Source organism: Myotis daubentonii, chromosome 2 (genome assembly GCF_963259705.1).
Source record: "Myotis daubentonii chromosome 2, mMyoDau2.1, whole genome shotgun sequence".
NCBI lineage: Eukaryota > Metazoa > Chordata > Mammalia > Chiroptera > Vespertilionidae > Myotis > Myotis daubentonii.
The window spans coordinates 195,565,611-195,853,968 of record NC_081841.1 but is presented as its reverse complement, the minus strand read 5'-3'; the positions used below and the strand labels follow the sequence as shown (position 1 = coordinate 195,853,968).

At 42.0% G+C, this 288,358-nt stretch overlaps 8 protein-coding genes, 1 long non-coding RNA gene and 1 pseudogene across 25 annotated transcripts in view; 6 read left to right on the top strand and 4 right to left on the bottom strand.

Annotated features, from left to right (window-relative positions):
• IKBKB (inhibitor of nuclear factor kappa B kinase subunit beta) overlaps positions 1-41,125 on the top strand; it is a 54,744-nt gene extending 13,619 nt beyond the window's left edge. The window contains exons 4-22 of one of the 5 annotated variants that reach the window (XM_059685322.1): positions 391-508; positions 3,556-3,625; positions 12,969-13,057; positions 14,119-14,208; positions 16,394-16,518; positions 20,573-20,680; positions 21,902-22,031; positions 22,378-22,572; positions 23,290-23,404; positions 25,659-25,782; positions 26,346-26,473; positions 26,660-26,721; positions 27,783-27,892; positions 29,056-29,105; positions 29,214-29,313; positions 29,521-29,668; positions 32,534-32,661; positions 38,716-38,806; positions 40,235-41,125. In XM_059685322.1, coding sequence (XP_059541305.1) covers positions 391-508; positions 3,556-3,625; positions 12,969-13,057; positions 14,119-14,208; positions 16,394-16,518; positions 20,573-20,680; positions 21,902-22,031; positions 22,378-22,572; positions 23,290-23,404; positions 25,659-25,782; positions 26,346-26,473; positions 26,660-26,721; positions 27,783-27,892; positions 29,056-29,105; positions 29,214-29,313; positions 29,521-29,668; positions 32,534-32,661; positions 38,716-38,806; positions 40,235-40,300 — 2,047 coding nt within the window. In that variant the 3' untranslated portion in view covers positions 40,301-41,125. Of the gene's footprint in view, positions 1-390; positions 509-3,555; positions 3,626-12,968; positions 13,058-14,118; positions 14,209-16,393; positions 16,519-20,572; positions 20,681-21,901; positions 22,032-22,377; positions 22,573-23,289; positions 23,405-25,658; positions 25,783-26,345; positions 26,498-26,659; positions 26,722-27,770; positions 27,893-28,624; positions 29,030-29,055; positions 29,106-29,213; positions 29,314-29,520; positions 29,669-32,533; positions 32,662-38,715; positions 38,807-40,234 lie in introns of those variants that run through there. The other 4 variants (XM_059685321.1, XM_059685320.1, XM_059685318.1 and 1 more) reach the window with 4 other exon arrangements.
• A 1,916-nt stretch (positions 41,126-43,041) lies between these two features.
• LOC132228605 (STING ER exit protein-like) lies at positions 43,042-46,431 on the bottom strand. The gene has a single exon (XM_059685296.1). The coding sequence runs from the start codon at positions 45,613-45,615 to the stop codon at positions 44,947-44,949; it is 669 nt and encodes a 222-aa protein (XP_059541279.1). The 5' UTR covers positions 45,616-46,431; the 3' UTR covers positions 43,042-44,946.
• Positions 46,432-48,912: 2,481 nt separating this feature from the next.
• POLB (DNA polymerase beta) lies at positions 48,913-73,453 on the top strand. 3 transcript variants are annotated; one of them, XM_059685294.1, is made up of 14 exons: positions 48,913-49,138; positions 49,475-49,532; positions 51,721-51,787; positions 56,611-56,685; positions 57,584-57,642; positions 59,475-59,524; positions 61,532-61,583; positions 63,619-63,673; positions 63,769-63,841; positions 65,172-65,242; positions 66,093-66,179; positions 71,531-71,595; positions 72,088-72,275; positions 73,213-73,453. In XM_059685294.1, exons 1-13 carry the CDS (start codon positions 49,078-49,080, stop codon positions 72,254-72,256), a joined length of 942 nt encoding a protein of 313 aa, XP_059541277.1. In that variant the 5' UTR covers positions 48,913-49,077; the 3' UTR covers positions 72,257-72,275; positions 73,213-73,453. The 3 variants fall into 3 exon arrangements, with proteins under 3 accessions (XP_059541277.1, XP_059541278.1, XP_059541276.1); XM_059685293.1 differs by having other exon boundaries at positions 48,915-49,138; positions 72,088-72,227; XM_059685295.1 differs by lacking the exons at positions 59,475-59,524; positions 61,532-61,583 and having other exon boundaries at positions 48,914-49,138; positions 72,088-72,227.
• On the top strand, positions 66,186-71,524 carry LOC132228604 (uncharacterized). The gene is made up of 3 exons (XR_009451387.1): positions 66,186-68,092; positions 68,793-70,194; positions 70,921-71,524. It is a non-coding gene; the product is annotated as an uncharacterized LOC132228604 (long non-coding RNA).
• A 2,831-nt stretch (positions 73,454-76,284) lies between the features above and the next one.
• LOC132226432 (protein-lysine methyltransferase METTL21C-like) lies at positions 76,285-84,735 on the bottom strand. Its single transcript, XM_059681093.1, has 4 exons — positions 84,489-84,735; positions 81,181-81,332; positions 78,119-78,236; positions 76,285-76,993 (listed from the first exon to the last, which is right to left on the bottom strand). The coding sequence occupies exons 1-4, from the start codon at positions 84,613-84,615 to the stop codon at positions 76,599-76,601; spliced, it is 792 nt and encodes a 263-aa protein (XP_059537076.1). The 5' UTR covers positions 84,616-84,735; the 3' UTR covers positions 76,285-76,598.
• Positions 84,736-99,951: 15,216 nt separating this feature from the next.
• LOC132226785 (leucine-rich repeat transmembrane protein CCDC168-like) lies at positions 99,952-111,496 on the bottom strand. Its single transcript, XM_059681219.1, has one exon. The coding sequence runs from the start codon at positions 111,494-111,496 to the stop codon at positions 100,331-100,333; it is 11,166 nt and encodes a 3,721-aa protein (XP_059537202.1). The 3' UTR covers positions 99,952-100,330.
• A 15,389-nt stretch (positions 111,497-126,885) lies between these two features.
• Positions 126,886-145,885, top strand: VDAC3 (voltage dependent anion channel 3). The gene is made up of 9 exons (XM_059685292.1): positions 126,886-127,122; positions 130,132-130,200; positions 131,211-131,260; positions 135,804-135,956; positions 139,421-139,473; positions 140,895-141,122; positions 142,571-142,721; positions 143,538-143,595; positions 145,360-145,885. Exons 2-9 carry the CDS (start codon positions 130,134-130,136, stop codon positions 145,449-145,451), a joined length of 852 nt encoding a protein of 283 aa, XP_059541275.1. The 5' UTR covers positions 126,886-127,122; positions 130,132-130,133; the 3' UTR covers positions 145,452-145,885.
• Positions 145,886-159,799: 13,914 nt separating this feature from the next.
• On the bottom strand, positions 159,800-255,935 carry SLC20A2 (solute carrier family 20 member 2). 9 transcript variants are annotated; one of them, XM_059685284.1, is made up of 14 exons: positions 255,467-255,606; positions 250,907-251,324; positions 249,708-249,809; positions 201,802-202,353; positions 196,691-196,831; positions 195,322-195,407; positions 192,032-192,128; positions 181,186-181,302; positions 179,119-179,214; positions 178,821-179,024; positions 177,203-177,794; positions 169,998-170,183; positions 168,863-168,947; positions 159,800-161,286 (listed from the first exon to the last, which is right to left on the bottom strand). In XM_059685284.1, exons 4-14 carry the CDS (start codon positions 202,088-202,090, stop codon positions 161,122-161,124), a joined length of 2,058 nt encoding a protein of 685 aa, XP_059541267.1. In that variant the 5' UTR covers positions 202,091-202,353; positions 249,708-249,809; positions 250,907-251,324; positions 255,467-255,606; the 3' UTR covers positions 159,800-161,121. The 9 variants fall into 9 exon arrangements, with proteins under 9 accessions (XP_059541267.1, XP_059541268.1, XP_059541269.1 ...); XM_059685285.1 differs by having other exon boundaries at positions 179,119-179,145; XM_059685286.1 differs by lacking the exon at positions 179,119-179,214.
• Positions 255,485-267,816, top strand: SMIM19 (small integral membrane protein 19). 3 transcript variants are annotated; one of them, XM_059685288.1, is made up of 4 exons: positions 255,485-255,631; positions 259,989-260,126; positions 262,999-263,123; positions 266,680-267,816. In XM_059685288.1, the coding sequence occupies exons 2-4, from the start codon at positions 259,993-259,995 to the stop codon at positions 266,742-266,744; spliced, it is 324 nt and encodes a 107-aa protein (XP_059541271.1). In that variant the 5' UTR covers positions 255,485-255,631; positions 259,989-259,992; the 3' UTR covers positions 266,745-267,816. The 3 variants fall into 3 exon arrangements, with proteins under 3 accessions (XP_059541271.1, XP_059541273.1, XP_059541272.1); XM_059685290.1 differs by lacking the exon at positions 255,485-255,631 and adding an exon at positions 255,931-256,072; XM_059685289.1 differs by lacking the exon at positions 255,485-255,631 and adding an exon at positions 255,983-256,112.
• A 5,808-nt stretch (positions 267,817-273,624) lies between these two features.
• Positions 273,625-277,184, top strand: LOC132228600 (large ribosomal subunit protein uL22-like; annotated as a pseudogene).
• Positions 277,185-288,358: the final 11,174 nt, after the last annotated feature.

The following is a 288,358-nucleotide window of genomic DNA, read 5'->3' as shown; positions in this document are numbered from 1 at the left end:
GGCACACACACGCACCCGGGCACACACACACCGTCGCCACTCGCGTGGCATGAGATTGGAAATCCCCTCTACTTTCTCTGCTTTTAGAAGCAGTTTCGAAGTACAATGAGGACTTGATATGGGGCACTCAAAAGAAAGTTAAGGTATACTGATTCAGTTGCAGAGCTCTTGAGTTCATGGTGCTGAAAGTAGATCTGGGTGGATGCTAACTGACCGGGCACTGGGGTGAGTCGCCGGTTCCTGACCTCTGTCTTCCTACTTACTCCCGAGGGCACTTGGCTATTCTAGGCCTTTGTTAGAAGGCGAGCTTCGATGAGACATGGGCAGAGTGGGGAATGGGTTTGAGCCAACATTTGGGTTCCTCCCTCACTGGTTTCTCCTCCTTCTTAGGCTCAACCACCCCAATGTGGTGGCTGCCCGGGATGTCCCCGAGGGGATGCAGAATTTGGCTCCCAATGACTTGCCCCTGCTGGCCATGGAGTACTGCCAAGGAGGGGATCTCCGAAAGGTGAGGCTTTCCGGGTGGCGGGCACAGCCTGTCAGGGCGGGAGCAGTGGGGAGACCTTTCACCTCTTTCATCATCAGGAAGCTCAGGGAGCCCCGGTGACTTCAGCAGGATTGCTTTTCCTTCTCAAATCCCCCGTCCATGCCCCGTGCGGGGTGTGAATCAGAGGCTCTTACGAGAAAGTCAGGGAAGGGCTCACTGTACGTTCTGCACAGCGATTACTAAAATGACAAGGAAGCAATCACCAGGTCTTCAGGACGGGGAAAGACTGGACACCTTCCAAAGCAAACTTTCCCTCCCTCGGCACGTCAGGGCCACTTCAGCCTCGCATGTCAGCATCACCGCTGTCCTTATTAGGAGGGATTGCTCCCACAGACGTGGCAGCAGTGCCCTCAGGGTCCCAGAGCGGAGCAGGAAGGGGGCTGGCTCAGTAGTCAGGAAACCCAGCTGGGGTTCCAGAGCCACCACTGACTCACCTTCTGGGCTCTGCTTTCTTCCTTCTCACATTAGCTTCTCTTTACTAGAACATGCGCTTCAGGGTGGGTGATGGCAGCTCTCCCTCCTCTCGGGGACAGTGGTGTGTGTCCACCTCCCCCATGTTCTCTAAAACAGCATCACACAACTTGCTTTTACACATTGCCTTGCTTCTTAATTAACAACCCTGTGACATTGGTTAAACCGTTACGATTCCCGTGGAAAGGGTGGCTATCACAGCCCAGAGAGGTTAGGTGGTTATAACCTTCCAGCTGCAGTGGCAGAGCTTGGCCACAGCCTGCTGGAACCCACATGCAGGCCACCTCTCCACCCGTGAAGCTGAATTTTGCCATATAGCAAGAGGAGAACTGGAAGCTCTGAACAAAACACTTGCTTTGTATTGAGACGTCCCTGTTAGTGCGCGTCTCCCTCAGCTCCTCACTCAGGGCAGGGGTGGAGAACGTCCGGCCCGCGGGCCGGAGAAGGCCCATGGAATCATGTGGTCTGGCCCTGCCGAGGCACTAAGAGTGAGTTAATTAAATGTTTGACCAAATAGAGCAGGCTCATTAAAACAAAAACATCTTTGTTAATCCTCACCTGAGGATATTTCTCCATTGATATTTTTTAGAGAGAGTGGAAGTGGGGGGGGAAGACAGAGAGAGAGAAATGTCAGTGTGAGAGAGACACATCGATTGGTTGCTTCCCGCACGCAGGGATTGAGCCGGCAATCAAGGTACATGCCACCCTTTCGGTCGCAGGCCGATGCTGTAGCCACTGACCCAACGTGCCATCCTTCAGTCCACTGGCCGAAGCTCTATCCACTGAGCCAAACTGGCTAGGGCTAGCAGGCTAATTTTTAAGGTGATCATTTTGTATGGCCCTCAAATGATGTTATAAATATCCAGATGGCGCTTGGCAGAAAAAAGGTTCCGCGCCCCTGCTCTGGAAGGAGGCCCCCGAGGGGGACGCCCGGGCAGTTCTGTCTTCACATGGCAGTTTCCTGGACCCAGCATCATGTGCTGTTCTCATTACTCTTTGGGCCCCTTCCGCCTCCTTTTTTACAAGGAAACTTTCCGTGAAGGTTGATCCGCCCCAGTAGCTTTCTCCACCCCGGGAGGTGGGCGCATCCTGGGAGTGTCACAGCAGGATGTGAGCACAGTCGCTGGCAAGACCGCAGGCAGGGCACTGATAACGGATGAGAAATGGGGAACGTGACAAAGCTTTCATTTTTCCTCTTTATTTTCCTAACCTTTGACAATCATCTGATTACTAACGGCAGTTATTTGAGGAGATACAGCTATGTTGTAGTTGAGCAGATTGTTCTTTGAGGGCAATGTAGGAGGTAGGTGGGATGTGACCAGATTGTGGAGGGCTGGGCACAGGACTTCAGACTTGCTCTTGTAGGCGGCAAAGAGCCGGTCAGCCAGGGGAGAAGGCACACACGTCCACGTGATTGGCCTGGCGTGGGCGCAGGGTGCTCTGGGCAAGCAGGAAGTGATTGCAGCCAAAGGGGCCTCTGTCCATGTTGTTACCCACAGGGTGGGGGTGGGAGAACTTGGAGGACGGTGCTGCTGCCCAGAGTGATGGGGTTCTCTGTGTTCTCCAGATGAGGTGGCCTGTCTTTCCCTCCTCTAAAAAGTTCAAAATCTACACCCTGGTCATAGCGAGACAAGCGCGGCCAGCGCACAAGCAAGTGTAAAAGCCAGAACAGATTGAAAGAGTGAAGTCCGTATGTCCTGCCCAGGAAACAGGCTCTTGAACGTTCATGGTTATAAGTGTTAGTCAGTGACTGTAAACATCCATTGGGAAGTTTTGTCTCCATTGCCTTCATTTGAGGCCAATTTCCAGTAGTATATTGGACCCCTCAACAAGCTGAGAGGGCCAGGAGGGCAAAGGGGTTAAGTGTTTGGGCTCGAGACTCAGATACACATGGCTTCCTATTCCAGCTCTGCCCTGGAATGGCTGTGTGAGCAGACAGATCGCTGACCCCCTCCAGTCTCAGGTTCCTCACCTACGAAATGGAAATTCCACCAGTACTCACCTCAGTGGCAGTGGGGAGGATGCAGTGAGGCATGGCAGGTAAAGCTTTACCTGGCTTATCTGTGCAGAGGTTAGCCCAGTGCCAGGCACGTAGTAAGTGCTCATTAAATCTTCCCTCCTGTCATCATCACCCCACTGGCAAGGCAATGTTGGGAAGTGACCAGAGGGTGGTTTTTAGCGAGAGCCTTCCACCCTGCCTTTTGTGGGACGGTCAGGCGCAGTGGACCAATTGTGGTTGAGCTTAGACTCTGGCCTGTCTCCCTCAAAACTGCAGTGCAGGTGAGACTGAAAATCCCTCATCTTAGAATGACTCAGAGGCGCCTCAGCTACGCGTAAGTGAGCGCTTCTGGGCGTTCTCAGACTTCCTCCTCCGCCTCGGGCCAGTTCCTGCCAGTCCTGCTGCCCCGGCTGCCATCAGCCCAGGTTCCCAAAGCCCCGGGCCAGGGTCGCACTCACATGACTGGTAAAAGCCCCTCGGGGACTTATTGGTGGTTGGTGACCAGTCAGCCTGACACTGCTTTTCATCTTCTTGACAGTACCTGAACCAGTTTGAGAACTGCTGTGGCCTACGGGAAGGAGCCATCCTCACCTTGCTGAGTGACATTGGTAAATCCCAGACCTGGAAAGCAGGTCAAGCCCTCCAGGGAGAGTGTGTGGTGCCCCTGTGAGTCCTTGTGGAGCACAGCGGAGATATTTTGATCTTTACAGAGGGATGAGGTATGACAGACAGACAGCGTGGACAGGTCAACAAGGGGCTAGTCAGGCAGGCGCTGAACTCAAATAGATTTCCCTTCCTTCCGGACTAAGTCATTATGTGAATTATGATGTATATAGAGTAACAGATTTCCTTTCCCATTACAAATCTCCCCTCCCTACTTTCCTGGAATGGCCAGCGATGGAGCAGGTTGTCACTTGAATGAATCTCATCCCTTCACAATGACTTTTTCCACTTCTACATTGGCAGCTCTTTTGCCAACCCCAGGCATAGGAAAAACCGCCCTTGTTTAATCCTTTGGTACGGGTGGTGTCCTCAGATGAGGGTATCGGTGGCACTCTCTGAGAAGACAAGGCTGGCTTCAGGGAGAAGAGTGACCACAGACTGCAGAGGTCAGAAGCAATGCCAAGTTGACTGAGATCTAGAGTCATCCAGAGTTTATCACTGAGTGTTGCCCTGAGATTTGGGGAATGATACACCATTTTCATCCCCTTCTCACTGAAACATTTTTAAAGCTGTATTTTGTTTGCTCACACTTTATTTTATAGAAAAATGCCAAACATACAGAAAAGTTGAAAGAGCAATCCAGTGAAACCCACATACCTGTCACCAGATTCACCAGTTGTTACCATTTTGCCACAAGCTGTGTTCTTCTAAGTCTTGGCCTGGAAGGCTAAGTGACTTCCAGTCTCTAAGACACTTTGCCTTGCTGCTGTGGGTCTGCCTCTTAATTACTCAATGCCACTTTATACAAATATAAATATATATATATATATATATATATAAAATGTAATATGCTAATTAGACCGGACAGCTGAACGACCTTCCAGATGTCATTCCGGACTTCTTTTCAGATGAAGCCATGGTGGCAGGGGCCAAGGCAGACACAGTTAAGGGCGATCAGGCAGGCAGGCAGAGTGGTTAGGGGCGATCGGGCAGGCAGATGAGTGGTTAGGGGCCATCAGGCAGGCAGTGAGTGGTTAGGGGCCATCAGGCAGGCAAGCAGGCGAGCGGTTAGGAGCCAGCGGTCCCGAATTGCGAGAGGGATGTCCAACTGCCAGGTTAGGCCTGATCCCTGAATAGCAAATCTGTTCATCCTATAAACTTCTGCTTGATGTCACTGCGTTTAGGAAATCTGACTCCAAGAAGTGAGTCAAGTGCTGTTCCTATGTTTTGCTATGGCATTTTCTGCTCAGCCACATTCTAGGTCCTATCCCCACTGAAATCTGATTCACCTGTCTCCCCCACTGGACTGTAAACTCCTCAAGGGATCAGGCCTAAACTGGCAGTCGGACATCCTCCGAGGGGTCCCGGATTGTGAGAGGGTGCAGGCTGGGCTGAGGGACCACCCCCTCATGCACGAATTTTGTGCACCGGGCCTCTCACCGGGCCTCTTAAGATTGATTTTAAGATTGATTTTAGAGAAAGAGGAAGGGGGAGAGAGAGAAACATATGAGAGTGAAACATTGATTGGCCGCCTGCTGCATGCCCCTACCAGGGATCTAGTCCACAACCTGGGCATGTGCCCTGACTGGGAATCTAACAGGCAACCTTTTGGTGCATAGGATGATGCCCAATTGACTGAGCCACACTGGTTGGGCACTCTATGCCACTTTTGATGGAAGGTGGGAAAGAAGGAAATGAAATGGGGCCAAGTTAAACAATGACATATTTAAGGTTAAGATCCAAACAATCTGACAGAAAATTCCACCTCCTTCTCTACCCTGTGCCTTTATCTTTTGAACAGAGTTCACAGTAAGGCCAATTTGACATTGCACCAATTTGATCTGACTGGGGTGGGCATCCACCACTGGCCAAACTGATTCCTTCATGCATTGCCCCTGTGGGTCTCCTGGGAGGGTCCTGTCTGTCTACCTAGAGAGTCTAGTCCGTAGGTCGAGAATCTCACCTGTTTCTTTGACACCTGGCTACATGGCTCACCCATCTACATTCTGCTCAGACATTTACTTGATTGTATCTTCCCCAGTGGCCAGATCATTAATTTATTCTCTGTTGAGTTGGGTTGAAAGCAGGTTAATAGGTTGGGGAATATTTTGCTCTTTATGGGCAACTTTTATTTGGTTTCTCCCTGGTTAGGGCTTCAAGTCATTTACTAAAATGTTATCCTTGCCAGTATTTTTCTTTCACTCATTGTGCATTCACCGAATAGCTATTAAGAAAGTCTTAAATTATTGGCTTAGGCACACATAACTGTTTACTTCCTCATATAACATTTTATTTCCTCAAGCGATTCTCTAGTGATATTAATAGAAATTCTTTTGGTTGTATACCCATTTACCACTGACTTGTGGAGTAGCTTTCACATTATTTATTACCTGTTCAAGTTGTACGTGTGTGTTTAAGTTACATGTAAATCAGAATAACCAAGCGGTAAACTCCAAAGGACTTATGTTCAGTTCACTTGTAGGTGAATGAATATTAAAATTCTTTAGGTCTCTGATTCCCTATCTTTCCTCTCCATGACCCCAAGTTGGAGTTAATGAGGTGTTGAAGTAGTAGTACACTGGAATTAAATTCTCAAAGGTGAAGACTGTAGTCATATTGCTATGACTTATCTAGCAGCCTCTCTATAAATGTCAAATGAGTGAAATAAATCCCAAGAGAAATTAAAATAAGTAAGGACCCATTAAAAAGAAAGCTACCCACATATATGTAACACTCCCAGGTCAAATACCAGCTCTTCCACTTATTGGCAGTGTGACCTTAGGCATGCTACTTAATTTTTTAAGAACATCAGTTTTATTAGCTGTGAAATGGGATCATTACTTCCCTTATTAGAATTGTTATGAGGATAAAATAAGATGATGTACATAAAGCTTCTAGCAGAATTGCAGTCACCAAGTGTTAGTTTCTTTCTCATTTCCTTCCCCCTCTGGATTTGGGTTTAGAGCATTTCTTTTGAAAATCTTTCTTCACCCACTAATATGGATGTTGACCTGGGATTGGGATCCAGTGAGCCTGGTAGGAGGTTGTCTTTGAAACTTCTCTTCCTCAGACCCATTCCTATCTCGGCCAGTTTTTGTAAGCAATTACCTCCCCTGTCTTTGTTGTGGTGATGGAGGTGGCTGATAACATTGTATTTTACTTTTATTCCCATTCCTGATTTGTGTATTCATCAAATTTATTTCTTTTGCAAGGGTTTTGTCACTGAGCCAGAGGTCAAAAGTTTTTCTTGGAGCTCATCTCACGTAACTGTTCTGTATTCTGAAACATTTCCTGAGCATATTTTGTTCTAGTTTGTTTCAAGCGCTGGCGCCATGTTCCCTTTGTTGGAGTTGCCACCTCTGCTCTCTGCCAGGTTGACTTCCGATAACCGGCAGAGCCACACCCTTGACTGCTGGGTTGAGATTAATTGCCTTCTCTTCTGGGTTACACCTGTGTGGCCCCCCCCCCCATATCTTCTGTGCCACTCACCTCCCAGAGATGCCCACTCAGAGCAGCACCAAGATAACAGACACAGGTAGGATTTTCCCAGCGAATTTTCAGTTGCCCCAGAAGATACTGCAGAGTACATGTGAGAAAAGGAGCAGGTGCCTGGCGAGCACATGGTGAGCCCTGTTTCCTCTGCCAGGGCAGGCCAGTTAGACCATTGTTCTCTGCTGGTAAGAGATCCAGAGACAGGTGCAGAGGAAGCTAGGAATTATTTATCTTCCCACGAATATGATCCTAAAATAGCTTAAGAAGGTTGTATCTAAGTGGACTCTATTGAAGCAATCTTGCTCATTATTCTTTGGAAAACATTGGCGTGTATTTCCTCCTGTCAGTAGAGGAGCAGACTCCTGGGCACTCAGGATTGAGACACAGATTGGAGTCCCATGTCTCCGCTCTCTGAGGGGTGGGGACCTGCCACGCCGGCCAGCTGGGTGGGCCAGTTGTGCATTCGCCAGGGTCCCACCCTGTTTCAGATCTGACGCGGTCTTCCTCAGTTCTCCAGGTGGCTGGTTTATGGTGGTGACTGACCATTCTGTCCTCTGAGCCTTCAGGAACTTCACTCCCTGTTTTTGTGCTTCTTTCTTTGAGTCGCCATCTCTGTCCTTATTGGAACTGCTCTTAGCAGGCACCTAGTACTTCAACACTGAAGAGCAGAGAGGGTTTCAAAGAGGACACAGGGCTTTAGGGAACAGAGCTGTCATTATGGAAATCAGAAAATTGGGCTCTTCATTTAGTGTTTCTCTAATTGTGGAATCATAACAAAAGAGGATCACCTGATCTCAGAAATGCAGATCATTTGTATATAAAGTATGTTGGAAAGCACAAATAACCAAGTTAATGAGTATCTATATATATATATATAAAAGCTCAGCAACTGAACGGCGGAGGCAGAACGACCAGAACGACTGGTCGACCAGTCACTATGATGCAAGTATTCCCATCTTTTCAACAGCTCAATGCAGGAGCTGCTCCCTGGTGGTCAGTACGTTCCCACAGTGGGAACGCCACTCGGCTGACCTGGATGAACAGCTGCTCCTGCAGCGGGAGCAGCCGCTAGCAGGCCCAGGGTGAGGCCAAGTCTCAGCACCTATCAAATACCTGAGACAGTCCAGACTCTGGCCTGACCAGCTGATGCAGGCTCTCTAAGGTGTGTTCTAGAAAGAGTGCAGGGAGCTGGCATAGATGGATGGCAAGAGGGGACGTGACTATCTATACTAATAAAAGGGCAATATGCTAATTAGACCGGGTCGACCGGACATCTTTTGGTTGTCCTGCCTTCCTTCCGGACAAAGCCACAGTGGCGGGGGCCGAGGCAGAGGCAGTTAGGGGCGATCAGGCCGGCAGGCGGGAGCAGTTAGGAGCCATCAGGTCGGCAGGGGGGAGCAGTTAGGAGCCATCAGGTCGGCAGGGGGGAGCAGTTAGGGGCGATCAGGCTGGAAGTGGAGGGCAATTAGGGGCGATCAGGCCGGCAGGTAGGTGAGCAGTTAGGAGCCAGTGGTCCTGGATTGTGAGAGGGATGTCCCAGATTGGAGAGGGTGTAGGCCGGGCTGAGGGACCCTGCCCCACTCCCAGGCACAAATTTCGTGCACCGGGCCTCTAGTAATAATAATAAATGAGAAGACAATTATCTGTCAGTTCTGGCTTCTCCTCTTTCCCAGCTCTATCTCCTTGTGTGAGTACCTTTTTTAGTTTACTTATATTACTATTTCCACTTTATGGAAAACTATGGTAACTTTCTGGGCCTACAAAAAAAAAATTTAAAAAATATCAGAGGGACTTGAGCTAGGTGACCTTAGAGAAGGTCCCTTCTAACTTTAAATATTCCATTTTCATTACTCAGGTAGCTGATTTTCAGAATGGTTGCCCCAGAATGTCTTTATTTTAAATGTTTTTATTGATTTTAGAGAAAGAGGAAGGGGGAGGGAGAGAGAAGCATCAATCGGCTGCCTCCTGTATGCGCCCTACTGGGAATTGAGCCTTCAACCCAGGCATATGCTCTGACCAGAATTGAACCAGAGACCTTTCCAGGCATTGGATGGCTCTCAACCAACTGAACCACACTGGCCCGGGCACCCTAGAAAGTCTTGATGTTCACTCCATTGTTCCATCCTGCTTCCTACAGTTTCTCTCCCCTCTCCCTTACTGCATCATCTTTTGCCCAGAGCTTTGCTTGATGCATTATTTTATTTCTGCTCCATCCTATTTGTCCCTGGACTGACCACCCACTACTTCCCAATATTCTGTCTGCTAGGTCATTCTCATGACATCTGTAGCAATTACATCTCCAAAATCTGCATGTTCAACTCCGACCTCTTTCTTGCGTCACTTGTCCCACCTTCCTGCCCATTTTGAATCTCCTATTGAAAAAGTGTCCAAATCCTTTCAGCCTTCCTTTGTGTTGTATATCCCACTTTCCCTTTTTGTTCCTATTGCCTCCACTAATTGTGTCATAGGAAATTACTATAATGACCTCCTACCTCACCTCCTTATCCCCATTTTATTAATCTGTCTTTCATTTGAAAGGACACTTTCTTTTTTTTAAATTTTATTTTATTGTTGAAAGTATTACAAATAGTAGTACATATGTCTCCTTTTTTTCCCCAGTGACTGTCCCTCGGCCTCCCCTACCCTCACGCCCCCCTCCTCCCCCCCCCCCCCCCCCCCGCACATGCCCTCACCACTCCCTTTACCCCCTGTGTCTTGTGTCCATTGGTTATGCTTGTATGCATGCATACAAGGGAAAGGACACTTTCTTTATAATCCATCATTAGATCAAGGCCAAACCTCTTAACCTTGCATTTCTCCCAATCCACTGTAGCCAGCTTCACATGTACATGATTCTGAAATCCACTTTTCAATCCTGCTAGCCTTTGCACATGCTCCTCCTTTGAGAATGCTGCTCCTGCACCTCCCCAACAGCCCTGTGCCTTTTATCTTTTGCCCCTTCCAGGGGAACTGCCCTGATCCGTCACTCACCATGGTTCTCCCTCTCATGGCTTTCCTTTCCCTCTTTTGCCTACCCCACTCACTTGGTACTTGGCATCTCTGCTGCTGTTACATGATCTCTGCCTGTGCTTGACAATCAGGACTGGCTTCTGGGTTTGGGGCCTGTTGAACAGACTTCGTGCTGTAAGTGAAGAGAGCGCTTTCATTCACTGGCACATTTTCCACAATACCTAGCAAACAGAAGACACTTTCTCAGTTACTAGTTGAATGGATGAGAGAATTATTTTTCACTTTTCTCTTAGCACTTGGCATGACTGCCTCGCCACCTTGCTGATTAGTCATAGGGACTATTTTAGCTGAGAAACCTTTAGCTGGGCTAAGTCTTTCTCCACACGTCCGCACTTGGCCTTTTAATGTGTTTTATTTGGAAAGACCAAGTGACACCAAAATGACTGGCACATAGTAGGGACATGGTCAGTTTTTATTGAGTGAACGAACATCCTGTCGCCCTTCTTACTCATTGCTAACTTAAATCACCCATGGCTGGCTGCCTTTTTCAGTCTCTTCTAATCTCTGTGTTAGCTTTTTGGTCCATTTATCTTTCCATTTCTTCTCTATGGAATGTACCCCAAACAAAAATGTTCTTAAGGGAGTTTAGTGATCCCTTTGAATTTGGAGGGTGTTAAGTAGGGACTCATGGACACAACCTTTATAAACCTGTTTTTTCTACAAGGAAGTCTAGCTGGTCCTATCTGTCCCCTAACTTGTGGTTTGTAAATCTGAAAAAAATATACAGGATCTGTGCTTTGGGATTCTAGGTCATCAATAAGAACTCCAGGTGTGACACACTCTTCAGTTATGTATTTGTCTACCTCATGAGCTAAGGGAAGGCTGGGGTAATACCTGGATGCCGATCCTAACAAGGATAATAGAAGGAGGCCATCGTTTTTCTGTGGCCAGTCCTTAACTTAGACTCTCTGTATGCAGTATCTGTCCTAGGAATTCTTTTCTATAATTGAAACATGAGAAATGAACTTTTAGGCTTTGATGCCTGTGCTGTGGTTTTCAATTTTTATACATGTGTATTATCACTATCGCTACATGTTTAGATTTTTAAATAAACTTTCAAATGCAAAAATATTTTTCTTAACCTCAAATTCTTGTTTTCCACCTGATTTAAATCAAATGAGGTTCTCTTGGCGTCAGACAATTTTGATTCGTTCTATCATGCTCCTCAAGTACTGTTTGTAAAATGTAGCACAGTCAGGCTGAACTAAGCCTTTTAAGGACTGATTCTACCTACCAAAGTTTTGACTCTTTCACTCAGACCAAGAAGCTATATATAACAATACCTTAAATTTCTTTAATTTCCAGCTTTTAGTTGACAAAAATACCTGAGAATAAATGACTGCCCTAAAATGAGGGTTAACGTTTATTATGTACAGTTGCTTAAGCATAAAAGTAGACAGCTATTAATAGTAATCAGTAGAGTGAGCGACCAGCCTGCCCTCTGCCCTCGCTGAGGACCTGGTGACAGTTCTCAGTCAGCAGGGCGTAGGGAATGTGGCGTTCGGTCTGATCCGAGCTCTCCTCCTCACGAGGAGCTGCTTGGGGCATCTCACCTGCCCATGCCCTGCTATTTGCACTGAGTTCACATCTAGCCTCAGAGGCCTTGTCTTAGTCTGAGCATGTGTGCTTGTTCTAAAAAGAGTGAGTCTCAAGTTTTATACCTTCTGCTTTTAAACACATCAACCCACACTTTTTTATATTACTAGAGGCCTGGTGCATGGATTCATGCACTGGTGGGGTCCCTCAGCCTGGCCTGTGCCCTCTCGCAATCCAGGACCCCTCGGGATGTTGGACTGCCCATTTCAGTTCGATCCCCACAGGCCAGGCTGCCTGCAGGGATCGGGCCGAAACCGGCAGTCCGACATCCCCTGAGGGATGTAGTAGTGCACGAAGTGGCATGAGGCCAGGGAGGAGCCCAAGCTCGGTAGCACTGCGGTGGAGGTGAGAGAGGCTCCCGCTGCAGCAGCTGTGCTCGTCAGCCGGGAGCCCTGTGGTGCTTATTGGTCAGCTGAGCGGTGCTCCCGCTGTGGGTGCACACTGACCACCAGGGGGCAGCCCCTTTGTTGAGCATCTGCCCCTTGGTGGTCAGTGCGTGTCATAGCGACAGGTTGACCAGTCGTTTGGTCACATAGGCATATATATATATATACCCTGACACTCCTGTCAAATACCCAAACAGGCCTTTTGTGAACCCATCAATAAACATTTTGAATTATTGCACATCAGCACTCCCTGCCAGCCACTAGTTCATTTTCAACAGTAGCACCATCCCTGTGTGCAAGGTTGTGTTTGTGCATATGACAGGGTGTTATTGTACTTTGCTTTGATTCTTTAATAAAACTTAGTAAAACAAAAATGCAAGTGTGATAAGCATAAGTCTTTAAACGTTAACACAATAGAGAACAAGATGGAATAGAATTTTTTTAGGCATTGAAAGTAGCAAGTCTTTCATTTCATTTGGACAATCAGTGGATCTAAGCCAATTTAGAGTGTAGTTGGTGACCTCAAGGATTCGAAGCTATGAGTTCTTTGCGTGAAAAAGCCAGATTCTTGTGGTGGTCCCAGTTCTGCTCACATAGCCAGGTCCCCTTCCCTTTGACCTGAGGGGCATCTGCCTAGGCCCCATCCCTCCACCGTTTCTGTGCATTGGGAGTCAGACTGGGGTCAGGCGCACACAATATTCATTTCTCACAGCACAGGCCATTTTGAAATGTAAAGCGTTTTTGTAGGCTTAATGAAAACTCCCTCCCCTTTCCACCCTCTCAGCCTCTGCGCTTAGATACCTTCATGAAAACAGAATCATCCATCGGGACCTAAAGCCAGAAAACATCGTCCTGCAGCAAGGAGAGCAAAGAGTGAGTGACCCTCCTGGGGTTCGGAAAGTCCCAGGGAAGCGGCTCTGGGGGATGAGGAACGAGCTCTGTGTGTTGGTTTACATTTGCGTTTCCTGCAGTTTACATTTGCTTTGATTCTCTGGGACTGCGTTGTGATTGTAAACAAAATTCAGCAAAGAGTTCTGGCTTGCAGGTTGAGTCAGGTTTGAATGGAGCACATTGTTAATGGCCCAACTGGCAGGAATCTGATAAGGAAAATAATGTTTTTCTTCCCACCTCCAGCCCCCACCTTTGGGACTAGCACTTCTTGGAAATAGACTTTTTGTTTCCATTTGTCTGAGAGTGTCCACTTTTGATGCTCATGCGGGAACCGGCTCTAAGTTGACTCTGGGTGGGGTTAAGAAGAGGCATTTGGAGCTGGCACCTGCCCAGGGAGCCTGGTCCAGCCTGCAGTTTCCCCAGAACTCTTGGTGGCCTCACCAGTGGCGCTCCCGCGTGTGTGGTGGTGACCTCCCCACGGGCTCGGGGCTCTGCTTTTTCATGGCCCTGTTTGTTTAGCTGGGGCTGAGGAGCAGGGGCTCAGCCGAGAGGAATGTAGTAACTCAATTGTGGGCCACTTAACGTCTCTGATACAGCTTCCGCCGGCATTCTAGGCTGACCCGTGATGTCACAGCGCTTACCTTTGTTTCAGGTCATACTCATACTTGTCATTGGTTCTAAGAATTGAGAATTAAAGGTATTTACTTCTGAGAAGAGACCGGCCTCATCTTTCACATCATAAAGTCCAGGTTTAGCAATGTTGAGGTCAAGCAATGTGCATGGTCTTTTAATGTTGACTTTCCTCTGGTGATTGGTCACAGACCCAGGGAGAAAGTATGCCTTTTTCCAGCATTTTTATAGCATAAGTTTGTTTCCTTTTGCCCTAAATCTACCTTGATGAAGGCATTCTCCTTTGTATTTGGTGGTTCATAGGAGCTTAAGCTCTAATACCACCTGGAAATTCAGATATATCCCCTGTTCTGCCAGCAAATAATCAGATTCTCATAATCCTCAGATTTCTCCTCTTCCCTTTTTTTTTTCAGTTAATACACAAAATTATTGACCTAGGATATGCCAAGGAACTGGACCAGGGCAGTCTCTGTACTTCCTTTGTGGGGACCTTGCAGTACCTGGTAAGAAATGGAGTTGTATGTTTGCTGATCAGTTTCTCTCCGACACTTGTGGGGCTCCTCGCTATCCTCGCCTCCTAGCATCTCAGTCTTGCCAGCTCCTTGGATGTCTCCTAGGTGCATAGGGATTGTTGTATGAGGTCAGAGCCATCATCTATCTGGTCAAGTTAGCACTTCTGCCAGCAGAGGCCCTGTGGAAGGATGTGGCCATCTTCTCTGATGTCAGAAGGGCTGCTGATGCGTCCTCACACAGATCCAATAACCCCTGTCCTTCGGTATTTTGTCTGCAAATAAGAATTTAAATTAGATTCATACTGGTCTATAGACACTACAGTTTCCATGAGGTGTCTCAGGGGTCACTGAGGAAGATCTGAGCTCTGAGTTCCTACCCTTTCTTATTTGGTCTGAATATTGTGGTTTTATTTGAGTCATTCATTCATTCATTCAAGAAATAGTGATCAAGTGTAGGCTCTGTGCCAGGCACTGTACTAGGAGCCAGCAATGCAATAGGAAAGAAGACAAGAACTTCTCTGGCCTTTAGTAGCTTAGAGTTTAGCAAGAAAGTAGGCATTACCCTGAGACACCAATAACTAAGAAATTGCAGTTGTGGTAAGTGCTGCAAAGGAAAAGTGATAAGAATATATATTAGGGGGACCTAACTTAGTCTGGGCCCTGAAGGATGAATTGGTGAAAAGGGAAGGAGAGGAAATCCCTCCAGGGATAGTACATTGGCAGACCAGAGAGTGTGACAGGGATCTAGAGAAGAAGGGAGAGAGTACCTTGAGTTGAAGTTGGAGAGAGAGGTAGAGGACAGACGATTCAGGGACTTGTTAGCTGGTTTAAGATTTTAGACTTTCTCCTAAAACATTTGGAGAGACATCAAAGGATTTTAAGTTGGAGAGAGAGAGAGATCAGGTTTACCTTTTGAAAAGATCGCTCTTGATAGGGTGGGAAGAATGAATTTCACTGAACAAGAGTAAAATCTTGAGCAAGTAGTAAGGAGGACATTGTGATAGGCAGTTCAGAGCTGATGGCAGCGGTGAGGATGTAGGAAATGATGTAAGCAGTGCTTAGCAAGAGACTTGGCAAGACTTGGTGATCGATTGCTTGTGGAGGCTAACAACTGGCAAAATGTTGATTGGATAAAGGAGCCTGCAGTTTAAAAAACAAAAACAATAAAAGATTGAACGCCACTGGATTGGATGAGCTTAAATATTCTATATAGTTCTTAAATTAAAAAAAGAAAAGAAATTCTAAGTCTTTCTGAGTGCATTTATACTCTCTACTTATCCCACTGACTAGGGTGTAGGTTCCATCAGCTTATCCCCTGCTGTGGAAGAGAGGTTTCAGAGTGGGGGGCTAGGGTTAAGGCACCTGTGTTCATATAATGAAATTATGTAGGTCCTGCAAAGTGTCCTCGGAATCCTAATTGACTTAGCAGCATTCTGGGGGAAGGGGAGGACCCCCACGCTCTGACCAGGATGCTCAGTGAAATCGTTCACTTGCAGGAGCCAAAACTGTCCATACGAGACACAGAGATTGACCTGCCCATCCCCCAATTTCCCCCTGTGGGTTGGACTCCTTGGTCCGTCCGTAAGTGTCACACATTCAGCCAGACCACACACAGTCCTGCCTCCATGCCTGTGCTTGTGATGGTCCTTTTTGGAATGTCTCCTCTCAGACACTCATGTATGGGCCTTCTTCCAGGCCTGGGCCTGGGCCTGGGCCCACTTGTGCTTCCAAGCTTTCCTTGGTCACCCCAGCTCTCGCCACGTGGGCAGCAGTCATGTATCTGGCTTTTTTCTTGCCTGATTGTAAACATTCCATTTTCATTGTACACACGTCATAAAACACATCAGTGTAGGAGACGTGGCCAGCATTTAATGTGTGTGCTATGCATTTGGTATATACAGCTCAGTATCACTTTCCTTCCTTGTGTGTACTCTTTTCCCATTTGCCCAAGAGAAAGATATATGAGGTACTCTGATCTACCTGAAAATACCCTTTTTTAGTCAGTGAGGTACAAAAACATCCTAGACACCACCACCTAAACACGGTCACCTCCTCACCCGGGAGTGGGCATGCCAGGACCTCCTGGATGGAGCCAGGAAAGTGGGGGGCGTGACCGGAAGGGCTGGTTGCCCCTCCTGCAGGGGCTCAGGTGCGCTTCCGCCACGCGCTGTTGCAGGCCCCGGAACTGCTGGAGCAGCAGAAGTACACGGTGACTGTCGACTACTGGAGCTTTGGAACCTTGGCTTTCGAGTGCATCACGGGCTTCCGGCCTTTTCTCCCCAACTGGCAGCCTGTGCAGTGGTGAGTGAGAGACCACGGCCCTGGGGGTGGGGGTGGGGGGGGGGGACTGGGAGAGCCTCCTGAAGGAAGGAGTATGTCCCTTTGTCTTTGTCGTGTCGCTTCACCTGTTCCCATCTCACTGGGTGCTCCCAGGCTAGGCCTGAGCCGTCTGTGATCTGTCTTCCAGAGAGCAAGTCCTGTTGGGACCCCGCATATAGGCAGTACGAGCTCCAAAGACCTAGGAAAGTAGAGCAGTTGTCAAGTGTGAGCATCATTAAATATAATACTGTACAAATTGCCTTTGTCCCGTGTTCAGTAGCAACAAGTCAGTACATTCACAGGCTGTTGGGTAAATGTGTATACTTACCCTGGCGACAAAGCAAGGATATGTGTGCAAGACAAATGAGAAGTATTTACATGAAAATTTATTGTTGACAATTTTTACTAAACCTGAATTAACATTTTTGTTTTAAAAGTATAAGAAAGTAGCTTAAAATATGAACCAAATAAGTTACAAAGAAAGATTTTCTAGTAAGAAAACCAAAGGGTTCAATTAAGTTTTTAAATGTCCTTTAACTTTTTTTTTATTATAAAAATGTGTTATCATTATATATGTTAATCATTACTGAAATGCCTAATTTAAAAACTAACATTCCTTCCCTAGATGGTTTAGCTCAGTGGATAGAGCATCTGCCTGGGGAAGAGTCCTGGGTTCGATTCCAGTCAAGGGCATATGCCCAGGTTGCAGGCTCGATCCCCAGTAAGGGGCGTGCAGGAGGCAGCTGATCAATGATTCTTTCTATATCTCTCCCTCTCCCTTCTTCTCTGAAATTAATAACAATATATTTAAAAAAATAAATAAAAATTAACATTCCCTAAATTAGTTAGGTTTCTTTCAGAATTGTTCCTTGAGAGCTACACACTAATTTAAACTACTGTGGCTCAAATTTTTTGTTTGTTTTCAGTTTTTAGTTTTTTGGAGTAGTAATGTTTCATGGTTCAAACTTCAGACTTCAAACTTCAAAAAAGTGTAAAGGAGTATACAGTGCAAGTCACGTCAGACTGGTCTCCCAGCCTGATTTCCTTCCCCACAGGCACCCGATAGCATTGGTTTTTGGTTGTTTCCACGGATGTTTCATACACATACAAGCAAATTTGGCTTGTATTTGTTTGTTTGTTTATTAATGTGTTTCTCCCTCTTTTTCACCTCAGTGGTAGCATAATATGAACTCTGTCTTATATGTGCTCCTAAAGCAGTTTCACAGGGTGAGATTTCCTTCACACACCTCGAAAACAAACACGATGAACATTTTTGTGTCTCTCCAGGCTCTTCAGTGTGTGTGTTATACTTAAAAAAACCCACACCACACAAATAAATTACATGGTCCCATAGAACCTTAAACTTAGTATTGAAAATTCTGTATGTTTTTCCATGTTACTTGTAATGTCTGTTTGGTGTGCTACCGCGTGGCCGTTCTACAGCTTATTTAGCTTATCCCCCATTGCTGGAAGCATGGGTGCTTTATAATTTTTACTTCTGAAAATAACACCAAGATAACATCCTTGTAGGGAAATTCTTGTGTATTCACAATTAGTTTTCCTCAGGACAAATTTCTAGAAATGGAAGCAACAGATCAAAGATTATACATGTTTTAAAAGTCTTTGATGTGTAGCAACAAAATACTCAATAGAAAAGTTATATAAATATTGTCTCCACCAGGAGCATACAAAGCTATCCCGTTCACCACACCCTTGCCAACACTGGCTGTTGTCATTTTTCTACCTTTCTGGAAGTAGTAAAAACAATGAGCTTTTTCAAAAACAGGTATTTTTTATCATGAGAACACTTACTTATAAGAATAAGATGTAGCCTTTGAAATCTGTTTCAGAGCCTGTGTGTGTGATGGCAGTCCAGTCAGGCCTTATACACCAGATGCTGGAAATGCAAACATGCATGAGGGGAAGGCCCTGCTCTTGAGGAGTCCTGTGAAATGACAAAATATGCCCTCCTGTGGTGGCTTATTTCAAAACAAGTAATGCTTGTTGGTTTGCACAGGTTCTGAATATTGAGGAAATATCTATTAATTAGTTTATAGTTACAACTTATTCTGTAACCATTATGAAAAAAATTTTAAGTATCTGTACAGCTGTAGTGTCCCTAACTAACCAAAGAATTACTGCATTTCTTCAGTTCAAATGTTGACCTTTTCTAGTATTTATAACAAAATCAGTTAAAATCCATTAGGAATGGAAGAACAAGTGCTCTTTGAAAATATATTCCTAATGGCTCATCATCTTCCTAGTAAGTCTGTTGTCTGCAGAATCAGATTCCTAGAACTCCCCTCATTGGTGCTGGAAGGCCAGGTGACCACTTTCTAATGGATTTCTCAGCCCAATAAGAAGCTGTGCAGTGGACTAGTGTGTGAGAAGCGCCTGACTCATCTGCTTTGTAAAGCCACAAACAAATCTTAAAATTTCACTCTCTCATTTCAGATGGCAGGTAGATGGTAATTTCAGGACAAATGTAATTTCAGCTTTATAATTTGATTATAAAGCTATTTTGCAATACATTTAGGACCTAAGCAATAAGCATTTTATTTACTATGTCCTTCTATTTTTATAATTTCCCATTGACAGACTAGTATTCTATTAGAGAGTGGTTCTCAACCTTCCTAATGCTGCAACCCTTTAATACAGTTCCTCATGTTGTGGTGATCCCCAATTTCATTGTTACATAATTAAAGCATAGTGATTAATCACAAAAACAATATGTAATTATATATGTGTTTTCCAGTGGTCTTAGGTGACCCCTGTGAAAGGGTCGTTCAACCCCCAAAGGGGTCGCGACCCACAGGTTGAGAACCACTGTATTAGAGGGTCATCCCACTTGAATGTAATGAAGAGTCTTGGTGCACCTGACTTACAACATTCAGTTTCAGCCAGAGCTGTAAGCCACCAGCCTCGGCCATCTGCCAGCTCTTCGAGGTTTCCCATGAGCCAGTTCACCCTTTACTAATGAGAAGTGTTCACGGAAATACTTTGTATTTAAATTTCCTAGGTGTTTTTGGAAAGGAAAGATTCAGACATTCAGAAGAACACCAGACTTTGGATTTGAGTTCCCAGTTCTGCCATTCTGTAGTTGTATGACCTTGGGCAAATCACCTGATCTTTATTTCCTTACCACTGAATGGGAGTCTAAAAACAGGGTTTGCCACATGCGGTTATCATGGCAAAGGAAGTGCGTGTTCAGTGTCAAAGTACTTGCTTAGCTATGAAGCATTATTCAAATGATTACTTTGTCACCAAGAAGATTTGAAACTGGTTGGACTTTACTTTTTTTTCTTTTATTTTTTAAATACATTTTTATTGATTTTAGAGAGGAAGGGAGAGGGAGAGAGAGATAGAAACATCAGTGATGAGAGAGAATCATTGATCGGCTGCCTCCTGCACGCCCCCAACTGGGGATTGAGCCCACAACCCTGGCATGTCCCCTTGATCAAAATTGAACCCGGGACCCTTCAGTCCACAGGCCAACGCTCTACCACTGAGCCAAACCAGCTAGGGCTAATTTCTTTTCCTTTAAATACTATTTCAGGTGCATCGATAAGTTCTCTAAATTGGGAAATGTAAAAGTTCATTTACCCTTAGAAATAATTTTTAGCCATATACATTTAGAAGGAATTGCATGTGTTGTGCATATTTCCTGTAAATGAGATATGTGCATACTCATGGTTTGGAAGTCCCAGTTTTATCCTCCATCAAAACATGGGAGTTTTGAATTAGAGCAAATGCTGAGGACGGGCCAAGGATGAAATGAGTCAGCAGCTCCATCTGCAGACCTCTGGGCACAGGAGGGTTAATGACTCTACTCATTCAGGCAGTACCATCATTCTTACTAGTGAATGCTCACAGGAGCCTTCCTACCAGGATACACATGCACTGACCATTACCTGAAGAGATTAGATAGTGACCTGGGGGCATCCTGCACAGTGTAAAGTGACATGTTACAGGTGTCCGGCGGCTCTTGACCAGCAGTGAGTTAAGGGCTGTAAGTAACAAGCATGCGCGCCTGCAGGCATTCCAAAGTCCGGCAGAAGGGCGAGATGGACATCGTCGTTTCGGAAGACTTGAACGGAGCAGTGACATTTTCGAGCTCTTTACCCCACCCCAATAATCTTAACAGGTGAGGCACAGTGGCATTTTTCTTCAACACATTTCTTCCCCTCTTTTTGAAATAGATGCCTGAGGTGACAGCTGATAGCTTTTAAATGGGTTATCAGGATATCGACCTATGATAAAGACTGGACATAATCCGTCTGTCTTAAACTTAGGTGGATTCCCAGCCCAAGCCCCATCTAGAAATCTTCTTTTCTAAATTCACATAGCAATTTCTATGTACCTTTGATTACGATTAGTAGCTTCAACCTTGTGTTACATTTGGTTTTGCATTGAGTTGATCTCCTACTCACCTGTAAGCCTTTTAAGGGTTGGGAATATTTCTCCTTGCATTGCTTATGTAACCTAGTACTGTGTAATAGCCAACAGATAAACATTTATAGTTTGGACAGCATTGCAATCTGGTCTTAGAGTCAGAATATGAACAGTTAAACAATAATATCAGAGTGGGGGAATGGTACGAAAGAAAGCCAGAAGGCAGTCACATTATCCATGAATAGCATGGATAACAATTACCGTGAGTATATAGAGGATGGGGAGATGTATTGTGTGCAGGAGAGCTTATGTGGAATGACTTTGGCTGAGCTAGAACTTGGTGGAAGGATCTGGAAAGATGTGCAGGACATGGATGGATAAAGAGGAAGGAAGTTCAAAGGGGAAAAATTGGGGGGAGCAAAGGCACGTTTAGGAAATCAGTCAGTAGCAGTACTGGCTTCATGAAGGGCTTTCGTGGGGGTGGCGAGAGGTCAGGGAAGACCTTACAGGAGGCAGGTTGGGAGGGCCTGCAGTGCCAAGGGGAGAAGTGACCTTTGTCATGTGGACCTTTGATGAGGTGATTAACCACATAACTCCAGCAGCAGGGGTTCCAGGTTGAGTGTGGGGATCACCCGGAGGTCAGGCATGCCTATAAGTGCATTTACAAAGCTTAGATCATTCTCACAGAGCCAGTTGGACATCAGCCTATTGACCCATCTGCTGAGAAATCCCTAATTTTGAGGGTTTTTTTTTTTTAACAGACCAGGAGAGGGGATAAGCACCTGAATAATTAAGTTGGTTGGAAATGTTTACTTTTTCTCTCAGATTAATTCATTTTAAGTGATTATTTTATTGGCTGCCATCCGTGTGTGTAACGGTGAAATGGATGTGTGTGCTTTTTAATCCCACGTGAAGGCCCCCTGAAATTTGCATTAGAGGCGTCCCTCCTACATTGTGCTCCTCTTCTTCTCAGCATCCTGTTGCAGCGACTGGAGAAGTGGCTGCAGCTGATGCTGATGTGGCACCCCCGGCAAAGGGGCACTGACCCCGCGTACGGGCCCAACGGCTGCTTCAAGGCCCTGGATGACATCTTAAACTTAAAGGTGAGCGTGGAGGCAACAGGTCAGATCCCCATGGGACACAGCAGTTGTTATGAGAAAGAGATACTCATTAAAAACCAGGTCATGGGCCGCCTGACCATTGGGGAAATTTAGGCTGCTGTGAGAATATCTCTCTACATAAATAAGAGGATAGAACCCATGCTGACGTAGGTCATAAAGTTGTAGCTATGGACAAACACGAATATTACAGACTAGAGTATATGTACCAGGGCCCTCAAGCTAGGCCCTTGCTTTGTGTGGCTGGGAAGTGTTGGGACTAGCAAAGGATCCAGAGATGGGCATTTCTGTAAAGTTGGGATTTTTCAATAACATCTGGGTTGTATTGCAGCTGGTTCATATCTTGAACATGGTCACAGGCACCATTCACACCTATCCAGTGTCAGAAGACGAGAGTCTGCAGAGCTTAAAGGCCAGAATTCGGCAGGACACAGGAATCCCTGAGGAGGACCAGGAGCTGCTGCAAGAAGCAGGCCTGGCGTTGATCACCGACAAGCCTGCTACTCAGTGTATTTCAGACGGGAAGGTGAGCCCTGGGCTTCTTGCAGCATGCCCTGTTTTACCCTGACATTGCCTGCAAGGAAAATAATCATGCATTCAGATTTCAGCTCTACTTAGTCAGTTCTGCTCATCACTCAGATACCTGCCTGTTTTTTAAAAGTTGGAATGAGAGATCCCCTGTGTGTCCTAAGAGGAGACACCAGTCACTCCACACCTGTCTTGTTACTTCCAGGCCACTTAAGAGTGCCTCTATTTTGCCTTTGTTGTCAACGCGATGCTTCATTTTTCCAAGTCAACCAAAACTATTGGTGATGCGCCTCTTGTGTACAGAACTGTGCTGACAACCACGGCAATGCAAGACATGGTCCCTACCCCCACAAAACTGGTGAAGTTAAATGTCAGAAACAATCATTGGAGAGAAAAGGAGATAGCAGATGTCTAAATTGCACTTAAAAGACAATCACGGAATAAAAGGGAATGTAATAAGTTGCAAATGAGGTGTACGTTGGGACAAATAAGTATAAAAGGAACAGGAAAAGTTGCAAATGAGGTGTGCGTTGGGATAAATAAGTGTGAAAGGAAGAGGAAAAGGAAGTAGAGGCCAGTTGGGTGCTTAGTACTTACTGGCTGAAGACAATGCTATTGGTGAACAGTGGGAAACACTCTGAAATATCTTCATTATTACTTGGACAAAGGAGGGGTTGGATTCAGGAGATCTCATTTTGTTCTTGTCCCTTCGCAGCTCAACGAGGGCCACACATTGGACATGGATCTCGTTTTTCTCTTTGACAACAGTAAAGTCACCTATGAGACTCAGATCTCCCCACGGCCCCAACCTGAAAGTGTCAGCTGTATCCGTAAGAACGTCATTGTGGTTATTTGTTGTTGTTTTCAATAATCACTTATAACACTTGGGACAAGGCAGGAGGGAGAGACATGGGCCAGCAGAGGGGTCCACACCGAGATCAGCTTCCTCTGTCCTCGGGGCAGCCTTCTGTACTAGGGACACGTGAGGAGTAGCCCAGCCAAAAAAGAGTGAAGGAAGTCTTCAGTTAATTTCAGCCTCTAGGTAGCATTTGAAACGGACAGAGAACACTGCCTGCAAGCCACTGACCTTGAATCAGGTGGCCATTTTATTTATTTTTGAGTTTATTTATATTTTAATAATGAATACATCCACATATGCCAAAAAAATCAAAAGGTGCAAGAACATAGAGAGTGGAAAATAAGCCATCCTCTCTCCCCAGTAGCCCAGCCTCTTCCAGAGAAACTAGTATCAAATTCTTGAGTATACCTTCCAGGGGTATTCTGCCTATGCATTTATATATATATATGATTATATATGACTATATACTAGTATTTCTTCATTTCCCCCTGAAACAAATGGTAGCATACAATATGTACTGTTCCTGTATCTGCCTTTTTCACTTAACAATACATTTTGGAAAATACTTTTCCTCTTTTGCTGCCTATTTTTTAAATGCCTGTGTAGTAGTATTCCCTTGTACAAATGTTAGATAGACATTTTAAAAATGTTTTTTAATCCTCAACTGAGGATGGTTTTTTTTTTTTTTTTAAAAAGTATGTTTTTATCGATTGTAGAGAGAGGAAGGGAGAGAGAAAAAGAGATAGAAACATCAATGATGAGAGAGAATCATTGACCGGTTGTCTCTTGCATGTCCCCTACTGGGGATCAAGCCCACAACCCAGGTATATTGTCCTGACTGGGAATCGAACCGTGACCTCCTGGTTCATGGGTCGATGCTTAACAATGGAGCCACACCAGTGAGGCCAAGGATGTTTGTTTATTTTTTTATTTTTTAAAAAAAATATATTTTATTGATTTTTTACAGAGAGGAAGGGAGAGGATAGAGAGTTAGAAACATCGATGAGAGAGAAACATCGATCAGCTGCCTCCTGCACACGCCCCACTGGGGATGTGCCCGCAACCAAGGTACATGACCTTGACTGGAATCGAACCTGGGACCCTTGCATCCTCAGGCTGACGCTCTATCCACTGAGCCAAACCGGTTAGGGCTGTTTATTTTCATTTATTTATTTATTTTTTAAATATATTTTATTGATTTTTTACAGAGAGGAAGGGAGAGAGACAGAGAGCCAGAAACATTGATGAGCGAGAAACATCGACCAGCTGCCTCCTGCACATCTCCCACTGGGAGATGTGCCCGCAACCCAGGTACATGCCCTTGACCGGAATCGAACCTGGGACCCTTCAGTCTGCAGGCCGACGCTCTATCCACTGAGCCAAACCAATTTCGGCGGCTGTTTATTTTTTAATTGATTTTATTTTTTATTGTTGTTGTTTCGGAGTAATTTTAAAAAAATTTATCTTTATTGTTGAAAGTATTACAAATGTCCCCCATTTTTCCCCATTGACCCCCCTCTACCCTGCCCCTGCACTGCCTGCCCTCCCTACCCCAGCCTTCACCACACTATTGTCTATGTCCATGGTTTTTTATTGATTTGAGAGAGAGGGAGGGAGAGAGGAAGAGAGAAACATTGATGTGAGAGAGAAATATTGATGAGTTGCCTCCTGTATGCACCCTGATGGGGAATCAAACCTGCAACCTTTTGGTGTATGGGATGACGCTTCAATACACTGAGCCACCCAGCCAGGGCGAAGGACATTTCAATGTACCTCCCAGTCCTGTTTACAAACACACACACACACACAGAATAAGCAGATCAAGTGTTCAAAGGCTTAGAGATCTCTAGGCTTATTGCTTAGTCATCTTCCAGGACTGACTGCTGGTTGAAGCTGCATTTTTAGAAAGCTTCATATGACCTTAAATATCGTGAGCATGGAAGTTTCTATTGAAATTATATGAGCCTGTGTACATATGACTATCTCCACATGATTCACAAAGTCTTTCTTCAAATCCAATCTAAAGCTGTTCATTGACTAGTGCATGCTGCTTGTTCTGTAATGGGGTACAAGAATGTATGAGAGAGTAACCAGGCATAGCACCCCAAAAAGTCCTGTAGTTATGTAACTTTTTAAAATGTAAAAGTGCCAGTGATGTTGCAAGGCAGGATGTGGTTAATTGTAGGGGAGTAATTCTCTGACAATTGCATATGACTCTGTTCCAGTTCAAGAGCCCAAGAGGAACCTGCCTTTCTTCCAGCTGCGGAAAGTGTGGGGCCAGGTCTGGCACAGCATCCAAACCCTGAAGGAGGACTGTAACCGGCTGCAGCAGGGACAGCGAGCTGCCATGTACTGTGCCAGGCGGTTTTGGATTTGACGGACTTAAAATTGCTTGGTGGCTTTTGCCACAGGGAGGTGGCGGAGGCAGGGGCCCAGAAGCAGCTGTTAGGGAGACACTGGTTTGGGTGGGCAGGACGCGGTCAGCTGGAGTGGATGGAGGAAGATGCTTTTAGACATGATAGGGTGAGGTCGGCACATGGAACAGGAGCATAAATGGAGGGTTGTGCTGGCTGAACTGGGGGCAGAATTTGGAACATGGAGGAGCTCATTGCAATTTGGGTTAGCAACACTCCCCTGATAGTCATACGAGGGACTGCCTGACTTTCCCCCCAGGTTATGACTAGTTTGGATTATTGGTCCTTTGTGTAGTACTCTGTCCAAGTCCAATTTTGGTGCAGGACCTCATGCATTGCTGAGGACGAGGAAATTGTCATGATGGTTGTGAGTGGCTGCTCTTATAATAATTATAGCAGGGATCTGCCTTGGCATTCGAGGCAGTTTTGTTATTGCACAGGAAATGGTATTTGGATCCCAAAGATGCCTGAAGGCTCTGTTTCTTGTGGTCCCTACAGGATGAATCTCCTCCGGAATAACAGCTGCCTGTCCAAGATGAAGAATTCCATGGCCTCCATGTCTCAGCAGCTCAAGGCCAAGTTGGATTTCTTTAAGACCAGCATCCAGATTGACCTGGAGAAGTATAGTGAGCAAACTGAGTTTGGGATCAGTGAGTGTACTCTTTGCAATGAGTTTGGAGAGACCATTTCATTCTTGTTTTCTCTTCCTGAGGTTTCTTTTATCCTTTTATAATCGAGTTGCTTGTTTCTGTTTTGGTTTTGTGGTGTCTTCATTTTGTTTTTCATTTTTTCCCCTACATTTTTTTTTCCAGCATCAGATAAACTGCTGCTGGCCTGGAGGGAAATGGAACAGGCTGTGGAGCTGTGTGGGCGGGTAGGAGACTCATTTTAGGTTTATATCCTTACTGAGGCTTTTCTCTACCATTTTCCACTTTCTCGTCAAACACTAGGCCGATCTTGTACGTGAGAACTCAAGTTTTCCTCGCCATGCTCTTTGACTGTAACTAGAACTTGCTGGAAAGAAGCTGGGAGAGTAGCCACTAAAGGGGGCCCCACTGAGGCAGATCCAGGAGCTGCACAGATGGACAGAGCTGGTCCAAATTTGAATAAGGAGCAAAGTGTGATATGTCCTTGGGGGGAAGCCTAGACATCTTCCTATTAGAAAGGGCCTTCGATGAATGAATAATCAACACTCCGTCTAGTCAAAGGTTTTTGCCTCGTTTTATTGGGTCATTAAATCCATAGGAAAGAAAAGATCTAGACAGAGGGTCTTAGGACAGTGTAGATCAAATGCCACTGAAGATGTTAATTGGGAAGGCGGGGGAAGTATTACTTAGTGACCCTCACACAAATTGAAGACCTTGGGCTCTGAGCCTTTTTCTTGGACTTTTCCAACATTTTCCCCTGTGACTTTGGGCAAGGACCTTCACCTCTGTGTTCTTTAATGTTTGTGTCTGTAAATCAATATTGAATGAATGCTTAAAGGTGAATATATACAGATAACACATTATTTAACCATAGAGATGGGCACTCATATACATAATCTGTGAAATAAAGGAACCCAGGACCCCCACATGGGATGGCATTGGATGGACAAATTAAGAGAAGAGAAAGCAGGGGGACGCTGTGCATTGGGCATCTTCTATATGCCAGGCACCATGCCAGATACTTATCTGACCCCTAAAACTGCCCTATTAGAAGCTTATTTTATGGTGGAGGAAACTACAGATCAAGGGTTAAGTAACTTGCCCAAAGGTCACACAGAAAGTGGTAGACCAGAGATCCAAAGCCAGCTCATTCTGACCCCAAAGTCCATATTCCTTCTAGCGAGTCAATTGAGAGTCTACAATCAGTTTGAAGGGTTTCCCCCCAAAAATCTTGCATCTCAGAATACGCGTATTATGTCAGTTGACATTAGCACAGCTTTTTCATCAGGAGAATGAAGTGAAACATCTGGTGGAACGGATGATGGCACTTCAGACGGACATCGTGGACTTGCAGAGGAGCCCAATGGGTCGGAAGCAGGGGGGGACGCTGGACGACCTGTGAGTACCAACTGGGCGGGGATCACACAATGTCCCTAACACATGCATGTGCCCTGACTGGAGTTTCTGTATGTGTGTTGGGAACACGTGTGGTTATTATGGAGGCTCGTGAGACTGTTCTCCCGTAGAGCACGCACCCCCGGCTCCCAGTGAATCCTCTCGGCAAGCTCCAGAGAGGAGCAAGGACAGATCACCATCCTTCTGAGCCTTAGTTTCCAAATCTGTTTAGTGGCCAGAAAAGTTGTCTCACCTCCCAAAGTTGTGAGGATCAATTCAGCTTATGCCTAGAGCAGTAGTTTGTAAACTATAAAGGCTATACTGCAAGGAGCCTTTGTCATAGTATCAGGTGTCACTGTTCGTCAAGCTCACCCTGTCCCAGGTGTAGCTTGAAAAGCAGAAACTGGCGCAGAGACGGAGAAGCCTGGGAACTCTTAGAAGTTCAGACCTGGAAACCGCTCATTTGAGTCTATCAGGACTTTGGCCTTGGCTCCGAGAGAGGACGAGGCACCAGGTAGAGCAGTCCTGCCTGCAGGAAGCTCACACAGCCCCCAGGATGCAAATGGGTGGGAGGCAGGCAGGCACATGAGCCTCTCACAAGCTATCGCATTCGGGCTCAGCGGTGTCCTCTGATGCTTTTACTAGGATTCCCAGGACCAGGAGCCAGAACATCAGAAATCTGATTATTTGTACCCTATATTTTCTTGAATCATTTAAACTTTCATTCTCCTCTAGTTTTCAAATGAAAATTACCTCTGAAAATATCAGCCTGTCTCACTGGGTTAAGGGGAAAGGGGACAGGAGTTCGTGTCCCCCCTGGTCTTGCGTTTTCAAAAGGAAGCCATGCTCTCCAGGCTTGGATCCAGGGATGGCACCTGGAACCACTATTGCGGAAGCCAGAAATTCCAAGGGACAAAGTGGAGACTCCTTTCCTTAGGATCCTCTCTAATTAAACCTTGGAGATATTTGATAGTGAGGATGATCATGCCCTTATTATAGACATCACCTATCATATCACCAGGAATAATTATTTTCTCCAGTCAAGACATATTGCCAGCCTTACTTCTAGAAATCAGTAATTCTACTGGCAGGAATCGGCTTATCAGTGCTTAAGATGTTCTAATGTGGCCTCAATCTAGACAGAGCTTCTTATTTGTATATTTCAGAGAAGAGGAGGCGAGGGAGCTTTACAGGAGGCTCAGGGAAAAGCCTAGAGGTAGGTGGGGTTTTATGCCTGCCTCGGGTTCCTTGGCATCTCCGATGTGAGACATTGGTCCTCTGCCAGCCACCTGTAGGAACTGTGCAATTCCTCTCCTCTTTCCAGACCAGCGAACTGAGGGTGACAGCCAGGAAATGGTGCGACTGCTACTTCAGGCAATCCAAGCCTTTGAGAAGAAAGTGCGTGTGATTTATACACAGCTCAGGTATAAGCCCCGGCTTTCCTACTCGAGGTGGCATGTGAAGAAGCAGCAAGGCTGTGTGAGGCCACTTCTTCACTCCCTTCTGATGCACTTGTCCACGTGAAGAAAATATCTGCAGCTGCTGACTGGATTCGTAATCGCCTGGGATTATGTTCTCCCACTTCCTCCAACCCAAATGCCACTGGACTTTCTCTTGTTTATTCTTTACAGTAAAACTGTGGTTTGCAAGCAGAAGGCTCTGGAATTGTTGCCCAAGGTGGAAGAAGTGGTGAGTTTAATGAATGAGGACGAGAAGACTGTTGTTCGGCTTCAGGAAAAGCGACAGAAGGAGCTCTGGAACCTCCTGAAGATCGCTTGTGTGAGTGAGCCCCTGTAGCCTGGTCCGCAGCCCTCAGTCTGCCATCTCTCTGGGCCTTTAATGAACTAGAGGCCCGGTGCATGAAACTTCATGCACTGGAGAGGGCGGCCCTCAGCCCGGCCTGCCCCCTCTCACAGTCTGGGAGCCCTCGGGAGTGGGAGGCGAACTGGCGATCAGGGGAAGGCGATGCCCCCATCACACCTCTGCTGCTGCCACTGGTGGCAGCGCAAGCCTCAGCTGGCCCCGGTTACCTGCGCCTTGGCCAGCCCTGGACGGCTGGGTGGCTGAGGGCAGATCCGGCTGCACCATGCGCCTGCTGGCTTCCGGCTAGACTGAAAGGACTGTGGGACTCTGGCGGGGCTGAGGGGACTGGGCGCCACCATCTTGGGGCTATGAGCACCGCCATCTTTGTGACAGTGTGATGGTCAATTTGCATATTCCCTCTTTGTTAGATAGGATTACCACAAAACATTCTGTCAGAAGTCTGAAATCAAGGTGTTGGCAGGGCTAGGCTCCCTCTAGGCTCTAGGGGAGGACCCTTCCTGCCTCTTCCAGCTTCTGGTGGCTCCAGGTGTTCCTTGGCTTGTGGCCACATCACTCCAATCTCTGCCTCTGTCTTCTGGATGTCTCTTATAAGAACACTTGTCATTGAATTCCAGTCCCACGTGAATAGTCCAGGATGATCTATTTCAGGATCCTTAACTACACCTGCAAAGACCCTCTTTCCAAATAAGGGCACATCCCTAGGTTCCTGGAGTTAGTAATGGACAGATCTTTCGGGGGCCCTCCATTTAGTCCTCTGCAGTGCATGGCAGCATGATGTGGTGGATCCTCACCTATGGCTGCTGCTTCTATTGTAACTCATACTTTCTGTGACCACCACCTGTCATATTGTAGCTGTGACTCCATTTAATGCTGCTCAGAGAGAAAACAACACGAAAAAGAGAGCTCAGGACAAAGAAGTGAAAAGAGACAGGTAAAAGCCATGAAGCCACAGCTGGTGGGAAGGCTGCACAAAGGCGGAAGAGGCTGAAAAGAGAGCCATGTAGTCATTGATAGCCTTTAAGAGCAAAGAGGAGAATGGGAATTCTTAAGGTGGAAAGTGGGATACAAGGATGGTGTTTTTTAAGATCATGGCAACTGGAGCATATTGTAGGCCAAGTAGAAGTAGACAGTGTTCCGGGGATTCACAGTATCAAAGTAATAGACAATTTAGTCTCCAGTCTTGAGAACAACAGAGAGGTCAGAATCATGAGCGTGGCCTTGGGAAGTGAGGAGGAAAAGAAAAGGGGAGAGATGACGAGGCAGACAAGATTTAAGGGGGAGAGGGAAGTTGAGGTATTCACAGGAAATGGCCTGATCTGCCATCTGCATCCATTCAACATCGAGTGCTGACTATATGCCCAGCAGGGTGCTTAATACTAGAGCTATGGGAGGAAAAACAAGCATGGCCCTTGGCCCGAGCTCATAATCTGGTGAGGGGCACAGACAGGGAAATGAATGAGAACAATTTAGGTGAGGAAGTGACGTACAGCAGCTATAGTAGGCACCAGCTACAGCATAAATGCAGAGGAGGAATGCCAGCTTCAGTCTTAGAGGTGAGGGATCCACAGAATTTCACCTGAAGAATGAGTAGGAGGTAGGTAGGTGTCTAGGTGGAGAAGAGGACACTCCAGGACAAAGACGATGCTCTGTCAAAGGCCTGGAGCAAGGAGGAATAGCAGGTTGGTGTGGGGTGGGGGAAGGGTATTGCTGGGGATGGCATTGGACAGCTAGGCAAGGGCTAGCTCAGACAGGCCACACCTTATTTTGAAGAAATAAAGGAAACATTGCAGTATTTGTTTTTTCCTTTCATACTGAAGAACGTTAAGTATGGAAATGGGATTAGGATTTTAGAAACTCACTCTGATGGCAGCTGGAGAACAGATTTGAGACTTTCACAGACCTCACCATTGAGCGCGAGTGGCCACTCCATGGGGGCAGAATTGAGCACTTGCTGTGGTTCACAGGACAGGATGGTAGAAAAGTCAGGAGCCCAAAAGCACAATAGTGATCTCCTTCCTTACTTGCGGACCCAGGCAGAAGAAAAGGAGGTAGATGGGTCTCTCCAAGGGTGATAGTCGCCAGGGAAGGCACAGCCGAAGGACGAAGAGCAGGGCAAACTAGGGTTCTTGAATGGTTGGGTGAGGCTGGACCTTGATGTTCAGCTGGAAGGGAGAATGAGGAGCCAGTCTGTGCAGCTGAAAGGGATGAAAACAATGCAGGCTGCCGTGAGGGCGAGGAGCGGGGTGAATGAGCAGTAGGTGAAGCCAGCAGATGAGAGTGTGGTGGGGATTTGGGGAGGAAGAGGTGGCTTGGGGTGCTGAGAAGGTGGACCGTAGGTCATGTCTGTGGGCTGCAGGTTTGAGGAGGTGCAGGTAGCTGGAGCAGGAGCCATTGACGGAGCATCTTGGCTTTGAAGGGGAGTGGCTGCCACAGCCTTGGAGTCAGCCTGTCCCGGTTTTCTTCTCAGCTGTCCCACAGCTGGTGGGATTCACAGAAAGTCCCTGAAAACTTTAACACCTCACTTTTAATCTCATATGAGTTCATTAAGCAATCAAACTTAATGAAATAAAGCTTACAAACATAGGCACTCAAGTCTCTGTATTTAGAATCTTTTATCAAAATACAGAAACATTTTCTAAATTCAAATGCAAACTACCAGCTGTTGTCACGGATACAGGGGTTGACCGATACGCTCTAGGAATAGCATGTGTCTTGTGTGGCCAATTGTTTCATGAGAAGACACCATGGTGTGAATGCAAAAGGTGAACTATCCCTTTGCTCCAAAATTTTGTTGACTTTCTCTTTGGTTTTGTCCTTTAGAGCAAGGTCCGTGGTCCTGTTAGTGGAAGCCCAGATAGCATGAATGCTTCTCGCCTTAGTCACTCTGGTCAGCTGATGTCTCAGCCTCTCACTGCCCCCGACAGCTTACCTGAGTTAGTCAACAAAAGGTACGTCATAGTTAACAGTGCCAAGTGTAATATTCAAGGGCACGTCAGGAGGTCATGGGGTGGAAATGGATGTTGACCACTGATAGGCCATTTTATCTTTCTAATGCTTTTGTGCGTGTTTTTCTTTGTGTTTGCTATATATGGTAGGCACTGCAGGAACAAATGCCTCATAGTCCCTTGGGAGTCTGAATATGGTGGTCACTAAAATTTCCTTGTCTGAGGGTTGAATTACTAATTGCTCAATGAGAATATTGAAAGTGCTGGTCAGTCACATGCTGTTATGTAGTCCATCAGTCATTGTCTGGTCTTCAAAACCAGATTCCCTAGAGGGAGGGCCCAATTCAATCCACCTGAGTCATCTTGCCTCCTCCCTCTCACCCCACCACCAATTTGAGTTACCAAGTTACCAAGTTACCGGTTTCCTCCCATCACCTCTCATCACCTCCCATTCATCCCTTCCTCTCCCCTCCTGTCACCTGGACCCCTGCCACAGAGGGGTGAACTGAGCACTTCAGCCCTTTCTGGCAGGGCTTTCCGCCTCCCTAGAGCAGGGGTGGGGAATGTCCGGCCCATGGGCCATCCGAAATCATTGGCCCTGGCAAGGCATTAGGGGAGAGTTAATTAAATGTTTGACCAAATATCGCAGGCTCACTTTTAAGTTGATAATTTTGTATGGCCCATGAATGATGTTATAAATATCCAAATGGCCCTTGCCAGAAAAAGGTTCCCCACCCTTGCCCTAGAGCAGCCGTGGGCAAACTACTGCCCGCGGGCCGGTTCCAGCCTGTTTGAAATGAATAAAACTGAAAAAAAAAAAAAAAAAAAAAGACCGTACCCTTTTATGTAATGATGTTTACTTTGAATTTATATTAGTTCACACAAACACTCCGTCCATGCTTTTGTTCCGGCCCTCCGGTCCAGTTTAAGAACCCATTGTGGCCCTCGAGTCAGAAAGTTTGCCCACCCCTGTCCTAGAGGCTCCATTCTGGGACTTTTCAGGCATTTGCGGCCACCTCAGAGCAGCTTTCTAGGCAGACCCACTGCTCCTGCACAGACTCCTTGTGCTAGCTCAGGGGTCCTTAAAGTCTGGTCCAAACTAGCAGCATCAGCAGCATCTTGTTGGAAATGCAGATTCTGAATCAGAAACTCAGGGGGGGAGCTTGTTAACGTAAAAAAACCATTGAAACCTGTAAAGAATTTTTGTGAGTTTATTTGAGCCAAACTGTCGACATATGCCGGGAAGCAGAACCTCAGTGAATTGAGATGGTGCTCCGGAGAATGGAGGGGTTACATTTGTATGTATACATTTGCAATCAAAGGAGGAATGTAGGTGGGTTACATGAAATTCATTGGTGATAGATTCAGGAGGTGGGATTAAGCAAAGCGGGGGGGGGGGGGGGGGGAGGACCCCTGGGATTGGATAAAAAGTAAAATGATGGACACATACTTAGGTGGGTGCAGGATCAGTTAACATGATAATGAAGGAATTTGTAGTATCTGTCCTGGCGCCCAGAACATTTGGTAGTGCCCCAGGGGCTCCAGTAAAAGGGAAGTTACAAGTTACCCAGACATTTCAAAGGGTATGTTATCTTAGAGGCAAAAAGGCAAATGGGCTCAGTAAGGATCAAAGTTGGTCTTGTCAGTGAAGATACTGGCCTAGGACGTAACTGCCCACCATAACTGCTTTTAGTCAAAGTTTAATTTCAGACCATCCTTTGTGGTTATTTTAGGTCTCTGAGTCTGCTAGGCTGCCTCGCAGGCCTTCCCTGAGCTTGTCAGGTCAGCATGTGGCCCCTTTCGTCCACAAGCTCATGCACACTCAAGTTTGAGAGCTTCTCTGGAATGGTCCTCCATTCTGGAGGGCACATCTGCTTCCCACCGCCTCCAAAGCCCTGGGGATTGCACAATTCTTTAGAGTGTTTTTGTGTATGATTCAGTCCCACCCCTGTTAACTCAGCATGTCCTATGTGCCAGGCCCTAGGCAAAGAGGCATGTTTTATTTAGAAAATAGATTAATGATTGCCTAGGGCAGGGGGGAGGGGGAATGGGAAGTGGTTGATAATGGGTACAAGATTGCTTTTTGGGTGATGAAAATGTCCCAAGATGAGATTATTGTGATGGTTGTACAATTCTGTAAATGTACTGAAACTATCAAGTTGTAGACTTTAACTGGGTGAACATTATGGTATGCCAATTTATCTTAATAAAGCTGTTTTTAAAAGTCCTGTTCTAGTACTTGGGGGAGTTCATAGCCTATACTGTTTTGGTACTTAATCCTGTGTGGCCTTGGGTTCTTTTTTTTTTTTTTTTTTTTTTTTAAATTAAATCTTTATTGTTCAGATTATTACATTTGTTCCCTTTTTTTCCCCCCCCATAACTCCTCTCCTCCCAGTTCCCGCCCCACCCTCCGCCCTCACTCCCCACCCACTGTCCTCATCCATAGGTGCACGATTTTTGTCCAGTCTCTTCCCACATCTCCCACACCCCTTCCCCCCCCAAGAATAGTCAGTCCATTCCCTTTCTATGTCCCTGATTCTATTATAATCACCAGTTCATTCTTTTCATCAGATGATTTATTCACTTGATTCTTAGATTCACTTGTTGATAGATGCATATTTGTTGTTCATAATTTGTATCTTTACCTTTTTCTTCCTCTTCCTCTTCTTAAAGGATACCTTTCAGCATTTCATATAATCCTGGTTTGGTGGTGATGAACTCCTTTAGCTTTTCCTTATCTGTGAAGCTCTTTATCTGACCTTCAGTTCTGAATGATAGCTTTGCTGGATAAAGTAATCTTGGTTGTAGGTGCTTGGTATTCATCACTTTGAATATTTCTTGCCACTCCCTTCTGGCCTGCAAAGTTTCTGTTGAGAAATCAGCTGACAGTCGTATGGGTATTCCCTTGTAGGTAACTGAGTTTCTTTCTCTTGCTGTTTTTAAGATTCTCTCTTTATCTTTTGCTCTTGGCATTTTAATGATGATGTGTCTTGGTGTGGTCCTCTTTGGATTCCTTTTGTTTGGGGTTCTCCGCGCTTCTTGGACCTGTAAGTCCATTTCTTTCACCAGGTGGGGGAAGTTTTCTGTCATTATTTCTTCAAATAGGTTTTCAATATCTTGCTCTCTCTCATCTTCTGGCACCCCTATAATTCGGATGTTGGTACGCTTGAAGCTGTCCCAGAGGCTCCTTACACTATCCTCGCATTTTTGGATTCTTTTTTCATTTTGCTTTTCCGGTTGGATGTTTTTTGCTTCCTCGCATTTCAAATCATTGACTTGATTCTTGCGCTCCTCTGGTCTGCTGTCGGGCGTCTGTATAATATTCGTTATTTCAGTCCGTGTGCGCTTAATTTCTAGTTGGTTCCCCAATATAAGATCGAGGGTCTTATTAGTTTTGGTGTAGATCTCATTAAGTTTATCGGCAGCTTCTAAACAGTTCTTGAGAGACCTTAAAAGTGTGGTTCTGAACTCTATTTCTTCCATTGACAATTTTGTCCTGTTTCTTTGTCTCCGCATTTTGTTATGCTTCCTTGGTGCACCTCCTAGTGGTCTTTGTTCGCAGTCTTATAGATAAATCTTGATTGTTGTAGCTAATTCCAGGGAGGGTTTGACCTCCAGGCCAAGTGGCTATGAGAATCAGCTGTGTCAGCAGTGAGAGAACTTCTGTCCTCTAGGGAGGTGCTAATCTAGCCTTTGCCTGAGGCTATCCGGCAAATGCCTTTGCCTGAGGCTATCCGGCAAGTGCCTCTGTGCAGGGCTTGGGCAGGGCGGGTCGCACAGGATCAACAGGGTGGGCCGGAGAGAGCAGTTATGGCGGCTCTCAGTCCTGTCCCCAGGGGCTCTGCCTCTCTGAGTCCCAGCACCCGCTGCAAAGCTCGGAGAGAGAGCTGCACTCGCTCTGACCGAAGCCAGACAGTCCTGCTTCTCCCGTTTGAGTCTGGGTCCCTAAAGACTCGCCTGTATCTGGAGCTCAGAGTCTGTGACTCCCTCCCGATTGAAAACGCCAACCACGCCCTCCGCCGCCAGCCCGCTCCACGCACTCCGCACCTCAGAATTAGACTTCAGCACTGCGCCTCCTCTGAGTGTCCGTATGCGTTTCTCTTTCCTCCTAGTTGTAGGACTTCTACTCAGCCAGCGTTCCTGTGGTTCTGCGTGATGTCCGTTCCGTCTTTTAGTTTCACTTTTGAAGTAGTTGTTCAAAGCAGCAAACTCCGGCGTTAACCTATGCCGCCATCTTGGTTCTCCGGAAACGCCTTGGGTTCTTAATTCTCTTCCCAACCTACTGTGAGTCCCTTGAGGATAGTAAAACTGGGTCTTGTGCCTCCTACATTGTCCACTAGAGCTGGCCCCAAGCCTTTCACCTAGTTGGTAGCCTTGTAGATGCAGCTAAGCAAAAAAGGTGCCCTGTGTTCCTTTCATCAGTCATACTTTGCAAGGTGTGAGGACACTGCCTTCTTGGATTTGTCATATTCCTTCCAGTGAAATGCTCAGAGACCTGGAAGAGTCATCCTGGGCACACAGGTTGCCGATTGTTTCTCCACATCATAGAGCTGAGGTTAGAAACGGGCAGATGGGTTCCCCCTATGTTGCCATGGCCTGATATTGATAGGACATGTGCATGGTTATAGAAAAGAGAGAGCACAGATTAAATGAAATCACTTCCCAGACCTGCTTTTTCTCGGAGCTCAAGGAGCTGTGGAAACCTGGTGAAATTGCTTGGTTCATATATATTTTTTCCATTTCAAAAATTGGAAAACAGGTGATGTGGGAATTATCTTTAGATTTTGGCAATTTGGAAAGAATCTATCTATCCTATATAATAAAAGCCTAATATGCTAAGTGTCCGACCGTTCATTTGACCGTTCGACCATTTACTATGACACACACTATCACCAGGAGGCAGACACTCCCACCAGTAGGTTAGCTTGCTGCTGGGGTCTGGCCGATGGGGACTGGGAGAGACGGGCCGGATATGCCCTGGACCCCTCCCCTGGTCCCTCCCTGGCCCCAATCGTGCACCAGTGGGGTCCCGCGGCCTGGCCTATGCCCTCTTGCAATCTGAGACCCCTCGGGGGATGTTGGAGAGCCGGTTTCGGCCCAGTCCCCACAGGCCAGGTCAAGGGACCCCACCAGTACACGAATCCGTGCACTGGGCCTTTAGTATATATAAAAGCCTAAGCGACCGTTCAACCATTTGACCGGTAGCTATGATGCTCACTGACCACCAGGGGGTAGATGCTTAATGCAGGAGCTGCCCCCTGGTGGTCAGTGCACTCCCACAGCGGGAGCATCGCTCAACTTACCAACGGGCGCCAGACGCTGGGCTCATGGCTTGTGAGCGCAGCTGCAGCAGTGCAAGCCTCTCCTGCGGACACTCGCCCTGTGTGCCCCTCCCCCATCCAGACCAGGACTGGGATCAGGACCAGCATCAGGACTGACTGGGCGTGAGCCTGCGGCCGCTTCTTGGTCATGGGTGTGCTGGTATCGCCCTAGGACGGGGTGCGCAGAGACCACAGTGGAGGGGGGCGGCGAGCCTACCGAGCGGTGGCAGCGGTAGGTGCAGCGGGCCGAGATGAGCGGGAGTGGTGCGGCACCTGGCCCGGGCTCAGGCTCCTCCCGGGCCGCCTGCTGCTTCTCGCACTACTACATCCCTTGGGGAATGTAGGTCTGCCAGTTTCTGCCGATCCGATCCCCGTAGGCCAGGCCAAGGGACCCCACCAATACACAAATCCATGTACCGGGCCTCTCGTTTTATATATTTAGCTATCTAGTGAAGTCTGAGAGAGTTCTTTTTTTACTTTTAACTTCTTTATTAAGCCGAGATCTGTTTCCTTCACAGTGGCAGGTGCTTATGGCTAGATTTGGGCTTCCAAAAGTGATTAGATGAATGTGATCACTAATCAATGACATGGTGTTTTAAATAACTCAGAACCAAAATAATTCTATTAAATTTTAAAAACCTTGTCAAAAGCTCTTTAGCATATTTTTACATAATAATAGTATGACCTCTGAAAAAATATTACTGACACTTTCTAATAACTCAATCCTTTTCTCTAGTGAAGAACTGATGGCCGAAGCACACAATCTCTGCACCCAGCTAGAAAGTGCAATGCAAGACACCATGAAAGAACAGGACCAGAGTTTACGGGTAATGGCCTATCCCATGTCCTTGCTACAGCAGACGAGAAAAAGAAAACAGAAAGGCAATCCAGTGGTTCCTCAATCGCAGTATACACTTGTGATTTTCTAGTACATTGACCATTAAACAACACAGGGATTAGGGGTGCCAACTTCCTGCACAGTTGAAAATCTACATAAAACTTTTGACTCCCCCAAAACTTAACTACGAATAGCCTACTGTTGACCTGAAGCCGTACTGATAACATAAACAGTTGATTAACACGTATTTTGTATATGTATTACATACTATATTTTTACAATAAAGTAAGCTAGAGAAAAGAAAATATTACTAAGAAAATCATAAAGATACATTTACTGTATTTATTGGGAAAAATCTGTGTATAAGTGGACCTGCATAGTTTAATCCATGTTCAAGGATCAACTGTACATATTTATTGTTATTCATCATTATAATAATGCTAACAATTATTGAATGGGAACAGTACTTTATGTGCATTGTCTCATTTAATCCTTTTAATACTTGATCTTTATGAAGAAGGTAACATTATTTTGAGAAGCCCCCCCCCCCCCCCCCCCACACACACACACCTCCGTCAACTTTTGTCCCATTGTTGAACATTTGTGTGTTATGGGTGTTGTGCTGAACTTCAGGGATAATGCAAGAACCTGTCATGGCCCCACTTCTCAGGGACTCAGAGCCTAGCAGTAGGTAGCACTAGTTATAGGGCAGGTAACCTAAAGAAAAACTAGTCAAGATATAGGTACATTAAGACAAAACTAACATTGCTTCAAGGATCCTAAATCATTCCCTCAGATTGTTAAATGCCCTTTTCCTGCCAGTACAATCACCTACTAGCCTCCCTCTAATGTCTTAGTTTTCAGAATGATCAGAGGGGACACCATTAATTGTAATGATGTGGTATTTATTTAAGTGTTCTCTGGTTTAGGGGCTTTCTCTATCTGTTGTTGCTACTGTTCCTCCTTCTGAGACTGTATATTTAATCCTTGCACTGCTAATTTGCATTTCTGCCAGAGGAAAAGGAAGTCTTATTAGAGCATTTCATTTGGTGAGGTTGGAAATCAATAGCTGAGATTTGCCCTGCTCCTAGATCACTTATACTCAGCCGGTGTACTCCTCTGCTCCTCTGCTCCACTCCTAGGGCCTTTGCATGTGCTTTTGCTGCACCTCCCCACAGTGGGCATAAATAAGCACTGTGAGTACAAGTAATTCTAACATTGCTTTTCTCCTGTCCATAGTCAGGAATCTCAGGGACTCCTAGCCAGTCCAAAGAAAAGATTCTGTATGGTTTTGAATATGTTTCTTTAGCTCATGGGTACCCTGCAGTAACTATTATTAAATTTCCTTCTAAACTGTGCTGGTTGCCTCCTGGAAAAACAACTGAGGTGTATTTTTAACCTGCCTGTTGACTTTCAGTCTCTAGACTGGAGCTGGTTACAGACGGAGGAAGAAGAGCAGAATAGCTTGGAGCAGGCCTCCTGACTCTGTGGGTGGCCTTGACCACCCGATGGGCTGCCAGGCCTGAGGCTCTCCCACAGGTGTGTGCCCTGCTATCCTGATGTCTTCGGCACCCAGGTGGAGATCTTACTTCCCCAGCCGGTGTGGCACTGACCGTGGACCAAGGGTGTGGCACTGCCAGCAGCTCGTCAGGACACTGGAAGTCCTCCATCACAGAGGCCCAGCAAGCATGGATGCCAGGCAGAGCATTAGGGAGACTAAACCACAGAGGCTCCTTCCTCTGCTCCGAAAACAGTGCTCAAGCACTGTGGCACCACAGACCACTGGACAAACGTCTAACACGAGTATTTCAGGGCAAAGTATGAACAGCCCTTGATGCCAGCCTATCCTCTCCCGACCCCTCCTGATCTTCAGAGGCCCTGACCCACATGTCCTCACAGTCAGTGTTTCATTGGATTTGGTTTCTCTTGAACAGACTCTTAAGTCATGGACTTGGCCTGGTCCCATCCTCTCTCTTCCTCTTTTCATTTCACTGCTGCTAAAATGGTCTTTTTACCTACACTGTGGTGGTTATCCTCCCTTCGGCTCCCACGTCTGTAGTCCTTTAAGCCACTAGAGCCAGGACGGAAGAAAAACTCCCTTCCTTTGGGTCCCAAAGATTACTTGGGAGTGAGTTGTCATGGAGGAGGAGGAGAGAAGAAAAGGTTACTTGTTAACCATTGGCCTGCTGAACACGATGCTCACACCTCTGTCCTTGCTCGGACACATCTGTGTGTGGTGGAGGTGGGACAGGGAGTTCCTGCCTCCTATCATCTAGCAGTATTATTAAATTGATTTATTTAAAAAATCGTTTCTAGATCTTGTGAAATGACTCAACACCTGTACTGGGTTCCACAATCCTCTGGTTAGAACTTATGAATTCGAAATCAACTCAGTGGAATAGTACCTGGAATAGTAGCACTGCCTCTTTGACATTTCATAAAATTTCACCTTTATATAAAAGCAGGAAAGAAAATGAGTTCAGATGATCACAAAAATGAGTTTGGTTGGAGAAGAAAGTTAGAATAAAAGAGTTTCACTAAGTGGCTTTCATGGGAATAGTGCAGAAGGGTTTCATGGTCAAGTTTAGTTTTGGAAGTGCTTCATGCTTTGCCTCTGGGATCCACATTGTATACTGGTATATTAAAGTAAGCAGGTCTTTGAATAACGTTTTATCCAATGTCATTTCACTATAATGTTGATGAGATACTATAGGAACTTAACTCTTGATTATATCAATTAGCCTATGGTAAAATTGGCTTGGTTATACATTATTTTGCTTTAAGTTGCAGAACCCATTGATGATATTTTGTTAGTATGATGATTTGTTGAAATATTGACATATCTTAGGGTGACCAACTTATCTTGGTTTGCTGAGAACTTTCCTGGTTTTAGCCCAGAAAGTTCTGAATCCCAGTAAACTTCTCAGTCCCTGTCAACCCAGGATGATTAACCATCCTACATCATGATGTGTCCATATCCTGTGTAATTCAAAGTATTTGACACTTTACTTCAGCAAAATTGCAATTAGGACATTCAACAAGTACCTATTGAGCACCTCTATGTAGCAAACAAGAATTAACTACTTACTTTCATGGAGGTTACATTGGTGGGAAAAGGGAGTAAGGAGTCGATAATAGGCAAGTTAACACATGTAAGTTTCAAATAGTTTCAGTGCTATTAAGAAAATAAAGCAGTAGTGGATAGAGTGCATAGTGTTATTCAGGAATGTGACAAGGAGGTGACTACTGGTCTGAGATTTGAATGATGAGAAGAAGGCAGCCAGGCAAAGGCCTGAAGAATGAGAGAAGAGCCTTGAAGCAGGTACATCTGTGTAGTAAACAAAGGGAAATGTGGGAAGTAGGAGAGATGGTAGAAGCTAGATCACATTAGGCCATGGGAAGGAGTGTGGGGTTTTTAAAAAATTGATTGTAGAGAAAGGGAGGTTGATGGAGAGAAACTGATGTGAGAGAAACATCAATCAGTTATTTCCTGCACATGCCCCAACTGGGGATAAACCTGTAACCTGAGTATGTGCTCTGACTGCCACCTTTTGGTATACAGGATGACGCTCCAACCAACTGAGCTACACTGGCCGGGGAAGGAGTGTGGATTTTATTCTAAGTGCAATGAGAAGGTATTTAAGAAAATGAATGATAGAGTCTGATACACATTTTTTAAAAGAATCACTCTTGTCCTATTTGGAGGGAACAAGAACAAAAGCAAGAAGCCCATTGAGGAGGCTACAGCAGTAACTGGGGATCGAGATCATAGTAGAGTGCACTAGGGTAGTAGCAGTAGAGGTGGTGAGAGGTAATCCAGTTGAGAATATATATTCTAGAGACAGATCAGACAAAACTTGCTGACAGATTGGATGTGGGGTGGGAAAAGCACAATTAAGAATGACTCCTAGGGTTTTTGCCTGATGGCAGGGTAGATTAAAGTGTCATTAACTAGCCGAAACCGGTTTGGCTCAGTGGATAGAGCATCAGCCTGCGGACTGGGGGGTCCCGGGTTCGGTTCCGGTCGGGGGCATGTACCTGGGTTGCGGGCACATCCCTGGTGGGGGGTGTGCAGGAGGCAGCTGATCGATGATTCTCTCTCATCGATGTTTCTAACTCTCTATCTCTCTCCCTTCTCTGTAAAAAGTCAATAAAATATATTTTTAAAAAAAGTGTCATTAACTAAAAAGGCAACCAACTGAATGGGAGGTAATATTTGCAAACAATAGCTCTGACAAGGGGTTAATATTGAAAATATATAAAGAACTCAAATAACTCAACACCAAACAAGTAATCCAATTAAAAAATGGGCAGAGGACCTCAACACTTCTCCCAAAAAGACATACAAATGCCCAAAAGATATATGAAGAGATGTTTAACTTCACTAGCTCTTAGGAAAATGCAAATCAAAACTACAATGAGGTAACTGCCACCCACCACCTGTTAGAATGGCCATTCTCATCAAGACAAGTAGTAAGTGTTGGAGAGGTTGTGAAGAAAAAGGAGCCCTCAGTCACTGCTGGTGGGAATGTAAATCGATACAGCCACGATGGAAAACAGTATGATGGTTCCTTTAAAAATTAAAAATAGAGTTACCATATGATCCAGCAATACCTTTTCTGGATTTATACCCGAAAAACTCGAAAACATTTATTCGCAAAGATATATGCACCCCTATGTTCATTGTAGCACTATTCACAGTGGTCAAGTACAGAAACAATCAGTGTCCTTCAATAGATGATAAAGAAGATGTGGTACATATATACTATGGAATACTGCTCAGCCATAAGATGAAACACTATCATTTGTGACAATATGGACTTTTGAGGATATTATGCTAAGCAAAATAAGTCAGAAAAAGCCAAGAGCCATATGATTTCACTTATATGTGGGATATAAAACTGAAACTCATAGACAATGGTATGATGGTTGCCAGAGGGAAGGGGGTAGGCAAATATTGTAGAGCAAAGGGGCCAGGTATATAGTGTTGGATTATGATTTGACTTGGGGTGGTGGACACACAATGCAATATACAGATCATGTATCATAGAACTTTACACTTAAAATCGATATCATCCCAATAAATTTTTTAAAAAGTGTCATTAACTTGAGAAGGGGAAAAGTTAAGGAGAAGCTAGTGGGGCAAGAATCAAGAATTCTATAGGACATTTTATCTTTGAGATGCCTATGATGGACAACTAGAGATAACCGGTAGGCAGTCTGATACATGGGATTAGAGTTCAAGAGAGATGGCTAGAAATACAAATTTAGGAATCTTCAAGCTAGACATGGTATTTTAAAAGGTGAAACTGGACAAGGTGGGGAATCTGGCTAGAAGATCGAGGCCTGAGGTACTTTTCCATTTAGGCTGGAGAGTGGAGGAGGAGCTGGGAACCAACACACAAAAACCAACAAACTTGAGGAGTGGCTACTACAGAAGAAGAAGGAAGAAGGAAAACGCAGAGCATGTGCTATTTTAGAAGCCAACTGAAAACTATTTCAAGAAGCAAGTGGTTAAGTGGGTCAAATTTAATGGTTGGTCCAAGAGGGTGAGGACAGAAAATTGATCATTTCCCCTGATATTCTGGCACTGATTTTCTTGTAAGTTGGCATAATACTCATATTAAAAAAATGGTCCCACAATTCCCTAAAATTTTAATGTTCATTATTCAGAGGTGAATAAAAACTTTATTTAAAGAAGGATGATCATTCTTCAGAAAAAAAAAAATATGAATATAGCCTGGAATAGAGATGGATAGGGAAAATGAACAGAAAAAAAACTAATATGACTCATCCCCGCCTCCAAAAAAATCTTTAAATATTTTATTAAAGAACAGCTACTTTAGAAACTAAAGACACTCAAGCACTAGTCTACTCACGGAGTTTCTATACAACTAAAGAAGTTGACATCAAATGGACAAAAAATAGTACAGAAGATCCATGTATTTTTAAAAATTCATTTCTAGAAAGTAGGTCAGATGGACTCAAAGACCTCCCTGAATGTAGGGAGCAACATACGCTTTTTGCTGGGGCATAAAGGTAGGAACCAGTCCATGCAGTCAAGAAAAAGTTCTTTCGCCTCCTGGTCTAAATGCTTGCCTTTAGTCTGGGTTCAGAAAAAAGTCCTAATCATTTGAACTGGTTGTCAATCAAAGTCCCCTTCATTTTGGCTTTGTTGGCTTCTAGTTCCGCCAGCTCTTGCAGCCGCCTTTTGCTCATGCCTCTGCGCTCCAGCTGTTTTTCAATCACTTTGGCATTCTGTGCATACGAGTCAGCAATCTCCCTGGCCTCAATCTCCTCTTCCTCTTCATCAATAGTAGACACAGTGACAGAGCTGAACTTGCCCATGTCTTTAGTCCGTTTGGTCATCATCACCTTCTTAGGAGGCTCTCGCTTCTGAGTATATATATTCATTTTCCCAAAACCCTGGCCAAACTTGACTACTGCTCCATCCACAATAAAGGTCACAGGAGCATTCTTTGGCTGGGACTGGTAGAAGAGTGGCAGCCCGCACTTTGCACACTTCTTTCTGTACTGTCGTTCAATGCCTTCAGGCCTGCGAAGATACATAGTCTCCTGGTCTTCTGTGTTACAAAACTTGTGGGCGTGTTTGGCAGCATCAATCACCCGGGACTGATCCCGGGGCCTCATGGGCAATTTCTCCAACTGACAGTCCAGCACCAGAACCATCTGGCCACACAAACAGTAGTAGATGTGGAGGGGCTTCTCGCCATCCTCATATTCCTCCCGGTCTCGGGTGTAGGAGCAGACAACTGACCGGGACACAACTTTAGGCATAGTTCACAGGAGATGCCCACAAACACAATGCCAAAAATAAGGGTTATGCAGAAAACAAGGCGACTCACTTCTAATTGAAGGTGGGAATCAACGTAGTAAGAAGCTTCAGAATAAAGTGAAAAGGCAAGGGATTAATGGCAAATACAAATATTTACAAAAACCATATAAAACTGTGCAAAAGGGTTAATAGTAATATATTAAAAATCTAGCACATTAACAATAGACATCTACCTTATTAGAAAAATGAACAAAGGATATAAATAGGAAATTCACAAAAGAAGAAATACAAATGTCCAATAAGTATAACTTAAGATGTACACTGATATTGTAAAAAACAACAACACCTACACAACCTAATCAAGGAAATATATCTAAAGCATTCCATTATTAAAAAATGGGAATTTTTAAAGAACTAGGTTAGAAGATTTGAAAATATATGTCAGTAAAGATAAATGGTGAGATGTTCACTGATTTTTTCTTTTCTCCTTTTTTCTACAGCCATGTATCATTTTGTAATAAGCTTTCAATTTTATTTACAAAGCAATTGCCTGGAATTTGGCAGTATGAACCCCAGGAGTTAACACTTGTAAAATATTGCTGATGTCACATTTTCATTTCTCAAGCAGAACTATCAATTTCTCAGATGCAGGTCATTATGTTGTAATGGCAGTTTCATTGCTCATTAGGTTGAGCACTTCTCCCATTCTAGTGTTTTGTGTGTGTGTGTTTTTTCCCCACCTTAGCCCCTACCGCGAAAGGCAGGAGAATAAAAAATAAAACGTCTTTTGACATTGGTTGGCGTATCTGTTAAGAAGTCTCATAGGAGAAACCAAGATGGCGGCATAGGTTAACACTGGAGATTGCTGCCTCGAACAACCACTTCAAAAAACAACTAAAAGAGGGAACAGACATCATCCAGAACCACAGGAAGGCGGGCTGAGTGGAAATTCTACAACTAGGAGGAAAGAGAATATCATACCCAGACTCAGAGGAGGCGCAGTGCTGAAGTGAAATACTAAGGTGCGGAGTGCACGAGGAGCGGGCTGGAGGCAGAGGGCGTGGTTGTTGTTTTCAATCGGGAGGGAGTTTCAGACTCTGAGCTCCAGATCTGGGCGAGTCTCTAGGGACCCAGACTCAAACGGGAGAAGCGGGACTGTCTGGCTTCGGTCGGAACTCGAAGGCAGCTTTCTCTCCGAGGTCTGCAGCAGTTGCTGGGACTCTGTGAGGCAGAGCCCTAGGGACGGAACTGAGAGCAGCCATAACTACTCGCTCAGCCCACCCTGTTTGATCCCGTGCGACCCGCCCCGCCCAAGCCCTGCACAGAGCCATTTGCCAGATAGCCTCAGGCAAAGGCTAGATTAGCACCTCCCCAGAGGACAGAAGTTTTCCCACTGCAGACACAGCTGACTCTCACAGCCAGTTGGCCTGGAGGTCAAATCCCCCCAGTATTAACTACAACAATCAAGGCTTAACTACAACAAGACTGCGCACAAAGACCACTAGGGGGTGCACCAAGAAAGCATAAAAAAAAATGCGGAGACAAAAAAACAGGACAAAATTGTCAATGGAAGATATAGAGTTCAGAACCACACTTTTAAGGTCTCTCAAGAACTGTCTAGAAGCTGCCACTAAACTTAATGAGATCTACAAGAAATCTAATGAGACCCTCGATGTTATGATAAAGAACCACCTAGAAATTAAGCATACACTGACTGAAATAACGAATACTATACAGACTCCAAACAGCAGACCAGAGGAGCGCAAGAATCAAGTCAAAGGTTTGAAATGCGAAGAAGCAAAAAACACCCAACCAGAAAAGCAAAATGAAAAAAGAATCTGAAAATACGAAGATAGGGTAAGGAGCCTCTGGGACAGCTTCAAGCGTACCAACATCAGAATTATAGGGGTGCCAGAAGATGAGAGAGAGCAAGATATTGAAAACCTATTTGAAGAAATAATGACAGAAAACTTCCCCCACCTGGTGAAAGAAATAGACTTACAGGTCCAGGAAGCGCAGAGAACCCCAAACAAAAGGAATTCAAAGAGGACCACACCAAGACACCTCATAATTAAAATGCCAAGAGCAAAAGACAAAGAGAAAATCCTAAAAGCAGCAAGAGAAAGAAACTCAGTTACCTACAAGGGAATACCCACACGACTGTCAGCTGTTTTCTCAACAGAAACTTTGCAGGCCAGAAGGGAATGGCAAGAAATATTCAAAGTGATGAATACCAAGAACCTACAACCAAGATTACTTTATCCAGCAAAGCTATCATTCAGAACTGAAGGTCAGATAAAGAGCTTCACAGATAAGGAAAAGCTAAAGGAGTTCATCACCACCAAACCAGTATTATATGAAATGCTGAAAGGTATCCTTTAAGAAGAGGAAGAAGAAGAAAAAAGTAAAGATACAAATTATGAACAACAAACATGCATCTATCAACAAGTGAATCTAAGAATCAAGTGAATAAATCATCTGATGAACAGAATGAACTGTTGATTATAATAGAATCAGGGACATAGAAAGGGAATGGACTGACTATTCTTGGGGGGGAAAGGGGTGTGGGAGATTCGGGAAGAGACTGGACAAAAATCGTGCACCTATGGATGAGGACAGTGGGTGGGGAGTGAGGGCGGAGGGTGGGGCGGGAACTGGGAGGAGGGGAGTTATGGGGGGAAAAAAGAGGAACAAATGTAATAATCTGAACAATAAAGATTTAATTTAAAAAATAAAAATAAAAAAAGAAGTCTCATAAAGGAGGCTTTGCTGTTATCGGCATGTTTCATTCGGGCTCCTGCGTCACCCAGCACAGGAGAACCCATTGCAGTGTGGGCGGTACTGTATTCTATCTCACAGAAAGTTTTGACAGTATTACCCTGGTGTTGCCTCATCGCATATAAAGTGCGTCGTGAATTCAATAGCTATTATTGTGCACACATAAAATGTGCACAGAGAACTCAGCATTCTACCTCCCATCCAACCACCTTATACTGTGTACCCCACCATCTTAAGTTTTGACTTCAGAGTGGAAAATGGGGCGCCTATATTTCCCCTTTGAGGGAGAGAGTTTCAGAGATACGTACTGAGAAAACAGATACGTCTCAGGTTAGGAATCCAGGTCTTCCCGCAGGAACCCCATTGGGCTGTAATTCCGGGGTGTCCTGCCCTCCTGCCAAGTCCAGGTTTCAGGTCCCAGCCTCCCTCACCGGCTCTCAGTCTCGCGCGCAGAGGTAGCGCCGTCCTAGCCCCGCCCCGGCCCGCCCCTCACATGACGTCAGCACGCGCGCCGCGCGCCGAGCGCCGCGCCTCCTGTCAGTGGCAGCCATTGTTCCGCCGGTCGCGCTGGCTGCACGGGGGCTGGGCCGGTCCTACCCACCTCTCCGCGTCCCTGTCCCCCTTCCAGCTGGGCGAGGGGGCCGGTCCCTGGCTCGGCGCACTCCGGCTCTCAGGTGCAGGCCGCCATGAGCAAACGGAAAGCGCCGCAGGAGACTCTCAACGGGGGGATCACCGACATGCTCACAGGTCAGCCCGGCGCCGGGGCCGCCGGCGTTCTTCGTCCCCCCACCCCCTTGCCGTCCCTGCTCCCTTTTCCGTCCCGACAGCCCGGGGGATGGGGTCGGCCCCTCGCAGCGGGTGATGTTCCGTGCGGACCTTCCTTCCGCGCCGGTGGCCGGTGGCTGAGGGTCGGCTCCGCTGGGGCCCCGGTCGCCGCTCGGGCTGCTGTTGGCGTGGCCCGCGGAGCCGTGGAGGGTCCCCGCCCTTGAAGTTTAAAGGCGGCGACTTCCCCTCGTGGGAAACTCAGTTCTTGTCTGTGGACTCGTGACTCGTGTTCACCCGAGCCTCTTGTTGCCTTTTCAGAGCTCGCAAACTTCGAGAAGAACGTCAACCAGGCGATCCACAAGTACAACGCTTACAGGTGGGCCGGCTTGCCTTCCGGGGTGCGGGGCCGGCGGAGGGCGGGGACCCGCGTGCGGGTGGGCCATCTGCGGGAGCAGGAAAGCAGCAGGGCTGCAGGCGCGACTGCTGGGGCCCGACTGCCGTATTCTGGGGGAACCTGGGCAGAGCTCTGCGAGGTCCATGCAGTCCAGTTCGGACGGAACACGGGCTGATTTCCTGTCGTTAGACACGAGTTACTGAAGATGCAGTCTGCTTTCCACCTACGTGAGGACTGTGCTGTGAAATAGATGTGGTTCGAGGGGACACGTGTTCCCTCCGGTTGGTCTGTGTCTTGTCCTGTCCCCTCTTTGGACCCCATCCTTGTTCATCGCACCGGGGGCCTGAGCCTAGACGTTATGCCACTTGCTTCTGACCCTTCGCCTGTAAACACGCCCTAGTCCCTCCGCTCTTAAAAGCGAAAGCAAAGCGATCGTCTTCACTTCCCTCTAACTCGGACCTCATCTCTCTCTTCCACTTGACAATTACCCTTCTTTTTTTAAAAAAAAAAAATATATTTTATTGATTTTTTACAGAGAGGAAGGGAGAGGGACAGAGAGCTAGAAACATCGATGAGAGAGAAACACCGATCAGCTGCCTCCTGCACACTCCCTACTGGGGATGTGCCTGCAACCAAGGTACATGCCCTTGACCGGAATCGAACCCGGGACCTTTCAGTCCGCAGGCCGATGCTGTATCCACGGAGCCAAATCGGTCAGGGCTGACCATTACCCTTCCTGAGTGATCTGTGTCCCTGGCCTGGCCTTCCTGCTCCCTAGCCTTTTCTTATCTCATGGCGGGATGATTTCCATTCTGCCGACCCGCTGAAAATGCCCTCACCTACATCTCATCTACGGAATTCTCAGGGACATTCACTACTAGCTCCTTCTACTCATGTCTTACCCCTGACTTCCGTGGCGGCACAGCCTTCCGTCCTTGCACCTCTTCTGCCTTCCCTGTTCATGTTGGCAGTGTGTAGCGATCTGCCCTTGGAGACTGTCCTCTCACTCTCTCGCCAGTTCTTACCATTCTTGGTGGCTTCCTATACTGGTTATGTAAGGGACCCCAAATATGGATCGCACTGGGCTTTTCTTCAGATTTTTACGTCTGTAGCCCCTTAATCTTTACCTTTCCAAAGCCGAACTCAACTTCCTCCTTCCCTTCCCAGCCAGCATAAGTTAGAAAGGATTATACTCTCCCCTTTACCTCCTATGGCTTCCCATATAAAGTAATGGTCCTGTCATCCACACATTTGATGACATAGCAGTCAGGAGATATTTTCAACCCTATCATTTGAGTCCAGCAGGCTTCAGAGAGGAACTGTTTAGTCTTGCCCTTCGATTCTAATTGATAGCTTTGCTGGGTCCTTGCCTTTCATCACTTTGAATATTTCTTGCCACTCCCTTCTGGCCTGCCAAGTCTCTGTTGAGAAATTAGCTGACCGTCTTACAGGAGCTCCCTTGTTGGCAACTAACTGCTTTTCTCTTGCTGCTCTTATGATTCTCTCTTTAACGTTAACTTTTGGCATCTTAATTGTGATGTGTCTGGGTGTGTGCATCTTTGGGTTTATCTTATTTGGGACTCTCTGTGCTTCCTGGACGTCCATGTCTATTTTCTTCACCGGGTCAGGGAAGTTTTCTGTCATTTTTTCAAATAGGTTTTCAACTTCTTGCTCTCTCTCTCTTCTGCTGGCACCCCCTGACATGAATGTTGATGTGCGTGAAGCTGCCCCAGAGGTTGCTTACACTGTCCTCGCGTTTTGGATTCTTTCTTCATTTTGCTGTTCTGATTGGGTATTTTTTGCTTCTTTATATTCCAAATTGCTGTTTCGATTTTTGGCTCCATCTACTATACTATTGATTCCCTGTAAATTATTCTTCATTTCAGTTAGTGTATCCTTCATTTCTGACTGGTTATTTTTTATGGTTGTTCTGTAATTTAGTTGTAATTTTGAGGCCGCAATTGTGAGGATTTTTAAGATATATCTCTAATAGAGAGGTATGTGGTTTCAGCTCATCTGTGTGGTTTTTTTTTTTATAAGTTTTACAGATGTGGAAAATGAATGATCTTGGTGAAAGTTTAAGCTGCATATTTTCTTGTATGTGTATTCCAGTTTAAGAAAAATTAAGACCTTACTGGATTTCTATTTTTTTTTTTTTTTTTTTTTATAGAAAAGCAGCATCTGTGATAGCAAAGTACCCACACAAAATAAAGAGTGGAGCAGAAGCTAAGAAACTGGTAAGTTTAGTAAGCAAGTTGATTGAAGAATTTACACATATACGAATTTGGTGGGCTTCCATAAACTAAATTTGGCCCACATAGGCAAATTTCACTGTACTGACTTATTGGAATAATATTTATTTTGCTTCAAGCATACTTCAAGCTCAAAGTGTTTTGATTGGGAGAGGGATGAGTTTAAAAACTTTTAAACATGTGTAATTAAATTTTTTTTCTCTACTCTCTCCATTTATGCATGTTCTCACTCATTTTCAGTTTGAGCATGGTCCTGAAGAAGAGTATGGAGACTGAGTGGTACCAGCATATCTGGTCCCCAGCTACCTTTTTCTGATCCCCACGTATAGGAACTTACATGAGCTAGTGTTGCCAAAGAGATCTTACCTGTTAATATGCACACGATTAAACCCCTTTGTATATTATGGCATTTAGCCCTGTCCTCTGTAATTTCCATAAAGCCCTGTATGCTAGCAGTGTCATAATTTCTAGAAGGTCGCATCCTTGGTAATTTGTAATAGTAATGTTAATAGTATCCTGGGAAAGTTTACCTAATGATAATCAGATTATTCTCTCATATAAATCTCACTAAAAGATTCTAAGTTCTTAAAAATTAAGGACCATACTTTATTCATTTTTTATTTTATTATTTTTTTAAACCCTCACTCGAGGATATGGTTATTGATCTTAGAGGGTGGAGAAGGGGAGGAGAGAGAGAAAGAGAACATTGATGTGAGAGAGGAACATTGTTGGTGGCCTCCTGTACCTGCTCCAAGTGGGGATGGAACCTTCAACCTGGGTATGTGTCCTGATCAAGAATGGAATCTGCAACCTTTCGATATATGGGATGATGCTCCAACCAACTGAGCCACGCTGGCCATGGCTTATTCATTTTTTCTTAAAGATGTCAAACTGACATGGCTTTTGATTAGTCTAGATCAGTGATGGCGAACCTTTTGAGCTCCATGTGTCAGCATTTATAACTAACTCTGGTGCCATGTCACATATAGAAATTTTTTGATATTTGCAACCATAGTAAAACAAAGACTTATATTTTTGATATTTATTTTATATATTTAAATGCCATTTAACAAAGAAAAATCAACCAAAAAAATGAGTTCGCCTGTCACCTCTGACACGTGTGTCATAGGTTCGCCATCACTGGTCTAGATCCTGATAGTTATCACCTTCTTCTGTTGTTCTTTATCTGTGTGTTTTCAAAGTCCTGTAGAATTTAGGTATTAATATTTTATTGTCCTTAACTTTCTCATGAGAGCCTTTAGAATGTAAACTATAACTGTTCTTATATTTTCATCTTTCAGAGGTTTTTTTTTTTAATATATTTTTATTGATTTTTTACAGAGAGGAAGGGAGAGAGATAGTCAGAAACATCGACCAGCTGCCTCCTGCACACCTCCCACTGGGGATGTGCCCGCAACCCAGGTACATGCCCTTGACCAGAATCGAACCTGGGACCTTTCAGTCCGCAGGCCGACGCTCTATCCACTGAGCCAAACCGGTCTTGGCCAGAGTTTTCTTTAAATATATTTTTTATTGATTTTTTACAGAGAGGAGGGGAGAGGGATAGAGAGTTAGAAACATCGATGAGAGAGAAACATCGACCAGCTGCCTCTTGTACGCCCCCTATTGGGGATGTGCCCGCAACCCAGGTACATGCCCTTGACCGGAATCAAACCTGGGACCCGTGAGTCCGCAGGCCGACGCTCTATCCGCTGAGCCAAACTGGTTAGGGCCAGAGTCTTAACATTACCATAAATCTTGTACTTTTTGACTAAGTGACAGATTATCCACTTTAGTCATGTACCACATCTTCAACTTGAATTTATTACTCAACACAAATCATGCTCTGGTGTCTAGGTTTTAAATCCTTTGTGTTCATAATAGTTCTCAACTTCAATACATCCTCCCCAAATAGACTAGCCACGCAAGTTATAAATACATTAGACTTTAATTCTAAGTTTCTATCTTGTCGAACTGACCCAGTGTTAAACCTCAGAAGCCACTTCTGCTCCCATTCTGTTCCCCTTTAATCACCATTGAATTTCCCTTTTTATGTTAAGCGCAAATAGCCCGATCATTTATTAAAGGCAAACATCTGTCAAACTTTGATGCACTTCATTCCAAATCTCAGTTATGGTATATCCCTAAAAAGAACACAGAAGTACCCAAAATTCCTTTTGCATAAGATTGGACTTAATATGAAAATCTCATTTTTATTCCATTTCACTATTATTATTTTTTCACTGTTATTTTGAACAGACCTACTTTCTGATACATATGAGTGCTTCTCCATAATTCTAGAAAGCTGAGATTTTCAGAATAAGTATTTTGCCTTATACTCCTTAATATTAGTTATAAAAAATAGCCCGGCTCTAAATTGCTTTGGGTCAGTATCTTCTGACATAGAAAATGAGAAACCTGAGCAGCTTCCCCCCTTTTTAAAAAAATACATTTTTATTGATTTTAGAGAAGAGGGGAGAGGGATAGGGAGATAGAAACATCCATGAGAGAGAGAGACATTGATCGGCTGCCTCCTGCACTCCCCCGACTGGGGATCAAGTCCACAACCCGGGTTGTGCCCTGACCAGGAATTGAACCGTCTTTTCCTGGTTCATAGGTCAATGCTCAACCACCGAGCCACACCAGCCAGGCACAGATGTTAATTTTTAAAAAGTCATTTAGAATTGTTTTGCTAGGGTTTCTCTTTTGTCAAATCATTTAAGTATTTTATATTTTTTACTGAGGCTCAATTTCTTTGTTTCAAAACTGGTCATATGATGATCATTTTTTTTTTTAATTTTTTTTAATTAAATCTTTATTGTTCAGATTATTACATTTGTTCCTTTTTTTTCCCCCCCATAACTCCCCTCCTCCCAGTTCCCGCCCCACCCTCCGCCCTCACTCCCCACCCACTGTCCTCATCCATAGGTGCACGATTTTTGTCCAGTCTCTTCCCACATCTCCCACACCCCTTTCCCCCCCAAGAATAGTCAGTCCATTCCCTTTCTATGTCCCTGATTCTATTATAATCACCAGTTCATTCTGTTCATCAGATTATTTATTCACTTGATTCTTAGATTCACTTGTTGATAGATGCATATTTGTTGTTCATAATTTGTATCTTTACCTTTTTCTTCCTCTTCCTCTTCTTAAAGGATACCTTTCAGCATTTCATATAATCCTGGTTTGGTGGTGATGAACTCCTTTAGCTTTTCCTTATCTGTGAAGCTCTTTATCTGACCTTCAATTCTGAATGATAGCTTTGCTGGATAAAGTAATCTTGGTTGTAGGTTCTTGGTATTCATCACTTTGAATATTTCTTGCCACTCCCTTCTGGCCTGCAAAGTTTCTGTTGAGAAATCAGCTGACAGTCGTATGGGTATTCCCTTGTAGGTAACTGAGTTTCTTTCTCTTGCTGTTTTTAAGATTCTCTCTTTATCTTTTGCTCTTGGCATTTTAATTATGAGGTGTCTTGGTGTGGTCCTCTTTGGATTCCTTTTGTTTGGGGTTCTCCGCGCTTCTTGGACCTGTAAGTCCATTTCTTTCACCAGGTGGGGGAAGTTTTCTGTCATTATTTCTTCAAATAGGTTTTCAATATCTTGCTCTCTCTCATCTTCTGGCACCCCTATAATTCTGATGTTGGTACGCTTGAAGCTGTCCCAGAGGCTCCTTACACTATCCTCGCATTTTTGGATTCTTTTTTCAATTTGCTTTTCCGGTTGGGTGTTTTTTGCTTCCTCGCATTTCAAATCATTGACTTGATTCTTGCACTCCTCTGGTCTGCTGTCGGGCGTCTGTATAATATTCGTTATTTCAGTCTGTGTGTGCTTAATTTCTAGTTGGTTCCCCAATATAAGATCGAGGGTCTTATTAGTTTTCTTGTAGATCTCATTAAGTTTATCGGCAGCTTCTAAACAGTTCTTGAGAGACCTTAAAAGTGTGGTTCTGAACTCTATTTCTTCCATTGACAATTTTGTCCTGTTTCTTTGTCTCCGCATTTTGTTATGCTTCCTTGGTGCACCCCCTAGTGGTCTTTGTTCGCAGTCTTATAGTTAAATCTTGATTGTTGTAGCTAATTCCAGGGAGGGTTTGACCTCCAGGCCAAGTGGCTATGAGAATCAGCTGTGTCAGCAGTGAGAGAACTTCTGTCCTCTAGGGAGGTGCTAATCTAGCCTTTGCCTGAGGCTATCCGGCAAATGCCTCTGTGCAGGGCTTGGGCGGGGCGGGTCGCACAGGATCAACAGGGTGGGCCGGAGAGAGCAGTTATGGCGGCTCTCAGTCCTGTCCCAAGGGGCTCTGCCTCTCTGAGTCCCAGCACCCGCTGCAAAGCTCGGAGAGAAAGCTGCACTCGCTCTGACCGAAGCCAGACAGTCCCGCTTCTCCCGTTTGAGTCTGGGTCCCTAAAGACTCGCCCGGATCTGGTGCTCAGAGTCTGCGACTCCCTCCCGATTGAAAACAACAACCGCGCCCTCCGCCGCCAGCCCGCTCCGCGCACTCCGCACCTCAGAATTTGACTTCAGCACTGCGCCTCCTCTGAGTGTCCGTTTGCGTTTCTCTTTCCTCCTAGTTGTAGGACTTCCACTCAGCCAGCGTTCCTGTGGTTCTGGGTGATGTCCCTTCCGTTTTTTGGTTTCACTTTTGAAGTAGTTGTTCAAAGCAGCAAACTCCGGCGTTAACCTATGCCACCATCTTGGTTCTCCTCTCTGATCATTTTTTTTTTTTTAGTTTCTAATTTTATACTTTATTTTTTAGAGATTTGGAAAACATTACATTTATATGACTTCTGTGTTTTTAATTTTTTTATGTAGCCCGGAGTAGGAACAAAAATTGCTGAAAAGATTGATGAGTTTTTAGCAACTGGAAAATTGCGTAAACTGGAAAAGGTAAAATTTAACTTATTTATTTGCTTATTTGCTTATTGTATCTATCTTTATGGCAGCTATCATGGAGCACCATTGCAGGTGATTGAGACTCAGAAGGAAAAGAGAAGAGAGGAGTTTATGGCTTTGAGTGTCTATTTTTAAAAATTTTGAATATTCTATAAAATGTTCACTTATTTTATGTGGCAATTAAGAGACTATTAACATATGTAATAGAATTATCTTCATATTTTCAGAGCCATTCAGGAGGGCGATTATAAACTTTGACTAAAAGGTGTTATCTTTTAGAACTTCAATGCTTAAACTCTCCCAAGCATTGTTATGGTTTTATTTCATCCTGGTGAGAGTAATTATATCACTTCTGGTTTTTTCTGAATGTCTTTTAAGAGTATTGGATAAGTTAGAGATGAGACATCTTTAGCTGCTCTGTTATCACTTACTAGAGGCCTGGTGCATAACATTTGTGCACTGGGGGCGGGGGGAGGATCCCTCAGTCTGGCCTGTGCCCTCTTGCAGTCTGGACCCCTTGCTCTTTACTGCCCCCCTGCAGCGGAGGTGGTGGGAGAGGTTCCCGCCATTGCCACAAGCCTGCCAGCCGCAAGCCCGGCTTCTGGTTGAGCGATGCTGCCCCTGTGGGAGCATACTGACCACCAGGAAGCAGCTCCTGTGTTGAGTATATGCCCCTTGGTGGTCAGTGTGCATCATAGTGACCAGTTATTCCTCCGTTCAGTTGATTTGCATATTAGGGTTTTATTATATAGGATAACCACCTAGGTTATATATGAATACTTCTTTAAGGGTTATCCAGACATACGTAAGTATTGGTATGTTTCCAATAAGATCATTTGAGCCCTTGAAGCATTCTTAAATCATTGTCATGCTTTTTTTTCCCCCCTTAAAGATTCGGCAGGATGATACAAGTTCATCCATCAATTTCCTGACTCGAGTTACTGGCATTGGGTAAGAACTATCTTCTTCTTTTTTTTTTTTAATCCTCACCCAAGGATATGTTTTTATTGATTTTAGAGAGAGAGGAAGGATTTCAAACCAGCACCCATTTGGTCTACGAGATAACACCCCAACCAGCTGAGCCAGGACAAGAACTATTTTTTAAGCAGACACAATATAGGGTTGGTTTAATCTTTATGTCAGCCAAACCAAAGTGCATGCTGTTTCTCTTCAAAACTTGCATCCTTCCACGTCTGTGCCTTTGCCCATACAGTTTGCTCTTCCATATGTTACATGTCTGAGGCTGGTTCTTGCCTTACTGTGAAAGCCTCATCCAAGGCTGCTGTTACCGCCTTTGTGAAACCAGTTTGATTCCCCAGCCGGACATGATTCCTTCTTCCTCTAAACTCCACTAACACTTGCTCTTTGTACATCTTATTGTGTTCTCCAGATTAAACCTCATTTGCCTCTCTGAGCATGATATCTTAAACATTTAAGCTTTTTTCCCATAGCACCTAGCATAGTACCTTATGAATTTGAAACAAGCTCTCAGGCATTTCTTAATGAAGGAATCTTTATCGTAAAATTTGAACTAGCATGAAAGGATGCTTCTTTGACAGTAGACAAAGTAAAGATGAACATTGAAATACTAAAGCTGTAATGCTTAACTCTCATCTTCATGAAATGAGAATATTTTTAGATATAATGATGATTTTTTTATATGGCAACATTTTTAGGAAAGTTACTCTAAAATAGATTAAATTCTTAAACTTAGTCTACTGGAAATGAGCTTGACTCCTTGGGGACCCAAGGCCATTATACAGTGGTAGTTAAATGTTGTTTTACAGGGCATCTATTATATCGTTCTCTTTTTTCAGACAAGAAAACTGAATACAGAGAGTGAGATAAGTGTGGCAGAATCAGAATTAGAACCTCTGTTTCCTGACTCCCTTTTCAGTTCTGTTTTTCTATGCCACATTGCCTTCCTGCCATGAATATCAGTTTCTGTGACAAGCGGTTTCTGTGAATAGGCTCTTTGTCATTCCAGTCTGAGTTTCAATATCTCAGAGGCCTTCCCTCACCACCCAATCTAAAGTAGTACCTAACCACTCTGCTATGTTACTCTATTTTAATTCATCTGCCAGATATTTTCTTTTTTTTTTTTTAAATATATTTTATTGATTTTTTACAGAGAGGAAGGGAGAGAGATAGAGAGAGTTAGAAACATCGATGAGAGAGAAACATCGATCAGCTGCCTCCTGCACATCTCCCACTGGGGATGTGCCCGCAACCCAGGTACATGCCCTTGACCGGAATCGAACCTGGGACCTTTCAGTCCGCTCCGATGCTCTATCCACTGAGCCAAACCGGTTTCGGCTGGATATTTTCTTATTTGTTTATTATGTATTTATTCACTCTCTTACCCACTGGAATATAAGTAGGTAAGACCAGCACCCTTATTTGTGTTATTCCTGTTGTATTTTTAGCACCTAGCAGTGTTATCTGGTACATATTAGGCCCTCAGTAAATCTCCTGAATGAATGAATGAATGAATGAATGAACAGTTTTCAAGTACCTGTATGTCTTTTATGGGTAAAAGACATGGGCACAATTGTTGAGACATCTTTTTCATGTCTAAGTTTATGGTTGTATTCCTAGATTGAGGCTTCAAGAATTCCTCTCTTTGGATGAAATTGAACATTACCCAAATTACCATGCACCATTTTAACAAGTCTTGTTCACTTCAATAGTAACTCTTTCATGTTTGAAAGAGAAGACATAATTATTTGTTTCAAGAATCCTGAGTTTCGTTTGATATGAAATAATGTGTTTCTTTCTTGTAGTCCATCTGCTGCAAGGAAGTTTGTAGATGAAGGAATTAAAACATTAGAAGGTGAGTATGTAATTCCAGATTAAATGTTGTCCTGACTGACTGTTAATGTTCTAACAGACTACAACTTGAAAAATTCCTTCTCGCCCTAGCTGGTTTGACTCATTGGATAGAGCGTTGGCCTGTGGACTCAGGGGTCCTGGGTTTGAATCCCGTCAAGGGCATATGCCTGGGTTGTGGGCTTGATCCCTAATGGAGGTTGTGCAAGAGGCAGCCGATCAATGATTCTCTCTCATCATTGATGTTTCTATCTCTCTCTTCCTTTCCCTTCCTCTTTGAAATCAATAAAAACATCAAAAAACAAAACAAAAAACCTCTTCTCAATTAGATACAAATGATGTGATTTTTTTAAAACTCTACATTAGAGAATAAATATAAAGAGTAGTTTATATTCCCATCTTAACTCAGAAGAAAATCAAGAAGAGCAAGAAGTGGCTTTTGGTTTTAAGGCAATGATTTCATTTGCAGATTTTAGTTGATGTAAATAAACTTTGTTCGTTAATAAAATTTAAACTGTTAACAAAGTCCTACACATTCAGCTTAAAAGCCAAGTATATTGAGAAAGATTCTGTAAGAGACTTATATCGCTTATTGAATTTTTGCTTTCAAAGAAGTGATAAAAATAGTAATTCTGAAACACTTTTCTTAAATCTAATATAGTAATCCTTTAAATATAATTTATTCATAATTTTCAAGGCCATATTTATGTATAGATTCATTACAGTATATCTGTAATTTAGGGTTTAATATTTGTGGGTTCAACTACTTGTAAGCAATGAATTCTTTAGAATGGTGCTTCAGTTTCTCAGCTACAAAATGGTACAATTTCTGTCTCATATGATTTAATGAAATACTGTATGTAAAGCACTTAGCAGAATGCTTGGTACCTACTAAAGTAATTAAAAATAGTAACCGACTCTTAAGAAGTATGGTTAATTAGTAATATTACTAAAAATTTGTGTGAGTCACGTGGCTAGTTAATGACCTCTGTTACATCTGCATCTCGGAGGGTTGTGCTTTTCTGCTTGTGGTGTATATGGTTTATCTGAGTGAAATACTGAAAATGGGGTCAAGAATTTGTTTTTCAAAGGTATTCAGTTGCATCCCTTGGGAGTGTGAAGGATCTACTCTAATTCCCCTCGTTCTTTTAACTTGTGTAGGGTTTTTACATTACTTCTCAATTCACAGACCTGTAATATAATAACTGTTGATATATCATATACATAAAACAGACTCAATATTTCTGTTTCATATACTTCAGTGTTTTCTGTGTAAATACAGCTCTGAGAAATATTAAGTGCTCCATATATTATAAAGATACTTATTTTTCTCCATTTTATATTGCCAGAGAGAATTTATGTGAATATGAGGGTGATTATAGGAATTGCTTGTGAAGCATACTTATCTTTAAAAGCTTACTCTTGTATTCATGCCCAATAAAGGAACATCTAAGTGGAACTAAGTCACTTTTAGATTTAAGATATGTTATGTTATGACAGTTTTTTAAATTAAAAAATAAAGATAACACATCTCTTTTTCACAAGATTTTTAGCACAGTTCCTACACAAACTGGTATTCAATAAATATTAACTAAATGAAGGAGTGAATAAACAAATGAGCAACACAAATTAACTTAGTTACTCTTAATACATTCAGAAATTGTGGTTACTACTGCTGCTGCTGTTAACCATAAGTTAAGCAATATAGTTCTTATAAGGATGCTTTTTGCTATAGTGAGTGAAATTTGGTATGTTTAATCTACTGTTCCATGGAACTAATTGAACTTTTGATTCAGTAAATAAAAATGATCATGAAATAACTGTTAGCTTTTACTAGGTTAATTTGAAGAGTCACTTTTATCTAATTCTTTTCAGGTAAATTTTTTTACTGTCTTTTTCAAAGTGATTTTAATGTATTTTCCATGTAGTTTTTTTGTAAATAGTATCGCTGAATTTACCATTTTCCCCCCAAAATGTTTGAATTAGCACCTCAACTTTATCTTTTATACAGATCTCAGAAAAAATGAAGATAAATTGAACCATCATCAGCGAATTGGGCTGAAGTAAGGTGGCAAATTTTCTTTGACACTGGAGACGTAAAAGTAAAATTTTTTATAGCCATTCTTTCATACATCATAATTCTTCAAACTTAACTAAACAACCATTTCTCTGTTCAGAAATGCTAAGATTTGTTGCAGACAGCTGTAGAGTTTGCCTCTTTTGAGTTTTCCCCTCATTCTCTTAACTTTTGTAGGGAATTTCCTCTGAAAATGCATAGAACTGAGTGCATCAGTGGGTGTTTATTTCATGCTTACATTATACAAAGCACTGCACTGGATCTGGGGTAAGGATATAAACAGGCTCAGTGTAGCTCTTACGAAGTTTAGAGTCTACCTCAGAAGATAGGACATGAACTTGAAACACTAAATTTTAAAAAAAGAAGTTAAAAAAAAGCAGAAAAATACCAAGCACTTAAATAACAGTTAAGGAATAACTAATAGGCATGTTGTATGACAGCATTAGCTGTTATTTATTTTGTGTACCAGATATAATCAGGAACAACCCCCTTTCTAATTATTTAAAATACATAGTGCATAAGCTATGTACATGCATAAGCATGTTTCTTTCCTCTAGTCCTATAGTCTTGTTGGCGATTCAGTCCTAATAACCTGCACTTTTCTATTGATGCCTTACCATACTATTACACTGCCCTTCCAAAAATTTGAGCAAGTTAAGAGACCAGGGTGGTATAGTTCTCATTTTCCTTGCATTTACATAGTAAATAGAGATCTTCTGAAGAACTTAGTTGTTGTGAGAATTGGTTTTGAGCCAGTGCTTTATTCTTAGATGTTATTTCATACTTAGATAATATTTTTATAACAATCTTGTAGAAGTATAATTCATATGCCATACAGTTCAACCATTTATTTATTTATTTTTTTATTGATTTTTTACAGAGAGGAAGGGAGAGAGATAGAGAGTTAGAAACATCGATGAGAGAGAAACATCGATCAGCTGCCACCTGCACATCTCCTACTGGGGATGTGCCCGCAACCCAGGTACATGCCCTTGACCGGAATCGAACCTGGGACCCTTCAGTCCACAGGCCGACGCTCTATCCACTGAGCCAAACCAGTTTCGGCCAATTCAACCATTAAAGTACAAATTCATTGGTTTTATTTTTAAATTTTTAAATTTATCTTTATTGTTGAAAGTATTACAGATGTCCCCTTTCCCCCCATTGACCCCCTACTCCCCTTCTCCCCACTCCTGCTCCCTCTACTGGCCTTCACCAAGTTATTGTCCATGGATTATACATATATGTATCTAAGTTCTTTGTTTAATCCCTTCCTACCCCTCTCCCCCTCCACTTCCTTTGAGATTTGCCAGTCTGTTGCATGCTTCCATGTCTCGGGATCTATTTTGTTCAACAGTTTACTTTTTCAGGGGCTTTAGTATATTCACAGAGTTATATAACCATCACAAACCGAATTTTAGAACATTTTTGTTGCTTGTACCCATTAACAGTCACTCCTATTTCTCTCCAATCCTCCACCTCTACCCCCGCAGCTCCTGGCAACCACTAATCTACTTATTGTCTCTATAGATTTGCCTATTCTGGGCATTTTATATAAATGAAATAATACAATATGTGGTCTTTTGTGACTGGCTTCTTTCAATTAGAATAATGTCTGGGTTTGTTTATGTTGCAAGATCCTACTAAGATATTTTAAAATACAATAATTTTGCATGATTTAAGGACAATAAATTATAACCCCTTGTCAATAGGGATCAGTCTAATTTGGAAGTGTACTAACTTAAATATATTTATTTACTCTTGGTATGTGAATGTGAAGTTTATTTATAAATAAGTTTAGATGGAATATCTGGAATAGCGGAGAGGATGGCTTGTAAGGATTTTGATCAAGTTTGAGGAATAAACCTTCTCCACCCTCAATTTTACTGTTGTCTTAATGAATTTTAATCTTGATTTTTGAATGATCTAATGGTATAAGGACACTTGATATAGTAGGAAATTTATTTTTTAAGAAGATTTAAATGTCACAAAAGTCTTATCTATTTATTCTGTCTTTATAGATATTTTGAGGACTTTGAGAAAAGAATTCCTCGTGAAGAGATGTTACAAATGCAAGTAAGAGTGTACTGAGTTGTATTCTTTGATTAGAATTGACAGTGTCACTCTAAAAAGCCATTTTTAGAATACTGACTTAATTTTTCTCCTATTAGGATATTGTACTAAACGAAGTTACAAAAGTGGATTCTGAATACATAGCTACAGTCTGTGGCAGTTTCAGAAGAGGTAATACACTTCTTAATCTCAGATTATTCATGCCTTGATGTTAAAATTGCTTAGTGTATATAAAAAGGATGAATTAAAAAGATGTAATTTGTGCCCTAGCTAGTTTTGCTCAGTGGATAGAGCATTAGCCCACAGACTGAAGCTTCTCAGGTTCGATTCTGGTCAAGGGCGTGTGCAGGCTGATTCCTGGCCCCAGTCCGGGTGCATGTGGGAGGCAATCAGTAGATATCTCTCTCACATCGATGTTTGTGTCTGTCTCTGCCCCTTCCTTTCCACTCTCTAAAAATCAATGGAAAAATATCCTCGGGTAAGGATTAACAACAGCAACAAAAAAGATGTAATTTGTGTTACTTAACGGATTTACTAAGATCCAGTAGTATTAGTTAAGTTTATTTATTTATAGATGGAAATATATTAGAGAAATCCATACTGAATTTATTATAGGATGATATTTTAGTGACTAATTTTAATAAAAATTTATAATAATTTTATGTGTGTTAAAATCCTAATAGTGGTTGTCTGGCTAGATGCAAGTGAATCTGGGTAGTTTTTGTTTGTTTGTTTTTCTTATTGTAGTTTCTAAATTTTCTGTAATCGATCTAAGAATAATGTCTCAGAAGCACCAGTTCAAAACCAGTTCTCACAACAACCAAGTTCTGCTGATGTCCATTTACTATGTGAATACAAGCAAAACTAGAACTATACAATTGTGGTCTCAAAAATTTAGAAGGGTAATACAAGTTTAAAAATATAAAGTTTAATAATTAGAATAAAAAAACTTTATTTAAAACTTTTAGAAAGATATCTGACTGAATCTCGGGGCACTCTGGAGTTTTGCTTGGAAGTAGGTGATAGGCTATAAGCAATTCTCTGGGTAGCTGCTGTAAGAATCTAGAGGTGGGGATAGAAAAGGACTAAATCCATAATTACTGAAAAGTAGAAAGAACATTGGATTGGGGCCAAAATACCTGGGTTCTCAGGCCAAATCTGTCACTACACGATTTTAAGTAAGTTTGTCACTCCACGTCCTGTTTTCCATATTTGCAGAATGAGAAGATTAGAGTTAACAAGTTATTCAAGTCTGTGCATCCAAAACACCTAGGAAGTTTTTAAAAATACACACATTGCTGTACCCTGCTACAAAGCTACTAAATAAGAATATCCTTGGGTAGGGCCTTGGAATCAATATTTTCAAAACATAGGCTTTGATACACAGCAAGCCGCGTGCTATGAGAAGTAAGACCCTTCTATGTGTGTCATCCCCTTGGTTCTCTTTGTCTCATAGGTAAATTTACGTGAAGAATTCCATATGTTTTCTCTGTTATCATAGGTGCAGAGTCCAGTGGTGATATGGACGTTCTTCTGACCCATCCAAGTTTTACCTCTGAGTCAAACAAACAGGTACTTCAATTTATAATCAATGTGATCAATCTTACATAGCAATGAGCATAATTTTCTAAATGATAATTGTCTATTTTCAGAATAAGTTTTTGTTTTATTTTTTTAAATATATATTTTATTGATTTCAGAGAGAGGGGGTGAGAGAGAGAAACATCAGTGATGAGAGAGAATCATTGATTGGCTGCCTCCTGCATGCCCCCTACTGGGGATTGAGCCCGCAAGCCAGGCATGTGCCCTGACTAGGAATGGAACCATGACCTCTTGGTCAACACTCAACCAATGAGCCATGCTGGTCAGGCCTAAGTTTTTGTTTTAATCTTTCTGAAAAGTCAAACTGGTACTGATTGAATTATGTGAAAGGCAAAAAGTAAGTTGTTGAAAGGGATACATACTTTTCTACAAGGAATTGGATGGACAATCTAACATTTGAAAGAGATGAAATTTAGTAAAATATTTCCTGAATTATCTATTGTCTATCATAGATATTTTAGAAATATCCATAATATTGTATTTAGAAACTTTACCTCTATTAGAAATCCCAAGAAGGCAAAACGTTTTTTATTTTGAATAGATGCCTTTTAAAGATGAAGCAGCTAACTTTTTTGTTTTAATGAAACAAATAAACACACAGATGATGTTTGTTGGGGAGCATCATGATATTGGTGAAAGATGATGGTATCTAAAAATAATTTAATAAGATGAATTTCCTGTTAGAAGAAAAAAGTACTTACTCAGAACATAGGAAAATAGGCATTTCTCCACAGATAATCAGAAAACTTGTGTTAAAAATGTTTTCTTGCCATAACAGAGTAATTGCTCTTTTTCTTATTCCCTAATTATGATTCTACAGCCAAAACTGTTACATCGTGTTGTGGAGCAGTTACAAAAGGTCTGTTTTATTACAGATACTCTGTCAAAAGGTGAAACAAAATTCATGGTAAGTACTCGTTTGAGTTAACACATCGGGAAAAAACTTTAAAGACTGTTTAGTAATGGTTGTGAGTGTGTGACCTCACTGTAGCTTAATGTTACAATCAATAAATATCCATGAGGCCTTAAAGAAGAAGAATTAGCAGAATGCTAATCTCAGACTATTTTAGTAAAGAATTTTGTTTTAAATTCCCCACTTGTAAATACCTGTGCTATTGGAATAGATTATTAGAAATACTCTGCTATTTTCAAAATATCCATAATGACCTTGACATATAAGTTTTTTCCTAAAATAACAAATGTTTTTATATTCTCTAACTCAGAATTCTTTAAAATAAGTGAGATTAAAATTGCCTAAAGAGTGTTAATTTATTATAATACCAAAGAAAGAAAAGGAATCAAGGTATGTGCTAGGACGTAGGGGAAGAAACACGTGTGGAATGTGTTCATAGTAGGGGAGTTCATAGAGTAGGACACTGCAGAGATTTTCAGAGTGAAACCCATCATGATGAACTATCAAAATCCTGTAGTCCTTCTAGGGAATTAAAATTTAAAGATTCAACAAAAATGGCAAATGGATTAAAAACAGATTAATAAATGGCCCAGTGTAAAAATAGACAGGAAGGCAAATAGAAATCTAGGATTAAGGTATTAAAAGCTTACCTTTATTCTACTGGTCACTTATATATACATCATTTGGATTCCCTTTTCTCGGTGCCCCCCTTTTTCCAAGTTCCATAACTGAAAGGAAAAAGACTGCTTTTGGAGAATAGACATGATAGAATTAGCAAGTCTCATGCATAAATTTGACAATGGTTTTAACCAATAGTAGAAGAAGATGGTTGAGATGGATAATTGAAATATCATGTCATTCAGAAAGTAGAATGGTAGTTGCCAGGGTCTGCATGGAGAGGGGCATGGGGAATTATTGTTTAAATGGGACCATAATTTCATTTGGGGCAGATGGAAATGGTGAAAATGGTACTTTTATCGTATGTATATTTAACGTGTAAAAACATTGTTATTAAATTCAGCCTGGTGATTTTTATGGGCTATGAAAGTATATTGCTTATGTTAATCACACTTTATCAGTGTTTTTAAAAGAACTTTGGGAAAGGTAAGAATAAAAATTCTAGTCAGTCTTTGAGAATTAAATATGTTTTCCTGAATCTGTCAGATTTTGAGCACTTACTCTGTTTCTAAAAGTATATACACATATGAAATCTTATTTAAAATAGGGTTTATATATGCTCCATGGACATCTTTTTAAAATTTAGATTGATTTTAATTTACTCAAAATAAATATGCATAATTCTTACAATTAAAGTACATTCAGTCAGATGAAATCCTAAAAACAATATGAGCTAGACAGGTGGGATTTTTTTTTTTTTTCATAGTAGGAGTGTCCTTGTATGCCTGGGCGTGTTCTGGGTTCCCCTTCTGGCCTCACTCTCCTGCAGTAGTCATCTCTGTGAGAGTGGGGAGTGCACCACCTGCTTTCAGATTTAGCAACGTGAAGGTGTTTATACAATGCAATAGCAGAAGCATTTTTTTTTTAATTTTTTTTTTACAATCTGAACATATTCTGCTGGTGCTCAGAGAGAGATCCAGAGGAAAAACCAACAAAGACTGTAGTAATCCAGCTAGCAAGAATACAAGGAAAAATTATAAGCTGGTGAGCTGGGTGTAATCTGGAAAGGAAAGGTGGGTAGCCAAGTATATGTGAGCATAAAGATTTACTGACGGTGGTGGAAATGGGTTTCCTAGTAGCTGCTCAATCCAAAAAAGACAAGACCTTTGCCTAGAAAGTGCATGGGCAGCCAAATTCCAGGGACTGCTACAGAGTAGGCTGGGTCAGACCTTATTGTTCATGATATGAAAGAACAAAATGGGGAGAATGAGTGTTAATAGGGGGAGAAGGTGCCGGGAGCCGGTCCATCCTTGCTGTTTCAAGGGACCTGGCATATATGGCATACGGTTCTTAATATGTTTGCTCACCTTCTTGGCACTATGTGTTTTAACCAAGGTCACCTCTCCGAGAAAGGTTGAATCCCCAGGTAGGGATTTTCCCCTGAAGTTAGGGAGGGAATAAAACCCCTCAACTAAGTGCCAGGCGGGTAATTAATCCCTTTAACTACGAACAATCATGCTTAAACTACATAATCTTTTCTCCCTGGAATGGAGATAAGAAACGCCCTAACCTTTGTAATAGAGATTGATAGGATTGAATCAACTGGTATAAATACAGTTGTAACAAGACAGAAACACTCAGAACTTAGAACACAGAACTCATGAGACAGAATTCAGAAGAAAGAACCTACACGGAGCCTGGAGACAGAAGAACTTCGCTGGAGAGAACATGGCAATAGACCCTGGACTGAACCTGACTATAGAACATGGCAAGAGAACCTGACTAGAACCTGGTGACTGACCCTGGCTGGAGATCTGAAGCAGAACCTCTCTGGAGATCCAGACCAGAACTTGGCTGGAGATCCTGGCTGGAGATCCTGGCTAGGCTGCTGATCAACTGAACGCTGTCTCCGTGTCCTTCCTTCTTCGCCGAATCCGTCCACACCTTTGGGGACCCCTGGTCCCGCTGGGGCTGGACCCCAGCAAGAAGGTATATTCAGTCAGTTCAGCAAATATGTATTAAGCATCTACTAAATTCCAGATTCTAGGAGCTTGGGATATATCAGTGAATTTAAGTAGAACTTATATTTGGGGAGTGTGGAAAGAAACTTAATAATGGTGAACTTAATAAATAAGCAAATTGTATAGTGTGTTAAGGTAATAATTACTATTTTTTAAAAAGAAAGGGGAGAGCAGGACATGGGGAGGTGGGCGTGCAGGAGACAGTATTATACAGGGTAGTCAGAGGCAGAGAAGATGAGACTTGGAGAAAGACTTGGTAAGGGATTTAGCCAAGCAGGTACCTGGGGGGAAGAGAGAGCAGTGACCCTAAGTGCATGAACATTGGCAGAGATAATCCAAAGAAGTTACGATCTCTAGGTTTCTGAAAGGATGTTGGCTGCAAAATGAATTCAATTTATAAAGTGAAAAAAATGCTTCTCATTCCATAACCACTTGATCTTAACACCTCTTGTTCCTATAACTATTGATTAAACAGTTTTAAAGATATGACCATTTATGTGTTTTTCAAGTTATCTTCAAAGCATTAATTCCTTTAATAGCAATCAAACCTTAGGAAAGCCAGGTTATTCCAAATCTTCTTGTAAAATCATGGTCTTTAGATAAGTGAGCTATTCTTCCTGTGAATATACTATTTGAAAGAAAAACAAAACAAAACAATTTCCTCTGCATTTCGATGCCTGTTTGATTTATATATGAGGAGTACCATTCAAACTTTAACATTTTGTGCAAGTTTGCCCTTGGATGATTTTCTGTGAAATATCTACAGTAAGGATTCAAGAGATAATAGAAGGTACCTTGAGGTCTACCCTAAAGTAGTGAGAGGGGCTTTATTTCAGATACTTGCATGAAGCTACCTAATTGAAATGTCAAACAAAACTCATCCACTCTATCTAATAAATAATGTACAATAATACAAATTCTTTAACATAAGTACTTCAGAAAAAGTGCAGGAAATAAAATTAGCCTTGAAGAAAGGAACAAAGCCATTAGATGAAGTCCCAGTTCTAATGTGACAAACAGTAAGATCATTGCCTGTGGCATCGAAACATCCATATCTGAAAGGTAATACTCATGGTAATTCCAGATAGAAGTAGTTTCTGATCCATTTGAAGGTTGAGCTGGGACTTATTAATGCCAAAGAAGGTAGTTTCATATTTTGAAGATAAATAGGTTTCATTAATCTTTCAGCCATAGCAACCCATTTTGGATTTTAGATTTTAACTTTTTTATGTTGCTGAGTGAAAAAGTATGGCTTTTAGTGATATGTGTACCAATTCAACTGCTTTTTAGAATCAGAAGCCTGGCAGTTGTATATTTTTCTTAGAATGTGACATTTGAAAGTTTTATTTTGAAATTTATTTATGTCTGTAGTTCTTTTTATGCCGGGAGCCGGTCAATCCTTGCTGTTTCAAAGGACCTAGCATATATGGCATACTGTTCTTAAAATGTTTGCTCACCTTCTTGGCACTATGTGTTTTAACCAAGGTCTCCTCTCTGAGAAAGGTTGTTCCCCAGGTAGGGATTTTCTCCTGAAGTTAGGGAGGGAATAAAACCCCTCAACTAAGTGCCAGGCGGGTAATTAATCACTTTAACTACGAACAATCATGCTTAAGCTACATAATCTTTACTCCCTGGAGTGGAGATAAGAAACGCCCTAACCTTTGTAATAGAGATTGATAGGATTGCATCAACTGGTATAAATACAGATGTAACAAGACAGAACTTAGAAGACAGAACCTACACAGAACCTAGAGACAGAAGAACTTCGCTGGAGAGAACATGGCAGAAGATCCTGGACAGAAACTGGCAACAGAACCTAGAGACAGAACTTAGCGAGAGAACATGGCAAAAGATCCTGGACTGAATCTGGCTATAGAACATGGCAAGAGAACCTGACTAGAACCTGGTGACTGAACCTGGCTAGAGAACCTGGACAGAACCTGGCTGGAGATCCTAACCAGAACTTCGCTGGAGATCCTGGCTAGAGATCCTGGCTAGGCTGCTGATCAACTGAACGCTGTCTCCCTGTCATTCCTTCTTCACCGACTCCGTCCACACCTTTGGGGACCCCTGGACCAGCTGGGGCTGGACCCCAGCATTTTTACATATTTATGGGTTACTGACTAGTCCAGAATTTTTGCCTATTTTTCTGAAAAAGGAAAAGATAACAAAACAGACCTTGAAAATACCTGTTTGAAAACTAGAAATATAATGAAAACTCACTTGTAAAGAAGGAAGAAAATAATCCCCTGGTTTTCTTACCTTAGATTTTTTCTTCTCTTGGTTTTCTCGTTTCTGAGAGGTTTCCACAATTTCAAACTCTCCTACTGTTTCTATCATAGCTTTTTTATTTGTTTTCTTTTTCCCGAATAATCATTCTTCCAAGTTGCTTTTTTTCTGTTTGTTTTGGTCTGTCTTTCATGTTTGATGCTTTCCTCAATTAGCTTGTTGTTTAGAATTCACAAAGGCCAAATCCTCATCACTCTCATCCTTGCCTGCTGTTTCATGTAGTTCTTTAATTATCAGGAAGTGTAATAAGAAGGTAGTGGTAATGTACAGTGCATAGAGAAACTAAATTAAAAGTGCTCCAAATTAGAAAACTGCCTCCATTTAAAACAAACTAACCTCACATTTAACAACATTTAATTAAAATTAAGCTTTCGGTTTAAAAATATCTTTAAACATTCTTTTAAATATCCATTTTAGGGTGTTTGCCAGCTTCCCAGTAAAAATGATGGAAAGGAATATCCACACAGGAGAATTGACATCAGGTATTTGTTGCTGACCTATTAACTTTCCCTTCTTTTTTCCGTTCCCCCCTCCCTCTATTTATCTTGGAATTCACATAAATATCCAGAATCCCTTTTCATTCTGAAGTGCCTTATGTTTCTGCTATAGAAAATGTTTAGCCTGAAAATATATAAATAATAACTGTCTATAGAATCTAATTTATTTTCTCTAGCTATCCATGTCATCAGTATGCCTTCCACAGCTCAAAAGTCATTTTCTGCCTGGGGAAAGTTATTGTAATAAGTGACACTGCTTTTCATTTCTCCACACCTTGCAGAGCATAGTTTACTAAAACCTAAACTTCAGGGTGGGGTAGTTTGAATGGTTTACCTAATGATAGTCTCCTTTGCAGGTTATTTGGCCACATACACTAATATTTTAGGTGCTTTGTATCTTACTAATTTTAAAAGTCTTAATTTTGCTAAATTTGAAATGTGTAGTAGAAGATTTCTCTATTGCTTTTTTTTTTTAAGGTTGATACCCAAGGATCAATATTACTGTGGTGTTCTCTATTTCACGGGGAGTGATATTTTCAATAAGAATATGCGAACTCATGCTTTAGAAAAGGGTTTCACAATCAATGAATACACGATCCGTCCCCTAGGAGTCACTGGTGAGTATTTGTGTGCCTTAGTCATCTGAAAAGAAAGTTATTTTCAAGGTATTTTGGTTTAGCAACTTTGATTTCTCTAAAAAGCCTTTAAATAACTATGCCAGTTAATTAGTTTCTTTGTATTGTTAGTTCATCAGGCAACAAATGGGCTTTAATCCACACATGTCCCAGGCTCTCCCTTGAAGGCCCGTGATGACAGGAATTAATTCTAGCTCTATCACAGTGGATTAAATTCTTTCCACCTGTGATGGTCAGTAAAAATAAACTTTATTGGTCCAAGTGTTTTGTTTTTTAAAATGCATCTCCAAGACTTCTGAAGAATCCAGGTATCGTTGCTTTTGGTGCCAAGCCAAATTTGGTAGCTTCATGCTTTAAAGTTAAAGAGTAAGAATAGCTTAATCCCTGCTTTATTGATCTTATTAACATTTCATAATATACTATGTAGTTTACTGCTCTGTACTAGGAAAATGAAGATTTTGTTATTTTGTCCTAAAAATTATAAAATCGGGCTTTCTTCCTTGGTTAACTAGGGCAGTACTTCTCACATGGCAGTGTGATACAAACCACGTGAAGACCCCATTGAATGCAGAGTCTAATTCAGTGGGCTTTGGAGTGGGGCCCAAGTGTCTGCTTTACTAGTAAGCTTCCAGGTGATGCCAGTTGCCAGTCTAGGAACCCCATTTTGAGTTGCAAAGGAACTAACTAGAGTATTTTATATAACCCATGAGGCTCTCATGGAGATTCAGCAGAGAGGAAAATCATGAATTGGATAACTTCAAAGGCCGTGGTTGGCACACTCAGGTTCCTTTTGTAGCACCGGTGTATATGTGACAAACCTCAACCCCGCACTCATGTGGCAGGATGGGGGCGGACAAGATCTTTTTTTAGTGACTTGGTTGCCATTTTCTTTGTTTTCTACAAGTATGTCCTATACAAATGTCAGTCCTGCACCCTCTAAAACTTTTGATTCTTTTGTCTCTTGTAGGAGTTGCTGGAGAACCCCTGCCAGTAGATAGTGAGAAAGACATCTTTGACTACATCCAGTGGAAATACCGAGAGCCCAAGGATCGAAGTGAATGAGGCCTATCCTTCCCCAGCACAGCCCAACAGGAGTCTTAATTTATTTCTTAACCTTTGCTATGTAAGGGTCTTCGGTGTTTTTAAATGATTGTTTCTTCTTCATGTTTTAGCTTGTACCGTAGTCAATAAAACCTAATGCACTATTATCAGATGATTTTGTTCTGATTTTATTAGAAAATATATTTAAATTTTTTAATCACACTTCACTAAGGGTTTACTAGAGAGAATTAAGAGATGAGATGATAGCAAGTCTTCAAAGCAAATTTTTATTTTCTCATTTTCTGCCCTTACGCTATAAACCAACATTACTCCCACTTCCTTTCCTCCTTATTACCAATTACAAATAAGTAATTAAGATACACCAAAGGTTATCCTCTTGAGGATGGTTCAGTAGTTTTCCAAAAATAGTGCCTTCATAAATTTAATTTTTTTCTTTGGCCCATATTCAATTTTGTAATATATACTTAAAACTTATATAGAAGAACAGGTGTGTGGTTTACCTCTTATATAAAATCTGTAGCAACTGGCTGTAATCCATCAGAAAGAGCTTCCCTAAGCAAAACGACTTCTAATTGTACCCGTATGTACAAAATATGGCCTCTCAAACTTCAAACAAAAATTTCACTTTTTGCCCTAGTTTTCTAGAAATGCTTTGTAACTTGCAAAGGACTATACAAACAAGATGATACTACCTTTTGAATCTTATTTCTTCATCAACTACAAATTATTTTGTAGTGAAATGGTATTTCCCTTCCAAGAAATCAAAGAAAATAAACAATAGGGTTTTTAATGAAAAATAATAGTTGCTGTAGTAATTTTCACTGGTAAGATATAAAAAAAGTTCATTGAATCACAGATACCACCATTTCTCCCCTCCCAAGTTACTGTCAGTTACCAGAACTTCACCAAAAATCATTTAAGATTTATTTCAACTATGGTGGGGCCTTGACTTACGAGTGTCCTGACTAATGAGTTTTTCGAGATACGAGCCATCTCTCGGCCGATTTTTTGCTTTGAGTTGCGAGCTAAAATTCGGGTTACGAGCCAGCTTCAGATACCCCACCGCTAGTTGGCGCAGCGAACGTCACAGTGAATGCCACAACATCAGCCCAGCATCACGTGTCTCGTTCACTTTTTGATTTGACATACGAGTAATTTGAGTTATGAGCTCCGTCACGGAACAAATTAAACTCGTAAGTCAAGGCCCCACTGTAATTGTTTTTCTCCCACAAAGGGGACCAGTACATTTTTCTTGTTTGTTATCAAGCTCTAACCAGATTTCTTATATTTTAAATCTTACTCTTAAGTTCTCCCTGGAGCCTTATTTCCCCTTCCCCTTTGTCACTAATCACAAATATATATAGGAATCTCCTGAGGAGTCGTTTCTGAATGCATTATTTCAAGTGGAGGATGGGAGTGAAACCAGCTATTGCCCTGCTACCCAATACTATGAATCATTCAGTACTTGCCTTCAGTCCTATTGTAGTTTTCCCCACATATGTTCAATTTTGTATCTAGCATTTCCCCACATTTAACCTGGCCTCATGACTGCTTCCCAACACCAAAACCCAACTCGGCTGTACCACCTGGAATGGCTGTATCATGTTCCACCAATGGTGGGTGGTGCCAAAAGTTACTTAACCACGCAATTGAACAATATTTTGCTATTATAAATACTTTGGGAATAGAGCTAAGCTTTTATTGTTTGAGAATGTCCCCTGAGTCATTCTAATGCAGGCTTATTTATAGCCACAGTTTTCTGTGTTTTTTTTTTTATATAAACCATATTTTGCAAATATTTTCACACAATAATAATATAGTTCTTAAAAAGTGGGACAGTATTTTATGTTCAAGGGAATTCTCTCTTTCAGGAGAATTCCCTCTTTCAAGTGAAGCCATTAATGACGCAGTGTGGAAGCATAATATAACTTATGTTTCAAGTGTTGGAAACAATGGCCCATGCCTTTCTACAGTTGGTCGTCCCAGTGGCACTACATCAAGCATAGTAGGTTAGTTTCCTGTTTTAGCAATAGACTTGATTATGCCCAGCCGACATAGCTCAGTGGTTGAGCATTGACCTATGAACCAGGAGATCACAGTTCGATTCCTGGTCAGGGCACATGCTGGGGTTGTGGGCTCGATCCCCAATATGGGGCCTGCAGAAGGCAGCCAATCAATTATTCTCTCTCATCATTGATGTTTCTATCTCTCTCTCTCTCTCTCTCAATAAAAATACTTTAAAAAATGGACACAGAAATCAGCAAACAGAAACCTCTCAGTTAATCCAATGTTAATTGGAACTCTACTGTATGCAGGACACCATAAACCCTAAATACACTCTCAGGAAACTGATACCTAGTCGGGGCCTGCGGATCTGGACTTGTCTCTGAAGTAGACTGGAGTAAGTAGAACGGAAGTACAGATACAGTGCTGTGAGATACACAGTGCAGCCACCTTTGATTTGAGAATTTAGGTCAGGCTTTCTTAAGACTGTGGGGATGAGGATTAAGTCGATAGACGTGACCAAAAAGGGCTGTCCAGACGAAGTGAGCAACATACATAAAGACACTTGCTTTACTTCTTATTTGTGGTGTACAACTGCTTACTCATAGTATAGTGTCTTCCCTTCATTTCTCTTGGGACCTGCAGAGAGAACCAGATGTAGAGGAAGGGAGCTCCATAATGAGAAACGCAGTTGAAACACATTTGTTCCATGAATGTGCCTTCTCCCACTCCTTGTTCTTTAGATGTGCTGCAGTGCTGTTTCGCTGTAACCCAAAGGAAAAAATGTCCATCAACAAGAATTACAGGAAATCAAAATTAGTTGTAGTCATAGTAGGAGAATAATCAAGTTAGCTTACATTATAGTACAGTGGCTGCCAACTTCTGTAGAAAAAGCCAGAAAATATAAAACCCATTGCGTTCTTTTTAAATATGCAGCATGAATGAGGAGAATGAATTGAGAGAAACAAGTAAGTTTGTAGTAAATTATACTAAAACTTGTTTATTAATTTATTCATGTAAAATTTACTGAACATTTAGTTGAAACTTCTGGGAGCCAGCAAAGCTATTTTTATATTTTCACATTATTCTTTACAGATGTTTAGATTAACTAGATAACCTTAAATAGGTGATTTTCGATAGCTGCTGTAGTATTAAGTTCTGCTTGTTTTGCGTGTACAAGATCTTTTTATGCACCACCTTCTCAATCTTATAAGTGTTTTCTTGACAATACCATTTCTAACACTGCTCAAAACACACACTAAGTTTTCTAATGGCAATTTGTTTCATTTAGTCCCATTTTAGTGTTCCTTTAAAAATTTTAACTGACGACTCTGGAAATTCAGCCAAGAACGTTGTATCAAAAACTTGCTTGAATCTGTCTAGAAATTCATAGTCAGTGCTGAACCTGAACTTGTTTGCCCAAAGCAACACAGTCCCTGGCTGGCAGAGGTGCGCCATGGTGGAGAGCAGCTTGTCCAGGCAGTAGTGGTGGTAGACCACATCGGAGGCCAGAACGTAGTCATAATAGAAAGTCGACTTGGGGAAGTTCTGTTCCAGGCCTTCTCCCCACACCAGCTCTTTCACTTCAGGCAGGTGTGCTGTGTGTGCTAGTGTATTCTTTAAAAGGTTGTGTTGAAGGTTTCCTAGGACATCAGGCAAATCTGTGGCGGTGACTTGAGCTCCTAAGAGAGAAAGAGGAAAAATGTAATAATTACTTGGAATCTTTTGGGCATTCAGAGTGGACATATACTTTCAGGGAGAAAGAAGAGAACTAGGACTGGGCTTCTCAACCTTGGCCCTATTGACATATGGGCCGGACACATTTGACATAATTCCACTGGATAATTCTTTTAGGGGCGGGGCTGGGAGGGGCTGCCCTGTACTTTGTAAGATGTTTGGAAGTGTCTCTGTTACCGATCCAACAGATGACAGTAGCACCTCCCCACCCATCCCCAAGTTGTGACAATCAAAAATGTCTTCCGACATTGCCAAATGTCCCTCGTGGGACAGAAATCACCTTTGGTTGAGAACCATCTTTTAAGAAACTTTTAAGTTAAGCAATGGTGCAATGTTAAGAGATTTCAGGATAATTCACTAAACATATTACTGTTTTCAGCAGCTGCTTAATATAGTAATTCATAATTTTCCCTCTAAAAATACATTTATCTGATGATTTTCTTTTTCTCTTACATGAAGTATTCAGCATCCAGTTTTCTTTCCACAAAGGATAGTCTATTTTGTCTGATTCTCACCCTTATCTAAATTAATTAAATTAATTCTTAGGCATTTTAAAGCTAGTGACGATGGCTCACAAAATAGATCACCGTATTCCCAGATTAGTTTTAAAGAAAGAACTATGATAATATAGGCAGAAGTAGCCAGATTAGTACCACCTCTTGCCCAGTGCCCAGGAACTCACAACCTACATTTTGGGTATAAATCTGTCTTCACCTTGGATTAACTCACTTTTTATTTCCTTCACAATGTTAGTGACAATATTTGCAACAAAGAGCAGGAGACAACATAACCTAGTTGTTTACAACAGAGGATTTGAGAGTCAGACCTCCAAATTTTCAACTTCATCACATGGTAATCGGTGGACTGGGGAAATTACTGAACCTCTTATCTCTAACACACAATGATCTTATCTCTGGGGATAACAGTAGTAATTCTAGCTTGTGACACTGGGGGAGATTCAGTGAGTGGAATCATGGCTGAGCACCTAAGCCTGTGATACTCCTTATCACTGTTGTCACAATAAAGGTCTTTTGAAACAAGGTCAGGAATAAGTAAACAAACAAACAAACCTAAAATACTGGCCACAATGGAAACAAGGCCTGGTCCAGCACCAATTTCAAGTATTTTAGCATCTTGAAAATTCAATTCCTCTGTATGTTCCTCCAAATATTGACACAAGGCCATAGCCTAAAAAAGATTTATAGTTGTCACTTGGGCATTGCAACATTGGAAACCAGTAGCCATCTCAATCTCCACCCCAAATTAAATACTATAAGACTTATCATTAATAGTTTATGGAAAGGTTCACCAGAATCAAAATATACATTTACTGATGTATTTAGACCTCTGGAATATGAAAATTATAACCTACATCAAAGGAACTAGAGAAACAGGTTTGTGAATCGCCTGTATCAGAAGACTCTTGCTCGACCGCCAGGAATTGGAAGATCAGCTCATCTCTTGCAAACCTGGGCAGTGAGGGCTACAGAACAGCAACTCCCTCCTCTGGTTTAGTCATGTCAGGCCTCCACCTGCTTTAAGAATGTTGGGTAAACTTCTTCAAGACCTCTCTCCTAGCCTCTGTCAACATTCAGGTGGGCCAGGGCTTTGTCTTCTATGCTGGACAACTGGGCAGTTTTGTTTTGTTGTAAGTGGTTTCTCTAAGAAACAGACTATCAGAACAATACTTCCCACACTTTAGTGTGCACGCAGATCACCTAGGCCTGGTTCAGATGCACGTCTGTGTGCAGTGTGCTCTGCTTGGGGTGCTCAGGACTACGTTTCCCACAAGCTACCAGGTGTTGCCAGGGTTTCTGGTCCATGGACCGCACTATGATTTGCTAAAACACATATGCAAATAAATTAAGATAGCTTTTTATACAGAAAATCAAACATGCCTTGAGAGGATAATTATTTGTGATGTAGGGGTTTCAATATTAGGAAGACAGTGTCACCTAGAGCTATGGAGAGGACACATGCTTTGAGGTGTTTTCTGAAGAGATAGCCCTGCCCTGTGTGAGGCTGGCCCCTCTGGGGTGCTATCTGGGAATAAAGCTTTTTTCTCAGGAACAGCTACATTTTTGGACATTGCAAACACTCTCCCACCCTTCTTAGCTTGTTAGTGAAATCTGGAAAATGATCTCTTTCACGGAGAGCTGCACTGGACTACACATAAGAGAAGCGTGTTACGTGAATCCTTCTGTTGCAGTTTTCAAGAGTTTGAGGTCCCAAGAGAGGCCAGGGTTTGTGCATGAAAGGCTGAGGCCTTGATGAGCATAAAACTGCCCAGTGGACAAATCTAATCTCGGATAACCCTGCTACTGTTGTCTGTTTGCCACATATCTATATATATGAAAGCCTAAGCGACTGGTTGACCGGACGACCAGACAACCAGCCAGTAGCTATGACGCTCAGCTGACCAAGAGGTGCCAGACATCTGCTGGCAAGCGCTCCTCCGCGGCGGCACTACTGAGCTGCAGCGGCAGCAGGTGCAGCAGGGCTGGGATGAGGGGGAGCGGTGCCCCCCATCACCTGCTACTTCATGCACTACACATCTCTTGCCTGTGGGGATCAGGCTGAAACCAGCAGTCCAACATCCTCCAAGGGGTCCCGGATTGTGAGAGGGCCAGGCTGAGAGGGGCCTCTAGTGAAAATATATTTAAAAAAAAAAAAGCAAAGCAAAAAAAACCCACAAAAAAAAACCCCTCACAGACAGAGACAACAGTATGGTGATAACTAGAGGGAAAGGAGGGGGGAGGGGGTGGATGCAAGAGGGGATATAGGGGGATAAATGGTGGTGGAAGGAGACTTGACTTGGGGTGGTGAACATGCAATACAATATACAGATGATATATTATAGAATTGTACACCTGAAACCTATATCATTTTATTAATCATTGTCACCCCAATAAATTCAATTAAAAAAAGAGAAGAAAAGCCTTTGTTTGAAGGAAATCATACTCATATGCATAAGAAATAAAAATGGACTGTCCTTGGGTGGGGGGAGGAGGAGCTCTAGGAGCGAGGGGACCCCTGGCTGTCCATTCCTCCTCCTGCTCCCTTCTCACTTGCCACCAGTGCCCCAGATCGCCCCGAGGGCTCTCCATGGAAGCTCTAATCATGACTACTCATTGCATGTGCAGTGCCTGGACCGGCAGGTCTGTATCACCTGGGAGCCTGGGAGAAATGCAGAGCACAGCATCGCCCATCCCGGAATTAGAATCTGCATTTTAAGGAGACCCCAGCATGATTCAGCTCCAAGCTAGCGGCTGAGCTGTTGATCTGGAGCCTCTCTAAGCCCAGGCTGAAAACCCCTGCGGTGGAAAGAACAGCAGTGCTGCATCCGAGGCCGCTGTCCCAGCCTGGTTGTGCACGGCGCCCCCAGTGCAATAGCTTTACAAGGTCATGAGCTTTTCCTCATTAATTTAGTGATTCATTAATAGTAATCATACTGCATGAACAATGACCATCTAACATGAGCGTAGGGGTAGCACTTCACTGAACCCTCACAACCATCTCGGCACTGGCCATGAACACTGCCCCATGCTTTAAATATGGAAATGAAGGCAAACAGAGGCGCAGTGACCATCCATGACCACACAGCCAGGAAACAGCAGGTTTGCTGGCTCTCAATTCAGTGTCTCCCCCATTTCGGCGCCATCCTCCGGGGGCTGCTGCAGGGAGAACATGAGATGCAGCCGTGGTTCTTGAACATTCCTGCTGGAATATCCACAATGTGAACAGAAAACGTAAACCTGAGAGTCTGTGGGAGTGGCCTGAAGGTACATGCTGCAAAGCCAAAACTCTGAGGATGTGACTTTGTCCTTAAGAATTCATATGAATTTTTCATCCTACTTCCTGATATATTCAAGCTTATATTAATGTAAACAATAATGCTTCAGGAACATAGCACAGAGGAAAATCAAAGCTTATGGGAGAGATGTGATGCATTCGTGGAGCCCAAGCACACCACCCGCACCCCTGGTGGGGGGGCGGGGGGCAACAATTGACCCTCAGTTGGAGAAACCCAAAATGTTAAAGTACTTGGCAAATTGTCCAAGGCCACGCAAATGTACAAAAGTGTTATATCGTCCCCAGAAGCCCTGCCATCCCAGTGTAACAGCTGTCTCACCCCTGGCCACACCACTGCTCCGTAACTCTCTATTGATTCTTGAACGACAATCTTCTTGCCTGCAAACAGATAGTTCTCCTGAGTGTAGCTGGCATAATTTGTAGGAACAAATTTCTGGAGGCTATGAAGAGATGGTTCTATGCTGTTAAAATCTGTGGGGCAGAAAATGAAATAAGTTTCATGATTTGTTGATTCAGTGCACATATACACTTAGTACAATTGGTAGGATGGGAACCGAGGGGTGACGCTATCAATGACAAAGGCTGCAAACTAGCACAAAGCAGTGCTATGGAGTGGCAGGGACATAGCATTCAGATGTGACATCTTTATCATGTGACGAAATGCCAAAGGATATTGCCTCTAGTTAGAAGAGGACGGAAGAAGTGTGTCCCCATTCCCACACTCCTGACGACAGGAGAAAGCTAAATGGCACCAGGAAAGTGGCACAAATGGGCTGTCTGTGCAAGGAGGACCCGGGCAAACATGGACCTGACTATTTTTAGGTCTTGAAGTAGCATTCCCAATGTTGGCTGGAGCGTGTTCCTTAAATCCTTCTTACATCAGCTCCTCAAAAGGTTCAGGTCACCCAAAGATGAGCCAGCCCCACAGGAGGCTGTCAGATGAGCTCTGACTATCGAGTTACTGCTGTGTTAAATGCTTCCTTGCTCTCATGACCACTCCAGCAGCTCTCAAATATCATATAAAACGGGAGGAAAAGAGCACATGCGCAGAGGAGGAGGTGAAGGGTGGCGGGTCTTTGAAGAAACCTACTCAGGAGTCCACCCCTAGGAGGCAGGTAGGACAGGCTATGTCAGGTACCACTGCTTTCCAGGGGCACTACACCAGCTCCGTGCCACTGGTCTGCAACCCGTCTTAACAGGTTTCCAGAAAGAGCAGCACCGAAACTTGGAGGAGGCCTTTTGAATGTCCGCCATGGGGTCATGGCTGTTGAAGCTAATTACATGCTTATATTTTGCATGTCTGTGTGTATGTATTTCCATTTTGTCTTCCTAGCAATTCGTTTTTGTTGTGTTTTACCAAAAAAGTGTCAGTATGCAGCAGATGGGGAAATGGCCTTTGACCACGGTGTGACCACGATGTCCGTAGCTCTTCGGCCGTAGGTTCTGGTTTAGTGTGTTCCACCCCTGGAAGGAGAATTCTCCGCCCTGAACAAAAAGGCGAGCTTCCAGAGACCAGGGGCTGCACTGAACTTGCCAGAACCTGCTAGTAAAGAGTGGCTGAGTCAGTCCTGAGGGGTCCTTTCCTGTCATGTGCCCTGGTTAGGGCTGTGGGGAGACCATAAGGGAGGGAAGGAGACCTCCGGTCCTCACCTACCTCTTATGGGAAGCCACTGACATACAACGCCAACCCAATTATGTATAAATGACCAAGGAGGCCCATCACTGATTTGTAGGGTTTGACGGTGACCATGATGTAAACAGCCCTGGTGATAAAATGTCCCTGGGGAAAGATGTGCGGCCTACACCATAATGGAGTACTCCCACCATCCAGATACAACGGACATCAGTAGCCTCAAGCACATAGCTAATCATCAAATGCACTAAAATAATCCAGGTCTGGTCCAGAGTATTAATTATCTAGGTTTTTTCCCATATAGCTTTGCCTTTTATAGAATCGATTTCTTTGTAATTTATGTAACTTAAATTTCAATAATGGCCATGTTTAATAACCAGCTCACCAAATTCCTGAAATTCAGGAGCTGGTACAGGCCAGCTGGTACAAGGAGTCGGTACAGGGCTGTGCTCTTTTCCTCAAAGGCTTTCATCAGTGGAGTGTCTACCAGGAGCAGCCTGACCATCAGGTACTCACTCATGCCAGCTCCTGCTGGCTTCCTTCCCCCAGCAACCCCCGCGATGCCCCCAGTGGTTCTCAACCTTCCTAATACCATGACCCTTTAATACAGTTCCTTATGTTGTGGTGACCCTCAACCATAAAATTATTTTCGTTGCTACTTCATCACTGTCATTTTGCTACTGTTATGAATCATAATGTAAATATCTGATATGCAGGATGTATTTTCATTGTTCGCGACCCACAGGTTGAGAACCGCTGCCCTAGACCATTCATTCTTCCCTTCCTCCCACAAATCGCCAACCAGGGACTCTCAAGACTGGAGGAAAAGTCAATGGGCTGATTTTGAATGGTTCAGTATTTTACAGGTTAAGAAGCTAATGTTTATGCTTTCCCAATCAACAGGGTAAAGAAACGTGGGCATATAAATATACTCCCATTAGAACCTTTTATGGTCTACAGAAATATAGAAATTTATGTTTATTGCACATTAAGTATTTTCATTTATTGTACCCATGCAAGACTGGTAGTTTTAGAGGGACCAGATTTGAGAGACAGGTAGAGTTGCATTTTTATGTAAACAGTTTAGTAAGAATAAATAATATCCTGGTTTAGTAGAGTTGGAACATAATTGTATCACATTAAATGATTGTAAATGTTATAAATTCTGTATCTTGGCTCTCATGACATTATTTGGTATGTCCATCATTTATTAACTACTAAGTCCCTGTCCAGAAATGCAACCCTAATGGTTGCACTGTCCTGATGGGAAAATGCACTTTGCTCTACACCAGCGATTCTCAACCTGTGGGTCACAACCACTTTAGGGGTTGAACGACCCTTTCACAGGAGTCACCTAAGACCATCAGAAAACACATATATAATTACATATTGTTTTTGTGATTAATCACTATGCTTTAATTATGTTCAATTTGTAACAATGAAATTGGGGGTCACCACAACATGAGGAACTGTATTAAAGGGTGGTGGCATTAGGAAGGTTGAGAACCACTGCTCTACACAGATCCGTGTATGACAGAGCTGCCAGGAATACGTTTTGATGAAAAGCAGAAACCAATCTAGATTGAATTTCATTTTAAATGTTCTTGTTACAAAAATATACAGTCTTAGATTTATATACAAGATAATATAAATTTGTGGATTTTGATAAGTAAATAATGAAAAATAGGGATTACTTGTAATGCTATGCTTATACTTGCATAAAGGCATTTTTCTACTTAGCTGCGTTATACAAACAATCTTGAAGGATGTTAACTAGACTTATTGTAGTGATCATTTTGCAATATATCCAAATATCAAATCGTTTGTCATACACCTGAAACTAATATAATATTACATGTCAATTATATTTCAATAAAAATCATTTCAAGATCTAGAGTTAAAAGTAAATGGAAATTCTTGTCACAGAAGTTAACTGGAAAATGCCATCACCAGGAAAACAACTGAGAAGGTGTTGAGGACAGGAAGGGGGTTACCTCCTTTGGGTCCACTGGTGCCATCTTTCTGGACAGTCTCTTCCTCTGCCTCTAGCCAGCCATCTGGGGAGCTTGGTCCTTCCCCCAGGCGCCCAGGCTGCTGCTCGGAACTCAGACACACATCCATAGCCGGAGCTGGAGCCCGAGCCGGCTGGAGAGGAGGAAATTGGACAAGATCCAAGTTGCTCAGCCCAGGGTGTCTGAGTCTCTCAGGAGGCTCTAAAAAGTGCAGCTTATCGCCTTTGCATCTGCTGAGTGGAAAAGAACACCTGCTTTTCAGCTTAGTTCCCCGGGTGAGCAAGGCAGCCACTCAAGGAGTTGCCAAAGTGGAGGAAGACCGTTAAATGAGACCGAAACTACTTGTGCATGAAGAAAGGCAATGGGAGGCGGGCCACAGGCTGATGGTGCCAGGGTCCAAAATGCATTTCTGATAACTTTGGGAACTGAATCTTAAAGAAAATCTGGTCTAGCAATCTGGCCAGTGGGAGTACCTTGTAGATGGATATGATATCATGCATGAGAAGCCAGGATTTGGAGCAAACACAGGGCTGCTCCCTTCTCATCTGAGGCTTTCTTGCAAGATAGTAGAAAGTGCTGGGGGCTGAGAGCCAGGAGCTTGCTTTGGCTCCCCACTCTAACACTTTGCCACTCATCTCCTCACTGTTTTCTCATCAGCAAGAAGGGGATAATAATATCTGCCTGCCTGCGAGGGCTGTGACGAGAAAGAGAGAGCACAAATGATTAGTACAGCACAGGTAAGCAAAGGAGAATTATTTTCAAATGCCAGGTGGTGCTTTTCCTTGTGAAATGAAATGACTCCCTCCCCCATCGTTATAGTTGACTTGAGAAATAAATTCTTTCCCAAAGACAGCTGTGCATTGAAAAATAATCTCAAACGTAACTACAGGGACCTGTCTAGTGTTCATTATTAGTTTGGCATATCCCATGATATACATCATATATTAGTATTTCATAAAGAATTGGGAAATTTTTTAATGACCCCTTGTTAGTACCCTCAAAAGAATTTTGAACTGTTAGTTGAAATATATCTTTACCTTATGTAGCAGAAGAGGTTTGAGATTTCTGTATGCTCTTTAATCCCCAATGTTTTATATAGATCTGCACCTAAAAGGATTAGCATTTTATGAACAAAAGCCAGCCAGTGAAAGTCCAAGTTATTTAGGGTAGCATTACCCACCAGTACGCACACACATTTCTTTGCTAGAATTTCCTCTCTCTTTCTCAACCTCTCTTTCTTGCTCTCATTCTCACTCTGTCTCTCTTGCTCTCTCTCTTTCAATATATATCCTTCTCTCTTGAATTTTCTCTCGTACACACACACACACACACACACACACACACACTCCTCACCACATGAAATATAATCATTCTTGAAAGATCCAGAGGCTGCCCTCCATGGTATTTCGTTGCTGTGATGGAGTTTGAATGCGGACTTATATTTCACTTTAAAAAAAAGTGGGGGTTGGGTTGTTGGGGGTTTTATGGGCATGTCAACTTTGTGTGCATCAGCAAACTCCTGTGGCTGAAGAAAGGGGCCTGCCTGCTGTGGACTCAGTCCTGGACCCTGATTCCTGCTCCCAGAAATAACACAAGACTTTACCAAGAGGAAGGGGAAATGTTTGTGAGGAAGACATGAGAACGGTCTTTACATAAGAAGGGACACGGGTCAAAGGCTTAAAGTCACATGAGGGGTATTTAGTTGGGGCAGCAGTGAGTAGGAAATCAGAAAACTCCTTCAAAATAAAAAACAATCTGTTCTAATTTATTTAATAGAAATAGGGGCAGTTAAAATGGAAAGAGGAGGAGCGTTTGCCCATTTTAGAAGCCTGGAAACCCTTAAAATAGAATATAGGATATGGCCCTGACTGGTTTGGCTCAGTGGCTAGAGCGTTGGCCTGTGGACTCAAGGGTCCCAGGTTCGATTCTGGTCAAGGGCATGTACCTTGGTTGCGGGCACATCCCCAGTGGCGGGTGTGCAGGAGGCAGCTGATCGATATTTCTCTTATCGATGTCTCTAGCTCTCTATCCCTTTCCCTTCCTCTCTGTAAAAAAAATCAATAAAATATATATATTTTTAAAAAGAATATAGGATATGTAATTTAAAGCCTAGGGTGAATAGGAATTGAATAATCATTTACTTTTATGAGGGACTATATTTATCCATTGAGCCAAATGAATGGTGATTTAGCTTGAGTAGATATAAGAGCCTATTTTTATTTTTACCCAACATTGCAACTTCTCTGCTATCACTTTTTTAAAAATATATTTTATTGATTTTTAGAGAGGAAGGGAGAGGGAGAGAGATAGAAACATCAATGATGAGAGAGAATCACTGATTGGCTGCCTCCTGCACACCCCCTACTGGGGATCGAGCCCACAACCCAGGCATGTGCCCTTGGCCGGAATCGAACCCGGGACCCTTCAGTCCGCAGGCTGATGCTCTATCCATTGAGCCAAACCAGCCAGGGCTCACTTTTTTTTTTTTTTTCAGTGTCCGTTTCTTTTAACTCTGGATCTTTGTGTGGATATACTGTGGTCCTATGACTGTTAGGTCTTCTTTCTCACTGCCTGTGATGGCAGGTGAGCTGGAGTCTTTTTCAAATCCATCATTGCAATGCTTTTATTATTCCCCAAATTGTTCAGGTCTATGATTGTAACTTATTTCCAGCGATGTCATCATCCCTACATGAAATAGCAGAAGATGGTCATCATTACAACTTTTTAAATAACTTTTAAAAACAGATTGCAATGCGTAAGGATGTGTGTACGTACCTTTACACACACATACATCCTCCGAGCTTTGAAAATGAAGAGAAGGACAAAGAAGAAATGTTTAAATATTTCCTGGGAGCCCACTCTCTGGAGAAGTAAGCCTGACTAACATTTTCTGGTGTCAACTTTTAGGACCGTTTTTTGGTATAAACTTTACATAAAGTTATTTTACTCAAAATGAAACTAGACAGAAACATACCTCTTTGACCTAATATGAACTATCCTATTATTTTAAGAGTTTCTTTGGAATGCATCTTCAAATACCATCTTTTAGGTATCTGCTTTAAGGAACAAATCAGAGCTCTGTTGCCTGGGCTGGAATACAGTAGGTCTGAGGTTCCTAAATATTGGACTGTGATGGGCCACATTAGAATTACCTGGAAGCTTTAAAATGCATAGACTCCAGCCCCTGGAAATTCCTGTTCAAAGGTCTGAAAAGAACTTAGAAGTTTGAACTTGCAGTCCGACAGCTGTTCCCTGTGTGTCTGCAGCGCTTGGCATGTAGTCCATGTCCATCTATAGGGCAGAGACACGGGAGTTGTGTTCAAATAGTTGAAGCGCCACGCATGAACAGGGATTAGGCCTCTGCATGGCCCTGGAGGGCACACTGATGAAGTAAGTGCCCAGGAAGCAGAATTGGAAAGAACTTTCCTCAATAGGAAAGAACTTTATCACAAGCAGAGCGACGGAACAGTTGATCTCAGGGAGCCTAGCCTAATGGAAAGTGGGCCAGATTTGCAGTCAGAAGGTAAAAGATTGGATGAAAGCTTTATACAAGGTCAATAAATAAGCTACGTGTGCGTCTCCTTCTCTGCCTTTCTCCATTGGTGTGGACCTCTGACCTACCCCTGGGCCTGGCTCTCTTGGCCAATGATCCTCAACACAGAGGAATTGTCCCCTCCTCCCAGAGCCGTTTGGCAATTTGGAGACATTTTTGCTGGTCACAACTGGGGTGGTGTGCTACTGGCATCTAATACAAAGAGCCCAGGGATGCTGCTAAACATTATACAAAGAACTGTCTGACCCAAAGTGTCAATAGTACTGACGTTGAGGAAAAAATAGTCTGAGCAGTAAATCCAAGTTGTCATGCAGAGTAAATTCTACTTGCCATGCGGCATATTCCATCTACTAGCCAGGCGGTCCTTGCCTCCTCTGTCTCAGTGTCTTCATCTATAACATGGGGTGAGTGAGTAGTTCCAGAGTGTATAATGCAGGCCAGATTCTGAGCCACATCTTTCCACAGACCCAGCATGGCGACTGGCTTCATCTGCTTTCTCCCAGGAGAAGACCCAAAGACAAGGATTTGAGAGAAATGGTTTATGTGGGGAGTGAGAAAGGGAAAATAACCAAGGGTAAGTGTGGAAGTCAGCAAAGAGTGTCCTCTGAGGCCAGGGGGAGATAAAAACTTAAAACTATGGGGAAAGGCTGGAAAACGAGGCAAAACACACACACCTCAGGATGACTACACCCCAGAGGGTTTCTGGGCCATTTCTATACCACCATCTCAGCACAGGTGCTGAGACTAGAGAGATGTGAGTGACAGCATCTGCTATGCCCCATAAAATGTTGCTACTCCTTACACAACTGTAGGAAGTAAATGAAATGTTATTTATCAGAAAGAATTAGTCTGGTGCCTAGAAGGTCATCGTCCTTGGTAAATAAGTGTCTTGTATTAAATTGCATGTCATTCAAGTAGAAGGCTGAATAAGCAGTGTTATTTGAAAAGATTCTGGGTCACTCACTGAATCCAATGGAAACACTGAGTATTGGGGCTTGGTAAATAAAGGACCCAGGGCTGTGCTGGTCCCAGAGACCTCAGCCGCAGGAGTTCATGGGCTTTCTCGTTACAGTGCTGTTAGAAGCCTCAATTGCAGTCACCTTCCAGCCCCGTGTAACTGAGGTCAGGATTTAAAATGTGGGGGGAAGCCCTGACTGGTTTGGCTCAGTGGATAGAGCGTCAGCCTACAGACTGAAGGGTCCCGGGTTCGATTCCAGTCAAGGGCATGTACCTTGGTTGCGGGCACATCCCCAGTAGGGGGCGTGCCAGAGGCAACTGATCGATGTTTCTAACTCTTTATCCCTCTCCCTTCCTCTCTGTAAAAAAATCAATAAAATATATTTAAAATGTGGGGGGAAATATTCTGATTGGTCTAACTTGGTCATAAGCTCAGCCTGATAGTCAGGGTTGGGTGGTGTGAAAAGCATCCTGCCCAATCATGAGGAGTAGGGGTAGTAGGGCTGGCAACTTAAAGGAGGGATGTTGTGCCCATGAAAAGTGAGAGTTAGGTATGGCCCTCCTTCTCTTCCTGGCCACCCTGTGCACACGCATTTTCTTATTTCCATCAAAACAGTTCCAAAACAGAGAACCAGCATCTCTACAATGGATGGTAACCTAAAATCTCATTGGCTGATGCACCTAGAAAGAATGGAGTTGTTCTTCTCCAATTCCAAACCTGTATGGTGCCCTTTCTTCACTAGTTCCATCGCTTCTCCCTCCATAGGCATGTGATCCAGGTCACCACGGACAACAGCTTGATTAGCTGTTCCATCGCCGCACACCATGGACTCCTATTCCCATCCCAGAACATGAGTGAGAGGCTCGTTGCTTTTCACATGATCTTCGCCACAAGTTCCACAAGGAAGAGTTGCTGATCAGATAAATACTATAAGAAATGTCCACCATTCTTATTTACAGGGGAGACTGTGGTGGGAGTGGAATTCACTTCCAGAGAGGTGGGGCTTCATTGAACTGAATGCTCTTAGTAACCCCAGGAATCACTAACATTCAAAAATGTGAGATTTTCAATATGTTATACAGAAACTATTTGGTAGTGAAATGCAATTCCGTAATTTCTGGTCCCTTTATTATCTGGTAATACAGTGGCTCGGAGTCCATAATCCTCTCTGTGCAATGATGTAGGGCTGCTATAATACCCCTCACTAACCAAACGTTGGGGAAGCCCCTGAGAGTGCCAGAGGAAAGGGGCTGCTAAAGGGAGGGGGGTGTAAAGATTTAGACCACTTAGCATTGAAGAAGCATTAGACACAGAAAGCCTGTGCAGCAGAATCATAGAATGGGACTCTTCTCATCTTGGCTTGGGCTGGCGCATGAAGACAATGGATTCCTTTTTATGCTAATGAGAGTCCATCTTCAGAAATTTTGAAGTAGGTGTTCAGGAAAACCACTCAAGCAACACATAAACTTTGTCAGACTTGTGGTCATAGAAGAATTTACTTCTGTTTCATTTTAAGCATCTTTTATACAATGACATATGGTACCAGTGAAGAAGGAAGGAAGAATATGAGTGAAATAATCCAATATCTTTGGGAAGAAAAAGTGAAGTTATAGCCATTTCATTTTTAAAATAGTGAAGTTATAGTCATTTCATTTTAAAAATACCTGTTTCTAAGCATCTGAGTGTGCCCTTAACCACATGGAAAGGCATGGTTTGCTATAGTTATCTATCTTATAAAGAGGCTCCGTCAAGAAACCAATGAGTAGCCCCTATGGACTGTATGCGTTTGGGCGAAGAGGTGTACTTAGTTGTTTGTTTCTACTTTTATCCCCCCCCCCATCTAGTTCTTAAAATAAATTACCACTCAAAGAAATTTTATCGTTATTTTAGAAAAATATTCAACTGCAGTTATTGAAGATTCGTAATTGTCAGGGTTCATGTCATCAAAATAGCCAAGAATGATTTGGAGCTGAGCTATAAGCCTGCGTTATTAACTACATGAAACAAAGTCATGCTTGGGAAACAGGTTTAGGTAAAAAACAAAACAAAAACACAAAAAACCTTCTGATAAAATTCTGATCAGAAGAGTTAGTTTGCTAATAACCTTCTTCCCGTTAAAATTTAATAAATGATAGCTTTCAGAAATTCACCTTAATCTTAAAATAGATGGAACCAAATGAGTCTCTAAGAATGGAAAAAAAAAATCCCTTCCCAGTAATTCAACATTGCAGAATGATCCCTGAGTTCCACTTCTATGGTCAGACCTGAAGCAGAAATAACTATGACAACCCTTACAATCCTCGGCCAGAAACAGATTCTTGCAGTGTCATCTGTTCTTTCCATATTGTCATCAGCTGCCTGGAAATGGCACTTTTTAGAGGGGCTTAGTGGTAACTAGTCATGCTCCGGTTTTAGCAACAGCAGTTGACCTGTTTTCAGAAAGATAATTTTCCCCCCACAGATTTCTATTAGGAAAGAAAGTTTATCTAATGGGGTTATTCTGGGTTGTACCACAAGGGAGAATTCCTTTCATTATTTCTCCTCATTCTAGGGCAGACTCAACTTGAAAAACACATGTTCTTACCTGAGGCTCTCCTGTCATGGATTTGGAGAAATATACTGTGTTATTTCAGTTTAAATCCAGCTGGAAAGGAGTGAGAGAGGTCCTAGCCAGTGTTCTAAGTGGTTAGAGCATCTGCCCATGCACCAAAGGGTTGAGGGTTTGAGTCCCGATCAAGGGCATATATCTAGATTGCAGGTTTGATCTCTGCCCCTGGTGGGGGTGTGTGCAGGAGGCAACCAATCTATGTGTCTCTCTCACATCAATGTCTGTCTCTCTCTCTCTTCTCCCCCCTCTCTCTCCCTTCCTCCTACTATCTCTAAAAAGTCAAGGGAAAAAAATATCCTCAGGTGAGGATTTAAATAAAGAGGGGGGAGCGTGCAGAAGGCAGCTGATCAATGTTTCTATCTCTCTCTCCCTCTACCTTTCTCTCTCTGATACACACACACACACACACACACACACACACACACATATGCACTAGTATATATGCCATTTTCAATATAACAAAAATTGTAAGGTTCCAAGGAATAAATCTACTGAAAGGTAATATGAGAAATCGTCTTTTTCAAGATTTTTTTCTCTCTAGTTGGTGAAGAGGCAGCTCCAAATAATTACTCCAATTACAGGGGACAGAGGTAACATGAGCTATCATAAGCCACCTCATTATGACATTTGCCAATAATGACACCTTCCTTTCTATAGTTGGTGACTAGATCTTAGGCAAGAAAACTCAGAAACTTTTGGAGCTTCATGTATTACCTTTTCCCTATTCCTCCTCCTCCCCCTACCCCTGCTTCACCACTTCCTCATCCATCTCCTCCTCCTCCTCTTCCTCCTTCTCCTCCTTCTTCTTCTCTGTTTCCTTTTTGTAGTCTTCAATTATTGAGTTAAAATTCACTATAGTTTTATTTAGTTATATCAAAACTAGAAGCCTGGTGCACGAATTCATGCACTGGTGGGGGGTCCAGCTGGCCTGCCCTGATGCGAGGGGGGGTGCTGCCTGGGGCAAGGGGCCACAGGTGTTCCAGTCATTCTGCTGTTTGGCCAATTTGCATATTACCCTTTTATTATATAGGATAAATGGAAAGAAAAATAAAGCAAGATATAAATGTAAACTGGGGAAATCTTGAAAATCACAATAATTCTTGGTGCTTCCAGAGATAGAAAGCATGGAATTGGACACACACTCTCCCTAAAATAGTGGAAGTGACAATCTCTGGAATTAAAGTTGACATTTGCCACTTCTTATCTCTTAGATTCCAAATGCTACTGTCAGCTATAATGAGAAATTGGTCTCTTTTTAATTGTGTAATAAATAAAACTCATTGGTCAAGGAAGAAAGAAATAAAAATGTGTGTGCATGCATGTGAGTGTGTGTGCTAAGAGTCCAGTAACACTACTTGACGTGTGTACAACTGCTTCTCAGTTTTCAAAACCCCTTCATAAACATTATCTCACTTGATTCTCATAGCAGTTGTGTAGGATCCACAGAAAGGTATCAGTACCAGAGAGAAGAGTAGGAAGAAAGTTTCAATTAGTCATTTCTTCTTCAAAGGCAGCGGGATGCTCAGAGGATAGCAATCATTATGAGAATGAAAAGGAAAATAATGAGTCAAATAAAAACTACCTTCATCCAGGAAGAAATAATAAGCTGGACTTCATCAAGATTAAAAACTTCTCTCTTGTGAAAGACACTTATATATCAAGAGAGTAAGATTGGACACAGGCTGGGAGAAAATATTTGTAAAAGACATATCTGATAAAAGACTCATCCAGAATATACAAACTCAATAATAACAAACAACCCAATTGAAAAATGGGCCAGAGGCCTTAACAGACACCTCACAAAGGAGATGTATAGGTGACAGATCATCACATAAAAAGACGCTTCACATGTCATCATGAAAATGCTAAGTAGAACAATGAGATACCACTACACACCCATCAGAAGGGCCAGTGCTGGTGAGGATGTGGAGCCAGAGGAGCTCTCGATCATTGCTCATTGGAATGCAAAAATGGCACAGCCACTTAGGAAGACGGTTGGCAGTTTCTTACAAAACTGAACATACTCTGATCATCTGATCCAGCAATCATGCTCCTTGTTCTTTACCCAAAGCAGTGGAAAATTCACATCCACAGAAAAACCTGCACGTGATTTTTTTTGCAGCTATATTTGTAAACTCATCATTGCCGAAAGTTGGAAGCAACCAAGATACGCTTCCATAGGTGAATGGATAAATAAACAGGTATATCCGGACAATGGGATATCATTCAGTGCTAAAAGAAACGAGCTATCAATCAAACCATGAAAAGACATGGAGAAACCGTAAATGCATATTCCTAAGTGAAAGAGGCTAATCTGAAAAGGCTACATACTATAGGATTCCAACTGTATGACATTCTGGAAAAAGCAACAATATGGAGACATAAAAAGATCAGTGGTTGTCAGGGGCGCGAGGGGAGGGAAGGATGAAGAGGTGGAGCACAAAGGATTTTTAAAGGAGTGACACTACCCTGTGTGACACTGTAATGGTGGATACATGTCATTGTTCATTTGTCAAAACCCATCGCTGTACACCAAGAACCTTCGTGGAAACCGTGGACCTGGGCCGATAGTGATGTGCCAGTGTAGGTTCACCGATTGTAACAAAGGTGCCACCGTGGTGGGGATGCCAATGGTGGAGGAGGCTGTGCATCTGAGAGACAGGGCGTACGTGGGAACTCTCTGCATTTGCCGGTCAAATTTGCTGTGAACCTGAAACTTCTTTAAAAATAAAATTATTAAATAAAAGTAAGTGATCTGTTTCAGGTTTCTGAGAGAAAACATTTCTTAACAAGTCGACTGTTTACTGATCCCTTCTGACCCTGTTAGTGGGAAACCCCAAGTGGAAATCAGAATGCGATTGCGTAGTCAGTGCAAGGTGAAACCCTGGGTCGCGGGATGGCTTAGATGCTTTGCACGTGTGTCAAAGGCCAGCCGCTTCAGTTACCGCGTTGGCTGTCTGCCCAGCACAGCAATGAGGGTGGCATTTTCAGTGGCTCCAACATGGGGTTATCTTTTCATTCCAGACACATGAATCACTCTAGGTATTGGAAGAACAACACGGTGACTTCTCCCTAAGGAAAGGATTGCAGCATGCCTCCACACGTAGACAATGAGATCGGAAACACTCAATTATACACGCGTGGAAAGCAGCGAGCTTAGCTTACCGTAGCTCTTCCAGAAGCCTGGGATAAGCAGGAGACAACATGCAAAGGTCACACGACTCTCGCTTAGCGGAAGATAAATGTGATAAAATGGACATTTCTTAAGACATAATCTGAGTCCCCTGTCCCAGGATGCGCGGATTCTAGTCTGAAATGCATGCTGTTATCCCAACCCTTTAAAACCTGTAGATTGTTTCTCAACCTTCTGGTCCTTTAAATACAGTTCCTCACGTTGTGACCCAACCATAAAATTATTTTCGTTGCTACTTCATAACTGTAATGTTGCTACTGTGATGAATCGTAATGTAAATATCTGATATGCAGGATGGTCTTAGGCGACCCCTGTGAAAGGGTCAGTCGACCGCCAAAGGGGTCGCGACCCACAGGTTGAGAACCGCTGCTTTAGAACCTTTCCCTCCCCTCCCCTACCTTCTCTTCTCCTCCCTTCCCCTCCTCTCACCCTCCCCGCCTCTCCTTTCTCCTCCTCTTCCACTCTCCTGGCAAAATGAGAACTATAGAATCATAGGTCATTTATAGATGCTTTAACTCCATCAAGCATTAATCATTTTATGTAGACTATAGTTCCTTCTTGTAGACATCCCTTAGAACTTTTCCCATTCTCTTGGTTTAATTGTTTTAAAGGTGAAAATTGAGCTAGACTTTAAATTTTTTCAGGCAATTGCTGTCTGTGTAAAATTCTTCCTGCCTCTCTTACTCAGAAAACTGTTATCTCCTTCAGCACCGCTCCCCCAGCCTGCACCAGGAGGGTTTCTAGGAGCCCTCTGAGCGCATACCCCCCTTTCATTCTTTTCAGCCATGGCTCAACTTAACTACCCGAGAGCTTGCCTCTTGCCAGCTGGACTGTGAGGAACTTGAAGGTTGAGACCTAGTATCGTTACTGGCATGAGGGAGTGAAGAATGAGTAATGGGAACAACTTTCTTGTTGAACAGAATTCAGACCATGCAAGTTTAAAAAGTTGGTATAGATCAGTTTCTTCATAGGTAGAGAGCTTGAACTACCTGCTCAAGGTTTCTCAGGCTTCTGTCATATATCAGTCACTTTTTCTCACCAAGATTTTTTCTCTGCTATGTTAAAGTATATAGACAGTTACAAAACTAATATAACCAACACCCAAAGTCTGACCAACTATAAATTAACAGAACCCTTCATCACATTCTCGTTAAGATATAGATACAAGTAGATGCTCTTTCACTAGAGAGGGACATTTCATGGGCCAGTCATGAGCTTGCTGCCTCTCAGCTCCATTGACTACCCTTTTCCCCCTGCTCTGTGAAAATGGATGTGGGTCCTTTAAATATTTCCCCCTTGCCAGCTGGAACAGTACTAAACCTTGTCAGGAGAGGGTGCAGGAGGACAGGGTCCTGCCTCCCAGTCCTGGTGTGCTCCTGCAGCCCAGTGGACGTCCCCAGGGCCCAGCGCCCACAGAGCTGGCAGCTTCTCCGGGGCTCTGCACGGAGAGCAAGGCAGCAGCAGCACCCATGGCAGCAGCCTTCCCTGCACCCAGAACATGTGGGAACTTTTGTAGCTCAGCCTTCCCCCATGAACAGCTTTCCCAGGCACCCTCTAGGGCAGATTTCCAACAAATGTGACCAGAGCAACGCCACATCAACCTCTCTCCCATCCAGCAAACCACAGCCTCACCCTCTCAACAAGACCTGGGCCTCAGACCTGTTAGTGGTGGTGGTGGTGCGGGGCGGCGGGGGTGGGGGGGGGGTGGGGGGGCGGTGTTGCGCGGGGCAGGGAGTTCCATGTCAGCTAAGAGCAGTGGCTGCTCCCTATGATTTGCTTTTTCTACATTCTTTAGGGTTCTCTTCTTAATCGCCAATGCCTCATGATTTTAATCTCACTTACTAGTTATTAATTTTTTATATTCAACTTCCCCCATTAGATTACTAAGTAGTTTCTTCCTCCTGATTGGACCCAGGCAGAAACAGAGGCCAGCACATCATGGTGTGTGGCATGCCTGTACTTCCGGTCCCGTAAGTACCAGAGGGGCTGATTCTGATGGGGAGGAGCAGCCTGCAGAGAAGTGCTGTGCCTTTGGGACTCACCCTTCTGACTCCTCTGAGCTGGAAGTCGCTGTGACTAATGACTTGCCAACTGGGGGGAGGGGGAAACTCGAACTTAATGGCTAACAAGGTGAAAAGGCTCAGTAAGTCTCGCTTGGCAAATGGAGTTCAGCCAGCTTGGGCCCAGTAGCATCTCAGCATTCCATGTTTCTCTCTCATTGATGTTTCTGGCTCTCTATCCTTCTCCCTTCCTCTCTGTAAAAAAAAAAAAAAAAAAAAAAAAAGAGGCCACTAGATCTCTGAGGGAAATGTTAGCTCCCATTCACCACTGAAGCAAGGCTGCTGGCTCTGTGGGACCCTCAGCTCCCAAAGAGGCTCAGTGGGGCTATTAAGGAAAAAAATCCATGCTATTCATATAGTCAATTGAATATGAGGGAAAAGGGAGAGAGAGACCCAGCTCATTAGTCATTATTGGAAATACCAGAGGCCCAATTTGTTACTCTGAAACTAGCGATTAAGAGAATGAAATACTTATCTTGTCTTCAGGATAATCAAATAGACCTAATGGAAGAGAAATTTCCAATTTACAGAGGAATGCCAGCCAGTGAATGTGTAAGGAACGTTAGCATCAGAAAGTTATCACTTCGCCACCTCTGCTGAAGTAATTGAGTCACACAACAGTCATCAAGGGATAGTATCACTTGACAATGGTGAGCAGCTATAGTGCAGGGACCAGCTGTCACCGCCCTCACCCTTTGATCAATCTTAGCCACTAAAAATAGAAGCCAGACATTAGGTGCCTCCTGATGTAATGCAATAGGAAAAACACAGCACCAACTGTGACATATTCTTGCCAAAAGGAAAAAGAAAGAAAGAAAAGGTTAAACCTGAATCTAATCAAGTCTCTACCTTGAACTAGGGGAAATAAAGGAATTAAAGAAGGAAGTTAAATAGAACCACAATGAAATGAAAAGGAAACAAGTCAGAATGTGGGACAGTCTATGGGACAATGGATCTCGGCTTATGGAACAAGCCAGTGGCAGAGAAAAGTAGGAGAGGGAGGACACAGTTTGATTAAAAGAGATTTAAAAAGCACAGCAACCAAATGTAACGAGTGGACCTTGATTTCATCTTACTTTGAATAAATAATCTGTTCAAATTATTTTGAGACCATCAGGAGAATTTGGTTCTGGTCTGATTATAAAATAATTCTGAAGAATTACTGTTAATTTTATTAGGTGTGATAATAACATTGCATTTAAGGAAGAAAATGTGTTTTTTATTTTAGGGACTAAACTATGCTGGAGGGAAACGACACGTTGTCTAGGATTTTCTTGAAAATACTTTAACAAAGAAAAAGAAAACAAATGAATAAATGAAACAAATGTGGAAAATCTTCATAATGGTTGACTTTGGGAGATGGATATCTAGGAATTCACTGCACTATTCCCTGCAATTTTGTGCCTGTCTGGTAACCAAATAATTCAAAGCCTTTTAGACAATATATTAAATAAAATATTTAAAAAAGAAATTGAAACCATTATGAGCAACACAGAAACTAAACATCGAAATGTTTGGGATATGGAAAAATATTCACAGGAAAACTTATAGCCTTCAATGTATTAATTATGAAAAATAAGCATTTAAATTGAAAACTTAAGAAAAGACACACTTTGGCATCTGACTAAGGTGGAATGGATTTACCTCTTCCCTGAAACAACAAAAAACAGACAGCATGTAGGAAATAGTAGTTCTCAGTGTACGAAATATCAGGCGATAAAAAAAAAAAAGTGATCCCAGAGAGACAGGAAACAAAAGAGGTGAGCCCCATGTTGAACTCAGCTTCCTTCCTGCATCCGGCATAGAGAGGCGGGAGGGAGCGCCCAGGAGGAGCTCAGCAGGCCCCATGAGTTGGAGGATGGTATTCCCAGGAGGCGGAAAGACACCTACAGTTTGAAAGACAGAGTAACAGAGGAGAGAGAGCTGCAGAGAGACCTCTGGGTCTGTGCCCTGACTGGGACTTGTACCACCACCTTTTGGTGTACGGGATGACATTCCAACCAACTGAGCCCTGCCTGCCAGGGCTATAATTTATTGTATTAAGTATGCCTATATAGTCCAAGCATAGGAAACACATGTTTTTAAAACACCAAGTAGCATTTATAATAGAGGAAATGTAAGGTGGTATGGACAACTTTCATTTGTCTTGTCATTGTAATAATAAAACAATTAACATTATAGAATTTTTATGAGCCAAAATATTTTTCCAAAGAAGACGAATACTTTATTAACGTGCTAAGAATAAGTCCATATAAAATACATTTTAAAAAATTCAATTGGTGCTAAGAATCCCTTTGCCTGCACCCTCATCCCCAACCCCACACTTCAATGAGTTCTCCTGACAGTGGGAGCAGAGGGTCATCAGCCCTGAGGGCAAAGGTGAGGTGCTCTGCCGGTTCCAGATCACACTCCGGTTCACAATCACCTGCCAACAGGTGAGCCTGCTCCACGCTGAGCCATGAGCCTCAAAGCCCAGGGCAGTGAAGTACAGGTGCAGGTAGGTGGTAACAGGGCAGGTAGCGAAGGAACATCAGGAAGAGTCTCTTGGCAACCCTGCAGGATGGCTTCCTGCCCATCCTGGAAGATGTGCTGAGCAGTGACAGGTGCTCTGGAGTGAGGTCCCAAAGCCACCTGATGTCCTGGTGATGGCAGGTGGCAATCGGGAACAGGTCATCCAGCTGTTGTGGGTTCCCATTCAGGTCAGGGATGAGGACAAAGCCATCTGAGGGATCTGGGTTCTCAAGACCAGTATTCACCCCGGCGCTTTGTGGCACTTGACAATGTTGAATCTTCACTGCTAGTTAGAACTCTCCCTTTAGTCTCTGTGCCAGTGGTTCTCAACCTTGGCTGCACATTAGAATCACCTGGGAATCTTTTTAAGATCCTGATTTCTGGGCCTCATTCTCCGGAAATTCTGTTTCTTTGTTACTAATATTGTGGCCCCACCCCATAACAAAGAAACAGAATTTCTGGAGGATGAGGCCCAGAAATCAGGATCTTAAAAAGATTCCCAGGTGATTCTAATGTGCAGCCAAGGTTGAGAACCACTGCTCTATGCTCTCCTAACTTTCTGGTCATTCTTTCTCAGTCAATCTCATTTATAGGCTATCTTTCCTCAAATTCACCTTTCAGTCATTGATGTGGACTGGGAAGAGGGTTTCCATGTCTGGGTCCTCTCCCCTGGGGATTATGAGGAGGCAGGAGAAACTAAAGGGAGAAATCATGCTTGGTAGGACCAAACCCAAAGTCATCTGCTTTCCCTTCCTGGCCTCCCGGGACAACTGTGCAAATCTACTGGAGAAATAAAATAGATCAGCTTAGACAATACTTTATGAAGAAACCATTTGACTTTATATGATTTTATTTTTCACAGAATAGCACAATTACAGCCAGATTTCTACTTCAGATGAATCTAGATATGGTAATATAAATTTAAACTGGGTCGAAGGACTCTAAGAGTGACGCCCCAACTTTTTGGAGAAACTCCACATATGGAAAGAACTTGAAATCTTTGCCACTAGGGGAACTTTGAAGTTTCTCTTCCTTAACGTTTTTTGGGGGATCGTCCAGCGAATGGTTTGGGGTATAATCTCCAGTGAGTCGGCTGGCACACAGGCATAAAAAAATGGCTGGTTTTGTTTTCCCTCATAATGGAAATTGAAATCTTCTTGATGAGGTTTTGATGCTGACTTACGTTTGCTCAGAAAAGAACCTGCTCTTTCTGGCTCACAATCACGCACTTTCTTCTCCCTTGTGCGTTTTGCTTTACTCTGTGTGTAATTGGGATAGCAGTCCCAGTGAACGTTGTTTCTACATGAATCAAGGTTTGACTTCTTTCTTTCTAGATGTCTGTGAGGTTTGGCTTGGCTTTTTGCAAGATGTAATTTAAGATTTGATTCTGTTAAGGGAGCTAAAGAGCTTTCTGTAATCCACAAGAGCTTCTCTTCACTCAATTTAGTAGGCGATGCAAATGGACCCTCCACAGTATTTAGTGAACTGTGACACAACCAGTGAGGGGACTGCACTGTCGGGGGAGCCCTATATTTTCTGGTGCTGTGGGATTCGTAGGAAGGCGTTGTCGCAGCTGAGGAAGGTTTTCTACAGCCTCCAACAGGATGAGAAACCGAATTATCACTGTAAAGTGGTTTCAAATCAGTTTGGATTTGTTTCATCTTGTACAGATTTTCCAAAGGAATGCTTGTCTGTAATTCATATAGCATATTTTCTGATTCCTGACTCAAATAAGGGTTGGCTTCTAAAAGCGTACTTTGTTCATTCTCATGTTTTTCAAGAGCTGAGCATTTTTCCAAGTTAGCTGAATTCTCAATATCTGTTTGACGATCAGTAAAATCTTGAAAAGCCTGGATTGAATGGTAATCAGCTAAGCTAGCTGTTTCTTGAAACCATACGTGATGTCTATCTTTTTCTGGGGTCAGATGAGGTTTTAACACTGAAAGAATCATAGTGTCTTCCTGTGCTGTTCCATGTTGTTCAGGGTCAGAAGCACACACATGGGTGGGCTCCGGGAACCTCCTGACCAATGATGAGTTTTCATGGGGGCTTTGCATTTTGAAAGAGATATGTTGTTCTAACAGTTCTGTATCAATGGAAAGACTACCGCTTTCTCCATTATCGTCTACTTTTTTACACGTCGCAGCTGTGTTTAACTTAAGGATATGTTTGGGAAGTGTACTTGGCTTAGGGGTCATACTTTCTACCGGAAGCCCCAGGAGAAAACGAAGGTATTTACTTTGTAAATCTAGTTCTATTTGATGAAGAGATTTTTCCTCAAACCCTAACGAAATTATGTTTTTTTGTTTTGGTACTTTGACACCAGAATAAATACATTTAGATAAAGGTTTCTTTCTAGCCTGAGTATCGGCCATTGAGTAAGATTCCGTTACAATTTTGGGAAAGGCTTTCATTTGGGTCTCCAATGTTTTCATAGAGAAGTGTATGAGAAGTTTGTCTTTTTCTTCCTCTGAGTAGTTTTGGAGAATTCGAGACATGGGCATTTTATTAGCAGAAGTCACTGAAGATGTTCCACTTTCTGGCTTACTAATACTCTTCACCTTTGTCATGATCTCCTTGCTGCCACTTGAAACAACAGTCAGTGTCTTCATACAGCTGATCTGAGGGGAATCTTTTTGGGATTTGTGTTTTAAGTTAAGTGTGATAGTATCAATCCCTTCTAGAGATAAAAAGCTCATTTTTTTGTGTCTTGGATAGAGCCTCCGACTGTTATCTTCTGAAATAGTCTGTTTTGAATAAAAGTTGGACTTTTGGAAGGATTGTTTTGCCATCTTGGGTATCAGATTCAGTTTTATCTCGAGTGCTTTTGACTCTACAATGGGTTTTGGCTGAAATGTAGGATGTTCTGTTGTGGATGTAATATCTGGACCCTCTGAAAAAGGTGTTGACTTCCAATCATCAGGACAACGAGCTTTTACTTCATCCAGTTTATCAGTACAAACTTTGTCTTGGATCATATTTTTTACCTGGAATTCAAAGACATTTTTAATTGCATCATAAAAAGGAAGTAGACTTTCTCTACTTGTACTATCTGCCACTATTTTTATTTCATTACTTTCAACTTGGGGTAGTGTAGGTACAGTTCCTGAACAAGTGTTTGGTTGCTGGACCTTTTGTGTGGTTGTGTCCTGTACGGGCTCACTCTGATCCCTATGCTCATGTCCTTCTACTCTTAGGGTACTTTTCATGTGAATTTTCACATTTCCCTTTGGATCTTCAGACATGCTTGGACACTCTGTGGGTGTCAGAATGGGCTTTGGTGCCTTTTCCTCTTGCTCGATAGTAAGCAAGTCAGGTTCTTTTATGACCCTGGAGCTATCATGCTCGGAAACAACCCCTCCTTCTGTTTGTAGAGTTACATTTATTTTATTCACTTCACTGCTGAGGTTTTCTTCTGGTTTAACACTAGGAGGTTTTTGCATTTGTCGTTGGTCCACCGTGGAGGGCTGAGAATCTTCTGGAACTATGCTTGGAAAATTCTGGCCTCCTCTTTTCACGGTGCTGGAGTTGTCCCTCTCAACAATTTCACTAGCTGTTAATGATTTCTCCTGGAATTTAGAAAAACAGATTCTCTTTTTTCTTTCTTGCTTTGTCTCAGATTCGACCACTTCTTCCGTCTGAGATAGATTCATCCCAGAAATAAAAAGACTTCTGATAAGTACTCCTGAGTCATCTTCATTCCGTAAAGCTATTTCTTTTGGTTTGTTAAAGCCACACTCTTTACTTTCCTGTGTCTTCTTTTCTTGATGTGTGGGGAATGCGAGGTTTATCGTCTCCACACCAACCTCTTCCTTATTCTGTGGCACACATTGCTTTCCCTCTTGTGGACGGATTAAAATATCAGGAATAATTGGCTCTATATATACAACTTTCTCAGCACTTGATGATCCCTGGAAGTGTACTGGGGAAACGGAGGATCTTGTTAATGGCGAAATGCTCTTTTCCCTGATTCTGATATTCATGTTAAGGTGCACTGGGGGAAAGCTAGAAGTGCAAGTCTTAGTCAGCATCACACCAGTTGGCTCAACTTTCTGAACCTTTCCCTTTTGCTCTTTAGTTTTCCTCTGAAGGTCACTTAGATTGTATATAAGTAAAATAGGTGATTTCTTTCTTTTCAGATACATATCAATGGGATCCACTATACTATTCATATCCATGGTTTTCTCTCTAGTCTTTGCTTCTTTCTGTAGCATGAGTTCTTTTAATTCTTTTACATCAGTGGAAAGTTCTCCGTCAATTGCTTCCGCATGTGATGATTCCTTGGACTGAGGTTGTGGGAGAGGCTCTTTTGCAATTATTATCATGCACCCCTCTCTTTCTGTGGCCTCAAATTTAAGATATGGTAGAGTAACCAAAGAGGCACAAATGTTTTTGATATTCGTAACTAGTTTGTTTTTATCCTCCTGTACTTTTCTCTTTTGCTCTTTAATTTCACAACGCAATTCTTTGGTATTCTGCAATTCTGTTCTTTGGAGTATATGTGGAGGTGGTGATTTCTTTGCCTTCAGATCCGTGTACATTGGGCGCACTTTGTCCTCAATATCTCTTTTGAGTCTATCATCCTTCTTTAACTTATAACCTTGAAATGACATAGCATATGCGTTTTTGCCTGAATAGGATGAATGCTGAATCTTTAACGGTGGAAAACAGGGTTGTGTTGTTCCTAGTATATCTTCCTGTTCATTCATTCTAGTGTCCCATTTCAGGTGAAAAGGAGAAGGTGAGGAAGCACAGGCTTTCCTCAGAACCATGTCTGACTTACCTTTGTCCTTCTGTGTATCTTCCACCTTCTGTTTAATATTCAAAGGCTGTCTTTTCTTACTGAGCAGATGTGTAGGTGGGGATGTCTGTATTCTCAAAGTCATTATTTGGGGGAGTAGTCTACCTTTCCCTTCTTCTATTTTTACTCTGTCCATTATGTCTGTATAAGACATATGTTGATTAGCTTCTACTATTGTATTACATGAGCTGATATGTTCATTGAAATTTGCATAATTGTTGTTCCCTGCACCCGAGGACTCAGGGAGCTGTAATTGTGAAAAAGAAAACCCTGTAATTTCAAGCAAGTCTTGGTCAACTTTGGTTCTGTTTTGTTCTCTGTTCTTTTCTTTCAGTGATAAGTGTTTTGTTTTTCTTACATCACCACCAATTGTCTCTGTATCTTCTGTTTTCTCTGCATCGGATAATGCTGAAACCATTTGTGGAAATAGAATGGGTCTTTTAATTCCAAGTTCTTCTTCCTCTACTTGTGTACCTTTATCTAATTTGAGGTCAGTTGGAGGTTTGGAAATAAGAACTTTCCTTAGCACTGTACAAGGTGATCTACCTTGACCTTCATGTACCTTCCGTCCTTGACTTCCAACGTTCATGTGCAATTCTGTTCTTTGGAGTGTATCTGAAGAAGGAGATTCCTTTGACTTCATACTTATATCTGCAGCATGTGTCATACCTCTCATAGCTACTGTTTTTTCTCTGTTCGTCTCTTCTTCCTGATGCATATGTTGTTTCTTGTTTTGAACATTTTCCGGGATATCCCCACTAATTGGCTCAATATGCACTATCTCCCCTGTGTATGTTATTCTCTGCATTTCTTTATTCCATTTGAGGAGAGAGAGAGATTGTAATGAATTAGAACTTTGGGTCATAAGCACCCCTGGTCCATCTTTACTTCCCTGCATCTTCTCTTCTTTATTTTTCGGCAACATGAGGTTTATTGTCTCTACTGCAACCTCTTCCTTGTTCTGTTGCACATTCATTTCCATTGTGTAGCCTGACCTATTGTTTTGTGTATCAGCGGGATTGGCCTTCTGTAAGTGTGCTTCCCTGTAACATGTTGATTTCTCTAGCTTTAGATAGACAGAGTTCTTGAATCTTACTCTTTGTTGATCCATCTCTGCCTTTAATGTTCTATACATTTCAATATCTGTTTTGTCATCAGTTGAAAGAGCTATGGGAGATGAAAATGCATTGTCTATGCTTTTATTTTGTTGCATGTCTTTTATTGTAGATTTTGAGTTGCATTCCTGTTCCTTCCTACAGTATAGGGTACCATGCTCAGTGACAGTGAGTGTCTGGGAACAAGGAGGCTTCTGTGTCTTCATGGTTACACTTATGGGACCTGTAAGATTTTTTCTTTCTGGAAATTTGAATACCTCTTTTTTCACTTTAGACTCAGATAATACTGACATTGTGGACCTTGTTAGTAAATCTCTTTGCAAGTCTTCATATTTCTTGGCAATATGACCACCCATTTTCCTTCTAGAGCTTTCATCACATGGATCTCCAAGCATTGAGTAACCTGACTTGGTAGGTGGAATATTTTGATCAACTGTGTCTTTTATTACTTTTTGAGCTACAGTGTGTTTCTTTTCTTCGTTAGAGTGTAGGGAACCTGCCCTGTGAACATCCAGCTTCCTTGTAGGGCTCCCACCAGATGATGTATTATACCCTGTTCCATCAGCTAAAAGATAATCAAACTTTACTTTCCCAGATTTGGGACATGAAATAATCTCACCTAATTTTTGTAGTATGTATTTTATTGGTGGCATATTCTTCTGTAGCTTTTCAGTTTGGAATGGAATCGTCAGCGGAGAAGAAACTGACTCTGTTATGCTTTCTGAGACCAGTATTTGTTGCTGGACTTCTCGCTTTGCAATAAGCATATTTTGATCTTTTCTACATTGCATACTATTCAGGAATGGTAGACGTGCTTTGAATAAAATTTCAGTATCTTGTATATGCTTTTCTTTTTGCCATTTTGATTCTAATATGCTTTTGGAGGTAGTCCATTTATTACAGGAATATGTAGATAGTGGTAATTTTTTTGCCTTCAGATCCATGTACATTGGGAGCATTTTGTCCTCAATATCTCTTTTGAGTCTATCATCCTTCTTTAACATATAACCTTCAAGTGACGTAGCATATGCTTTTTTGCCTGAATAGGATGAATGTTTAATATTTAACAGTGGAAAACAGGGTTGTGTTGTTCTTAGTGTGTCTTCCTGTTCTTTCATTCTAGTATCCCATTTCAGGTGAAAAGGAGAAGGTGAGGAAGCACAGGCTTTCCTCAGAACCATGTCTGGCTTACCTTTGTCCTTCTGTGTATCTTCCACCTTCTGTTTAATATTCAAAGGTTGTCTTTTCTTACTGAGCAGATGTGTAGGTGGGGATGTCTGTTTTCTCAAAGTCATTATTTGGGGGAGTTTTTTTCCTTTTTCATCTTCTGTTTTTACTCTGTCCTTTGTGTCTGTATGTGGCATAAGTTGATTAGCTTCTATTATTGTATTACATGAGCTGATATGTTCGTTGAAATTTGCATAATTGTTGTTCCCTGCACCCGAGGACTCAGGGAGCTGTAATTGTGAAAAAGAAGACCCTGTAATTTCAAGCAAGTCTTGGTCAACTTTGGTTCTGTTTTGTTCTCTGTCCTTTTCTTTTGGTGACAGGTGTTTTGTTTTTCTTACATCACCACCGATTGTCTCTGTATCTTCTGTTTTCTCTGTATCGGATAATGCTGAAACCATTTGTGGAAACAGAATGGGTATTTTAATTCCAAGTTCTTCTTCCTCTACTTGAGTACCTTTATCTAATTTGAGGTCAGTTGGAGGTTTGGAAATAAGAACTTTCCTTAGCACTGTACAAGGTGATATACCTTGACGTTCATGTATCTTCTGTCCTTGACTTCCAATGTTCATGAGCAATTCTGTTCTATGGAGTGTATATGAAGAAGATTCCTTTGACTTCATACTTATATCTGCAGCATGTGTCATACCTCTCATAGCTACTGTTTTTTCTCTGTACGTCTCTTCTTCCTGACGCATATATTGTTTCTTGTTTTGAACATTTTCCGGGATATCCCCACTAATTGGCTCAGTACGCACCATCTCCCCTGCATATGATATTCTCTGCATTTCTTTATTCCATTTGAGGAGAGAGAGAGATGGTAATGGATTAGACGTTTGGGTCATAAGCACCCCTGGTCCATCTTTACTTCCCTGCATCTTCTCTTCTTTATTTTTTGGCAACATGAGGTTTATTGTCTCTACTGCAACCTCTTCCTTGTTCTGTTGCACATTCATTTCCACTGTGTAGCCTGACCTATTGTTTTGTGTATCAGCGGGATTGGCCTTCTGTAAGTGTGCTTCCCTGTAACATGTTGATTTCTCTAGCTTTAGATAGACAGAGTTCTTGAATCTTACTCTTTGTTGATCCATCTCTGCCTTTAATGTTCTATACATTTCAATATCTGTTTTGTCATCAGTTGAAAGAGCTATGGGAGATGAAAATGCATTGTCTATGCTTTTATTTTGTTGCATGTCTTTTATTGTAGATTTTGAGTTGCATTCCTGTTCCTTCCTACAGTATAGGGTACCATGCTCAGTGACAGTGAGTGTCTGGGAACAAGGAGGCTTCTGTGTCTTCATGGTTACACTTATGGGACCTGTAAGATTTTTTCCTTCTGAAAATTTGAATACTTCTTTCTGCCTTTGAGACTCAGATAAAACAGACATAGTAGACCTTGTTAGTAAATCTCTTTGCAGATCTTCATATTTCTTGGCAATATGACCACCCATTTGCCTTCTAGAGCTTTCATCACATGGATCTCCAAGCACTGAGTCCCCTGACTTGGTAGGTGGGATATTTTTATCAACTGTGTGATTTATTACTTTTTGAGTTGCTATGTCTTCCTTTTCTTCTTTAGAGTGTAGGGAACCTGCCCTGTGAACATCCAGCTTCTTTGTAGGGCTCCCACCTGATGTCATACTATACTCTGTTCCATCAATTAAAAGATAATCAAACCCTGCTGTCTCTGATTTTGGACATGAAATCCCTTCACCTATTCTATGTAGTGTGTCTTTTTGTGGTGGCATATTCTTCTGTAGCTTTTCAGTTTGAAATGGAATCATCTGTGGAGAACATACTATCTCTGATGTATTTTTCGAACACAGTGTTTGCTGTTGCACTTCTTGCTCTGCAATAAGCATATTTTGATCTTTTTTATGTCCCATACTACTCAGAAGTGGTAGGCCTGCCTTGGATAAAATTTCATTATCTTGTTTATTCTTTTCATTTTGCCATATTGATTCTAATATGTTTTTGAAGGTACTCCATTTATTGTAGGAATATGTAGATAGTCTTTCTCCGTTATCTCGTTCCCCTTCACCTTGCTCCCAACCCCATATAATGCTGCTTTTTTTCCTTAATGGACCTTTCTTTGATTTTTCTTTTTTATGGTTTTTGATGGCAGGTGAGACAGGTGTAGATGAAAGAAAGGAATTTATAAACATATATGACCTACCTAGAGATCTTTGTTGGGCCATGTTTTCCAAGATGGGATCCTGTTGCTTTCCGTGGCTAAGGGCACCAGACCTGGTGATATTAATTGTCTTTGAAACCATCTTTGCTTTCCTACTTCTAGACTTAGGGATTTGTGCAGCATTTCTTTGCCCTTTAAAATCAGATGAAGCTGGCACGGAGAAATAAGAAAACTCTAGGTTTCTGGCTGGTAAATCCTTCTGTAACCGTATCTCTCTCTCTGGAATAGAACCAGCAAGTTCCTTCCTAGGGCTTTTTCCAAGTGGGATGCCACTCTGTGCTGCATCCTTTAAAGATTCACCAACTGATTTCCCTGGCATTGGAGATAAAATCTTTGGACTCCTTGTATCTTTTAATCCTGTGTATGTTTGTGTGTTTTTTGGTGACTTCTCAAATGGAAGTACATTCAAAATAGAGCGAGGAATAGGATGTAATACACGTTGTGTGAAAAGTGTTTGTTGCTGCAGCTCCTGAGCAGTGGTAAGGAATTCTGGGACTTTTTTCCTTGCTGAGTTCATCCGTTCTACATCTGGGTATACAAAGAGAGGTTCTGTCATCTTAGGAGCATTAAAACTGAAGTGTTGAGTGTTCCAAGGGGCTACTCCTCCACCTGGGGTTTTTGCTTTCTTCATGCTGTTTGAGGCACTGCCCCTTTTATCGCTGGAACTGGCACAGCAGGCTTGCTCTCCATCTGGTGATTGCTCTTGCTGTTGTAGTTCATGACTGAATCTCATTTTCCATGGCTCGTCTATCTCTACCTTTATTCTATTATTCACATTCATGTCAAATGAAATAGGCAATGCAGAGGAAATGGCATTTCGGATTATATCTGCCACAGGTATATATTTTCCCATCATGACTTTGAAGTTGCATTCGAACGGCCTTCTATGGCTTGGTGGACCACGTTTTGTGATATTAAATGTCTGGGAAATCAGTGCATTCTTTGCCTTCAAAGTTACACATTTGGGACTCATTTTATTTCTCTTGCCTGAACATGTTAAATATTTTCTCTTTGATGTAGGTAAAGCAAGTGTGGATAAAGCCAAAGACTCTGGCATCGTTGCTGGCAATACTTGTGCTAATCCTTCCTTTCTCTCTGCAGTAAGATCTTCCAGTACCTCAGAATAGTTTACATCTACCAAAAAGTCAAAAATCCTTGATTTCAGTATCTTTGAAGGTAAATTTTTTTGACAACCCTTCCCTGGGATATCAAACATCTGTGAAATTGGTGTCTTCCTTGCCTTCCTAGTTACACATTTGGAGCTCATTTTACATTTTAAGGTTGTACATGTAAATGTCTTTCTCTGCCTTTTAGATTCGGGTGGATCAGGTATGGAGACAGCCAAGGACTGCAGAACTGTTGCTTGTTGATTTTTATTAAACTCTGGCTCTTCCTCTTTACCATGACTATACAGTTCCCCTGGATGGCTCCCATTACTTGGGATACCATCTCCCATTGGATCAATGAAAACTTGATCTCTTAGTGATTCCTTTGACTTTATAAGAGGAAGCTTTGACTTTGCTGTGCATATGGTGCCGTTTTGTGTCTGGTGGCTTTTCTTTGGCTCCTCTGCCTGCATTGGATCTGTAGGCTGCATTTGTGGTGGGACAGCTTGTTCTGTAACAAACAGAATTCTTCCACTTCCTTCCTTTTCTGATTTGTGAAGGTCAAGTTCCTCCTTCTGGCCTGAGCAGAATATGAAGTAGTTGCCCTGCTCTGGAACTCCTTTTAGTAACGTGTCCTGTTCACTTTCTCCTTCCTCTTCCCCTTGAAGACTGGTTTCTTTGGTGTCATCTGAAGTAATGTTCTCTTCATGTAGTGATAGGGCTTGCTTTACTTGTTTAGAACTGAGTCTTTTTTTTCTTAGCATGTCTTTTTCTATCTTGCTATGCATATTCATGTCAGGTGCAATAGTCATGAATGAGGACATTTTATCGGCCATTTCTTTACCTTGATCCACCGCTTCCATTTTGGTTGTCAAGTTACATCCCAATTCTTTTCTGTGTTTTGGGCTAGCACCACCCTTGATATTGAGTATGTATGAAATTGAAGGTTTCTTTGCTTTTAAAATTCCACACTTGGGTCTCACTAACGTTTTTATATCTGAATATTGTTTGAAGTTTCTCTTCCTTTTGGATATAGAAAAAGCAGACATGCAGGAACCAAAGGTCACTGTCTTTTCCCTCTCAATACCAGCAGTCTGTTCCCTTTGATGGTTTGTATCAGATGGGACAACACATTCCTTTGCAGAAAATATTGCATCAGTCTTTGCCTCCCCTGATTTGGGAGGGGAAAACTTAGCATACCTCTCTGGCTTTCCAAATTGAAATTGATCAAATATGGGGCATGAAGCAGAATCCAAAATAGTTTGTGGAAGATGGATTTGTAGTTTTACCTGGATATTTATACTTCCTGGTTGTTTCAGTTCCTCATCTGTTTTAACAAGTTCATGGTTCTCTGTCTGATATACATTGACTATGAAGCCTTGACTATTCTTTGAGGCTAGTAGAGATTCACATTCCCCTTCCCCCTCTCTCCCAACTTTCCCACTGCTAGATAAACCACCCACATTAATAGAAAAACACACTTTTTGTTCATTTGGAAACTTCTCTTGCATTAGCTGTGAATGACCAAGTCTTGTTTCCCTTTGCATATCTGTCTCCACATTTACTATGCTATTCATGTTGGTGTTGGGCAAAATAGGCAGTTTGGAGTGAATGACATCCCAAAATGCATCTGTTACAATTTTCTTTTGCTGTGGATTTTTCATCTTTGTTTTCAAAATGCATCGCAGTTCCTTGCTCTGCCTGTCATTAAGCAGATGTGAAATTGATGGCTTTTTCCCCCTCATAGTTCTATATCTGCAACTCACTATTATTTGCTTCCTTGCTATTTTTATGTGTTTTTCTTTCTTTTAGATTTAGAAGCAAAGAACTTCACAGAATCAGAAGACTTCAGGGATGTCACTTGCAAATATTTTTGTAACTTTGAATTTTTTCCACATAAAATAACCTAGTTGAGAGAGAGAGAGAGAGAGGGAGAGAGAGAGAGAGAGATATATATTATATATATATATATATATATATATATATATATATATATATATATATATATATATATATATACTAGAGAAATTATATATATACTATAAATTTCTTTTGAGAGCCAAATTTTTTAAACTTAAACTATATAGGTAGGTACATTGTTTTTAACTTAATTAGGGTACTCCTAAGGCTTAGGAAGAGCCATACTCAAGGGGCCAAAGAGCCACATGTGGCTTGCGAGCCGCAGTTTGCCGACCACGGGTATAAACTCTTTTCAGCACCTAGCTCAGGGTTTGCCTGATTCATAGCAGCCTAAATGAATATTTTCTCAATTGAATTATCAAAACTGGTTGTTACTGAAACTATTCTGTGCATATTGGAGAGGTTGGGGTAGGGAAGCAAGTCGCTTAACCTCCTTAAGCATATTTTCCTCATTTGTAAAAACAGTAGTAATACTACCTATCTGGAAGGATAATTTCAATAGTATATGAAAAGCCATTAACACAGCTTGGAACTGAGCAACCATTTATAATTGACATTAGATTGAATTATAATGATCAGCTGTGGTCCTCTGTACATATGAAAAAACCCTTTTCTAGAACTCAGATGTAAATTCAATTTTCAATAGAACAAAACCAACCTGTTTCATTTCATTTCAAAATATAACACTTACCTTTTTTTTCTGAAGATGAATGAATTGACAAATAATCTAGAGATAAATAGATAAATTTAAAAAGTCAGAGCACCAATAGGAGAAGCTTGACTGAATAAGTTTTACAAATATTAAAATATGAAATTGCATAATATTTTCCAAATTTCATGCTTTTTAGGCAACTGTCTTCATTCTACTTCAAGGGAGACAATAAAATGTTAGAGGAATAAGCCCAATATCAAAGTCCCACAATTTTATGTCATTCTTATGTGTAGTTTTGAAATATAGAAGAGAAGGAAATCAACCATTTTTTTCTTACCTTCTGGGCCCCTGAACTCTTCTTTTCTGGAAGTGCAAGCTTTTTCTGAAACCATGCACAAGTCTGTATATGCACGATCTCAAAAATAACTCCTAGGGAAATTTAAATAAAGAAGATTGGCATCCACGCATTTGGAGAAGCCCAGGACTCTATGTTATCCCATAAGGTTAAAAAAATGTATTATCTTCCAATCCACCCACCACAGCTTTTTAAAATACATAAAATAGCTTTGGCATTTTTATATGATATGTGAAATAGATTGATGTCTCACTCTGAAGTCCTCCTCCTCTCATAACCACATGCGATGCTCTGTCAGAAAAAAAGTTCCAGTGCTGTCAGTGTCTTAGCAAGGGCAGCGATGATTAAATAAGGTGAGGTGCGTGTCATAGTGGGCATTTAACTGTGCTCGTAGCAACTTACTTCAGCAATAATGGAAGCTCATCTGTGAGACATGTGGTGCTATATGTGGTTTGTTTGTTTTTACTTACAAAATTTTTAAATAATCCTTAATTAATTTTGCAAAAAGAAACACAATTCTATATAGAACCTCTCAGCATAGTTGGGTTACCAATGCCCTGTAATTCAAATATAGGACAAATTTGAATTGGACATAAGCATTTTCTATTACCATCAGGAATAGTATAGTTTATGTTTCTATGTGATCAAGAAAATATAAATTTAGGGGGGCCAGGTTTAGAAAAAACAAACAAACTAAAACAAAACTAGATGCCCCAGTTTAATTTAAATTTCAGAGAAATGCCAAATAATTTTTCAGTATAAGTATGCCTCATTGTTATTATGAGGACATAATAACTTGTCTCTTATAAGCTGTGGACTTTTCCCCTTAACCTTAAAATATACACCTCATAGTTAATATTTCTTTTTGCTAGATGAGTCTCTTGGCAAGGTTCATCTTCAGCAATAGCAATCAAACTACTGGCATGATTTTCTTTTTTTTGCACTTAATTTGATGCTTTTATTGAGCAAATCTGTATTAAGCAATTTAAAAATCACTGACCCTGAGGCCTATCTTCTTCAAGCCATTCTTTTCTGTTAGTGAGCACGTTTTCATGGATGTAGACACTTTCTTCATCCCTTTTGGTAGATTCGCGTGCTGACAATAGTATCCATGGTATGTTTCACTACCATTTTTCCATCGAGAGTTTGTCTTTTGATTATTGTCTCTTTGCGAAGCCGGTTTTTGGACATGGGCCAATGAGCCACTGTCTAATGTTATGATGCTCTTCACTTTCTGGTTGCCTGCTGTGGTTTCATTAAACTCCTTCCTCAGCTTGAAGGGGATCTCAATAGAGACGAGGTAGCGAGGTTGAAGCGAGGCAGGATAATACGCACAGTATGATACAGAATTCAGTCTCTAAGATGGAATTCTAGCTGCGTGACCTTGAACACGTTACAGCTCTCAAAGCTTGTTTCCTCATCTGTTAATTGAGATAATAAGACTGCCTTCCTAGAGGATTTTGTAAAACTTAATTTTGGTGTTCCTAGACACAGTATGCGCTCCATAAATGGCAGTTATTACTGCTGCTGCTAATAATGGTGACATTGGTACTTCACACCACGTTGCCTATCCTGTACATGTCCAGTTTCTTTCTTAGTGAACTGTGCACTGCAGGTGTTTCCTAGAATTGGGTAGTCTGACTTGAAAACTATGTGCGTGGAAATAGGGATGTGTTCTTAATAGAGATACGTAGGCATCTGCATGTTTTAGGGTGCCTGCCGTAAACCAGGGACCTTTCCTTAAAACTTTTCTTTTTTGCTTTTGATAGAATTCTCTTTCACTTTATTTTTTTTTTACTTTTGAAACTTGAAATTAAGTATAGTTTTGTAGTTTGAGTCCCTGTTCACATACAGAGAATCATTTCCCAAGATACAGAACAAGATCGGATGACTTGGTGACCTTTCTCAGCTTGTTTACACTGTGATGGCCTCTTCCTACAGGAGGGCTGTCCTCCCGTGGATGTGGGTGCTAGCTCACCTCTGACAGTGGGCATACATTTTTAATTGAATGAAAATTTTTTCAAGAAATGAGAAACCCCGGCTCCCTTTGGGACTGAAAGTGTTAATAAAATATTTGCATTTCTCAATCAGATGATACTGAGGTAGTTTTTGAATGTATACGGGTATGTTGTTTGTATGTACATGTACACGTGCAAGCGTTTTAAACAATTTTTTTCCTAAAAGTTACGCAGAAAGCATTGATCGCAGTGATTGGAATGTAAAAAATGTTCAAGCATGTGTTTTAGCAACTTTTGGTACATCCACCACATGATGTAACATGAGAGAGTCGTTCCTCGTGATAAGGCTTGGGTGAGTGTTAGTGTGGGAGAGGGGGAGGTCCAAGGACAACAGAGGAGTCGTTGATTCAGAGGGCATTGTGGGCTGCGTGGAAGGAAAGAAGGGCTTCAGAGATGACTTCCAGGATGGGTACTAGCCATCTGTTTTGGAACCAAAAGTGCTACTCTGTCTTGCAAATATGGAGGAGTTGATGGAATACACTGTACCTTTGACCTCAGTCCTACCTCCCTTTGGAAGTTACTTTTTTCTCTTTGCCTAATTTTCCTTATAAGTGTTCAGTCTTCTATATCTTGCTATATTGTATGTCCTCTTTTTTGAAATGTTGTAAAATTTTTAGCTGCACATTGATATATACATACATATACACATTGATACACACACACACACACACACACACACACACACACACACACACACACTCTGACAATTTTAGAGATGCTCTTTCCAAAATCTTGGTTTGTTCATGGAATATATGCCATAGTATTTATAATAAATGGCCTCTATACAATTAAAAAGCTAAAGTAGGGAAAGAGCAGATAGGAGGACAGCCACAAAACTACGTAGAAAATGCTTTTTGTACAAAATAAATGTTTGCCTAAGGCTGTTATAACTGTGGGGGCTTGATAATAACTCTGGCTTCAAGGAGCCTGCATACACAGTCGGGTTCATGAGGCCAGTTCTAGAAGAAACAGGAAGACGTAAGGACTAAGCTATGTGTCAAAATCATCCTAAACTATTCTAAAGCTCTAGGTTAAGCTTTGGTCTAATTTCTTAAGTGCCTGTAAGGGTTTCTGCTTGGAGTTTTGTGAAGCTATCTTACCTAATCTTGGCTGATGAATACGAAACAGAAATCTCAACCAGGCAAGCTGCTGTGTTTGCTGTGGTAGCAACAGATAGAGTAGTAAGCAGATACCCAAGAAACAATATAATGTGACTTTTAGGAAGGTAAGAAAATAGATTTTGCTATCTATTCTATATTCTGAATTTACTGAGCCTGCATTGATTCAAATGAAGATGGGACTTGAGTAAATCTACCCTACTGAGGAAGTACCAAGAAGCCCAAGGATATAGTTCTTTTGGCACAGCTGAGATGTTGAATTACTCCGTTAATATATATGATGATGGAAACCTGCTCTCTATGGTGACCAGTGGAGGTATTCTGTTTCAGATTTGCTAGTTAGAGTTAAATTTATAAAGTGCAAGATGATAAATTCTGTAGCCAAAAGCAGCCTCAGAGAGAATTTAACCTAGAGATTCCAACTGAAGAACTAGGTCTGGAATAATAAATGTGATTTGATTTCCTGGCTGGCGTGTGAAAGCTGACACCTGTACCCTCCCAAAGGACAGCTGCCATAGTTCAAGTCAAAGGCAGAGTGTCAGAACCCATGATTTGTACTCACTTAGGAATGGAAATGGTTATTTGTTATGGTTCCTATGTCAAAACCAGTTTGATTTCCATAAGTTTTACTTTTCTTTCTTTTTGGAAATATATTTTTACCAGTATTGATTTCAGAGAAGGGAGAGTGAGATAGAGAAACAACAATGATGAGAGAGAATCATTGATCGGCTGCCTCCTACACACCCCCTACTGGGGATGGAGCCTGCAATCTGGGCATGTGCCCTTGACTGGAATCAAACACAGGACCCTTCAGTCTACAGGCCTATGCTCTATCCACTGAGCCAAACGGGCTAGGGCCACTTTTCTTAAAAGAAAATAAAAGTAACTGAAACAAGCGAGTCTTTGGCAGTATCTCACAGGAAATGTTCAGTAAAATAAAAGTTGAGAAGGGCATATTGATAAGCGTAGTTAATAATCACAGAATTGATGTAAATGTTAACGAGTAGTTACCTGAGATCAGAAGGTAAAGCAAACTACTTGCAACAGTTAAGGAGTAGAGTTTGTCAGATGTCTTGCTGCGAAATGTGGGGCCAGCATCTGGAGACAGCATGGGGGGAGCCAGAGAAACTGGGTTCCAGCCTCTTTCGCTGGCTGTGTGGCCTTGGAGAGATTATGTCACCTCTCAGCCTCAGTTCCTCATGATCTTGAGGGCCACTTAAAGACCAGTTTTCTGGGAGGTTACAATGGGGTTGCCCTGGCCATCGTGTTGCCCAGTTCCAGGAGGTACCCCTCAGATGGTAGTCTATGTGAATGGGCCCCACTTTGGAGTTGTGTGACATGGTGGTGCTCAGACCTCCCTTTTCTAGCAGCAATAGCCTCAGAGTTCTCCTGACTCGACACCAGGCATCTAGCTAGCAATAGCACCAGGAATCCCCCAAACTTCCTTCAAGGATATGCTCTGCCTTCTTTTTGCTTAAAGAAAATAGATGATGTTGTATGTGATTTCACAAATCTCAAATGCCTTGTCCATCCTACTTTATTTGGGGCACTCTTCGTATTTGCCTTGGTCTGTTTGGGCTGCTCTAACAAAAATACCACAGACTGGGGGGCTTATAAACAACAGAATGTATTTCTCACAGTCCCAGATGCTAGAAGTCTGAGATCAGGGTACCCACATGGTCGGGTTCTGGGTCTGGTGAAGACCTGCTTCCTGGTTTATAAACAGCTGTCTTCTTGCTGTCTCCTCACCCAGCGGAAGGGGGAATGGAGGGCTCTGGAGTCCCTTTCATAAGGGCACTAATCCCTTTCAAGGGGGCTCAACCCTTATGACCTAAACAAAGGTCCCACCTCCTAAAACCATCACACTGGGAGTTAGGTTTCAACTTATGAATTCAGGAGGACACAAACATTCAGACCATAGCAATTGCTGACATATTCATGTTACACAAAACACAGGGGATGAGGGTGGGAGTGAGACAACAGATGATGCTATGAAAAGGCAAGAAAGGATTTAAAAAGCAGCAGCCATGTCTCAATACATAATAGTTGGAAAACAGCACTGTCTTCGTTGGTCAGTGAAAGAGTCGGTGAGAAGAGGACATGCATGTACTTGAGTGGACTTGTGTCAGCACAGTTCTTTGACTGTGATCTCCTTCCACTGATCCCACTGTGTATACAGCAGTATTCCACAGGTCATATATGTAAAATGTTGGTGTTCCTTTTTAAAAAAAGGAATTATGTTTATGTTTCTAGAGCAGTTAACAAATGACTCTTTGAGAGCCTTTCAGCTTTTTGGTTCTATGAAATTCTCTCATATGAAGCAACAACTTGGAAAGCAAGGTATTTTCACAGAGTTCACTTTGCTTTATTCTCTTCACTAAGTGTAATTTAATAGTAAATCCAGTGCAGGGAGGTTGAGGGCATTGGAAGGAGGACAGAAACCTGTAAAATTGAGTGGAACCCGATCTCTATTCTTCTTTTCCATTAAGTGCATTGTCTTCCTTTTACACCTTTAGTTCCCGTATTCTTTTTCATCATGTCTTTCTCTTTCACCTCATTTCCCTTCATTATTTTATTTCCTCCTCTCTTTGAAAACCCTCAACTAACCCCCACTTTTTCCTTAATCCAAATGTCCTGTCCAATTACATGGTGTTCTGGTGGCATTCAGAACCTGAATGGCATGGTGAGCTGATGGTCAGGTTTGTCTCAGTCACCCAGGGGTAAGCTGGGCAGTGACCTCTACCATGTAGGTTTGTGATCTGAAATGTCTCCTAGGACCAGTCCTAGGCCTTTCTGTATGACTTTGGGGGCAGTGAGTGGGCATGACTGGGTTACTTACATACTCCAGGAAGGCTGTTTCAGGAAAGGAGCAAGCCAAGGGGAATCCTCCTGGCCTGCAGCCTCTTCCCCAGCACAAAACAAGCTCCACCCTCTTTTGGTCTGAACCCTAAGATGCAGACCAAACTGGCTTGGACGCTTTTCCCTCAAGAGTAGAGGGTAAATCCCATGGCATTAGGAGACACCAATCCTGCCTAGATCCCAGTATGAAGAAGCAAAATTTTAAAAATGAATGACCCTGGTGACTATAGTTAGCAACACTGTACTGTGTACTTTAAAGTTGCTATGAGAGTGGAGCTTTAATGTTCTCACCATAACAACAAAATGGTAATTATGTGAGTTAAAGGATATGATAACTAACCTTATTGTGGTAAATATTTTATGATACATAGGCTTGTCAAATCTCACAGTGTACACCTTAAATTTGCATAATGTTAGATGTCAATTATCTATCTATCTATCTATCCTATCTAATAAAAGAGAAACATGGTAATTAGCCATACGTCCGCTACCCTTCCCATTGGCTAATCAAGGCGATATGCAAATTAACTGCCAGCCAAGATGGCGGCCGGCAGCCAGGCAGCTTGAAGCTTCCTTGCTTCAGTGACGGAGGACTCCAATGTTCCCCGCCTGCCTTGCCGGACTCTGAGCTTGCAGTTTGAAACATTGTTACAAATATAGAAGCTAAACAAAACCCCAGAAACCTGCTTTCGGCCCACCGGGATCTCAGAGCTGGAGTTGATACAGTGTTTCGATTATAGAACCCAAACAAACCAGATACCTGCTTTCAGCAGCAGAGGCCTCAGAGCTGGAACCAAGCCTCAGAGCTAAAGCTGGCCCAGAATAAAAATAGAAAAGAAAAAAGGGAGCAGTTGGGAGCTTCAGTCACCCGCCAGCCTGAAAACAGCCCTCAGCCCCTCACCCAGGCTGGCCAGGCACCCCAGTGGGGACCCCTACCCTGAAGGGTGTGTGACCGGCTGCAAACAGCCCTCAGCCCCTCACCCAGGCTGGCCAGGCACCCCAATGGGGACCCCCACCCTGATCCAGGACACCCTTCAGGGCAAACCAGCCAGCCCCCACCCGTGCACCAGGCCTCTATCCTATATAGTAAAAGGGTAATATGCCCCCCAGCACCAGGATCAGCGGAGCCGCGAGGCCTCCTGGCACCAGGATCAGTGTGACAGGGGGCAGCACCCAAACCCCCTGATCGCCCTGTGGGTCTGTGTGTGACAGGGGGCGGGGCCACAACCTCCCTATCCACCCTGCTCTGTTCGTGACAGGGGAAGGTGCCCCAACCCCCTGATCAGCCCTGCTCTGTGCCTGATAGGGGGGAGCTCCCCAACCCCCTGATCGCCCTGCAGCTCTGTGTGTGACAGGGTGCGGTGCCCCAACCCCCTGATCGGCCCTGCTCTGTGTGTGACAGGGGAAGGCGCCCCAACCCCCCCGCCCCACGGGTCCTGCTCTGTGTGTGATGGGGTAGAGCCATAACCTCCCCATCGGCCCTGCCCTGTGACAGTGGCGGCGCCCCAACCCCCTGATCAGCCCTGCTCTGTGGGTGATAGAGGGCGGCGCCCCAACACCCCCTCCACGGGCCCTGCTCTGTGTGTGATGGGGTAGAGCTATAACCTCCCCATCAGCCCTGCCCTGAGTGTGACAGTGGCGGCGCCCCAACCCCCTGATCCGCCCTGCTCTGTGCGTGACAGGGGGTAGCTCCCCAGCTCCCTGATGGGCCCTGCTCTGTGCGTGACAGGGTACGGAGCCCCAACCCCCCTTATGGGCCCTGCTCTGTGTCTGACAGGGGGTGGCACCGCAACCTCCCCATCGACCCTGCCTTGAGTGTGACAGGGGGCGGTGTCCCAACCCCCCAATTGGCCCTACCCTGAGCGTGATTGAGGGTGGCATCGCAACCTCCCGATCCGCCCTGCTCTGTGCATGACAGGGGGCGGTGTCCCAACTCCTCAATCGGCCCTGCTCTGAGCCCGACCAGGGGCTGCACCTAGGGATTGGGCCTGCCCTCTGCCACCTGGAGCGGGCCTAAGCCAGCAGGTCGTTATCTCCCGAGGTGTCCCAGACTGTGAGAGGGCACAGGCCAGGCTGAGGGACCCCCCTTCCCCCCCGAGTGCACAAATTTTTGTGCACCAGGCCTCTAGTCTATCTATAAAAGGCTAATATGCAAAGTGTCCCCTCGGGAGTTTGACTGGGAGACCGGGAGTTTGATCGCTTGCTATGACATGCACTGACCATCAGGGGGCAGCGCAGAATGAAGGAAGTTCCCCCGGCCAGCAGCCTTAAGGCCCCGATTGGCCCTGATTGCTGGCCAGGCCTAGGGGCCCTACTCATGCATGAATTTCATGCACTGGGTCTCTAGTATGTCAATAGTGCTAGGGGACAGGGGAAGAATAGGTACCCATGAGCTCTGGAGTCCCCTACTGAGGGAGACACTGCTTGCCTTGAATTTCCCCGGAGTATTCTCCAGGGTGAGGGGCCCACCTAGTTGTTGTTTTCCCCCTCCCCTCTTCCCCCTACTTTGGAGCTACCACAGCCTCTCCACGTCTGTTCCGGCTGGATCTTCTGGTTAATCCATCAGACCCACTGGGTGTGATTGGCCTTCTCTGACCCAGGCTACTGCCCTGGGTGTACACTAGTAATGGTCCAAGTTTCCTCAGAACTTTGGCCAAAGAAAGTTATGTGTGGCTGGGCCCTCTGGTTAGGCCCCATCTGACCAGGAGTTTACTTCTGGGGATCTTCATTTTTAAAATGAAGACACTGAGGCTCAGAGAGTTCAAGTAATTTGCCCAAGGTCACAAGGCTAGTTGCAGACCTAGAATATGAACATAAGTCTTCTGGTTCTAACGTTTATTTCGTTCCCCTATAGCACACTATTCAGCTCACTAACCAACCAAAGTCCATTACTGACGATATCAAGTTGCTTGAAACATAGCTATATATTCACTGAGAAATAACATCACAGGGAATACTGCTTGTTGCTATTTTCAAATTTACGTACAGCTGTAGGAATATCTCACCTTTTTTTCTTAAATTATCTTTTATGTAAATGTGATTACAGAGTTTCACTAGCTAGTGATGAAGATGAAACAATGTGAAGGTTTTTTCAGCCAGGATGTACCCTATTCTACATGTGGCACACTGACAAAATTGGTTCCCCCATTAAATCAACTTGTAAGTATTTCCTACCCTTTTGGCACTCGACGTAAGTCTTTGGTAGGGACTCACCACCCAATCTTATAGGATTCATAACTGTGTAGCAACCTTCTAAAAGCCTTGGATAGGACTCTACTGAACAAGGGGCGGCCAGGGGTGAGGGCTATGACTGGGAATCCCAAGGCCAGTGTCCACCACCAGGTTTAGCCTTTCTTTTATCTTGTTTCCCTGCGCCCTCTTGTGGTCAGGAATGAAGGGAGGATTACGAAGGCCCATTGTAAACTCCAGGTACTACAGGCATTTCCCAAGTTTTGGTGGAAATTCCCCATGGAACAAAAGTCCCCTTCTCATAAATCTTTGTACTTCCCCATCTTATAAAAGTGAGCTTGCCCAGCCAGCGTGGCTCAGTGGTTGAGCGTTGACCTATGAACCAGGATGTCTGTGGTTCAATTCCAGGTCAGGACACATGCCTGGGTTGTAGGCTAGATCCCCAGTAAGGGGCATGCAGGAGGCAGCCGCTCAATGATTCTCTCTCATCATTGATGGTTCTATCTCTTTCTCCCTCTCTGAAATCAATAAAAACATATTTTTAAAAGTGAGCTTAATTTTTCTAATTATAAAAGAAACACATATTTCAAAACTTTAGAAACTGAAAAATACAGAAAAGTATGAAGAAAAGAAAAATAACAAATACTCTGACCTGGCAGAAGTAGTAACTGTCAAATTTTATTACATATTCACAATTATTTACTAGTATATGCATATATATATATATATATATATATATATATACACACATATACATATACATATATATGGCATTTATTTGTTTAATGTACACTATAACTAATCTATCACTAGCTCCTGAACAAGCCATTGCTAATGCCTACATCTCTCGTGTGCACCTCTGCCCAATCCTTCTGTCTGAGGTAAACACTGGTGTTTATAGTTATAATTCCCTTGCTTCTTCTTAAAAGTAAAATTAATATACACACAGGCAGAATTACACTGTACTTATAGTTTCCTCCTCCCCCTCCCCCGTCCCCCCCCTTTGAACCTTACCCCAGATCATCAAATATATCAGAATACATGGCTGTAACCAAAACTAAGATTATGGGTGTATTATAGTTTATTTAACGAACCCTCTGAATGTTGGCCATGTAGGTTGTTTTAAAATGTTTGCTACTCTAAATCATTCAAGCTACTCAAGAAAAATCTTTGCACAAATCTACGATTCTTTCTTTGAGATGCACCCTTAGACATAGGATTTTGGGTTATGATGTATGAAGTCTTTGATCACTCTGTTCCTCTGCATGGAAGCCATGCCCCTCCTGACCACCTGGGTTATCCTGACATCACTTTTCGGAGGAGCCTTCAGCCTCCTCCCTATGCACAATTAGGTGTCTTCACTGCAGGGTCCCTGTGCTCTGCTGCCTTCTTGTAGAAGCACAGGCACATGGCTTATAGTTCCTCTTCTTCAAAGATGCCTTCAGCCACTCAGTAACCAGGGGATCCTCACCCCCAGGAATTTTGGAATCCTCAAAAACAAGCAACTGGGCCCTTTCCAAGAAATAGGGAACTAACACCACTGGCCTCAGAATCTTAATTTCCCTTACACCTAGGGTAACTGAGCCACCAGCTCTTCACAGTGGGGCTTCTGTTCTGACTTGTGTGTTCATTTCTGAAGGTAAAAGTATACGAACCTTCTGAGATTTTCTCTCAAAGAGGCAGCATAGGCAGATCAGCAGGTTTTCTTGACTAGAGTAGGTGACCTGTATTGGGAGCTTGCTCACTAGGTGACACCACCTTCATGGGCATCTGGACCCACACGGCACTGACATATTGGGGTGTTTCCTCATACATCAGCTCTGAGCAGGGTGCCTGCACATAATAAGCACTCAGCAAATGTCTCACAAATGGAGGAGTCTAAAGTCCCTTCCCTGCTCCAAAATTCTGATCCTAGAGATTTTACAGGAGAGGAATGCCATGTTATTAGGATTTGGACTGAGAATGTACTTTCTACACTACCTAAGAGTTTAGGTACCAGTGTAGGTAGGGAAACGAGAACTGGCTGTAGTTTTGAAGTGGCCAAGGCCAGAGATTTGATATGGACATTGAGTGTTAACCTGGATCATGTTGACAGGGCCAGAGGGGCAGGAAGCAAAGGAAGGATTCCATCTTCAGTAGCTCTTTTCTTCAACAGTTTCTTTCATCACCTTCCTGCATCAGGTGTAGGGGAAGAGAGGAAGTCTCTCTGCACCACGTGGGATGGGTGGTGCCAGGTCCTTTCAGAAGAAAGGTCTTTAGATAGCAGAAGCCAAAGGAAGGAATGCTGCCTGATTCCCATGCAAAGTGCTCCTTATAGCCTTTAGTGGTCTGCTGTACCTGACAAAAGCCAGGTCCATGCCAAAGTACAGGCTGAAGTCGTGGCTCTAATATTCATATCTATACTAATAAAAGGGTAATATGCTAATTAGACTGGATAGACTGGACATCCTCCAGACGTCATTCTGAATGTCCTTCCTGACAAAGCCAGGGCCTGGGCAGCACTGCCCAGGGTGCTGGGTGCCTGTGGCCAGCCAGAGGGAGGGAAGCCTGGGTCTTGGGTGTGGGGGCAGAAGCAAAGGTGGTTAGGGGCGATCAGGCAGGCAGGCAAGCAGTTAGGGGCAATCAGGCAGACAGGTGAGCAGTTAGGGGTGATCAGCCAGGCAGGCAAGCAGTTAGGGGCAATCAGGCAGGCAGGCAGAGTGGTTAGGGGTGATCAGACAGGCAGGCAGGCGAGCGGTTAGGAGCCAGTGGTCCAGGATTGTGAGAGGGTACAGGCCGGGTTGAGGGAACCCACCCCCACCCCCAGCCCATGCACATCTTTCATGCACCGGGCCTCTAGTATATGAATAAATAGGGTTTGGGTTGAATACCTTTTAAAATCTTTTTTTTTAATATATTTTTTATTGATTTTTTACAGAGAGGAAGGGAGAGAGATAGTTAGAAACATCGATGAGAGAGAAACATCGATCAGCTGCCTCCTGCACATCTCCTACTGGGGATATGCCTGCAACCCAGGTACATGCCCTTGACCGGAATCGAACCTGGGACCTTTCAGTCCACAGGCCGACGCTCTATCCACTGAGCCAAACCGGTTTCGGCTTAAAATCTTATTGCATATTAATTTTCATCTGTGTTAGTAATTAGTGAACATTTCCATATGCCAGGTAAGTATGTGCTATGAATACATTATTTCATTTACTATTCACTACAATACTCTGAAGTGATCTTATTCTGTTTCACAGATGTAGAAACTGAGGCATAGAGAAGTTGCTTGTCTAATACCCCAGAGTTGGCAGATCTGAGATACAAGCCCAGCCTCTTTTGACTCCAAAGCTCATTTTATTTAGCCGACTGAGTCCTGCTTTGCTTATGACCTCCATCATATTCTGCCTCATTTTGCAGGCATTTGTCCAAGTTCTGCATTATGAGTCCTTTGGGAGCACTTATCTTACTTCTCTCTTATTAGCCTGAAATAGTGATATCGGCCATTGATTCAAGCAGCGATCTAGTCTGTGAACTGAACATCACAGACGTGTGTGGGGGTTCTCCTCAACTTCTTATTTTGAAAATTTTAAACTTACAGGGAAGTTTTGAGAATAATGTAATGAACACCCATATATCTTCTACCTAGATTCACCAATGTTAACATTTTGCACATTTGCTTTTTTTTTCTTGACCATTTTAGTTGCAGATACATGCTGTTCCACTCCTAAATACTGTAGCATGTATCTCCTAAAAACAATGCCCTGTCTACATAACCAAGATGCAATACATGATTGCATTTCTAATACAGTCTACATTCAAATTTTCCCAACTGTCCTAATAATGTTTTACATATAAGACTGCTCCCCACCTCAAGGTCCAATTTGGGATCACATTGTTTTTAGTATCATATTTTTTCATCTTTTATTTTTATTGATTTTTAGAGAGAGAGGAAGGGAGAGGGATAGAGAGATAGAAACACCCATCAGCTGCCTCTTGCTCCCCCTCCTGGGGATCCAGCGGCAACCCAGGCATGTACCTCCCCACCCCTCACCCCTCCAGGAATCCATCAGGTGTCCTCTTCCTTCATGGGTCATGCTCAACCACTGAGCCACACCGGCCGCGCCCATCTCCTTTAATCTAGAACAGTTCACTAGCCTTTTGCTTAATCTTTCGTGAAATTTACATTTTTAAAGAGACTGGGCAGTTGTTTTGCAGAATGTCCCTCAATTTGAGTTTGTTTCCTCACGAATAGAGACAAGTCACACACTTTTGGCAAGAATAATGATCGTTGGGTCGGTCCTCTGTGCACGCCATCAGGGAGCACGTGACGCCAGGCTGATTTCTTTGATGTGAAGGTACCCTTTTCTCTTTAGTAAGCAACCTGCGGTGATACTTGGAAACATGAATGTCTTCAGCCATCCTGCATCCATTGATAATTTTGTTTTGCCTGAATCGATTATTGGTGGCCCCCAAGTGGTGATCTTCTATATAATTCCTTCTACATGCATTAGCTGGTATTCTTCTCTAAAGAGGTTTCCCTCCTCCACCTCTCTTTTGAATGATCATCTACCTACCGCTGCCTGTGTGATCTTGAGTACGTGACATCACGTACACCCCTCGGGGCCAACGTTTTCTCATCCGTAAGGTGAGATGACCTATGGGCCACCTTCTTGGCATTTACTCAGTCGGAGATTTCTCCATAAAGATGGGCAAGGCATCCGCCAGACAGAGAAATGGCCGGGTTCTGGTGGCGAGCAGCCACCAGCCAAGAGTACCAGTGAAGTCTCCTCCGCCCGCCGCCTTGCGGCTGCTCCCATGGCAACAGTAACTGGTAACCTCCGAGCGTTCTCGCGAGAGCTAGCCCTCTAGCGACAAAGGTGCGATTCCCCCAGGCCTTAGACCTCCGCCCTGGCCACCTGCGCGCAGGGCCTGTCGCGCACGCGCACACGCACGCGCACGCGCACACACCGAGCCGGACAGTTGGTGGTGTTGGTTCGCCCCAGCTGTTCCTCTCGGCACGCAGCTCCGCGGCGCGCGACCCCGGAGTGACACCACGGCGCATACGCTGCGCGGGGGGAGGCGGGGGCGCGCAGGCGCCGCGGGGGAAGCGAGGCCGCGCAGGCGCGGACGGCGTTGGTTGAAGAAGACCTTCAGCGTTGCCCTGGCTGAGCAGAGACCTGCTCTCTAGGTGGAGGTGAGGGGAGCCGCGGCCGCGGGGCGTGCCGGGGGTCAGGGGCGGTGAGTCGCCATGGCGCCGGGGACCCTACGGGAGGCGAGCCTAACGGAGGGCTCGGGAGGGAGAGCGCAGCCTAACGGGGCGCGGGCCCGGGTGGGCCGCGGAGGGCAAAAGGGGACCTTGCTGCCCTGGCCGCCTTGGGTGATGGAGCCGCTGCGCCGGCGGGGGCCGGCGGCGCTGCGAGCGCCGAGCCGCGACCTCCCCGACGCCTGGGGTGCCCGTGGGACTTTGTTTCCTGGCGTCAAGCCGGAAAGGAGGTTGGTTTCTAGGGAAGTTGGGTCACCGAACCCCAAACCCACTCCCCGCTTCCCAGCTTCCTCCCTGGAATTGTTACCCAGTATCGTGGGAGCCCTTCCATCCTTACCGCCGTGGGGAGGATGCTGTGTGTGCAGCCTGAAAAGGAGACGCGAGGAACAGACGGGCTCTTCGCTGACCGTGTGGTCAGCTCCGGGGTAAAGCCGCAGCACCCAGGTCACGAACGCCCTCTCCTCCCGCGTCTGCACCGGATGCAACCTCGGCACCGTGTGCGCGTCTACAAGTAACAAGTGCATTTTGTAGCGCTAATCGAAATGGCCGATGACGGCTTTCGTTGCTCTCGAGTAACGTGAAGTCTCTTGTCTTCTCGATTTTTTGCTTGATCACACCAGTCGTACATTTCCCATCAGAAACCGTGGGCCCGAAGAAGTAAGCTTGAGCTAGGGGCAGAACCGAGATCAGCTGGTAAACGAAATCAGCTGCACGACTTTTGCAAAACGCCCGGCAGTGGAATGCTGAAAAGTCGTGATGAGTCCCTAGATCATTGGTTCTCAACCTGGGGGTCGAACGACCCTTTCACAAGAGTCACCTAAGACCATCGGAAAACACACATATAATTACATATTGTTTTTGTGATTAATCACTATGCTTTAATTACGTTCAATTTGTAACAATGAAAATACATCCTGCATATCAGATATTTACATTACGATTCATAACAGTAGCAAAATGACAGTGATGAAGTAGCAACGAAAATAATTTTATGGTTGGGGGTCACCACAACATGAGGAACTGTATTAAAGCGTCGCGGCATTAGGAAGGTTGAGAACCACTGCCCTAGGTCGATGTTTGTAAACATTCAAGTGCACCTTTTCTTTTGTCAGGAGATGAAAAACCAGACTCTAAAGCCTTAACATTTCTACTTGAATGTATGGTGCCTGTTTTTTTTCTGTACTTACCTTTCCAAATTATAGTCTTCTGGCAAAATTTCAACAGATACCAGCATCAGTTGTGATCATAAAAAGTAATACCAGATTGCAATGTGTAAAATGTATAGAATCTATCATTTGAATGCAAGGAACTGAACTGTAAAATAATTGCTCTGGAAGTGAACTCTGAAACCTTTGGCTTAGAAAAAAAGTTTTATTATGGAATGAGTCAGTGCATTTATTATCCTGACCCTTTCATTTTTACTATACTCTTCCCTTGAAACAAAGTTTTATTATGGTATGAGACAGTACATTTGTCCTGACCCTTTCATCTTTACATACTCTTTCCTCCTAACTCTATCTGCATGTGTGTATTACACTGCTCCCTTAACATACAATGGCTGTCGTATTTGACAGATTTAGGTTAAGGAACAAATTTTTAATGAATTCACAATTAAGAAGTGCATCCTAAGTGTATGTCACGTTCAGGTATGATGGCATAGGCAGAAACTTAACAGAAGGCCAGGTTAAGACCTGGGCTGAATAAATACTGGTTTGAATGTGTAGGCATAGGGATTGCAAGGGCCTGCTGGTGCTCTGGAATTTTCTGGTTTAGTATCTGGGGCTAATTGGGTTGCTTCAGGTGGTTGTACAGTTGGTTACACATGGTTTTTGAGACGGCTGCAGGAAAAGATTTCCCGTTACACAAAGGGCAAAGGAAGGGTATGTTCAGCAGTTGATAGAACTGAGCATTTCGATGTGAGTCTTGTTGGCGGCAGAAAGCTGGGTGAATACTAAGTCAGCAAGGTAAAAAGTCAAGGCTCTTTGGGATTTAACCTGAGAGTACACCAATTTTTGATAAGGAGATTACTGCAGGCAGAATTATTCCTATTTCTGGTTCATGGGTAATATTTTAGCACTTTATATTAAGAAGAGCTTTGAGCCCTAACCGGTTTGGCTCAGTGGATAGAGTGTCGGCCTGGGGACCGAAGGGTCCAGTTCGATTTTGGTCAAGGGCACATGCCTGGCTTGCGGGCTCCATCCCTAGTAAAGGGTGAGCAGGAGGCAGCCAGTCAGTGATTCTCTTTTCATTGCTGTTTCTCTCTCTCTCTCTCTCTCTCTCTCTCTCTCTCTCTCTCTCTCTCCCCCCCCCCCTCCCTCCCGCCCTCTCCCCCTCTTCCCCTCTCCCTCCCTCCCTCCCTCTCCTTTCCTCTCTGAAACCAATAAAAATATATTAAAAAAAAAAAAAAGAAGAGCTCTGAGAGGGCATATTCTGGATGATTGCATTTCAATTAATATGGTAATTCTTATTTTAAGAGCTTAATTTCAGAGTGGCAAAAATGTTAACCCTGAAGATTTTTAGTGCATCTGTTTAAGCTTACAGTTCCTTAACAAATTTATCTTGTCGCCTTATACAGCTTTTTGGCTTTATAGGAGCCTCAGAGAAGTTTTTCTAATGTCAATTTTCCTTTTTTTAAAGTAAAAAGTTAAATTAACACATTTCTCCTTTGGCCTGTGAGAAATTTCTTTTCTTTGAAATGCTATCAGAAGATGACCTCTGACTCTCCTGAAAAACACCCTTTTATTTTTCAGTGGTCAGGAAAGCTTTTTTTAAAGGACCTGAATGCCTTCTCAGCTTTGCTGGCATTCGGGTGTAAGCATTAATGATGCAAAGGAAGAGAAAACGTGTACCTCTTCTCACAGCTCTGTATAGTAGAAGGACTAAGGGTGAATAAATACTAAATGGATATTTTTATTCATTGTTCCCATTTTTCTTTATAAGAGATGTGTAACACACCAACTTACTGTGACCTAGGAAAGGCTGCCAAGGATGTCTTCAACAAAGGATATGGTAAGTATGCTATTGTAAATTTCCAATGTGAGGTAACCGTTAGTAGTAAATGCTTATATCATGCTAGTAAAATGAGGTTAATCAACATTAATGTGTCTCACAAGATTTAAGGGGATAACTATTAACAGGTTATTAGACTTCATTCTTTAGAGGAGTCACACAAATTTTAAAAACAGTTGTTTAAAAATAAGACCAGCCCTAGCCGGTTTGGTTCAGTGGATAGAGCATTGGCCTGTGGACTGAAGGGTCCCAGGTTCGATTCCGGTCCAGAGCACATACCTCGATTGCAGGCTTCTCCCCGGCCCAGGTCCTGGTCGGGGCACATGCAGGAGGCAACTAATCAATGTGTTTCTCTCACATCAATATTTCTCTGTCTTTCCCTATCTCTTCCATTCTCCCTGAAAATCAATGGGAAAATATCCTCAGGTGAGGATTAACAAAATAAGACCAAATAATATAAATCTGTAATATGTATGCTTTCTGTGGCTACAATTAAAGCAGGGGATACATTTTTCCTTCTCTAAATAATGGCAGTGTTTTTGTAAGAGTGAAGACCCAACTTTTAACGTCTTCGGAGTAACATATATTCTTTGATCCAATAGACATTTATTTTTAGTTTTTAAAGTGTAGTCTTTAAACTTTTAATTTTTTGTGTTGTACACATTTGATTTTTTTTATTAACTAGTAATGTTAATTATATATATTTTAAGCTTGTATATATATCTGCATAGTATTTTCTAATAATTTTAGTTCTCAGAATAGTACATATTTCATTCATTTATTTGTTCTTTAACTTATAGTTTTAAAATACGTCTTCATTATTTTGAGGGGTTTAAAAATTATGCTTAAGCTAGTTCATTATAATTGTTTCTTGTGGAAGTCTCACCTAACGAGAATACTGTGTATTTTCCAAATGGAAGGGACTATGGACTATTTTCATCATTTCTGAGTTACAAAAACTGTAGTGAATGTTACGTTTTGTACATTACTGTGTTTTTGTGTGTGTCTAGGGTTTGGCATGGTCAAAATAGATCTGAGAACCAAGTCATGTAGTGGAGTGGTAAGTACCTAATATATTTTCAATAAATGTATCCTCATGAACTGAAAGGAACCAGTTTAAAAATCAGCGTTCAGTCTGGTTATGTGAAGCAGCATACTTTTGGCTCTGTGCTCTCTTCCCGACAGTTTTCTTCCACTCTCAGATTTCAGTGAGAATCCTCACTCAGCCACTTAAGCCCAGAAACAGTCAGGTTGAATTTTGTTTTTGTCATAACTAGACTATTCTTAAGTCTTACTCTCAGAAGGTATAGTGTGTGTGTATATATATATTTGACCCATGCCATATTGTTATAAATCTTCATGAGTATGGACACTGAAAACTTTCCTTTCATTGTATTGGGTTCATACAAGTTTTATCAATCCTTTTACAAGAATAAATTAATTTTAGCCTCTGCTTCTTCATGATTAATTGAAGCAAATGTAGAAATAAAATGCACATAGAAATTAGTTCATAGTTTTTATTGATGATCATAGAGTCTTTTGTACTGGAAGTTAAGAATATAGTAAAAGGTATATATGTGCATATTTTCAAAGCATCATTAACTAGAGCTTTTATTAAGTCTTAGCAACTAGATTACCTTTACATTCACCTCATTCTCTGATTTCTCCTAATTGGCCTCATCTTTTTTGGTATTACCTATTCAAACATATGCAAAGTTTATTTCTAGGTATAATGATTTAATTAGAAGGGAAGAGGTATGTGGAATTCTTATGATACTTTGTCTCAGACTCTGTATAAACCTGGTTTGTCACTGTCATTCTTTCCCTGGATTTTCTAGTGGTGAGTAAATATATATGCAACTACACTATTAGGATGGGCACATTGTATACGGTTCTGTTAAAATAGAAATATAATACTCATTCAGAATTTGCTCAAGTTAGGTTTATGTTGCAAAAACCATCAACTAAAAATGTTATCTCCCTTTCATGCTGCTGTGGTGTGGGAATATTCATTCAGATGGTAAGAAAAACAGCATATGTGTGCTTATTTTTATGGTTGCTTTTGGTCTCTGGTACTGATTCATGATAAATTATATCCATTGCTCCAAATTTCTTAGATTGCATCTTGATATTTTTATCATATGCCCTTTATTTAACAGTAACATTTTAAGATTATTTTGTTGCTTTCTAGCATTTAATGTAGAGCTATGTGCATGTTATAAATGTGTTTTGCACTGTTTGAGCTAATTATGAAATTAGACTAAAACACGCTATTACGAGCTTGGAACTGAACTTAGAAAAATACTAGCCTTTCTTCTCTTTGACATTCTTTTTTTTTTTTTTTTTTTTTAATTAAATCTTTATTGTTCAGATTATTACATTTGTTCCTTTTTTTTCCCCCCCATAACTCCCCTCCTCCCAGTTCCCGCCCCACCCTCCGCCCTCACTCCCCACCCACTGTCCTCATCCATAGGTACACGATTTTTTGTCCAGTCTCTTCCCACATCTCCCACACCCCTTTCCCCCCAAGAATAGTCAGTCCATTCCCTTTCTATGACCCTGATTCTATTATAATCAACAGTTCATTCTGTTCATCAGATTATTTATTCACTTGATTCTTAGATTCACTTGTTGATAGATGCATATTTGTTGTTCATAATTTGTATCTTTACCTTTTTCTTCCTCTTCCTCTTCTTAAAGGATACCTTTCAGCATTTCATATAATCCTGGTTTGGTGGTGATGAACTCCTTTAGCTTTTCCTTATCTGTGAAGCTCTTTATCTGACCTTCAATTCTGAATGATAGCTTTGCTGGATAAAGTAATCTTGGTTGTAGGTTCTTGGTATTCATCACTTTGAATATTTCTTGCCACTCCCTTCTGGCCTGCAAAGTTTCTGTTGAGAAATCAGCTGACAGTTGTATGGGTATTCCCTTGTAGGTAACTGAGTTACTTTCTCTTGCTGTTTTTAAGATTCTCTCTTTATCTTTTGCTCTTGGCATTTTAATTATGATGTGTCTTGGTGTGGTCCTCTTTGGATTCCTTTTGTTTGGGGTTCTCCGCGCTTCTTGGACCTGTAAGTCCATTTCTTTCACCAGGTGGGGGAAGTTTTCTGTCATTATTTCTTCAAATAAGTTTTCAATATCTTGCTCTCTCTCATCTTCTGGCACCCCTATAATTCTGATGTTGGTACGCTTGAAGCTGTCCCAGAGGCTCCTTACACTATCCTCGCATTTTTGGATTCTTTTTTCATTTTGCTTTTCCGGTTGGATGTTTTTTGCTTCCTCGCATTTCAAATCATTGACTTGATTCTTGCGCTCCTCTGGTCTGCTGTCGGGTGTCTGTATAATATTCGTTGTTTCAGTCCGTGTATGCTTAATTTCTAGTTGGTTCCCCAATATAAGATCGAGGGTCTTATTAGTTTTCGTGTAGATCTCATTAAGTTTATCGGCAGCTTCTAAACAGTTCTTGAGAGACCTTAAAAGTGTGGTTCTGAACTCTATTTCTTCCATTGACAATTTTGTCCTGTTTCTTTGTCTCCGCATTTTGTTATGCTTCTTTGGTGCACCCCCTAGTGGTCTTTGTTCGCAGTCTTATAGATAAATCTTGATTGTTGTAGCTAATTCCAGGGAGGGTTTGACCTCCAGGCCAAGTGGCTATGAGAATCAGCTGTGTCAGCAGTGAGAGAACTTCTGTCCTCTAGGGAGGTGCTAATCTAGCCTTTGCCCGAGGCTATCCGGCAAATGCCTCTGTGCAGGGCTTGGGCAGGGCGGGTCGAACAGGATCAACAGGGTGGGCCGGCGAGAGCAGTTATGGCGGCTCTCAGTCCTGTCCCCAGGGGCTCTGCCTCTCTGAGTTCCAGCACCCGCTGCGAAGCTCGGAGAGAAAGCTGCACTCGCTCTGACCGAAGCCAGACAGTCCCGCTTCTCCCGTTTGAGTCTGGGTCCCTAAAGACTCGCCTGTATCTGGAGCTCAGAGTCTGCGACTCCCTCCCGATTGAAAACAACAACCACGCCCTCCGCAGCCAGCCCGCTCCGCGCACTCCGCACCTCAGAATTTGACTTCAGCACTGCGCCTCCTCTGAGTGTCCGTATGCGTTTCTCTTTCCTCCTAGTTGTAGGACTTCCACTCAGCCAGCGTTCCTGTGGTTCTGCGTGATGTCCGTTCCGTGTTTTAGTTTCACTTTTGAAGTAGTTGTTCAAAGCAGCAAACTCCGGCGTTAACCTATGCCGCCATCTTGGTTCTCCCCTCTTTGACATTCTTAATTGGTATTTTAGACTTGACAAAACTTTAAACTAAGAAATGATAAAAAAGAAAGGTAGACTGACTATTCTTTCTTTAAATATATATGCTATACTTTCAAGTTAATGAAAGGTAAGTGTAAAAAATAAAACACTGGGTAGTTGGATCTACTAAAAAAAAGTGCTGGCCACATTAAATAATTGTGTGAACTGTTAAACATGACTAGCTTTTTATCATTTTTTACTAAGGCCTTGCCCTAAATATGCAGCATGATATTCTCTGCAAACTTTCTGTGTGGTGTTGATAAACAGATCAGAGTTTCCCAGTTGTTTCATCAGCCTAGAAACAGAGTTAGGGAGCAGGGTATTTGTTAAAGGGAGGATTCATGTTGCAGGCAGTGAAATATAACTGGTCAGGGTTGGCAGTATTTCAGAAATGTTCTTTAAAAACAGGGCCAATCAGAATGGTTTTTTCTTGACAGTTCATAGATTGTCAGTGACAGGTGTTGACTGTTTGCTTCCCCTAGAAGGATATCTATTTCTAATTGCTTATTGTCATATGACTGAAATGATACCTAACTAGAGAGGAGGATCTATTTTAAGGTACTCATAATAGCTACTTGATAGAAAGCACTTTAAAGGTAGACAAGGGGAGAAGGAGGTAGAGGAATAAATTATAACGTTGCATTTTGTTATAGCAATTGGATAGACACTTTCAAATATTAAAATCGTTTATGCTGAAAGTTTCAATAGATAGTTTTGTGGAAAAAAGTAGTAAAATTTTCATAATAGTGTGAATGTACTAAATGCTTCTGAACTGTACATTAAAACGTGGTTAACATTATAAATATTAAGTTTATTTTATAACAATGAAAATAATTTTTTAAAAATGCGATAGAGTTCTGACCCTATTAAAAGGAGGAAGAGAGACTAGTGCTTCCACTGATTTGTGAATTATAAGGACTTTAAACTTAACTAATAGTTTAAATGATGATAGAAAACTGATCATCTTTTTCAGGCCATGGAAGTAAAATGTTTAAGATTCTATATTTTTCTCATTTTTAGTAAAGTCATTTATTTTCAATCAAGATACTTTTTTTTTAAAGAGAGAATATACGATTTCCATTTAGTAAGAGAATATATGAAATAAGAAATATCAATAAGAGAGATGGAGTAATGGAAAGATCTAAAACTGGTTAAAATATTTAGAAATTAGAAAGAAGGAAAGCAGGCAATAAGTTGCTGTAGAGTAAGGGCTGTAGTAAATGTTAATTGTACTGGTGTCTACTGCATTGAACACTGCTTTCTGAAATGGTATTTTGCTATTTGATGAGCACCCTTTAAAGTTATTTTTTATTGCTTAGGAATTTTCTACTTCTGGTCATGCTTATACTGACACAGGGAAAGCATCAGGCAACCTAGAGACAAAATATAAGATCTGTAACTATGGACTTACATTCACCCAAAAATGGAACACAGACAATACTCTTGGAACAGAAATCTCTTGGGAGAATAAGGTAAGAGAAAGCATTAGCAGATATTTGTATGTTAAATTTATCTTGCAGATAAGATGATGAAAAAACCCCAAATGTAATCTAAATGAAATCTTACAACCTATCCAGGAGCCATATTTTTTCTCTGTTCGTGGCCTTCTTTGGTATGTCTTATGTTTATAGAAAGTAGGGCTTTGTTTGCGAGTACATAATTATTACTCTACATCTTTATTCTGAACTGCTCTACTTATTCTGTTACACACCTAAGCCTCTCCTGGGTAGACCAAACTATTTGCAGTGATTTAGTTTTAATTTTGTTTTGTAATCATTGCAAAATTTGCTCCATAGAAAAATATTTCTAAAATTCTACAATGTTTTCAAAGATAAATATATCAAATATTTGTCAAGGGCCTGCTGTGTACAGGGCACTTTTTTGGAAGTTGTCTATATGTACATTACCCTATAAAAGTAATCTATATATATAGAAGCCTAAGCGACCAGTTGCTATGACATGCACTGACCACCAGGGGCCAGATGCTCAACATAGGAGCTGCCCCCAGGTGGTCAGTGCATTCCCACAGTGGGAGTGCCACTCAGCTAACTGACGGGCACTGTACAACTGGCTCATGGCTGGCAATTGCAGCTGTGGTGGTGCCTGTAGCAGAGTGGCAGCAAGTCTACCGAGTTATGGCGATGGCGGCAGGCATAGCAGGGCCAGGATGAGCGGGAAGCCGCCTGCCACTTCACGCACTACTACATCCCTCAGGGGATGTTGGACTGCCAGTTTCAGCTGATCCCTGCAGGCCATGCAGAGGGACCCCATTCATGCACTGGGCCTCTAATACACACACACACACACACACACACACACACATACATCCTCCTATCTAATAAAAGAGAAACATGGTAATTGGCGTACGACCACTACCCTTCCCATTGGCTAATCAGGGCAATATGCAAATTAACTGTCAGCCAAGATGGCGGCCGGCAGCCAGGCAGCTTGAAACTAATATGAGGCTTGCTTGCTTCAGTGACGGAGGACTCCAACGTTCCCCGCCTGCCGCTGCAGGCCTCTGAGCTGCAAGCAACTATGTAACAAACATAGAAGCTAAACAAAACCCCAGAAACCTGCCGGGCTTCAGCCAGCAGGATCGCAACATTGTAAGCAAAGGACAGAAACCTACTTTCAGCAGCGGAGGCCTAAGAGCTGGAGCCAAGCCTCAAAGCTAAAGCTAGCCCAGAATAAAAAAAAAAAAAAAAAAAAAAAGGAGCGGATGGGAGCTTCAGTCACCCCCAGCCTGAAAACAGCCCTCAGCTCCTCACCCAGACTGGCCAGGCACCCCAGTGGGGACCCCCACCCTGAAGGGTGTGTGACCAGCTGCAAACAGCCATCATCCCCTCACCCAGGCTGGCCAGGCACCCCAGTGGGGACCCCCACCCTGATCCAGGACACCCTTCAGGGCAAACCAGCCGGCACCCACCCATGCACCAGGCCTCTACCTTATATAGTAAAAGGGTAATATGCCTCCCAGCACCGGGATCAGTGGAGCCGCAAGGCCTCCTGGCACCGGGATCAGCGTGACAGGGGGCAGCGCCCAGATCCCCTGATCACCCTGCAGCTCTGTGTGTGACAGGGTGCGGCGCCCAACCCCCCCCCGCCCCCCCCCACGGGCCCTGCTCTGTGTGTGACGGGGTAGAGCCATAACCTCCCCATCGGCCCTGCCCTGAGTGTGAGAGTGGTAGCACCCCAACCCCCTGATCGGCCCTGCTCTGTGGGTGATAGAGGGCGGCGCCCCAACCCCCTTATGGGCCCTGCTCTGTGCATGACAGGGGGCTGCGCCCCAACCCCCTGATTGACCCTGCTCTGTGCGTGACGGTACAGAGCCCCAACCCCCCGATGGGCCCTGCTCTGTGAGCGACAGGGGGAAATGCTCCAACTCCCTGATTGGCCCTGCTCTGTGCATGACGTGGTGGCGCCGCAACCTCCCCATCGACCCTGCCTTGAGTGTGACGGGATGGTGCGCCAACCCCCCAATCGGCCCTACCCTGAGCGTGACTAAGGGTGGAATCACAATCTCCCGATCGCCCTGCTCTGTGCATGACAGGGGGCAGTGTCCCAACTCCCCAATCGGCCCTGCTCTGAGCCCAACCAGGGGCTGCACCTAGGGATTGGGCCTGCCCTCTGCCACCTCGGAGCAGGCCTAAGCCAGCAGGGCGTTATCTCCCAAGGGGTCCCAGACTGCGAGAGGGCACAGGCCGGGCTGAGGGACCCCCCTCCCCCCCCCGAGTGCACAAATTTTTGTGCACCAGGCCTCTAGTATATATATAAAATAATAAAAGCTTAATATGCAAATCGACCAAAAGGCTGAACAGCAGAACGACCATCTGGACACCCACACTGTGACACGCATTGGTGCTAGGCCAGCCAAGGTGGGTGCGATGCGATTGGTTGGGGGGCCCTGCCATTGCCCCACAATCGCCCTGCAGAGGGAGGCCCAGGCCCCTGGCCAGCAGGGCAATCAATTGGGGAAAGAAGGGGGGTGGCGGCGGACACGGGCAGCTCCAGCCAAGGCGGGTGTGGGCGGGGGAAGGGGCCAACTGCCAGCAGCTAGAGGGAAGCCCAGGTCCCAGGTGCTGGCAGCCGGTGGGTAGCCTGGTGCTGGTAGCTGGAGGGGAGCCGGTGCCGGCAGCGGGGGGAAGGAAGGCCAGCCTACCCTTGCAGTATATATACTAGAGGTCCAGTGCACGAAATTCATGCACTTGGGGGGGGCGGTCTCTCAGCCCAGATTACGAGAGGGCGCAGGTCAGGCCAAGGGACCCCACTGTTGCATGATAGGGGCTGGGGAGGGATGCAGGAGGTTGGCTAGCCAGGGAGGGACCACGGGAAGGCTCCAGGGCATGTCTGGCTCGTCTCGCTCAGTCCCAATCGGCCAGACCCCAGCAGCAAGCTAACCTACCAGTTGGAGCGTCTGCCCCATGGTGGTCAGTGCATGTCATAGAGCGGTTGAATGGCCTTAGCATATTATTAGCATATTAAGGTTTTATTGGTTGAATGGCCGATCGGAGGACCGGACTTAGCATATTAGGCTTTTATTATATAGGATATATATAGCTAAATGAAGTACTTAACTTGGCTTGTTAAATATCAGGCTGTCTTATTACTCTAATTTCAAGAGAGTATTTTGTTGTATTGGGACTTTGTTGTTTTTGTACTATGATCTTCATTTCTGGCTGGAAGAGAATTTGACCTTTATATTTTAACCTGTTGTTTTGATGAGAGAATCATGATGAAGCCTGAGGTAAGGGTAAAGGGGTAAAGGGACAAAGAAGGATGAAGAGGTAATTTATTAAATAATTTAATATTTGTCTTTAATGACTTCCCTTTTTTTGTTGTTGTTAGAGAGGAAGTTAGAGAAAATTTTAGAATTGGTTTCTTGAGTCAAGAATTGAAAGTTACTAATTATTAATTTTAAATCTTTATTTTTCAGTTGGCTGAAGGGTTGAAACTGACTCTTGATACCACATTTGTACCGAACACAGGGTAATTATCCAAACCCCATTTTCTGAAATGTTTTTTAGCCTGAGGGGTTTTAAGTACGAAATTGCAATAAAAAGTTTTGATGCTTCAGAGGTTGTTAGGAATATTAGAGACCTTGTGTATGCAGTGAAAAGAAAGAAAGACTCCCTTGAGGCAGGGTAAAATTGTTTTTTGAAAATTGAACAGATGAACAAAAATATACATCTAGTCCAAAGAGGCACATAATAGTAGAAAAAGTTTAGGAACTAGAAGGGTCTGACATTAGCTATTTCCTAAGTGATTCCAAAGATTCATGCACTGGGCCTCTTTGGACTAGATGTATATTATGGTATTTGACAAAATAATACGGTATTTTGCTGAGAATTTCTTAAGAAAACAATGTAATCTGGATGTAGAACACTATAATGACTAGTTCTGCTATTGACTTGCTTTCTTAGCCTTAAATCCTCCCAACTTCCCGGCTTCAATTTCTTTATCTAAAAATGGGTTTGTGTTGTTCCCTATCTGCCTATCAAAAGAACAAAAGTGCAGAGTGGCATTTCTTAGTTGTATCAACAGGTGCGTCCTTCCTGCCACACACTTTAACTATCTTCAGGACACATAGTCTCATAAGAGGCCTGATTGGAATAGAAAAGGATTATTAAGAACTAATTTCAGTATTACCCTTCAAAAATGCACACTTCTCTTCCATCTATCTAACATTGTCTATAGAGAAAACACTGACCCTAAGGAAAATAAGTGTGTTTACAAAAGGGCTGTACCCTTTAAGAAAAAAAAAGTACACTTCTCTCCATGATAGGTTAGGTTATTAATTTGGAAGCTAAGTGTGTCGGATATTGTTGCCTTTTGTAGCATTTGGGCATTTGGAAATATTTAAAGAAATTTGGCTTCTACATATACATATAATTCAGATTATTAATTTGGTTCTGAAATATCTTACTCCTTTTTACATTTTTTTATTATATTTTTTATTGGTTTCAGAGAGGAAGGGAGAGGAAGAGAGAGATAGAAACATCAATGATGAGAGAGAATCACTGATCAGGTGCCTCCTGCACACCCCTTTCTGGGGATTGAGCCTGCAACCCAGGCATGTGCCCATGACTGAAATTGAACCTGGGACCCTTCAGTTCCCGGGCTGACACTCTATCCACTGAGCCAAACCGGTTAGGGCCTTTTTATAGGTTTGTTCATGCCTTCAAGAAATTAATCATGAAATAACCCATCATTTGAATTTATACTAAGGAATAGGTAAAAATAGTATATATATGTCTAATACTAACAAAATTATATTTTTTAAGCTAAGTAATTTGAAACATGTTTGCTGTATGTGTGCCATCTACCACTAGGGGAGAGGGGATCTTACTGTAAAGATTCCTGAACAGTATCAGAAAGTCTTACTCTTCACATGTGTTGTTTTTTCACAGAAAGAAGAGTGGGAAGTTGAAGGCCTCCTACAAACGGGATTGCTTCAGTCTTGGCAGTAATGTGGATATAGATTTTTCTGGCCCAACCATCTACGGCTGGGCTGTACTAGGCTTTGAAGGTTGGCTTGCTGGCTATCAGATGAGTTTTGACACAGCCAAATCCAAACTGTCACAGAATAATTTTGCCCTGGGTTACAAGGCTGCAGACTTCCAGCTGCACACTCATGTGTGAGTGTCTATAATTTATTCCTCTCTTAGTGCCAGTATAGTCACCCCAAAAGTTGGTGGCCATTAGCATGTTGAGAAGTGATGGTACTTGCATTTAGGGTGCCGTGGTGAACATCCAGCCTTGCTGCACTGTTTTCTTAGTCAGCAAAACACTGCCAAAGGGTAGAGCACTTGGTGCATCGTGCAGTGTTGCTGGCAGTTCCTGGCCTCTCAGCCTGCATCCATACTTAATGGAACTCTAGAATGTGTAGAAGCAGCGTTGGGATGGAGAGAGCCCAGGACATGGGTCACCTCCTGATACAAGGGGTCCTTAGGAGATGGTCCTTCCTCTGCTGCCTACTCAGCCTTGCAGTCTTCTGACACAGGTCTGTTTGGGTCATGAAGAACTGGAGCATTCCAGTCATTCTCTGGAGGTTTTCCGATACCCTTGGTCAGGAGCAGCAGATCCTCAAAGCGATTCTGGATTCACTTCTGTAGGCTGCATCCTATTGGTGAAATGAATTTGAACTTTTAAATTGTATTTTATGTCTTGGGCTACTAGGCACCACTGCTGCTATACCAGAAAGAGAAAGCACGTGTTTTTGAAGTGTTGCATGTTTCTTCCACTAGATATTCTAATGCGCTTATGATGACTAAAATAAAGTCAAGCAGTGGTATAGACAGTGGCATTAAGATTGATGAACAGTGTTTTCAGGAAAACCATGAAAACTCAGGGACTAATCTCTGGAATGCCTTGAAGCAATTTAGGTACTTCTTTGGAGCAGTGCACCTTAGGTATTGTAGGGAGGGTGCTTTCTAACTGTAGGACACTTCATTTCATTTCATTTTATTTGATTTATTTTTTACAGAGAGGAAGGGAGAGGGATAGAGAGTTAGAAACATCGATCAGCTGCCTCCTGCACACCTCCTACTGGGGATGTGCCCGCAACCAAGGTACATGCCCTTGACCCGAATCGAACCTGGGACCTTTCAGTCTTCAGGCTGATGCTCTATCCACTGAGCCAAACCAGTTAGGGCAACTGTAGGACACTTTTAAATGAAATCCAGAATTGGCTCTATTCCCATACTTATACCACTATATGTATTTTATGTGGGATCTTTGTTGAACTCAACTTTGAAGTTTATAGATTCTGTGAACATCAGAGAGACCTCTAGGTCATATTCACCTGAGGTGTCTGCCTTCGTATATAACTTAATTGTGACTAAAAAATTTATATCATAGAGAAGCCAAGTAAATGAATCAAGTGCTAACTACATTTTAATTAGGTGGTTAAACTACATAACTGGGTTTAGTTCCTTGTTTGATTGGTAGTTATTTATGCTAGAAGTTTGCTGAAATCTATAGTTGCTAAATGACATCCTGGTTTAGAAAATCTTTGAATTTGTTTCTATATCACAACTATGGTACAAACTAGATATTTTGACTTTTTCTTATACCATGAAAACAGGAATGATGGCACTGAATTTGGAGGGTCTATCTACCAGAAGGTTAATGAGAAGATTGAAACGTCAATAAACCTTGCTTGGACAGCTGGCAGTAACAACACCCGTTTTGGCATCGCTGCTAAATACAAGTTGGATTGTAGAACTTCTCTAGCTGTAAGAAAGTGCTACCAGATTGTGTCTACTCTTAGGGTTTCATCTAAGTTATTAAAGTTGTGATATGGTTGTAGTTTGCATGTTCTGTATTAACTTTTATGAGCTAGTCATTGTGTAGTGAAAAGAGTATTACACCTGAAGTCAGGATATTGGCTTCTAGTCCTAGTTCCTCCTATATTTGGTTATTGTCTGACCTTCTCGAGTCATTTTCTCTCTTTGGCCTCAAAATTTCTTATCTATAAATTCATGGGATTTGATTATTCCTATTGGTATTAGTAATTTTTATTAATAATAGCACTAATTGAGCTCTTAAATTTCAGGTACTGTGCTAAGGGCTTTATGTGTATTATTTCATTTAATCCTCACAACTATAGGTGGTGAGTAGTGTCCTCATGCCTGTTTTACAGATGAGGGAACTGAGGCTTAGAGAGGTCAGGTAACTTGCCCACGGTCACACAATAAGTGGCAGTGCCAAGATTTGAACCAGATTTGTCTCTTACCAGAGATCATACCAAAGGCTGTAAACTTGCATCTCAAAGAATTCAGTACACAGGGATATTTGCACGGTGTTTTAAAAAGATTTTCTTGAGGCCTTTATGCATGCATTTTCAAGGTCCCTGCTGTTGCTACCAGTTCTCTTAACTTCTTAGAAGGTTTATCTTTTTATTAATTAAATTTTTAGTTTCAGTCATTCTAGATTGGCCCTAAGGTGCTTTAGCTTTGGAAATCTGATGCATGAAGTGGTGGTTGTAATGGACTTATATATTATAAAATTGATTGTTTTCTCACTGTTTCTATTTCATCTCCTAATCTTAGGCTAAAGTAAATAACGCCAGCCTGATTGGACTGGGTTATACTCAGACTCTTCGACCAGGTAAGTAAAATTAATAACAGTGGGGTTCAGGTAGGTGATAGAGGAATCTAATCTAATAAAATGCAAACATGCAAATTGACCGTACCCTCGCTATGCCTTAAGCCACGCCCACCAGCCAGTCAGAGCGACTATATGCAAATTAACCCAACCAAGATGGCGGCTGGCAGCCACGGAGCTGGAGCAAGCAGGAGGCTTGGTTGCTTCAGTGATGGAGGAAGCCAAGCTTCCCGCCAGCCGAGGCCAGCTCTGTGCTCCACTGAAGGCAACAAAGTTTCAATTATAGAAGATAAATAATCCCCAGATACCTGCTTTTAGCTGGCCATGGCCACGGAGCTGGAGCGAGCAGGAGGCTTGGTTGCTCCAGTGATGGAGGAAGCCAAGCTTCCTGCCTGCCGTGGCCAGCTCTGAGCTCCACTGAAGGCAACAAAGTTTCAATTATAGAAGGTAAATAAATTCCAGAATAAAAAAAGAAAAAATAAGGAGAGGCTGGGAGCTTCTGTCACCAGGGGGCTTGGCCAGCCTGAAAACAGCCCTCAGCCCTTCACCCAGACTGGCCAGGCAACCCAGTGGGGACTCCCCACCCTAAAGCGGGTGCAGCCTGAAAACAGCCATCAGCCTCTCACCCAGACTGGCCAGGCAACCCAGTGGGGACCCCCACCCTGAAGGGTGTGTGACCAGCTTGCAAAAAGCCATCAGCCCCTCATCCAGGCTGGCCAGGCATCCCAGTGGGGACCTCCACCCTGAAGGGGTATGACCAGCTGCATACAGCCATCAGCCCCTCAATCAGGCTGGCCAGGCACCCCAGCGGGACCCCCACCCTGAACTGGGATACCCTTCAGGGCAAACCAGCTGGCCCCTACCCGTGCACCAGCCTCTATCCTATATAATAAAAGGGTAATATGCAAACTGACCCTAACAGCAGAAGGACTGGGAATGACTGGCCACTATGACACACACTGACCACCAGGGGGCAGGCACTCAATGCAGGAGCTGCCCCCTGGTGGTCAGTGTGCTCCCATAGGGGGAGCTCTGCTCAGCCACAAGCCAGGTTGATGGCTGCTAGTACAGTGGTGGTGGTGGGAGCCTCTTCCACCTCCTCAGCAGCGCTAAGGATGTCCGACTGCAGCTTAGGCCTGTTCCCCGCTGGCAAGTGGACATTCCCCGAGGGCTGCCGGGTTGCCAGAGGGATGTCTGATTGCCAGATTAGGCCCGTTCCCCTGGGGAGCGGGCCTAAGCCAGCAGGTGGTCATCCCCTGTGGGGTCCCAGACTGCCAGAGGGCACAGGCTGGGCTGAGGGACCACCACCTCCCCCCTCCCCCCCCCCCCCCCGCCAGTGCACAAATTTTTGTGCACCGGGCCTCTAGTAATGAAAATAACCTACAAAACAACCTATAATCACTATAGGCTGATTCAGACAATTTTGTAACATTTGATTGTTCACACAAAGTAAAACATCAAGTACTCTTGCTTAAAAATTTTTTGTGTATTTCTAGCTATAACTTGGGCACTTTGGCTTATGAATTTGGTTGATCACTCATTCTTCTTAACCCTGAATTCCAATTAAAGTTTGCCATGATTATGCTTTGCTCATTACAGATCAGTTGATTATGGATAACCCTGTGTTGAGTTTAGTAATAGCTGCATGCTTAATGTCTCTTACACCCAGCCGTAACCCATGCCATTGACTCCATCTGTTGTTTCTAGTAAATGCAATTCTGATTGTAATACTTGTCACAAATGATTGTTGTGTTCTCTTCTTCCTAGGAGTCAAACTGACCCTATCAGCTTTAATCGACGGAAAGAACTTCAATGCAGGAGGTCACAAGGTTGGGTTGGGATTTGAACTAGAAGCTTAATGCGGTTTTGAATAAAGCATCAGATTTCTCCCTGGAGGTGAAGAGAAATGAACCCACTGTTTTGGCCTTAAAATTCTTCTCTGAAATTTCAAAAGTGTGAACTTTTTATTCTTCCAAAGAATGGTAATTCTCCCCACACTGAAGTCTAGAAATCGCAAGTCCATCCTAAGGGAGGTGCTTGACGGCATGCTGGAAGTTGTCATGTGTGTGCCACATTTCAGTTCAGTTCCGCAGTATTCTTTTACATGTGTTCCTCAGCGACAACGTAGTGTCACGTTACAAAGGAGATAACCTGACCTCCAGTTTGTACATCACGTCCTGCATGTCCCACACCACTTTTACATGACCTTTTGATATATTGGTCTCTGTGCTGTAGTGGAATCTTTGGTTTTGCATCAGAGTAAAATAAAATAAACCCATCACATTTAACATAATCATTCATCTGATTTGCTAGTGGTGGTTTTCTTATATTTGGTGTGATTTGCTTTGGAAAATACTCTCATAGGTGGGATTTATGCCTAAGGTGGTATGTCTGAAATATCTATGCTGTTGCCTGTCCCTTCCACTTTAGTGTACCTCACCCTTACTACTCCTCTGCACTCAGGCCGAGGAGTGGAATGGTGAGTTTTGTTCTGCTGGGCAGAGCAGTTCTGTTGAGACACTGACTGCCTTTAGTTAGCAATGTTACAGAGTAGAGTAGTATCAGGCTGGTCCTTTTGAGAAAGAGTGAGGGTGTGAGTGGTCAAAAGACCGGCAAAGGAAAGGGGACAGTTGGGGAGGAAGTACTGAAGGGAAGAAAGTGTGGTAGGAGGAGGCCAAAGCTGAAGGGGGAAACATCTGTGGCTCTTCCCAGGCTTCAGGAAAATAGTCCTGATTACTACGTCTAGAAAAATATTAAGCAAAGAATGGAATTTCCGGTTTAGAAAAAAAATTTGTAGAGTATGATCACAGCTTATGGGTAAGTCCTCTTTCTAAAAGTAGAACTCCTTTTGAAAAATATTTTTAAAACATAGGATATATGCTGTTGTAACAAATTCAGTTTCAACATAAATAAAAGTGAAAATTGCCATTCCTCTCTTCAAACCCTATTTCTTCTACTAACAATTTGATATATATCCTTGCAGATATTTTCCAGTGGCTTTAGAGTTACTATATATACAGTGTGAAAATGCATATTTTGTTTCACAATATACTTTTCAACATGGAGCCCTTTTTGTTTGTTTATATAGATCTGCCTCATGTTTTTTTATTTTATACTTTAGTATAAATGTGACATTATTATTTATTATTTAACTATTTCTTGTTTGTTGTATTCAGTTTTTTTGCTTTACAAACAGTGCTGCATTGACTATCTCTGTCCATTTACTTTTGCCCACTTCTCTGAACATTTCCACAGCAGCACCCCTGTTCTGTGAGGATGAAAATGACCCATGTCTGTGCTGCCCCAGGTGGTGGTCACTATGCACACATGGCTGTTGAGCACTTGAAATGCAGCTAAGTCAGTGGAAGAGCCCAATTTTAAATTCTATTTCATCATTCTCTGATTTTCCTGTTCAGATTCCTTACTTCAGCGGTTCTCAACCTGTGGGTTGCGACCCCTTTGGCGGTCGAACGACCCTTTCACAGGGGTCACCTAAGACCATCCTACATATCAGATATTTACATTACGATTCATAACAGTAGCAACATTACAGTTATGAAGTAGCAACGAAAATAATTTTATGGTTGGGTCACAACATGAGGAACTGTATTTAAAGAGCCAGAAGGTTGAGAACCACTGCCTTACTTAGTTTCCCAATGAGTCATCTTAAAAACAATTACACCTGGTTGCTTTTTGAAAAGTTTCAGTGCTACAAGGATTTCCCCCTACCACAAAAGATTACTAGAACCCAAATTCCAACCACCACTGCCTATGATACCAACCACATGATATAAATTTATTTCCTCACCAGTTTTGTGGGTTGAACCACCATTACAGGAGATAAAATACAACAGGAAAGGAAAAGGGAAAGAGGTAGGCAACATTCATTGTCTTGTTGACACCCTGCATCTAGTTAACTCTGTGTCTTACTGGATGAATTTTATATACAACATGAGAGTGGATGGGATGCTGAGATGGGCTGACCGGTGTTCCCCGTGGGATTTCTTCATGGTCTGGAGCAGAGAAGTGAGCCATGTGAGTCGGCAGCTAGCTGCTGTGTGTTAGAGGAGTGATGCTATGGGCCATTTTTCTTCCGTCTAGTGCAGCCGTGGGCAAACTACGGCCCGCAGGATTCGGCCCGTTTGAAATGAATAAAACTAAAAAAAAAAAAAGACCGTACCCTTTTATGTAATGATGTTTACTTTGAATTTATATTAGTTCACACAAACACTCCATCCATGCTTTTGTTCCAGCCCTCCGGTCCAGTTTAAGAACCCATTGTGGCCCTCGAGTCAAAAGTTTGCCCACCCCTGGTCTAGTGTTAAGGATAGGGGCTACAAATGATGAGGGCAGGAGTCATAAGGAAATAGAAGAGTGGTTCTCAATCTTCCTAATGCCGCGACCCTTTAATGCAGTTCCTCAGGTTGTGGTGACCCCCAACCATAAAATTATTTTTGTTGCTACTTCATAACTATAATTTTGCTACTGTTATGAATCGTAATGTAAATATCTGATATGCAGGATGTATTTTCATTGTTACAAATTGAACATAATTAAAGCATAGTGATTAATCACAAAAACAATATGTAATTATGTGTTTTCCGATGGTCTTAGACGACCCCTGTGGAAGGGTCGTTTGACCCCCAAAGGGGTTGCGACCCACAGGTTGGTGACCCTCAGGTTGAGAACTGCTGAAATAGAAGGAAACACTCATGAGGTATACCTCTAGTTAATTTGTTATTTACCCGTTGAAGTTAGTTTTATTTATGGCCTGAATTAAATGGGAAGAAAATAGATTTGTGTTTTTTTCCCTTTCCTGTGCTATCCCTTTTACATTATTTGTTATTGCAGAGCTACAGAGCCAGATTTTTTTCACTGATATAGTAACCCATATATGGACATAGGTAGTTTAAATTCAGTGTTTATTCAGTAGTTTAATTATATGGCTGACTAGTCTGTATCCTGAGCACCCTCATTATTGTGCGAGTCATTAGGTTGTAGGTTGTAACAAAAAAAAAAAAAACCCACACATTTCTGGAGCTTGTGTGTCAGGCACTATGCTGGTCATCCTTTATCTTTTTAATTTTTTATGTATTTTTTTAATTGATTTCAGAGAGGAAGGGAGCTAAGAGGGAGAGATAAAAACATCAATGATGAGCGAGTATCATTGATTGACTGCCTCCTGCATGCCCTCTACCGGGGATTGAGCCCGCAAGCTGAGCATGTGCCCTTGACCAGATCGAACCTGGGACCTTCCAGTCCGCAGTCCAATGCTCTATCCACTGAGCCAAACCAGCTAGGGCCTGGTCATCCTTTATAATCCATCTAGACCTCACAGCAGTGACCGCAGACACCGGGAAAGAGCCATGAGAGGCAGCCTAGGGTGGAGCAGTTGCTTGTGATTACTCATGGAAATTCTCAATAGCTCCCGTCTCTTCCCCAGAAAATACAGGCAAGCATTCTCCCCTTCTACTATCCCAGCTTTCTCCTCCTTATTGTCCCTATTCCCCCTTCCATTTCTCCCCAATTTAGCCTTATAACTCCTGTAGCCACTCCTATATTTGATATTAATTTTTACAATTGATTCAGAATACTGCTAGGATCTTCAGTCTTGCCTTTAGAACCTTACTCAAGCTAATTTAAATGGCCTTCACCACAGCCTTATGAGCTTTTGTACCTGGGAGTAGAGGACTAACATTCTAGTACAAGTGTATTTAATGCCAGTGGAGTCTTTGATTCAGCGAGTCCACCCCTAGGAATTTGCCTTAGAGAAATGATCAGAGCTGCCCAAGATGTATAAGGTTTCTCAGAGAAAAAGTGATTGCCATTCAAATGTGCAAAAAATAGGGGAATGGTTAAATAATGGTATGTTTATTCATTAAGTGGAATATTATTTAACCATTAAGAATCATGTTTTTGAAGAGTAAATCATTGAGAATTGTTCACAATATGTTAAATAGAAAAAGCAAAGTAAAACACTAATCTCTATTTTTTAAGATATATGCAAATACTCCAAATTATTTTTTTAAAGAAATTTTTTTATATATATATTTTTTATTGATTTCAGAGAGGAAGGGAGAGAGATAGAAAACATCAATGATGAGAGAGAATAACTGATCAGCTGCCTCCTGCACATCCCCTACTGGGGATCGAGCCCGCAACCCTGGCACCTGCCCTGACCTGGAATCAAACCTGGGACCCTTCAGTCCACAAGCTGACGCTCTATCCACTGAGCCAAACCAGCTAGGGCAATACTGCAAATGATTAATACTCGTTATCTTGAGGTAGAATCCTAAGTAATTTTTATTTATTTTATACTTTATTTTTCTGGTTTTCTAAAGTGAATTTCTTACCTTTGTCATTAGGGAACACTCTTCTAATATTATTGTTTGGAAAAGCCCGCAGCAGGCAGTATTCTAATTGGTGGTGAGTGCCCTTGCAGCTCTATGAGGTTTTCTTAAATTTTGTAATAGTAGAGTTCACACATCCTACTTTAAATATTAATTACAGCAAGAGACCAGAAAGATGGCAGAGTGTGTTGCTAATCCATCATTATACTCTGAGCATCACTGCTTGAGGGATAGAGGATGATAAATGTCCCAGGTTCATTAAGTTACTAAATGTCTGTCCTTAAAAGCTCGCTGCCAACTTGGCCAAACCTCCGGTTCGAGAACCTTGGGCAGGAGGAGCCGAAGCCATTTCTGGGCCGTCCTACAGAGTTACCTACAGATACAAGCAAGAAGACCGTCCTTCCCTCTGAGACTGTAGCTCTGCCTGCGCCTGCTCTATGTCCTCTTGGTTCCCTCCGCTTGTTTACCTTTAGAAGCAAATCCACTTAAGTGTTGGCATTCAGGTTCTATCCTCTAATCTTTAACTCTACACCTTGGTGTGACATGTTTGTGTAAGGAGCATTTTCAAATTACTGCTGCTTTTTTTTTAGATTCTGACATGCCTCAGGGCCCTTCTCAAAATAAGGGTAGTCTGATAAGAGTATTCTTACTCAGATTTTAAACTAATTGTCTGCCGGGGTCCAGCCCCAGCGGGTCCAGGGGTCCCCAAAGGTGTGGACGGAGTCGGCGAATAAGGAATGACACGGAGACAGTGTTCAGTTGATCAGCAGCCTAGCCAGGATCTCCAGCCAGGATCTCCAGCCAAGTTTTGGTCTGGATCTCCAGAGAGGTTCTGCTTCGGATCTCCAGCGAGGTTCTGTAGCCATGTTCCCTAGCTAGGTTCTCCAGCCAGGTTCTGTCCAGGCTCTCCAGTCAGGTTCAGTGTCCAGGTTCCAGTCAGGTTCTCCTGCCAATCTCTGTAGTCAGGTTCAGTCCAGGATCCCTTGCCATGTTCTCCCGCTAGGCTCTGTCTCTAGGCTCCGAGGCCAGTCCCTCTCCAGGATCCTCTGGCATGCTCTCGCCAGCGAAGTTCTTCTGTCTCTAGGCTCCGTGTAGGTTCTGTCTTCTGAATTCTGTCTCCTGAGTTCTGAGTTCTAAGTGTTTCTGTCTTGTTACAACTGTATTTATACCAGTTGACTCAATCCTATCAATCTCTATTACAAAGGTTAGGGCGTTTCTTATCTCCATTCCAGGGAGAAAAGATTATGTAGTTTAAGCATGATTGTTCATAGTTAAAGGGATTAATTACCCGCCTGGCACTTAGTTGAGGGGTTTTATTCCCTCCCTAACTTCAGGGGAAAATCCCTACCTTGGGATTCAACCTTTCTCGGAGAGGTGACCTTGGTTAAAACACAGTGCCAAGAAGGTGAGCAAACATATTAAGAACCGTATGCCATATATGCCAGGTCCCTTGAAACAGCAAGGAAGGACCGGCTCCCGGCAATTGTCAATTAGGACAACTTGTCAGTGGCTAGAGTTCTAAAGCTCCATCGTTACCTCCGAAGGCTTGTTGCTGCTCTTGCTCTGAGTGAGTGACAGCAGGGTTGGCCAGGGCAGGCCTCCTCTCGGGCCCAGCTTTGGTGGCATGGGGGAGGGGAATTCTTGTGCTCTGAGGTCAGTCTCCTCCCAGGAGGCAGAGAGGAGGAACTGACTGCAACATGCCCAGTTTATTCTTCCCAAATGTACCAATCAGAGGCATCCTTTCCTCTTGTGGAGGGACTAAAAGGGTAGAGAGCAGCCGAAGTAGAATGCTAACGGTGGTCCAACACGTGGAAGGAGATACTTAAGAATGGGGCACAACTTTGACAGTGTGTCTTACGCCATAGCCAGTTCCTCCCTCCTCCAAGAGATCTGGCTTGTTCACTTAGGAAATATACCAAGCTTTGAAGTCAGGGTGAGTGGAGTATGTGCTTAGACTTGTCTTCCTGGTGATGCTCACATACCCATTCTGTTCAGTCTTTGCACACCACTACTGTCTTCCTGGACAGCCACCTCCTAAAGCTAACTCTTCCCAAAGCTTGCTTCCATCTAAGAAGGCTCTCCTGACCTCCAAACCTTTACTGCCTTCCTGGCGGACACCTCCATATTCTGCAGGTAACTAAAACTCACCATTAACCAATCTAAATCAGTGCTTTTACTGTGCACTTTGCAGCCAAATGTCTGCCTCTTCTGTGAAAGCTCCCTGACCTCCCTAAGCCACTAAGCGGCCCTCCCCAGCGTTCCTCCCACTCTGTAGAAACACCTTCACTGTGGCAGCAATCATACTGTATTGCAGTTTTGTTTACTGTCTCACCTCCTGCCTATGAACTCCTAGAGGAGGACTATCTGTCTTCCTGCCTCCAGTGGCCAGGCCAGCACTTGGCACATGATAGGTCACCAATGGGAGTTCGCTGCCATCAGGCAGGTGGGCCTGTTTGGCTGCCAAGTCATACAGATTTCTGCATATGGATTGAGGTTCTCCTTCAGCAAGTAATCATAGTTCCATGGGCCCATCAAAGAAGCACAGATAATTCCTGGCAACCCTGATTTATGGTATAATTGACATTTTGTGAGATGTCAAAAGGTTCTGGAAAGATGGTCATAATTGCAATTACCCTGGGCCCCACTGGGTGCCGCTGTTGTTGCTCCCAATGGGAGATGAGGGTCCTGCTGTGGGGTCCATGCCTTCTGCCCCTGAGCTCAGTCTGTCTCCCTTTTGGACCTCTGACTCCCTTCCTCATCACCTGCCTGCGCATAGTGTGGAATCCCTACATTAGAGTTTGGTTTAACCTCTAAATGCCAAGCCTTGGGGAAAGGCAAGGAGCGTGTTCATCCTCCTCTGGCCAAATCCCTTCGCTCTCCTTTGTTTCATTCTAGCCAGTGGAGATGGACAACAGTCGACCACCCTTGTTGAGTCTGAAATTCTTCACTTAAACTCAGATTTAATTTCCTTATAAAAACAATAAACCTCACCCTTTCTTCCTAGGCTTCCTTTCCAAGTCCTTAATTACCTCTCAGTGTTCCTGCCCGAATCCTCCCCCAGGCCTACAGCACCCTCCTCTTTCTCGAGACCACAGTTGTGGATGGTCTGACAGCTGCTGCACAGGAAGACTGAGATAAGGTCGGGAGGCCCGCGGCCGCCTTGGCCCTGTTGCCATTTGGCTGCCTAACCTTCGTCTCAGTCTGTGCCTTGGTTTCCCAGTGCCTGGCCAGTTCCAAGGGTTTCAAAAAGGATGGTAGTGAGACAACGGGGTAGAGGTGGCTTTCCTTGTTTCAGAATATGCTCTAGGGTTGTTTCATTGTCTTTTCGGTAATGAAGGATGATGTGCTCTGAAAATATCGAGGAGGATGACAATCCAAGCACAGGGCTACCTTTCCCCTTCATGAGACTTTAACCATATCCTAGAGCAGTGATGGCGAACCTATGACACGCGTGTCAGAGGTGACACGCGAACTCATTTTTTTGGGTTGATTTTTCTTTGTTAAATGGCATTTATATATAAAATAAATATCAAAAATATAAGCCTTTGTTTTACTATGGTTGTAAATATCAAAAAATTTCTATAGGTGACACGGCACCAGAGTTAAGTTAGGGTTTTTCAAAATGCTGACACGCCGAGCTCAAAAGGTTTGCCATCACTGGCCTATAGGTCACTTCACAACCTCTCCTCCCCCACTAAAAATGCAGAGAACCCATTCTCCAGTTTCTTCTAGTCTCTAGCTGTTTTATCTCATTCATCTTACTGGTTTATTTTCTGTTCCTTTTTTTCATCATCTAATTTAATGCTCTCCTTCAAACAGTTCTCCTGAGGGGAATCATCCATGAAAAGTGAGGTCACAAATAACCAGCCATTCATCCCCATGGAAAGGAAACACACTTGTTTATGGAGCCCTTTTCTGGGCCAGGCCTGGAATGGTCCCTTTCACTACCTGTCCCCCAGAATTCCTTAGAGCCCCACGGTGGTCTCACTTGTTCCCATTTGAGGAAACTGGAGCTAATAGGGTTAAGGTTGCTGAAATCTGAGCCCAATTCCTTCAGACTCCTGGAATCACTGCCTCAGGAGCACTTCAAGGCAATGAGCAAATCCAGTCTCTCTCAGGTGGGCAGGTACGACCTCATTCGAGGACTCAACAAAACACACTGCTTCATCTCCTTGAAGCACCTGTTTTCCTACCTCACTTTGTAAATGAATAAGCTCATTGATGCCGTACATCTCCACGTCACCAATAGCTGAACCGTGAAATGTTTTTAAAATTTTATTTTTCAATTACAGTTGACATTCAATATTATTTTATATTAGTTTCAGGTGTGTAGCATAGTGGTTAGGAAATTATACTGGGTGAGGCAAAAGTAGGTTTACAGCTCATATGGAAAATAATATAATAAATAATAAATACAAGAATAAACTGTGTTTCACATACTCACAACTTTAAACCTACTTTCGCTCCACCCTGTATAATTTATGAATGATCCCCTCATATAATTCACATACCCATCTGGCACCATACATCTATGTATATATAAAACCCTAATATGCAAAGAGACCAAACAGAGGAACAACCAAACAACCAGTCACTGTGACATGTGCTGACCACCAGGGGGTGTGCGCGGAACATGGCAGGTGTTGGCAACAGCAGCAGAGCACAGAACATGGCAGGCATCGTCTGCAATGGGATGGTGGAGCAGGTGAGCGGGGGCGCCAGACCAAGGAGGAGTGCCAGTCGCTGTCATTGGGGTGAGCCTCTGGTAGTTACTAAAAATTCTTTGCTCTCATGCACCACAGTCCTGCTTCCTGCTTGCACCTGCTACTGGCACTGGAGCCACTGCTCACACCTGCTGCTGGTGCCCGGTGCCGGCCCTGATCACCGCTGAGGGCTTCACCTCCCCCTGCTCCTGAGGGGCGATCGGGGCAGCAGCCGTTGCTCGCAACCACTGATGGTGCCAGCCCCACTTGCACCTGCTGCTGACGCCGGCCCCAATCGCCCCACGCTGTCAGTGGGTGAGAGCAGGCCCTGCGCCATCAGTGCGTGGGAACAGTGGTGGCGGGAGCAGGGCTGCTGGCAGACAGGAAACCAGAGGCTGCAGCAGGAGGGGCCGGGAGGGGGCGCAGAGAATGGGCTGAGACCCACCCCTGTGCCTACTGCAGCCTCGTGGCCCACAGTTCCTGTTAGGGTGCATGGATTCATGCACTGGGCCCCTAGTAGTTATTATAATATTATTGACTACTAGAGGCCTGATGCATGAAATTTGTGCACTGGGGGGGTGGCCTCAGCCCAGCCTGAACCCTCTCCAATCTGGGACTCCACAGAAATCGGGCCTAAACCAGCAGCCAGATATCCCTCTCACAGTCCGGGACTGCTGGCTCCCAACCACTCTCTTGCCTACTTGCCTGCCTGCCTGATTGCCCCTAACCGTTTCTGCCTGCAAGTCTGATCATCCCCTAACCACTCCCCTGCCAGCCTGATCGATGCCTAACTGCTCCCCTGCCGGCCTGATCGCCCCCAACTGCCCTCCCCTGCTGGCCATCTTGTGGCTGTGGGTGCCGCCATCTTTGAGGGTGGGACAGTCAATTAGCATACTCCCTCTTTCTTAGATAGGCTATTCTCTAGTCTGTACTTTACATCCCATGACTATTTTCTAACTACCAATTTTTACTCCTTAATCCCTTCACCTTTTTCACCCAGCCCCCAAACCCACTCCATTAGTTTGTTCTCTGCATCTCTGAATCTATTCCTGTTTTGTTTGTTCATTTATTTTGTATTTTATATTCCACATATAAGTGAAATTATACGGTATTTGTCTTTCTCAGTCTGACTTCTTTCACTTAATGTAATAACATCCTCTAGGTCAATCCATGTTGTCACAAATGGAACTATTCCATACTTTTTTATGGTCAAGTGATTTTCCATTGTATACATATGTACCACCACTTTATTCGCTCGTCTATTGATGGGCACTTGGGTTGCTTCAATATCTTGGCTATTGTAAATAATGCTGCAATGAATAGGGGTGCATATATCTTTTCAAATCAGTGCTTTGGGTCCTTTGGATATATACCCAGAAGTGGAATTGCTGGATCATCAGGTAGTTCTATTTTTAATTTTTTTGAGGATCCTCCATACTCTTTTCCACAGTGGCTGCAACCTCTATTCCCACTAGCAATGCATGAGGGTTCTTTTTTCATCACATCTTCACCAACACTTGCTAATTGATAATAGCCATTCTGACAGGTGTGAGGTGATATCTCATTGTGGTTTTAATTTGCATTTCTCTGATGATTAGTGACATTAAGCATCTTTTCATATGTCTATTGACCATTTGTATATCCCTCTTTGGAGAAGTGTCTATTAAAGCCCTCTGCTCATTTTTTAAATTGGATTGTTGGTTTTTGTTTTTTTGGTGTTGCGTTGTATGAGTTCTTTATAAATTTTGAATATTAACTCCTTATCAGATGCATCATTGGCAAATATCTTCTTGCATTCAATATATTGTCTTTTCATTTTGTTGATAGTTTTCTTTTGCTATGCAAAAACCTTTTAGTTTTATGTAGTCCCATTTATTTATTTTTGTTTGCTTTCTTTTTCTTGCCCAGGAAGATATATCAGGAAAAAAAATATTGCTAAGAGAGATGTCAAAAAGTTTACTACCTATGTTTTCTTTTAGTTTTATGGTTTTGAGTCTTACATTTAAGAGTTTAATCCATATTGACTAGTCTAGCTTCATCTTTTTTGTATATATCTGTCCAATTTTCCTAACACCATTTATTGAATAGACTGCCTTTACCCCATTGTATGTTCTTGACTTTGTCATATATTGATTGACCATAGCAGTAGGTTTATGTCTGGGCTCTCTATTTTGTTCCACTGATCTGTCTTTTTAAAAATATATTTTATTGATTTTTTACAGAGAGGAAGGGAGAGGGATAGAGAGTTAGAAACATCGATGAGAGAGAAACATCGACCAGCACACTCCCCACTGGGGATGTACCCGTAACCAAGGTACATGCCCTTGACCGGAATCGAACCTGGGACCCTTGAGTCCGCAGGCCGATGCTCTATCCACTGAGCTAAACCGGTTAGGGCCACTGATCTATTTTTGATCCGTTGTCTGTTTTTCATGCCAGTACCATGCTGTTTTGATTACTAAAGCCTTGTAGTGTAGTTTGATAATAGGTAGCATGATACCTTTGTCCTTCTTTCACAAGATTGTTGTGGCTATTTGGAGTATTTTATGGTTCCATATAAATTTTTAGATTATTCTAGTTGTGTGAAAAAGGCCATTGGTATTTTGATAGGGGTTGCATGGAATCTATAGATTGATTTGGGTAGTATGGACATTTTAACATTGTTAAATCTTCTTATCCATGAGTACGGTATATGCTTCCATTTATTTATATCTTTAATTCCTTCCATGTCTTATAGTTTTCCAAGTACAGGTCTTTTACCTCCTTGGTTAAAGTTATTCCTAGGGCCCGGCCAGTGTGACTCAATGATTGAGTGTCAACCTATGAACTAGGAGGTCACTGTTTGATTCCCGGTCAGGGCACATGTCCAGGTTGTATGCTGGTTGGAATCATGCATGAGGCAGCTGATCAGTGATTCTATCTTATCATTGATGTTTCTATCTCTCTCTCCCTATCTGAAATCAATAAAAAATATATATCTAAAAATTTATTCCTAGGTGCTTCAATATTTTTTGGATGCAGTTGTAAATGGGATTTTCTTAACTCCTCTTTCTGATAGTTCACTATCTATATATATAAAAGTCTAAGCAACCGTTACCAAACGATTGGTTGCTATGACAGCACACTGACCACCAGGGGGCAGACGCTTAACGCAGGAGCTGCCCCCCGGGTGGTCAGTGCGCTCCCACAGCCAACCTCCCATGATTGGCCAACTTCCCATGGTCCCCGCCCCTTGCCCCCCGGCCGGTCCCAATCAGGCCCGATTGCCAGCCAGGCCAAGGGACCCCACCCATGCATGAATTTGTGCACCGGGGCTCTAGTTGGTGTAGAAAAATTCAACCTATTTCTGAGTATTTGTTATCCTGTTACTTTACTCAATTCATTTATCAATTCTGGTAGTTTTTTGATGGAATCTTTAGGGTTCTCTACATATACTATCATGTCATCTGCAAATGAGTTTTACTTCTTTCTTTCCAATTTGGATATATGTATTTATTTATCTTATTGCTATGGCTAGGACTTCCAATATAAGTGGTGAAAGTAGACATCCCTGTCTTGTTCCTGATCTTAAAGAAAACACTTTTAGAGAGCATTATGCTAAGTGAAATAAACCAGTCAGAGAAAGACAAGTATCACATGATATCATTTATATATGGGAACTAATGAACAAAATAAACTGATGAACAAAAAAGATCTAGAGATATTGAAGCATGGAATAGACTGACATATTTCAGAGGAAAAGGGTGAGGAGGGGGGGGGGTGTGGATTAACCAATGAACTTATATGCATAATGCATAGCCCATGGACAGATAAGAGTTTGGGGAAGGGCTGGGACTGTGGTGGAGGGGTTAATGGGGCAGGGAGAGGAAACACCTGTAATATTTTAAATAAGATAAATTGGGGGGAAAACACCTTTAGCTTTTCCCCATTGCAAATGATGTGAGCTTTTAGTTTGTTATATATGGCCTTTATTATGTTGAGGTATGTTTCCTCTATTCCCACTTTGCTGAGAGTTATCATAAATGGATACTGGATTTTGTCAAATGCTTTTCCTGCATCTACTGATAATCATGATTTTTATCCTTCTTTTTGTTTCATGGAATGGTTTGTTTTTATTCTCCAACTTATTCTGAGACAGGGAGAACTTATTTTAAAAATTATTATGTTGAAAATGAATAAATATGTCTACATACTTGCTCAAAGGTCAGTCCTTTTTGAAAGGTAGAAAATTAAGCAGAAGAACATTGTCTTTGGAGCTCAGGCTCCATCTGACAGCCTGTGCTCCAGGCAAACTTTGCCGCTAGGAGAGGAGCCTTGTCAGAGATGCAGGAGTAACCCTTGTCCAGGAATGTTTGCATTTTTAGGGGAAGAGGTTAGAGAAAAGACCTCCCCAGGCAGGGGAGCCCACTACCAGCACCCCCATCCCTCCAAGGGGATCCATCCTTTGCCTGAGCTGCCCTCACGGGGAGGCCACCTCTCAGGTAACAGAGAGGCTGCGAAGGGTGTGTGGACAAGCCTTCTCCCAGGACGCGGCTTGCAAAAACTGCCACGGTGTCACTGTTGTGCTGTTACTTTTTTTTTTTTTTAATAAATAAATGTAGAAGGAAATTGAACTTACTGATTCTATGGTTTTATCATAAGTGAAGAAATGAAAGGCCTAAAATGCCGTTTTAAACATTGGAAAGGGCACATTTCTTTGTGGAGATGAAGAACTTCTAACATCTGGCCAGTCTGCCCCACCTCTTACCTTCCTGGCTCAGGAAAAAGTTTCCTTTCGATGCTCCAAGTGGATGTGTTTTTGTTTTGTTTTCTGGCTGCTTACGCCAAGAAGAAAGGATGTGCGTGTTCCCGCTAGGTCCGTAGCCCTGGAATCTGGCCAACATAGAGTGGCAAACCCTTTCATCAGATAGTACATGACCGAAGGATCAATGTTGGTGTTTGTTATCAGTGGGCTTTCTGGATGCTGAGCTGTGTGGGTCATTCTTTCCTTTTCCTACTCATGTATTTTATGCACAAACATGTAATAGTACTAAAATAAGGGGGAAAAGGTATTTGAAACATAGAAGTAACCAAATTATATAGCTTTTATTTTTGTGGAAACTCTGGACAAAAAAACATTACATAGATATTTAGAAAGAAACTTCAGAGGCAAACTTGAGGGGCATTTTTTTTATTATAAATTTAATATGGTTGATTAATGAAAAATCACAATGAAGTACCGAGAAAATGTCTGTCAATATAAAAATTTTAGCAGCATTTTCAGTTTCAGGCTCTAACATTAGTCATACTTCCTCCCGCTATCAAAAAATAAACCAATGGGATACAGTGAGCATCAAGATGTTCAGCTTAGCGAAGGCCTCAAGGAAATCCTCAAATCCAGTGTATTAGCTGGTATTTCAACCACCCCTCTCCCAAATTTCTAGAATGTCAAAGTATTTGCCTCAATGTTTGAGACAAGAATTCCTGTGGCTGCAGGGGAGAAAGGAGTGAAAATTAAAACTGGACTTGATATGTAGTGCTTGAGTGCATGTCCTCTGTACATTCTCTACATTGACAATGAACGGCCATGGCAAGGCTGACTGATACCTGCATGTGGCAGCAGTGGTGGGGGAGGGTGGGATCGGGAACCGGAAGTGGGACGTGTACACGATGGGGGACGGTGCCTCACCGCACACACTGCTGGGGCAGGCCAGAGCCTGGCAGTATTGCTACATCCCAAGTTAAAGGTAGGATTCATGAGGAGGGGAGACAAACGATATGAAAATATAATACTGGCAAACTATTCCCCTGCTTCTTTGGTACTCTCCAAAAATTCTCTGATCAAAAAAGCTAGGAAGCGCACATCATTAAAAAATTACAGTTTTAAGTATTTACAGAAGCAATTATGATATATTACATAATCAATACACAGTATATGAACAAACTTCAGTGAAAGCACTTGGGAACTCCTGTTCCAGTATTATTCAATATCACTTCAACATACGCACACCTCCCAAATTTGTATCATACATCTCTCAGTTATCTTACAGTATGTTAAATGGGAACAACAGCATTTTCCAATCTACACTTTCCTTTTAAAAGGTTCTCAAAATTTGCCACTGAAATCACTATGTACAAAGATCTGTTGAATATTGAATTCTAGGCAATTCTCTCCACTCCCATTTTGGATATATTTGCAATAATGCTACCTATTCTATGTATACAATATGTATTTAATATATAAGTAACTGCACCATGTTATGTCACCACGATACCAGTTTAATGCACATGATATGTACAGTAGTTAAGTTAGCTCTGGAGGATGACTACCACCTAGGTGAACTGTGGTCTCGAACCACCTGCAGGGCGTGGAGAAGCTGGCTGGGAGGCAGCCCGTGCGTGGGCAGGACGCGTGTGCGTGTGAGAAATGCGGGCACACGCCTCCCACACATCCCCATGCCAGAACCTCTCTCGCTGGCTGGCTGGCAGAAGACAAATCACACATATGGAAGGATCCCGTACACAAGGAGAGCCATGACAGCAGCACTGAACAGCCCAGCCACGGGGACAGTCACAAACCAGGCCACGAAGATGTTCCGGAAGAGGTGCCAGTCCACGGCCTTCCGGGAGCGGATCCAGCCCACAGCCACCACGGAGCCCACCTGAGAGCAGAAACATTTTAAAGTTAAAAGAGCCCACAAACTCAACCAATATAAACTGGCTAATCTCAAACAAATTACATTATAAAATTACCTGCTCTTTTCCCTAACTTTGCTAAAAGCTTCTGATCTGGTTTAGAGCTTAGGTACAATTGTCTATGCTTCTGTACCTTATAAACTATGAGTGCCCCTGTTTTAAATATTCCCTACGTAGGCTATGGCTTACTACAGTATGTAAACCGGCTTTAATTACATAATGAAGTGGCAATGATGTATCTTTCTCTTTGAAAAACAGCATCATAAAATGTTGGAGCTGGAGAAGACCTTTGAGAGTATGAGATCACGCCGAGCCCTGGGGGGCTCAGGGGCGCCAGGAGATACCACAGATCACGGCAGACTAAGGACTGGAAGTCAGGCCTCTGACGTTAAACTGCTTTCTTCCATTATCTCAAACTGCCTTGCAGTCCTTGCACTTTAGCTAATTTAAAAAAATAAAATAAATGGAGCATAAATATTGGATCTAATGTCAATCACGCATCACAGAGGCATAACAGAGATCCGTGGAAATTAGAATATCAATACTGATTCAAATATTTTTCTAAATACTTGCAGTTCATTTTATGGTTTGCTGAAAGTCTAAAAAGGAAAAAGGAAAAAAAAAGACACTTCAAGTATCCTAAAAATCCTAAGAAAGTACATTCCCTTTACCGTCTCACACCTCCCTCAGGCTCTGGGGAAGCTCAGAGAGTTTAACTTGTTAGGTGGCTCTTGAAGATCTCCATAAAACAGGCTTGTCTGCTGACCCTCCAATACTTCAGAATCAGCAGTGGCCAGTGAGATTCAAGTAGCGAAAAATAAAATCTAACACTTTAAATTGTTTATGGAAGCCAAGCAGAACGCCAAAAACAGTAGCATATTTAAAGGCAGTTATTTAATGTGACATTTTGTCAACTTAAGCCATCAAATCCACAAACACTATCTCCTGAGATTAAATTCTTGTTACTCACTGTGTCCCCGGAGTGTGTGCACCCCAGCTGTTCTGGATTACCTCCATGGCAAGGACACAGTCAAGTTTCTATTTTATCTGTGCCCTCTTCCTTTTTTAGAACACATATTTTTAAGCATAAAGGTAATAAAATAATTTTAGAGCAAGTGTATGTAATAGGAGGGATGGACAATTACTGAGAACCCAACTACTGTTATATTTATATATTATTTTCTAGTATTTTTATAAATATACCTTTTTAAGTAAAAAATAGGGTAGGCTACTGTTTTTCTTTAAAAAAATTAACATTATATGCTAAGCATTTTCTCTTTGTACTCACAGCCTTTATGATTATCATGTAAAATGGTACATACTTTAGGTGGATGTACCTTAATTTATTTAACCATTTCCAATTTGCTTCAAATTTTTCCCTATCAAACAGTTCCATGATTAACATATTAACTCATACAGCTTATGTTTAGGCTTTAAAAAATAATATTGCCTGAAATGGATTATTCATTAAAGGGGACATTTATAAGACACCTTGAAATAATCTGAAACTTAGAGAAAAGCTGCAAGAACTCCCAAACACCCTTGACCAAAATCCACCAATTTTTAACATTTTGCCGTAATTTACAAAGAAACATTTTCATACCATTAAAATATCCTGCTCCTCGTCAACCCCCCTCTTCCCTTCTGCTAAAGATTTAGCAATCTGATCTATAATATGACGGCTGCAAAACAGTGATTTACCAAGGCCTTCCCATGTCTCCTACTACATGCTAGGACCTCAGTACCTACTGCCAAAGTATTATAAGCAGATGTGAATATGCAAGGTCATCCATAACCTGTGAACTTCACACCACAACAATCCTGTAAATTGTTCTTTTTTGCTAATCAATGAATAAAAACAAGCACTACTGTTGCTATAATTTATATGTCTTTGATTATGACTAAGGCTGAACTTTATCCAATTTTACTCCCTCTAGTCTTTACAGATAAAAATTGTCTCTTTGTGTATTTTGCCCTTTTACATAATGGAATCTAAATGTAAATGTGCCCCTTATTTATTTATGTGAAAATATTAATGCAAATATTTTCCCAACCCAAGTTTCTAATTTTATGCAATAACAAGACAAGCAATAACAAGTGTTGGAGAGTTGTGGAGAAAAGGGAACCCTCACTCACTGCTGGTGGGGATGTAGACTGGATAAGCAGACTGGCGATTCCTCAAAAAATTAAGAATAGAGCTACCATACGACCCAGCAATCCTTCTGGGTATCTACCCCAAAACTGGAAAACATGTATTTGCAAAGATCTATGCACCCCTATGTTCATTGCAGCATTATTCACAGTGGCCATGACATGGAAACAACCCAAGTGCCCTGTGATAGAGGACTGGATAGAGAAGATGTGGTACATACACACAGTGGAATATTACTCAGCCACAAGAAAAGATGAAATACTGCCATTTGTAATAACATGGATGGACCTTGAGAGTATTATGCTAAGTGAAATAAGTCAGAAAAAGCTAAGAACCATATGATTTCACGCATATGTGGGATATAAAACTGAAACTCGTGAACACAAACAGCAGTGCGGTGGCTGCCAGAGGAAAGGGGAGGAGAGCACAAATACATGGTGATGGGGAAAATCTGACGTTGGGTGGTGGGCACCCAGTGCAATGTACAGATCCTGAAACACAGAAACCCACCCCTGACACCTATATGATCATGTTGACCAATGCCACCCCAATATATTTAATAAGAAAAGGGAAAAAAAGAGAAAAACGTTAAATTCTTCAACTATGAAAAAAAATAATTTCAGGCAATAAAATGTGCTGCACTTTTTTCTGCGATTTATCCTTAGCTTGAATATTTGATACATATTTAATTCTTTTATTCTAAATTCTCTAAAACAAAGTCATATTTTATTCTAAATTTTAAAATATTTAAAAATATTATTTAAGTCATCAGATATATGTTCATATATTTTGAGAGTTGTGGGTCTAATTTTGTTTTTCTAGATTGATAGCCAGCTGTCTAACATCCGTTATTGGTTAAATTTTCCCTTCCTCAAACTATATGCTCGTATATAACAGGCGCTCTCTCTTGCCTATCGACTGTTTGTAGATAAGTATCTAAGTATTTTTATTATTGTGCTAAAATATATATAACATAAAATTTATCATTTTAACCATTTAAAAAAAATATATGTTTTTACTGATTTCAGAGAGGAAGGGAGAGGGAGAGAGAGATAGAAACATCGATGATGAGAGAGAATCATTGATCAGCTGCTTCCTGCACACCCTCTACTGGGGATTGAGCCAGCAACCTGGGCATGTGCCCTGACTGGGAATCAAACCGTGACCTCCTGGTTAATAGGTCTATGCTGAACCATTAAGCCACACCAATTGGGCCATTTTTAACCATTTTTAAGTGTACAATTTAGTGGCATAAAGTACATTCACATTGTTTTGCAACCATTATCACCATTCATCTCTAGAACTTTTTCATCATCCCAAACTCTGTCCCCATTAGCACAATTCCCCACCCCCATCACTTCCATCTACTTTTAACTCTTATTTCCTTATAATATACTTTCTACCTGGCAAGGTCAGTCCCTCCTTATCACTTTTCTTTTTAGATCATTTTATGTCCTTGCTAATTTAATCTACCAAATGAACTTTAGATTCACTTTGTAAAGTTGTAAGAAAAATTTGGTTGGGGTTGTATTTGAGAACTGACATCTTTACAAAATCTAGTTTTCCCATCCAATAGCAAAGTGTGTCGCCTACACAGGGTTCTTTCCTGTGTTCTAGCTTCCCTCTGAGGAAGCGGAGTGTTTCCAGCTTGCGGCCATCATCAGGCACTAACAGCAATAGAATTATTGAGAAGTGGGGGAACCAGGGAGCAAGAATTAGAAAATTAGATTAGAATTTAAAACCAGTAGTGTTTCCTATAAGCAGTTCCAAATCCAACGGCTAGTTGAGTAATCATCAATAGAGATGAACAATGTGGGTAATTCACACAAAAAGGATAATCCCAAACCACGCCAATATGGATTAAAACATTTGGAAAACACCTCTGAATTCCTATAAAAGTGCCCACAAAGGACTGTCTGCATTAAATACTGGGACACTTAGAAGAAACATGAATAAATGAAATCTACCCAGGTAAATCACAAAAGCTCATTTTACACAATAGTTTCCATATTTTTTCCTGCCAAGTTCCCCACTTTTGCCCACTTTTTAATGGAGGTGGCTCTAAGCAAGAAACCTAACAAGTAGATGGGAGAGGAAGCAGAGAGCTGGACAAACTAAACACAAGGTCAAATTATTCCGGGAAACCTGATGGGATTGTTACTGTTTTATGTGGATGTCAACACCCTTTGAGTATTTCCAGATTCACAGCTTCGCTCACATAGGGCCTCATTCTTAACGCCACCCCAAGTCTCTCATATTTCACCCCACATTGGCCATTTGGGGACTTGCAAGCAGAAAAACACATGTGGTGTAACGGAGTAAGAGTTATGCGGCTGGCAGGCAACGGTGACCTCTTCTTAGCACTTATATGTGGACGGCCCAGAGCCTCTCTGTCCACGCCACTGAGGTTCCTGAGAGCCAGGACTCTGCCTCAGCTTCTGCAGTACCGTGATCTAGGCTTTGTCCACAGTCCATGATCAGTGACACTGGACAAACGGACTAGAATCCAGTGGATCTCTGTCTGCCTAGTTCAGTGATGGCGAACCTATGACATGCGTGTCAGAGGTGACACGCGAACTCATTTTTTTGGTTGATTTTTCTTTGTTAAATGGCATTTAAATATATAAAATAAATATCAAAAATATAAGTCTTTGTTTTACTATGGTTGCAAATATCAAAAAATTTCTATATGTGACACGGCACCAGAGTTAAGTCAGGGTTTTTCAAAATGCTGACACGCCGAGCTCAAAAGGTTCGCCATCACTGGCCTAGTTGATAGAGGGCATCTTTGTGGTCCCATGTTAAGGAGACTTGTTTTAAGTGCCAACAAGCTACTCTAACACTAACCAACAGCTCTAAGGAAACAACACCTCGCATGTGATTTGTACAGCTATTCATTCACATACACATTTATTCACTAAAGTCCTGCACAACTGGATATAAATCCCTTAGTAGCACTTCCTTATTATTGTATAGATATAAATATTGGGGAAATGACATTTAAGAATATGGTTTTTATAGGCATTGTATACTTTTCATCAATTTCACACATGTATGAAAGAATTTAGTGTGAAATTAGCAAAATTAGTAGTCTCACTATACATACACCAGCATAGGTTAGCTTACCGATAGAGGTCGGTAAGTAACAATAACAACCTAGAAAAACCAAACCTGTGCTGTTGTTTTCCAGAGATCTTTCAACTGGTGTGAAAAAAGGTGGCCTTCACTAGGCTTGCTCAAGTGCAGGGTTAATCATTAAAAAGACAGCGTAATGTTCATTTCCAAGTAGCTCCAAAGACTATTTATGCCTCCAGAAAAGTTCAAACCTTCCTTCCTTGGGAAGGAATATATTTAGTAACATCATTTCCTCCAGGCTCCCACACAGCAGGGAGCTGGCGTGGAGGTGGAGTAAGGGGAAGATGATCCCTTTTCATGCCATATAGTATTGTTTGACATATTTCAGTGAACATATGCTCTTTTGTAATTTTTAAATAACTGAAATTAGAAAAATAACAATGCTAGGAGAATGGAGGGGAGGGGGGGTCACCCACCACCTTCCTTTTCCCGCCTTCCTCCTCTGGACTTGAGAGGCGAGGGCAGTGTACTGAATGAAGGGCAGGCTCTGGGCCACACTGCCCAGGCTGGACCTCAAGGGCCACTCGCTAGATGTGTCACCCTACTGGACAAGTGAGTCAGTGTCCTCATTGGTAAAACGGGGAACATTGGCACTACCCTCAATGTTTGCAGGAAGATTACACAAGTTAATTATTCACGGTGCACTTAAAACAGTGCCCAGCAGAGAGCGCTTGCCCCACACACCTTAGTCATGGTTGGTTACCATGATTCTGATTATTATGAGTACGCTTAGGAGGTCCGGAGCATGAGGTGAAGTTCTGAATGGTTTTATCACATTAAATATATGATCTTAGGAAAGTGACTTAATTCTGGAAACCTCAGTGTTCTTATCTGTAAACTAGAGGCCCGGTACATGAATTCATGCACGGGTGGGGTCTGGTGTGGGGGTGAAGAGGATGGGGGGTGGAGGGGATGCGGGTGGGGGGCCGATCGGAGGTGGGGCCGGCTGGGGGGAGGGGCTATGGATGGTTGGCTGGCCAGCCCTGCCCGCTGGTCGAGGGGACAATTTGCATATTAGCCTTTTATTATATAGGATTGGGAACACCAGTGCTAATTTCAAAGTATTGCTGTGGGGATTAAATGACATACTTTGCACAAAGTATAGAGCAGTAAACACAGTGCCTGACACTCCATATATGCACAGTAAGTGGAAATAACTTTTACCATGAAAATGGGTGGAACTTGAAGTTATTTTGTAGCAAAAGAAGGAACAAGAAAACAAACAAGGTCTCCCATAAGGCTGACCTTCCATGGGGTAGAGCTAGCTTTATCAGCTGGCCCACTCAGAAGACTCCCGGAAAAGCTGCCTGGCCTTAACAGTTAAATCACTCAGTCATTTGCATTTGTTTATAAACACACTGGCTTGTGTATGAATGTAGAAGGCCAGGGTCATCTGCTGGTGCCTAGAACAGTACCGCACACACAGCAGGTATGAATGAGTTTTTCTTGAATGATGCAAGCAAATGACCCTAGGAAAAATCTGGAGGGACTTTGCTTTGTTGAAGTGAGGGAAGACTTCTGTCAATAGGAGTCCCATTGAAGATGTTCTGGGATTTTGCAGACCTGTGTTATCAGACCTGGGTTCTAGTCCTGGCTGCGCCAGTCTCCTCTTCATCAGTCTTTAAGGTTCCTTACAGCTCCAACATTCCAGCCCTAAAGCAAGGAATTCCCTCTTGCACAGGCCTGAGTTTTACAGCATTGGCTGTGAGCAATAGTAAGCATCACCCCTCCTCTGGAATTTACTCTAAGGCAATACAGTCACTTTGACCATCAGATAAGGAAAAAGAACTGAAACAACTGTGTCTTACAATTCCATCGAGATGATTTCTGCTTATCTCTAGTTCCACTGTCCACTCCCAGTCCCCTGCAATGGGTGGGCACTGAGTGGCATGCCCCCATTTGAGCCTAGGAGTATGGTTAGCGCACACATGACTTCAACGCAAAATCACTGTGGAAACAATGAGAGAGACAGGACACATGGAAAGTGTGAAGCACACGCTGAGGAGGGAAGGCTCTCGCCAGGCATGCGTTGGGAAAGCGACGTGCACAGCCGGAGGTGTCACACTGCGAGCGGGAAGGCTGAGAGGGACAGTCTGAGAAAAGCAATCGCCCCACACCCAACAATGCACACCCCGCAAGCCCGCAGATGACTTTTCACAAACGACAATATACACAGCGCAACCAGCTTTTCTCCGATTCACTGGACGATGGACCGATCCCAGCAGCCGAAGAAAGGAGCCGCAGGCGGGGCCTACCTTGCAGTGAGTGGTGCTGACAGGAAGCCCCACGTTGGAGGCGATCACCACCGTGAACGCGGAGGCCAGTTCAATGGTGAAGCCGCTGTGGGAGGGAGACAGGACACGCATCACAGGCGCCCTTTGTATGGGCCTCACAGACACCCCGGGGTGCCAAAGTCTCACCAGGACATTCTTTGAATGGACTGCCGACTCCTGACTGGGCCAGATGACATCAATAGGACTAGAAACTGCTGCATAATGGCAACGATTCACACTAAGGCTCTGCTTACATTGTTTACAGCCCCCAATAGCCTTGTTTTTCTGCTAGGTTTTCAAAACCCACACACTGTCGTAACTGGGTCAGAAATTCCTGCTGTGTAAAAATGGTCCCTTGCTCATTTCTAAAGTGGCGTACGGAAAACTGTGCTCGTATTTAAAAAATGTGTACTTATTGCAAAAAAAGTGTATTTTTTCTCAGATGATTAATTTTTCTTGAAGTCAATTTTATAGAAGAATCATTAAAATTCATCTCAAGAAGGAAAAGATTTCTTACAATAGGTAGTTCCAAGTTTTAGTTGTATCCTTCTAACGTTCCCTAATCTAGTAAAGATGAGTGAAAAGGACAACGGGACTACAGAGAAAACCGCGAATCTCAGACCCACCTCTAGGGCAGAGCTGTGAGGGGAAGGAAGGAAGCACAAGTAACCTGGGGGTGGCAGGTGAGGGCTGCTTTGTCCACTAGGTGGAGCTGGTGTGGCGGAGACTTTTGGGGAAAGGCATGCCCGGCCTCCCCACTTGCTCTCCAGAGCTCATGCTGGGTGGGACCACCAGTGGGAGAAAATGGGGGCTCCTGGGAGGGTTCTGTTTCTCTTCCCTCCTGGTCTGCTTCAGCCTCTCCTTCCTCCCGTCTTCCCACCCTCTCGTTTTCTCTTCCTCATCTCAGTGCCACAGGCGGACGGACGGGGGCCCAAGAGTGCATGAGGGAGGCCATGCAAAGGTGGGGTCTGCTTACCCTCTGTCCCCTGCTCACTGCGACCCCCAGCAGACTGGCTGAGCTGAGGGGTTCAGGGCATAAAAGCAGCACAAGAGGATGTCAACTCTGCTTGGGCCTCACAGGACCAGCCCTGCGGATCCGGCCTGCACCCGGGCTTACCTGGATGGCGTGATTGGAGTGAGGTCTTTCCCCATGGTCTGGATCACTCTTCTTCCCCAAACCCAGAGCCCCGTACAAATTCCGATTCCTCCGTAAAGCAGCAGCCAGATGGGAGTAGGTGCTTCCTGCAGGACGCCACCTTGTTCATAAATCAGCCACAAAGCCACCAGAGGACCGATGGCATTACTGGGAGAGAGAAAACTCGATGAATTATACAAATGACACTGTACACAACATGCAGGGACTTCTCCGTCTGGGGGTGGCCTGCTTACTGCACTTACGGCTTGCCTATGTATAATCCAGTGGTGATCAAAGTGATTTATCCAATTTTTTTTGTTGTGGTAAAAAATTAACAGAAAAGTTGCCATTTTAGCAATTTTTAAGTGTACAGTTCAGTAGTGTCAAATATATTCACATTGTTGTGAAACATCTTCTGAACTTTTGCATCCTGCAACCTAACACTGTATAGTCATTGAAACAATAATAACTATTTTGCCCTTTGCTCCCAGTCCCTGGTAACCACCATTTTACTTTCTGTTTCTATGAATTTGACTATTCTAGGTACCTGTGTAAGTGGAATTATACAGTATTTGTCTTTTGAGACTGACTGATTTCATGTAGCCTGATGTCCTTAAGATTCATCCACACTGTAGCATGAGTTACAATGTCCTTCCTTTTCAAGGCTGAATATTGCACTGTATGCATATACCACATCTTCGTTATCCACGCAGCCACTGATGGACATCTGTGTTGCTTCCACCTCTTGGCTGTTGTGAATGATGTTGCAATGAACATGGGTGTACAAATATCTCTTTGAGACCCTGCTCTCATTTCTTTTGATTAAATCACCAGAGCAGGATGGCTGGATCATAAGGTAGTTCTATTTTTAATTTTTTCAGGAACCTCCAGACTGTTTTCCATAGCGGTTGCGCCATTTTACGTTCCACTAACTGCACCAGAGTCCCAGTTTCTCCACATCCTTGCCAACACTTGTTATTTCCTTGTGTGTTTTTTATAGTAGCCATCTTAATGGGCATGTGATTTATTAATTTTTTACAAGTACTGAAAAATCACAAGTGGACACAAAAATCAAGTTCTTTTTCTCTTTCTTTTCATTTTCACTGCCAGCTCTGTCACTAAGATGAGCCACCAGTTTTGAGTCCCACACTGTGGGATCTCACACATATGGCTAATCACTAGTTCTCACATCCACCCTGCAAACTAGGTATTGTCACTCCCGTTTTTCTGATGAAGAAACCGGCACTAAAGTCAGGTCACCAGCAGGAGGCCGACTGGGACATGAGTCGGGACCCACGCCGGTGCTCCGTCCTCTCCCCTAAACCTGCTAGCATCACTCGGGCCCTTGGTAGCCACACACTGACTTTTTGGAGAGATGCTACAGCTTCTTTTTAAAAAAAACTTGTAACTTAGACCTCATTCCTTTAGAGCAATTTAAGGTTGACAAAACTGAAGGGAAGGCGCAGAGATTTCCCACATAAACTCTGTCCTCCCTCCCCCCACGTACATAGCCTCCCTCATTATCAACATCCCCAAGACGGGAAGACTCCACATCTTGACAATAGTGAGTCTTCCTATCCTTGAACATGAAAAAAAATCTCTCCTTTTATTTAATTCTTATTTGATTTCATTAATCAGCTTTGTGGTTTTTCCACATATAGATCTTTACATATTTTATTAGAGTTATGTCTAAGTGTTTCATTTTTAGGGTTGCTAATATAAATAATATTGTGTTTTATTTTTTATTTATTCTTTTAAGGACACAAAGTTGCCTTTAAATATTTTTTGGGGGAGGGGATACCACACTTCTACTCAATTAAGAGAAACATTTTTATCAACACCGAGGTCCTTTTTTTTTCTAATTCCTTTTTTCTTTTAATTTAAATTCTTTATTGTTTAAAGTATTACATAAGTCTCCTTTTTCCGAGGTCCGTTTTTACACTTATTATACCATGAATTTGGAGGGGATGGGTTCAGCAGTTCAGGCTCCTTTCCGTTCTCACAAAGTAAGCTTCTCTGGGCCTGGGCAGAGCAGGCTGGTGATTCAGTTGAATCCAGGTGCCTTTCTCTTTGGATTTCTTCTTTATCTGATCATTTTCCTTCATACGTTTCAGGAAGCTATCTCGGTTCCTAGAGCGCTTAATATGCTCAAGACGCACATTAATTCTCTTGGCAAGAAACTTGCCCTTAACGTGTTTATACAATGCCCACCGCATGCTGGGTGACACTGTAGACTCCTCCGGTTTTGCCGTGCTTGCCTTTTTGAGCAGTGCCCATTCCCTTGATGTCCACAATATCACCCTTCTGGTAGATTCGTACCTATATGCTTGGCCAAAGGAACAACCCCACGTTTTCTAAAAGGCCTAGAGAACATACAGCGGGTGCCTCTCCTCTTTCCTTTGTGTTAGTCATTTTGGTTAATTACTGGAAGATAGCAATTCTGGCCAAAAAAAAAAGCAGTACTGTGTTTTAAACTTCAAATTCCACCTGTTGGTATATGTGAAAATGATTGATTTTTGTATATTAACTTCATAACCTGCAACCTTGCTATAGTTGCTTATTAGTTGAAGTTTTTATTAATTCAGATTTTCTACATAGACAATCATGTAATCTGTGAACAAAGACAGTTTTATTTCTTCCTTCCCTATCAGTATACCTTTTATTCCCTTTTCCTGTCCTATAACATTAGCTAGAATTTCAGTATAATGTTGAAAAGCAGTGATGAAAGGAGACATCCTTGCCTTGTTCCTGATCATAGTGGGAAAGCTGAGTTTCTCATCATTAAATATGAGATTAGTTGGAGGTTTTTTTGGATACTCTTTATCAAGTTGAGGAAGTTGCCCTCGATTCTTAGTTTACTGAATGTGTTTTTGTTTTTAAATTAAAAATAGGTGGTAGATTTTGTTAAATGCTTTTTCTGGATCTATTCATATGACCATGTGATTTTTCTTTTTTAAAATTTGATGGATTACATTAATTGAAATTTTAATGTTGAATCAGCCTTGAAAACCTTAAGTGAATTTCACTTGGTCATGGTATATAATTATTTGTATACATTGTTGGATTCAATATCCTAATACTTTGTTGAGGATTTTTACATCTATGTGCATGAGAGATATTGGTTTGTAGTTTTCTTTTCTTGTAATGTCTTTGTCTGGTTTTGGTAACAGGGAAGTGTTGGCCTCATACAGTGAGTTAGGAAGTATTTCTTCTGCTTCTATTGTCTGAACAAGATTGTAGGAAATTGGTATAATCTTTCTTAAACGTTGGCAGAATTCACCAGTGAATCCATCTGGGCCGGTGCTTTCTGTTTTCGAAGATTAATCATTGATTTGATTTTTTTAAGAGGTATAGGTCTATTTCCTGTAAGTTTTGGCAGCTGGTTTCATTCAAGGAATTGGTTCAGTTTCATCTAAGTCATCAAATTTGTGGGCATGGAGTTGTTGATAGTACTGCTTTATCTTTTTAATAGCCATAGGATCTGTAATGATGTCTCTTGTTTCATTTCTGATATTAGTAACTTGTGTTCTCTTTTTCTTTCTCATTTAGCCTGGCTAAAGCTTATCAACTTTATTGATCTCTTAAAAAAATAGGTTTTCATTTCACTGATTTTCTGATTTAAATTTCATTGACTTCTGTTCTAATTCTTATTATTTTTCTCCTTCTTACTTTGGATTTGATTTGCTCTTTTTTTTTCAAGTTTACTAGGATGAATATTTAGATTATATTAGGAAAGAACAAAAAAAATCAATATTTATTCAATGCTATGCATTTCCCTCTAAGCACTGTTTCACCATATCCCACAAATATTGATGGGTTGTTTTTTTTCCATTTAGTTTAAAGTATTTAAAAATTTCTCTTGATGTTTTTTCTTTGAGCCATGTGTTATTTACAAGTGTTTTATATCATCTTTACATATTTGGGGATTTTCCAGTTATATTTCTGTTATTGACTTCTAGCTTAATTTCATTGTGGTCTGAGAGCAGATATTTATTAGTCCTATTCTTTTAAATGTATCAAGGTTTTTTTATGGTCCAGAATGTGGCCTATTCTGCTGAATGCTTCATGTGAGCTTGAGAAGAAGGTGGATTCACCTGTCAAAGTCTACAGATATAAATGATACGGAGTTGACTAATGGTATTATTGAGTTTAACTATGTCCTTACTGATTTTCTGCCTCCTGAATCTGTTCATGTCTGCTCTGTCTGAACTTAATATAGTTAGCTACTTATGCTTTCTTAGTGCTAGCATGGTATATTTTCCTCCTCCCATTTACTTTTATCCTGAATGTGTCTTTATATTTAAAGTGGGTTTCTTATAAACAAAATATAGTTGGGTTTTGTTTTTTGACCCAGTCTGATAATCTGTGTCTTTTACCTGGTACATGTAGACGACTGGCGTTCAAAGTGATTTTTACATAGTTGGATTAATATCTACCATATCTCTTACTCTTTTCTATTTGTTACCCTTGTTTTTTGTTCCATTTTGTCTTAAGTGAGCATTTTATATGATTCTATTTTCTCTCCTTTGCTAGTGTACTGGTTGTACTTCTTTTTTCAACTGTTTCTACCACTAGGTTGGTCCCCCTGGAGTCTTTAAGTCTCAGCCTTGTCTCCACTGAGCCTCTAGGGTTCATCTTACAGTTCAGCTTTTCCCACCGGGCACTGGTTCCCACAGCAGCGTCCACTCGTGACTCCGTGTATTTGACTGTATCTGCAATCCTGGGGGCAGCGGTTTGCCCTGTGTCCTCTTCTCTCTTCCAGATCCAAAAAGAGTTGTTGATTTTGTAGTCTGTTCAGTTTTGCACTTGTTTTTAGGATAGTATGACAACTTCCAAGTTCCTTCTATGTGGAACTACACACAGGCTTTTAACGACTTACGTAGCTCCAGTCTCCTCCTCCCATCCCAGTCTAGACTCTGTAGACAGAGTGTGGGCTGCAAGTCACAAAGAACCGGCTCTCAAGTCTGCTTCTCTCTAGCTGTGTTATCCTGGGCAAGACATGTCACGTTTCTGAGATTCTGAGTCCCTGTCTTTGATTAATATCACTGATGACCTCAAAGGGCTGTTTTGGGAAGGATCAGAATCAGTTACAAATGGTTCAGCACAGAGGCCTGCTATGAACTTAATAACCTTTTGGTGAATAAATAGAAGCCCCCTCGTTACTGTTACAGTATTATTCCTAGGACACTGCTTGTATCAGACCACACCCTTACTCAAAAGCTTCAAAACCAACCCCAAATTGTAAGCAAGTGCGCTAACCTCTGGTAAGCTGTAGCAGTTACTGCCTCAACTCTTCCTCTGGCCCTGAAATACTGTTTTGGGGTGGTTTTTTACTTTCCCATTTGTATGTATTTCTTATCTCCATAACTGGAGTTTAAACTGCTGAAGGACAGGGACCCAATTCATAATACTTCACCAGTACCAGGTCTCCAATAACAATTCTTGATAAGGAGGAGGAAGTGGGTTAGGTCCGGGGAGAGGCAGTCAAAAAATTAAGACAAGACAGAACATGGTGCCTCGATTAAAATAACATGGCAGCACCTGTATGATACTGCAGCACACAAGATGGCCAGGCCTCTTGTCTGGTGGAACTTTTCTTTTTTTTAAAAATATATTTTATTGATTTTTTTATAGAGAGGAAGGGAGAGGGATAGAGAGTTAGAAACATCGATGAGAGAGAAACATCGATCAGCTGCCTCCTGCACACTCCAACTGCGGGATGTGCCCGCAACCAAGACACATGCCCTTGACTGGAATCGAACCCGGGACCCTTCAGTCCGCAGCCCGACGCTCCATCCGCTGAGCCAAACCGGTGAGGGCAGGTGGAACTTTTAAAAAAGAACAGAACGCAGTCGTACACGGATAGGCAGTGCAGAGAAGCCCATGGCTGTAAAGCGGAGAGTCATGTAACTGGGCAATAAAAAAGGCAACAGCCCTCGCAGGTTTCGCTCAGTGCATAGAGCACCAGCCTGTGAACTGAAGGGTCCTGGGTTTGATTCTGGTCAAGGTCATGTACCTCAGTTGCAGGCTCGATCCCTGTCCCCGGTTGGGCACACAGAGGAGGCAATCAATCAATGTGTCTCTCTCACAACACTGATGTTTCTCTCTCTCTTTGTCTCTCCCTTCCACGCTCTCTCTAAAAAAATTAAAAAAGAGTCAATGGAAAAATATCCTCGGGTGAGGATTAACAACAACGATGAAAAGTAACATTAGGCCTGGCCAGGTGACTCCGTTGGTTGGAGCGTCGTCCTGTGCACTGAACAGCTGTGGATTTGATCCTTGGTTAGGGCACATACCCAGGTTGTGGGTTCAATCCCCAGTCTGGCCATGTACGGGAGGCAACCAATCGGTGTTTCTCTCTCACATCAATGTTTCTCTCTCCTCCCTTCTTCCCTCTCTAAAATCAATAACCATATCCCCAGGTGAGGATTAAATTTTAAAAAAGAAGCAAGAATAGCATGTTTTCCTGATTTGGATAGAAACATTAGCCCTGCATAATAATTAAAATAACAGTAATAGTGACAATGCATAGATACTGGTTACGGGAGGAGCACTGTCCTAAGCACATTATATAAAGCATCTCCTGAAAACCCCATGAGAGCTGGTACTTGTTTTAGCTCCATTTTACAGGTTGGGATACTGAGGCTTTGGGAAAATCAAGTGACTTGTCACTAGCTATCTAGCTAGTAAAAAGAGAAGTAGAGTCTCTCTACATATTCTTCCATATTTCCTATATATTCTGGGACTCCATGATCTGATAACCTTACAGCCTACACTCTCCCTCTTTGCTCTTCCTTGCTCTTCCTAGAATACACCGGGCATAGTCCTAGCTCAGGCCTTTGCACCTGCTGTTCCTCTTCCTGAACTGCTCTTCCTGCAGATGCTCACATGGCTGGGTCCCTTCATCCTTTCAGATCTCACTTAGTGAGCTCTTACCTGAGCAGTCTACCCAGCACTGCAATCCCCAGCAGCGCCAATCTCCTTTCCAGTTTACTTTTCCCTTTAACATCACTGTCTAGCTTATTACATTACAAGTGCTACTTCATTTACCTGTTTACTGTGTGCCCACCCCCACCAGGAATGGCAGGGATTTCTGTTCCGTTTGCTGCTGTATCATGGCTCCCAGAACAGTGCCTGGCACACACAGCCCCTCCATACATACTTGGTGAATGAACGAGTATCCTTACCTCACATCATTGCCACCATGTGCAAAGGATCCAAAGCAGGCAGTGAGGACCTGCAGAAAGTGGAACAGGAGGTGGACCTCGGATGTGTCTTTCTCATCTTTTTCTTCTTCCACAGGGTCCTCTCGAGGCCGGGCAGGGTCTGCCAGCTCGGACGCCAGCTTCATCTCCACACCTCCCTCCTCTGCCTCTATCTCAGCCTCGGCTACCGCATTGCAGTAGCTGGAGTAGCTGTCGTAGCGAAGTCTCTTTTTAGAATAGGACACGGTGTCACCCACCAGCTTCTCACTGTCCTCGGGGGCAGGCAACGGGTCAGCAGCTCTGAAGGTCGAGTGCACTGGCATCCCACAGATGGCCGCCGTGTAGCACGTGTAGCTGTTGTTCCGCCGCAGGAACCTGTAGTTGTTCTCCTGGGCGGGCTTCTCGTCGGAGCCCCTGTCCGTGTGGATTCTGTGCAGCAAGTCTTTGTAGAGCCCGGAGTCCTTGTGGACCGTGTGGTACACGTGGCCGTCGCTCCGCGTGTGGCCGTCGAAGCCGAATGTGCCATTGGAGACGGGCGATTTTGTGGAGCCGTGAGTCATGGAAAGTGCCCTTCCTGAAAAGCGTTAGACAGAAGCCTTATTCTCTAGCCTTATGGACAGAAATCATGTCTGGGAGGAAATACTCCCCACTGTTTCATGATGCTAGTCTCTGGAAGGTTGGATTATGGGTGATGTAAATTTCTCCCCACATGCCTTATTTTCTAAATGGACTATAAAGGACATGTAATATGGTTAAAATAAAAAAGGAAACTAGTGAACATACGACAAAAAGGTAAAGCTAATAATAAGGTATTTTTAAAATGACACTATTTTTCTCTTAAAAAGAGTCTTCCAGAAACTACTGCAGCATTCCTGTTTCTAGTAACTGGTAAAGGGAGAGTCCCTGTAAGGAACTTACTTTAGAAAACTTCATACATACGGGGCAAAGCCCAGCTTTGTGGGCGGACATTCTAGGTGCACGGGAAAAGGCCAACGTGACTGTCGAAGGCAGTATCTGTCAGATCTGTGGGCAACATGAATTTGCTTCCTCTGGGGCCAAGTCTGAGGCCACACCTAGGGGAGCGGGTGCCAGGCCCCACCTGGAGGGAGGTAGGAAGCTGCCCTGACAGGCTGGGAGGAGGCTGGTGCTCGCCCACCGTCATCTACAAACTTTACGGACAAAAGGACACGCCAGGACAGGCTTGATGTTTTCTAAGGTTTCTGTGATTCTACGACGGCCCTGGCTCCAATTCTGGCTTTCTCTCTGCGCCTTTACGAGGGAGGCACCCTGACGAAGCTGGATGAGCCAGCCTCTGGCAGTGAGGTAGCTGCACCACCAAACACGCACAGGTAGCTGAGCGCGCCCTGGCGCCTGATGGGCTGCAAGTAGTTCCTGGAAGGAAAGCACAGGACGAGAGGAATTCTGCTTGCTGACAGAAGGCCGGTCTCCTGAGGCCTCTTGAGTCTCTGGGTTTTCTCAAAACATAAAACGGGGGACACTTCTGTGCCCTGAAACCTAGCGACGCACATGCAGGCCCACTGCTTACCCTGAGGAATGGCTCGCCGCCACCATGCGAACCCGAGCCCTCCTCTGGTCTTACCATAAGCCACCCGGGGGTGGTTGACCACGGATGTGCCTTCTGGGGCCACAGATGTCTCCCCAGCCGACCCCGTGAGAGGGATGGTGCTGTCGTCATTGGCCTTGGCGCCAGGGAGCTCTTTAAATACGGGGGATTCCGCTTCCTGAATTTTATTGAGGCTTTCATCAGAGACCCGCGATAAAGCACCTTCTTTTCGTAATTTGCCTAAAGAAAGTACAGGCATAGCTGAAAATTTTATAAGAATTCTTGTTATTAAAAAATATAAAAAAAAATGAAACCTTTATACCTCAATACTTACTTTGGAAATGAAACAAAAACGTAACAGCTAGACAGAGAAAATGAAGTGGAGAGTTCAATCGATTGTCTGGAAAACTTAGGCCAGAAAATTCAGCTACTGAGGAAAAGATGGGGGTGTAGGGCCTGAATTATCTCATCAAAAACCAGCAAAACAGAGAGGGTCATGTCTGATTCCCATGGTCCCTGTACAGGATAGCATTCTGTAATTCTATAACCACCTAGGGTTCACCTTCTATTTTCTTAAACTAACCTCTAACCTCAGAATCACTGAAATGTTTATCCTTTTTGTCTTCACTGATATTGTTATAGTCTGTTTGGTTTTCTTCTGTTCAATAAATTATTGGTTTCAGAATTCTTCAGGTCACTAAATCTTAAGAAACAAGTAAATCATTTTTCTAAAAAAAAAAAACAACCAAAAAACCCACCACCAACAACAGAAAGATCCTACTTTGAAAAATCATTTATTTTCTAAAGAAATAATAGATTTTTAAAAATCTATTTTATAGCTCGCTAGCACTCTTCTGAATCAAATCTGTTCTGTGGTGCTACTGAAGTAATGATTTTGCAAAATTCCCTGAACAAATGTTTAAGCTCAGCAATGAAATGGAAATGTTCTCGGTTTCTCTGCTAAAGACACTCACACATAGTCTCTCTCCCTATCATCTCTCTATATCTGTATCTACCTAGTCAGACAGATAGATTTTTTTAAACTAAATTTCTCTTACGTACTACAGGGGACAAGAAATGTACATATAGATCTATTGGCCTCAAACTGCTTATAATCTAAATGAGAGAATATTTGCATATCTATATATATAAAAGCCTAAGTGACCTTTACGACCAGTTCGAATGACTGGTCGCTATGACGACGCACTGATCACCAAGGGACAGACGCTCAATGCAGGAGCTGTCCCCTGGTGGTCAGTGCACTCCCACAGCCAACTTCCTGCACTCCCTCCCCCCACCCCCCGGGCCAGCTGGCCCTGATCGCTGTCCAGGCCAAGGGACCCTACCCATGTACGAATTCGTGCACCGGGCCTCCAGTTTATAATAATTAAAACAAAAATTAACAACACAGGAAAACAACTCCAGCAGCTTTCTAAGCCATATTTTTCTTTCTTTAAAAACTGTTTTACTGAGGTAGAACTTACATACAGTAGAATTCATACATTTTGAATGTTCAGGTAGATGACCCATGACAACATAGGAGTATACCCTATAACCACTCCCCGCATTAAGACAGTACATTTTCATGTCCCTGCAAAGTTCCCTCCTGCCCCTTTGCAGTCCGTCTCCTGCAGCCCCACACTGGCCTCAGCAACCAATAATTTTTATAGATTAATTTTCCCTGGAATCATACAGTATGGACTCTTCTGTATCTGGCTTCTTTTGCTCAGGGAAAGGTCTGTGAAGTGTGTCCTACTGTGCCCACGGTGGTAGGCAGTTCATTCCTGTATTACTCAGCAGTCTTTTAATGTATGAACAGACCACAATTTGGTTATTTATTAACCTGTTAATGAGCATTTGGGTTATTTCCAGTTTGGGGCAATTACAACCAAATGATTTGTGTACAAGTATTTTCATGAACACACATTTTCATTGCTCTTGGACAAACACCCGGAAGTGGGATTACTGGGTCATATGCTAAGTGTATACTTTACTTCATAGGAAACTGCTAAACTAATTTCCAAAGTGGCTGCACCACTTTACATTTCACCATAAATAAAGTTATTCCACTTCTTCACCAACACTTGATATTGCTAGTCTTTTTACTTGAGGTGTGAAGTGGTGCCTTAGTGTGGTATTAACTTGCACTTCCCAGATGACTAATGTTCTTCATGAGGCTGGTAGAGCTTCCTGGCATAGGTAACTTCCAGTGATCCACGGCAGCTAGGGCCTTGCTGTGTGAGCCAGGGCCAGGAGACAAGGCCTGGGCATGTATCGCAGTGTGTGTTCTAGCGTTACCCACGCTTCCATTTCCCTCTGTTAGTACGGGTAACTGCATCACATCTGAAGTCTCGGGACTTGGGAGCACTTCTGTAAATCAGAAAAATAAAAGAGCGCTTACCTGCTATTTTCCTCCGCATCCATGGACACACAAAGAACCACACGAAAATGGCGAACAACAGCGCTACGCCAAAGGAGATGAGCGCTATCGCCCAGATGGGAAGGACCAGGCCGAGCACTGAGAACAGAAAAGACAGCAGTGGTCTCAGTGGCTACTTTCTGAAAGGTCAAGCCTCACAGCAACATACTTTCCATTCCCCTGAGCTAACTAACACCAGTCACCTGGATTTTGTGTCTTATAAAACCCACAGCCAAAAACACGTGCCATGCTTTTCAGGACAGAAAGCTGTGTGTTTAAGGCACATTTCACCTTGTGAATATGTGGTTAAATTGGTCAGTAATCTAATTATTAAAATTTACCAAATTGGTACCAGCAGCATATTAAGTTGGCAATAGAATCATTTACAGCTTATCTCAATATCTAAATTCCCAAGTGGACATGTATGTGGTTAAGAAAGGAGTCCGCCACCTCATGCCCTATCATCAGCCCCTCGGGGTGGGAGAGGCTGAGGTCTGGACGCTGCACAGAGCCGCTGCCTGCCTGCCTCTCTGGCTTCTCGTGGGTCAGCCTGCTTTAAATGGACATGTCACTCTGACTACATACATGAATCTCTTTAAAAATCAGCTTAGGAATACAAGTTTTCAAAGGATCTTGACCTTCAAATTTAACTCTTCTTTGCAGTATCAACTCATGGAATTACATTAGAAAAACTTTTCATTAGAAATGTGATAATGCACTAAGGTGCAATTACCTCAGCAAACAAAAGGGTAGGGTGCACATGGTTTAGGAACATCCTGTTTTCCTGGATGTTAAACATGTGCTTACATAGGGATACATGATAGGCATACAAGAATACCTACAATAGCATTACTTGTAATAGCAAGAATTTGTGAGACAACTAATATATGCATCCTTAGGGAAATGTGAAATAGTTATAGTCTTAAATCATAAAAATGAGGTAGATCTATATGTACTGATAAGGAAAGAGGCCCAGGGTCTAGTTAACTAAGAAAGGCTGGGTGGGTAGCAGTATGCACAGCACGATCCAATTTATGTTTAAAAAAGATAACAGCCCTAGCCGGCTTGGCTCAGTGGATAGAGCATCAGCCTGTGGACCGATGGGTCCCAGGTTTGATTCTGGCCAAGGGCACATGCCTGGGTTGCCGGCTCAATCCCCAGTAGGGGGTGTGCAGGAGGCAGCCGATCAATGATTCTCTCTCATCACTGATGCTTCTATCTCTCTCTCCTTCTCCCTTCCTCTCTGAAAAACAATAAAGAAATATATTTTTTAAAAAAAGATAACAATCCCACATTTACTCCTATCATATGTGTGAATGTATAGCAAAAGTTCTAGAAAACACAATGGTTACTACTGGAGAGAGATGTGAAATTGGAGGGGGCTTTTAATTCTTACTACATATACATTCGTACTGTTAAATTTGAAAATATATAATAAACATGCACTTTTGAAAATTGTTAAGAGTTTTTACAAAGTGTTAGAGAAGTGAACTACTCAAAATATTGCCCTTTGCTCGGCCAGCATGGCTCAGTGGTTGAGTATCGACCTATGAACCATGAGGTCATGGTTCGATTCCCGGTCAAGGCACATGCCCGGGTTGGGGGCTCGATCCCCAGTGGAGGGTGTGCAGGAGGCAGCAGATCATGATTCTTTCTCATCACTGATGTTTCTATCTCTCTTTCCTTCTCCCTTCCTCTCTGAAATAAATAAAAATATATTTTAAAAATAAGTAAAATATTGTCCTTTGATTAAACGAATCTTTAATGATACAAGCTTGTCACATATTTAATGATTTTATGCATAGAAACCAACTCAAAGTTATTCAATTAAGGTATTATTAAATGCTAGAGGCCCAGTGCATGAAATTCATGCACTTGGGGGGTGGGGAGTCCCTCAGCCTAGCCTGTGCCCTCTCGCAGTCCGGAAGACATCAGGGGATGTCCGACTGACAGCTTAGGCCCACTCCCGAGGCTCCTGCCACCACCACTGTGCTCGCCAGCTGTGAGCCCGTCTCAGGGCTTCTGGCTGAGCGGTGCTCCCTGTGTGGGAGCATACTGCCACCAGGGGGCAGCTCCTGCATTGAATGTCTGCCCCGTGGTGGTTAGTGTGCGTCATAGCTACCGGTTGTTCTGCCGTTCGATCAATTTGCATATATTAGCCTTTTATTATATAAGATATTTGGTAATTTTTAAGAGGTAGAATAGATAGTTAATACTATAATAGGAGTGAATTAGCATATATAAATGTGAAAAACAGAACACCAGAATCACCTACTTCATCTATAGCTAAGGGCACATTGGTGGGAATATAGACACTTAGGGGCTAGGCTGTTTCTCTTCCAAACTCCTGGGTACCTCAGAAAGTGGGGGACTGGTGTGGGGCTGTGCCCCTTCAGCTGGTGGCCAGCTCCAGCCCCGGCTCTGCCCCAGAATCCGAAGCTTGGAGCTGCTTATAAAACCACTGGGGCTGACCTCACCAGGCCATGCTTGTGGGCCACGGCATCCTGGCTTCTGCTTTCTTTCTCCATGTCAGTGTCTAATACATGTGATAAAGGATCACTCCAAAGCTGTTTCCTGCCAAACTGAATGGTAACTGTTAATTACCCACATCAAACTGACCACCTAACATCAACACACATCACTCTTACAGCTTAAAAGTACTTGGTTTTTGAAGAGGTTTCCCCTGTTTCCTTTGGCTCCTGGTTTAGTTGGTGGTAAAATTGTTAACTGTGCTACTTTTGACTTCATTGTGTTAACCTGACCTAAGAGAGGCAAGCCATGGATACTGTGGGGAGAGAGAAACAATTTGAGAGACATTTGTTCCATCCATGCCAAGCAGAGCCCACAACAAAAGCCGAGAAGGGCTGTTTTATGGGCCTTTTCCAAGCCCATCTCCACACTCCCTGCTGGGTTCAAGCGGGATTCCAAGGGTGTCAGGGCCAACATGCCCAAGGGTTTCCTGAGGTCAGTTATAAGCTTCTGATCCTTTTCTTAGACAACAAGCCACAATGTCACCTGCTCCTTGAACCTTCACTGTCAGAACCGCCTTTGCCATTGGTCTGGCCTGGGTCATGGCCAGAGGCTCTGAAGTCGCTCTCCCAGTCACAAGGCACTGGATGGAGGGCAGGGGATAAACACGTACTAGAGGGAAGGGGGCAGGATTGAGTAAAACATCAAGGAGGGACAGAGTGAAGGAAAATAGGAGAAAGTCATTGATAGTGAGCAAGGTCAGGGGAACAGAAGGGGCAGAATTTATTTTTATTTTTGTTAATCCTCACCTGAGGATATATTTTTTCCATTGCTTTCTAGAGAGAGTGGGAGGGAGGGGGAGAGACAGAAAGAGAAACATCAATGTGAGAGAAGCACATCCATTGGTTGCCTTCCACACCAGCACTAGAGATCGAGCCTGCAACTAAGGTATGTGCCCTTGACAGGAATCAAACTCATGACAATTCAATTTGTGGGCTGATGTTCTATCCACTAAGCCAAACACTGTAGCCAGAAGGGGCAGAATTTAGATCTTACCAAATCATTTCCGCAAGTCAGTAACGTAACTGAGCATCAAAAGAACATGAGGATTTGTTTTAAAGCCTCCATATGAGAAATGCAAACTGACAGTTATCCTATATAATAAAGAGGTCATATGCAAATTGACCATCACAACTTGCACAAGATGGCCATCTCCATGTGGTCACAAGGTGGCTGCCATAAGATGATCGGCAGGGGAGGGCAGTTGTGGGCGATCAGGCCAGAAGGGGAGGGCACTTGGAGCAACCAGGCCAGCAGGGGAGCAGTTAGGCATTGATCAGGCTGGCAAGGGAGTGGTTAGGGAGTGATCAGGCTGGCAGGCAGAAGCGGTTAGGGGCAATCAGGCAGGTGAGCAGTTAGGAGCCAGCAGTCCCAGATTGTGAGAGGGATGTCTGACTGCCGGTAGTTGGACATCCCCCAAGGGGTCCCAGATTGGAGAAGGTACAGGCTGGGCTGAGGGACACCCCCCCACACACACCCAGTGCATGAATTTTGTGCACTGGGCCTCTAGTCTATGCATATAAAAGCCTAATATGCAAATTGTCCCCTCTGGAGCTTGACCAGGAGAATGGGAGTTCAATCGCTTGCTATGACATGAGCTGACCACCAGGGGGCAGTGCAGAACGAAGGAAGGCCCAGGCCAGCAGCCCCGATCAGCCCTGATCACCAGCCAGGTCTAGGGACCCTACCCATGCACGAATTTCGTGCACCACGCCTCTAGTTTGTAAATAACTCTAAACTGTACTAAATACATCAAATCCAGTTTCATGGGTAAAACATAATTAAATACAAAACTTCGGCAGAAAAAAGCACTGGAATCAATGTGCATCCTAGGGAGAACTTTTTCTCCTGAAAAAGTTAAGGCTGAGTTATACATAACAAGATTTTTGACAGGCATACTTAGTATTGAATTGTCTTCCTCTGAGGATCTCAAAATGTTTTGCAATAATTACACCTTAGGAGGGCAGTAAAGCACGGCCTGCCCTTCACTCTGCGGACAAGCAAAGTAGGACGCGGCTTGGATTGCTCCAGCTACTGCAGCCAAAAGCACTGCCAGGAACCAAGGCCGGGAGCTCTGAGCCCATCTTCTGCTCCAGCCACTCAGGGGCCTTTCATCTCCAGCCCTTTCCCTTCTCTGAACAGCAAAGCTATGATGAATAGTGATTTAGCTTCAACCTCAAGCATCATTATAGTCCTGTTCCAAATCCCCCAAAGATCAGAAGATTCAAGTGACTCAAGCAGTAAAGAGAGCGTTTCAGAAACGGGCACAGTCTTCCAGAGTCGTTGCTTTGTTACACCTCTTGCTTTTCATCTATGACAGTCATTATTAGAAACTACAAAATAACTAAAACTGCTATACAACCAATAAGGCTTCAGTCCATATTAACGACCTTACAGCCCTATGCATCAGCCTCTCCCTACCACTTCCCTCTTTTTCTCTCCCTCCTTTTAGTATAATTTTATAATATATGCTTACTATAAAAATGTCAGCAGTAAAAAACTGTATGACGTACAAATGTAAAACTCCTCACTACACTCCCCTCTTGAACCCACTTCCCAGAGAAACACTGTTAACTACCTGGTGTGTAGTTTTCCAAGCATCATCTACATACAAACCACACAGTGTAGAGTGTTGGCCAGAAGTTTGTCCCCCACTTTTCCCCCCAAATTAATAGATGTAGAATCTTACTGTATATACTGGTCTGTATTTTTGTTTCTCACATAACAACACACTATGGACATCTTTCCACAGTAACACACATACACACATTTACCTCACTTGCAGAATCACATGTTACTAGTCCTCCCTTATCGGATAAACTAAGTTACTAGTTTTTATTTAGTTTGTTTTACATCAACTTGTTCAAAGCATTGGAGAGAATAAAAGGCATAAAAGATCCTGGAGCAACTTCCTTTAAGAAAATGAAGCATTCTTTTGAAATTAAAAATGCTATTTCCTCTTATAATTGTAATTTTCTCTCCTTTTTCAAACTAGGATTCATTTAAAATAATTCTGAAAAGGAAGTGAATTCAAATCACTCTGCTTTGAATCCAGCCTTTGATGAAAACTGGAGGCTCTTCTCACCCAGGGCTTTCTGACCCGGGGTCAAGAGTCACTGTCATGGAAACATCTGGTTTCTCTACAGCTCAAACCTTTGCAATGGTAGCATGGAATATGGAGATCTTCTGGGTACAAGCCAACGGGGCCCTGCAGGGGCACTGATGCTCTCATTTCCCAGGACAGGATCAGAAGAGCTACAACTGGAAGAGGACGAGATGAAGGAGGAGGGGGAGGAGGAGGAAGATGGAGGGGAGGAGAGGCTGGAGATGTTGGGAGGAAGGGGAGAAGGAGGAAACAAAGACGACGAGAAGGAGAAAGAGAGGGAGGAGGGGGAGGAGGGAGGGGAGGAGAAGCTGAAGGTATTGGAGGAAGAGGAGGAGGAAGAGAAAGAGGAAGAGGAGGAGGCAGAGAGGAGGGGGAGTGTCAGCCCTGTTTTAGGTACAGTCTGCTCTCAAGAAGCCAGAAACCAAGCCTGGATAAGTCTGAGAACTCATTTGCTGACACACAGAGTGAGCAAACGTTGCTAGTGAGAACTTTTGAGTAGTACTTCTCACATTAGAACTGTGATAAGGGAGCAGTGTTTGTGGTAGAAGATTTTGGTGAAGAATGACCAGAGCAGTGGTTCTCTATGTGTGCCATGTACAGGATCACCCAGATTCTGGTACAACACAGACTGTCAGGCTGTAGGGGGTCTGGGGCTGGGCCTGAGAACCTGCATTCTGACAGGTTAGCGTGAGAAGCTGGTGCTGTGGGTCTGACTTAGAAGTTTTGCATACTGTGTAACTGCCGGAGGCTTGGTTAGGAGAGCTGCCTGCACCACTCAGAGAGGCATGCAATGAATCTCACCATTCATTCTTTGGACGCTGAACAAAAACCAGGCCCCACACAACTGAAGACCTTCTCATTAAAAATAGACTTCAGGCGTGTATCCAACCCAAGCGAGCACTTTGTTTCCTAAAGTTATTTTTGCTTCTTGCAAATTATTTTTTAAAGGACAAAAAAATGCAAAGGCAATTTTTTAAAGTGCTACCTTGGTCTTTGAAGTGTTAAGACTGACGTTTATTTGAGAAAAGTCATGTCAAATGCAAAGTAAAACAAATCAAACTAAGTCAAAGACATAAACAACTTCAACATAACTCACAAATGGAGGAACAGAGGAAATCAAAATAAAACACGGCAACCCAACATCCAGCCGATCCCACGGAATCCATCTCCACGCACAAAAATGCTACTCATCCAAGCCCCTTCAAGCTGACACTGGTAGGATTAGTGCTGTCGCTCATTTTTGTTGGAGAGCTTCCTTCTTTCCTTTCACCTCTGAGGCCCCTCTGAAGCGTTCTATGGAAGAAAGGGGCCCCGAGGAACAACCCCCAGGGTGGCAGAAAGGCAGACACTACTCTGCGAGGAGCAGACGGACCGCGTCAGTGCTGAAGTGACTCTCAGCTCAGTCTCGTCACCACACATAACACCCTGGCTATTTAGGGCACAGCTGGCCAGGCAGAAAGGCCCCACGTGCAGAAACAGTACATAATTCAAGTCTAGTCTGAAGGGCAAAAGTCAACTTTCAATGTTTAAAGAAAAATAAGATTTAAACTCACCTACAGGAGATTTTAGAAACATTCCCCACAAACCACAATATTTGTAAAGTCCTTTTCTGACTTTAGTGGAGGAACAAAATGGTGGGTCCTTCAGTCATGACCCCCTTCTTCCTCCTCTAGGCAATCCCCCCAACCCCCAAACTTTAAGGAAGAAGTATGTTACACCAATAAGTGTGGAAAAAACAGGAAGACAGGATGACTCAGGATATGTTGGCAACTGAAGGCTGAAAAGATAAGGCTACTTAAGATTGATGTAATAAACTAGGCCCTAACACGTATTAAGAGTTACGATGTGCCAGGCACTGTACTCCATGTCCTGTCCGCATTTTCTCATGAAACACAGCATGCCTTTCATGGAGTCCTACAAATGTCCTTACTTTATGGTGACGTCAGGAAGGAGAGGAGATAGGATGCTCTTTTTTGTTTTTTTTTTGTTAATCTTCACCTAAGGATATTTTTTCCATTGCATTTCAGAGAGAATGGAAGGGAGGGAGAGAGAGAGAAGGCGAGGGAGAAGAGAGATCGATGTGAGAGAGACACATTGATCAACTGGTTGCCTCCCGCACTCGTCCCTACCAGGGAGGGAACCTGCAGGTATGTGCCCTTGACTGGGAATTGACCCCATGACCCTCCGGTGCACAGGCCAACGCTCTAATCACTGCCCCACACTGGCCAAGATGGAAATATGTGCTTGACAGCATCTAACCAGAGAACTTAACATTAACTTTCCCACTGAGAATATTGTTTGTGCTTTCAATTGGATAATGATCTTCAAGATACTTGTACAGATTTTTAAAATATTCTTAATTAAAGAGGAAACCACCTTCTTCATACCTCCTTTTTATTAAATACACAAATTTCAAAATATACTGGAAGCCATTTTTTTCTTCAGAGAGGAAGGGAGAGGGAGAGAGAGATAGAAACATCCATGATGAGAGAGAATCATTGATCGGCTGCCTCTTGTATACACCCCAGCTAGGGATCAAGTCTGCAATTTCCTTGACTAGAATTGAACCCAGGACCCTTCAGTCTGCAGGCCAATGCTCTATCCACTAAGCCAAACCAGCTAGGGCTGGAAGCCATGTTTAAGGAGAGTGATGAGAAGGGAAAGAATGTATTAAGGCTGATGTACTTTGATTGTCCTTAATGGTGACACTGGGTACCAGGTACTATGCACTAGGTATCTTCCCCAGGCCAGTTACGAATGTCAGAAGTCGAGTGTTTGATTTTTTTAATTTAAATTTGACTTTTCTATACTTAGTCTAGGAATGTCATAATCAAGAGCCTCGGAACTAGACTGTCTGCTTCAAATTTTGGTTCTGCACCTCACTAGTTATATGACCTTGAGTACCCAGTATAGCTGGGTCTCAGTTTCCCATCTGTACAGTGAAGCCAGCAAAGCAGTATTACCAATTTCCTAAAGGAGTTTGGACGACTAACAAGATGAATTCATGTAAAAGTAAGCTCAATATAAGTTAGCATTTATAGTATTTATTTCTCACAACCTCTCTATGAAGTATTTATGTAATCCTTAGTGTCTCATCCATTATGTGGTTTAATTTTCTCTAGAATAATTTACTCTCCCGGTAAGATGATTCTTTTAGCAAAGTTGCAGTAAAGGTGTAGCAGAAGATGAGGAAAAGAAAACGAAGAGATGGGAAAAATATACAAAGTACAAAAGAGTCAAATTTTAATTTAAAAAATATCACACAGTTGACTTCTTCTGACATTTGGAAGAACTGGGGAACAAGAAGAAGAGAGGGTGGAAAAATAAAACAGGAAAAAAAAAAATTGTCCTTATTTGAACCTATTCCCAATTCCAGGACTGGGCACTACAAAGACATCCCAGCCCTCATGTGACTTAGTCTTCTTTCACTGGGCCACAGGTGTCCGACTGTTGACAGCTGCCTAGCTTTTGGTTCAGCTACTTGAGCTCTAAGAGCCTAAACAAAGTTAAGAACGAGGACTCAGGAGCAAGAAGATGCACAAAGAATCCCTCTGCCCGGTTCACTCTTAACCCGGGCTCCAGGCCTGCCCAGCCCTGTTTTGTCTCTGCCTCGGATTCCCTTTTATAGATCAGGAAAACTGTCTGCCAAACACACTCCATCGTCCATGAGTTACAAAACCCAAAGGGCCATCAGGCCGCTGTTATCTGAGGCTAGGGTTTCATCTCTCCAACCGCATGACCTTCAGCTTTGGGCTTCTCGGTAACTTAAAGCAGCTGTGGGGCCTCCGGCCAGGCTGCCACCCGGAGCCTGAAGTCCTGATCACTAGTGTTCAGACCTTAACGATCAATGTTTCCAATGCTGCGGAGATGCCACAGTAGCCATATAATGCTAAGGGATCATTCAGAAAGTGTTTTATTAACGGTACAGACATGCACAACACATAATTACGATGGCTATTTAAAAATGAGTAAAACTACTGTAAGAAAGCCTAAGTTGAGAAATTCATAAGGGTTCCCCCCCTTTTTGGAAGAGGGCATTTTTCTACTGTAATCTGATGTGCTGTTTCAAGAAATTGTACCTTCTGATCAGAGAGGAAGACTTTAGTCAGATATGGCCAATAACTGAATCTTACTCTATCAAGGACATTAACAAGAACAACAGCACAGACGAACCTATCTGCTGACTCCCGTCTCCCCACACAATGGCGTATTCAGGATCTGGCTGTAGGAGAGCATCTCACAGAGAAACAGGAGGCACCCTCTCTACCCACACATGTAGGAAATACTGACTTAGAATGTTACCAGTTCACCCACATTGAAATGTGGGCAAATGAGAATAATGGACATACATTTTTTTACCCCTTGAAAATGGAAAAGAACAGGACTTTTAACCCGGCTCTCCCAAACTTCAAACCCTTGTAAAGAAGAACAAAAGCCATCAAAATCAGAAGAAAAGGAGTAATTTTGAAAAGAAAATCACCATTGATTTTAGTATCCAAAAAACAACAGGGTAGCCCAGTGATGGCGAACCTTTTGAGCTCGGCATATCAGCATTTTGAAAAACCCTAACTTAACTCTGGTGCCGTGTCACATATAGAACTTTTTTGATATTTGCAACCATAGTAAAACAAAGACTTATACTTTTGATATTTATTTTATATATTTAAATGCCATTTAACAAAGAAAAATCAACCAAAAAAATGAGTTTGCGTGTCATAGGTTCGCCATCACTGGTGTAGCTCCTAGTTGCTGGACTCATTGGTCTGACAGTTTCCAGCAAGTTTGATATTTGTGCTCTCGACCACACTGGCACGTCCCCTGGCATATCACCAATGTGGGAACACACTCACATGTGCTCCCAACCCTCCCCAGCTCAGGGAGGTGTGATGAGTTACTAGTAGATCCCGTTCTGAGACTCAGAAGGTGCAAGAAGCCACTAAGGCAACAGAGCTGGGTAAATGGCAGAATGGGAATTGCAATTTTCTTTTTTTAAACTTGAAAGTCTGTTCCGTTGTATTTGACTTATCTCTTGAGTATTTAAGACTAGCAAATGCACTTGCTGCTCTTTTTATGGTTCCATAATGACCACGAGTGCTGCTTTCCACTGTCACCCACATTCGTGCCAGCACCCAGCATGCCAACCGTCAGATGGTAACGCCCTGCCTGCTGGATGTAAGCCAATGGAATCCTTACCTGGTGCTCCCGTGTACATGATGGAAAACACATTTATTGCTATCGTAGCAGCATAGAACACCGGCAGGGCCCGGAGGCCATTGGGAACAGGGTCCTCCTGAGTGATAATGAGACAAAGTGAAAGGTCAGGACTCAAGAAGCATCTGGAGCCAACACAGGCAACAGGATCTAACACACTGCTACGCGAAAATCCTCCCACACTCTGCGTGACCAAACTGCTGGCATGGCACTGCCGGTGACCTGCTTCACGGGACAGCAGTGGCTTGGGCCTCTCTCCCACACAAATGCTGTTTCAAAGAGCCCACAGCTGTGTCCAGCAGACCCTTTAGAGCACTAGGATCACATAAGCTAGGACGTCAGATTTAGAAACAGAGAAACAGAGTCAGGTTAGGTCCGTTCCTGGGGACCGAAGCGCAGAGACTGGCATCTACTTCAAAACCTGTGACACTCACTACTCTAAGTAAGTTCAGGTTTGGTGCTATAACAACCCACTTTCAACAAATACTCTGAGGCTCGGCTCCTTGAGGATATCTGACAAGAGCCAAGTGACTTGAATGCCATGGCATTGCTATAGATTTTACGTCACTCTATCACACAATGCATTTCAGCTCTATCAAAATGTAGAAAGCAAACACATTACCATGTGCTGTGATTTTTTTAAAACTTCTCATAAGGTACAGTATTTATGCTTCAATTGTTAAAAGTTAAAAAACTGGCCCTAGCCGGTCTGGCTCAGTGGATAGACCAGCGGCCTGCAGACTAAAAGGTCCCAGGTTCGATTCCGGTCAAGGGTACATGCCCGGGTTATGGGCTCGATTTCCAGGTGGGAGGCATGCAAGAGGTAGCCAATCAGTGATTCTCTCTGATCATTGATGTTTCCATCTCTCTCTCCCTCGCCCTTCCTCTCTGAAATCAATAATAATATATTAAAACAAAGAAACTGTGGGTTCTTGATCTAATAAAACATGTATTTACAATGTTAGGGTTCTGGTACAACATCCCCTAAATCTATTACTTCAACAAGAAAGGTACAGCCGAAACCGGTTTGGCTCAGTGGATAGAGCGTCAGCCTGCGGACTGGAGGGTCCCAGGTTCGATTCCGGTCAAGGGCATGTACCTGGGTTGCGGGCACATCCCCAGTGGGAGATGTGCAGGAGGCGGCTGATCAATGTTTCTAACTCTCTATCTCTCTCCCTTCCTCTCTGTAAAAAACCAATAAAATATATTTTTTTTTTTTAAAAAAGAGTTTGTTGAACTCTCTATACCAAAAGAGACAGTTAAAAAAAAAAAAAGAAAAAAAAAAAAAAAGAAAGGTACAGCATATGTCTTAGGCTAAATAACATCTCAGAGAATATTAGAAATTTAGAGTTTTAAGCAAATATACAGAGTATTTTGGAACAAAAATGAGGGCTGAGAACTCCTTAATATAACACTGGCACATAGACGTTGCCTAAATAATTCAAAAAATGACTGATTTCTAATAGCCATGTAACATATTCGTACATTTATATGAATCTGCTACCCTCCGACGATAAAAGGAAGATATGATCTAAACATTGATGTGAGCTACAGGATGAGGAGAAGTAGAGACCATCTCAAAGATATTCACTGTCAAATGCAAACGCGTATGGGGATCAGAAAGGTTTGCAGAACAGTACACCTCATCAAGAACCTATTCTGGAATATCCCAAGCAGCCACCAGCATTTGTCAAGAGGCTTGAGTTGATAGTACTGAGGTGTAAGGAACAGTAAGAGCGGAGATAGGAGGTGATTCGACTGCCTGAGAGTCATGGGCAGATCAGGCGGATCAGGTAAAGAACAGCAAATATGAAGAACCAATGGGCAGGAGCTGGGACAAGAGGCACAGCAGTCCTCGCATCTTAAAGGAGCCGTGGCTGGACTGAAAACCAACACTGGGATGCTCAAACACTACTGCCTCGGATTCCCAAAATGCTGTTTTCCTGGGGATAACGGTTGCTAAAGAAAGACGCCCAGCCAGTAACTTCTGAAGGAGTGTACATCCTGAGTTCATAGTTTTAATTAAATCACATGTGTTTTCTCAAATAATCTATTCTTATAACTCACATGACAACTGTCTCATTGCAGCCTGTCTCCTTTCCTCCTCCCTCCCTCTCTCCTTCCTTTCTTCCTTCTTCCCACCCATTCATCTGCTGCCACCCACCCAAACTAAGTGAAAGAGACAGTTATGTTTCTATTCTCACAGAAATTATAGTAAAATAGCAAACAGACCACTAAGCAAGAAAAAACCCCGTACACCACGAGAGTGCAATGATGAGCAGGTGCACAGTGCTGTGGACATACAAGAGAGGAACCAAGCAGAAGGTGGGGTGGGAGAGGGAAGGCTTCCTGGGAAGTGACACCTGGAGGTTGAGTAGGAGCAGGAGTTTGCCAGGAAGGGATGGGTTCCAGGCAGAGGACATACAAAGGGTGAAGGCTAGCAGGCAGGAGGGGTGGCACCTTCCAAGATGTAAACCAATATTAGTATGGCGGGCACCCAGGAGAAGAAATGGTAAGTTTGCATTTATCCAAGAGAATGAGCCCTTCAGCGGAATACCAGACAATACCAAGGCAATACAGTGCATCTTTAAGCAAGAGCACAGCTGAAGGAAGGTATAATCCCGAGGTGCCCGGCCTGTGTGTAACCCAGTGATCCAGGCCTGCCTTAGGGCTGATCAAACACTGCACCAACCTCTTGACAGTCAGATAAAAAATGCAATCGATTTTTTTCTAGAATGCTAATCTCAGTAAGTTTTAATTTTAATCTCATTTTATTTCCAATAAACTACACTCCCAATAGGTGTATTTCCTTTTGAGGAAAGGAAAAAGTCAGTGTCTCAAGCTTGCTTTCTTCATTAAAACAAAGAGAAAGAAAGAAAACACCTTACATTTGGGAAAAGGAACTCTCTAGCTGTTTTTAGTAATAGTCAATTCAAAATCCAACACTATGTCACTCTATTCTGCTTCGCATTCAGGAAATGACTACCTTTCCTTTTTGAGGTCCAAGCACAATGCCTGGGACTGTAAACTCATGAACGCAATTACAGGGAGAGAAACAGTATTTGCAATGCTGGGTTCAGGGGTACCCCGGGTACTCTACCTTGAATCTTTCCTCCTATTTTATAGTAAAGTCTGATTCTAACTCCTGGGTGCAGTGCCTTAAAAATGTAAATATACAAGTATTCCTCTGCCCTCTCTCACAATTAATTTCTATTGAGTAGAGCCAAAATTAGTGCTCAAACTTTTAATTTTTAAAAACCAGCCTCACTTACCTTTTTTAAGATGAAAATTCTGATCAGTACAAACAGCACGCCAGACATGAAACCAGACAATAGTGGAGATATAAACCAAGAAGCAACTGAATAATTAAAAAAAAAAGTATAATGAATGCTGAAATTCTACGTAATTCAAGTCATATTTACATAATACAATTATAACAAATATACAGCATATACATTCATAAATATTCCTGGAATCACTCATCTTAATTCAACCCTAAGAAGCCCACTGCCCTGGTGGAGCTGACATGCACCCATGCACAGCTCCGCACAGACACAGGCACGGTCCCACAAAACCCAGCACATAATCCAGCAGGTGACCCCGCGAGCCCCTTCTGCCTGCTGTTCTCATCAGTCCACATGGAGACCTGGTCCTTGTTCCAACATAAAGGTGCTCTGAAAGGTGGGCCACCTTCCACTTCACTTTCTACCTCCAGCCTGAGACTGTCATCCTGACACGGCCTCTGGCCTAGTAGTTCCCAACTCTGGCTGCACATAAGAAACATCTGGGGAGTTTTCAAAACTAGCTACGCTCTGGCTCCACCCCTGGAATTCTGATTTAAAACATTTGGAATGGGGCCTGGGCACTGATATTTTAAAATTGCTCCCCCAGGTAATTCTAATGTGCAGACAGAGTTGAGAACCATGGTTCTAGAAGCCTGGGATCTAAACTGATTTTCCGGGCCATCTGAGTCACTGTTTGGAACTCAACCTAGAGCTCCTGAGATCACTGTGATTCTTAAAAGGACAAGCAACCCAGAGGCTGGAGATGGGGAGAGAGCATTTCTTACAATAGGCAGGTTGGTGCTTATGGGGCTGAATGGATTTCCCTCTTACCAAGAGCCAGGGCCAGGAAGCAAGCTGCCAGACCTCTTAAAACAGACCTGCTGAGCAGCCTACAGCTCGAAAGGAACACGAGAGCGCCTCCTCTACACAGGCAGACTGGGCCATTTCTTGACTGTAGTGAGGTCAATAACACTGGGCTCATTTCAAGGCTTCCCCATAACCATGAACTCCGACTCCTAGACACTAAGGGTACTTTCCTCATTAGGACCTAATTTCCCTCTGACTAGAGACTGATTTCAATGAGATAAATTTCTTTTCTGTTTGGGAACAATAGATAAATCTTGATTTTTCAAAGCTGATGACAATGTAACATTTCAAGGAGTGTTTGGAGGCAAAAAAAAAAAATTCTCTAACACATAATAGTTCACAATACAGAAATTTTAAGGAAAACTATATTACCCACATAGGTCTTCTAAACCTTAACATTTGAAGGAAAAATATAATTGCAACTTTTAATAAAACTTACGCTAGAGAATGTAAACTTTCCTTCTTATAGGTAAAAGAAAATGGCAATTACCAATCTTGACCAGCTCCATCCACTGCACACCTTTGGTGCCAATTGCAACAAGTGAGAATCCTATAGTTGCACCAACAATGCAGTGAGTTCCTGAGATGGGAAGTCTCAGGAAGGATGCAATCAGCTGCCAAACAGCTGAACCTAGAAGTGGAAAGATGAAAAAAAAGAAAAAAGTCAGGTATAAGGTACAGCAAGCATGTCAAACTCATGGCCCTCGGGCTGCAGGCAGCCCACAGAGAATATTTTTGTGGCCCAGCCAATCTAATGGTATGTAAGGAAACATTAATTTTATCGTTGCTTTTGTTCTATTTTATACTATACTTTTCTAAATAAACCTATGTTTCTATGAAAATTGAAGATTTTGCTTTTTTTGCGGCCCATGTAAACTTAAACCTTGTTTATTTGGCCCGTGTTAGCCTTTGAGTTTGACATGCTTGAGGTACAGCATCTCCAACAGCCACAAAAGGAAGAAATACAAATTACTGTTCTCCACAGCAACACCCATAGGGTTCATTTTCTGTGGGTGGTTCCTTTACAAAGCGCTAATATCACGACAAAATTACTCAATTAACTTGAGTCCAAGAAAAAGTCTTCAACACTGAAGGGAAATGTTCATTTATTTAAAGAAAAGTCTCTCGATGCCGGTTACTAACTGCCCTTGTCACATTTAGGTAAGGGAGCTGATAATGACCTTGCTCTGATGTGAAGTGTGGCCAAGACCAAGCAAGAGATTGAGGACTTGAATAAACAGAGAAACCAGGAAGGTTGCACATGGGAAAAGATTTCACCATAGTTAGGCCTGAATGTCACATAATGAGGAGGGCTAAATATCAGCTGTTGAATTAGTCTGTACACGAGAGCGTGTACCACCATGTTGCTTTTTCATTCTTGCCTCTCATGTGAGAAGGAACTATGATATTTAACCCAAAGTTGGGCCTCTGCTCTCAGCCCCTGCTGGAATGATGGGGCTTTGCCTTACACGTTCTCACGTCTTCTACTTCTTGGGAGTTAAGAGGAGCCCTTCGTTGTGGCTTTTTGTCCTTTTACCTCAATTTCACCACTCTTTTTCAGGCTTAATGTTTTTCTAGGCTATAGTTCAGATATTTTCATAAGCAGATCAGATTTTGCAGTGAGTATTAACAGCATCAGCTGGGAGGGATCACTCTCAACACAATTGTTGAAAAGTTCATATAGAGCTGAAGGGGACAAGGGTTTGGCGGATAAGCAGGCCCGTTATTAATCCCAAATGTTAATTCTGGAAATCTGGTTGCTTGGCAGCAGCAGCACTTTCAAGCAGATCCTTGGCATTTTCCTCAAAAATATCTGAGTTAACAAGGATCGTTAAAGGCTGCGCAGGTCCGTTTGTGAAGCAAGGCTGACAGCTGCTCCACGAGCACTGGGCATGCTGACCTTTGAGCTGCCCTGGGCTGCGGCCCCGTGCCTGTCCCTGAAGCGTGTGCTGGAAGGAGAAGGGGCCAGCCTGTGCTGCCTATCTGGTAACAAGGGCTCCCTGGCTGCGCCCAGGCTTCCCGGCGAGTAATTCCTTAAGCCTTCGCAGCTAAGCCCTGAGTTCTGCAGTGACTACATAGTTGTTTTAAAAATACAGCCAGAGTTTGGAGCATGTTTCACGGCATAGGCCACCCGTGGGCAAACTACGGCCCGCGGGCCGGATCCGGCCCGTTTAAAATGAATAAAACTATTGAGAAAAAAAGACCGTACCCTTTTATGTAATGATGTTTACTTTGAATTTATATTAGTTCACACAAACACTCCATCCATGCTTTTGCTCCGGCCCTCCGGTCCAGTTTAAGAACCCATTGTGGCCCTCGAGTCAAAAAGTTTGCCCACCCCTGGCATAGAACCAGAACTTAAAAAACAAACTTTATGATTTCTTTACCAAAATTAAAATGATTTAGTGATGTTAAGAGCATGGTATAAAGTCACCCACAAGATTGAGACCATGAGATTTTTTTTCCTTCCTGAAAGCTGCTGTCCTCTCTCTGGTTAACTTTATAATGTATATCCTGGAGCAGGAGGGTGTGTAAGGAAAGGTAGGGAGAATGAGCTGCCTGAGAAGGAAGAAGGAAAGACTCAGGAGGCCAGTGGGAAGAGTGAAGGAAGTGAAGGAGCAGCTGAGAGGAGGGAAAAAGGAGGCAGGTGTTTGCAGGGACCTCACAAAGTGAGAGAGGGTGAGAGGCCTCCCTAACCCCAGGAATTTCTGAAGGCATGGAGGATTACATTCATGTTAAGAAAAACAGTGAGAAAGAGAAATGTGTTTTAACCTAGAAAAATATATGTTAGCCTACAAAAAGGAAAGGGGTTAAGTACAGGATGCAGGCATAAGACAAAGCCTAGCAAATGTTGGGGGGGGGGGGCAAACGGGCATCGCTGAGGCAATAGAAGGGCAGAGCCAAGGTTCATGGTTACCATCGAGGCAAACAGGCAGGCAGGCATGAGTGAGTGCAGGCAGGGGGAAGGCTCAGTGGTTATGGGCAGGGACGGAGCCTTATGGGGAGTGTGTACTTCTTAGTGTGGTTCAAGGAGATGATGGCTTCTTCATGTGGGTGTGGGTATTTCTATGGCAAGGTGGTGGGTTTTGGATTCTCAGTAGATTTTTGGAACCATTGATTGTTTCATATTAAGTGGATTTTCTACTGCTTTAGTGCTGAGCTAGAGTCCCAAAAGATAACTTGGTTCAACAAGTTTAGCTAGCACTAACAATTTCTTCCACCCAACCAACACCACCACCACAACTCTATTGGAAAGCACAGAGACCCATGGGCTTAGGAAGAAATTTCTAAAAGAGAGAAGAGAAAACAAATAGAACAGAATAAAAGGACAGGGGAAGAGAGGGAGAGAAGAGATGGATGGAGAATTTAGAAGAGGAAGATTGAGATAATCAGGCATCTGAAGATTTGATTTTGGTCAATAATAATTATACCATCATCTTAAATTTACATAGCTCCCATTTGTAAGGAAACCAATTTTGAAAATCTATATAAATTCCCAACAAAATGGACTTTGAGATTCATGTAACCATACAAAGGAGAAGGAGGAGGGGGAGGGGGAGGAGGAGGGAGGAGAAGGACAAGGAGGAAGAGGTAGAAGAGAAGGAGAGGGAGGAGGAAGAGAAAAGGAAGGAAGGAAGGAAGGAAGGAAGGGAGGGAGGGAGGGAGGAAGGAAAGAAAAGAAAAGAAAAGAAAAGAAAAGAAAAGAAAAGAAAAGAAAAGAAAAGAAAAGAAAAGAAAAGAAGGAAGAACGAAAAGCCAACAAAACCAAGTTATTCCAGCAAAACCCCAAATTGCTTTGGTTAACCTAAATACTAGTTGGGGTAAGTATTCTTCATTCTTTCAGTAAAGAGCCAAGGCCAGGGGTGGGAAAACTACTGCCCACACAGAAAAGTAAGCAAGCAGTGGCATAAGCTCCGCTCACAAGACCTTCTGTTGCTCTGAGGCCCTCAGTGTGGCCTCACTAACAAGTCTCTAATAAGCACACCATTCCTCAAGTTTCATCCAGTGAAAGAAGAAATTTCGGTAAATATTTAATTTTATCAGTGTTTTTCTTTATTTCTCCCCTGCTTTCAACATATCTTGCCCACATCATCCGGACTGAAAAAAATCTTAATTTCAGGTCAATATGATTATGTCTTAGACATCTATCACAGCTACAGAAGGGTGAATTTTACAAGTAACTGTTATTTTTCTATGAGAAATTTCAATTTATCTGACTTTAATAAAAAATATATGCTCACTGAAGTTAAGATTCAATCAATACAAGAGCTGTTGGAATGAAAGCAATTGTTAACCTTACATCTTTAAAACACAAAATGTTCAGCTGAGACATAGGCACTCCTTAGCGTATGTTACCAACCCACTGCACTTAGTTGTATTTAATACCTTAGTACATTGGCCTGCTTCAGATCAAGTGCCTCAACAACTTCTCAGACTAACTTGCTGTAATAAAAAGATGATGGATTATCTTAAATTTGGCAAATCGTTTCCACATCCTGGGTGCTTAAACAATGCCAGTGACAATAACTAACTAGGAAGGACCTGTGAAATGTAGCTGCATTCTTGGTACACCAGCATCTTACCTCCTACTGCAGGACTCTTCCTACAGAAGGATATGTCCTGTTGGAAGCAGAAGGTGGTAGAATTCCTCTCTATCCCTCTCCTCCCTAACCAAATTACCGGAATGCATCAGCTGTCTGCTGTGCCGTCATCTCTACCTCAAGGCAAACAGAGAGAATCCCGTCAGCTGCACTCCAGGCACCTCTGCCTGAGTCTCCTTTTCAGCTGTAGCAAGGGCAGTGAGGGAAGCGCCCCCACAGTGCTTGGGTCTACCGTCACCTTGGGCAATGGAGAAATCCCACTGTCGGCCCAATCTCCCATTAACATACTTCACTGCCTTCAGCACTTCTCTCTCATCTAGACAACCTGAAACACCCACAGGTGGCATACAAATGACCATTTGACTAGAAAACACAACACGCATACCAAATGGAGCGTCCAGAGGTGGAATCAGAAAAGCAAAACAAAAGCCAACAAGAGGATTACAAAGGCTATAAAAGCCCAGAATTTCTTGAAACAAACGCTTACGATTTTCTTGGAAACTGCTCTAAAACTTAAACTGAGAATACAAGTTAAATTAATAAATATTGTTTTATTGGCATCCAAGTTTTCAAAAACAACTGCGTCCTAATTGATTAAAAAAAAAAGACCCATGAAAAAACAGAAATAAACCTTAAAGGAACTCTCTTAAGTAAATCTTTCAAAGACATTTTCTTAGACATGCTCACTATTTCTCTAATAAGAGCTGCCCTACAAATACCTTTTTCTGTACTTTATAAAAAGTACTCAGCTGAAATCTATTTTAACAACCAGGATTGCTAAACATTTAAGAACATGTGTTTGCTTAATATTTGAACACTAAACAAACATAATCAAATTAAAATGCAGAAAGCAAAAAATAAGACAATAGCAAAGTTAAAACATCAAACCAGTTTTTGCAAAGTTAAAGAAACAAACACATTTATGGATATGACAAAAGCACTATAGGGAAGAAGGCCAGTGGACACACTTCCCACAGGTATAAAGAATCACGTTACTTACCAACCATTGCACTAACTTCCCCAGCCATTAGTGTTTCCACTGTCTCGTTGTAGAGGTTCACATCAATGATACCTTTTCGAATGGTCTCTCCGACTTTGGCTCCCAATAACACTGAGCCCGTGGTTTCAAATATTGAAGCCAAAATGCACGCCTGCTTCAAGGTCACTACACCGGAGCCCACAGCAGTACCGAATGAATTGGCAACATCATTTGCACCAACAGAAAATGCCAATATAAAAGCTATGATAAAGCCTAAAATGACCATCCACAAATACCCATCCACGGCCATTTTGGAAAGTGGGCTCTGGGCACTTTTCTTTGCAGAAATATTTTAAATAAACGAAGCTTGAGGTTATAAACGTCGTAAGGCCGAGAGTTCTTGTAAACAGTGAGTTTGCTCTGGAAAGTGCTGGACAATGTTAGAGCCTGAACAAACTGCTAACTGCTGGTTTTCAAACTACTGTCAGTCCAGTTCATTTGGTTGTGTTCAGTCAGCGGTAAAACACATTCCATATTTTTCCTCCCAATCTGGGAAAGCTGTGATGTCTCCTCCTGTAACAGAAAGAAAACAAAAGAAATCAATTATCCTAAGCAACCTGTAACAGTTTGTTCTTTCATAAATAAATGTTTTAAGCCTACTAATGGGATCTAACTTTGGCATGTGACAGATCTAACCATAGAGCAACTCAAGGCAGATTATAATTAGGTTAACTAACTCTCCCCTCCAAAAATAGCTCATTTCTAGAATGTCAGGGGTTGAAGCATGCTTTATAATTACAAAACTGATAGTAAGCCTTAATGGGATAAGTTTTTATACAGTCTGGAAAATATATTTGGTCATTCTTTTCAGAAAAGAAAATTCTCTCAAATGAACAAAAGATAAAGAAATGAGAATTTATCGGTCTTGGCTGGGTAGCTCAATTGGTTAGAGTATCGTCCTGATATGTCAAGGTTGTGAGTTTGATCCTTGGTCAGGGCACATACAAGAAGCAACCAATGAATGCATAGATGAGTGGAATAGCAAATCAATGTTTTCTCTCTCTCTTTCTCCCTTCCTCTCTCTAAAATCAACCAACCAGTCAATAATTTTTTGAGAAATTCAATTATAAATTTTTTCAAGTGTATGAAATATGTAAAATTTTTTGGAAGAGTGATTACCAAATCTGAATCTGTGATACCACAGGGTGTGACTATCTGCCTACACATTTATGCATAAGGAGTGCGGACTTTGCATTATGACTGCATCGTGCGTGTCTGAAAGGAAGTTTCCAGGTTCTGGTACAGAGTCATCTGGAAGGTGACACAGAAGGAACAGAGAAAGCTGGTGAACAAAGGCATCCTATGAAAGCACAAGCCAGGGCATGTACTATTCCACTACTTCCCATTCACTTGGAGGAAAAGCCAGAGGCCTTGCCATGGCCTGGAAGACTCTCTAAAACTCCTCAGGGCTCTACCCCCAGCTCACTGACCTCAGCTCCTGTTCACCCTTTTCCCTTACTGGCTCCTTGCAAACATCAAGCACTCACTCACCTCAGGGCCTTTGTACCTGCTGACTCTCTGCCAGGAAAAATCTCCCCGACAGCTGCACAGCTCACCCTGCATGCTATTTAGGTCTCTGCTCAAATGTCACCATTCAAGAGCCTTCCCTGACCTTCCAAAAGAGCAGCCCCTCCCCCACACCATTAGCCATCTCTCTCACCTAACTTTTTTTCTCTTCTACTTATCTACTCATTCATGCATGCATTCACTCATTGTCTGTCTTCTCTCACCAGAATGCAGACACTTTGTTGAATTCACTACTGTATCTCCAGTACATAGAATAGCGCCTGGCACACAGTAAGCCATAATAAATTTGTTGAATAAATGAAGAAAGAAGTAATTAAACAAATGGAGAAAAGTATTGCATAGTCCTCATTCTGAGATGAAGAGATGTCACAAAATCAATATATCTGTGAAGTAAAAATGTCACTAAAAGCTTCGGAATTATAATATTCTATTATTATAGGGTATAAAATCTGTGTATTTTCTTTGATGGTAGTAGGCACATAGGAAGGTGACTGGCACAGTGTAATCCTTCATAAATGCTTGTTGAATTGAATAAATTACGCTTGTACACAATAGAATGATCAATGAACATCAAGGTTATGTAGGGGAATAAAAGCAGGACATAAAATGTTATGTACACTGTGATTATGGCAATGTTAAAAATGCATATAAAAAGACCAACAGGTAATATTAGAACAATAATTGAGTTTGAGTAGTGTTACAGACGATTTTTTCCCTTTTCTCCAAATATAGTTATGTGCTTTTCAAATTAAAATAATATATAATAAACAAAATAAACATAGATTGAGCATCACCTCTGTACGCAATGCTACAGGCAGACAGTGAAATGGAATGTGTGCACTATAGATCTGATTGCTTTCAAAGATCTGTAGCCTCTGCAATTCTGAAGAGTCAGATCCCAAGCCAGACAAACGCAGCCCACTCTGAAGGCAGAAGACAATATTCCACTGAAAGAGCGTTTTATTGATATCATGGGCACAATAAATCTATAAATGAAAATACAAAATGAAAACTATTTTGGGCCAACAGTATCTACCCTAAAATATAAAGAATTCCTGAAGAAATTTTGTTCACCAAGTTAGGCTGTCAACAAGGCAAATTAAGAACCTCATTCAACAAAAATTTACTGAGAATTTGTGATAGTCAGTAGGAATATAATGATGAGCAAGAATGGATGTGGTTCTGGCACATATGGGGCTTACAGTCCAGTGAGGGAAATAGACACTAATCATATAAACTCAATGCATGACTAGACACTGTGATAAGTACTACAAGGGAAGGAGGCACATGTCACACAGCAACATGAAAGCATAGCTGTGGGCAGGAAAGGTTCACCTGCAACCTAAGGATGGGGGAGTTAGCTCTGGGACTGCATGGGGCATTGCAGCCACTTCCCAGGTGGGAAGGAGCAGAAAGAGGAGAGGAGTCTGAAGGCAGGCCAGTATGAGGAAAACACGATGAAAGCTGGGGTGGGCCATATGGAAGCCTGTGGCCACCATGAGAACAATGGGGTGATGCTGAAGGGTTTTTAATCAGAGGGATGCTGTCCTGATCAGACTTTCATTTATAAAAGATTACTCTGGCTGTGACATGGAAAATGAATTGGCTAGAAGGTGAGAGTAAATGTAGAGAGACTAATTACGAGGCTACAGCATGGTTCAGGCACAAGGGAGGCCTTCCGGACCTAGGGTGGTGGTGGTGATGATTTAAGAAGGTACTTCAGCAGCTGAAGTCAACAGGACTTGGTGAAGGTTTACATACAGGTGTTGAGAGGGGATAGATGGTTATTGACGTGTGGAACCGGACTGAAAAATAACTGAGTGGATGTTTATCCCTTTTGCATTGTTTTTAGGTGTCAGGATGGGGTTGACCACAGGTTCACTTCAGACATGTTACACATAGACGTAAATCGCAGGCACACAGAAGAGAAGTGTGGTCAGTTGAGGCACCACAGCAGGTGTGTTCTCAATCCAGTTTTGCTTGGGGAAGGTTTTAATCATCTTTATGATTTTTGTGGCACCATTTCAGACCAGGGATCCCCTCTCCTACACAGATAATCTTAAATAACTTATTTCCATATCTGTATTCTTCAATTTGGCTTTTCTCCTTCACAGTCATACCCTCAGTAACCAGCTCAAGTCCAATAAGCACCTGGCTAAAGAAAAAGGCTTGTCACTTTTTTGAGACTGAAATGATTTCTACCTTGCATCGTATTTAGAAGGCCTGCTTTGTGTTACAAGTACAAGCACCTTGATTTTCTCCCCTTCCCATTGTCAAACACAAGCAAAATAAAACAAAGCACTTAAATAGCTACAAATCTGCTGCATAAAAAAAGACGGCAAGACTGCCGACACTGAGCTGGCCAGCAGACCACTATTCAGGAGGCCAGGATAGTAATCTGCCAGGACTGTGGATACCCCACATTCACAGGGGCTGAGGTCTGAGGTCTGACCAGGTGTGGCATCTGACAGTGCTGGTTGTTTGAAAGTAGAATTTTGAAGGTGGGTGATCATATCAGTAGGGAAAGATTAGCCTATTCAAGACGTTTTGCTGGGATAACTTGCTAACTGCTATCTGAAAGGAATAGAAAAAAAGCTAGATCCCTACCTCACACCAAAGCAAATGAAAGATTGAGATGTAAAGATTGAAACCTGAAGAGCTTGAAAAAATTGAAAGCTTCCTAACTCTCTCCTTCCCCTGATGTGAAAGCCCTACAAGGGTGGAATTCACAGGACTGAAGGTTACAAGTTATTTTTCAATGTTCAAATGCCACCAACCTCTTGCGTTTTAGGAAGAGGGACCTTAAAGTGTTTTGATTTATTATAGGAGGTACTGAGGGTTTTCTTAAGTTCTGTCTCCCAAACTTGTAACGTTCACAAAGAGCTTCACTTTCTTTTCTCAGGACCCTCATGCTCTCTGAACAAGCTTCTCAACTTTTGGTTCCACCCGCCATCGCTTCTGTTCCTCGGTCTCTGAACCAACTCTACTTCTCTCATCAGCCTACGGAGTGCCCTGTCAGGACTCTCAGGTGTTTATGGATTCTTTTCCTATAACTTCCTCTGGGAGCATCTGCTTCAACTCTGGCTTCTTATCAACATTAGGAATCTGAATGTTCAAGTGAAAACAAACATTCTCAGAATATTTCTAGACAGATATGTATATGGCTCAAAATGGAATGCTGCTGAGTTGTAAAACTTAATGGAAATTTATGCCATAAGAAGTTTGGGTGGGAGAATCTCTTCTCTCGAATGCTGCCAAAAGTAACACCCAAGGTGACCTCTCCAAGCAAACATACTAAGGAGATGTCTGTTCAGTTCTCCCATCAGCAGCCCCTCCTCTCAGCCTCAGATTCTAATCATCTCCTCAATTGGCACAACCAGTCCCAGACAACCAGGTCTGTAGTGAATTGTGGCTTAGGTCCCTGGGGGACTTGACGTTTTAAAAAACTGGCCCAGCCCTGACCAGGTAGCTCAGTTGGTTATAGCATCGTCCCAATATGCAACGTTGTGGGTTCGATCCCCAGTCAGGGCACATACGAGAATCAACAATGAATGCATAAATAAGTGAGATAACAAATCGATGTTTTTCTCTCTCTCCCTTCCCCTCCCCCAAGATCAATTAAAAAAAAAAAAAAACTTTAAAAAATAAATAAATAAATAAAGGATTGACCCATGGCCAGCCTCCTTTCCATTTGCTTCTGGCCTATGGGGATCTGTTCCCTGAGATTTCATGGACTGCCCCCAGATCAAGCCCACTCCCACACAGGAAGGGAAGGAGTCAGGACCCCCCACAGCAGACCTGGTGCTCAGAAATAATTTTCCAATTCCTCTCCTAAAACCCTCTAACATTGTTAAAGGGTGGCTTACACCCACCCTCTAACAACGTAAAACCCACTTTCATGGAAGCTAGGGTTGAACCGTGCATTCTGACAATTAGGTGAAAATATGAAGACACAGATATCTTTTCAATGGTACAATATAAAATCTAGTAACTCTGCTACATGTGAGTCAGCCTGATGACTCAAACATTAAAATTACTAGCTTTTCCTGATAATAATTAAATGAAGTGGAAGATTCAGTTTTGGAATTTTATTATTTGTAAAACAGTACAGCAGAAACAAAGTTGTATTTTTTTCAACATTCAGGTTGTACATCTTGTTGTAAGTAGTATCTATTAACATCATTCTTGAATAGCTCACAAAAACATCTACCTCACACTCTTAAATTTTAAGAAAATAACTGGAAAGTCATAGTATGTTTATATAGAGAATATTGAGCTTCGTATTTTCACACTAATGGTAAAAGATAAAAACATTACTAAACAGCTCTGAGATTTGCCTCAACTACCTTTAAATGGTAAACATATAAATATGCAAAGCAGTCTATGGGAACACAGGAGCCTGGAGGAAGGCAGATGACATTTTGGCTGAGAGAAAAGCAAGAAAGGAAGGGAGGGACAGAGAGGATGACAAGGGGATAGAAAGAGAGGCTGAGAAGGGGAAAGAAAATGATATCCAAAGGAAAGACAAGACAATCAAGCCACCTGTGAGCCCGGCTTACAGCATGGGTCACAGAGGCAAAAACCCCCACAGATAACAGAAGCAGGAAAAAGCAGGTTTACTCACTGAGGACAACCAGCACGAACATAAAGCCTGATAGTAAAGACATCTGACATCCAAAGTGAATAAGCCGCAGACTTAACTGTAAGTTGGAAAAGAAGCAGCAAGGGCAGTTTGCTAATTCACTGTGGCTCCTGCCCAGCACCGAATGTCCTTTTCTCTCTGCTGCTTAAGGAAAAAAAAAAAAAGAACATTTGTTTCTCCTGAATGGAGATGGGGAAAAAGTAAAGGACCTGCAGTCAGAAGCCCTGGCTCCATGCCAGTCCAGCCAGCTATTGGCTACACAACCCTGGGCAAGTCACTGAAATGACTCGTCTAAGAATGACAATAGTGTACACAGGGTGGCAGTTGTGTAAAGGTGCTAGCACAGTGCCAGATCACTACGTGATGACTATTATCAGTATTAACAGAGAGACCCCTGGGGTCAATCTCGGCTCTGCTACTAACTAGCAGTGTGACACTGGGTAAGTCATGTACACTCTGAATCCTGTTTCACCATCTGTAAAGTAAGGACAGTAATAACACATGTACTTTACAGGTTCATTGTCAGAATCAAATCTCACATAAGCAAAGTGTTTTCAAGCAACCGGAAGCTATTGATATCACTGAAGTCACAGGAAGAACTTACTAAGTTTCCAAAATCTTTCTAGTAGTTTGTGGATATATCCAGCCCACCTTCCTCTATGTACAAACTCTAGCCTTATCTTTGGTTAAAGACTGACATATATTATAAGGCACAGGAACTTTTTTGAAGGAAATGAAGCAGCAGAGAAAAGAAACTCTAAAAAGTGCTAACAAATAAATCACGCTAAATTGTAAAGCCACTTTGGAAAACAGTTTGATAGTGTCCTATAAAGCATATGCTTACACAAGCCAGCAGTCCTATTCCTAGGCATATATACCCCAAAGAAACGAAAACATGTCCACACAGGAAACCTTTTGTTCTGTACCTTGGATGCGGTGATGGTTACACTACTTTTCATGTGTGTCAAAACTCATGAAACTATATACTTGAAATTGCAAACTTTACTGTACATACATTATACCTCAATAAAGTGATTAGAAAGTAACACCTGTATATAAATATGTGAGGTGATGAATAAGTTAATAGATGGGAGGAAGCCTTTTGCAATATATACATATATCAAATCATCATGATATTATACACTTTAAATAACTTACAATTTTGTCAATTTTACATCAATAAAACTGAGGGGGAAAAAGAAAACAATATTGGTCATAAAAGGTAATATTCACTTTTGATATTTTTCCTTTCCTGTATTACCAGCATTGTCTACCCCTGGCCTCCAAGTTCCCAGGATAAATTATATTAGTTAAATAGTTAAAAAAAGAAAAAGAAAAGAAAGAGCAGTTCCCTTATTCAATGAAAGAATACTGTAACATGCAGATACAGAAAAACCAGCCAGTTCAACCAACAGAGCAAGGGCTCGGGGACAAGTTGTCACACCTTGTTTAAAACAATTGCTCAAGAAGCAAAGAGCAAAAACAGATCCATTAGAGGAGGTGGCTGACTTAGCACAGCAAATAGAAAATTCCTCAGACACAACTCTTCCAAGGTCAGAGATGAGAGAGAAAACCTGCTGCTGGGACAGGCTGCTGACCTCTCTTCGAACCGGGCACTTAGCACTTAAAGCTAAGCCTTCCTGGGGAGACAGGTCTTCAACATTGCCTCTGCAGGACCCAAATGGTAGAAACCACTTACTAAGCATCACGTTTAGGGCAAATATGAACACTTCAGCTGGAAATCACCCTACTATGGGGACCACGGATTGAACATACTTTACATCTGGACTTGTAGACATTTCATATACTAAAAGCTTCAAGGAGGTTCATTAAAGTAAATGAGAGTATGAACAAGCAATAATGTCACTGTGGTCTGCAACTCTGTTGACCAACTCTAAAATCAGTTCTGTAATGTTACTCCCCTAAGTATAGTTAGAAATAATTGAAAGAGTTTTAAGTAACAGCATTTATTTTCATATGGGAAAATAAAAACATTATCATATAATCATGAAAAAGAGGAAACTATTTAACTGTCCCCGGACAGGAGATGAACTATTATGTAGTCACTAAAATGGATTAACTGGAGAGTTTTCCTCACATTGAAACATAGTAATACTAAATAAAATTCAGTACACAAAATGGTACGTGCCATATAATTTCAATTGTGTTTACAAATGCACTGGCAATAAGACTCTACAGAAATATGCCCAAGATTAAGAGTGGCTCTCTCTAGGTATTCTTTACATTTTTAAATATTATCCAAATTTTTCTACCATGAGCAATTACCACTTTTATCATTAGGGAAAAAAAACACAAACCTTCAAAACTCAAAAACACTACAAAGAAAAGTATACTTTTTAAAAAGTTAGGAATGTACCACCAAAATATGCTTAGTTTTTGCTAATAAACACATGAAATTGTTTTGTTTTCAGCCTAGGCCTCTCAGACAATTCTTCAAGCTTACTATCTACAATTTAAGACTGAAAATACATCTTCTATTCTCTTTTTTTTACCTTATTTTTTCCCTTTCAAGAATTTCCCTTTGTTCTGGTGTCTGAATACTCAGTCTCAGCATGGTTTTAGAGCCTTCTATCATATTTCCACTTGCAGGATTCCATAGGTCCATCCTCAGTCACACTTGGTCTTTCTCTAGGATTCTTCCCTAATCTTCCTTATGCTTCACTTGAGGGTTGGCCATCCGGATTGAATTTAACCCAAATAATAAGAAAACGTCCTGATGGAGCCAAATACTTTGCAGGCCTTTTTTACTAAAACAGTATTTGAGGTTAATGCTTACAAGAAACAACCTATAACTTTTATTTACTCCTACTTTGGTTCACAGAATAAGAGGATCATAGAACATTAGAGTTTGAAGGGACTTGGAAGTCCTCTAATCCAATTTTGGTAATTTTGAAGATGTGACTGTCATAACTGAAAGTGTAAGTTAGATAATGAGTCCCTAAATGCATTATCTATTTACTACACAGGCGGTACTTTCACACTAGGAAGTGATGCTCCTGGTTGACATTCATCAGGCCTTCTTAACGATGCTAGCTCCTATTCTGGGAGTTGAGATTCCTTGGGCTGCTGGCCTAAGCTGGGGATGGGGAGGCAGAGACAACAGAGAAAGAGAAAAGGGAGATAAAGAGAATGGATTATTAAGAATGCTGCAGAGCCTTCATCCTTGGAAGTTTTCAAGATTAGATGGTATCTTTAATTCCTTTCCAACTCTATTCTCTACACCAACCAGAGACCACAGGATTAGGAAGAGGCAGTTTAGCCTAGAACAATGAACCACAGGATTGCTCTGTGGGGAGAGAGGGTGGAAATTACTGACCCTTTCTTGAGCAAGTGCAATCAACGGCCTTCATGAATTTATGAAACTCGAACAAACTTATTTTGGTCCTCTATCTAAAGTTTCCACTGCAGATCCTGTCGACTCAGCCCTTCAAAACCATTTTTTGTCTCCAGGCCTCATTCCTGTTATAATCACTCTCTCTCCTACATTTTTGTCATTCTGACATTTAAATTCTTTTTGGCTCTAAAGCATTTATGTTATTTAGATGTTTTCCACACAGTCTTTTGCTCTTTTGGAAGGCTTTATATGAATCTATTAGGTAAATATATTTTTAAAAGGATAAAGAAATAAAAAGCAAAAATAATTTAAATGAAATAAAGTTAAAAGAGATGATTTGGCCTGAAAAAAAAGAGAAAATTTAGAATGTCCTACACGAAAAATACCTTGTAAAAACTGAAAGACTGTCTCAGGAGGCATAGATGCTACTTCCCTGGAGATGTTCAAATAGAATTTTAATGACTGTATGATGAGTTATAGTAAGAAAGTTTTATTTTTCCCCCATTTTTAATATGCAATTCAATAACTCCACACAAAAAGTTCCTGTAAGGAAATACATATTAGACATTCTATCTAATTTGAAGATATAACAAGCAGTCTTTCATTATAATAAGAAAGGCCACACGCGGCTAAGAAAAAAACAGTTGTAACTGAATAGGTTGCTGCACACGGAAGTGATCTCCCACTGGCAATGTGGAATTACCTGCAGTAGAGATTTTTTAAATAGATATTACCACCTTGTTCCTTGGAGTGTTCTAGGTAAAACATTGCTTGGAAGCAAGGAATAAAACTAGTTGAACTTTATACATTTATTCCCACTCTAAGATAGAAATAGCTGCTACACATTTTCCCTTTCTGTATGCACTATAGATAGATTCCCCCTTCCCCAAATAGTCTAGGTAATTTTTTCCTGCTCTCATAACCAAAAATAGGTTAGTTTTCATGAGCAAATCACTTAACATCACTTCTATCAAATGGCAAAACTAGGATGACTTGTTCCAATTCTGTGCCCTTAAGTGTTGGACTGTTTGGCTCCATCCCAAGAGCTATATTAGGAAAATACTTTCCCTTAAGTCACAGTTTAAAATGGAACTATGTATCTAAACAGATATCTTGGTTCTTACATACATATCTGCCAATTGTTCCAATTACACTAAAAGCTCAATAAAAATATGAATGATACTTATAAAAACATTGATTCTTGATATTCTATTAATAGAACATTAATCTAAACAGAAGAGTTGATAGATGAAGATTATTATCTTAACTATTTTCCATGCTTAACTTATAGTCCCATATTTCTTGTTCTCATTCCAGAGGTGGTTAAGCAATAGTTCTTAGGCAGCAAAAAAGGCACCAGGGGGCAAATAATTATTAAATTGATTTAGTCAGACTTTTCCTTTTTTGCAATGTAGGGAAGTCTTTGAAGAGCTTCATCTGCAAACCTGATTCAATTCCACCAATAACTTGCCAAATTAAGAGTGTAAACAGTCTAAACAAGGCAATAAACCCACAAAATTTTTCATCAGATGGTAAGTCAGGTGAAAATTTAGTTCTTTATATCTTCCACTGAGACTACTGAAATGGAAATCTTTTTACTAAATTAAGAAATCGTAAGTATTTGCTTGTTATCATCACCTTGAAGAAACCATAGAAGTAAGTTTAAAAATACTATAAGAAATATAAGCCAGTTTATAACATTTCCTTGAAAATGATTTCCTAGCTTAGCTGGCATGGCTCAGTGGTTAAGCGTCAACCTATGAACCAGGAGGTCGCAGTTTGACTCCTGGTCAGGGCGCATGGCTGGGTTGTGTGCTGGATCCCCGGTTGGAGACTTGCAGGAGGCAGCCCATTAATAGTTCTTGTTCTCTTTCTCTCTGTCCCTTCCTCTTTGAAATCAATAAAAAAATATTTTTTTAAAAAAGAAAATTATTTCCTAATTCTGAGGGTATTCCTGGCCTTAACTCTAATGTATGTTTAAGATAAACTTTCTTGGGCAAGTCAGTAGCTCCCTTTGCCTGCTTTTCCTTTAGAAAACTTAAGAGCTAGGGAGGATGCTTGATGTGAACTAAAGAACTTTCTTATAATAACTAGAAAGCAGCCAGACACAAGAAGCTCTTTAGTAATGTTTGAAATCAATTAAGAGAAAGAAAAAGAAGTATGCAATAATACTCTTTTATCATTACCTATTTAATTACCTTTACTGGAGCTCTCATGTATGTGTATTTAAATTACTGTCCAGTGTCACTTTCAGCCCAAAGAACCTCTTTTTTAGTACTTCTTGTGAGACAGATCTGCTAGCAATGAATTCTGTTTTTATTTACTTTATAATGTTTTTATGTCACCTTCACTTTTGAAATACAGCTTTGCAGGATATGGAATTCTTTCAGCCCTTTGGTTTGTCTTCTCACTGGCTTCTGGCCTCTACTCTTTTTGATGAGAAGTCAGCTGTTAATTTTACTAGGGTTACCTCACATGTGTTGTCACTTCTCTCTTGCTGCTTTCCATATTTTCTGTCATACATCGTCTTTCAAATTTTGACAATGATATGCCTGGGTGTGGATCTCTTTGTGTTTATCCTACTTGGAGTTTAAGTGTTTTGAATATGTACATGAGTGGTTTTCATCAAATTTGGGAAGTTGTCAGCCACTACTTCTTTGAACATTTTTCTGCCCCTTTCTTCTACCTCTGGTATTCTTATTGGCATACTTAATGGTGGCCTATATTTTTCTGAGGTTCTGTTCATTTTTCTTCATTCTTTATTCTTTTTGTCCTTCAGACTGCATAATCTCTAGCACTCTATCTTCAAGTTTGCTGATTCTTTTTTCTGACAACTCAAATCTACAATTGAGCTTCTCTAGTGAGTTTTTTTTAAAAAATATATTTTACTGATTTTTTACATAGAGGAAGGGAGAGTGATGGAGAGTTAGAAACATCGATGAGAGAGAAGCATCAATCAGCTGCCTCCTGCACATCCCCTACTGGGGATGTGCCCGCAACCAAGGTACATGCCCTTGACTGGAATCGAACCTGGGACCCTTCAGTCCCCAGGCTGATGCTCTATCCAGTGAGCCAAACCAGCCAGGGCATCTAGTGAGTTTTTTAAAAATATGTTTTCATTGATTTTTTAAAAAATATATTTTATTGATTTTTTACAGAGAGGAAAGGAGAGAGATAGAGAGTTAGAAACATCGATGAGAGAGAAACATCGATCAGCCGCCTCCTGCACATCTCCTACTGGAGATGTGCCCGCAACCCAGGTACATGCCCTTGACCGGAATCGAACCTGGGACCCCTCAGTCCGCAGGCCGATGCTCTATCCACTGAGCCAAACTAGTTTTGGCTTCATTGATTTTTTTACAGAGAGGAAGGGAGAGGGATAGAGAGTTAGAAACATTGATGAGAGAGAAACATCGATCAGCTGCCTCCTGCACGCCCCCTACTGGGGATGGGCCCACAACTAAGGTACATGCCCTTGACCAGAATCGAACCCAGGACCCTTGAGTCCGCAGGCCAACGCTCTATCCACTGAGCCAAACCGGTTCTGGCAAGTTTTTCATTTTGGTTATTGTACTTTGCAATTCCAAAATTTCTTTTTTTTTAAAAGTGTAATTGTGGTAAAGTACACATAAAATGTACCATTTAACAATTTTTAACTATACTGTTCAATGGCAGTAAATACATTCACATTGTGCAAACATCATCACATCTACAGATTCTCATCTTATAAAAAACAGAAACTCTATACTCATTAAGCAATAATTTCTCATTCCCCCTCACCTCATCCCCTTACAACTCATTCTACTTTCTATCACCATGAATCTGACCACTCTAAGAATGATGTACTTAAAATCATACAGTATTTGTCTTTTTGTGACTGCCTCATTTCACTTAGCATAATATCTACAAAATTCATCCATGTTTTAGCATGAGTTAGAATTTCCTTCCTTTTTTAGGTTAAATAATATTCCACTGTGTGTGTGTGTGTGTGTGTGTGTGTGTGTGTGTGTGTGTGACATTTTGTTTACCCATTCATTAGTCGATGGATATTTGGGTTGCTTCCACTTTTTGGCTATTGTGAGTATGCTATTAAAATGTGTACAAATCTCTCTTCAAGTCTCTGCTTTCAATTATTTTGGGTATATACCCAGAAGTGGAATTTCTGGGTCATATATATGTAATTGTTTTTAACTTTTTTAAGAACTACCATACTGTTTTGCACAGTGATTGCACCATTTTACACTCCCACCAACAGTGCCCAAAGGTTCCAATTTTTCCACATCCTCCCCAACATGTTATTTTCTGTTTTATTTTGTAATAGTAGCCATCCTAATGGGTAGGAGGTAATATCGCATTGTGGTTTCAATTTGCATTTCTCTAATAATTATTGATGGTGAAGACCTTTTCATGTGCTTGTTGGCCATCTGTCTATCTTCTTTGGAGAAACGTCTATTCAAGTCTTTGCCTATTTTTTAATCAGGTTGTTTGTTTCCTTGCTATCAAGTTACAGGAGTTCTTTACATATATATTCTTGATACTAACCCCTTAACTGTTAAGGCTTAACAGATATATGATTTGCAAATATTTCTTCCCATTATGTGGACATATTTTCATTTCATTGATTTTGTCCTTTGATGTACAGCTTTTAATTTTGATGTTCAATTTATATTTGCTTGTGCTTTTGATGTCCCATCTGCATTTGGTCCTTTTTTAAAAAAATCATTTCTATTTCTTTAAAGACAGACTCTATTTGATGAGTCACTGATACCACAGCTTCCTTTAGCTCTTTAAGAATAATTTCTTCTAAGTCTTTGAACATATTTGTAATAGTTGCTTTGAAGTCTTTGTCCTCTATGTTCAATAGATGGGTCCCCTCAAAAGCAGTCATCTCTATTGTCTGTTTTATTACTACTGTCTATGCATCACACTTTCCAGTTTCTTTACGTCTCAAAAATTTGTGTTAAAAACTGTATATTTTAGAAAATATATTGTAGCAACTCTGTACTGATATCCCCACCCCACCCTACACCCCCGGAGATTTGTTGTTCTTATTTGGTTGAAGCCAATTTTGTGAAGTCTTTCCTACAGGTGCAGCTGTTGATGTCCCTTTTCCCATTTTTTCCCCTTCGTATTTATATTTTAGTCTGGCTTGCTAGGGGTCACCCATGGGACAACAAAAGCCACTTAATGGTCAAAAATTGTACTTAAGCCCCCTTAGCTAGTTAGATTTTCAGCCTTTACCATGTGGGGGGCTTAGAGACTACTTTCACAGTTCAGGAAGTAAGGGATGAAGGGAAGGTCTAAGTATAAAGGAGCTATACAAGGAAACCCTTTGTAGAGTTGGGATTATTATGTATCCTGTCTGTTTGGTAGTAATAAAACCCTGAACATGTGTAAAAACTCATAGAGCTGTATACCAGAAAAAGTAGACTTTACTGTAACGTTTTTTTAAGTGATCAGGATTTGCTTTTTTTTTTTTTTTTTTAAAGATACCTTTATATCCATATTGCTTTTACATAGCTGAATCCAATTTGATCGCTGAGGTTTTTTTTGGAAGTTCACTACTTAGTATTTAATGGGGAGATAGAAAACAAAATCTTTCTTATTATAGTCTTGCCTACTGGGATCATTTCCTTTCAAAACACAATAAAGATTAAACTTTTTAAAAGAGGTATCATTCTAATACTTAAAAGCATCTTGAAGATAGGCTGAAAGCTTGAACTCCTGTGCCAAACAGCCAAATTGTGAATGGAAAAAAAAAAAAATTCTTGAAGGCAATTAAAAGTGCTACTTTTAAGGATAAGAACATAAAAACAGCCTTTTGACTGACATAGAGAAAGTTTTCGTACTTTGGCTGGATAGATCAAAGCAGCCACAACATTCCCTTAAGTCCAAGCCTAATCCAGAGCAAGGCCCTAACTCTTCAATTCTACAAAGGCTGGGAGAAGGCGAGGGAGCTGCAGAACAGTTTAAGGCTAGCAGAGGTTGGTTCATGAGGTTTAAGGAAAGATGTTTCCATAACATGAAAGTGTAAGGTGAAGCAGCAAGTACTAATATACAAATTGCAGCAAGTTATCCAGAAGATCTAGCTAAGATAATTAATGAAGGTGGATATACTAAACAACAAATTTTCAATGTAGATAAAACAGCCTTCTATTGGAAGAAGCCATGTAGGACTTTCATAGCTAGAGTGGAGAAGTCAATGCCTACCTTCAAAGTTTCAAAGGACTGGCTGACTCTCTTATTACGTGCTAGTGCAGCTGGTAACTTTAAGTTGAAGCCAATACTCATTTACCATTCAAAAAATCCGAAGGTGCTTAAAAATTATGTTACATTTACTCTGTCTATGCTCTGTAAATGGAACAACAAAGCCTGGATGACAACACATCTCTTTGCAACATAGTTTACTGAACATTTTAAGCCCTCTGTTGAGACCTACGTGTTGTTCACAAAGAAATATTCCTTTCAAAATATTATTGCTCACTGACATGGACCCAAGAGCTTGAATGGAGATGTACAAGTTTAATGTTGTTTTCCTGCCTGCTCACACAACATCCATTCTTCAGCCCATGGATCAAGGAATAATTTCAACTTTCAAGTCTTATTAAAGAAATACATTTGGTAACGTTATAGCTGTCATAGATAGTGATTCCTCTGATGGATCTGTTGAAAATCTTCTGGAAAGGATTCCATTCTAAATGCCATTAAGAACACCTGTGATTCATTAGAAGAGGTCAAAATATCAATATTAATAGGAGGTTGGGAGAAGTTGATTCCGACTTTCGTGGATGACCGAGGAGTTCAAGACTTTGGTGAAGGAATTAATTACAGATGTGGTAGAAATAGCAAGAGAACTAGAATTAGAAATGGAGCCTAAAGATGTAACTGAATTGCTGCAATCTTATAACTAGTGGCCCGTTGCACAAAGATTCACGCAATAGGCCTTCCTTCCCCTGGCTGCCAGCACCGGTTTTCCTCTGGCACTCAGGACCCAGGCCTTAGGTCTGGCCGCAGCAGTGAGGCTTGGCTTCTCTGCTCCGGCTGCTCCCAGCCCCTCCTTTTTTTTTTCTTTTCCCCCAGCTCTTCAAGCGGAGCCCAGGCCCCCAGCCCCTCCTTGAGTGGAGCCCAGGGCGGACTGGAAGCCTGGGTTTCCCCTGGTGACCCAGGCCCCCAGCCACTCCTTGAGCAGAGTCCAAGGCCGGTGGGAAGCTTGGCTTCCTCCGTTGCAGGGAGCAACCCAAGACTCCTGCTCACTCCAGCTCTGTGGCCACCGTCATCTTCAGTCGTCTTCAGTCTTCGCTCTACGCCTGCATATGCAAATTAACCACCATCTTTGTTGGGTTAATTTGCATAGTTGCTCTGATTAGCTGGTGGGTGTAGCAGAGTGACAGAGTGATGGTTAATTTGCATGTTTCTCTTTTATTAGTGTAGATTTTTAATGAATGAGGAGTTGTTTCTTATGGATGAGCAAAAAAAAAGTGGTTTCTTGAGATAGAATCTACTCCTGGTGAAAATGCTGTGAGAACTGTTGAAATGATTACGAAGGACTTAGAATATTACATAAACTTAGTTGATAAAGCAGTAGCGGGGTTTGAGATAATTGACTCCAATTTTGAAAGAAGTATGGGTAAAATACTATCAAACAATTGCATACCACAGAGAAAGAGTTATGAAAAGAAAAGTCAACCGATGCAGCAGACTTCATTGTCTCATTTCTAAAAATTGCCACAGCCACCATAAACTTCAGCAACTACCACCCTGATCAGTCGGCAGCCATCAATATTGAGGCAAGACTCTCTACCAACAAAAACATCATGACTCACTAAAGGCTCAGATGATGGTTAGCATTTTTTTAGCAATAAAGTATTTTTAATTAAGGCATGTACATTGTTTCTGTAGACATAATGCTTTTGCACACTTAATAGACTGCAATATAGTGATTATAGTGTAAGCTTAACTTTTATATGCACTGAAAAATAAAAGAATCCATGTGACTTGCTTTGTTAGGATATTTGCTTTATTAGGAGTGGTCTAGAACTGAACCCACAGTATCTCCGAGGTATGCCTGTACCTGATCAAAAGAAGTTTCTTCTGGATCAGGCTTCAAGTCATTTTTGTTCAAGTAAGCATTCTGGATTTATTTAATTGTTACTGACAAGTCCCATGGAGCTTAAAGACACTATGACTCTAAGATCAGGGGGGGAAAAATCAAACAAAACTAGAGATGGCAAAAATCAGGCCTGTCAGAAAGAGGTGTGTAGCTGGATGCTCTACCTTCCAAGTCCCTAAGGATACTTAACTATGCACAGTAGGCTGGAGCAGAAAGTGACAGAACATCACTACAATTCTCTCTTCCTGCTCAAGCCACCACTTCAATTTCAAGTCAAGTCTACAGTAATCACTCTTTAAAAAAAGAAAACACACACACACACACCCAAAAACCTTTTTAATAGATGGTCCCCATTTGTAACTCCCAATCACCTCACTATATTGAGTACATTCATATCCTCTTACTTTTGCTTTTAGTCTTCAAATAAAGGTAAAAACAAAACAAACACATTACCCAAAAGGAAGAAAATAAACTCAGTCCAAGTCCTAAGCGGAGATTTATTTTCCTCTGGCTCTTACAAAAGTCACCCTTTCCCCTGACAGACACCAACTAGTCTTCTTACCTTTTCTAACTTAGTCTATAGTCTCAGGAAATATTATCTGCTCTATCCCTTTTAAAAAGATGTTCTTTTTTCTTTGAGCCACTCAACTTGCTTAACAAACATCTTTAATCAAACGTAACCACCCAGTTATATTTCATCTTGAGGTGACATGTGGCATTTCCTACATCTGTGCTCATCCTGTGCAGTAGAGCTTTGTGACTCACCTAAGTTGAAATCACTTGGCAGCGATGACATGCTGATGTGGCTACCATAATTCTCACTGGGAACAGTGTTTGATCCATTGAATATCTGACTACTTGGGTTGAATAGTTCACCCACATCTTTTCCCCTCGTCCACCCAAAGAAAATGAAGATAAATCCATGTGATATGTGTCCTTACTTCTACAAGGAGCCAATAGTGGAGAGAGGAATTACACAATTATTCCTAAAATATAATTGCAGGAGAAAGAGGCAGGATAAGAAAGAAAGAAAGGAGAGGATGAAAAGATGAGCACTCTTTGTAAGGAAATTTGAAAAACCAGTTCTCTTAGTTCCAAATATTCCAGACAACACTCCTATATGAGTAACAAAGATTCTGAACCAAGGGCTAGGCCAAAGTATGGTAGGTAGTACATGATAGTAGATTCTATTTGGTTTCCTAAGGCACTTTGGCTTTAAAGAAAGTTTAAGGTATCAGTACTGCTGAAAGTGGATTCAATTCAATCTCAATCTAAACCTCTATGGCCAGGTAAACCTGGTGACAGGTTCCACTCATTTAGGCCTACGCTTAGGAACGTAGTTCAAAGAGAGACCCTTTAAATAACCATCAAAAGTACTTATTCTCACATGTCACCATACTAAGTGGGCTGAAAGGGAGGCCTACTGTTTTTGCTCAAGATTTTCTTAAATCAACTGCCACTGTACTAACACAGTTACTCAAAATAACCTTCAGATGAAGACCACAAGGTCATCATAGCAGCACTGGGCAGAAATAATTGAGGGAACCAGCACTCTGTTAAAGTGGTGTCACTTTTAGTAAACAATGATGAGATACACTTTGACACTACAAAAATAAGTGCTTTGGAAACACTAGCTAGGAGACTTTTTCTTTCCATCATCCCTCATCATCACCACTCAAAATATTATCTAAGGTCTATGGCAGGGGTGGGCAAACTTTTTGACTCGAGGGCCACAATGGGTTCTTAAACTGGGCCGGAGGGCCGGAACAAAAGCATGGATGGAGTGTTTGTGTGAACTAATATAAATTCAAAGTAAACATCATTACATAAAAGGGTACGGTCTTTTTTTTTTTTTTTTTTTTTTTTAGTTTTATTCATTTCAAACGGGCCGCCGCGGGCCGTAGTTTGCCCACGGCTGGTCTATGGCATATGGTTCCACCATTCTTTATATGTAAGATCTAGAATGATAGTCCCTTAAATATTTAAACGGATAATCTTAACCCCAGAAGTATTATTTTAATGGCTTAAAAATATGCTGCATCCACCAGCTCCTTTCCTTTGCTCTCCAAACAATACAAAACCTGAGATCCTGGACAATCTGAGATCATACTAGAGTTCATTGAACATACAGAACAGTAAGTAGTGAAAGCAGACCCTTGCTGAATATCTTTCACACTGTAGAATTAACAGGATTAATCATTATCAAATAATGGCTACACATCAGCTTGTGTGGGCCTCTTCCCATGAGTCTAGATCTCAAGTCTCTTTCTTAAAAATAAGTCAGATTTTTTCATTACAAAAATAATACTCATGCATATAAAAATTTGTTAACTACAGAAAAGTAGAAAATAAAACAAGGAAAAATGCTCCTGGCTTACCATTGCAATATAACCATTGTTTATGTGCACATTTTTGTGTATTAGTTTTATCCATTGGGGTAGGCATTCTTCACATAAACCACTGAGAGGCCGCTACCAAAATAAATAAAATACAAAAGTTAAAACAAAAATGAATTACAGCCGAAACCGGTTTGGCTCAGTGGATAGAGCGTCGGCCTGCGGACTGAAAGGTCCCAGGTTCGATTCCGGTCAAGGGCATGTGCCTTGGTTGCGGGCACATCCCCAGTGGGGAGTGTGCAGGAGGCAACTGATCGATGTTTCTCTCTCATCGATGTTTCTAACTCCCTATCCCTCTTCCTTTCTCTCTGTAAAAAATCAATAAAATATATTTTTTAAAAAAATGAATTACATAGTTCTTTTATGAAAAGAACGTTTTTCATTATTACATTAAGTATTATATGCTCCTTGAAGAAAAATATATAAAATAGGTAACTAAAAACAAAGAGTAAAACATCACACGTCAGCTCATCTGCTACAGATAACTATTGCTTCTATTTGGTTGATAGCATTCCTTTTTCATGTACATGTAAGTGACACCGTTTAAAAAAGAATGAAAGCCATTAAAAATGCCTCCCATTAAAAAATGGTTCACACATATGTATTTTGTAACCTGCTAGTTTTACTCAAAATAGATCTAGCATCATCATTTTAAATGGCTTCGTGGTGTTGCATTATATGGTAACACCATATATTATTTAATTAGTTTCTTATTAGGTTGTTTCTGGGGATATTTGTTGAATTATTAGGTCAGTAATTCTTGTGTAGTCAAATTTTCCCCTTCTTTCTCTTCAAGTTTAATTTTCTTGACTGAACAACTATAATGAGACAAAATTTATCCTAAACCACTTAAAACTAGTCTTTTTTTAAAAATATACTTTTATTGATTTCAGAGAGGGAGGGAGAGGGAGAGAGAGAAACACCAAACATGAGAGAGAATCATTGGTCAGCTGCTTCCTGCATGCCCCCTATTGGGGGTCGAGCCTGCAACCTGGGCATGTACCCTGACCAGAATAGAATCATGACCTCCTGGTTCATAGGTCAATGCTCAACCACTGAGCCACACTGACCAGGTACCACTTAACCACTCTTATTTTTAATGACCCGTATGTGGACTAGATATAAGATTGATTTTAGAAACAAAATTATTTTTGTCAGGGCTAAATCCTAAAAAGAATGGCTATTTGGTAATTTCTCTTTATATAGAAATAAAAATCACCACTGCCTGCCATCATTAAGAACCAAATCAACCGACCACTTGGAATTTTCCTACTGGATATACAATGACTGAGCGATTACAGGTTTTCAAGAAAATATTTTATATTCAGAGACTAATTTAGGGTATTAAAAATCAGCTACCTCTACCCTCTGGATTAGTGAAACATATCTTATCAGTGTGCAACCACCACATTCACAGGGCCTCGTACCCTCTGTAAATAGACACAGATGTAGGGAAAAACAGTGCAGGCAGCTTAATGTCTGAGAGGTCAGTTTCTTCAAACATAACAAGGTCCCAAGATTGTATAACAGTGTCGGTATACACACTTGCCACCATTATCTGTCTCCCGTTACAAGGCAAACTAGTTTGAGCCAGAATGTCTTCATTTGTCTTTTCTCACTTCAAGGAATTTTTAATACTCTGAAAATGTGTAATTAATTACAGCTATAAAAGCCAAGGTTTCTTCCTATCCCAATTTTTTTAGTGTTAAAACATTAGGGCCACAGGCCCTGGCCGAGGGAGAGCACGTCTACGCTGGAGACAGCAGTGCGTCACTTGTGGGATACTTTTTGAACAGCACTGGCAAAACATGTCCTCAGAGAACCCTTTTTTCATTATGATCACTGAGAGCTTTTATTGTACTAAATGCTATACAAAGTGTAACAAATAGACACACTCTCAGCACTTTGTGTTTTCAACCCAAGACAATTCTGTCAAACAAAAGCATAAAGGGAAAATATACAAAGGGCCAAGACATAACTAAATTAAAATGCATTTATATCAGGTGCAAAAAAAAAAAAAGTGGCAGGGGGTGCGAGAGGAACTCTTAGAAATAACTATTTTGTCTTGCAAAGGTAAGAACTGCCAACTGCCCGACTCAAGGTAATTAATTACATGGGAGAGGACATTCAACTGAATAACCACTTATTTGTATAAAGTCCCCAATAATGTGTATCACTGGCTGTTTCCTGCAGATACAAAATGTTAAGATGAAATAGTTCCCTATCCTCCACCTCTAACGTGTCATCCTGTATTTTTGCATCCTCTTGGGATCCCCCCACTTCGCCCCTCCTTCCAGGGTGCCCAATGGAATTCACCACCGCAGGGGTGAGGAATGCTATTCCTGCAGCTGGTTAAAACTGCTCACCCACCAACTTCCCCTCCTCTGGAAATGACAGAATTGGGAAAATGGAGCAAAGTCAAACTTTCCCTACAGCTTACCTCTCCTCTGAAATGGCATTCATAAGGCGACGGACTGATCTAGCCATTGGTCTGCAACATGAAATGATCACAGGCTAACATCAAGGGGCTCCTCGTTTTGACCTCTGCCCTAATTTCCCTTCCGATGACTGTGAAAAAGTCACATGGGGAAGAAGGGGTCTATTAAACAACATTGTGATAAGTAGGATACCTGTGGTAACACAACGTTCCTACTATCATATTATCTCATTTGATTCTCATTTGAAATGGGCACTGCCTTAACTACTAAGTTCAGAAAAGTAATTGCAAAATTCTCCTGGTTGATTATTAATCTTCTGTAAGTGCCAGAGGAAATCCAGAGCAAAGTCAGAGCTAGACGGGACTTTGAGAGGTCACCTATCTCCTGACTTCAGAGAGAATACTGAAAACATTGCCAAGAAATAAAAGCCCATTTTTGGATGATTTCAGGATCCAAATTCTGTTTTATAATACTCTTTTTCATATCTCATTTAGTGATCCTCAGACTTTAATGTGCATCAGAATCATTGGGGGGCCTTGTTAAAACACAGATTTCTGGGCCCCCTCCCAGTTTCTGAATCAGTAGCTGGTGGATGGGGCCTGAGAATGTGCATTTTCACAGGTTTCCAGGTGGTACTGGCACTGATGGTACCGGGACCGCATATTAGGACTCTGGTTCTAACCTAACCCTTACTGGACTGAACTCTTATATTTGCCATGGAAATAGATACCAGTTGTTCATTATTCCTTGGTATTGAGGTAGTCATATACTTGAATAACAATTCAAGAGTCCCCAGCCATTTTTCCCCTCCAGGCTAAATAATAGAAGTTCCCTAACATCTTATTATAGGTATCATTTTTCAACCCTTTAATCATTTTTAAAGGTTCTTTGTTGAGCTCTCTCCAAGTCTCTTTTAGTTGTAGAGACATGAACTAGGCCCAGATCCTTAGTCAGAGGCTGGCTGAGGCTGAGGATAAAGGGGAAAATGACTCACAGATTCATACAGTATACTCCTGTTTCTTAATCTCCAATACCCAAGCTTGCCTTATAAGCTCCCTTCTGATTCATGCTCTTCTGACTCCTTTATGAGCTGCAGTAATGTTTCGTTGACCTTCATAATGCCTTTCTTCTGAGGTGCTCAAAGCACTTCTCTAATTTAACAGCTGACTCAACATCCTAAACCAGTACAGAGACAAGTAAATTGTTATATTGCATATCAGTTCAGGAGGGGAGAGAAAATCTGGAACCCAAATTCAGAATTCTATCCAAAGATAATTATACGGAGAAAGACTCTTCTTATATTTATTGGACTTGGTAAGATATCAAGTTGACCTACTTCACATGACAGTACCAGTTCCAGGTGTAAGTCAAACTACTGAAACTCCTTCCCTTTGTGGGGACACTGTAATAGAGAACAGGAGTTGTGGATAAGGCTTTAAAGGCTTCTGGGGTCAGTCTTCTCACTCATTTTCATCACTTGCCCAGCTGTTGGAAGAGAGACGATCAGCACCCCAAGTGGCACTGCAGTCTGTCCTAATCCAATTGGGCAGAAGTCCACATGAACTGAAAGCTAACCCACAAGCTTTCCTTGACTCTTCCCACACCATCTTGTTCTCCTTTTCTTCATCTCCATATTCTTTTTGCCAGTGTACTCAGTGTGTATGTCAAGGACCCAGCCTCTGTGTCCTCCCTAATTTTAGCATGTGAGTTCTTTGAGAGAAGGAACTATGCTTTCTTTGTGCATTGTATGTGCTCTGGGGGTGCTTAATACATGCTAAATAATAACAACAGAGCCAGTATTTCCAGGAGAAATCAGCATTCCTGCCCACAGGCAGATCCTACCACTTACTTATATACAAGATAGGCAAAGTGGAAGGCATCCCTCTGCTCACAGTTCTTTCATTTTAGATAAAACAGTTGAAACTCAATATAGCAAAGCCTGTTCCTACAAAACCTTTTGAAAGAGAACATTCTAGAGATGTGATCACTGAGCATTTGCATTAGGCTCCAAAACAAAGGGAACCTGTTAGATAATGTAAGTTCCCATATAGCTATGCAGCCAAGTTACCTATTAAAAACCTCATGTGGATGAAGGAGATGCAGAGAAAAGATTGCTCTTTACTTCCCTAAAAAGTCCCTCAAAGCTTCAGAGCAGAAGGCTAGTTATTTGGTATAAAGTAACAGCAAATAAATCTACTGCAGTCAGGAACAACTCTGTCAGAGCCTCTGGTTTGTGACTATTTTAAGAGGTAAAGGAGTAGGAGGAGAGGGCAGGCCACCACTGAAAGTAACTGAAACAGGACTAGAGGACAGATAGGCACAAAGTTAACGACCATGACAGCGATGGTGATGGAGGTGCAGGAGGGCACAGCACATGGTTGAGACCATGGGCTCCTGGACATTTCTACAGGCCACAAAGCCGCCTGTGTTTCTCAGCATCTGGACCCGCATTTGTGACTGAGTTGAGCTCATTGTGAACCGTCATGGCCAAGGTCACAACTAGTCAACAGAGCCTCTACTCATGAAGGAACCATAACCAGTATCACTTCATCAGGCACACAGGCTAAGAAGAAGCAGAGAGCCACAGCACCAGCAAACATGAGAAATCCTGACACCGACACATAATAAAAATTATCTCCTTTTTCATTCACCTGTATCACTCTCTCACAGCCCATAAATCATTAAAACAAACACTCTGGAAGTATTCATGAGCCTTTTTAGAGACTCTTAAAAGAACACATGCTTCCGAGTAGTAAAAACAGTGTACCTTTAAAAACACTCCACTGAGATTTGGATGGCGCCTTATTGACAACTAAAAGTAAGAATAAGAATGGTTATTTTCTTTGAATAAAGTATATATTATGAAGAATATGCTGGAACAAAGTCTTTTTTTTTACTGCTGAAGATGATATTACAGATGTTTTGTGATAATTACAATTAATCTGGACTGCAAATCTCTCTTCAATAAAATCTTAAAGTTTTTTTTAAAAATTTCCAAAAATAGCCAAGAACTCAGTTCTTTTTTCCCGTCTTACATTCTTTTCCTACTAACTGTAGCACTGAAACACTTCCTTTCATTGTTGACACCTTAGGTCATTTGGATTTAAAATCAAACAATACATAATAACAAAGAAGTCATTAAATAAAGCTTTCAAAATGGGAAAATGGCATTTGAGGGCATGCCTCCCTCCTTGTTCATAGCGAGGAGAGACAGGGACGCCTGGTAAGCAGCTACTACACAGCCTATTAGAATTGTTTCATTAAAATCAATATTCCTGGAGGGGATATAATTTACAATTAACTGATAAAGAAATTCCTTTACAAAGGCTCTCTGTTATAAGCAAGTTGTTTTGGCATGGAGTTCGTGTTCTCTGAATTAAAACACTTCAAATTAAACAAGGTGATTCAAATTTAAAATATTCATTATTAAAACCTTTAGTGTTCTTCAGTCCAAATTGACACTGGCAATACTTGTTAAATTCAGAGCAGTTAAAATTAGAGAACTTCATGGCCCTTGATTAATTTAGATAACTAACTCAAACTTGCAGAGGATGCTTTCAATTACTTTCTAAAGCCTTCATTCTAAAAGTATTTTACTTAACTGCTTCTCCTTAGGAATATATGGATTTATTATTGAGTACAAAATCCTCCCTAAAAAATAAAAACTGTCCATTTACACATTTTACAAAATTACATTTGACTCTCTCATTATTTCTGGACCATAAGCTTGTAGCTCAGGGTAAGTATAATATAAAGGAATCCTTTTAACATAATACACACACACAGAAATTAGGTTACCATAGAAAGTAAAGCTCAGTGATACAACCATTTCCATTACTCGAATACTTTAACAGATAAAATAAGTAATCATTTACAGATTGCCTTGCAAAGATAAAAATAGTAAGAATCAAATACTTTCTCTTGGGAAAACGGAATAAAGCAGGTTTCTTGTAGAAAAACCTCTTGCCACCATTCTTAGAATCCTCTAAAGCACTCACCCCAAAGCTTCTGGTTTTCCTACGAAATTAAAAATGACTATTATAGTAACATTAAGAAGATTTAAGGAGAAAAGAACAAAGAGAACTCTTAAAAATTCTCCCAGTACTTACAAGTACTTTCAAAGGAAATCTGAGCCGCGATTCTTCAGAAGACTGCTCTCCCGCTCGCTCGTGAACACAATCTGAAGTCTAAAATAGATATCCTATCATGCTGGCCGGAGAAGTCACATTTCAGCTTACTAACTTTGACTTGAGTAAACAGTTTTACAACCCATAGAACAAACCCTGGCTAAAATTAACAGCACCCCAGCGGCAAGCAGGAACTAGCTGATTCGCATCATGTGTGCCTGGATTTATTCACTAGGACAACGTCGGTGTCCTCTTAATGGGAAATTTGGCCAAGGGGCGTGCTCTGGTGAACAATACACAGCATCATGATTATGCTAATTACCGAATTCAGTCCAATGATACTAACTTCTTTTAAGTTGTTTTTGCAAGTACTGACAAAGAAAGAGTAAGCTCTCTTTCTCTACAGGCACTCACTTGATTTTTTGAAAGCACATTCAAGTCAGAGGAAACTTTGGCAACAAGGTGGCAGTGCTGTATGCACTTCACAAGGAAAAGCCTGGTAAAAGGACATTCTGTCAGATTACTTAGCGTGGCCAGAAGTGGTACTATGTGAAGTTAAATAGGCAACAAGCACACATACTACTGAGTCTATCTATAAGTAGCCTTGAATGAAAGCTTTTTTTCCCTTGCTATATTATGAACGTATTTCACATGCTTGCTTTTTAGCTTTGTCTTCTGTACCTCCCAAGGAATTGCTATGAGGACACAGGTTCACTAATAAATTACAACTGAGAACAAACATCTCAAATATTTGCAAAAGGCATCGTTCTTGGCAGGAAGCATTTTGAAGTGTATTTAACTGCCTGGCTGGCTGTGCTAGTTAATAGTTCTCCGTAAGTGACTGATCTTCTCTATCTATAAAGCATATTGAAGCTCAAGTTAACAGCTAAAGAGCACAAGTATATAGCTAATATTCAAAAAAAATTAGAAGTAACATGGAACTTTCTTTAAAAAATATAAACTCCCTTACTAAGTATAACTGATACCAAAGACACAGAACTGCTTAATATCTATCTATTCAAGATGGTTCAGGCTAGTTTATTTTAGACATTTAAGTTCTGATGACACATCTGGCTCTTACTGAACACTTTATGAAAAATATCAAACCATGTTACAAATATCAATCAACTTTCCAAACAGCTATGGGAGATGTCATTTTCCCATTTTAAAAAAACAAATGGTAAACAGTGAAATTCAATCAATGATTGTCCAAGGCTTCTTTCTGAATCAACATTGCATTATCCCAACCCCCTCCTAGCCTCTCTCTGACATGTCTTCCATATTCCATTTAGCTATAATCCGGTAGATCTTTTCAGAACTGGTTGTTTTCCTAATTTTAAAATGTCATATCAGTTTAGACTTCAAGAGATTTCTTCAACTCATCTCTCAAATTCCAGGGGCTCACTTAACACACGATTACAGGAAAGTGTCCTGTAACATGGACTTGACCGTGTCCTTACAAAGCACTGTCCACCTGTGGCATTCATACCCCAAGTGGCAAACACGGTGCTTGTCATTGGCATGAGCTGGTAACCACCAGCACAATCCCCCTCCTGTCTGTACAAAACTGTAGCTGCTAGTCTGGGATTCCACCCCTAGTGACCCATCTCAGGCAGCGCTAGCCAGCACCCATTCCACCCTCATGAGATGGTGGCTGGTGACACCACCACCCCGACCCAAAGGCACTGGAAGTGGGCATTTCTCACTCTGTGCCAAAGGCAAAAAAAGATGGCTGACCTCTGATTAATATAATTACTCCTCAGTGATCCACAGCAAACTTACTTTGGAATTCTAAAAGCCAAAAGAGGATGTTGGGAGGCTATTTTAAACACAATTACCCTTATCCTATTACATCATAGTTCAGTAGAAAACATTATTTCTTCCCTGAACCAGAAAGAAAAAGCAAATACACCAAGTTTATTTCTGTATCGATTATACTGAATCCAGTTCCTTATGATCATGCTGAGTATGACTCCACTGTTTCTTTCAACAGTGGCCACACCTGTTCCAAAATGCAAGAACCAAAACGTTCCAAAGAAAATAGTGTATCCTCTGATTTACATTAGCCACCCTGGTGCTTCCTTTTCGCTCGTGAAAATAATTTAAACGTCAACTGTACTTTTATTCCAGGCATACTTATACCAGTAGAGAAAATTCTATGTGCATCATTAAAAGCAAGATAAATTCTTCCCATTCCTTCTCATGAACTTTTGGTAGTGGGGGAGGAGGGACAGGCAGCACTATGCCAGTGGACGGTGGTGATCTAAGGGATCTTTAGTCCAACAGATCCATGGAATTAAAAGAAAAACAACTGTTTTTATGAACTTGCATGAATGAATTAACCTAGATATAGATTCTCTAGAGCAACTACATATGATTTAAAATTGTCTAATAGTCGCATTACAAAAGTAAAAATAAAAAGGTGAAACTAATTTTAATAATACATTTTATTTAACTCAATATATGCAAGACACTATCATGTCAACATATAATGAATATAAAAAATGACTAATGAGCCCTGGCCAGTGTGGCTCAATGGATGAGTATTTCTCCCTGCCCACCTGCTCCCCACAAGGGTTGAAGGTTCTGTCCCCAGTTCCGGTAGGGGCTTGTGCAAAGGCAACCAATTGATGTGTCTCTCTCACATCGATGTTTCTTTCTGGGCCCTCCATCCCTCCACCCCCTTCCATTCTCTCAAAAATCAATGGAAAAAATATCCTCAGGTGAGGATTAACAGTAAAACAAACAAAAAATGACTATTGAGCTGGTGGGGGAAATGGAAAGCTAAAGAACTGAGACAGACAGAAAGAGAAAGGAAAATGATTTTCAGAAAGGAGGAAGAACTAAATGGAGGACAAACAGATCAAAGGAAGAAGAGAAGAAAAGAAGAAAAGAATTTCTTCCGAGGCATAGAATTCCCCTATAAAGCATGTTAACATATATGGGACTATTCCCATTCCAGGACTAGGTGCTGGGGATACAGACAGTAAAGACAAGGGCTCTGTGTTCAAGGAGCTCACTGCCAGTGCCCACCCAGGCAATACAACGTTCTGATAAGTAGGAGCAGTTATTGGTTACGTGCTACGGGAGCACATGTGAGGATGGGGGCGGGGAGCAGAGTTTATTTTTTAAATAAAGGTTATTTTCTAATGAAATTTTGAATAGATGTTCCAGGATATCTCAGGATTCTGAATTTTATTTTGGAACTTCAGAAGAGTCATGGAGAGATCGGTTATTTCCAAAATATTTAAAAGTGACACCTGGAACTAGCAGTAAAGTTACATTCTGAGCTATCCATCAGTTTCAGATTAAACCTGGTTATTTGGTCCAACGAGTGAAGGTGTAGGGTAGGGAAAGAATAGAAAGGGGGAAACAATTCATGTTTTACCATGGTTTCCAGTTTTTCAGAGAAGACATAAAATACTCACAGGCTTCATGTTGCATAAAAAAAAAATTACCAATCTTAGGGATGAAACTCTTTGATTGTAGCTGTGGGGTCAGAAAGAATTGAGTTCAAAATGTAGTCCGCCAGCCTCTAGCTACATAACCTCAGGCCACTTAGCCAGCCTCTGTGAGTCTGCTTCCTCCCTGTAAAACGGTGTTAATGCTGACATCAAGGGGAGAGTTAGAACTCTCAGAGAGCCCATGCAAAGGGCGTACAGCCCAGGCACATAGGAGCTTTCCATGGACAGCCATAGCCATATGATGACACCCCTTCTACATGAATATAGTCCTTGCTGAAGATCAATTTGGGGTATTTATTGAGTGAGGATTAAAGCTTCCCTATTTTTATAGCTCAAAGCTTCAAAAAGAAAAGTAGAAGGGGGGGGGGGTCAAATGATTAAGTATTTCAGGGAAACCAAGGGTCTATAAACTATCTCTTTGAAAACTCTGTAGCTTTGACAGCCTGATTAATTTTTCTCTATTCTATCACCTCTTGTTGCTAGTGTAAGGCTAAGTCAGAATGTAGGGACACTGACTAAACAGTATATATGTACAAATTCCACACCTTGGCAGATTGTGCAGTAATAACTCCTATTTGTTCCCACTTCCCGACATTCATGCCCTTGGGTAGTCCCTCCCCACACTGACTCTGGGCTGGCCAGCAAAAGACAGCAGCAAACATAACCCAGAGACTTGGAAAGTGCAGGCCCACTGGGGCTCGCTCTCTCGTTGCACTTTGGAACGTTGAGACCACCGCATGAAGCAGCCCTACTAACCTACTGAGGATGAGACGACCACATGGAGCAAAGATGCACTCTGCTCCTGTGCCCCTGCGCCAGCCAGCAAGACGACTGTCTGATGTGAGTGAGTCCCAGACCATGTGGCCCAGCCAAGCGGCCAGCTAACCACAGAGATAGGCCAGCTAACCACAGAGATAGGCCAGCTAACCACAGACATCGGCCAGGCTAGCTCAAACCAGAAGAACCACCTGGGTGACCTACAAAATAGTGAGACATAATAAATGTTTGTTTTACTAAGTATTAGGTGGTCTGTTATGCAGCAAATCTTCAAAAAGTCTAAAATACTCCATTCCTTTACTTCTAAATGAAACCTTTTAAGACTTTCACAATTTTATAAAAAATTTCAATCGTGATTACTACATTTACTTCTGTCATATCTATTATGTTAAACTAAAATGAAGCAGTGATATGCTCTGATTACAAAATTGCTAAAATAGTAAGTGTTCTATTTATTTCATCCCATCATTTGAAACAAATATTATGTCCTTCAATACTACAACTATATATACCCTAAAGCAATGCCTTCTCCAGCCCAGACCTAAGAGTGATTACACTGGCATAGTTCATAGCTAGTTAGCCTGTCAATACTTCAGAAATGGATTAATAGTGCCAATTTATATGCATATGAACAGGGAACTCTAAGATTTGTTCAAAAGGTAGCTAGATATCCAAATGTGAAGTAGAACACAGCACTTGGTACCAATTTACTAAGATACTTGAAATCAATATTTTATTCTCTAATTTTTAATAGTTTTGTTGTAAATGGATATGGTCTACTCCCAACCAGATAAATTGAGAAGTGGTCACTTTCAGGGTAAGCCACTCAAAATCAACCTCAAACTAAAAGAGATGAAATATTCCTAAGGGATTCTAACTTCCCTTGGCTATAAGAATCCGGTCAGTGGCTAGTTTCTTCAGGGCTGTATAGCCTAGTCTCTTGATGTACATGGTTGTATCTCTTAAGCACCAAGAATTCATTTTAAAAAGTGCTTCAATGAGTGATCATTTTAAAGTAGCAGCAATAAGCAAATATATATAAACAGGATTAACAACTCAGCTCTAAGAACTATAATAGCCCAGTAAATATAATAATCCAAGAGGCCATTCTCAGAAACAGCAGAGACTAGTTTCGTTACAGAGGCCCTGGTTCACAAAAAGAGAGGGCAAACAGTAGCGGGGTATCTGTGGTTGACCGTAGACGGTGAAATAGGAGACAACTATCCATTTTAGACCTAATGCTCCCATTGTAAGAGTTGTTTTCTTCGTTGTTGACATTAGATTTGTGTTTCTTAAAATGACAAAAAAATTATTCTCTTTAAAAGTTTCGCAAATTGAGAGCCTTTCTTGTAAACCACATTTAAAGGAGGAGCTCTTGATAGATCTGATTTCTTTAAAGCTTAAAAAACTCTTTTTAAACAAGATGAATGGAAGCATTAATAAATTCCAACTATGATTCTGATTTTGAATAAGAAAAATATTGTCCTTATTGTTGAAGCTTAACAGATATAAGATTATAAAATATTAAGCAGCCAGTTAGACACAGGATACTCTATTTGTTCATACACAGCATACCACAACAAGTTACACCCAAATCATGACATCAGAGTAGTTAGTACTCACTGCTTTTTGTATAAGTCCTAAACAAGCTATCTCTTCTCCTACATGTAGGGGTGGGTCAGTGTCCAGGAAAAATAATTAATATAACCCAAAACATTCCCCAAAGCATGAGACCAGTTACTAAATTAATCTCTTTCAAAATCATCTTTAATTCTGGACACTGAAGAAACAGAAAGAATAAGTCACATTTAAGTTACGATTCTTTAGAATGTGTTGGACAATTCTGAGACACACTGAGAAAAAAAAAATGTATTAAAAATAGCCAAGAGAAGGACAAAGGCCAGGGGTGAGATCAAAATTAGAAACATATAATATCTGGTGAACTGTCCATATAAGGGTATCTTTAAATCAGTAACTCAGTAAGGATAATCCACTGGGCAAAATAAACAGCTGCCATCATCAGAAAGGCTGGTTCTCCATTTCTCATTCAGAAATCCCTCTGAGCCCCAGGAGACAAATACAACTACATGTTCAATAATGCTCAGCAATGTTTGGAGGTATTTTCAAAACTGGTCTCAACTTTCCTGGCCCCAGACAAGAAACTTCATGTACTATGATCTTTTCTTTTTATAAAAGTATGAAAAAGCAAGAGGATAAAACTTCTGCTGAGCATTCCTCACCGTATCTAGTATACCATATTTACTTACATTCCCCTACCCGTGGTCGGCAAACTGCGGCTCGAGAGCCACATGCGGCTCTTTGGTCCCCTGAGTGTGGTTCTTCCTAAGCCTTAGCAGTACCCGAATTAAGTTAATAACAATGTACCTACCTATATAGTTTAAGTTTAAAAAATTTGGCTCTCAAAAGAAATTTCAATCGTTGTACTGTTGATATTTGGCTCTGTTGACTAATGAGTTTGCCAACCACTGCCCCACCCCATGGATTTCTGATTCGCCAGAGCAGGCTGCTGTTTGTTCATTCTCATTTACTTCTTCATTAGTCTCTCAGGGAGCTTCTTAACCTGGTGCCAAGCACTAGAGAAATGAAGTAAATAAGGATCCCATGTTCTAGGACAGTGATGGCGAACCTATGACATGTGTGTCAGAGGTGACACGCGAACTTTTTTGGTTGATTTTTCTTTATTAAATGGCATTTAAATATATAAATATCAAAAATATAAGTCTTTGTTTTACTATGGTTGCAAATATCAAAAAATTTCTATATGTGACACGACACCAGAGTTAAGTTAGGGTTTTTCAAAATGCTGACACACCGAGCTCAAAAGGTTCGCCATCACTGTCCTAGGAGTTCAGAGTAGTGTGGAAGACAGATACTAGTACACAAATCATTATAGTACAATGTAGGGCATATAATGGAAGTGTGTACAAAAGTAAGAGCTGCAATTCTCTTTGGGGCTTGGGAAAGGTTTTTCTATGGAAACTAGAGGCCCGATGCATGAAATTCATGCATGGGTAGGGTCCCTAGGCCTGGCTGGCAATGAAGGCCGATCTGTGGGGCAACCGGCAGGGTGATCAGAGGGAGGGGGAGCCCCCCCACTGGCACCTGCCTTGGCCAGCCTGGCACTGCCTGCTTGCCAGCCCTGCCACCGGTCACCTCCCTCTGCAAGGTGACCGGCAGGGCAGGGGGGGCAGTGCCGGCCCACTGGCCAGCTGGCCCTGCCCCCCCCACCACTGGTCGCCTCCTTCTGCGGGGCAACTGGCAGGGCGATTGGGTGGCCCCCACTGGCACCTGCTTTGGCTGCATTGAGCGTCTGCCCCTTGGTGGTCAGTGCTCATCACAGCTACCAGTCGTTCTGCTGTTCTGTCAATTTGTGTATTAGGCTTTTATTATATAGGATGCCCAGGCAAAGAAAGGGTGAAAGGTATTTTAGGCAGATCAGTACAGGCAAGAGCTCAGAGGCAGGACACAACACAGCATGTTCTAAAATTAGCAAAATAAAAGTACGTGTCTTGAGTGTAAAAATGAATGGGAGAAGAGGTAGGAGATTAGGCTGAAAAAGTAGATTGGTGCTAGGTTGTTGAGGTCCTTATGTGCTATGTTAACACATTAGTTCATTATCCCATAGCCCTGAGGCTCTCAACTCTGGCTACACAATAAAATCTCTTGGGAAGCTTTATAATAAAATACTGAGGCCTGATATTAGTTAGTATCAATTAGTTCATCTAGGACAGGGCATCAGTATTTTTTAAAAAGCTTCCCATGTAATTCTAGTATGTGGTCAGGGGTGAGAACCACCACTGTAGGCAACAGGAAGTCAACACATCTGTATAAGTAGGGTGATGATGTAACAGGTTAAAAAAAAGTTAAGTGGGCAATATGTATAGAGTAGATTAGAGGCACAGAGACTAGGGGAAAATGTCCATTTATTGGCTACTGAGTATACGCAAGAGGTAAGAGTCTGCCAGTAGTTATGAACATTTTATGGGTCACTGACCTGTATGAAAGTCAAAGATAAAGGCTAAAAGCCCTTCCCTTGGGAAAAATGCACATATGTCAAAAATGTACATATATTTTCTGGGGATTATGAACCTCTTTGAGTAATGGATTCAAGTTAAGACACCCTGACCTAAAGCCAGTGATGAGAAAGAGGAGAGACTTTTGAGGTAGAATCCATAGCGTTGATGACTTTCAGGTGAGAGAAAAAGAATTAAGGATGACACTACCACTCATTCCTAGCTTCAGAGTTATCAGTAACAGGTATTATGCACTCTTAAGGAATCATAGTGAGCACTTAACAGGCATTTATCTCACTGAATTTTCCCAATTCTGTAGGCTGGGTTGAAATCATACCTATTTCATAACTGAAGAAACTGAGATTTGGATACATTAAGTAGCTTGTCCAAGGTTACATGTGATAAGTGGTGGAGGAAGAATTTAATCCCAGAGAATATGACTCCAGAGTTTGCAGTATTAGTCTCTTTCCATACTACTTCTGGCAGGTAGTCCCATTAATTAAAAAGAGGAGACAGGAGGATAAAGCAGGAGTTAGAATGAGATGAGTTTGGGAATAAGGATATAAAAAAAAATAGTTTTAGACATGATGTGTTCAAGACAGCACAAGACATAAAGACGACAATATATGTTAAATCGGAAAAAAACAGACGAGAGCGCAAAAGGTGAGAGCAGAAAATACCGTAGGTTTACTGAGTTCTCTCCATGTGCCTGGCACTGTGCTAAGTGCTTTCTCACAGTGGTGTAAGCTCTAGCATCATCTTTCCTTTACAAGTGAGGACACTTACATGGCCATTGGTATAAGCTCTATCATCTCTCCCGTTACAAGTGAGGACACAGAGATGGGAGGTCAGAGTCACATGGCCAGTAAGTAAGTGGGGGAGCCTACCTTCTTAATCCCTAAACTAGACTCTCTGGCACTACAACAAGGAGTAGAAACCAAGGTGTCATAAGTGGCAGCAGCTCCCAACCTGTTCTAAAACACAGAATTTTTTTTTCTTTTAAAGCTTTATATACATATATATATATATATATATATATATATATATATATATATATATAATGTTATACTGTTTCAGTTATTTAAGAAGAAATAAGGGATATTTCTGTCTCAACCAACTTAAAACAAATATCAGAGACACATTTTCCCAGGAAATATGCAAACTTGGTTGCAAACCTATGTAAATGACAAAGCATGAGACAAATTCCACAATGTTGTTATCAGAGTCAGAATTCAGAACAATCAGTCTAATGGAGATAGTGTCTTGTATTTCCTGAGGCCACAACGAAGCCAGGAAGTGGTGAAATTTCCTTTTTTATACTCTTTTTGTAGCTTGAAAAGAATGTGGTTTTGAAAAGTAACAAATAAAACTTGAACCACACTCCACAAGTCTAGACTAGTTACTTCAGGTTTAACAGTGGAATAACTTATGCACTGTAGTTTCAATTAAAACCTGTTATACTTCAACGTTTAAGCATTTTTGAAATAACTGTACTAAAAATCATACAGCCTGAGTCAAAAGCATCCCTCCTATAAAGTACATTTAAAAAGCCTATATTATCCTAGCATTTTCTCCTGTTTTAGAATTAACATACCTGAGAGAATATAAAATTCCAGTTAAGAGTTTTGAAGTTCTGTTGCACAATCTTTCACTTAGACTTAGAGCAAGAATTCCTTCTATAGCCCCCATCCCAGTCACCTGCCACTATGCTTGAAAGGCTCCACTGATGGGAAGTCATTACTTTCTAGGGCACCCCACCTTACTACTGGAATATTATTTCCAGAGTTTAGAGGAAGTCAAAATTCTTTGCCTTGTAATTTTCATTCATTCATTCATTCATTCATTCATTCACTGAGCACTCCTTTGCCCCACAATATGCAAATTAATACATCCTACCCCTGGTCTTCCTATTCCCTAATCTAGGGTTTGCTTCTATTGCTCTTTTACACCTTCTCCTTCAGATCCAACAACCAAACGCCTTCAGCAGTGGTTCCTCATGTGACATAACTCCTCTACAATGTGGGTTCACATATGTAAACACAATTCATCATGTGTGGTCTAACTAACTCAGATTTTTAGCAGCCACATTATAGAGATGCTCATATAAACCTGTGGTCAAATAAACTCCTGGCTCTTTTTCATCTCAGGTGCATTAGAGATTGTCCTCCACCCACAAGCATTCCTCAACTCCTGCAAAAGGTTTATCCTTGGTATATTTCACCTTGCTAATTTTAGAATAGTATTACAACCTATTCAGATTCTGCATCTAGAGTCAGTCTGCTATCTATGGTTTTAGTCATTTATCTAGATTTGTCATCTTGAAATTAAGTAAACTTATGGCAACCCAGATCTTTACAGAAAGAGGACATTATTAATAAAAATCTGTTATCAATGGGAACTCAAAGTACTTTATAGATTCTCTGGACTAAGTACTACTCTGATACACACACACACACACACACACACACACACACACACATATATACTAGTGGCCCGGTGCATGAAATTTGTGCAGGGGGGGGGGGAAGGGTGTCCCTCAACCCAGCCTGCACCCTCTCCAATCTGGGACTCCTTGGGGGATGTCCCACAGGGATCGGGCCTAAACTGGCAGTCGGACATCCCTCTCGCAATCTGGAACTGCTGGCTCCTAACTGCTCACCTGCCTGCCTGCCTGATCACCCCTAACCACTCTGCCTGCCAGCCTGCTTGCCCCCAACTGCCCCTCCTCCGCCGGCCTGATTGCCTCCAACTGCCCCCCTGCCAGCCTCATCACCCCCAACTGCCCTTCCCTCCTGGCCTGATCACCCCTAACCACTCTGCCTGCCAGCCTGCTTGCCCCCAACTGCCCCTCCTCCGCCGGCCTGATTGCCTCCAACTGCCCCCCTGCCAGCCTGATCACCCCCAACTGCCCTTCCCTCCTGGCCTGATCGCCTCTAACCGCCTCTGCCTCGACCCCGCCACCATGGCTTTGTCCCGAAGGTCTCCCAGCTAATTAGCATATTACCCTTTTATTAGTATAGATACACATATATATTTAATTTTCAACCTTATTAAGGGTAAGAGCCCTCTGAAAATCTGATGAAAGCAATAAAATGTTCATTTATATAAAATTTTACAATGAATATTAGATGAATCATGGGCCCCCATGAAGCCCATCCATTAGCTTTCTAAGGTGCCTTACCTTAGGAATTCTAGTACCTATGAAAAACTGATCACTAGGATTCATTAATAACCATTTTAAAAATAATTGATTTTTCTATCTAATGTCCAACTTAATACCCAAAAGAAGCCAATTAACTTGAAATTGACTGACATTAACTCACTCATTCTGACGATCTAGAGAAGGCATCCAGAAACTAAGAAATCTGACCAAGACCAAAGCAAAAATTGTAAGACTACTTTAGAAACAAAGTAGAAGTATCTACAGTTATATATATAAAGATGTGCATTGCACTGTTGTTTATAGTGGGGGGAAAACAAGAGGAAACATCCTGAATGTTCATAAATTATGGTATGTGGAAGACTTTATTCATTTTTTTTAAACAAGCGTTAGACCTATTATCTATTTTCATGGAGAAATATCCATGATCTATTTAGTAGGAAAAGCAAGCTTCAGAATAATGCAGAGTATGATCCCACTTAAAAAAGAAACAATTCACAGACCTTATGTTGTTAAAAGTACTTTTATGAATATAGAAAAATGTGTGGAAGAATTCGTATCAGGTTGTGAACATGGGTGGAGGATTCTTTTTTTATTCATCCGTGCACACTTTCACTTTCTGTAAGTAAATATAGCTCTTACTAAGTAAAACATTAAAAAATTTTATAAAGTGGTGGGGGGGAACCTAAATAAGGCTGACAATAGGACCTATCAATAAAGACTCAGATCTCTTACCCAAAGTCTCCATATAGGTTTTCTAAATAATTTCCCAAAAAGTTTCTCACCCATAGTATGTACTGGATGAAACCTAACTCCTTTTTAACTTTCAATGATTCTGAGTTTCTCCCTGCTCTGGGTGTTTGATTCACTTCATAGGCACTCATTCTTCTGTTAGACATATTAAGGTTGTGTCACATAGTTAAATGTGTCCACAATTCATAAGTGTGGTTCCCCCTCCCCCTTAGGAAAATATACTAGTACATGTCAGCAGAGCCATAAATAAAAGGTATGTGGAACCTACATTAGTCCAATACATAGAAGACAAATGCATGCAGCCCAAATACTATCAAATTCTAAAGTGACGAAATATGAGCACCGAAGCCATCCCTGTTGGTTCAGTGGCTCCCAACCTTGGCTGACCATTAGAATTACCTGGAGGCAATGTTCAAACTACCACTGCCTGGTGCCACTTCCAGAGATTCTAATTGAACTGGCCTGGGCATGTAAACCTGAATAAGCTTGTGGATCGTACCTATACGGATTTTCTGGTTTTATCTTATACTATAGTTACCTTTGGGGGAGATTTGGTGAAGGATTCATGGAACCTCTCTATATTTTTTGCAATTTCCTGTGAATCTGTAATCATTTTTTTAAAAAATGTGTTTTTTTTTAAGTTTGAGGAAAACATGAAGGTGGTCTTTTATTTAAGTCACATAAATCTTTTTTAAAAACGGAATTTATTAGGGTGACACTGGTTCACAAAACCATACAGGTTTCAAGTGTACAACTTAACAAAACATAATCGTCACCCCAGTCTCTTTCTGCCCCCAATTATCCCCCCTTTGCCCACCTTCACCTAACCCTACCACCTTTCCCTCTGATTATCACCACAGTTGTCTGTGTATGTGTGTTATATATATACTAGAGGCCCAGTGCACAACACTCGTGCACTGGAGGGAAGTGGGGGTCCCTCTGCCAGGCCTGCACCCTCTCACAGTCCGGGACATCCCCCTCACAGTCCGGGGCTCTCACAGTCTGGGAACCCTCGCTCCTTACTGCTCGACTGACCCACCTGCAACGGAGGCAGAAGAGGCTCCCGCCACGGCCGCTGCGCTCTCCAGCCATGAACCAGCTGAGCAGCGCTCCCTCTGTGGGAGCCCACTGACCACCAGGGCACAGCTCCTGCGTTGAGTGTCTGCCCCCTGGTGGTCAGTGCGCATCATAGCGACCAGTCGTTCTGCTGTTCGGTCAATTTGCATATTAGCCTTTTATTATATAGGATGGTTTTTTAAATCTCTTCACCCCCAACACCTCTCCCCTCATTTTTCTTAATCTAAGTGAAAGTGTAAACAAGTAAAGGGGAACAATATATTAGATGGCTGGAAAGAAAAAAGATGACTAGAATAATATTTATGGAGCATTTATGTGCCAAGAAACATAGCTTATCTCATTTAACTCAACAAACCAATTAGGTGGCTGCTAATTAATAGCCTCACTTTTCAGATGAGGAAACTGAAAGATAAGAAATTCAATTAAGGTCACACAATTGGCAGGTAGCAATGATGTCAAAGTTAAAATTAAGACTATTTCAAAGCAAAGAGAATTTTAAGGAAAAAGTATCATTAGTGTATCAACAAAGTGTTTAAAATTTTAAAGTAGCTTAAAATAGTAGAATGAGTGAAATGCTACAGAAGTAAATCACAACACACTATACTAAATACTATATTTTCCAAGAACTTAAATCCATAATACACATTAGCCTAGGATAATTGAATGCACTTGACCAGATATCTATTTGAAACTGGGATTGTTTTTTATTCATCTTTCAACTTTTGCTTAGAAATTAGAAGAAACATAGCATTGACTCTTTAAAAGGTGTTTGTTGAATAAAAATGAGTAGATTAAAGTGAGCCAATATTAAAAAATAATACAAACAGGGCACTAAAAATGGAAGGAAAATAAAGCTGATTGCCTATAACAAAGACTATTCACGAATGAAAATAGAAAGTCTACAACACTGTTCAAATGCAAGGCAGAAAAGTCTAAACTGGGTTAGAATAAAACATGAATCTGCATATAATAAACAATAGGGCTAATAGGATGAATATTTATTTGTAATAAAATAGTTTTAAATGAAATAGTTAAGATTGGTTTGTCTGACTTAGAAAAGGCAAAAGGAAAATTTCTGACCTTCTGTATTTTTCCATCTCCAGTTTAGATTATTGCATATTTAACAGCAAACAAACAGGCAATTCTAGGATAAACTCAATGCAAGTAAATGGGTATTTAAAAGGAAATTTGTTATTTTGGTTGTAAAGCCTCTGAGATATGGGGTGTTTTTCTAGAGAGAAATAGTATCTCTATTTTAATTATCTAGTGAAACCTCAGAAAAATATTTAAAACATTGGCAGTATTCATCACCCTTAAAGTTATAGACAATCAAGTAATCCACTTAATGTGCCATTTTGCATGGTGGAAAGATATACATTAGAATCTCTCTATAGTCTCTGGAGAATTATACCAAAAAAGTACATTTTCAGTAATGCCAAATTAAATTTCTTTGTGAATACAAACTTTGGAAGTTATTATAACTATCCTTGAATGGAAATATTTCTAAGGTTTGATAATGACAATTTTGACTGTGCTTTGAAAAAAATATTAAAAAAAATATTTACAGATGAAATGATTTAATATCTGGGTATGCTTTAAATTAACATGGTGTGGGGGAGTGGGTGGGAGTTTTAAACGAGATTGACCACAAATTGATATAGCTGGGTAATCGGGACATAGAGATTAATTATACTATTGTGTTTTCTTTGGCATATGTTTAAAATTGTCCTACATAAAAAGTTTTGCCAAACCGGTTTGGCTCAGTGGATAGAGCGTCGGCCTGCGGACTGAGGGGTCCCAGGTTCGATTCCGGTCAAGGGCATTTACCTTGGTTGCGGGCACATCCCCAGTGGGGGGCATGCAGGAGGCAGCTGATCAATCTCTCTCATCGATGTTTCTAACTCTCTATCCCTCTCCCTTCTTCTCTGTAAAAAATCAATAAAATATATATTTTTTTAAAAAAGTTTTATATTTCCTTACACAGGATATAAAACATACCCATGTAACAAGAAATTGAGATTTATGCAGAAATCCACACTCTTGAATGCTTCTGCTACTGCATATTCCCATCTCATCTAGCATACCAGTTTCTTTTTTCTAAATGCGGAATGGTACATGGTTTCTAAGGTTGCTTCCAGCTTTTACTTACTGAGAATGTTTTGTTTTACCGGGTTGAGTTTAAATTCAGCCTGCTCACTGTTTATTGTCACTGAAAAAAAAGGGAAGCAACCACAGTGATAAACACACCACTGTTTCCCATTGATGAAGTGAAAATGCTCTCTCCTCAGGAATCCACTTAAGAATCTTTAAGATAAAGTCACATATCACAAAACATGAAGTGAGCAGTCCTTTAATACAGCATTTTTGAAGACTACTCATCACATACTGTTTGTAACAATAAAAAATGTGCTAACCAAATTACCCTCTTAATAATGGATTAGTTAAATATATTATGGCATACTCTTATAATGGAATGCTATGCAGCTATGTAGAAAATGAAAATATTAATCCACAATGCTAGGGGTATAGCAAAGGGACGCAGGAGCCAGATCAAATATTAGCTCCTAATGGCTAATATGGCAACAGATACAGCAATAAAGTTGCATTGGATTATAATCCAAAGTATAAATATCCATTAGCCTATAATGATATAAGTAAATGAGGGAGGATAGCTAAATCTCCCCAGCAGAATTCCAAAAAATACATGCAGATACTCTGCTTCTGCCCCCAAGAAGGTGGAATGTAACCCCCCTTAGGTGTGAGTTGACTTCCTTCCCAAGAGCACAAGATGGAAGAGAGAGAAAAAAAGAGTAACTTGGAAGTAGAGAAACCGGACAAAGGCTACCTCAGCAGGATAGCAAGGTCAACATCAACAGTAAAAAGTCATGCACCCTTAAAGTCTTAATGTCTTAGTGGTAGAATCACTAGTGATTTTCACCCCCCCCCCTTTGTATTTGTCTGTATTATCTGGTTTTGTTTTTTCACTAAGTATTGCTTACTTGTAATGATTACTTGTAATACTGAGACCCATTACTTCTATAATCAGTAACAAAATAATTTTATTTTGGTGGGAAAATTAGGTGTACAGCATAGAATAACATTATGCATTCATAAAACCACTAAATTTTACTTTTTCAGGGAGAAATATTTTAAAAGACAGTTTAGAAAAATGATTTCATAACACCTGGAGTAAAATCCTGGTTTCACCATTTACTATGGGTGTGACCTTGAGCAGTTCAATAATCCCCTTCAATGTCCTCATCTTATAGTGGGGAATATGTAATGTTCCAACAAATCCACTGATCTGCAGAACTGCCGAACATTTATTTACTTATTTATCAATATAAATACATATTACTTACTATATATGGATATATATTAAATATATTTCATGACATCAAATTTTATTAGAAAATTAAATATGTAGTAGCAGAGAGTTCAATGTATGTCAAGAGCCCGACCCTACTGAGGCTTCATAATAGTAACTGTTACTGAGGTCAATAATAATTTAAAAATCCAAGAAAAATAAAACACTATCAGAAAAAAAATTAGTTTCTCAAAGAATATAACAAAAAGCAGTGAAAGACAAAGCTCATTCTACATTATCTGCAGCAATTTCCTATCTATGAATGAAAAGGCAATACAAATTAACTCCACCATAAAATAAAAACTAAACTTATTTAAATCTCTTGATTGTAACTAATGGACTTTAATAAAGAAGTTTTACACAAGACATACATTTTGAACTTTATAAAATTTCTGGCTGGACCTTGCAGGGTGGCTCAGTGGCTGAGTGTTGACCTATGAACCAGGAGGTCAGGATTCAATGCCTGGGGTTCGGGGTTGTAGGCTCAATCCCCAGGAGGGAGCATGCAGGAGGCAGCCAATCAATGATTCTCTCATCATTGATGTTTCTATCTCTCCCTTCCTCTCTGAAATCAATAAAAATATTTTTAAAAATTACTTAAAATTCTGGGCTGGGAGTCTATCTTAATACTAATATTTTAAAATTACCCCAAATACAACCCTTATAATACATAAAATCACAATACAATAGACAAGTCTAATCATACTATGAATCAGTGAACTTTTATAACAAAGCCAAACAACCCAGATCAGAATAATCTGATTCAAGCGAAAAGTTTACCCAACCTAATTTATCATATAGTCTAGGACAGTGATGGCAAACCTCTGACACGTGAACTCATTTTTTTGGTTGATTTTTCTTTGTTAAATGGCATTTAAATATATAAAATGAATAACAAAAATATAAATCTTTGTTTTACTATGGTTGCAAATATCAAAAAATTTCTATATGTGACACGGCACCAGAGTTAAGTTAGGGTTTTTCAAAATGCTGACACACCGAGCTCTAAAGATTCGCCATCACTGGTCTAGTACATAGATCCATATTTTAAAGACCTGCTAACTTAGGAAGAAATTAATCAACCATTAACAGTAAATCATTGTGCCAATTTTTCCTACTACATTAGAATTAGAATATGCACACTGTTCAGTTTGGTTTTGTCAAAGGAAATTAATTTAAACACCTTTTATAATATTAAAAACACAGATACAATACAGGAACTAAATTCAGGTTAGTATATACAACCCAGTGTTGGGATTACAACTGTACAAAGGCTGATTTTATAACATACCCCAAAGCTTCTGTATCCAATTAAGTCTTACTCCAACTTTCCTGAATGCAGTCATTACAGAGACCTATTCCAATGTCATTTTTGCTGAACACTTTAGAAGCTTGGGGCATATTTTTTGTCAAATATGCTTAATTGTAGCAAATTTTAAATTCTCTGAGAACAGCTATGATTTATGAGAAGAGACAACTGTTATTGAGAACTACTTCTGGCAAAACAGACCAAGCTAAATAAGCTTCTGGTTTATTTTTTAAAAAAAGGAGGGAATTGACTATAAAGATGTTTAATAAGATTAGTTTTCTTAAAAACTATACAGGCAAATTTAAAATGGGAATTCCAAGCTTTTGAGCAGCAACAGTATCTAAGGTAATAAGAGTATATTCCTATACAATGTTCTCTACTATGTTAGTTCTCTGTAATCTCCGAACAGTCCTGTACTTAGCACATCTACACAAATTTCTTCTTAGTAGCTTAACTGTGGTTCTGATGTTTTTTACTAGCTGTTCATGAGTTTTGAATGTTACAGTACTATTATCAAACCATTAGCCATTCCTTTAGCTTCAACATACCCAATGACTACTATCACAATTAAGGAAGGCCCAGAAGAAAGAATATTCGAAATGATAAACTTCAATTTGTAAGGTTATTATTAAAACTTACTTAGACACTACTACATTATGTGTTTATGGGATCTTCCTTTTTTAAGTTTAATAAAGCTATATATCTACTCTCACATTAGTCTACCTCCAGTTCAGACACATTATAGAAAACTAAATTACAGGAAAACACCACATTTATACCATATACAAGGATAAAAGAAAAATATAAGACATAAATCATCAATAGCATAAAATGAAATTTTGCCAAAAAGCTACTTTTTCATTACACAACTACAGAGTCCTAAGGGGCAAGACCATACAATTTATACACTTTCCCACTCAAGAAACTAACACAGGCACTTTGAGAATGTTACAGTATAATTACAAAATGACACAGGTTAATATTTAAGGAGAAATCAAGCCTCTCAAAATAAAATAAATATTTATAAGATTCAGTTTCTGTTATGTTAAACATTAAAGAAAGGTCTTGGAACTTAAAAGGAAATGTAAAAACAAAGATGACCTAGTTAAAAGAATTCCTGATACGTTTTATTCTCTTAGGGAACCTTTTACCTAATAAATGATAAAGACTGTGGTTTGTGGTTTTAGTTTTCTTCCCAGTTCCAGAAATTGACTGATTCCTTTTGTAGTATTTACTTTCCTCTTCCCATCTGACCCCCAAACCTGCTTTGGATGTCTTTTGTAAAATTTTTCAAGACAGGGAGTGAATTCAGTTCATGAACTGTTTAATAAAGAGTTAAAATGGCAGTATCATACAACTATCCTGACTCTCTTTAAAGTAATATTAGTCTTCTAGAATACCGATCTAATTCTTAGAAGCAGAAAACACAGGAAGCTCAGTGTTCCAAGAAAAATTAATAGTAACTGATTCATCCTGGCTACCCAGGAAATACACAGCAAGGATCTTGTTCTATGTAAATACTGACAACAAATCTGTCTAGTAATGCCTACCACCCAAGGACAGGAAAACAGAAAAAGAGCTCATGGAACAAATGCACAATGACTAAAAAGTACAGAAAGAAAACATAAATTTGGAGATAAGAAATCAGAGCTAGATGAAACACATGACAGATCAGTGAGCTATCGAGACAGAAGTAGACTGAGGTGGTGGAAGAGAAGAGATCACCACTGACAGGAGATGAGAGTGGAATGTAGGTGGACAGGAAGCAAAGTGGACAGAGGTGAGGGGTAAGACAGGCAGAAGCTAGAAATGACAGGAGTTGAATTACAAAAGACAACAACAAAAGCAGGGAGGTAGCAGACCAGGAAGGAGGCAAGCCCAGGGAAATAGAGAGTAGTAAAGAGAATAGAAAGTATTTTCAATGGGAGGCTGAATCATGGAAAAGGCAAGAAGTAGGCAAAATGCAAAAATACCAAACAAATTATGAACAGACAAGAAAAAATGTAAGCAGAAAAGAGTAGAAAGAACTGAAGGGATGAAGTAAAACAGGCGTACTGAGGGAAAACATATTTTTTTTAAATTGTTTCTGAAATTTCACTTTATTAAGTTTTAAAATCTGTTCTTTTGCTTATATTTCTTTGTTGGGTAAAACTTGATACATAAGAATAAAGGTTTCCTCAACTTACAGAGAAGAAAATTTTTTATGTGGTCAACTGATTTAACTGCAAAAAGTAAAAAGAACTGAAAAATATAAAAATTATCTTAGCTCTAACCAACAAACTAATTTTCATACCAATACATTAATGACCTTAATGACCAAAATGCTACATTTGTTAATCACAAAAGCTTTCTCTGTCTCTCTGACTCTGTGCTTATTAGTCAGCATTTGGAGAGATCCCCACTATACAGGAAGTTTGATGGACGTTTAAAACAAGGTTAAAACCATAACGGTTAAGATATGCTATAAATTTTCACTACCCATTTATCCTAGGTAACTGAAAACAGAACACAGATGAACTGAAAACAGTTCAGCCTTCATTTCCACTTAGAAACAGTAAAGAAAACAAACATTAAACAAGAACATAAAAATAGTAAACAACAACTCTGAAAAAGAATGGCAATTGCTCTATTCTTGACCCTTGAAAATAACCTAGGGGAAAGAGCAACCATACCAAAGGTTTGTTTGTGAAGATATAATTCTTAGTTTTACTCTGAAAAAACAAGTCAACAGATCTTAAGTCCAAAAAATTGTGCAAAATAAAAGGAGGCACACACAGAGGCTGAGAATAGATAAAGATGAATCTAAAATCGCAAAGACTGAGACAGAAGCACATCATATGAAGAAGCAATTCATCAACATCCTGCACTTTTAGTAATTACTCAGTGAAAGTCAATTTCTAGAGGCCAACATCCCAATAAATTGCTCCTATTTCTCCTATTATATCTACTAGTTCTCTATCCACACAGAATAAAACTCTGATCTTAAGTAGGTTCCTAACTATAGCAGTAGAGGAAAATAACTCAAATATTATATGCAAAAGCAGATGCGTTAACAAATATACGAAACATGTAAAGAAATATGCTAGCGTCTTGTCACTTATATTTTCAGAACTATCTTCTTTTGGCTGCTCAAAAATCCTAAATGACATGGGGGGGGGGGGGTCACTTCTTGAAATCTGTCATGTCTTCAGCTTTTTACCATTCTTCCATGAATATCTTAATGAGTCTCTTGGCCTTATAGTCCATTCACAGGCATCTGATATCATTATTTACTTTTAGAAATAGTTGCTGCTCCACAGGATTTAGCAGACATCTTCAAGAAGAAACAAACCTGGTTCTTTGGTCTCTATTGGAGACATGCTGAAACTAGGATTCTCTCTCATACTCAAAGAGAACATGGGAGTCGAATTGTGCTGTTTCCAACGTAAGATGCCTTAAAAAAAACAACACAAAGTTAAAAGTCAACCACATTTTAAAACACAAAACTAAAAAAAGCAGTGCAAATTCTCACACATTTCTGGCTTACATTTTAGCTAAGATGGAAAATTAAGTAATTCAAATAAAAAAATTTAATCTCTCACTTCAACTTTAAATATACTGTATTTTCCCCAAAATTTAACAGGGCACCACAGGGTATACAATAAAAATACTTCAAATAATTGAAAGTTCCTAAAATTAACTTAAAAAATCAGTTAAAATTGTAGAGAAATTCTGGTGATTGATATTTGAATTTTACCATGGCCAGGATAGAAGATGGGCTTTGAGAAAACACTATTTCTCTACATTCATATCTTACTTGGAAATGTTATGAACAAGCCCGGTTTATACAGAGCTGTAAAATGGGCTACTAAACTGATGACCTAGAAAATTTCTCCCAGACATGAAATTACATAGTATCTGGTGATAACATTTGGTACTACCAAACCAGCTATAGGCAAGTCATCTGACTTTGCCCTGATTTTCTTATCTATAAAATACAGGTCTGGTTCTTCTTACAAGGGCAGGTGGTTTAAAATACAGGTGCTTAAGCCATGCTCCTGGGGTTAGGCTAAAACATGATACTTTTACAATAAAGCCTGGGTCATTCCGACGTATACTCCTACATAGAGAACCACCACCCTAGATCATGTTCAGGATCCAGTTCTACAACCCTAACATCCATAAAATGGGGATACACATTTCATTCAATTATCCAGCTTAATAGGTTTAAAATATGAATCAGTGAATCCCCTTCCTTTCCCTAACCCCCCCTCCCCCCCATTTAGAGAAGAGCCTGCAATTAAGACTCATATGCCAATTGGATAAAAATTTAAATACAGATTTTAAACCAAATTTTCCGAATTATTTTCTCAGGGATTTAAATAGAACAGGACTGTGGGACAATATTCATAGTTATAAGTTGTTTCTATGACAGGCCATCCCAAAACATGTGCTGATGTTAAAATGACAGCAGCATACATCATTTCTTCACTGACTCAACGTCATGACCTCCTACCCAGCAGGAGTGATCTGTAACACAGAATACTATACCTGCAGAGCGTGCGTCCTCCCTGGCTGCTCACCGGGGCTGTGGCCCATGCTTCTTCATTCAAGGGCACTTGCTCCTCTGATTCCTCAGCTCTGGGTCGGGTGATGTATGTATTCCCCTATCTGTGCAGTCATTTAGAGTCAGTGACTCTGTTGGCGCCCAACACCCCCAAAATAATATCGTCAGCTCCCGACAAAGGGATACAAAACTGGGCTTTCAGAGAACACCATTTTTCTTCATCTTGCTGGATTTTGTTTGTGGGCTCTCATCTAATTCCACGTGGCTTCAAAATGACTTCACTCCAGGTTTGTTACCACATCAACAGCATAATTTTATGGTGGTTTTTTCCCACCGAAGAAATAAAACTTGGTTTGAAGAGGCTTCTTGGCCCCAATAATGTACTCTATTGCCCAAGACAAGCTGAAAAAATGGATCAAGATTTCACACAACACAGCAAATGGACAGACATGCACAGGAAACCATCAATAACACTCACATTCTGGTAAATTACTGCTGCTAGCGTGTAAATCTAGTAAGTGTTTTAAAGAGAAAAACAGTAAGATCGCAAGTGTCTTTAATATTACTTTATTTCACATTAGTTTTCTGACACTAAATAAAGGTCACTGTTCTATGTCCTGATGAATTACTGTCAGAATTCCATACCTAAAGGGTTACATTTAATCCTCACTCAGTTCTGAGATTCAAAATTTAGTTTCTCATTTCAAAATACAGTGTCCTCTTAAACCACTTCATTATCAACCTCTGCTCTCCAGAAAATGCAGCATTATTTCTGCAGCTCAGTCACGACAATCTTTTATGCTACCTTGAACTTTTACAGCTGAGAAGGTAGTGTCAACTTTTAGATGTCTCTTCTGTCTTTGGTAAAGTAAAACTCCGCAAAGAAACCACACCAACTCAGAGCTAGACTGCCTGGTTTCATACCCCGTCTCCCTACTTACTACTTGCATTGTGATATTTGGCAAGTGACCTAATTACCTTGCTGTGCCTCCATTTCCTCATTTGAAAAATGGGATTATAATGAACCTATTTCAAAGATTTGTTGTGAGAGTTAAATAAATTAACATGTAAAGGTGCCTAGGGCAGCATCTGGCACATTTAAAACCCTACATAAGTGTTAGCTATTACTTTGTTTTATTTAGCTCCAAATTATCATGCTGTTTCACGTACACAATGTATCATGCTGTACACAATGTTTGCCCAACTAAACTACTACCAACTAAAATAAACAGCTAACATTCAAAGGTTCATCATGGTCTGTGGACTCTGTGGAGAGGGTAAGATGGGTGTGTTCCTGCCCCTAATGGTGAGTGGGACCTCCACTAGCGGAAAGAAAAGATTCCAATATATTTTTGTTCATTTCACAAATATTTACTCAGCACCTTCCATATGCTAGGCTCTGTTCTAGGCTCTGGGCATATAGCAATGAGTGACACAGAGAAGGTCCTTGCACTCTGGAAGCTTAAAGGGCACTCCATGTGAGAGCCAAGTTTTGAAAAAAGGAATCAGAAGGACTTGTCTTCCAATATGATGAAACACAACATTGCTGAAATGCCTTATAAGCAGGAGCCAATGCTGGCATTATGGGTTACTCCAGCTTTCTAACAATGACAGAACATGCAGAAATGGCTGCAAAGAAAAATTCAGTAACTTTCTATGTAATGTACTCTAAGTATCTTCCATTGAAGCACATTAAAGGGATAGTCTCCACATTTCTGGTATATAAATAACATATAAGAGATTTACAAACACATACACTCAATCATATTTGAATGGTTTTCATAATAAGCTGTGAAGGCCCAGCTCCTAAATTTTGTCTAAATATATCCTATTTGCTGTATACCCGTGTGCTCTGTTCACCCCCACCTTTCCCCTTCTTTATCTCCAAGTGGCTGTATACAAATATCAAGTAACTATGAGGAAAGTGGCTGAAGATGCATGTGGTGGCAAGGGTCAGTTAGACACCATGGAGCATTAACTCCAAAACAAAACACATGCATCTTTTTCTTCTTACATCCTCCCATTGATGACAACTCTCCACTCATCCCTTCCCCAAACAGAATGCCTTCAGTTAAAGGAGCCCTCTTATAAAAACTAACTGGCAAAGCATTCTCAATCTTTCCTCGCCAATGATGGCCCACTAGAATCAGAAGATAGGTAAAGTCCAATATGCTCTAATCACAAATATGGCACATTTTCAAATACTTCCCTTATCCTTTCCAATCTTTTCAACTACTACTGCTCTCACAAGATACAAACAGTTAGGACCCACCATCATTCTCATCATTGTTATCTATATATATAAAAGCCTACATGACCGTTATGACCGGTACACCACTCGACAGGCCGACCAGTCACTATGATGAGCATTGACCACCAGGGGGCAGATGCTCAATGCAGGAGCTGCCCCCTGCTGGTCAGTGTGCTCCCACAGCCACCCTCCCGCGGTCCCTCCCCCAAGCCAGATGCCCGATCACCCTGATCAGTCCTGGGATTGGGCAAGATGGTCCCCACCCGTGCATGGGCCTCTAGTGTCTATAAATCATTAGACTGTATCTGTGGAAACACAATCAAAATAAACTTCTTGCTTAAGGAAGTCAAAACTGCTTAATTAAATCCAACCAAAAACTTAACTTCTTAATGCACAAAGTACTGGACTCAACACGGATTATGTTTAAGATATTTCATGGCAATCTGAAATATTAGGGAGAACCCCTGCAATGTAGATAATATAACATTCTTAACACTCATATACCCATGAATGTTAGACTTATTTTTTTAAAATTTCTTTATTGGGTAAGGTACTATAAAAGTGTCCTCATCCCCCCATTAACCCCCAACCTCCCCCCACCCCCGAATGTTAGACTTATTAACAAAGAAATAACCAGCCCACTGTTTTTCATTTCCTTGGTTTGGTATTGGAAAATTACTCTTCCCGTCTCATTGTCATTTGTTAATCCTTAATTAGGAATGTCACTTAGAAACTAAATATGGAAAGAAGCCTTTCGGAAAGGGCCATTACTTTCCCAATGTTTACTTTTTTCCAATGTCCGGGTGACAATGATACATAATGGGAACTTGGATAAATAAAGAGATACAGGGCTTTGGACTAATTGCAGTTCTATGCAATTTTAAAGCCATCTTCCACCTTGAAAAACACATTAATTTACTCTAGGAGTCATTTTATATTGCCAACACCCTCATTTTACCAAAGCGGAAACAGTAGTAACCAATGTATATATTCCACATTTGGGCACATTCAAATCAAATTCATGTATTCAAATACTTTTGAGCAACCTATGCTTATGCAAAAGTTATCCTGGCAGACTGAATGTGACAAAACATGTAGACCATTTGGCACAGGCCTGGCAAACAATCATTACTCAACATTGCTCATTAATACTGTTTCTAATTTTCCAACTTTTTAGTAACCTACATGGTTGTAAAATTATATGATTATGCATATATATATAACATGTATAAGCTAACATGCATTAATACTATAAATAAAGCCAGTACGTTAGTGTAAAGTAACGCTATTTATCTAGAGACAAAGTTTAACAGTAGCAAAATGATCCACAAAGCAGCAGAGAACACTTCCTAAGGGGTAGTGTTAAATATTAGCTCTTATCTCTGTTTATCAATTAAGAATACAACCTCTACATGGTCTAGCATGAATTATAATTAGCAGTCAGGTGATCCTAGAGAACTAGCTCAAAATGAATGGTTAAGGCCTCAGCACGTGGACAAGTGACCATTTATTTGCAAGGCTGCTGCACCAACCACTGAAGTCTGCTAACTTCCAAACACTGGAATCCTACAGAAATGCATTGCCTGCCTCAGGCTAGAAAATGTATTTTTCAAGTCCCTACAACACACACTTTAAAAAATATCTACAGTGTCACTATCACAGCATCCAGCTTTTTATAGCACTTCAACAGTCGGCCACACCTCATTTATGACCATCCGGAAAATGGAAAGATAGTTTGGAGAGCATAGGCTTTCTTATTAAATATTTAGGTAAATATTAAAAGTAACCCTACGACCTCATTAGGGAAAAGAAAACCTTTGTGTTTCCCAGCCTCATCTCGATCCGTGGCACAAAGCACATTCCCCCTCCCACGCCGCGAGTCACACCCGGGGCGCGCCGAGGAGGGGCGGGGAGAGGCAGGGCGCTCCGGGGTAGCGACCTGGCACCGCTCCTTCCCGCCGGCTCTAGCACGCAACCGCTAGACCCACGTGGACCGCCCGGCGGGGGCGCCGAGACCCACGCCCACTGGCAGCCCGGCGGCCCCGGCCCGGGGGCGCGATCGCGCGGCGGGGACCCGCAGTGGCCGGCGCGCGCGGCCGGGGACCCGCAGAGGGCGGCGCGCAGGCGGGGGTCGGGGCCGGGGGCGGGGCCGGCGGTGACGCGCCACGGGGGAGGGGAAGGGAGCCCGGCTCCACTCACGCGCGGGGGCGGCACCGGGCCGTCGCTGCGTCTCTCCCGTTCAAACACTCTTAGGGGGGCGGAGGGGGCCGCAGGGGGGCGGGGAGGGAAAGACCTGGTTCCTCGTCTCTTCCGGAAACCGACGGGCCGGCAGGAAATGACGAAGCAGAGGTCGTCCGGGTCCGTGCGGTAACCGGTTCCCGCGAGCCCGGCCCCGACTCCGGGGAAAAGGGCCCCGCGCCGAGCAGCCTGGCCGCCTGCCGCCTCCGGAGCGAGCAGCGTGAGTGGACCCGCGTCCCTGCGCGTCCCGGGCCCGACCTCGCGTCACCCGGCCCCGCCCCCTGCCTGCGCGCCGCCCCGCCCCGGCCCGGCCCCGCCGGGGAGGGTGGGGGGATGGAGGTCGCGCCCGCCCCCCGCCCCCGCCCCCCGCCGGGTGTGTGAGGCTCCGAGTACCTGCCTCTCGGGTGCTCGAGGCCTCTCGGGGTCGCAGGAAGTAGGGAGGCCCCGAGTCCCAGAAGCCACGGTGGGCGGCGCGCCGGCCCCGCGCGGGTTCCCCGGGACTGTGAGGCTTGAATCAGGCTCACCGGCGAGCGGCGGAAGCGCGGCGGCCTGGCAGCTCCGGAGGCCCCTGCCTGCGGCCACTCTCTGGGAAGGATTATATTCTGGACCCGCTCGACTGGATTTTTTTTTCCCCCTGGAGGAGCAGGTCTCACAAGTTGAGGTCAGGGCCGGAAGAGTTAAGGCTGGGGAGTCAGATGCAGGTGACAACCCCCACCCCCCCAGAGTGTGTGACATTTGGGCAGGTTATACTGTGTAACCACCACCGCCATCCCAGGCGCCGCTGTAAAATGGAGCGTAGTGCCTCCCAGCAGGTGGTTGTGAAGCTTAAAGGAGCCTGTGGAACATGTGGCCTGCCCAGCACGTGAGCCCTCGAATGTTACTGCCTGCCCCCCTCGGCTCTCCCTCCCGGAGGCCTGTGTTAGCCCGTGCGCCCTTCCGACTCGGGAAGCCCATCCGCCAGTGTTTCGGAGGCCTCAGAAGGAGAATCAGTTATGCGATGGACTGTGTGATGAGGAACTCTCGGAACCGTATAACTCCGTGGTTCTCAACCTGTGGGTCGCGACCCTTTCACGGGGGTCGCCTAAGACCATCGGAAAACACATATATAATTACATGTTGTTTTTGTGATTAATCACTATGCTTTAATTATGTTCGATTTGTAACAATGAAATTGGGGGTCACCACAACATGAGGAACTGTATTAAAGGGTCGCGGCATTAGGAAGGTTGAGAGCCACTGGAAGTGTTTCTAATCTGAATTTGTATCAAAATAACGAAGCACTCTTCGAGAGACAACACTGATAACATTCAAGACACAGTGACAAGTGATAATCCGTTTTAGAGCCACCTAGACATGGTATCAGGAAGCTAATTTTAAAATTTATGGTATAATCATTAATCCCTAGAAAACATCTAGTTGTCAGCGTAAAATTCTATCAAACCAAGACCAAACCCTAGTTGTCATATTTTATCAACTTTATCCCTGGGTGTTCATATGTACCTGGGACTTCAGTCAGCTCACCCTGGCATCTCCTTGCGGAAATCGTTCAGGCATTCCTGTCCAGGGAAAACGTAGGGGAAACGTTTAGTTTTCCCAGATGATGAACTTGAGAAATCCATGAGTCATGATCCAAGCACGTGGCTCGTTACATTGTGATCTTGCGGGAACATGAACTTGCCAAGAATGAAGCGTCGTGTAATGCCCCTGGGCATTTTGCTTCTCATTCCAGAGGAAGGCTGTGGTGGTATTGGGAACCGCTCAGGTGTCTGTCTCTGTGCGCCTGGTTGGACCGTGGCATGCTGGAAGGGGGTGGTCGTAGTTCAGGCCACATGGGAGCCGTGGGTCTGTGCTGGGACTTCGGACAAAACCATTCTTTATTCCTGGCAGCCTGACAAAGCCGCGCCGTCGGTCATGATGGAGAAGTGGACTGGAGAGGTGTACCCTCAGGACAGATCTTTCACAAGGATACCTCCAGTGCGTTTCCCTGGAACTGTGGAACAGTAGTGTCATTGCATAGCAATGATGTTGTCTGATATCTGTTATATAACTCACGTTGAATTTTTACCATCTGGGTCAGCAACAACTTGAAATCCTCTGTAATTTGTGATTACTGGCATATTTGTAGCAGGAGGAAGATAAGCTCTGTAGGACTACACCATTTTTAACAGAATTTTGTGAAAAATGGAAGCCAGAAAATTAACCTGGCTCAGATCCATTCAGGTGTTAGGAAACAGGTAGGAAACACTTTCATAATTTGTCAGATAAATGGCACCTGCCAAATGTCCTAGTGGCCACTTCTGCGTTTCCTGCTTCTTCCCTGACTTGTTAATAACTCCCAATCCCGAAAGCTACCACCCTTGCTGCGTAATGGTTCCAGGCCTTTTTCAGCATCTTAAATCAGACATCTAAAGCCATCTTTTTTGCCAAACACAGTCATTGTTTTTTTTTTTACATGTTGGAACCAACAAAATCATAAATCATAAGCAATTATTAGTCTCTGGTCTTCCAAAATTTTTCATTTCTAAAGTAGATTGATTACTTACTATCAACCATAATTATTATATTCAGAGAAACTCTGGAGTTCAGTTTTAAGGAATAAGAGTTGAAACTCTGACTGTGCCAAATCCCCCTGTGCCTCTTACTCTCTTAAAAGAAAATTCATGGCCAGACTTTAATATATAGGATATGGATATGGTCTGATGTTGAATGTTTAGATCTTGCATCTATAGATTACTATAATTTAAAGTAAGTTCTGTTTTATTATTTCCTGGCTAATTTTTACAAGACATCTTTCTATTCAGACACCAATAGATGTTTTAGAGAAATTATTCTTGCCCTCAATGTTAACAGTTTAAGTTCAGTGCCATTCACGATACTCACTTTATTGTAAATGAGTACCTTATGTCCCCAAAGTCTGACAAAGACTTCAGATGTCAGCAAGGGACAGACATGCCACCTGGCTTGGCAGCAGACCTCTGAGGAAATTTCATTAATTTTATGCAGAGGCACACTATAAGAAAGAAAACAGACTCTGCCCTTAATACACACTTATTAACTTACTGAGCCAAATCGACATTATAGATTATTTTGGAGGCTTGCAGGACAGGTTGAAAATATTTTAGTGGATGAAGTTCTGCAATGTCTTCATTGTTATAGAATATCTATGGGAAACTTGCAAAACAATTTCTTGGACATATCAGATATTCTTTTTCTTGGTATTAGAAAATGGCTGTCTTATTCTTAAAAACTACCGTACAGTTATCACCTATCGTTTTGTTCAGCTTCCTTTTTATAGAATGTCTAAAATAACACTTCTGGATTTCTTTCACATATTAGGTCATTTTACTTAGACTTACCTTTTATGTCCAACACAAAGGAGGAACTCTCTCTTAAAGGAAAAATTCAGTTACCTTCCCAAACACAAATAAGAAACCATTGCTCTTTTACGGCTAGTTGATACAGTTGCTGTTACCACTCTTATTTTCTGTGGGAATGTCCAAAGAATGCATTTCCTTGAATAGAAGTCACAGCTGTGTAAATAGCAAAAACGTAACTTTTTATCCTGTAGCTTCTTTCAACCACATTTGGCCAGTAAACCAAAACTAGATAAAGCTCCACGCGGGGGGCTGGTGGAAGAGCCTTGTCATGGCTGTCACATCTTCTCTAGGCTGAGGTCACGAGTGCAGCACTTTTCTGAACAGCACAGCTAGTTGTTTGGGCCTGTGTTTCAAAGTATGCAGTTGCTTTCATCTGGGTGATAGTCACTGTTTGGAGACTGTGCAGTGATATTCAGCCTGTGTCCCTTTACTAATATGATTTTTTTAATCCCAAGTTTTAACCTTTATGTAGAAGCTGTAATGTTTCAAAGTAAAAAATAAGGGAGGACACCCGGCTGGTGTGCTCAGTGGATCGAATGTTGTCTCATGGACCAAGGGGTCCTGGGTTCGATTTCTAATCAGGGCACATGCCCGGGTTGTGAGCTCAGTCCCCTGTGGGAGGTCTGCAGGAGGCAGCCAATTAATGATTCTCTATCATCATTGATGTTTCTCTCTCTCCCTCTTCCTTCCTCTCTGAAATCAATAAAATTTTTTTTTTTAAAAAAGGAGAGGTGATCAACCAAAGAACTTGTATGCGTAAATGCATAACCCATGGACACAGACAACAGGGTGGTGAAGGCCTGGGGTGGGGGAGGGGCAGACTGGAGAGGGTCAATGGGAAAAAATGGGGGACAAATGTGATACTTTCAAAAATAAAGATTTAAAAATAAAATATAAGGGGGAATATGTTACATGCCTTACTTATCTAGACCAGGGGTTGGCCAACTTTTTCTTAAAGGACCAGATTGTAAATATTTTAGGCTTTGAGAGCTGTAAGGCAAAAATCAAGGTTATTATGTAGGTAATTATAACCATTTAAAATGTATCCGTTTGGAAATGTAAAACCATTCTTGGCTCCTGGGCCATACAGAAACAGGCGGCAGGGCTGAGGTTGGCCAGCAGGCCGTATGCTTGCCAGCCCTTCTCCAATCATACCATCTCTCACTAACAGAAACCCTGTTTTTTTTTTCTCTCTTTCAGCCACATGCCTGGGGATTACGGAGTGATGGGTGACGATGGCTCTATTGATTACAGCGTTCATGAGGCCTGGAACGAAGCCACCAACGTTTACTTGGTAGTCATCCTCGTTAGCTTTGGTCTCTTCATGTATGCCAAGAGGTAAATCTTTGAGTACTTCAGGGGAGATAAGAAACTGGGCATTTAAAAGCTCTGCAGGCTTGTTTGTTTGTTTGATCTGAATTAAATGCACAAAAATAATGTCATCAACATTTTTGTTCCTGCTCTGTGCCCTTGGCAGAGGATACCATGTTATTATAGAATGTCTAAAATACCGCTTCTGGATTTCATTCACATATTAGGTCATTTTACTTAGACTTACCTTTTATGTCCAACACAAAGGAGGAACACTCTCTTAAAGGAAAAATTCAGTTATCTTCCCAAACACAAATAAGAAACCATTGTAAATTTTAAAAAGATGGCCATACAGAAGCTCCACTGAAGTCATGCTATTGTATACGAGAAATATGCGTATCCATTATTTTCCAAAGTTAAGGTCTGCTCACATTTTGTTTATTGTAAAACCCAGAAAGTTACCTTTATTTGGAGGACTGTCTACTTGTGCCCTTGAGCACTGGGCACTGAGGTTTGGCTTGGAAGACCCTGTTGCTTTAAGAGGTGGAGATTTAAGTGCAGCCCTTGGCACCCAGCCCAGCTCACTATACTCCCATTCTATCATATCTAACACAGCTCAATTTTATCACCCAGCCTGTGTTCACCAGCACCCTTGGATGAGCACACATGTTGGCCCATGTCCTTAAAATGCAGAGACACTAACTCCTGTGTGCTTAGCAATTCTCTCTTTGCACATTTTAAGCGTTCCCTTCTGTTTCCTGTGCAAGACTATTTCATAGCACTTATCCTATATAATAAAAGGGTAATATGCAAATTGACTGAACAGCGGAACGACCAGTTGCTATGACACGCACTGACCACCAGGGGGCAGATGCTCAATGCAGGAGCTGCCTCCTGGTGGTCAGTGCGCTCCCACAGGGGGAGTGCTGCTCAGCCAGAAGCTGGGCTCACAGCTGGCGAGCCCAGCAGCCCAGCAGCCCAGCAGCCCAGCAGCGGTAGCGGGAGTCTCTCCCACCTCTGCAGCAGCGCTAAGGATGTCCGACTGTCAGCTTAGGCCCGCTCCCCACAGGAGGGTGCAGGCTAGGCAGAGGGACTCCCCCCCCCCCCCAGTGCACAAGTTTTGTGCACCGGGCCTCTAGTTGAACAGTATTGGTATTATCTGATTACTTTTGTATTCCACAAAATCTTCAGTCCCTTGAGAACAAGTCCTGGTGTGTCACATAATGTAAATTCTCAATAAATATTTCCTACTTTAATTCTAGATTCCGTAGCATAATGTAACTGTTCTCTCTCATTCTCTCTCCTTTCCTTTTGTGAGGGGTGAGGGAGGGTGGGGAGGGTGGAGAGGGTGGGGAAGCTGCTTTGAAAAGGAAAAGCACGATTAGTTGAACTGAGTTGCTTCTGCTTATAGGCACATGCTTCATGGTATCCTCTGCCAAAGTCAAAAAGACGGTAGATAGCTCAAAATAATCAGTAATCCAGAAATTACAGATGTTTGGTTTGGGGAGTAGCTCAGAGCCTATATTTGCTCTCAGACATGCAGGCTCATCCTTCCTAGCTGCCTGAGCCCTGAAGCAGCAGACCCATTGGCCGTCTGGACTGTAGGGGATGGGTGAGGGAAGGCTCTACATATCAGCACTGGCCCACTTGCAAGAAACCGTGTTCCACTGAAAATAGCCACTGCCTCCTCCCCACCCCACAGTTTTAAAAGCAGGGGCACTGTTGTCAATTTTAAAAAGATGGCCATACAGAAGCTCCACTGAAGTCATGCTATTGTATACGAGACATATGCGTATCCGTTATTTTCCAAAGTTAAGGTCTGCTCACATTTTGTTTATTGTAAAACCCAGAAAGTTACCTTTATTTGGAGGACATGAGAGGGAAGGGAAAAATCAGCTATTTTCTTGTTTATGCATTTTTCCATAGAATACTTGGCTTTTGGAAGGGTAGGGAGTGAAAGCACAATAGCGGTACATCACTGCTGTGTAAAGTGGATTGTTCAGCCACTTTCCTTTTGTACATTCCTGTGGCTATACTTATACAGGTTCATAATTTTGAAAAGTATGTTTTTATTGATTAAAAGAAAAAGGGAGAGGGAGGGAGAGAGAGGAACATCTATTGGCTGCCTCCCAACTGGGGATCGAACCTGGGCCGTAGTGCCCTGACTGAGAATCAAATTGGCGACCTTTTGGCGCTTGGAGTGACGCTCAAGCAACTGAGCCACAGCAACCAGGGCATACAGCTTCATACTTTTTGGTGAAAGAACGAATACCTGCCCTAACCAGTTTGTTTCAGTGGATAGAGCGATGGCCTGCAGACTGAAGAGTCCCAGGTTCGATTCCGGTCAAGGGCATGTACCTTGGTTGCGGGCACATCCCCAGAGAGGGGTGTGCAGGAAGCAGCTGATCGATGTTTCTCTTTCATCAATGTTTCTAACTCTTTATCCCTCTCTTTTCCTTTCTGTAAAAAAAACAATAAAATATTTTTTTTTTTTAAAAGAAAGACTACCTGAGCCAAGGAAGCATCCACAGAGGCAAAATAAAAGATGGATTCCTTGCCACTTAAGTCCTTAAATGTAGTTTCCGATTACAGTGATCCTGAGAACAATTATTATAGTCCTACTAGAGGCCTGGTGCACAAATTTGTGCACTGGTGGGGTCCAGCCCATCTGCCCCGATGGGGGCCGATCAAGGGCGGGGCTGGCTGGGGCAAGGGCCTGCAGGTGGTTTGCCGGCCAGCCCTGCCCCTAATCAGGGTGAGGGGGGCCCGTGGGGGACAGGGCCAGCTGGGTTTAAGGGCCGTGGTCATTCTGGTGGTTCTGCCATTCGGTCACTGGGCTTTTATTACATAGGATAGGTATTAATACAGATCTCTCTTCTACATTGGTTTTGTGTTTTAGGAATAAAAGGAAGATTATGAGGATATTCAGTGTGCCACCTACAGCAGAAAGTTTGTCAGAGCCCAGCTTCTATGACACAATGAGCAAAATTCGTTTAAGACAGCAACTGGAAATGTATGCCATTTGTAAGTAGATTCTGTGCTTTTACTGTATACAGAAGCATGTTTAAAGTAGAATTTTTGGAATTAAACCCAGTTAGTAAAAGGTTGTCAGAAATAGTTGATGATGAAACCTGAGTGCCCTTTTCAGATGCTCATCACAGTGACAGCAAAGGAGGTTTGCATGAAGTTAATGCTTCAGGACCCTGTGTTTGTACGGGCCCTTCCAAGACTCTGAGAAGAACCCTAGGAATGAATATGTGGGGTCGTACTTTTGTAAATTTTGCAAAAAATTAGCTATTTTAATAATCAGTTGAGATTGCTATCTCTTCCTACTATAATTTGCCCTCCTTTATACCCCCATCCCTGCGGAACAGCACGAAGGTGGCCAGGAGCGTTTGGTAGAATCTACGGGAAAGTTGAGTTGGAGCTACTTTTAGTTGGGTTTTGAAGTTTTACTTATGGAATTTGCAGTCAGTCTCTTCTATTATAAGTAAATTACTGCAAGCCAAAGCAGAAAGGAATGGCTTCCAGGAATATGGCATGTGATATTAACGTGCAAGGCCAGGGGTCATATCCAATATTAACATGTTCAATAGTACTGAGCACGGTGATTGTGTAGGTGGTGGGGAAGAAGCAAAGGTTAAAATGTACGGCGTCAGAATGAATTGTAGGCCATAGCCATTTATGCCACCATTTAAAAGAATAGGTGTGTTATTTCTGTGGTGTATCATTAAGCTCAGAAAGCAAAATATAATAGTATATTATACGATGCCACTCTTAAAGTCACGTGACCAGAACATCCCTTATATTGTCTACATATAATATAAATGTTCTATATAATTATGCAAGCATAGAGGAAGGTTTGAAGAGATACTCATCAGACTATTAACATTATTACCTTGATGGGGAGAGTGTGGGATTTAAAGAAAAAAGACTGGATATTTTTTAAAAGAAACATATCTGTAGTAAAAAATGTAAACGTGTGTGTGTGTATGTGTATGCATAGAAAGAACCAAAGAGTGAAATTTTAGGTGAAAAGTAGAAAATATATATACATGCGTATATATATTTTACACAAGTAAAACCTATAAAAAATTCTTTAGCATAAATTTTGTCCTAAGAACTGGTAACAGCAGTTCCTTTGGGGAAAGCAACTGGGTGAGCAGCTACAAGACTGGTCAGCTAAGAGGAATACACTTTCACTGTTTTTTCTTTTGTTCCTCTGCACTTTGTACGATGTGGATGGCTTACCAGCTCAAGCTAAGCAGTAAAACTAACATAGCAGCTTTATTCACAGTAGCCAGAAGGTGGAAACAATCCAAGTGTCCTTGATGGATGAATGGATACACAAACAATGGTACATAAATATAGTAGAATGTTACTCCTTTAAGAGGAAGACAATTCTAACATATACTACAACATGTATGGACCTTAAAGACATTATGCTTCATAATTATTCTTATAATTAAGTAAAATAAGCAAGCCACAAAAGAACAGATATTGTATGATTTCACTTATATGAGGCAAAGTCATAGGCAGAAAGTAGATTGGTAGTTGCCAGTGACTGGGGGAGGAGAAAATGGGGAGTTATAACTTAATGGGTAGAGTTCAGTTTGAATGATCAAAAGAGTTCTGTGTCTGGATGGTGGTGATAGTTGCACAACAATGTGAATGTAGTTCATGCCACTAAATTAAACACTTAAAACTGACTAAAATGGCCCTAGCCAGTTTGGCTCAGTGGATAGAGCATCAGCATATAGACTGAAGGGTCCCGGGTTCGATTCCAACCAAGGGCACATGCCTGGGTTGCAGGCTCAATCCCCAGTGGGGGGCGTGCAGGAGACAGCTGATCCTTGATTCTCTCTCATCATTGATGTTTCTCTCTCTCTCTCTTCCTCTCCCTTCCTCTCTGAAATCAATCAAGAAATATATATATATTTTTAAAAACTAACTAAAAATGGCAAATTTTATGTATATTTTATCACAACAGAAGAAAAATCCTTAAAAAATTTAAGCATTTTTTTTAAAAGTATAGTCAGAAGCTTTGTAAAGAAAATTATAAGGGAAGAATTAAGTTTTCATTGATGCCTAGTCAAAATAGAAGTTACCTCCTATCAGTAATATATTCAATAGTATAACATATACAATTATAAACCCCACTGTACAGGTTTTTTTTCTTCTTTGATGGGAACGGCATAAAATAAGATCAGAATTCCTGTCTTTGTAAGGCCCATCAGTTTTCTATTGCTGCTGTAACAAATTATCACAAATTTTGTGGCTTAAAACATCACAGATGCATTGTTTACATTTTTATAGGTTATAAATCCTACAACAGTCTTGCTGGGATAAAAGTCTAGGTGTGAGCAGGGTTTTCTTTCTGCTCCGCATGCAGAGCCAGCAGCATTGCATCTTTCTGTTCATTCTTCATTATATCTCCCCTCTGTCTGAACTCAGCCAGGAAAGGTTCTCCAATTTTCAGAGTCCATGTGATTAGGTGGGACCAGGTAATCTCCCCCCTCTCTTACCTTAATCACATCTTCAAAGTCTCCTTTGCGCTGTAAGGTAACATATTCACAGATTGGGGGGATTAAGATGTAGACAATTTTGGAAGCCATTATTCCTATAAACAATGAGTGTGTGTGGGTATGCACATTTATTGAATTCCTGCTCATTGGAGCATTCTTAAGTGCTTGTGACATATCTAGCCCTAACAAAGTCTGCCAGTTCAAGAGGAAATAGCAAACAAAATTCTTTTTCTTAAAAAGGACTCCCAAAGTTGTAAAAGCTTTAGGCCACAAAAATCTGAATTTACCCCCGAGTACTGTAAACAAGTAGTATCTCTTTCTTGGCTAAGAAACAGTGAAGAGACTGAAAGTTTTAGAGCTAAGTAGTCAGTGACATTCCTAAATATTTTAGCCCTGTACTTTCTCTAGTTTTAGTTTGGGACCATTCATTTTTATTTTATTATTTTATTTATTTATTTATTTATTTATTTATTTATTTATTTATTTATTTATTTATTTATTTGACAGTTTTATAGATGTCCCCCAATTTCCCGTCCCTTCTCCCAGCCCAGGCAACACCATTCTTCAAATAAACATTTCTCAGCAGTACAAAGAGAATACAGAATTGCATTTTTTTTCATCAAGTTTATATTAATCACAAAGTTCAATAATACGTCTCTTAGGCTTATAAGTTAAAATATAGTCAAATTCCTTATTATGTGGACAAAAGCATTATTTTTAATTTATCTTAAAGTGGAAATGGGGGGCAAGAAAAGAAAATTGCAGAGTGTTAATTTAACAGCTTAATTAATGTTTACCCTATATTTCTAAAGCTCTGAATAATCCTGATATACAAATAATAGTAATAATAATAACATATAAAATGGATATCAGCAGTGTTAAGATATTAGAGGATTGTAATGTATAATCAAATTTTCCTCCAACAGAAAAAGGTTTAATTCTAAGCTAATTCTTTACTGAGATTCATGACTGGTCATTTAATTATATTAACTAATAATTATTTTGCTATTTTATTAAGTATATCTCTTTTTTCTTTCTTTTTTTTTTTTTAATAGCAAGGAAGTATGACCATCAACAGCCACAAAACCAAGCTGACAGTGTGCAGCTCTCATTGGAATGAAATCTCAGAAAATGAACAACATAAATAATTGTTAAATAGTATTGTAGCAAGCTCCTAATTCCACCAAGTCATGAACAGCATCTTTAAAACATCTTCTGTCTCTATAAGATAATTTTTCTTGTGACCTTTATCCAAAATTTTTGGTGTGTTTTCTTTTACTTTTTTAAATTGCATCTGTGAGTCATTTGTTACACAAAAAATGGCTCAGAAAACCTGAAAACGGGAAGAGAGACTATACCAGAGATGGTGATTTTACTTTGTGAACATCTTTGATTTCTTCAGGATGCAATCAGCCAGGAATGAAAACCCATCTTTGGAAGCGAGCATCTGAAACTTATGCCACTTTGAGCTGAAATTTTTGTAAAATGAGAAATGAAAATCCAGTCATTGGTATAATTTCCTCTCAGATTGTATTCTGTGATAAATGTAATGTGGATAACTGACTGATTTGTGTTCTCATTGCTGTTGGTTACCACTCTTAATTGAATTACTACTTGCTTCTACAGAACCTGCATAGTGGACTGTCTTTCTACATCATGAAGCGTACCCATCTGCTGATTATGGAAGCCTTCTGGAATTTTTCTCTCATGTGTTCTAGGAGTTCATTTGCTTTTTTCTTTAATCCTAGAGTTTCATTTCTACCACAAGAGTCTTCTTTAGACCATATTGCGACCATGCTGTCAAACACTAGTATAATTGGTGTTAGCAGCTTGCTTTTCATCATATGACTCTTGGTGTTTAACGTTAACTGTCTGGTTTCTAATGCTTTCTTAGCATAATAAGCTTCCCTGAAGACTCCTATCTTGTACCATTTTCTCCTGTGTATTGAAATGTTTTTACCTACTTTGTCATTATTTAAGTAAAAGCTGATTGGAGGTAGTGGTAGGGAAGTTTAACTGTCCATGTAACTGACCAAGAATTAGTTTTTGAATCCAAGATATTCTTAATTCTGAGTTAGGGTTAATATGTCAGTTAGAGTTAATATTACTTTCTTTTCCCTTTATAATTGTAAAGTAAAAGAATATAAATTTTAAATGAAAAGGTTTAGACCAAATAAAATCATTCAAGGAAATTGCATTTTCTTTTAAAATTTAATTACATCATTCAAAAGTGTATATATTGTTCAAGGTAAATTGTTGACCAAATGGAGTAATTCTTAACTCACGAGTGAAGGCACTGCCTATACGAAGAATGAAACACCGTGTATAACTACAACCGTGTGTAACTAAACAGTTATAATTACAGGCTGGGGGTAGCAGAGTGGCAAGGAGACAGTCTTCTTAAACTTGGCTTTCCTCAAGGAGACACTATATTTCCATCAGCAGAGAATGTACTCGAGCAGGAACAGTTTACTTGCTGTCACTGACATGTGACACGACCTGGACAAATTACAAACCTGGCCACCTCAGATGATTTGTATAGTGTATATAAATAAATATAAATCACAATGAAATTGTGATTGTTTTTATCTGTGTCCACTAGATAGAGACAGTCATAACTAAAAACTGGTATATCATTTGGTGAGCATCAAACGTTGGCAAGTAAGAGCGGATGAATTCCTGATTTTTTTTCTCTTAAAGCTAACATGGGAATCACTCACCCCCACTGGCAGGAACAACAGTAAGTCCGCCTTTGAAGTTCCTTCTCTGCTTCAACAGCTGAGCTAGGAAGGGTGGAAGCCTGCAGCCACACTTCAAAGCGACACCAGGTGATTGTCCTGCTTCTGCCCCGGAATCCACCAAAGATTCAGTGCAACTATTTTCTTTGGAAGAAAAGTGGAATGACTAATAAGCTGGTAAATAACATTTGTGTTCTCCTTTTGTTCTTTTTTTTTCTTTTCATGCAGAAGATACTGAGCCGTGAGCACTGGTCAGCCTCTCTTGGTGCACAGCTTGAGCATGTTCAATAGTTGTTTAGCTGATACCAGCCAGCTGCGCTCAGGGAAGCTGTTGGCCCCTACGGACACAGATGTTTGCTATAGACCTCACACTGCTTCAGGTGGAGTTATTTATATGATTCTTCTGAAAATGAAATGTGGAGTTTATGGCAAAATTGGTTTAATGTCAGAAATATTTTCAATATTGAGTAGAAATAACAAAATGATAATACAAATAATTTCAGATATTAACAAATACATCGAAGGGAAAGGACAAAAGTATGGAATGAAGTTTTTCAACAAATAGTTATGAAATACGTAACTGCTAGTCATGTGTCATCTATAGACTATTCGATTCTAATAACAATTAGAATAGGAACAGATGCAGGAAAACTAAAAGGAAATATGGTTATTTGCATACCTTTAACATCTATTCAAAATAGTGAGAATAGGGACTGGAGCTTATTCTTTTTTTAATATATTAATTTTTACAGAGAGGAAGGGAGAGGGATAGAGAGTTAGAAACATCAATGAGAGAGAAACATCAATCAGCTGCCTCCTGCACACCCCCCCACTGGGGATGTGCCCGCAACCAAGGTACATGCCCTTGACTGGAATCGAACCTGGGACCTTTCAATCCGCGGGCGGACGCTCTATCCACTGAGCCAAACCGGTTAGGGTGGAGCTTATTCTTAATCTGTTTTCCACTTGACTCCCTAATAAAGCCAGAGCCAAACTTGCACAAAACTATAAAGCAAGAAAAGTTTCCCACCTACCTTTTGACCCTCGTCAGTCTCCTATTAGTCTGTATGGGCAAGACAGGTCTTAATGAGGATTGAAAAGTTAGGATGAGGAATAAGCTGAGAACTGAGGTGGTAAACCCTTAGTCCTGTAGCATACCTGTAACTCACATGGGGACTTTCAGCAGCAGGTCATCTCTCTACTATCATTGACTTCTCACCCAAAATAAAAGTGGCTTTTAGCATTGGATTCTATGCTGATGTATTTTCCACCTTTACTTGGAGATAGTAAAAAACTAAAGCTATTTATGTAGATTAGTAAGATTCCATATCCTAGGTAGGCAGGTGGGATAAGTCAAAGGAGAGGCCACTTACTGTCCAGGTTCATTGGTAGTTGAGCCCCAAATTTGATACTAAAAGAGCACTGTGTTGTGTTCATTTCTTTTATTTTTATTGTTTACTAGTTCCAGAGGTTCTTGAAAAAGACCTCCATTCCAGGGATTTTATTACTAACTAGAGGCCCAGTGCATGAAAATTCATGCACTGGAGGGGGGTCCCTCAGCCCGGCCTGCCCCCTCACCATCCAGGAGCCCTCAGGGGAGGGAAGCGACCCAGTGATCAAGGGAAGGTGATGCCCCATCACACCTCTGCTGCTGCCACTTCCGACAGCGCAAGCCTCGGCTGGCCCAGGTTACCTGATCCTCGGGTGGCCCTGGGCAATTGCCATCCAAGGCTTGCCTGCGCCTCGGGCCAGCCCTAGGTGGCTGGGGGGCTGAGGGGACTGGGGGTCTCTGGAGGCAGGCACATGGAGTGGCCGGGCTCAACTGGGAGTGGGCCCGGCCTTGCCGCATGCCTGCCACTCCAGCAGGGTTGAGGGGACTGGGCGCCGCCTTCTTTGAGGGTGTGGGAGTCAATTAGCATATTCCCTCATTGGCTATGGGCGCCGCCATCTTTGTGATGATGTGAGGGTCAGTTTGCATATTCACTCTTTATTAGCTAGGACTAGAGGCCTGGTGCATGGATTTTTGCACCAGTAGGGTGTTGGGGTCCAGCCCCAGCAGATCCAGGGGTCCCCAAAGGTGTGGATGGAGTCAGCGAAGAAGGAATGACATGGAGACAGCGTTCAGTTGATCAGCAGCTTAGCCAGGATCTCTAGCCAGGATCTCCAGCCAAGTTCTGTCTTTTATTGTCTTGTTACATCTGTATTTATACCAGTTGATTTTAATCCTATCAATTTCTATTTCAAAGGTTAGGGCGTTTCTTATCTCCATTCCAGTGAGTAAAGATTATGTAGCTTAAGCGTGATTGTTTGTAGTTAAAGTGATTAACTACCTGCCTGGCACTTAGTTAAGGGGTTTTATTCCCTCCCTAACTTCATGGAAAAATCCCTACCTGGGGAAACAACCTTTCTCGGAGAGGTGACCTTGGTTAAAACACATGGTGCTAAGAAGGGGAGAAAACATATTAAGAACGGTATGCCATATACGCCAGGTCCCTTGAAACATATGCTGTGCAGATGTTTCTTCCCTGCAGCAACTGTGTCAAGCAGCAAGGATGGACCGGCTTCCGGTAGTGGGGTCCCTCAGCCTGGCCTGTGCCCTTTCACAACCCAGGACCCTTCGGGGATGTCAGACTGCTGGTTTCATGCCCGAGGGATATAGTAGTGCACAAAGTGGCAGGCAGCCAGGGAGGAGCCCAAGCCCCAGCCAGGCGCTACACCGCTCCTGCTCATCCTGCCCCACTGCACCTGTCGCCATAGCCTCTTGGTAGTGCTGCCATGGAGGCAGGAGAGGCTAGCACCACCACAGCTGTGCTTGCCAGCTGTGAGCCTGGCTGTCGGTTAGCTGAGCAGTGCTTCCGCTGTGGGAGCGCACTGACCACCAGGGGGAAGCTCCTGCATTGAGCATCTGCCCCCTGGTGGTCAATGTGTGTCATAGCGACCAGTCAAACTGGTCACTTAGGGTTTTATATATGTACACTAGAGGCACGGTGCACAAAATTCATGCACGGGGGTGGGGGTGGAGGCGGGGTATCCCTCAGCCCGGCCTGCACCCTCTCCAATCTGGTACATCCCTCTCACAATCCAGGACTGCTAACTCCTGACCGCTCGCCTGCCTGCCTACCTAATTGCCCCTAACCGCTTCTGCCTGCAGCCTGATCACCCCCTAACTGTGCTCCCCTGCTGGCCCAATGGCCCCCAACTTCCTTCCCCTGCCGGCCCAATGACTCCCAACTGCCCTCCCTTGCAGGCCTGGTTGCCCCCAACTGCCCTCCCCTGCCGTCCGGATCTCCCACAACTGCCCTCCCCTGGTGGCCATCTTGTGACAACATGAGGGCATTGCGTGAGGGTGCAAGGACCATCTAGGCTTTTATTAGTATAGATGTTTTGACAAATTTCAAACTAGCTGAAGAAAGTGGATATTTTTCAATGCAACCAACTGTGTTATCAACTGCAAATGTTTTTGGCTTCAGAAATCTGAATTTTTTCAAAAAATGTACCATGAAGTATAAAATTTGACAGAATAAGTAAATGTATATTTACTGTATTCATTTTTTTAAGGGATTGCAAGTGTATGAAGTTTAAAAATCCAGGTCTATTCAAGTTTACTACAACCTAATATAAATCCTACCTAAATGCTTTCTGTCACCTAGTATTAGCAAAGTAACTAGACCAAAGTAAATGGTTGGTGGATACTTATTGAATTAATTAATTTACTTCTAATAATTTATAGAACCAATGTTTTATTTTTATGTTTTTGAAAAGTATTTGTAGGTTCTGCTTCTGGTAACAGAAAAGTAATCATATCAGACTCACAGATAATGATTATGAATTCAGAACAAAACATAAAAAAACTAACAGTGACCATAAGCAGACAACAGTAGGAGGTTGATCCTTGAAAGAGGGGACTGCACTACCTGAGATTTGTGATTATGTTTTTATTTTTTTTTTGTCTGAAGGTATTTCTAAGTCTACCAGTTGAGAGTAGCTAGAACTCAGGTAGAAAGCTATAGTGAAATTGGTTTGAGAATAGGACAGAGTTCAGGGCTTCTAGAGGGACTGGAACATGAGGAGGAACATCACAGAAAGAAGTGAACCACAGGAGGGGGAACCCCAAAATCTGCATATAAATTCTGACAAGTCCCTGGCTGACCCTATACTATGAATATACAGAGACTCTTAGGAACCTGGCAGAAACAACTAGCTAAAAAACCTGAAAGAACTAAGCAGAGTTTTCAGTCACAGCCTACCATAGGTGAGACAGTTTGAGTCCTGCCAAAAAACAATTTCAGAGAAAGATAGACTCTAGACTCTCTACACCATACCATCCACAGTGTCCAATGTACAGTGAAAAGTTACGGAAATGAGAAAAACAGTAAAATGATTCACAGTTAAGAGAAGAAATGAGACAATGTGGTCCATAGTCAAGAGAAAAAGTAGTTGATATAACCTGACTCCAAAATGACCCAGATATTGAATTAGCAGACAAGGACTTTAAAGTAGCTATTACAAATATATTTAGATACATGAAATACTTTCAGAGACATTATAATTGAAAGGCTTTATCAGCAGCAGATCTTTCAATACAAGAAACACTAAAAGAAGTTCTTTGGGCAAAAGGGACGTGATAACAGAAGGAAACTCACTTAAGCAAACTCTGGGCATAGTGAATGACCAGATGGGGAGAAACAAGCAAAATCTAACAAGTCATTACTGTTTTGCATATCAGCAAATATCAATTAATAAAATGTTGATTGGAAACCAACTTCGACTGAGGAAATATGTCAACAGTCCAGAACATGAGAGGGGATGCTGGCCTGGCAAATTGCAGACGAACTATACATGCACCCTTTGGGGGCTGTGGAGTGTGTCAAGTTTATGTTTGTTTGTTCCCCCACGTCCCACAGGGTTCAGGGTTCAGGATCTGGAAGAGGGGCTGCACGCAAGTGAAAGAGACAAGACAAGAAATAATAATTTGGAAATACTGGGGGGCCAGGCGGGCAAGTCCAACTCAAGGGGAAGGACTTCCCCTGGTGCTCAGGCCTCACCAACCTTTTATTGGTTTGAGATACACCCATATCCCTTAGGCAGGCAATTTCCAGTAACAGGCAGAGTAGCCCATCAGCAAGGATTTATATAATAATAAATGGGGAAGTTGCTTCAGCTACCATTGTCTGGACGAACAGTGGGTGCACAGCCCTGACCTTTGCCAGGGCTTCAAGGGTCACCAGCCTTCTGGTTCCTTATCCACACCTCTCTGCAAGTGAAGACAATCAGTGGCTTCCTACAGTGGAGACTATCAGCAAATCTTTTGGGGAAAGGAGTGGCCCCTTTTCTTCCTTAAGACTTTGCTCATCAGAGTTAGCTTTCTCTTTTCATCTTCAAGACCTGTGATGTTTTCTGAAGAGGAGTGGAGGCTGAGTTTCAGAAACGCCAGTCCAAGGACAGATTTTCACTTATCTACCATTTATAAATGAATACAGGTGTTTGGAAACTTAATTACTCAACATTTGCTTATTTAGATGCAGTCTAATTTACTTAAGGTGCTAGATGCTTTTGGCTCCTTCTTAGGTGCCTTACTTAATGGCTTCTGGCCCATTGCTATGGTGAAATAGAATTTATAATAATTCTCACGTATGCTAACTTAATACTTGTAAAATATACCCTTTCTTTGTTTATTAAAGAAATCTAATATGCTTTAAAAGGATTATAACATTTTTAGAAATGCTAGGCCTTAATTAAAGCTGTGGAGAAATTTGAGCTGAATGTATTAACCAACATATGACAAATGTAGACACTTAAATTGTTCTGCTAGCTGACAGTTTTGACTGAAGCTTGACGTTTCCTTTTTCAATTTAGTTTAAACAATTCTGAATGGAGGGAAGTCATTTCATGATCCAAATAATCTTTTACTTGTCATTTTTGGCCAATCCAAAGGATATAGTTCATCTTTCTCCTAAGAAATGAACATAAAATTTGAGGTAACAATTTAGTTGATAGAACACAGAATTTGAAACTTAAGTTCCAGCCTGTTTTGATTTGTGCTGTATCTGTGTGAATTTGAGCTTGTCATTAATCTTACTGGGTCTCAGTTTGTTCATCTGTTAAATAGGAATAAGACTGCCTTTACCCCAGGGGTGGGCAGATTCTAAATGACAAACCAGCTGAGCACCCTGGAAGGCAATGTCAAGACCTTTGGTGGGTGGTGGTGGTGTTCAATATTCTTTCACTGTGTAACCAATTTATATTTTTAAGAGTTCTAAAGAGCAAAGTCAAACATAAATGGAGTCCCTAATCCCTCCAGACCACTAGAGTATGTATTCTTTAGCTTTCTCTGAAGTCCCAGGAAAAGCAGCTAGCTAAGGAGAACTTAAAAAGTACATGAATCAGGCCATCTAAACATAATTATCACTCACTTCAACTACATTTTAAAAACCTTCGTTGATACTATCTCCATTTTTCAGGTGGAAATATGGGCACAGAGAAATTACGGGAGAGGCCCAATGTTGAAAACCAGAATTACTTTATCTCTTGAGATCCTTTCCATTCTATTTCTCTCTCTCGCAAACGGAATGATTAGGAGGTTCAAGCATTGTTTCCAGTTGAGAATAATGTCAACATTATTGCTAGGAAATAATATAGCATGCCTTATTCAAGTCCCTTTGAGATAAAAGTCAAGCAAATGGCAGCAAGTAAGTTTTTCTTACAATATTTTGAAAGTATAACTGCCAAACACTCAAATATAGAGGACTCTTTTTTGCCCCTTTGTATTCATTTGATTACCCATAATTTATAAAGTACACTTTGTCCCAGGCATGTCTGGGCGTGCAAAGACTGTAGCGAGTTCACAAAAGCCACTTAACATATTTGGTTGTCATTTAAATTATGACTTTGAAAACGAAGAAGACAGGCCCTTTTACAGTGATAGGCTGGTTTACAGAAATTGCCTAGCAAACTAAATTTAAAATCAGTTCATATAGGAAATGTTATTTTTTCATTTCCATTCTGCCATAATACTCTCTGATGTTTTTTAAAATATCCACAGTAATTAATAAGCATGACATGAAGGTTTCAGTCCCTCTTCTCCTGTGCATCCATTTTGTAAGTTACGGAAACTACAGCCACCAGGTCTTTCTATTGATGATTGGATGAAATCTAGTGTTTCCTCCAAAACACTGATCCTGACATATTACAAATCAGGGAAAGAAAGCCAAGAGACAGCCTTAGGAGCACATACAGGTCTTGGGGTGTGTTCATTCGCTTCATCTAGTACCTCTTTTTGCCACAATTTCAGTTTAGTGACTCAAGAATATGCAAGTTAAAAATAAAAAAAATAAAAAGGATCCTGCAGTTCAGAGGCCACCAGTGTGGCTCAGTGAACCTGAAGTGAGTAGGTGTGTCCCAAGGGCCTGTACTGGAGGGGCTAGCAGCGGGGCTGTGGCCAGAGAAAGACCTGTTTACATCCCAGCTCCTTTTCTTACCAGCAGGCTTTGTGCCCATTAATGAAAAGTGGAGATAATAACTCCCACTTCAAAGAACTATTTTCAGGGTTAAATGAAATTCACCACATTAACTGGTTAACCTGGTGCCTGATAGAATATGTATTCCATAGAGTTGTTATTGTTGTATACTCTCTTTGAGCCAGTCTATCTAATTTATGCTAAAATTAAGAGAAGTATTACTAAGATGAATCAAGAAAAAAAGGACATTCTTGGGAGTGAAATATTTGTATAATTTAAAAAATATGAAGTTTCTTACTTCCAATAACATACAGTACCATGCATGAAGTATGGCAAACCTGTCTTAATGAACAAATAAGAACCACTTAGAACTATCATAGCAGGATATAATGGAAAGGGGTGTGAGGCAAATCAGCTTGATTTCAGTTCTAGCTCTGTCCCTTGAGCAAATTTATTTATCTTTGATCTTTGGCTTCCTCGTTTGTTAAATTAATACTTGGGAGGAGTGTAGTGAGGGTGACATGTTAAAAGTATATATATATATATATATATATATATATATATTAGGATAAAACTGTATACATGTCTGTCTATCATCTATCTGTAGAAAGCACAAAATAATCTATATCGAGTAGTGATTATTCTAATATTATAATAATTTTTTACTGTAAATAAGATTTTTTAAAAATTTAGGTGCTAAAAATTAGTCTGATATAACTCTTTTCCCATAAATGGCCTGGGGTAACCTCTGAAAATGGTTTGCTATCCACTTGACCCAGAAAACCCCACAAAATCATGCAAATTAAGAAGTTCAGATCTTTGTGTTCACTTTAAGAATATTCGTGAAACTGCCCAGGCCATTAAGGGTATGCATATCTGAAAAGCCACCAAGTATCTGAAGGATGTCACTTTACAGAAGCAATGTATGCCATTCGTGGAGTTGGTGGGTGTAACCAGGCCAAACAGTGGAGCTGGACGCAGGGTCGGTGACCCAAAAAAGTGCTGAGTTTTTGCTGCACATGCTTAACAATGCAGAGAGTAATGCTGAACTTAAGGGTGTAGACGTGGGTTTCCTGGTCATTGAGCACATCCAGGTGAACAGAGCTCCCAAGATGCAGAGCAGAACCCACAGAGCTCATGGGTAATGAACCCACACATAGGCCCTCCCTGCCACATGGGAAGGATTCTTACTGAAAAAGAGAAGATTGTTCCTAAGCCAGAAGAAGAGGCTGCACAGAATGAAAGTATATCCCAGAAGAAACGGAAAGAACAAAAACTTATAGCCCCAAAACTTTATAGCATAAAATAATCGTATATAATAAAAGGTAACATGCAAATAGACCGAATGGCAGAACAACTGAACAACTAATCAAAGAGTAATATGCTAATGATATGCTAAGGCTGCTCAACCACTCACTATGACATGCACTGACCACAGGGGGCAGATGCTCCCACTAGTAGGTTAGCTTGCTGCTGGGGTCTGGCTGATCAGGACTAAGCAAGATGGACCAGACAGCCCCGGAACCCTCCTGCAGTCCCTCCTTTGCCCGATCATGCACTGGTGGGGTCCCTCAGCCTGGCCTGCACCCTCTCACAATCCAGGACCCCTCGGGGGATATCGGAGAGTCAGTTTCAGTCCGATGTCACAGGCCACTCCCCTTGGGAGGGTGCCAGATGCAGGGCTCATGGCTGATGAGCACTGCTGCAGCACAGCGAGCCTCTCCCGATTGGGGCTGATTGGGTGCAAGCCTGCGGTAGGCACAGTGGGGCTGGGATGAGTGGGAGCGGCAGGTAGGAGCTGCAGGCGGCGTTGGACTGCCCGTTTCAGCCTGATCCCTGCAGGCCACCCAGAGGGACCCCACCCATGCATGAATTCTCAGCCATCTTGTGAGGGTGTGAGGGTCAATTTGCATATTACCTCTTTATTATATAGGATATGTTTCAAGTGTCCTTACATAATGGATCAAACAGTATTCCTCTGATGAAAATTTTAAAAATAGTCTGATATAAGGAAACATTCTCTTTGAAATTATTTGCACTACTGTTACCTAAACCTTTTGTCACCTATATAATCAAACTTTTACCTCAAGTGGGTTGTGATTGTGATTGTGAGTGGCTTCTGGAGTGTGTGGCAAAGTTCTATTTCTTGACCGGGGTAGTAATTACAAGGTCAATTAATTTCTTATTAAACTATATATTTTGTGTAGGTTTTGTTGTCTGTGTTTTATTACACAATAAAATATTTTAAAGTAAAAACATTTACTCAACTCAGTTACTGCATGAACTACTACAAAGTGAAATCATAGAGGACTGATTTAGAGAGGTTTCATTAGGTTTTTAATAAAATAGAAGCAACATACAAATATTTTTGGGGGGAGTCCTTCCGCCAAGGCACCAAATTACATATCTGAGTTTTCCATTCTCATCTGAAAAAATTTAGATGCCAACAACTGTAAATATAAAGTATAATTAATGTCATCTTAGACAGTAACAGTTTACATGGCAATATATAGGATCAATGTTGTTAATTTAAAAAGATGAATCAAATTGTAATGAGTCACATTACATTAATTCAGTCACAGTAAGCATGGCAGTGCCCACTTAAAGAATAAAAAGAGCCTGGCTGGCATGGCTCAGCAGTTGAGCATCAACTATGAACCAGGAGGTCAGGGTTCAATTCCTGGTCAGGGAACATGCCCAGATTATGGACTTGATCCTCAGTAGGGGGAGTGCAGGAGGCAGCCAATCAATGATTCTCATCATTAATGTTTCTATCTCTCTCTCCTTTTCCCTTCCTCTCTGAAATAAAAATATTTTTTTGGGGGGGGGAAAGAAGAATAAAAAGAGATCAGTAGATGACAAGTTAAATCTGAGTCCGCTTTTGTGTGGCTATTAAAAGAATAAAAAGATGCCTGAGCTATAATAAATACTTATTGAACAAGTTACTATTAGGCAACGTTGCTTATAAAGAAGAGAAACCTACTCAAGCTTTCTCTAGATAAAGGAACGTAGAGGTACCTTATGACATCCATGAGGGCTCAATGCAGAAAACCTGTCAAGAATGAAGGAAAAACCAGTCTCTCTCCCCTTGCCCCCAAAGGTTCTTGTTCTCTTCTCTCTGCAGTCCATTCCCGCTCCTTGATGATCAATATATGTGACCCTCAATGGCTGCCCTATGCTTCCGAAACTCTTGGGGCCATCATCTGATGCTAAAGGATTCATTCTGTCTGAGACCCAACTCCAAATAACTATGGGCAGAAGAGACCACGGGAGCAGAAGGTTCTTTGCTAAGGCACTGTAGGGGTAAGAGGAAATGACTTACTGGAATTCAACATAGACAAGGACATGGCCACTGAAATGGTAGAATAATTTATTCATTCTACCACCACCGAACTACCATGAGTCAGACTGTGCTGGCGATTCAAGGATAAATAAGGACCAGAGATCAGACTTCAGAAAACATGACAGAACATCTAAAGGAATTCTTTAAAGGGGATAAAATAAAATAAGTATGAAGTCTTTCAGGATCCTAGAAGAGGTGATGACTAATTTCACAGAGGAGATTATAGTAGAGCAATCTTGAAGCATGAGTATTAAACCTCCCAAAGCACAGTCAAGCAAAAGATGTGTTAATATACATACAGCAAAGCTGGGAATTTCTCTTCGATAAAGGACACTATGGATATAGTCTTAGGTCCAAAAGAAGATTTTTGCAATAGCTAATACTGAGAAGGAGCTAATACAAACCAGTAAGGAGCAATGATGGGTGCTCCAATAGAAGATGGGCAAACATTGTGAACGAGCAATTAGCAGAGGAAAAAACAAAAAGCATCACACCTCATTCATTCATTCATTCATTCATTCATCATTTTACACCAATTAGACTAGCAAAATAAGCAAGCTGGATAGCACTAAGTGTGGGCAGGGGCTGAGGGCTATCGGCTCTGGGATAGGAACAGTATCAACCAGTGCATGCATCCCGCAGAGCACTCCAGCAGCGCCTATCAAAGTCTGCATGAACACTGCATCCAGTGCAAGAGGAGGGGACAAAGTGGAGAGGCCAGCTTTTAAGGGTTTTCTATGTCACAAGTTTTGATTCTAAAGACAATGGAGAACCAAGAGAACGTTCTAACAGAGCAGTGGCATGGCCAGAACAAAACTGATGGCAGTGTGGAGTTAAAAACCGAGCGAGGAGGAAATGGAAGCTTAGAAAATGAGTTCAGGGTTTCAGGGCATGTAAATGTGAAATGGCATACAAAACAGTATGCAGACACCAGCTACTACTAGGTAAGGATGGCAGAGTATATTTAATAAAGTTCAGAAGTGAATCTGGAATGAAGCATATCTTATTTAATAGTCACAGCTTTCTTTTCTCCCTTGCAGCAGTTTGTTCATGATTTTTTTTATTGTACAAAATATTGTTTAGAATTCTAGAGTCTAAATATTAAAAGTGTTTCTTTAAAAAAGATACATAGACTGTGTAGTCTGGTTCATTTTGAATAAAGGATTAACTGATGATTAAAAAAAAAGATACATGGAGATTTAAGAATAAAGTTATTATGCGTTGATCCTGTTTGGAAGATGGAATTTTAGCAGCTTTTGGTGGTTCCAGACAGTTCCTTTTTACATGGCTGTTATAAAAATTTAGAGCCTAGTTATACATAAATTGTTCTGTATAGAATGTAACTACAGTGAGTTTATTGGACTATGGATGATTTTTCTAAATATCCTATATAATAAAAGGCTAATATGCAAATAGACCGAACAGCGGAACAACCGAACATCTGGTCGCTATGATGTGTGCTGACCACCAGGGGGCATGCACGAAACATGGCAGGCATCAGCCATGGCGGGATAGTGGAGCAGGTGAGCGGGGGCGCCAGACCAAGGTGGGGTGCCGGTCGCTGTCTTTGGGGCAAGCCTCTGGTGGTTACCGAAAATTCTTTGCTCCCATGCGCCGAGGTCCCGCCCAGCACTTACACCTGCGGCTGGTGCCAGCCCTATTGCTCGGCGCCTGTCAGCAGGTGCGAGCGGTGGCTGCCGACCCCGATTGTCCCTCAGGGCTCCTCCACCTCCCCCTGCTCCTGAGGGGCAATCGGGGCAGCAGCCGCCGCTTGCACCCACTGACAGGGCTGGACCTGCTTGCACCCAGTGCTGGCTCCGGCCCCAACCACTCTGTGCCGTGCGAGCAGGGCCAGCACCACCAGTGTGTGGGAGCGGGGCTGCTGGCAGACAGGGAGGGGACCAGGGGCTGTGGTGGGAGGGGCCAGCGGGGGCACAGAGGATGGGCCGAGACCTGCCCCTGTGCCCACAGCAGCCTTGCGGCCCACAGTTCCTTTCAAGGTGCATGAATTTGTGCACTGGACCTCTAGTGTTTTATATTTTCTATGGTTTCTATAATGAAATTGTACCCCCACAATCTACCATTTTTCCAACTACATTCTAATTTTCATTTGGACGAATTTAGGATTTATTTTAGGCCTGGGTGCAATTAGATTATAAACCTTTAAGCTGAACCTAGTTTCTCTTGTGAAATTAATTGGTTGGTTCAGCTAGTAGATGACATCACTGGTGCCTCAGCCAGAGGGCAACCCAGCTGTTCCTCAGCCCTGAGGAGTGTGGGCATGTCCGGCCTGGCTATCATAGATTCTGTGCAGGGACGTAACCTACAGAGATCCTGTGGTCTTAGAAGCATGAAACTCACCAGTCCAACAAAGTAGACAGCCAATAAGTGCTTGTTAGCTTCTCTGCCATATGTGCAGAGAGTTAAATTCCTCTACTTTTAGAAACTGTTCTTTTTGGCTTCTGTAACCTGAATGTTAATTAGCATCCCTTTCTCTTTCCTGTACATCTACCCATCTCAGGATGGCGCCAGTGCTGAGAATACACAAAGTCCTTTTTCTTACTTGCTTCTAGTTTTTTAGCTTTGCTTTCTCCCTCTGTCTCTGTTTTTTTCTCAGCCAGTCTGTTGTGTTTCCTTTGGTATCCCATGTCCTAGGCTCAATGGCTTGTTTTCTCATTCATCTCTGAGAAGGCTGTATTGAGACCTAGACACAATCTAGACTAATGAACTCTCTGGGTACAATGTCTGTGTGGTCTTTTCTAAAAGAGCTTCACAGAAATTTAATTGGGAGGACTTATGCTCATTAGGTAGTGATGTACGCTAAAGCTGAAGAACCAATGTAAACATTATGTTCCTTGCTAGAATGCTAAAAAAAAAAATGCTTAAGATGCAGGCTAGCTCTTTATTGTACTGAAAATATCATCCAACTATGAGAAATGGCATGCAGCTGTGCCAGGGATCATGCTATGTGGCCACGTTGTGTCAGGCCTAATTTCCTTGCTGGTCTTAAACACCTTTAAAGAATTGCTTCACACTTTTTGGCCATAATGATATGACTTACTATGTTAAGGTAATAAATGGTAATACATAACTGCACTGTACTTAATGCAATAGGTGACCTCCTGAAACTAGCATGTAAATTAATTTATGAATAGAAAATTTTTTTTAAATTACTAAGCTCTGTGAGTAACTTTTACTGTTAATGGCTTAAAATTTCAAGGAATCCTCTTATAATAAGGAGGCAGCATTATAAAGTGGAAAAATAATGAAATTTGGAGGAATAAGTACTAGATTTCAGTTCTGATTCTGCTGGGGTGAAATGTGTTTCATCAAACCGCTCTTGCCAAAGTTTTCATCTGCCGAACAGGGATTATTTCACAATGTTATTGCACTTTGCAAATTATAAAGGGCTCTACAGGTGTGAGCTGTTGCTATGATTACCTGCAGAGCCTTTTATATACATGGTCTCATGGGAGTCTCCTGAAACCTGTGGTTGAGACACAGCTGATCTTATTGTACTTTTCTCTATAGATGGAGAAACTAAGCATCAGAAGAGTCTTCTGATTGATCTGAGGTAACATCACCAAAGCCGGCAGAGGCAAAACTAAACTCCAAATGATCTGACTCCTAGATTGGTAGATTTTCTACTATACTACACTACCCCAGACTCTGGGAGTGGGGAGGGGAGAGGGAGAAAAAGAGGAGATGAATACTTATCCTATAGAATAAAAGGTTAATATGCAAATTGTCCTCTCAGGAGTTCGACTGACCTGGAGTTCGACCGCTCGCTATGACGTGAGCTGACCACCAGGGGGCGGTGTGAAACAAAAGAAGGCCCTGGCCGGCAGCTGGCAGCTGGGGAAGGAAGGCCCTAATCGGCCCTGATGGTCGGCCAGGCCTAGGGACCCTTCCCATGTACGAATTTCATGCACCGGGCCTCTAGTACATAATATGCTTTTCTCCACTACAGTGGAAAGTGGGAAGGAATGGGAAAGTCTTGGGTGAAATTCTAATAAGCTGTGTGAACTTGGATGTCATACTTAACCTCACTGAGTCTTCATTTATAAAATAAAGATGATAATATCTAATTTGGGGGTGGCTAGGATTAAATAAGATGATGTGTGTGCTATCCAGTGTACATAAAAAGCATTCATTAATGAAGATATTAGTATCAAATGCAGGCCCACATGTGGAAGGAAAGAAACCAAATACACCTAACCTGGCTTGGGGGAAGTCAATAGTTCACCAACTCTGAACCCTTAAGAGGCCATTTTGGGGACCAGGAGGATTGAAATATTCTCATCTTCCATGAATTTCCTCCACTCCAGTCATTCTAGCCATTAAAGCTGCCTGCAGTTCAGAATATCCTTTCCATTTCTTCCTGAGGTTTTCAGTCTCAGATGGCATACTAAGTACATGCACTTACAAACTCTGCATGAAAATGCTAATAAAAAATTTTAAAATTCAACCATAAAGCGAATAGGAGGGGATGTCATCAACAACCCAGGGAGTTCAACAAATCTCTGTAAAACAAAAACCGTATGGGAGGGGGCTGACTGATGAAGCAGACCCTAGGAAGCCTGGATTACTGAGTGGGACTGGACTCCAGGCATTGACGGAGGTGAGGCTGAACACGGGGATTTAGTAAAGATCTATACATTAAAGCAATCCTCCCTCCACAGTTCTCTCCCACTTCCTATGCAGGTTGTCCTGTAGCCAGGAGTTTAGCCCCCTCGAGCAAAGAAAAACCATCTTTTCTAAAGAAATCAAAAGAACTCTCTGGGGAGAACTATAGTCACTAGCGTGGGATTGGTGACTCAAGCGAAACTTCCTCCTTTGGGATGGCCTCCGCCCATCCTGTCTGCCCAGTCCAAAGCAAAGCGTGTCCTGGTGACAACTCCCACCTCGGGACCCACCGTTCCCAGCCGGTCGTTCAGTTTCCTCATTTTTCCCCAAATATAAACAGGCACCCCAAAATCATCGGGCATTTGAGTCAAATCTATGAAATGGAAGAGAAAGAAGAAGGGAACAACGAGAAGAAATGCTCTTAAAAGAGATTCATGAAACACTTTAATTAATGAAACAGAAGGTGACACGTTAAATAATAGAATTAGTGCCACCACAGAGATATGAATAGATCCATGAAACAAGGATGAGTATCTGTGGAAAAGAAACAAAATTAGAAAGAGCTCTTGGAAATAAAAAAGAAAGAAAAATATTGTTTAGATGACAAATTCCACAGAAAGATAAGATAAAATCAAATAAATTTATCAGAAAGTAAGTCAAAATGAGCAACTTACAGAAAAATGAACAGAGAGAGAGAGAGAGAGAGAGAGAGAGAGAGAGAGAGAGAGAGAGAGAGAGAGAGGCTTAATATCAGAGATCCAACATAGCACTAATAAGAATTCCAAAAACAGAACAAAGAAAATGGAAGAGATGAGTTTATAAAAGAAATAATAATAACATACTTTCCAGAAGTTGTAGAGAAAGAGACTGCAGGATGTCCAGAAAGATAGTGCAAAAAAGAGCCACACCTAGAAATTTCACTGTGAAATTTGAGAATCCAAGATTAAAATATTCTAAATCCCTCTAGAGAGCAAAACAGGAAGGAAGACGTCTATGAGACACTCCTTCAGCCAGAATGATGGTAGCATAAAGGCATTTTCAGACAGGCCAGCCCAAAGAAAGCTTACTCCTACCCAGCCCTCCACTTGGAACATGTGAGAAGGTTCTCTGGTAAAATGAGGAGTAGGATGTAGGATGCTGTGGATGTGAGCCAGGGGAGAGATGAAGGATGACAGCGCATGGGGACAGCTGTGTAGCAGCCCCAGGAAACAGCCAGGTCCAGATAGGAGCATGGCGCTCTGGGAAAGAGGTCCCTGGAAGAAAATGGTATGGCCACTTATTTAGACCAAATGGAATGACTATGCACTCAGGAAAAACAAGTGAATTTGTGATAAAGGCATTGGTTCCAAGAAGGTAACCAGAAACCCCAGGAAAAACAAAAAGCTGTATCAGAAAACCACAGTCTAAATATTTAAAAACCTGGAGTTTCAGAAAGAAAAATGGAAGTTTTCAAGCAATGGAGAACATGAATAAGAACAGGGAAGACAGAAGGAATATGGTCAAAAAGACATATTATGCTAACACTATGTTCCTTCTTACAACAACAAAAGAGTAATGAGAAACTCCAGGGAGAAAAAAATAGTATGTGAAAGACACGAGGCAAACTGAAATGGGGGGGTGCCTGAACTTCGTATTAGAACCATTCATGTTTGAGTGGCAAGGTGCTTAGGAGAAAGCATCATACCCACAGACACTATTTGGCTCTTCAGTGAACACTTTTTATAGTCATAATAATATAAATTCTATCCATTATTCTTCCTATTTAGAATCAACCTATAGACAACTAGCAGAAAAATTGCTTTTGGTCGCCAAGCAGGCTATGAATGTAAGCAACTTGGATGTTTTAAAACTAGAGGCCCAATGCATGAAAATCGTGCAAGGGCTTGGCCCCCGCAGCCGTGGCCGCTGCCTCGGCCCTCACAGCCCCGGCTTCGTCTGGACAGTCATTCTGCTGTTTGGCCGTCTGGTCTAATTAGCATATTATGCTTTTATTATTATAGATAAAGTCTCGGCAGATAAAGGTTGAGAAGGAGAGAAAGAGCTGAGCTGCTAACATAATACAAAATGAGGACTGGGATCATGTTTAAAGTGAGAAACAGAAAGCCCACGAATTTGAGTATTTTGTATACTATCTATAATAATAATTAGACCAGATGTCCTTCCGGAGGAAGCCGCGGTGGGTGGGGGCTGAGGCAGAGGCCCCACAGCCGCCGCCATGGTGGGGGCCAAGCCCCTTGCACGAATTTTGTGCATCAGCCCTCTAGTTTAGAAATACGAGAAATAGAAAGATGTGAAGAAATAACTAGGAAAGTTGAACATGGTTTCCTCTAGGAAGATTAGGAATTAGTGCCCTTACAAAAAGAGGAAGACACAGGAGAGGAAGAGATGAGTGGACATAACCAGGAAGAGAGCCCTCACCGACAACTCAACCACGCTGCCGCCAGTACCCTGATCTCAGACTTCCAACCTCCAGAACCCTGAGAAATAAATGCTTGTTGTTAAAACCACTCAATCTATGGTAATTTGCTATAGCAGGTTCAACTGCTATAGCAAATTACTGTAAAAAAGACCTTTCTTCTTTTCTAATATAAGCATTTAGTGCTATGAATTTCCCCTAAGCTGCTTTAGGTATATTCTACAAATTTTGTTATGTTGACTTTTAATTTTTATTCAGTTCAAAATACTTTCTAATTACCTTTTAGACTCCTTATTTGACCCATAGGTTATGTAGGTGCTTAATATTTTGAGATTTTTCGGGTATCATTCTATTAGTGACTTTTATTTTCTTTGGTAAGGTCAAGGAACATATTTAATATGATTTCAATTTTTAAAGTTTTGTTACAATTTGTTTTGTAACAAATTGGCATATATTAATGAGCTGATAGCTTTTCTTGTTGTTTAAGAAAGAGTAGGTTATTACTTGCCAGCAAAAGCATTACTGTTAACTGACTGAAAGCAAGAAGCAGGATAATGGAAGTAGCTCCAAACAAATTATAGCACATCTGGTTAACTGCTTCTCTCTGCTTCGAAGTATTCCATCCTGTATATCTACCACATTTTTCTTACCCATCCCCTCTGTAATGAACACCTAGGTTATTTCCAAGTCCCCACTATCTCAACCAATTCTGCATGAACATCCTCATATATGTCCCATTATGGAACAGTGTGAGAATTGCTTTTTTAGAGGGGAACAGCTGGATACAGGCTGAGAGAATAGTACCTGATTCGACTAAATATCACCAGATGGCTCTTTGGATCCCACACAATTGCACCCCACTGCCACATCCACATCTCCTTTGGCTCTCAGCATCACCAGCTTTCTACACTTCATGCCAATCTAGCAAGTATAAAGGGATATTCTTGTTTTGTCTAATTTCTATCACTACCACTGAGATTGTGCTGATTGTTTACTAGCCTTTTGGGCTTCCTCTTCCTGAATTGCCTGTTTTGTTGTTGTTGCTGTTGTTCGGGTTTGCACTTACCCCCCCTTTTTTTTTCAATTGAAGTTCCTGTCTTTTTTTTTTTTTTCTTTCCCTGTATAAGTTACAGGTATTAGACCATGTTTGGTTTAAGATACCATGATTATCCTTTCCCCATCTGATTCCACTGTTATTTTTTTCCCATGGTCTCTCATTTCCCGTGCGGTTAGAAAATTCAATTTGCCTCCACCAGAGCCAGTGCCAGGTAACTGCCCAATATTCGCATGAGTAGAAACTCTGTCTAGCACAGACACTGTCTGACAGACCACAGATGGGAGAGATGCCTGATGCTCTGCCCCATCTGGCTTCACTATGATAACGACCATGAGGTTCCCTCACTCCTGCTCCCCCTCAACAACTATAGAACCAAAGATAATCTGGACGCCCAGGGAGGTAATGAGGGAGGAGAACTCTCACAAGAGCGTGTGGGAGTTGGGTGGCAAAGGGGCCGAGAGCCCAAGGAGAATTCTGAGGTTGGACAGTGGGCACAAACACTCCAGAAGGCTTTCCAATACAAAAGGCTTTGGGGAAGGTAGAACTTGGTACAAAGAGTAGGTTTATGAGTAAAAGATGCTTAAGAAAATATGGAGTTGGGGCTCCTGAGGATTTCCCTACCCCAGGAAGGAAGACTATAGGCCCCTGAAATTAAGGCTTAAACCAAACTCAAAGCCTTGAGTAAAATGTACCAGCAAAGTGACAGACTCCAGACCAAGGTGGCTTGGCTGGAAACAACAACAGCAACAAAGCCAAATATTTGAAACTGCGAGATCCAGTCTAATAATTATGTCACATTGCGATAACTAAATTCTATACTTTGCTCCGACTTCTACTGCTAAGGGTTAAGCCCTAAGAACTGGAGTCTGGGGATTGCAATGGGAAATGTATGGTAGGAACCTGAACTGTTAGGAAACCCAAGCTTCTAGGTCTTGCTGGGGCATTGCCCACCATGCACCGCTGCCAGAGAAAGGTGGAGATGCCTCCCTTTCCACGCCTCTTTGGATGACAGGATTAAAATGCAACGTAAGTGGGTGGCTATGTAAAGGAGACATCCCTTCTGCACCCTCCCCCCACAGTCTTTTTTCCCTAGACAT

Coding starts and splice junctions, on each gene's coding strand:
- LOC132228605 (XM_059685296.1), bottom strand. CDS start 45,615: ATGCCTAAAGTTGTGTCCCGGTCAGTTGTCTGCTCCTACACCCGAGAC.
- POLB (XM_059685293.1), top strand. CDS start 49,078: ATGAGCAAACGGAAAGCGCCGCAGGAGACTCTCAACGGGGGGATCACC. Junction 63,674..63,768: donor AAGAGATGTTACAAATGCAA/GTAAGAGTGTAC, acceptor TTCTCCTATTAG/GATATTGTACTAAACGAAGT. Junction 63,842..65,171: donor CTGTGGCAGTTTCAGAAGAG/GTAATACACTTC, acceptor CTGTTATCATAG/GTGCAGAGTCCAGTGGTGAT.
- LOC132226432 (XM_059681093.1), bottom strand. CDS start 84,615: ATGGATGTGTGTCTGAGTTCCGAGCAGCAGCCTGGGCGCCTGGGGGAA. Junction 78,237..81,180: donor GAGCAGTGGTGTGGCCAGGG/GTGAGACAGCTG, acceptor AATCTTTTTTAG/GCTATGGCCTTGTGTCAATA. Junction 76,994..78,118: donor CATTGTGGCCAGTATTTTAG/GTTTGTTTGTTT, acceptor TTTCTCTCTTAG/GAGCTCAAGTCACCGCCACA.
- LOC132226785 (XM_059681219.1), bottom strand. CDS start 111,496: ATGAAAAATCCACAGCAAAAGAAAATTGTAACAGATGCATTTTGGGAT.
- VDAC3 (XM_059685292.1), top strand. CDS start 130,134: ATGTGTAACACACCAACTTACTGTGACCTAGGAAAGGCTGCCAAGGAT. Junction 135,957..139,420: donor AAATCTCTTGGGAGAATAAG/GTAAGAGAAAGC, acceptor TTTATTTTTCAG/TTGGCTGAAGGGTTGAAACT. Junction 141,123..142,570: donor TTCCAGCTGCACACTCATGT/GTGAGTGTCTAT, acceptor CCATGAAAACAG/GAATGATGGCACTGAATTTG.
- SLC20A2 (XM_059685281.1), bottom strand. CDS start 202,090: ATGGCCGTGGATGGGTATTTGTGGATGGTCATTTTAGGCTTTATCATA. Junction 179,046..179,118: donor GTTTTTGTTTCATTTCCAAA/GTAAGTATTGAG, acceptor TAAAATTTTCAG/CTATGCCTGTACTTTCTTTA. Junction 168,948..169,997: donor ACTCCAATCACGCCATCCAG/GTAAGCCCGGGT, acceptor TCCCTCCCACAG/CGGCTTCACCATTGAACTGG.
- SMIM19 (XM_059685288.1), top strand. CDS start 259,993: ATGCCTGGGGATTACGGAGTGATGGGTGACGATGGCTCTATTGATTAC. Junction 260,127..262,998: donor CTCTTCATGTATGCCAAGAG/GTAAATCTTTGA, acceptor TTTGTGTTTTAG/GAATAAAAGGAAGATTATGA. Junction 263,124..266,679: donor ACTGGAAATGTATGCCATTT/GTAAGTAGATTC, acceptor TTTTTTTAATAG/CAAGGAAGTATGACCATCAA.